This window comes from Chelonia mydas, chromosome 1 (genome assembly GCF_015237465.2).
Source record: "Chelonia mydas isolate rCheMyd1 chromosome 1, rCheMyd1.pri.v2, whole genome shotgun sequence".
NCBI lineage: Eukaryota > Metazoa > Chordata > Testudines > Cheloniidae > Chelonia > Chelonia mydas.
In genome coordinates, this window is record NC_057849.1 from 95,126,219 (window position 1) to 95,340,942 (window position 214,724).

General features: G+C 42.9%; 2 protein-coding genes across 6 annotated transcripts; one reads left to right on the forward strand and one right to left on the reverse strand.

The window, feature by feature from the left end:
- Positions 1 to 15,280: 15,280 nt before the first annotated feature.
- CLDN10 (claudin 10) lies at positions 15,281 to 120,215 on the forward strand. Of its 2 annotated transcripts, none has more exons than XM_037895859.2 (5): positions 15,281 to 15,597; positions 100,874 to 101,035; positions 102,151 to 102,232; positions 118,673 to 118,780; positions 119,866 to 120,148. In XM_037895859.2, the coding sequence occupies exons 1-5, from the start codon at positions 15,384 to 15,386 to the stop codon at positions 119,990 to 119,992; spliced, it is 693 nt and encodes a 230-aa protein (XP_037751787.1). In that variant the 5' UTR covers positions 15,281 to 15,383; the 3' UTR covers positions 119,993 to 120,148. The 2 variants fall into 2 exon arrangements, with proteins under 2 accessions (XP_037751787.1, XP_037751780.1); XM_037895852.2 differs by lacking the exon at positions 15,281 to 15,597 and adding an exon at positions 86,725 to 87,129 and having other exon boundaries at positions 119,866 to 120,215.
- A 2,980-nt stretch (positions 120,216 to 123,195) lies between these two features.
- Positions 123,196 to 206,336, reverse strand: DZIP1 (DAZ interacting zinc finger protein 1). Of its 4 annotated transcripts, XM_037895867.2 has the most exons (19): positions 206,135 to 206,336; positions 196,255 to 196,878; positions 191,394 to 191,478; positions 189,022 to 189,149; positions 177,710 to 177,871; positions 176,785 to 176,922; positions 175,843 to 175,905; positions 172,473 to 172,613; positions 168,530 to 168,578; positions 165,988 to 166,044; positions 151,383 to 151,442; positions 147,350 to 147,495; positions 141,053 to 141,251; positions 140,553 to 140,682; positions 140,262 to 140,315; positions 139,103 to 139,299; positions 135,676 to 135,806; positions 125,152 to 125,329; positions 123,196 to 124,367 (listed from the first exon to the last, which is right to left on the reverse strand). In XM_037895867.2, the coding sequence occupies exons 2-19, from the start codon at positions 196,714 to 196,716 to the stop codon at positions 124,285 to 124,287; spliced, it is 2,463 nt and encodes an 820-aa protein (XP_037751795.1). In that variant the 5' UTR covers positions 196,717 to 196,878; positions 206,135 to 206,336; the 3' UTR covers positions 123,196 to 124,284. The 4 variants fall into 4 exon arrangements, with proteins under 4 accessions (XP_037751795.1, XP_043390604.1, XP_037751800.1 ...); XM_043534669.1 differs by lacking the exon at positions 151,383 to 151,442 and having other exon boundaries at positions 189,022 to 189,146; positions 206,135 to 206,335; XM_037895872.2 differs by lacking the exon at positions 151,383 to 151,442 and having other exon boundaries at positions 206,135 to 206,335.
- Positions 206,337 to 214,724: the final 8,388 nt, after the last annotated feature.

A 214,724-nucleotide genomic window follows, 5' to 3' on the forward strand; every position in this document is an offset into this window, starting at 1 on the left:
GCCTACCCCTGTTTTAGAAGATTTGAGCTTTTGATCTTTCTGGAGACTGATATAACTCACGTGGATGGCACACTGAAGTACAAAAGAATTAAGCTTCTCTCCAGAGAAAGGTAAAAGCTCGGATTCTATTCAAACTTTTCAAGAAACTGGTAGACCTGCTGTTCTTTGGAAGCAAAGAAAGCAGCTGCTGTGACTTTGAATCTAATTAATAACTGTTCCAAAGGCTTTGCAGATGATCCCATCTTTAGCAATGCAGGAATTTTTAATTTGTAAAACTGGCCTAGTGACAATGACTCTCCTAAGACCTAAGGAGAAAAAGTGGTTCCGGCAATGTGATCACACTATACTCACCTTTTGGAATATAAAAAGTACAAAGTTATTGAAGCATTACCACAATACAAAGAGCCCAAATCTGCATCCAGAAATTGAACTCTGCACAGGTTGCCTCTGCACCATGTGGCAGGAGATATTGCTTCAGTCTTGTGAAAATTATAAAGATGTACTATCGCTTTGTCCTAAAAATTGTCCTAAAGATCCTAACAAGTATTATAGAGTGTAAAAAGGATTACCCCCCCCCCCCCCCAGCTGATGTTGATTATAACTGGAGGGCAAACCAGATGTGAAGTTCACCAGATGTGATGTGCTTCTTGAAGGGTTAATGAAGATCTCAGGTAGAACTAGACCTTTTTTTATCTAGTTGTTATTCCACATGACTGTATTCCTGTCCAAAACAATATGAATTATTTTTGATGTAGGATTTAATAGGACACACTATAATATGTTTCACTAGGTCAATGTATTTCATTTACTTTATTCTCTTTTATCCACTCATTTTATGATTCTAGCAAAGTAAGGAATCTTGTTGGTTGGGAAAGATTTATTCTTTATAAACCTTCGCTACTTAATTCTGCATGGAGCTTGGATCCTGCAAAGATTTATACACTGACTTTTAAGCAGTCAGTGGGATTATCTACATGCTTGCAAGTGCATCAGCACATCCATTTGTTCAGGATCAGACCTAAAAAAAAATTCTCTTAATATTTCTTCCATAATTTTACTAGGAGTAGCTGTTAGATTTACAGGACATTGATTGTCAGCATTGCCTGAATTTCAATGAACAACTTTCAGTGGCTCAGCCAGGATCACTGCCAAAACAAAATTTTACAAGACAAAATAATTTCCATGCAAATTCAAGCCAGAGCACTCGTCTCTTCTCCATTCCTTTATCTAATAGTTCTGATCGTCCCAAACCTTCAGATAAATTCTGCTTTAGTCTTCTGAAATGGCACATAGACAAATGACCAGAAAATTCCTTTTCAAGGCCAATTTTCTCCAGATTAGGTCAGATTTAACAAAATCACCTCAAATCCCAACATACCAATCTCAACCTTTTACTTACTTTTTTCCTGTATGTAGATATCAAAAACACTCACCAGCCACTAAAACTGTTCTAGACTGTCTCCTTCTTTCATGTGCGACCTATCTATCCATACTCAATTCACCTAAAAATAGCAAAACCTTTCAACATACTTTAACAGGCCCCTACACTATTCTGTGTTAAAATACGTAAGTGTCCACCATCTAATCCCATAGGAAATATCCAGAAGTAAACCTGGCACCCAGGTGACAAAAATCTTTGAAATAGCTCACAATGGACAGAGCTTGACTCCCTCTGAAGTCAGTCAGTTGCAGAACTCCCACTTAATTGACTGCAGGGTCAGACCTTGTGCAGTTCTTTCTCACATTGGATTTCATCATGAAAGATGTTGAGCACTCTCAGCTCTTGCAGGACTTCAATGTACACAGCATGTTATGGGATCAGGATAAACTTTTGGAAATCCTTGTTTATAATCACACCCTAATCTTAATATTCCCAGGAGATAGCATTCCATAGCAAAGGTAAGAATTCCAGAGCTTTTTTAAAAGACCTTTTCTTACACAGGTGGAGTCTGGAGGGTTGGGGAGCAAAGGAGGGTGTCCCTCCCTCCACCAAACTGCAAGCCTCAGGGGCAGGCAGCCTGAATGTGCAATGCAATGAGTTCCGCAGAGGAAACAAGATGTGCCGCTCCCAGTTTGTGCCCCTGAGGCAAGGAGTCAGAATCTTGTTTATAAACAGAGTGATTAACAGTTGATTAAGATAAGAAGACTTAAGTTCAATGATCTGTTCCAAACTTGGTGAGCTGCAAAAAGTAAGTAGCCTAAATGACAGAAAATAATTGTAGATTTTTCTACAGTTGTTTCAGTTGTATTCAAGAGCTTTTAACAAAGTTACTAATATCTTTCTTTGAGAAGATAACTGATTTTTCAGACAAACGAAATGCAATAGAGCTAATCTACCTGCATGTCAGTAAGACATTTGATAAAGATCCACATGAGAAATTATTAGTTAAATAGGAAAAGATGGGGATTGTTGGACGCCATCAGGTGATCGACGGACATCTATCTAGAACACATCACTGGGTATTGGCAATACCAGGAGGGATGAGCCAGAGTGCCGATGAGAAGCAAAATCAGAAAGTAACTGAAATATTTCTCTGATGGATTATATGTACTAAGGGACAATTTATCCTAAATGCTCAATTACTGAGGGACAATCTACACTCATTCCCATATTTGCTTTTTACAACCAACTATCGGTATAGTTTTTCATGAGTGATGTACCCGAGTTTTCAGATTTTAATATCTAAACTGTACCATTAAATTTATTCACCTCAATTTGGATTATTGCAGATTATGTACTGTAAGTATCTCATGACTTTTTAACCAGATTTTGTACTTTTGGATAAGGTAAGCACTACACCCAGATGTACAGACACTTTTTTAAATCTGTGTATTATATAATTTTTAACATTAGTTTTAACAAAAAAAATTTAATCCAAGAACTGGTTAAAGGGAAGACTACAAAAGGTCATACTGAAAGGTGATCTCTCAGGCTAGACTAGAGGAAGGTTACTAGTGGAATTCCTCATGAATCAGTCTTGGGACAACCTTATTTAACATTTTTATTACTGACCATGGCACAAAAAGTGGGAGTGTGCTAATAAAATATGCAGAGGACACAAAGCTGGGAGGTATTGCCAGTACCGAGGAGGACTGGAATATCATACAAGAAGATCTGGATGACCTTGTAAACTGGAGTAATAGAAATGGGATGATATTTAATAGTGCGAAGTACAAGGTCATATATTTAGGAACTAACAAAAAGAATTTTTGCTATAAGCTGGGGACTTAGTAGTTAGAAGTGACAGTGGAGGAGAAAGAGCTGGGGGTTTTGGTTGATCACAGGATGACTATGAGCCATCAGTGTGATGTGGCCATGAAAAGGCTTATGTGGTCCTGGGGTGCATCAGGCGAGATATTTCCAGAAGAGACAGGGATGTGCTAGTACCATTATACAAGGCTCTGATGAGACCTCTTCTGGAATACTGTGTACAGTTCTGGTCTCCCATGTTTAAGAAAGATGAATTCAAACTGGAAAAGGTGCAGAGAAGGGCTACTAGGATGATCCGAGGAATGGAAAACCTGTCTTATGAGAAGAGACTCAACGACCTTGGCTTGTTTAGTCTAACCAATAGAAGGCTGAGGGGAGATATGAGTGCTCTGTATAAATACATCAGAGGGATAAATACCATGGAGGGAGAGGGGTTATTTAAGTTAAGCATCAATGTGGACCCCAGAACAAATACATATAAACTGGCCATCAACAAGTTTAGGCTTGAAATTAGGCAAAGATTTCTAACCATCAGAGGAATGAAGTTCTAGAGCAGCCTCCCAAGGGGAGCAGTGGGGGCAAAAAAACCTAACTGGCTTCAAGACTGCGCTTGATCATTCTATGGAGGGGATGGTATGACAGGACTGCCTACAGTGGCATGTGGCCCATCAGCGACTGCCTGCAGCAAAAATCCACAACGGCTGGAGACGGGACATTAGATGGGGAGTGCTCTGAGTTACTACAGAGAATTCTTTCCCACATTTTTCACCTTCTTCTGCAGCATGGAACCCTTGCAGGTTAAAAATAGTGGTGAATTCTGTGTCACCTGAAGTCTTTCAACCATGATATGAGGACTTCAGTAACTCAGCCGGATGTTATGGGTCTATTACAGGAGTGAGTGGGTGAGGTTCTGTGGCCTGCAATGTGCAGGAGGTCAGACTAGATGATCACGATGATCACTTCTGACTGTAGTAAGAGTGTCTGAGTAAAAATATACATTACAATTTTAAAGCTATCCAGTGTCCCACAAGTGACTTGCCACAAGATGTCAGAACATGTTAGTATTAGAGCTGAGTGCGTCTAATATTTATTTCATTTTCTTTCTTGATATGAGAATTAGATGCAGTGCTCCTGTCAGATATTTCTAAGTTATCTGCAAAAACGCTAGAGTTTTCAGTTGCCTAAGTAACCACTGTAATCATGGTTAAAGTCCCCTCTCCCCCAGATCTGAAATGGTTCCCCCATGGGCAGGCACGGAATTTGTTTGGCCCTGTTGGCCTGACTGGAACTGCTCCCCCAAATATAGAAGTCAAACTACATCTGTGGTTTCTTATGTGCACAATTTTCGAGCATTTCTTATCTGTCTACCTGTGCTAAAGAAATAGCACTAGCATCAATCAGCTGGAGGTAATATTGCGCTAGACAACCCAAAGAAGAAGAAAAAAATTAAAAAATGGCAGCTTTGAGGAAAGTAAAGCCAGATAGCTTCAAAGACTTAAATGGAGCTGACAACACTAGCTGAGGATCTATCCCCAAAGTTAGAATATAGACTATCAGCCAGATTCACAAAAGTACTTAGGCACTTAAGTCCACCATTTAGGCATTACTGCCATTCTCAAAACCTCAGCTGCCACGCAACCTAGCAGGTACCTAAGTCCCCAGTGGTGGGCATGCGCAAAGCTGTCTAAGTCCTGATGTTACCCCAGAGCTAATGACCTGCTTGGAGCCCTAGCACAAGCCAAAGTCTCAACGAAGGATTCTTAAACTATATATCCCCCACCTATCTCACGAGTGGGGCCCAATCCTGTAGGCATTCTCACAGCACGCATAAGGATTGGGCCCTGCACAAAATACAAAGGTGGGACAGGAGTGTGTCCCAGAAGAGCCAATAGCCTGGTAGTTAGGGCACTCAGCTGGGATGTGGGTTCAAGTCCCTGCTCCAAAACAAGCAGAGCAGGATTTTTCACAAGAAGGGGCTGACCTGGCTTAGGTGCCTAACTTGAGAGGAGGGGTTTATAGCTGGGAATGTGTGCATGTCTGACCCATCAGTTAGCTCCCGAAGCTCCAAACCAATGAAAGTTAGGCATCTAAATGACTTTGAGGATTTGAGCCCTAAACCCCATCCCTTTCATCTGCACTTTATTCCTGGCTAGCTTGGGTATCTCTCTGCTCAGCTTGCTGGCTTCTGAGAATCCCTTTTTTAGGCATCTAACTCTTCCCATGCATTGGATGGGGAAGCAGGGCACCTAACTCAGGACTGAGAATTCCACTAGGCAGCAGGGCACCTGGCATGGTTGGCGCTGCAACACCTACATTCTTTTATGTATCTGGATCTATGTACAGAGAGATTCCCAGAGCACATGTGTAACTTGGCTGAAAGTGCTAGAAAGAAAAGCAAATCCACACTTCAAACAATGTGTTCCTCCTCCTTTCCTGATGGAGATTGCACTTAGCTGAGCAGGTGAGAATTCAATATTGTTACTAATTTATCACACTAGCTACCCTTCATTGTAAACATGCATGTCCTACTTCCATTGCATCTAAGATATACTAGGAATTGAAGAAGATTATAAGTCATGAAGTACGAATCAAATAGCTGGGAATATGCCAGGGAAGAATATTTTCTTTTAAGAATGAACTAATTGACTTGAAGTATATGGGAACAATTACAAGTACCAGAAAGGATGTTCAGACCAAACACCACTTCTTTGCAAAGAGCATATCTTAGGTATTTGTGATTTTTTTGAACTGTACCTTCTATGGATATGAAAAAGGAGATTATAGTGACATCTGGTTATAGCTATGTAAATTAAAAGGCCTCTTCCTTCTGTGCCCACTCTACATCAGTTTAAAGCCACATTAGAGGAATACCGGAATGTGCGTGCGAAATAATAACGGCTTTAGTGCAGCATTATCCAGAGGGTTGTACAATAATCTATCTGGAAAATATTTTTACTTAGTCACTTTCTGATCTCTCTGATTTGGTGCCCGCACTGTATGCAAGGGAGCAGAAGATCAGGATTGTTAACAGTGTTCAGGCAATGCCAGAAAGCAAATGATGGCTCACAGATCTGACAGTGCCAGGAGGATACAGAACTGAAGGAAGGATCATTCCTGGTAGCAAGAACAAAAAGAAATAAGCTCTTTAATCTGTTCATAAGAATGATGAGTTATGCTCACTGTTTTGCTGCTGCCTTACATCTAAAAAGAACCGTTTAGCAGAAGTGAAAATCCATGAGGTGTAACTCTTTCTTAATTACAGGTTTCAGAGTAACAGCCGTGTTAGTCTGTATTCACAAAAAGAAAAGGAGTACTTGTGGCATCTTAGAGACTAACCAATTTATTTGAGCATAAGCTTTCGCTGTAGCTCACGAAAGCTTATGCTCAAATAAATTGGTTAGTCTCTAAGGTGCCACAAGTACTCCTTTTCTTTCTTAATTGTAAATAAAGAAACAAATATTACAGAGACCTTAGGGCAATCAGTGTGTGAGACACAACTGGGTATAGTAAGGGGGCATGGGCTGCACCATACCCACTGTTGTTACTGCTTATGCCTCTGTGTCTATTACATCACATCCATGGGATGGCTAAGCTGCTCAATGTCATCAAGAGCAGGGACTGGGATTTGGGTAAAACTGCACTGGCTGCAACTCAATCCAGAAGAGACATATTAGGCTAGTAGGTTGTGGGAACCAAATGGAAGAAAACTCAGAGTTGTCAGCTCCTTCTATTGAGGGAGTCTGACCACCTTCTGTTAATAAGGTTTTGCAATCTGGAGATCCTGTTGGAGCCACAGCTGCTTCAGTATGCTCAGATAGGAGCAGTGGCCACGATTGGCACGTTGAGAAAGTTTCAGATTTTTCTTTTGTATACAGACCTTGCCCCAGTGCTCCTGGCCTTTGTCACTTTGAGATGAGGCTGTTTCAATGCATTGTGCATGGGGCTGTTGCCTCTACTCACAACCTTTTCTTATGCAGAATGTGCCAGCCCATTTGTTACAGGGTGTTTTGCATAAACAGCATATGAATCCTCTACTTTGTAATCTGCAATGGTTTCTGATTCATTTCCAGGGGCAATTTAAGGGTGTTGGTTATATCCTACACATAAACTTAAATGGTTTGAGTCCTGGGTCACCTCAGAGTCATTTCTCACTGTACCATAACCACAGCCATTAAGAGGACCTGAAGTCCTTGATCTAACAACTCCTGGTCTTGAGGGAGCTGGACACAGAGCATTTTCAGTGAGGGGTTCTCAGTGGAATACATTTTCTGCTTTCCCTTGTCCAACCCTGATTTTGCTGAATTTCATGTTATGCTGCAAGGTCCAGTTATTGTCTTCCCAGGCTTTTCCTAAAAGTGAGGGAAAGAAGAGGAGGGGCATCAGTAGGAGAGTTCTGGTTTTGGAGACCTCCAGAAGATCTGAGAGGTCTCAGTTATTTAGACATGGGTTGTATAATGTTGCACTTTTGTGTGCTTGTGCCCAGAGCATGATTTGGGTGTATTTAAAAACCCTATATAGATATAAAAAATTAAGTTAAATTCTGTCAAGAAACATGTATGTCCAGCTCCACATGACATCAAGTGTATTTAAACCAGGGAGCGATGCGGGCCTAGGGATGTGCTGGCCGCCGCTTCCCACAGCCCCCATTGGCCTGGAACAGTGAACCGTGGCCAGTGGGAGCTGCGATCAGCCGAACCTGCTTACCCTGGTGGGCCTCTGGCCAAAGGTTGCCGATCCCTGATTTAAACACTCTTATCTGAGAGATTGCTTTGGTCCTTGATTATTGTATTTGTGTGTTTAAAAGAATGCGAGTATGAATGCAAGCTAAAGAGAAATTCAAAGCAGAATGAAGATATGTATGCATTTAAAAAGTGATCATAACTTATGGTTTCCATGATTGGCCCAGTCAATGGACACCTTTTTTGCACAATGAGTTGATTTAATCAGTATGTTCTTAGACCCATTTCATGTGTGCCTGGTGATATTTCTTAAGTTCTTTTTTTACGAATGTGAACAAGCATAGTTAAAAATAAACCTAAAGATAACCCTCAAGATAAAATTACTTGCTTGTTCTTTACCAGTCTGATTATCTGTGCCACACAGAATATTGTATGGTACTAATAATCATTAGGGGTGTGTGCAGTAATTTAATTTTGACTCCTTGTGGAAGGGCATGCTCCCCCCACCCACCATCCTGGTAGGAGGTCGCTCTTCCTTCCCCCCACCCTGGCCCAGCGGGAAGTTGCTTGTCCTTCCCCTGCCCCACAGCTCCCAGGGCTGGGAGGAGTTCTGTGCCCCCAACGTTTGTGGAGGGTCATGCCCCTGCTTACCCCACCTTGTGCACGCTGCTGCTTATCTGGTGCCACAAATTTACAGAGCACTTCACAAACAAAAAAGATATGATAGTAACAATAAAAGCGTTGGTATCCAATAAATGGTGGGAAAATGCACGTGGGTTGTTTTTATAAAACGTATCTTTGAATAATGTGATAAAATGTAATACTCCAGGGAATAGTAACTGTTTATATAGGGTTTTTTTTAATGTACTCATTTAACAATCCTAATATAGTTAAGTTGATTTGATCATGTATACACATGATCACCAGAGTAGTCAGTTTTATCTGAATTTAGCCATTTTTGCATGAAAATTGTTTTAATCCATCCTGGCAAACATTACTACAGCAAAAATTTTAGAGTCAATAGTATGTTTTTATTGAACTCTTCATTTTAGGTTAAAGAGATTAATTTATATAAATATACAAAATATAAAAGTCAGACTATTACTTGCCCACATAAACTTTAATAGCTTTCTGCAAAACAATTTCAGTTGCCAACTATATTTTAGGAATTGGCATTGGTATGCTTTTATAAGAGCACGCCCGTAGCAATAGCAGTACTTCATGTTGTTCGCATGATTTTCAATTAAGTTCCACAGGATTACATATTTCATGTGATTAATGATTTGTCTATTTGAAGTTTTAGATCAATAGTGTAATACAGATCAGGATCTATGCTCTGATGTTTCCTTCCCTTTTCGTTTGGAAATTCAGTAAGCTATCAGGACAAAGTTCTCTTCCAACAGTTATGTCTGTTCAGTTACAAAGAAGACAAACATCAGCATTTTCCAAGATGTTAACAGATTAATTTTTAATTCTGCCTTGAACTTCTTAAATAACTGATTAACTTTTTCCTCAGAGCTTAACTTCAGAAATGTTACCTATCAGCTCTGTGTTCTTGGGGAACCAGGGTGCAGTACCCAGCCAGTCTGACTCACAAAAGACCTCCCCCTTCTTCCCTGCCTCTGTTCGAACCAAAGCTGATCAGAAGAAAGACTTACAAAAAGCAATGAAAAGGCAGCAGGAGACATACTTAAACCCCTAGGATAAGGGTGACAGGATTAAGGAAACTCCCCTAGCCTCATCTGCATCGAAGATGGGACAGGGAGGCATCTCCATTAACGTACAGAATGGAGAATAGAGATTCCAAGGCAAGAACCGCATGGAACTCTGGGACCAGAAAAGCAGGGAAGCACTGCATGATGGGGGATCTCTGCTTCAGATGTTAATGAACCCACGCCTGCACACACCCAGTTCAGTAGTTATCAGACCAATTCTACTAATAAATCCTTCATTAGTATCCTAAATAGTGAAGCTCCCTAATTGCATTGTGAGCTCCCTCCAAGGAACACTGCCCATAGGCAGGAATGATCAGTTCCTATTGTCTAGCCTGAACAAAACAACTTTGGTATACTCCCTTGAGCCATCAGTTTACCCATAAACAAATCTAGTGTTCTCCTTTGAACCATTGTTGTTTCCCTACAAAAACCCCTACCAATGCTCATGTAAGTGCTGCTCTGATGGCTGGATCCAAAATCTGTATCAGTTCCATTGGGACTTCTTCTTCTCCTGACTGATCGTGCTGGGGGTTCTGCCTGTCTCCAGCACTCCGGACCCACAGCTACCACCACCAGAAGGGAACCCAGATCAATTCAAGCTTCACGGAGTGGTGAGAACCCATCTCTCTCTCTCTCTCTCTCTCTCTCTAGATATAGCCTTCTGACCCTGACCTGTTTGATCAGTTATAGTTTTCTAAACCTGACTTTTATAATCAAATTTAAGTTAGATTTAATATTATAAGTGTTTTGTTTGTTTGGTTCCCCTATGGTTATTACCTGGCAATAAATAACTTTTATGATTAAGCTGGTTGCTTCTCTCTCTCTCTCCCTTGTGAGTGGCTTTTCTGGCTTCCTCATTCGCTCTGCAGCAACGCTCCTCATACCTAAGTGAAAGATTCCTGCAGTGCCCAAAAATCCTGTAGGGTTTGCTCATCAAGTGGGTTACTACCAGAACAATTGTAATGTGAAATTGGGGATAGGGACATGGTGAACCTGGGACATAGGAGGGTGGCAGCTTGGAAATGCTGCTCGACCCAGCCTACTGAGTCCAAGGACATATACGGATCAGCTTGGGAGTGCGGATTAACCCGGTTTTGTGTGAGTGAGTGAGACAGAGAGAGATTCTGAGGCTGGAAGAACCCTGCCCTGGGGAACCTAGGTCTTGCAGGATAGCTCCATTGGGAGGGAACTGGGAGAAGCAGAGCGCTGTATGAGACTACAAGTGACACAAGAAGTACATTGATAGAATTACAGAACACCTCCCCCCCACAAAAAGTAATCCTAATAAATGTGTGTCCGAAAGTAACGGGCAAATCTGGTAACAGAAATGAAGGCACAAAATAGGATTATTTCCTACCACTTTTCACAAATACTTAATACAGGACACAGTTCTTGTTACCATGAACTCAGTGAAATTACTTACAACAGGGTAAAAATCGCCGTTAAATAGAGGATCAGCATCAAAGCTTATGAGCCAATTAAGTTCCACTTAAGGCCTTAGAATGCAGTTTGGGATTTAAATGGAGCATAAGACTTGTGCAGGCCTGCAGTGAATATCAGTCAGATGATAGTGTATTCTGCACTCAGCAGAAAGGGCTAGATGCACAAAGATTTATTTAGGTAACACCTAACTCCCAGGCACCCTGCCACCAAGAAGAATCCACAGCCCTGAATTAGGCACCCAGGATGCTTGGGGGGAGTTAGGCACTTAAGGAAGGGTCCTCAGAAGCCAGTTAGCTGAGCAGGGAGCTGCCTAACCTCGCCAGGAGTGAAATACAGAGAAAAGGGGCAGGATGTATTTAGGCATCTAGCTCCCACTGGTCTGGTCCTCTAGGCGCCTGACTGACATGCCAGAGGGAGGCACTTCCCTCTGCTCAGAATTCCAGGAGAAGGTTCATGGCTGAGAGTTAGGCACCAAAGCCAGGTCAGCTGCTGAGATAGAGGCCTGCTAGGGCATGGGCGCTCATGAAAAGCTAGAGAAAGCCCCAATTATAGCCAATAATCCAGTGGTCAGCAGTACCGGATTTACCATGATGCCAGGCCCAAGGTCCAAAGGGGGCATGGCCCACTCTTCTCCGCCCCCCGCTCTCTCCTGTGGGGGCAGAAGCTTGCCAGAGCAGGGCAGGCTCCACCAGCAGCCAAGCTCCTCCCCTGCCTCTTCCCACAGCGTGCTACGTTCCCTCCCCTCCTCCTCTCCCTGCTGCCGATCAGCTGTTTGCCGAGGGGGAAGAGCGGAGCCTCAACATGCTCGCTGCTCCAGGGAGGAGGTGGAGAAGAGGCGGGGTGGGGCCTTGGGGAAGGGACTGGAATCAGGGCATACCCCCTCCAGCCTCCTTCCATGAGCACCCCCATGACCCCAGCCCACACCCCCAGCCCTCTGCCCACCCTGACCCTTGCACCCCCTCACACCTCCCCAGCCCCTTGCCCTGACTCCTGCAACCCCCCACACATAACCAGCCCTCCCTATGTCCTGACTCCTGCACCCCCCCACATCCCCACCCCCATCCTGAGCACCAAACGGGAGCTCCTGCACCCCCGCCCATCTCACCTGTACCCCTCGCACCAAACAGGAGCTGCCCCATTTAAGCAATCCACACCCCAACCTCCTGAGACCCCTCCCTCACCCTAGCTCCTGGCCAGACCCTGCACCGCAATGTTTTTTTTACAATATTTGGAAAGATTGTTACGTGGTCCGTCGAGACCCTCTGCGATTTTCAAGTAGTCTGTGGAAAAATAAGTTAGATTACAAAAACAATCAAGGTACCTCACTTTATTTTCATTTACTTGCTATTACTTATAGGAGGAGAATGAAAAAAAAAAAGAATGAAAAACGGGGGCGGGGGGAGATAAGAGAAAATGCTCTTTTTCTTTGCTGGGTCCCAAGGAGAGGCCCCAAAAATGAAGGGACGGGGGGTCCCACTAACTCTAAATCCACCACTGGCTGTCACATCACCTGGGCTGGGGATACTGTGTCGACAGATCCCCACAGTCTCCAACTTACCTGGGCAGTACAGCAGATATGGCCCTGTGGGAGGAGGGGCAGCTCAGTGCAGAGAGAGACAAAGAGAATGGGCTAGAACCAAGTAGGTACCCGCTCTATGTGGGCAGAGGCGGTGGGGGATTCTGTTTATCCCCTCCCCAGCCCTGCTTTGCTTGCAGTTTACCCCTGGCCCCTCCCTTGCTCCAGGGATCAACCCTAGCTGCCACCCCACTGTGCTTTTGACCCCAGCCCCTTTTACAATCATTCCCCAGGGGGGCCCACAAATATGTTTGGCGCCGGGCCCACAAAAAGTTAATCTGGCCCTGGTGGCCAGGGCACTCCCCTGAAGGGTGGGAGATGTGGTTTCAAATCCCTGATCTGCCTGCTTTGGAGCAGAGACTTGAATTCACATCTACCACCACCCAGGTAAGTGTCCAAGCCACCAGGCTACTGGGTATTGTAGGGTGGGCGGTCACTCTCTCCTGTTGGAGCTGTTCTACTTCGTATAAATAATTAAATATTCATTAGGCCAGAGAGAGAGAAAATGACTCTAGTCCAGTGGTTAGGGCATTCAGGTGGGATGTGGGAGAGACAGAGAGACCTACCCCCAAAACACTCAATAGTCTAGTGGGCTAGGGCACTGACTGGGAGGTCGAAGATGTGAATAAAAGTCCCTGCTCCAAATCAGGCAGAGCGGGGATTTGAATTTGGGCCACCTACATTCATAGATTACAAGGACAGAAGGGCCCATTGTCATCTCCTGCTCTGACCTCCTGTATAAGACAGGCCATAGGACTTCCCCAAAATAATTCTTGTTTGAACTAGAGCAGACGTTTTAGAAAAACGTCCAGTCTTGATTTTAAAATGGTCAGTGATGGAGAATCCACCACAACCCTTGGTAAATTGTTCTAATCGTTAAGTATCCTCATGGTTAAAAATGTACACCTTATTTCCAGTCTGAATTTGTCTAGCTTCAACTTCCCGCCAGTGGATCGTGCTATACCTTTCTCTGCTAGATTGAAGAGCACATTATTAAATATTTGTTCTCCATGTAGTTACCTATATATACGTCCCAGGTGAGTGCCTTACCCAGTAGGCCACCAGATGCTCACAATTGCCCCCACCTCGGTTTTGTGACAAATATAATATTTTAGGTAGGCTTTGAGAATGCCTATGGGATTGGGCCCCACTGGAGAGAGAGGCAAGGGAACAACTCGTTTAAGAATCCCTCTTTGAACGGCAGGGGCTTCATCTTCATCTTTCTAAGCCCTTGTTACATGTGGGGCAGTATCAGCACTTAGGTGGCTTTGCACATGCCCACTGGCCGAAACTTTTACACCTATGGGACTTGGGCATCTCTGGGGTTAGGTGGCAGCTGAGCAGTGATTTTGAGAATGTCAGTATTGCATAAATGATTGATTTAGGCACCTAAAGGAGCAGTTAGACACATAATACCTTTGTGGATCTGGCCCTAAGTGTTTACAGGACTGGGCTCCAGTAAGTTGTCATCTGGCTGTGGAAAGAGGTAGTAAGGCATTTCTAGTTGTTTTAAGTTCAGCTTAGTTATAAACAGTAAATGCAACATCTCTTGTTCGTGATAACTGGTTAGATAAGTATGGAAACTAGTGAGGCAGCACCTGTGCCTTCAGCGTCTATACTGACTACTTCACTAGAGAATGGACAACCATTAATGTAGAATAGCTTGCTGCTTTGGGGAAAAAAGACATCTCAGGTCCTGAAGATACATCTTCATTGGTTCTCTCAAGCCCCTGCAAGAATCAATATAGTCCCTAAGAAAAGGTGAAAACCTAATAGTTTTGTATGGCCTAGGTAGATCAGTAACATAATATTTATCCCTGGGGATCTATTCAGTGATGGCATATTTAAATAGTCTCCTCTATTCCATTAGCATTCTAATGCAGAAGAACATGCATAATTTTTAAAGGTATACTTATCTTATGGCACATAGCTGATTACTGTATTATCTGACAGTGAGGCGGAATTGGATTCTTCCTGTCTAAATTTACTCATCCTCGTTGTTAGAACAATCTGTTACAGGATGTCATTTTAGTATTCAGTGGCAATGCTGTCTGTCATCTCTTTAAAAGTAGGTATATTAATAAATACTTTCCATTTGTACTTGGAGTCTGGCAGGTTAATCTATTCATAAGTCAAGAAGGAATCCATTCTCACAGTTTAATTCTGTGTACAGATTTTTTATCTTCCAAAATACAAAGGTGCAAACACAGTGCCTGCCCCAAAGACTTTACAATCTTAAAGACAGAGCTACCAGTTCAACTACTGCTGACAAGTGAATTTATTTTAGACTCTTTTAAAATGTATTTTTCAAATAATAGTTGATCCCTTTAAAAGTGTTTTGCTACATCTGCTAACGGATACTGAACAATTTGGACTCTGCACTTTTTTCTAGGGTTGTTAAGTTTCCAATTAACTAAAAATTAAGCATTAACTAGAATACCAGAAATGAGAAAAAATATAAAAAAATGAAGTTCATTTTTAAAATTAAAAATTAATTTATTGATTTGTAACATCCATCACTAATTATCTAAAAGAAAAAAAATCACACTTTTTGTTTGTCTCTAAATGTCTCTGGTGCCTGGGTCTTTAAGTCAAGCAAGCATGAAAAATGTCTTGTCCCCATATTAACTTTCTGCAACACTTGTTCAAGTGTAATTTGCTTGTGTTGTACCTATTGCTTACCCAGATGACTGAAGTACTCTCCACATACCACACAGTGACATTGCTAATTGTCCAGGATATAGTGAAAGTCAAGAAGCATGTTAGGGATACAGATTTTAGCTTTGATATTTTGTTTTGGTGGAATAGGAGCTGTTATTGCTGCCACTGCGTCAAATGAGTGGAAAGTAACCAGCAGAGCAACATCAGTTATCACTGCAACTTGGGTTTTCCAGGGTCTTTGGATGAACTGCGCAGGAAATGCACTGGGTGCTTTTCATTGCAGACCTCATTTTACCATCTTCAGACTAGAAGGTAAGTAGAGGTAATTTTACTTGAACTATGACAGTGCATGAAGAACTACATCAGTACAGGGTGATTAAGTAACATTTACAAATAACTCTGAGAATTTCAAGATGTGAGCCTCAGGAGGAAGATAATGATTTTGGTTTGTACAACAGGGTATAACTAGAAACAAGGGTATAAATTTAACAAAAGGAAAATATAAAATTAATATTGGAAATAATTTCCTGACAGTAACATGCATTCCTCTCCTGAGGAAAGATGTAATTCCACTATGTAAGACATTATAAAAAAATCCAAAACACTCCATACTGGACAGAATTCTGGCAAATATACTTTGGTAACAAACTTCTCTTGGCAGAGGTGGACTAGACTCCCTAGTAGAAATTAGAGATGATAAAGGTCTATGTGAAACTAAATATACTGCTGACAGGAGGGGGTAAGTTATGACAGGATCTCTGACACATATCAGAACTTCTTACAATAATTAGGGGCCTGGTCCAATGGTGCATTTGTATATATTCTTCACTATAAGCACATGAGTGTAATGGAACTACGGACATGCTTAGAGCTAAGCACCTATGTACGTGTTTCCAGGATTGGGGATGACATTTTACATTTTAAGTTATAAAGCAGGATATTGTCGAAGGTGAGTTAGAGAGAGAGAGAGAGAGAGAGATGTATTGTACATCATCTATTGATCTGTAAAAAAGTAAATGTCGGCTGCTCAACTACTGAGTGAAGATGGTGGGGGTTCTCTGTATAGAACAGCATATGGAGAAGCATTTGGTTTAAAATATATGTAGTACTAGTTAAACTTTGAGACACTAAACCATAAAGTCCTTTCTAGAATTTGCATAGTAGAACTACTCAGCTACCAGCAATCATGCTCCTTCTTTCCCTTGAGGACAAGGGCAAAGGAATTTGTTGAAGCTGGGCTCTCCTGGATGACTGGGGCAAATGAACCAGGTAGAGTAGGTCCACCATAATCCAGTGCGTAGTGGGGGACGGTACTAAAAGAAGACACCACTAGTAATTTCATGGAATCAGGGAAGAAATCCAGGCCGGAGGCAACCTTGCAAATTCCTCAATGAGAGCTACAAGAATCACTAGTGGGAGTCACTCGTGGCCTGTGGGTCATACAGGCCAATTCCTGGACCTATTGAAGTCAGAAGTTTTGTTGTAGACCTCAGTAGAACCAAAATTTGGCCCATCATGAGTACCTATGAGTTTATACATCTACTCATCCTTCAGAGCATTCACCTGCTTTGAATACTAGAAATCCATAAAGGTAAAGTTGATTGTCAAAATGACATTATGATGATGATGCAATTATGGGCTTGAAGTTGCAGTCTTGGTATAGGCAAAGCTCCCAGTAAGATCAATGGCACATTTATGTCTCTTTCTACATATTTTATCAGACAGTCCTCAGAACTGCAAAAAATCATGTACTAATTATCTGAATCAGTGAGAAACCTTTTACTTATGTTACAATATAGCTAAAATTAATCAAAAATGGAAAAAAGCTATAAAAACTCAAGTGTACTATTTAAAAATCTGTTCTCTTCTTTTTGAATAGTTGTTTATGGATTGTAATGCTCATTTTTTCTTTAAGTTTTTTTAAAAGAAGAACACTTTCCGTTCAAGAGTATAAGTTAAATTTGTCCTTTAAGTACTTCAGTGACTATAAACTCTCATTATTATAATAATTGTTAGGAAAGTTATTTTCAATATAATCAATCACATTTGTGACTTAAAATTTTACTGCTTTGAACCATTTAATCATTGACTGACTACAACTGGCATGATAAATATGATATGAATATGTATGAATTTTTTAAACAATGTATGTACAAATCCCAATAAGCTTTTGCTTATTAGTAGTTTATAATAATACAAACATGAAATTAACAGCTTTGAGCAACATGTTCTTATTAAAATGAAATGGCAGCAATAATTTGAATTGACATTTAGGAAAACTAATTTTAATCAGCCAGTGCAAGCACCTCCAAGGTGTCATATTACATGCAGAGAAAAATAGATATGCAAAAATAATGAAGCAGTTTGTTTTGTAAAATTACTTAACATCATGATACTCTGAAGAAAACAAGAAATCTGCTGGAAGAGCTTTGCACATAGTGCTATATTGTAAAATATTAATCCACTATTATTCCAAAAGTAACAAAAACTGCTAATGTGTCTTCCAGAGCCCAGTGGTGCTGGAACAATTTTTATAGTTGGGGTGCAGAAGGTGGAAACCATGTATCTGGGTTATTATTACTACTTCAAACCAGAGGGTGTGCCATACCCTTAGTTCCAGCACCTATGCCAGAGCCTCTATATATCATCATAATTGTTAACATAGTGACTGTGGGCAGGGACTAAGAAATAGCTTTACTATTGCTCACTTATTTTATAGCACTTATTTGCAGTTTGTTATAGCATAAAATACTAAACTGGCTATGCAAGCTCTTCGTTTCTTTAGTAATCTTTAGACAGCTGGGTGGGGGGCCAGGAAGAAACAATGCGTTCTAGTCCAAGCTCTTCCACTTACTGGTATTAATAAACTTCATGGCCTTATCATTTAGCAAGGTGTCTTTCTAAATTAAAAGGTAGGCAAGTCTCTTTTCCGCATTTTACAAATGGTATAGCTGAGAAGTTCCAGAACTGGAAACTGAATCCTATCTGTCGCATAGCAGACCCAGTTCTCATTCACAGCTATACTGTCTTTCAGAATGGAATTGCCAAACTTATGTGTATGGCAGAGATGTCTGTAACCATTATACTACCATCATCTCTGCAGCCAGGAATAGTACCCAGGAATCCTGACTGCCAGTGTTCCACTAGGGGTCACCAAATGAAATTAATAGGCAACAGGTTTAAAGCAAACAAAAGGAAGTATTTTTTCACATAATACACAGTCAACCTGTGGAACTCCTTGCCAGAGGATGTTGTGAAGGCCAAGACTATAACAGGGTTAAAAAAAGAACTAGATAAATTCATGGAGGATAGGTCCATCAATGGCTATTAGCCAAGATGAGGAGGGATGGTGCCAGAATCTGGGAATGGGCGACAGGGGATGCATCACTTGATGATTACCTGCTCTGTTTATTCCCTCTGGGGCACCTGGCATTGGCCACTTTCAGAAGACAGGATACTGGGCTGGATGGACCTTTTGTCTGACCCAGTATGGCCGTTCTTATGTACTGGCTAGCAAATAGTTGTTTAAACCACTGGTATAGTATGTCACATCTCCTTCTTGTGACTGGTTTACCTAGAGGATAATAGCGTACTACTACTACCAGGTACTCCATTAGCTCAAGTGGTAAAGGTCTGTGTAACTCATGTAAAGGTTCTGGGTTCATAACCTGAACTCATTTTGGTTTAAATATTAGTTATTTAAAAAACATATGTTTAAAAAACATTAAGGTTGCAAAGTCAAGCACTGAAAACCTTAATCCAGCCCCATTATGAGTATGGGTTTGTCTAATTACACAATCACATGATTTCTGATCTACTGGATTCCTGCTTCATCCAGTGCACAAGATGGACAGTGAATGGGGCAGAGGGTTGCAAGAAGGACAGGGATGTTCTCTTGTGGTTAAGGCACTGGAATAGAAGACGAGAGCTGGGTACTTTTCCTGGCTCTATCACATCTTTGTACTGTATATGTGGTTGGGCAACACTCTATCATACCCAAACATTAGAAAGTCTAGAACTTAACAGAGAAGGCCCTGATCCAGCAGAGCGCTTAAGCACTGAAATAATTTAATGCAATTCTTACTGTCCCCAACTTACACTGCTTGCCTAAATGTATGTTTGCCCCTTAGCATATGCAATGGTCAAAAATAACAAATCACTATGAGATTACTAAGTACCATTTCCAATAATCTTCTAGAAACAAGTTAAAATATAGGCAAAGAAGTAAAATTAAGTGTGTAGAATTTTTGTAAAGAAAACGTAATATTGGTCTGAGGTATTAGCTGGATACCACTGAAACATTCTTGCAGCTTTAATTTGTTCATAACAAAGGTGTTTTGGTTTTTTGGGGGGCAGGTGGGGATTGGTTTTCTTTTAATAGCATGCTAAGCTCCACATTCTGTATTATTGATTCTTCTGCTGTGTTAAAGTCTCCTGAGAAATCCTTGCTTTTGTTCATTAGGGTGTACTATTTTATACCATAAAGTAGATATTTTATTAATCTTATGTAGCAACATTTTCCTTGAAGACCCAGAAAGTCTTCTGTTGGAGTTTTAACTTCTAGCTCCTTATTTTTGAAAAGGCAAATTGTAAAGATTTAGCTTGTTCAAACCAACGGATTTCAACAGCTAAATCCACCCACACCTTACAGTTAAGTGCAGTTATTCTTCTCAACTGGAAGGCCTTCTATGAGGTTTTCCCCACATGCTTCCAATTTTTTAAAATATTCCATGTTGTTCTACAGAAATCAGTGACACCAACATGCATAACTGTTGATATTTTCATATTCAAAGGAAATCAACTAAAATGTGGTATCTTATTTAACATGAGGCTCTTCTTCTACAGCTGACAATCAGATTCAAGACATGTCTAAGATGTATATTTGGTTACACAGTACATTTGTTCAAAGTGATGAACACTGATTCATATTTCCAAAGGAAATGTGAACTTAGGAGTTCTGTATTTCCTTTCCCAGATGGAGATGTTCCAAAATGCTCTCCTATTTGTAGACTGCTTTTCCTTTCTCCAAAAGTGACATTATGATAAGACAGAATGAAAACTACTTTTACTGACATCAATACCCTGTATATAGCAGAAATAGGAGAACAAGCCACACCAAAAATAGTGAAAAGTGACTCACTGACCCCATTTTATCATGTTGTTTAATTGACCTACCAGCGAGATTCATCCTTCACAGGGACATAAGCACCTTCTCAGCTACAAGGCTGGCCAAAAAAACAAACAAAACAAAGAGCTGTTCGGAGCCCAGCCTCCAGGGCAAGCCTTGCAATGCACAGGTCAGCTCTATTTTAAATTCCAGAAGCGGCACAAGGTAGGGGAGGAAACAGTATAATTAATTAAAAGAACGACATACACTACCACCACCACCACCACACTACCACCACTAGCTCTTATATAGTGCTATTCATCCAGAGATCTCAAAGTACATTACAAAGGAGGTAACACCATTATTGACAGCGGGTTCAGAGGGAGACACAATTTATGATCTGATTTTACCTCCTTCCAGCATCTTTGGGTTTCACAAAACCTAAGGCCAGCCCTGCTCTGTTGCTATGAAATAGCTTCTCATATCCTGGTTACATAATATTTTCGCTAATGCCCCAGTTGCTTGCATTTAATCTATACAAACATTAATGATTTTAAAGTTAAGCATCCTCCTTTGTAATTTGACAACAATTCAAGGACTGTGTTGTGGATCTGCTAACAATGCAACAGCAGTGTTACACACCTCCTCTACAACATCAAGTCTGAATTACTCACAGCCACAAGGATATGTGATTTGAGCATTGGCCTACTAAACCCAGGGTTGTGAGTTCAATCCTTGAGGGGGCCATTTGGGATCTGGGGCAAAACTTGGGGATTGGTCCTGCTTTGAGCAGGGGGTTGGACTAGATGACCTCCTGAGGTCCTTTCCAACCCTGATATTCTATGATATGGATACTCATGTACAAGAAGGGGTTCTACCTGAGGTGTAAAAGGTAGTGGTATTCCAAACTCTGCCTACAAAATAAACTTCATCTATTCAAGAAGCCAAAATGAGACACCATTCCCAGCAGATAGTGCAGATGTTCAAAATATGATTCTGTGCACTCCAGTGGGTAGACTTGGGCAAAAAAAAAATCAGCAAAAAGTAAATTCCCCCCAAAAAACTGCATTTTTCTGCGAACAGTTTCAGCTGAAAAACAAAACATGCAAAAATGTTGAAACAGTTTGTTTTAGCCATTTCAAAAGGAAATGTTTTGACTTTTCATTCTTGAAATGATATTTGTTTTCAAAAGTTAGCTAAGAAGAAGTGAAAGCCACTCAAAAACAACCTGAAATAAAGCACCAAAAGAGTTGTTTTGGGTCAAACAAATGTTTCATTTGACCCAAAATGAATTTTTTTTCATTTCAGCAAGAAAAAAACAAAAAATTTCCATTTGGATTTGGACAGAATAATCAATTATTTGCTCAACTCTACTACTGGGCTCCTCTCAGTGTGGTTTGGAGGGCCACAGAGCCCAGCAACTGCACATGGCTGCCCTGTTATCCTTCTTGGTAACATTGTTATTCTTCCATTGACTGCCTTCTTTCCCCTCTGTGCAGCAGCAGCTTCAAAGAGCATGAAGAGGCAGTTAACGCTGTCTGGAACAGCATTAACACCCAATCACCCACTCAGATATTTAGGTGGGTTGCAGGAAAGCAGACTGGAAAGAGTAACTGCTCCCCTATAGAGCCCTGCGTGGGACTATTTTTTTAATCCTGCTCCCGTCCCATCCCACCCCGCAATACCCACTCCCACCTGCATTGTTTCTTGCATTTTTTCCCCGCTCCCACCTGCAAAAACCTTAGATCCCACAAATCCCGCAAGAGAGACAAATTTCCCCATGCTACTAAAAACTAAAACCAAACAAACAGGTTGGTTAATATATTAGATATATAAATGGAATTCAGAATCAGCTTTTACCAATAAAAGAATAAAACAAATCTTGCTTAAACCATGTAAAAAGATACTTCAACTCCTGTTATAACAGACATCTAGTCTTTCTATCCCTCACTATAATTTAAGTATTAAAAACTTTATTTAAAAAAAAAAAAAGAAAAACTTTCTTTACATTGCTGAAAGTCTATTTATGACAAACTGATGAGCGATTTTGTGGTTTCCCACAAAATTATCACTGTCTTGTTTTTTGCACATCCCATCCCGCCCAAAGAGGCGACGCTGGGGGCAGGGGAGGTGGGAAGGGTTGGCCGCCTGCCCTCCCCAGAAGCCTGCTCGGGGCACTTGACTCAGTAGCCAGCCCCGGCTGGGGAGAGGAAGGGGCGGGGCCAGAGCCTCTCCTCTTCCAGCCATGCTGCGCGGTGCAGCGCAGCGGCTGCCCTGGGGCTCAGCTTCTCTAGGGACAGTGGCCGAGCGAGCCAGAGTCCCCCCAGCATGCTCAGAGACAGCTCCTGTCCCCAGAAGCTGAGTCTGGGCAAGGCAGGGAGTGGTGACAGCGGCAGTCCTCTCCCTGCCCGGGTCAGCTTCTGGGGACAGGAGCCGACTCTGAGCATGCCGGAGAAGGTGGGGGGACTCTCGCTCGCTTGGCCACTGTCACTAGAAAGTGAGCGTAGGGGGGCGGGTGGCCTGCGGGTTAGGGTTAGGGTTAAGTTTAGGGCATGGCTCCGCAGCCTGGCTGCCAGAAGAGCAGCCGAACAGCCAGGGGAAGCCAGGCTGGCACAGCAGGAGGACAGAGCCCAGGTAAAGTGGGATGGGGAGGACGGGACGGGGAGAGTGTGGGGGCCCTGACCTGGGGGCAGTGCGGGGAAGAGTCACCTGGGGGTGTCACCTGTCCCCCCCCCTTAGCTGGTGCCCCTCTTTGTGTCCCTCCCACTAGTCACCTCTGCCTGCCCACAACAAAGTATATTTTATCCATTCCCACCATTATAGCAGTGGATCCTGCAGGACCCACCCAGTCCCGCCGCAGGGCTCTACTCCCCTGCTCAGCTCTCTCCCTAGAGAATGACATCTTATCCCTGCAGTTGACCGAGGGCTCATAAAATACTTCTAAAGAGTAATTTTTTGCTTTAGGAATGCATCATATGGCAGGTATTTTCCAAAAAAAACTTCCAGAGATCTTCATTCTCCTCCCCCACTTCAGTCTGTGCATGCTGAACTCTGTGTGCTATCCTATCAATACAGTCACTGTACTTTACAGGAACAAAGTAGAAACATTTCCAGCAAATGTACTTAATACAAGTGTGTTTGCCAAGTGACTCTGCAGCCTTCTTTGGTTATGATTTGGAGAGGTGTTTTTGTTTAAATGAGAAACCAAGTGGAAAGGTTTCCTATTCCCTCACCCTTCCTGTCTGCAAATACTTGCTTCCTTGGTACACAATCATTATAAGTTTCAGAGTAGCAGCCGTGTTAGTCTGTATTCGCAAAAAGAAAAGGAGTACTAGTGGCACCTTAGAGACTAACCAATTTATTTGAGCATCAGCTTTCGTGAGCTACAGCTCACTTCATCGGATGCATAAAGTGGAAAGTACAGTGAGCAGATTTTATATATACACACAGACCATGAAAAAATATACATTGTAAGGAGAGTGATCACTTAAGATGAGCTGTCATTATATCATAAGCATTATAAGATATGGGAGAAAATCAGGTGATCCTGTTGGTAAATGCTGGCAGTACATCACTTGCTTATCGTCCACTTTCCTGTCTATCGTGTAGCTTAAAATAAGAAAATGTTCAAGTATCGCCTTTAGGATCACGGATTAATATATCCACTGCAGGGTCACTATGGAGACCCTTCCCGCTCCCAAATGATCTTAAGAACGACAATGGGGAGCAGGAGAAAGATGTGGGTCAGTGGCCTGGGCCATCAGGTCACATTCACACCCATTCTAAGACCTTAAGGAGCCAGGGTCAGTGGTGATTAGCCTTAATGGAAGCAGAGCCAGGAAGAAGGTAGGATCAACTTCCTCCCCTTCCCCTATTTACCTGGAATTTAATAGGTCATGGTCTGGTGGAATATGTGGCAACAAGTAGTTCCAATGTGGAACCCCTTGGGCAAGAGATCATGAGACTGAGCTAGTGGAGAATGTACACAGCAGCAGCTACTTGAGAGCAAATTGGGCAGCCTTACGGCAGTGTGAAATTAAGAGACTGAGGAAATTAAAAGGCTGAGTCACATGGAGCCTGAGAAAAATGTGGGGGTGGAAAAGAAGCAGGGAGTAGAGCAGGCCCAGACAAGGCAGCTGCAGGTCTATGGATGGAATCAGAACTGGGACTCAGTGATTAGAAAAGCTGTCCAAGCAGAGCAGTGGTAACTAGCCTGGAGTCGGAGCAGAGGCAGCACTGGGAGGCAGGCACGGTCCAGAGGAGTATTACCCCAGTAATTATCCAGCCCCTGGTGCTCTGTTCACAAAGGTTTGTAGTTGGTAAAAGGAAGTAGAGGAGATCTGGGAAGCAACTCATGTATTAGTATTAGTGTTTTGTGCACTCTCACCTCTAGAAAAAAGAAAAGGAGGACTTGTGGCACCTTAGAGACTAACAAATTTATTTGAGCATAAGCTTTCATCCGATGAAGTGAGCTGTAGCTCACGAAAGCTTATGCTCAAATAAATTTGTTAGTCTCTAAGGTGCCACAAGTCCTCCTTTTCTTTTTGCGGATACAGACTAATGCGGCTGCTACTCTGAGACCTCTCACCTCTAGGGTGCCCCTAATACCTGTTACAAGGAACTTCGCCTCTTTTGACCACTTTTGACCCTGGAGTGGCCTGTCTCTCTCCAAGTCTTCCATGGCCTGGCTCTCCAGCTAGGTCACCTTTAAGTGCTTTAAAGTGCAAGCCAGCCAGCAACAGCCATTTCAAATTGTGACTATTGTCTCAGTGCTGCTCTCACTGAAATGACTTTTTTTTTGCCACTAGGCTCACTCCTGTTCCTGTTGAAATCAAAGTTCTGTCTACAATCTTAGCAAAGGCTAAATATTAAAACAGCAAAAATTAGACCATTTAAAAGAATTGTGGACATTTTTGTTAATGAAAGCAGAAAAGTCTAAAATAACCGAGAGAACACGGTCAAGGTATTTTCAATACTTTATCTTTATTTTTTAAACTTTATGTCCTCAGGGAGTTTGAAACAAAAATCTGTAGGAACAAAAAATGTAGCCCATACTTATACAATGGGGGACTATCTGCAAAGCAGTGACTCTGAAATAGGATTTGGGGTCACAACGAATCATCAGCTGACCAGGAGTTTCCAGTACTGAGATCACATAGGCTAATCTGACCTTTAGATGTATAAACTGCAGAATCTTGAGTTGGAGTAGGGAGTTTAGATTACCTCTGTATTTGGCACTGGGACAATCACTGCTAAAACACCATGTTTTGGTGTCCACAATTCAAGAAGGATGTTTATAAACTGGCGACAGTTCAGAGAAGAGCCAGGAGAATGTTTGCAATTTCGGAAAAAATGCCTTATTGTGTTAGAGTGAGCTCCTTGAGTTTATTTTGCTTAACAAAGACAAGGTTCAGGGGTGACTTGATCAGTCTATAAGTACATATGTGGGGAGAACAAATTTGATAACAGAGGACTCTTCAACTTAGCAGAGAAAGATCTAACATGATCCAATTGCTGGAAGTTGATGCTAGGCAAATTCAAACTGGAAATAATGTGCACGTTTTTAACAGTTAACCATTGGAACAATTTACCAGGGATTGGGAAAATTTTAAAATCAAAATTGTATGTTTTTCTAAAAGATATGCTCTCATTAAAACAGGAATTAATTCAGGCAAGTTCTATGGCCTATGTTATACAGGAGGTCAGACTAGATTATCACAATGGTCCCTTCTGGCTTTATAATCTATGAATTTTCAACAACAGAACTCCATGTATGATGAACTTTCTGTGAAGATGAAAAGTCTGTTTCTAACCAAGAATAGTTGTTGCTGTGAGTGAGTCATAGAGAGTTACTTCCTGAGACAGAGACTTTATTGGCAAACTTCACTTCTCTCCACTAAGGAAAAACAATAGTATTGTTCACCAAAAGGAAACAAAATATGCTCTTTTAGGTCTTAAATGTTTTGGCTCTTGTTTGCTTTTATTTTAATTTTACCAATTAGCCGATTTTCTATATAGCTTTATAGTTTTCTTTCATTTTCTTTGTTCCATGAAGCTGTGTACTAGTCATTGTTAAGCAACTGTGTAATTTTACTATCCATGCCAAAAACCTCACAAGCTACTACCCAACGTTTAACCTCCTTTTTCTAAGTAAGCTAGTCAAGAAGCCAGCAAAACCACTTTTCAGCGCCATCTGTCAGCATTATGGATTCTTTGAGGCAGGCTTCAGGCCAGGGCATGATACAAAGACAGCACTTGTTGCTCTGGTGGATGATCTCTTCCTGTCCATAGACAAGGGAAGTACATCCTTGTTCATCCTGCTGGACCTCTCTGTGCCATTTGATAATGCAATGCTGATCACTATATTCTCCCGACCCATCCCCAAGAAGCTGCAGGAGCAAACAGAGGTACCCTGAACTGGTATTCTAGTTCCTCTACCTCCAAAGCGCTCATCTCCAGCATCCCATAGGACACTGTCCTCTCCCTCACATAATCAGCATCTATATGAAGTAATTGGGAGAGCTGGTGAGCCAGCGTGAGCAGAAGTGCCAGCAGACGTCTTCTTTATGTCTAGGCTTAGAAGGATTAGATTGGTATCGGTAAATGTCGATTCCACCATTCACACACACAAACCAATGAAAAAAATATTTCCATTGATAACAATAGAAATCTACAGATAAGCAAAGTAAGAAAAAACTCTGCTTAAGAACTTTAGTTAGAGTTTGATTTAAGGCTAAAATTTTGACATATAATGTTGACAATTTCTTGTAACTGTTATCAAGCTTTAAGTTGTTGAATCTCAGCATCTGTTCTCATTAAATAATTATTGTCTCATCCCTCCCCATCGTTTGACCCTCCATGATTTCCCACAACTGTAAAAATTTAAATATATAAAAATTGGGGGGAAAAAACCTTAAAAACAAAGATCAATATTATCTGTCAAAAATACAAATCTAATTCTACCAAGCCTATTTATATCAACCATAAACAGCACCATCTCCCTGCTCTATCAGGGTTTAACTAAAGTCAGCTCCTGGATGATGAGCAGCTGGTTAAACCTGAAGTCAGACATAATTAAAGTGATGCTGGTAACCCTCAGACAGAAACAAACACCTACAAGATCTTTATCAAGAATTCTTAAAACTACAATAGGGGAAGTGAGGAAACAGATTGACAGAGCGAGATGGGTACCCAGAAGTCACCTACTGCAGGACAGGCCCAACAAGGAAAATAACAGAACACCAATGGCCATCACATACAGCCCCCAGCTAAAACAGCTCCAGCGCATCATCAATGATCTACAACCTATCCTGGAAAATGATCCCTCACTCTCACAGACCTTGGGAGACAGGCCAGTCCTCGCTTACAGACAGCCCACCTGAAGCAAATATTCACCAGCAACTACACACCACACCACAGAAACACTAACCCAGGAATCAATCTCTGTGGCAAACCCCATTGCCTACTCTGTCCCCATATCTACTCTAGCGACACCATCAGAGGACCCAACATCAGCTACATCATAAGGGGCTCATTCACCTGCACATCTACCAATGTGATATATGCCATCATGTGCCAGCAATGCCCCTCTGCCATGTACATTGGCCAAACCAGACAGTCTCTATGTAAAAGAATAAATGGACACAAATGAGACATCAGGAATGGTAACATACAAAAGCCAGTAGGAGAACACTTCAATCTCCCTGGACATTCAATAACAGATTTAAAAGGGACTGGGAGTGGTTGGCTCACTACAAAAGCAATTTTCCCTCTCTTGGTAATGACACCTCTCATCAGTTATTAGGACTGGATCACATCCACCCTGACTGAATTGGCCTTGTCAACACTGGTTCTCCACTTGTAAGGTAACTCTCTTCTCTTCATGGGTCAGTATATCTATACCTGTATCTGTAATTTTCACTCCATGCATCTGAAGAAGTGGGGTTTTTACCCACGAAAGCTTATGCCTAAATAAATCTGTTAGTCTTTAAGGTTCCACCGGACTCCTCTTTGTTTTCGGGGATACAGACTAACACGGCACCCCTCTGATACTTGCAGCCAAGAAGGGAAGGCCCATGAGTGCAGGAGACAGACCTTTGATGGAAACTGAACATAGACTAGAGAATTCACTCCTGCAAGAGGGCACTGCCTATTCCCAGAACTGAATGTGTAACTCATTTCTCTTACACAACTTTTCTGCGGTACATTCACTACATACACAAACAAAAGCTAAACTGATCAAGTTTCTCCTACAGGCTAGGAAGGAAGGAAATTCTTATTTTTATTTCTATTCTTGAAAGGTACTCCAATAATATGGGGATGGGACACACCACCACACAGCCACTGGATGCTCCTTCCACTACCATGCATTCCAACAGCACATGAGGAGGAGGAAGAAGTGGTAGAAGGACAAAGTTGCTATAATGCTGAAAGGTAGCCATGTAGAGGCTCCAGCCTCCTCTCTTCTCTGTCAGTGCCTGCCTGCCTACTCAGCTCCAGCCTGGACTTTGAAGCACTGTTACTGGGAGTGAGTCTGAAACCCTACTATCCCTTAAGCACCATCATCCATGAGATACACACTCCACAGGACCTCCCCCATCACCAAGGGCAATCACCTACAGTCTGGAAAGCTCCACCCATTCTACAAAAAACAAAGGGAGCCTGCTCTCTACTTGACCAATTCTCCCACAGCCAGAGGCCACAGGGAAACCCCTCTGATACCACAGCTGCCAGCCCCACCGCTCCAGTGCGGAGCAGCTGACAAGTAGGGGAGTTCCATGGCAAGATCTCTGTAGTGAGGTAGTGAGTAGGGGGAAGATTAATTGATGGAGAGGCTGGGGATGAAAGAATGTATGGATTGGGGTGGGGAGTGATGGAGCACAGAATAGATGGACTTTTGCGGGGAGTGTTTAACTTTCAGAATGTCACAGGCTGACAGAACATTTTTGAAGGAGTGCATTGTTCAGATTTTGGCAGCATTTGCCTGGTTAGCATCAAATAAATTATTCATAGTAGCTAAGAATAATGATAACAAGATAAACAGAATTTTTCGGTCAAGTCTGCAACTAAACAATCAGCAAGCCTCATTTAAAATCCCTCAGTGTAACTGAGGCATAATTACATTTCTAATCTTACTGTGAGTGAGCAATTCAGTCATAGGTGATGGGTAAGTTACACTGTATAAAGAAAAAGGGATCTCTGGGTGTAATTAAAAATTATTTTTGAATTGCTGGTTCCAAGAACCAATGGCAAAACTCTAGAGATTCTGAGCCTGATTAGTCACTGAATTGCTCCAGTTTTATGCCAGGGAAACTCCAGTTTTGATAGAGTCAAACCAGCCTACAGCGGAAGTAAAGAACTGGTAAATCAGGCCCTTATAGGCTCGGGAAGTAGGAGTGCAGGGGGTGCTGCAGCACCCCCAGGTTTTATGCAGGCTCCCGGCTGCCGGCTGCACACGTGCGGTCCGCTACTGGCCTCAAACTTGCCCCCAGCCTCGGCCCCCTTATCCTTGTCCGTGTCCCTCAACCCCCGCACCTGGAGACATGGCCCTGCTCCTGGCCTCAGCTGCAGGGAGGGCAGGGAAGGGGGGAGAACGGGGGACGATGAGGTAAAACGTTTGGGGATAGTTTTGCTGGCTTTCAGCACCGCCACTATAAAGAGCATTCCAGCCTCAGACTACAGAACTACTTAACTGCAATTTGAAACAGTAGTGTTGCCAAATATTTTAGAAGAGGGGTTTGGGATCTGTTTATAGAAGAATAAACATTCTTAACAAGGTGATCTAATCATACTCTTTCACTTAGGACAGATTGTCAGCAACTAGTCCCTGCTTGATTGCTTTATTCCAGTTACCAAATGTACTTCCCAAAATAAGATAAATTTCTAAATTAAAAATAACTTCAATCTACCTTTATCATTTTCCTAGCTTTGAAGTACAGAAAAAGAGTACTAATTGCCGTCTGATAATATGACACATTATTTGCTACTTCTTTCTGATTATCCCAGTCACACCCTATGTAAGTGATGTGGGAGGGAGGGGTGAGGGGGGATATTCTTTTAACATTACTTAAATCTACCCAATGTGAATATTATATTTCCCCGCACTTTTTGATAACTAGTGAATGGTCAAAGGGGGAGGTTCAAAGAGGGGAGTAGTAGGGGAAGGGAATGTTGCCAAAGGGTGGAATGTCTGACCAAACTATCAAGCTGCAGTTCATAAGAGAGATACAGGAAACTTTTCAAGAGTTGAGCAAGTTATAAATGGTACTAGAAAACTTCATTCATTAGTTATTTACTTCTCCGGGTCAATAATCTAAGGCCAACATTTTCAAGGTTAGGTGCTCAAAGTTGGGCATCTAAATCCATATTTAGGCACCAGAACAAGTGGCCTGGTTTCTGGGGTGCTGAGCATTCATCGCTTCCACTGTCATTTGTGGGACAGAGCAGCATCTCTGAAATCAGGCCACTTTATACTGATGCTTAAATATGAATTCGGGGACCTAAATCACATTTAGACTGGGGCTATTTTAAGGCCCTTTTGTGCTTCCAGAGCAGTGTAAATATACTTTACTCCCACATAAAGGCTCCTTTGACACTGCCAGAGTGGTGTAAAGTGGCTTTAGCATAAATAAGAATCAAGTTCTCATTACATAATTTCAGGCACTCAAGTTTTAAACTTTGGCCTAGGGTCTCGCTGTCTGGGTTGAATTGTGGCTTCTCTGCACTGGCGTACCCAAGGGGGTGCAGTAAGCTTCGCCCACCCAAGGAATCCACACAGGCCCAGGCAGAATGCAGTTACCAATTCACCCTAAAGCCTAGGCAGTGGAAGAGGCCGGTTAGCACACCTAATTCTGGCAATGAGCCATGTGGAGAGGGAGTGGAATCAATGCCACCTTACACACCTTTTAGCGTATTTCTCATTGGAATAAAATTTGACAGCAGGGATTAGGAAAGGTTCACATTGCACTTTTCACCAGTACAGCTCCTAGAGGTGTTCTGCATGCCTCTGTCCTGCGCAGGTAGGTACAATGTTTTAAAGCACTTCCAGTTGGTTACTATTAACCCCCACATTGACAGCAGCACATTCCAGGACTTGCAGCTTCCGCAGAGATAGCAGTGATGGGAGTAGTGTAGACAAAGTGCTTGCAGACATCTGCATTTTAACCTACATCTCATCTATATTTGCTCTGAGCAGAGTTAGATAATAAAGTGATTAAACCATTGGCGGCTGTTTGCATGCCTACTCACAAGAGCGCCCTCATAATTGCTACCACCAATGAAGATCCCCTTGTAGTAGCAAAGATGGTAAACTGTACGGGGAAAAGTCTGGTGTAGACTCAGCTGTACTGCTTTCCTCATCCATACTGAAATCCAGCTGTGAATGAACAAGTCCAGTTCAATTTAGGACGACTGCTCACCACGGTGAGAAAGGGATACATAGTCAGGCCTCAAATGTCTCTTTGAAAATGAGCTCTGTCTTCTGACTGACTGGTGGAGGGGATGTTGGAAAACAAAAGCAAACTTTAGACTTTCAGGAAGCTGAGTTCCAATTACATCTTTTATTTCCCCAGCAGCCACAGGAAGAGAGAAAATATTTAGCAACAAACTGGTCAGAAGAATTGACAACAATAAATACCCCAAATTAATTAAATATCAGAACATACTGGATGTCAGCGTTCTCCCTCAACAGAGTCACACTTGTTGGCTAACCAATAACCTACCTGAAGTAAGAGACTCATCCAAAATATTGAGAAATGTTAATGTACTAATTACTTTGTACAATTAGTAAACGTTATGTTGTTAAAGTCTACCTGGACTTCAAATTTACTTAGCTTAGTGACTCTGTAAATGAAAGACAAGTAACTCTTTAAAAAAGAAAGCAGTAAGGCACATGCCTTTGCAAAAACAGGTGTATAAAAGAGGCTGGGGATAGAGTACCTTTCAGCTTAGAAGGCCACAGGGAATATGATTTTCATATTCAAATTTGGCAAGCTAGCCAACAGACCCCTCAAATTACTACACCCACATACTTGGATGTGACTTGTGCACATACATCAGGCAGTTAGATCTCTATGCATTTTACTTTTCTGTGTCAGTTTGTAATGATCATTGAAGGTGAGTTCCTGATGGATACAATGGCTATTACTTTTTAAGAGCCAGATTATGATTCCTCCTCCCTTACACTGCTGAGCAGTTGCTCACATGAATTGTCCCACTGAAGTCAAATAGGAGTTCTCATGTAACTAAGAAATGTGTGTAGGACACCTCATAGCCCAAAAATAAGGGTCAGATTCTGTGACCTACAGTACACTCATGTTGAGTGGTGCCTTACACCCACAGGTAGTCCCAGTGAAGTCATTAGTAAGGACAGTAGAATCTAGCCCTAAATAAATAGTTTTTAGAAAGTACAGGATGCGTAAGCTCCCACATATGTGGTCATGCAGACAGAGGCCTGGATGAGACCATATTGAAAAACTGGCAAATAAAGTGTCCGAAAGTAAACTTCTATTACAAATCACTTCTGATGGTTTGTTATCTTCCCTTTTACAGTCTCCTGTATCTTCCATATATTTTCATTCCAGCACTAACAGCCAGTATCCTTCTGGAAGGGAGAGAGTCAACTTGAAATCCTATTTCCATCTGAGAGTGTTGTGCAATACCTCATGATTACAAGTAACCACTAAGTCTTTGAAAAAGGTTAGAGGAAATATTTTTGTTATTTCAGTTTGTTTTCTTTGTGTATTTGGCATCATTTTGTGTAATTATTTTCACTGTTCTGCAATGTGTCATAGGCTGGAAGGATGATGTTTTCATGCACTGCTCTGTAGGGGAACTGACATTCATGCTCTTCACCACATTCTGCAAGAGGGCATTTAATAGGAACTGCAGCAGTGACACTGAGACTGGCATGTCATTTATTAGGTGTATCCTTGTAGCACCCAGGTGCCCCTGTTATGGAGGAGGACCCCATTGTGCTAGGCACTGTACAAACACGGAACAAAAAGTTAGTCCCTTCCCCAAGGTGCTTACAATCTAAGTAATAAACTTAAGAAATGGCAGGCAGGCATATACATAGAGAATGGGGGAAAGGGAAGGAAAAGCAGGTCCAAGCATGTTAGGTGATGTTGCTCTAAACATCGGCAGAGGAGAGAAATCCTCTATTTTTAAAAAGAGTCAGGATATACTATTTAAAGATGCTCTAACCCATTGACAGAATTCCTTCCAATACTGTGTGCAAGCTACTTCAGCCATCTTAAGGTCCCCTAAACCTACTCAGATCTTTGGGAAGCTGTTGCTTCAAACTTTTGGGATGTACTTCATCTGGCTCCACTGCTTTCCCCCTCCCCCCCACCCAACTTTTAATTATTTTGGTCTAGTATCTTCTTATGCAAATACAATACCTAGCCCTTCCTTTTTAAAGATATTTTACATTGCTTGGATATCCTGTGTCTAGAAAAAATGAGTTAGAATGACAAATCAGGCTGCACCCAAAAGCTAAAAGGTAAGAGAGCTATTTGCAACATTCAGTACTATAGGTGCTGACTTTTATTTTTCCCTGGGGGTGCTCCACCCCGAGACCCTGCCCCCATTCCGCCTCTTCCCCCAAGGTCCTGCCTTCGGTCTGCCTCTTCCTGCCCCTACTCTGCCCCCTCCCCCAAAGACCCACCCTCGCTCCGCCTCTTCCCACCCATGCTCTGCTCCCTCCCTGAGGCCCCCACCTGCTGCTCTCCGCCCTCCCCCAAGCCTCTCTCTGAGCCACCGATCAGCTTGTTGGTGGTGCCCCCGATCAGCTGATCAGTGGGAGTGCTGAATAGCTGTGGCTGGTGGGTGCTGAGCACCCACTATTTTTTTTCCCATGGGTGCTCCAGCCCTGCAGCACTCAGGGAATCAGCGCCTATGTTCAGACAGGAACTGCCAGATGGGAAACAGTATGTACAATAGCCGTGCTCTGTAACATCACATGGGAGTTCAGGGTGTGCTCCCCAGGTCTAGTCATTAGCCTTGAAGGCTTTGGTGGTGTAGCGTTAGCAGTTTAAACTGCCATGTAGAAAACCTGGATTTCATTCCAAGTCCTCTTCTTACTTAACTATGTGTTTCTACCTGGTGCACACAATCTTGAGGCATTTCAGTAAGGGCCCGAACTGAGGCATAGATTTTGTCCTAGCCTTCTGTGCAGGGTTGAATTTTGCCCACATAGCCCATAGTCTTAAATGTTAGTATGAAGAATACACATCTTAATTTCCTTCGCCTGATGACTCGCATATGTAGTTATAAGGAACATTAGTTTGAGCAGGGATAGAAGCTCTTGATACAGCTGGTTGCACCTAAACAAATAGATAGTCTGCAGTACTTCACCCAGAAGAATTAGAGGTTTGCTTTGGTGGCAGAGTTACATTTGATTTTAGCCTCTAGAAGTAACCACCAATCAGTCAGTCAGGGGATGTCTATACTACACAAAAACACCCTCAGTTGGCCCATGTCAGCAGGACTGTGAGGCTATAAAATTGCAGTGTAGACAGGGCTTGGGCTGCAATTTTATAGCCCCCAGCCCTAGCCCCATGAGCCCACCTCAGATGACACGATCCAACCATGTTTATTTTACCGCAGTATAGATTTAACCCGGTGTCCCTACTTAATGTCCATTGTTCTTTTTTCTATTTGTGTCCACTGCTAGAAAAAGATCATTCAAACAAACATCAGTGAAAGGGGAATCCATGCAGAGAGGTGTCAGCAACATTCCAAATCCAATGTAATAATGCTGTGCCATTTCTTATTCTTAGAGTAATCAAGATAAAAAGGCTAGTAGGTCTCTGAGACATTCAGCAGCTTATGGTTAAAGAAGAGTTCATTAATTCTGAGTCAGTGACAATGGTGGCTGTAGAGAAAAGTTAATTTGCATGAGATGTTAAGCCCAGTTTAAAAAAAAAAATCACTAACTAGAATTGCAGAGTGTCCCCCTCGCTTCAAACACCATTTCAAGATCCAAGATGATGCAAAGATGATGCAAAGAACCCATTCTTATGTAATCCTGGAGAAGGGCCTCTCATTCAAAATGTTTCTTGATAAATAGCAATTATTTTATAAAACTAACAGCCCTAAGGTAGAGCAAATTTACAGCAACATGAATCAGCGAGCTATAAGGGCCAGATTTGCATTCTAAACGGACAACAGCCTTCACTTGTAAATAAGAGCAGAGTTAGAAAGGCTTTTAAAAAAACCCTGCATAATTACAATACCTGTTTTATAGACCTGTCAGCAACAAAGTAGTTTCTATTTGCTACTTAGTTCTACAACCTGAAATGAATGACTTAAAATTGTTTAGAGAAATTCGAAGTGTCCTTGTACATGCTAAAGAGAACAGGAAAGTGTCGATAACCGAGGGCTAGAAGAATAACTAACATGTTCATTTGTGATATGCAGTGTAGTTGTAGCAGTGAAAAAGAGCTCTTTATAAACTCAAAAGCTTGTCTCTCTCACCAATAGAATATTACCTCACCCACCTTGTCTCTCTTATGTTCATTTGTGATACAGTTGGGGCCTCCCTGTAATAAATTGCCTGTAATATCAGAGCTAAACACTCCGTAATAGCTTATATTTATGCTATCCCAAAAGAACCCAATGGTTTTCTATCCCAAAGGAACCCAATGCCTTTGGAGCACTTACGGTTGATCCTGCTATCTTTACTGCCACAGAATTCTCAATGAATTGGGATATGTCCATTGAATGAGAGTTTCTCATGAGAAATACTGCAGGACCAGGCCTTATAGATAGAATAGATGGGATAGACACACAAAGGAATCACTTCACCCACCGCTGAAATGCAGCTACCTTGGGAGTGGAGCACAGCAAACATTCACAGAGCAATTTAAACTGTTTTCTAATGCTAGATAGAGAATACAGATTAACATGGTTTTTTTTACTAATTAAAAAGCCAACAGTTGTTCATTACAATCTTAATTTTTAAAAGCTTTTCACTTCCACTTAATGCACATTTGTGGCACTATACAAGTAGTAGCTATGGTGCTGGCTGTCAAATCTCAGAGAGTCCACAAGCCTATTTTTCGAGAAATCGTTACAGCGACAGATAACTCAATATGCTAGCGACCGCAAAAGGGAGTGTGCAAACTCCCATTTTTTCCACATCACTCTCATTTGCTCCATAACTTAAGCCTCAACTCAGGAAACCAGAAAAGAACATGTTTAACTTTCAGCATACGCTTAAGTCTCATTGATTTTTATGGACTTAAGTGCATGCATGAAGTTAAGCACATGCTTAAGTGCTTTCTCGAATCTAGGCCTCATTGTCATCTTTCCTGCTTTTTCAATCCTTCCCTGCATCTTTTATCCCATTTTCCATATAAAGAATGTGAGAATGTATTTAATGGTCATGGCAGATGCACGAGGGCACTTGGCAAGCCAAAAGGCCTCTGGCTCTAATATTGCTCCTTGTGGTTTGGTTAAATTACCACATCAGAATAGGGGACCTTTATGAAAGGCCGTCTCCCCTTTTTTCTGATGCCCTCTGCAGTGTTGAGTGCTAGGGATGCTATTTCAACACTAATGCTACCAACAGGCCCATCCTGCTGCATTATCATCAACCCTGGCTCATCTCTCCATTACATACACACACAAATATCAATGAAAAGGTACCCTCTGGAATTTGAGGCCTGCTTGGCTGATCTATTGGATCCGGTCTTAATCTGTCACTCCCAATGTCCCATGCAAAAGGATTTCTGACCTCCCAGTGGCAGTATTATGCATCTTTTGGGTTAAAGTTAGCCACTGTGGAATTAGGGCTATTTAATATGCTCTTACTGGTGCAACAATGTGGGGACAGGATAACAAATAACTTTTCTTGACTGTATGTGCACTTTTGGTGGGGGAAGGCTGTTTTGAAACCCTGGCAGCTCTAGAAGTGATCACCAGGCCATAATAATAAGACATCCTATCAGCTTTCCTAGTTAACTGAACTGGAGATTCCTGCTTTCATTTCTGTTCACCTCCCCACACCCACTAATCCATTACTGATAAAAGGGCTGACAGCACTCTATGGCTCTGATTCAGCAAAGCACTTTAAGCATGTGCTTAAGCTGGTCCCTATTCTACAAAGCAATTGAGCAATGATTTAAATGGGCTCAAGCACATACTTTAGTGCTTTGCCAAATCGGGATGGACTTAACCACATGCTGCCTACATGAACTGGTAATGGCACCCAAGGGACTGTCTACCAGACAGCACCACTCTCCAGTCACTCCTCCTCCTCATCACTGATGTGCCGTTCCCTGCTGACTACATGGTCCGTATACCTAGAGCTGCAGGGAGTGTGGTATAGAAGCTCACTACCCTGGTTGTGTGCCTCTGGGGCGTTAGTCACTTTCCATACAGAGGAGGGCAGAGAATCTTGTCCAGGAGGTTTTTGCTGTGAGAACACAAGGAGAAACTGTAGTAATTTCAAACAATACAAACTAAATAAAAATAGTAAAATTCTTTGAACAACTTTATTGTGTGTGTTAGAATTAAAAATAAAAGTAAAAGCACTTGCTACTTTGGATAGTTACCCTGTATTAATACATTTTGAAATTGTTCTCCATTCTACAAGATTGCTTCAAAAGATTATTTTCCATATGATTTTCTTTGAACTATGTAAAATCTAAAAAGCTACCTGCCCAATGAGACTTTTGTGTTTTTCCAAGGAAAGAACCTGGCCTTAATCTTTCTATTTGACTTTTAAAGACAGGACCAGATCATCCCCTTTACAGGTAAAAGTCATGCAGGACCCAGGAAGTTTCAACTCACAGATTTTCCTTCAAACTGTTCTATCTAAGCAGGGAGGGGGAATGTAGACCCTGTGGATCTTAAAAAGAAAAGGAGTACTAGTGGCACTTTAGAGACTAACCAATTTATTTGAGCATAAGTTTTCGTGAGCTACAGCTCACTTCATCGGATGCATTCCTTTTCGCAAAAAGAAAAGGAGTACTAGTGGCACCTTAGAGACTAACCAATTTATTTGAGCATCAGCTTTCATGAGCTATGAGCTGTAGCTCACGAAAGCTTATGCTCAAATAAATCGGTTAGTCTCTAAGGTGCCACAAGTACTCCTTTTCTTTTTGCGAATACAGACTAACACGGCTGCTACTCTGAAATCTGTGGATCTTAGAGTATCAACAGCTCCACTGCACCCTACCACCCTCAATCACACCTTCCTCCAAAGCCATGCTCCCATGGCTCTCTGCCACTCCAGAACCCTTCTCTTAGAGGGGTTTCTATCTGTGGAGGAAGAATTATTTTGGGGAAGTTCTATGGCCTGTGTTATACAGGAAGTCAGACGAGATGAACGTAACAGTCCCTTCTGGCCTTGGAATCTATGAATCCCTGAAAGATAATGCAGAAAGCTTTTCCTACACTTTCAACTTATGATAACTTGCTTCTGACTTTTGTTGTGTGAGGGCTTTCATTCTAGAATAAATGAAGAAGATGCTCATATTTGGAATGCTGTGGTCCAAAATAGCGAAGGGGCAAGGGGCAAGAGGCAGGTATGGTTCAGGAATTTGGTTGGTTGGTTGAAGATCTTAAGTTCTCTTGACATAACATTCCTTCCATCTCCTACATAAAGGCATCCTTTGGATCTGCTTCCCCCTAATGGCCATGTAAGTTACTATAATACGTACGGCTACTAGTAATAACATTCAGGTCTCAATAATAAACAAGTCAATATTTGTGTGCATTATTTGGGTACTTGGGGGCGGGGGTTTCTCAGAAATACAGAAGCAAGTGTTTAAAGTTTAGGGTGACCTGATTTTATAGGGACAGACCCGATATTTGGGGCTTTGTCTTATATAGGCGCCTATTACCCCATACCCCCATCCCGATTTTTCACGCTTGCTGTCTGGTCACCCTATTAAAGTTAGTCTTTTATAAGAAAAACTAAGGAAAAGAATTTACATCAAGTACCAGAGTTAAGTAGAGTTTAATAGTGAGTAGCACTTTTTATCATGAAAATACTTCAAAAAAACATGATTTAATTAATTCACACTCCTTATGAAGCAGTATCCCTATTTTATAGAAAGGGAAACTGAGTCAAAAGGTGACATATTTGTCCCAGGTGGAAGAAGTCATTAACATCACCAGACTTAAAATTAAGGTGTTCCTGATTCTAAGTCTTGTGCTCAAACCATTAGGTAATATCATTCTATGTACTTTTCTGTCTTCATAGTGTTTGGCTGGGAAGTGTATAGCATTAATACTATTCCAGTTTGTGTGTGTCATTTTAAGTAAGGAAGTTTTTTGTATAGACTTTGGGAGGAGTGTACCTGACCTCAGATGTCAGAAAAAGAAGGGTTTTCTGTCACAGATGTTAAATAGAACTATACCCAGGATGTTAAGTTAGGGCAAAAATATCAGAAACAGATGCAATAAGCTAAAAAACATTTCTCTACTGGAAAGTGACTGGCAACCAAGATACCTCACTATAATAATAGCATAATATAATGACACAGGGAAACTGATAAGTTATACCACCACTACAGCATCAATGATGGAGAAATACAGAATGGGATTTTCAAAAGCACCTAAGTCACTTAATTACGAGCCACAGTTTGGCCACCCCCGGTCTATAAAACCATGAATGGTATGGGGAAAGTGAATAGGGAAATGTTATTTACCCCTTCATAGAACACAAGAACCAGGGGTCCCCAATGAAATTAATAGGCAGAAGATTTAAAACAAAGATAAGGAAGTACTGCTTCACACAATGCATGGTCAGCCTGTGGAACTCGTTGCCAGGGTATGAAGTAAAGGCCAAAAGGATAACTGGGTTAAAAAAAGAATGAGATAAGTTCATGGAGGACACATCCACCAATGGCTATTAGCCAAGATGCTCAGAGATGCAACCCGATGCTCTGGGTGTCCCTAAACCTCCAACTGCCAGAATCTGGGCCTGGACTACAAGGGATGGGTCACCCAATAATTGCCCTGTTCATTCCCTCTGAAACATTTGGTATTGACCACTTTCAGAAGGCAGGATACTGAGATAGACAGACCATTGGTCTTGCCCCGTATGGTTGTTCTTATGTTATGGTCTTAGGCACTCCAAAGGAGCCATAGCGCACCAGAGGATCTTGCTGACTATTGTTATTGCCCAACAGCTTCAGTCTTCATCACCACCATCTCAAATCCTTGCCATACCTGACAGCACCGATACAGTGTAATGGTGAGGACATAAACACAAAGAGCCATGCTTTAAGCAGCAATTAGAAAACTCCCTAACCAGGATGTTCCTACATTTGTTAAGCTCTCCGTTGCAACACGTCCTGGTCCTCTCTGGTAACTGTGGAGGTCCAGGAACTCTATAACAACTCTAAGTTTTAATCTTTTATTACAAAGAAAGGGAGATGTAAAGTATAAACCCATGTACGTACACAGATGAGTTCAAAATAAAAACTTCTAATTCCTTAAAGCTATTTACACTATGTCCCCTTATCAAATCTATTTCCATAGTCCTGAGCAGTATTCTAAAGATCAGGTCTTTGAAGGTCTCTGATGAATCTTCCAGACCATGAACTCACTTCTGTTGAGTTTGTGCGTCAAGTTCCCTGTGCAGGGGGCTTACTTCCTGACAGAGTACCTGCAGGTCCCAGATCCTATCTCATTGTATTTGGAAATATTGAAGATGAACCTGATTCCTCCAGAGAAGTCCTTTTAGAGTCTCCACTAGGTAGGATATGGGAGTTTAACAGTTCCAGATGTCTGGGAGCCTTTGAGCCAAACTTTGTCCCATGGTCTCAGCTCAGGTAGTGCTTTGTTCTGTGCCAAACAAAAAAGTTTTCTTGTTGCCGAATTTTTATTTTCCATTTTTGAAATTCTTTCGGGTTTAAGCTGTATCAGTGCCACAGCTGAAGGAATAGTCCAGACACAAGCAGTGTTGACTGATATGCAGGAGTGCTTTATATTGGTCCACTGATTTTTGAAGAAGTCCCTTTAAAGTCTGCACTGCTTTCTTTGCCTCCCTGTTGCTCTCAGGGTAATGTGGACTACTAGTGCAATGTTTAAAATCAAAGTCCTGTACAAATGCTAGGAACGTTACAGAGGTAAAATGAGGCCCATTATCAGATGGGTATATGTACACGGAAGTCTTCCTAAGTCAATAGATCTGGAGAAGTAACCAACTACAATAATGTATGTGTGGTCGTTCCAGAAAAACAAGTTTGTGGCTACCTGCTGCAAAGGTGTGTCAGGTAGCTTGGAGAGAGTAATGGTTGGCAATTGTTTTGGGGGTTTTCTCCCTTGTTACATATCTTGCACCCCTTACCATGGTCTGAATTTGCCGACTCAGACCAGCCCACCATATGGATTGCTGTGCTCATGCCACATTGTTTATACCTTCTCTTTTTGAGGTATCACAGGGATAAGAATGCATTGTCCTTTCAGAAACAGGCCTTCAGCCATGCAAAGTTTATTTTGGTAGGTGGTCTGTTGGAAGTTCACTCCTTCGAGCACACCCTTTTTGGCAGAGCTGAGTCAGTTTCTGGCAAGTCTCATCTTTTAGTTGTTCATCTCTAATTTGCTGAAGTTGGCATATGCTAGAATTGATGCCAGAACAAGGTCAGTGTAGGCTTTGACATCTCTCTCTAAAGCTTTTTCTTCTTCCATTGGTGGGTGCTCAACTGGGGCTCAAGACAGAGTGCTTTTCCTGGTATGTGTTCAGTGGTGAAAGAAAAATCACATCAGCCATAGTCAAAAATCTTTTAATCCTAGATTGAAGGTTATCCAGTGGTTTTCAACTAATAATGCCAGAACTGTCCCTTATAGCAAATCAGGGCAACTGCCCCGGGCCCCACACTTTGATAAAATTGTGAGGAGGCAGGTGGGGAGGTGAGATGGGAGGGCGGGGTAAAGAGGCGAATGAGTAGGCAAGTGGCAGGTGCACAGGGGGATGAGGAGGATACCCCCTACCAGAACCTCCCACTCCCCCCAGCGCCTCCTGCCCATTTGTGGGCCCCGCCGATCAGCGCCTCTCCCTCCCACCAGCGCCTCCTGTCCATTGGTGGGCCCCACCGATCAGCGCCTCGCCCTCCCTCTCAGCGCCTGCCACGGATCAGCTGTTTCATGGCATCAGGAGGCACTGGTGGGGAGGAGAGAAGAGTGAGGGTGCAGCGTGATGGGGGGAGGGGGCAGAACTGGGCAGGGAAGAGGCGGGGCGGGAAGAGGCAGGGCAGGGGCTGAAGGGGCCGGGGGGAGGCTTTGGGGGAAGGGATGGAGTGGGCACATGGCCTGGGTGGAGCCAAGGGGGAGCACCCCCCGGCAGATTAGAAAGTCGGTGCTTAGGTCCTGGGCCCTGCACCCTCCTAGTGACGGCCCTGCATAATGCCACTAAGGGCTGGTGATTGGTTTCTATGTCAAAATTCAAGCCGAATAGATATGCACAGAGCTGTTCACAGGCCCAAGTGACTGCTAGCATTTCCTCTTCTACTTGAGTCTACCACTGCTTGGTTTCTATGAGGCTTCTTGCTATGAATGCAAAAGGTTCTGGTCTCCTCCTGGCTGCTTTTGTGTGAACACTGCTCTGAACCACATAAAGATGCATCTGCTAGTACGGTTGTCGGATAATTTACTGAATATTGTGCCTGAACATGTGGAGATGTCAGTAGTCCTTTTATTTTATTGTGTGTTTTATTGTGTGCTCCCTACATCATATTGTGACCATTCAGAAGATCACTTAAGGGTTTTGTTAGATGAGCTAAATTTGGTAAGACTTTCCCAAAATGATTTGTCATGCCCAGAAATCTTCTTACAGCAAAAACATCTTTGGATTCAGGTAAGGTAATTAATACCTCCAATTTGTCTGAAACTGGCTGAATTCCTTGTTTGCTAATTATTTGTTCTACATATTTTATCTGCTCCTTTCCAAATTCACATTTCTCATTCTGAGTGAGGCCAATTTGCTGGAAGCATCACAAAACAGCATGCAGTCACTCATCATGTTCATTTTTATCTCTGCCATATACCAAACACCTCATCTGTATAGCAAAAGATGCCAGGCAAACCTGACAAGATCTGAGAGATTCTCAGTTGAAGATGATCTGATGCTGAAGATATGCCAAATGGAAGATGGTTGAAATAGTACTGTCCAAATGGGGTGATGAATGTAGTTAATAGTACAGATTCTTTAGCAAGGGGGAATTTGCCAGAAGCCTGCTATAGCACCAAACTTTAAGTCTTTAGCTTCTGATAACTGAACTATTGACTTATCAACTGCAGAAAGCTGGCATCTTTCTTTTATTAAGTTGTGTACAGTCCACACAAATCCAGATTCTGCCATTGGGTGACTGTGGTCCCCCACACACCAGTCAGTGGGTCCTTCTGTTATGGGAAATAACCCTCATATCTTCCATTTTCTTTAATTCTTCTTTGACTTTCCCTAGCAGAGACATTGCACTCCATATGTTTTATGGAAATATGTTTATAAATGTGAATATGATGTAACTGGAATATGCTTCATGCAAAAGGTCTTTTGTAAGGTATCATTACAAAGCTTATAATCTGCTGAGTGTGTTCATCCTATTTGTATGAATGTATCATTCTTGTATATGAAGCGAGAAATATGAAGTAGTACTCTGAAGTCCTATTTCAGAGTAACAGCCGTGTTAGTCTGTGTTCGTAAAAAGAAAAGGAGTACTTGTGGCACCTTAGAGACTAACCAGTTTATTTGAGCATGAGCTTTCGTGAGCTACAGCTCACTTCATCGGATGCATAGCATACCGTGGAAACTGCAGAAGACATTATATACACACAGAGACCATGAAACAAAACTTCCTCCCACCCCACTCTCCTGCTGGTAACAGCTTATCTAAAGTGATCATCAAGTAGAGCCATTTCCAGCACAAATCCAGGTTTTCTCACACCCCCCTCCCCCCAACACACACACATACAAACTCACTCTCCTGCTGGTAATAGCCCATCCCTCTTTGAAACCTCTCTTTATAATGCGCATGATAATCAAGGTGGGTCATTTCCAGCACTAATCCAGGTTTTCTCACCCCCCCCCCCACACACCCCCCTCCAAAAACCACACACACAAACTCACTCTCCTGCTGGCAATAGCTCATCTTACAATGTGCACAGCAATAATCCAAGTTTAACCAGAACGTCTTGGGGGGGGGTTGTAGGAAAAAAACAAGGGGAGATAGGCTACCTTGCATAATGACTTAGCCACTCCCAGTCTCTATTCAAGCCCAAATTAATAGTATCCAATTTGCAAATGAATTCCAATTCAGCAGTTTCTCGCTGGAGTCTGGATTTGAAGTTTTTTTGCTTTAAGATAGCGACCCTCATGTCTGTGATTGCGTGACCAGAGAGATTGAAGTGTTCTCCGACTGGTTTATGAATGTTATAATTCTTGACATCTGATTTGTGTCCATTTATTCTTTTATGTAGAGACTGTCCAGTTTGACCAATGTACATGGCAGAAGGGCATTGCTGGCACATGATGGCATATATCACATTGGTGGATGTGCAGGTGAACAAGCCTCTGATAGTGTGGCTGATGTTGTTAGGCCCTGTGATGGTGTCCCCTGAATAGATATGTGGGCACAGTTGGCAACGGGCTTTGTTGCAAGGATAGGTTCCTGGGTTAGTGGTTCTGTTGTGTGGTATGTGGTTGTTGGTGAGTATTCGCTTCAGGTTGGGGGGCTGTCTGTAGGCAAGGACTGGCCTTTCTCCCAAGATTTGTGAGAGTGTTGGGTCATCCTTCAGGATAGGTTGTAGATCCTTAATAATGCGTTGGAGGGGTTTTAGTTGGGGGCTGAAGGTGACGGCTAGTGGCGTTCTGTTATTTTCTTTGTTAGGCCTGTCCTGTAGTAGGTGACTTCTGGGAACTCTTCTGGCTCTATCAATCTGTTTCTTCACTTCCGCAGGTGGGTATTGTAGTTGTAAGAATGCTTGATAGAGATCTTGTAGGTGTTTGTCTCTGTCTGAGGAGTTGGAGCAAATGCGGTTGTATCGCAGAGCTTGGCTGTAGACGATGGATCGTGTGGTGTGGTCAGGGTGAAAGCTGGAGGCATGTAGGTAGGAATAGCGGTCAGTAGGTTTCCGGTATAGGGTGGTGTTGATGTGACCATCGTTTATTAGCACTGTAGTGTCCAGGAAGTGGATCTCTTGTGTGGACTGTAACTATGCAAAGTGTGAGCCATTAATGGTGGCTTGAAATCTTGATGGCTCCCATTAACTAGGACAATTGGTTGTAAATGGCTCTTTTTACTTGCAAGCCTTCCTGTATACAAGGGTGCCAGCCAGTGAGTAATGAAGTCTCACAGGACATGTGAACATGTCACATGATACTGAAATCCCTCTTAAAGCTGGTGCTTTTCCATTTAGAAGGAAGCGTGAGAACCCAGAGAGAGACAAAGATATAAAAGGGGGTGGAACAGAACAAAGCGGGCTGCCAGTCATGAGAAATCCCCTAGTTCCCATCTGAGCTGAAACTAACAAGAACTGTACCAGGGGAAAGGGATTGGGCCCAGACTAAGAAGGAGTCTAGTCTGTGAAAGAAGGTTACTGGAACATCTCTGAGGGTGAAATTTACCTGTATTCAGTTTCTTAGATGTATTAGGCTTAGACTTGCGTGCTTTGTTTTATTTTGCTTGGTAACTTACGTTGTTCTGTCTGTTATTACTTGAAGCCACGTACATCCTACTTTTAATACTTAATAAAATCACTTTTGTTTATTAGTAAACCCAGATTAATACCTGGGGGAGCAAACAGCTGTGTGCATATGTCTCTATCAGTGTTATAGAGGGCGGACAATTTATGAGTTTACCTTGTATAACCTTTATACAGAGTAAAACAGATTTATTTGGGGTTTGGATCCCATTGGGAGCTGGATGCTGGAGATAGGTGACTTGCTGAGCAGTTTTTGGTTAAAGTCTGCAGCTTTGGGGGCATGGAACCGACCTGGGTCTGTGTTGCAGCAAGCTAGCATGTCTGGCTCAACAAGGCAGGGTTCTGAAGTCCCCAAGCCATCAGAGAAAACGGGCTCAGAGGTAGTCTCAGCACATTAGGTGACAGTCTCAAGGGGGTCTCTGTGATCGAACCTGTCACAATGTCATTGATGGCACCAGTTTTATTTTATATTCCCCTAGTCACTTTCCTAGCCATGTGAAGACATCTCTTTAGTTTGCTTTTTGCCATTAACACATTACAGTTTCTCTACTAGGTGTAGTCCTTCTATTGCTGGAACCTAGAGGGGGAGTTGTCAGTCCTTGCATTAGATATCCTGTTTGGTGAAGAACTTTCCATCCTTTCTCCAGTTTCCCAAGGAACTGGCCACAAACATCCAATGTAGTGTTGCAACCCCCCCATAGAATCTTATTTGGTCTTTGCAGATCTCCATCGCAGGAACAACTTTAATCTTTTTTTCTGCTTCTTTCTTTTTTTTTTTTTTGGCAATTCCAGTGACTTCTGTCCCAGCATCACTTTTAAATTTAATGTTTTGACCATTTAGATTCATGCTTGTGTATTAAGGTGATCATAGAAGATTAGGGTTGGAAGAGACCTCAGGAGGTCATCTAGTCCAACCCCCTGCTCAAGGCAGAACCAACACCAACTAAATCTTCCCAGCCAGTCTTTCTATTGAGAATATAGTCCCTAGAACTGTGGACTCATCATCTGATAACCTGTCCTCTTGGATTGTTTCCACTACTCTTAGTGACCTGCATGTTACTGTCACATTTTGGGGCATCTCCTATATTCTGCCTCTTTAGCTGCACAACCTTACTAGCTGTGGCTGGGTGTCTTACCACATCTACCACAGATTTTCCAATCTTCCCTCCTATTAAGTTTCATTGGTCTCCCACTTTTTAACTGAGCACTGTTCTTAAATTATAAGTTTGGTCTGACTGCTCTTTTTACATTTGTGATTTCTCTTTACTGATCAATATTGTCTGATTCATTTTCCCCTATGCTGCTAGCACGTAAGGCACAATGCCAACTCTTTATGGTTTCTTGCATTCCCATTTCTGCTATAGCTTTTGCTAGAGTGAAATCTGGGTCTAACCGAAGTGGTGATGATAAATTGGTGTATGACAGGGCAATACTCTGTTCCCATCCTCTGATGCCCCAAAAATTACTCAGACCCACTTTCTTTCAGTGTTCAGTCTTTATTTTATTCCAAACCCTTTCACCCTTTATTCCAATAGTGGGCAACAGCACGTTTTTTAATCCCCATGTCTTTCAGCCCTTCTTTATCAGGGCCTTCGCGGGAGAGATTGCCCTGTTTTGGGAGCTGTTTGGGTCTGTGCTCAGCTAGCCCTGTCCTTGTCCTTGTCCTCGTCCTCGTCCTCGTCCTCGTCCTCGTCCTCCCTCCGCCCTTGTAACACTTACTTCCTGGCTTTTATCAGGTTAGCCAGCTGAGAGCTAATTAGTTCCTTACCTCCCCAGTCTCTCCTGGTTAGCTAATTGCTCCATCAGCTGTCACTGGGGAAACGAATTGAGGCTACAGTGATCAGAGATCTCACCTGTCAGGCCTCAGCACTCTGTCATACAGCATCTCTTATACTAACAGCTATCCTGTCTCTTATTCATACTTCTTTTCACATTCCATGTTTGCAATGTTCAGCAAGACCATGAAGATCAGTAATAAGTCTCAGCTGTTTCCCCTTGTTCCTGGCATCTCCTTTTAAAGCTGACTCTTTCATATACAATATTCTGTCTGCCTATGAAATGGGTATCACAAACCTCTTTCACTCTGGAGCATTCTCACTTTTCCTCCTGAGTGAGGGGGAGGGCACATAGGAGAGCAGCAGCAGTATTACCCTTGGCAAATATTAGGGCATTTTTCTGGTATTCCCATGCTTTCTCTGTTAAACCAGAAGCCATCTGAAATTGCTCAAATCTACAGATGCAGCAAGGCCAGCTGCCTGAGTTGCAAAAAAAAAAAAAAAAAAACCCACACACCACAGTTTTCTAACAAAGCCATTTGTGCTGTGGGTGCCATTGTTGCACTGAGACAGGGCCCTTCCTCCTTCAGGCTGCAGCTTTCACATATCTCCTCCCTCATTTTCTACTTTCCTCACTCAGTAACTGCTCTGGTGGTCTGACGTCTGTGGTCTTTTCTTAACTCCTTTTTTTAGAGAGAGGGAGTCACTCACTTCTGACCATGTCATGTGAAGACGTAGACACAAAGAGCTGTGCTTTAAGCAGTGTCTACAGAACTCCTTAACCAGGCAGTTCCCCCATCGATTAAGTTCCCTGCTACAACAGGGTCCTCTCTGGTAACTGTGGAGGACCAGAACTCTGAAACCGCTTGTGACAGGTTTCAATCAGTCCACCGAGCCTCTAGGGGACGATGGAGGGCTACTGTCCCATTGGCAGGCCTTAGTCACACCTTTCGGGCACTGGGGAATTAGCGGAGAAGGTGTTCCGGCCAGAGAGTCTGCAGCGCGCCCCCCAGGCAGGGGAGCGCCGGCACGGGTCTGCAGCGCGCGCCCCCCAGGCAGGGGAGCGCCGGCACGGGTCTGCAGCGCGCGCCCCCCAGGCAGGGGAGCGCCGGCACGGGTCTGCAGCGCGCGCCCCCCAGGCAGGGGAGCGCCGGCACGGGTCTGCAGCGCGCGCCCCCCAGGCAGGGGAGCGCCGGCACGGGTCTGCAGCGCGCGCCCCCCAGGCAGGGGAGCGCCGGCACGGGTCTGCAGCGCGCGCCCCCCAGGCAGGGGAGCGCCGGCACGGGTCTGCAGCGCGCGCCCCCCAGGCAGGGGAGCGCCGGCACGGGTCTGCAGCGCGCGCCCCCCAGGCAGGGGAGCGCCGGCACGGGTCTGCAGCGCGCGCCCCCCAGGCAGGGGAGCGCCAACACGGGTCTGCAGCGCGCGCCCCCCAGGCAGGGGAGCGCCGGCACGGGTCTGCAGCGCGCGCCCCCCAGGCAGGGGAGCGCCGGCACGGGTCTGCAGCGCGTGCCCCCCAGGCAGGGGAGCGCCGGCACGGGTCTGCAGCGCGTGCCCCCCAGGCAGGGGAGCGCCGGCACGGGTCTGCAGCGTTCGGGATTCCGCTACCCAAGGCGGGTTGGCCGGGGTAGGGGAACGCAGGCCCACCCGACTCCACTGCGTTCCAGCCCGGGGCCCTGACAGCAGCGGGAGGAGAGGGTCCCGCCGCTGGGTCAGCGGAGAACCATCCGCGCCCTGCTGACAAAATACGCCCACCACACGGTGCAGTTCTGCCCCGGGCTACTTCCTACCCGGTCTCTCAAGCGGGCCTCTCCGGTCCCTCCAGCTCATCCGGGTATTCAGCTGCTGGCAGCTCCAGCTCCCCCTCTGTGTCGGGCTCACGCTGGCCCGGGCAACAGCCTGGCCCCTCCAGGTCCTCCGGGTACTCAGCGGCTGGCAGTCCTGGTCGCCTCAGTCCTTCCTCCAGGTCAGGTTCCTCCGGGCCCAGGGCCTTCCCTGGGTCGGCAGCAGGGTCTGGAGGGAACAGCCAGCAGCCTGTGTCTGTCTCCCTCCCTGGTGCTGCCCTCACTGGGCAAAGGGCCCCGCCCGCCTCCCCTTCCGGGGATTGGCGTAAGCTTGGTCTGGCCCCACCCACTCAGGCTGAGAAGGTGGCTTTTTACCCTCTGGTTTGGAGGGAAGCCACCCTGGCTCCCTACATACCCCACCCCTCAAATCCAGCTCCCGACCATCGGAGCTGGCGTCCTCATCCTCTCTGAGGCAGGATAGAAAGTCCACATTGGTGTTGTCCCTTCCCGCCCGATGGTGAATCGTGAAGGCATAGGGCTGCAGAGCCAGATACCACCGCATCAGCCTGGCATTATTGTCCTTCATCTTATTAAGCCACTTCAGGGGTGCATGGTCCGTAACCAGTATAAAGGGGCTCCGAGGACGTAGTAGTGGAGGGCATCGACCGCCCACTTAACCACTAGGGCCTCTTTCTCACGACGGAGTAGTTCCGTTCTCTGGGGAACAGCTTCCGACTGAGGTAAACAATAGGGTGTTCCTCCCCGTCCATCTCCTGGGAGAGGACTTCCCCAAGCCCTACTCCTGAGGCATCAGTCTGAACGATAAAGTCGCGATGTAAGTCAGGGCTGAAGAGTACTGGATCGCTACACAGCCATTCTTTGATAGTTTGAAAGGCCGTCTCGCATTCGTCGGACCAATCACCTGACGGGGGCTGTCCTTGGTCAAGAGCTCCGTCAGCGGGGCTGTAACGCTTGCGAAGTGGGGTACAAACCGCCAGTAACCACCAGCTAAGCCCAAGAATTGATGCACCTGCCTCTTCGTGGTCAGAGCCGGATATTCCTGGAGTGCTTTCCTGATGAGTGGACGGACCTGTCCCCGGCCCAAGGTGTACCCCAGGTAAGTGGTTTCCTCCCGCCCGATTCGACATTTTTTTGGATTGGCCGTAAGTCTAGCTGTGCGGAGGTCCCAGAGGACTGCCGCTACTTGGTTAAGATGTTCCTCCCAGTTATTGCCATAGATGACCACATCGTCCAAGTAAGCCGCCGCATACTTTGTGTGTGGTTGCAACACCCGGTCCATCAAACACTGGAAGGTTGCCGCGGCCCCATGGAGGCCGAAAGGCATCCAGGTGAAATGGTACAACCCTGAAGGGGTGGCAAACGCTGTCTTCTCCTTGGGATCCAAGGGGATGTGCCAGTAGCCCTTTGTGAGATCTAAAGTGGTGATATAACAGGCCTCCCCGAGCCAGTCGAGGAGCTCATCGATGCGGGGCATTGGATAGGCGTCAAATTTTGAAATGGCGTTTACCCTCCGAAAGTCAATGCAAAACCGCCGGCTCCCATCCGGCTTTGGTACGAGGACAACGGGGCTCTGCCACTCGCTCTGGGAGCGCTCAATAACACCCAGATCCAACATTGCCTGGACTTCCTCCTCTACGGCCTCCCACATTCGCCTAGGCAATGGCCGGGTTGTCTCTCTGGCCACCACCCCGGGTTCAGTCTGGATCACATGGTAGGTGAGTGTAGTCCACCCAGGTTTCATGGTGAATGTCTTGGGGAATGCCTTTACTAAGCAGAGGGCCTGTTCTTGCTGCTCAACAGTGAGTGTCGCTGCTAGCTGGGGCTCACCATTATCCAACTCCTTGGGCGATTGGGGCCCCAGGTCCGGTTCGGAGGGGTATGGGGCAATTAGTAGTCCTTCCCATTCCCACCAGAGTTTTAAGAGGTTTACATGATAAATCTGTTTTTCCTTATGGTGACCAGGTTGCTGAATTTCGTAGGTGACAGGCCCTACCCGGCGGAGGACCTCATACAGACCCTGCCAGCGGGCAAAAAGCTTTGATTCCTCCGAGGGGAGCAGGAGGAGTACTCGGTCCCCTGTCACAAATGATCGAGCCTGGGCGCCCCTATTGTAGTGCTGCTCCTGGGCTCTTTGGGCTGTGTTTAAGTTCTCCTTCGCGAGCTCGCCCTTCCACGCCAGCCGCCCCTGCAGCTGTAAGACGTATTGTAAAAGACCCTGCATTGCGGACGGGTTGTGTTCCCAAGTCTCCCTCAAGAGGTCCAACACCCCGCGGGGTCGCTGCCCATAGAGGAGCTCGAACGGGGAGAACTTCGTGGATGGCTGTGGGACTTCTCGAATTGCCAGTAGTAAAGGAGGGAGCAGCTGGTCCCACTGGTGGAGGTCCTGGGTGGGGAAACGCCGCAACATTCCCTTCAGGGTCTGGTTAAAACGTTCGACCAGTCCGTTGGTCTGGGGATGGTAGATCGAGATCTGCAATTTCTTAATCCCCAAAAGGGCACATACCTGATGGAACAGAAGTGAAGTGGAGTTGGTCCCTTGATCAGTGAGTATCTCCCGTGGGAGGCCCACCCTTGCGAAGATCTTCACGAGCTCCGCAGCGATAGTGTGGGTGGTGATACTTCCTAAGGGGATGGCCTCGGGGAAACAGGTGGTGTAGTCCATCAGGACAAGGATGTATTGATGGCCCGCCTTACTTTTTGGAAAAGGTCCCACCAGGTCCACCGCTACCCGCTCAAATGGTACACCTACAACTGGTAAAGGGACCAGCGGGGCCATCTGTACCCCTGCCGGGGCTGCATGTTGGAAGTCCGGGCATGACACACAGTAATCCTTCACCTCTCAGTGGACACCGGGCCAGAAGAACCTGGCCAGGACCCTAGCCGCAGTTTTTTCCTGCCCTAAATGGCCGGCAGCCGGGATGTCATGTGCAAGCTTCAGGACAGCCCGACGATGAATGCAGGGGACCACGAGTTGGGTCCAGACCTCTTGGGTCGGGGGTCTCGATCAACACAGTAGAGCCGCTCGTGATTGAGTTCAAACCTAGGCCATTGGGTGGTGCGCCGGGCCTCCACGACCTCCCCATCCACCCGGGCCAGCTGCTCATAGGCAAACTGGAGTATGCCTGGTCTGGCCCCGCCCACTCAGGCTGAGAGGGTGGCTCTTTACCCTCTGGTTTGGAGGGAAGCCACCCTGGCTCCCTACACCGCTCCACCTACAGTATGGGGTCTCATTCCTCCCTTCATGTACACACATTATTTCCATGAACACAATAGGAGTTACACATCTATTAAAAGGAAATAGGCTTTAAAAAGAAATTATTTCTTCACTCTGTGAATGAGTCCTTTGTCACCCTGCAGAGTCTCCTAAGGCAGATAGAAACAGCTGAATGTTAAACCACCTCTTGCAAGTTATAATGCCTCATTGCACCAGTTCTAAATTTGCCCTAGTTGGTTATGTCTGAATATTAGCCCCTTTTTCTTGAAGATATACCTTTTTAGTCAGTTACTCTACCTCTCTCCTTTAAACCACGCCCAGTGTAAGCCCTCTTAAACGTGTTTCTGCTTGGTTACACACGGCTCGCCAGCTGCATTGCAACTTTCTGCACCTACTGCCTCTGTTACAGAGGATGTTGCTTCATGCACCTCACCTCTGGATCTAGCCCGTAGATGTAAAGCCCAGACAAGCAACAAAGCATCATAAATATAGGAAGATTTTCCAGTATTGGTGAGACAGAATTTTTTACCAAAGGCATTTTGGAACAGCTACAAACCAGTTTTGCAAGAATTCTGTCCAAGCTATTCACAGAGACAAATAGCCTCGTCACCGGTAAGAGGAGAACACAATGTTAAGTAAAGTGAGATATCCTTATTTAAAGTAAGTATTATTTTACAAAAAGCATTATGTGCTTTCTGTAAGTAATGAGTAAAATTTACATTAAAGGTGGGAATGTACAACCAGATAAGATTCTTTTCCAAGAAGGAAAAGTATTTCAAAGAAAAAAACCACCACAGAAACAAGGAAATATTTCCAACCAGATCTTGCCACTAATTTCTGTAGGAGCAGGATCCTGCACTGAAAAAACAGTTTAGAAACTGGCTTATTTGAAACACACTGTTTTTAACAAGAATTTTAGACTCTGTTCTCAAAGACATATGTGCATTAGATTTTATTCTGATTACTAACGGTTAACAGTTCAGTGATTTTCTTGTTTGACTGAATGAATGTAAATAGATTGCAACTAGATTTTTCCCTTCTGTTCCTCATCAGATAGGCCATTGTTCTACAAATATGAAAGAGAATTCTTTCTTTCTAAGTAAATTTTGTATGATTGGAAGGTACCAGATTGGTTGGAAAGCTGGTCTCTGTGTCTCTTTTGTGGATAAATAGGGAACTTCTGTCTTCTGGGGAGATAGTCATGCCACTGTGCTTCAATCCTGCTCCATCTAGACCACCTCTGGAAGGGAGAAGTTAGCTAAGTTTCCGTACCCAGCAAGACTGGTAGTCAGGTGCTGTGGATCTCAAATACAGGTCAGTGGGATTGTCAAGTAAGAGTCTTACCCTCTCCACCACGAGGTCAGACCAGGGAACTGCAACTAATAGTTCGCAACCAGAGGCTACATCCACCGATTCAGGAGGATCACATGACAATCAGCAGTTTGCTGATTGGACATCACTTAATATAAAGCTTCCTTTTCTTGCCCCGCCTCTTTTCTGAGCAACTCGTCTTTTGGCCTGTTGCTGCCCAGACCCTTTGAGACCAAAAACTGCTGCCATCCAAGCCAGTCTTTTGACCTGGCTGTACCCCATCCTGACCAGCCTGCCCCTGCATCTTGCCTGTTCAGCCATCCTCCCATGACTGATATCCTGGCTGTTGAACATGCCTACACCCTGGACTAAGAAATCTGGCTCACTCTTCAGACTACCACCCCTCCTTGATCTCTTGGCAAGGTCCAACTAATCTCTGACCAAGTGCATCGGCAACACCCAGCAGCCACACAGCCTCAGCCTCTAATCTTGAACCCCATGGCTCTGCTTGCTCATAACAGGCCATGTCACCAGAATATCAATGAGTGCTTTTTACAGTGATGGTTAGGGATAGCTGATCATGTGTGTTGTTGATCCAGTTCAAATAACTGTATGTCTGATCTGAAAGGACTAATTCTATGGCCTAGATGTTCTGCTCCCTTTCTGTGGTACCATGAGAGTGGCTGGGTTGTTAAGTCTGGAGCATTAGTTAGGACGAAGGAATTGGGATGCCTAATTTTTGTAAGCCTTTCCAGCTAGTTAAGTGGCCTGAGAGTCCATGATCATACCTGACTACTTGACAAAGCTGAGGACAGAGGGGCACCTTGTTCTTCCCTAATCCTGGGGTCACCCTATACTAGGCCAGTTCCCCAGCACATTAGAGTAATTTACACCATCTGCCAATGGCCCTGGCAACTGGGAACTGCTGGGGCAGAGGGGAGCCCTGGCCACAGAACCTTCCCCCAAGCATGCCCCCTCCTTGGCAGCCGATATAGGGATAAGAAGAAGAGTGTAATAAAAGTTGCTTCTGTAACTATGCCACTCCAGGATCCCCCTCCCACGGGATTTGGGGCCACTTTGCAAAAGTAGAGTGGCAAAAAGTTCAGCGCAGTTCAGGAATGGGATGTTTTAACTCATATTGCTCTGCAGGTGTCTTTTGTTCTTATCAGTGCCTATAAAGAACACAGATTTCAGAACTAAAGCACTGATTGGTCCATAGGCAGCCATGGGGTGTGTGTTTATGGAGGAGTGTTGGGGTGTCATTCTTCAAAGTTTGGGAAGTCAGAGATATTGTGGCCATTGAGAGAGATGTACTGACAGGGAAAAGATTCATCTGAAATTAATTTAAAAAGAGCTGAAAAAAAAAAGTTGAATAGTGCATTCTAAATGGCATATGGCTCAGATGTGTGAAAAGGGGGACAGAATAATATAGAATTAGGGAAAGAAAATGTTTCCAAGTAGGAAATATTTTTGAATTGTGTTGATAGGCTAGAAAAAACAACCACCACCACTGGAGAGGTGCTGCTTGGAAGGTTGAACACTGGAGTTCTAGAGTGGAGTTATATCCCTGTTCACAACATTAAGACTCATATGAGCCTCTAAAAATTAGCAAGAGAGTTAGACTAATTGTCTAGCTGGAAAAATTGGAGAGACAAGGTAGGTGAAGTAATATCTTTTATTGAACCAACTTCTATTGGTTAGAGAGACAAACTTTTGAACATACTCAGTGTCACAGCTAAATACAAGGTTTCTCTTTGAAGAAGAAGAAGAAGAGCTCTGTGTAAGCTCAAAAGCTTTTCTGTCTCAAGAACAGAATTTGGTAATATCTTTTATTGGACGTCACCCACCTTGTCTCTCTAATATCCTAGGAGCAACAGCTACAACACCACTGCTTGGAAAAAATTGAGTGGATGTAACAAATTGGTAATATATTGTACAGAGACCCATGTTAAGCATTTCACCACGGCTGGAGACAAACTCAAGCAGAGAATTTACCTCCCAGAAGGGAGGAGTGCCACAGACTTATGGGGGTAGTCCACTAGGGAATTTGTTCTGGCTGTCAATTTTACATGGAGGTTCTCAGATACTACAGTGATGGGTGGCAGTAGAAGAACTTAAGAAAACTAATTAAATAGCCATTTTAGGCTAATGTCAGCTACCCTCATCAAAAGGAGCCTGACTCTCCACCTGTAGCAAACTCTCACAATCCTCTAACAAATAGAATGCATCTGAGACTGATGAAACCTCAGGGGCAGAAAACAATTTTCCTTGTAATGGACAACATTTGAAAAAATTGCAGTACAGTCAAAGAAAACTGGGTGGTTTGGGGTAGAGAAACTGATTCAAAGAAAATTTTGAAATGGTGAAACCAAAGTAGGGCAAGCTAGTAATAAGAGGAGACCTGATACAGATCCTTGATTAAGGAATCAGCTTTATAGTAGGAGAGAATGATGTGCTAAATATACAGGAAGAACAAAATGGCCTTGTCATGGGATGGTCCCCTGAAAGTCATTTCAGGCCTTAATCAGAGACCATAACCATTCCAGGTCTCTTTCACCACCACTGTGTTTTACTGTATTCTTTCAGCAGGCTACAGCCTTCAGTATTATTTACAGGCCAGACCCAGCTTCTCCACTTTCTTCTCGGGAAGGCAACAGTACTAGCAGCAACCAGGCCAGCCTACCTTCAGGCTCCCAACTCTTCCTCCTATACTTCCTTCCAGTCCACTTATATAGACCTAGCTGCTGGGGTTACTTCCACCAGTTTTGACCGTCAGATGTATCCCCACTCAGTTAACTGGCCTCCTGTGCCAACTGCCTGTCTTTCAGCCAGAGTTCAATTAGTGTGGACAGGTGGGGATTTGAGTAATAGGGTATTGAGTTAGCTCCTCAGTGCAAGCCTACAAGAAGATGAAAAGTAGGCTGGAAAGGAGCAAGGGATATCAGGTGAAATGCAGTGAGGAATCTTAAAAGATATCCAGCAACCTAGTATCTACCAACCCCACAGAGATGCTGTGAGGCTTACTTAGTGAACGTTCATAAAACACAATGAGGTAACTTAATTGAAGAGTGCTGTCTAGGCCTGATCAGCAAAGGTGCACCATCCATTAACTTCCTGGGACTCTCTACATAAATGAGAATAACTCACATGAGTAAGGTTTGCAGGAACAGAAAGACAGAAGTGAAAAAAAAATTATTCTTGTTTTGGACAAGACTGTATGCATTGGGACTCCCACAATAGCTGCATGTTAAACAAATACACAAAATGGATGCTTCCACAAGCATGACTAAGTGCATTGAATAAGTCTGCTTTAGAAACTCTAGTATTTAATCCTGCTGTTTAAATGAGAAAGATATGGCAGTGTATTAATAAGTTGTGGGGGCAGGGGTGCCAAAGCTACAGTACAGTAATCTGATAATGGAGCTACTTCAGGTGTGACGCTTAATGGGGTTTAACTACCTCCCAGAGCACCTTTCATCATCCCCTCTACCTCTCCACAAGGGTGGCAGGGAAGAGTTAGGAGAACCAGCCCCAGGAGCATGAGCCTCCCATTACCCCTCACTTAATGGGAGGAGAGCAGCTAGAGCTACACCAGATGGCAGGTGGGAGAGGTGCCATGGTAAACGTACTCAGTATGGTTTGCAACAGAGTGAAATTTAACCATTAGATGCACACTGTTCATTCCTATCAAATATCAGAGAGCATCATAGATTTGCCTGGCACCTTACAAATATACAGTAAAACACATTCTTTGCCCCAGACAGCATGTGAGCCTCTCAGGAAACTGGAGAAGAAATAAAAAAAACCACACAAACACAGATGCTCCTTAGCACTGATGCGCAATCTGCAGGATTTCTACCTTAAAGGATAAAAGGATTATCCATTGTTCCATGTGCCATCTGCATGGGACAAGAAAGATATGTAAAAGGCATGTGGTTTTGCAGAAAGCATATGTATGCCCAGCACAGATAACTTTCATAAACCACGAGCAGTAAACGGTGATATATTTTTTTTTGCGTACACCTGTTCTATCTGTCCTGACGCTATGACTGATGCATTAAAACTTATCTAGCTCTGACGTGCAGGGAGATGTGGGTAGTACTGTGGGATACCAAAATTACTAACAGCCAAATCCTGCCATCCTTATTCAGGTTGAATAATACCTAACTCTGCAAGTAGTCCAATTGAGTTCAATAGCACTCCTTCTGGAATAAAGTATTACTCAATGTGAATGAGACTGGCAGAACATGATCCTAAGGGTATGTCTATATGACAACTGGGAGGTGTGTCTGTAGCATGTGTAGGCATATCAGAGCTATCTTTGATCAAGGCAGCTGCTAAAAATAGTGTAGTCACAGTGGCACAGGCCAGTCGTCAAAAGTATGTGCCCAGATTCCTGGGCAAGATTATACTCAGGCAAGTAGCCTATGCTGCTGCAGCTGCCCTGCTATTTTTAGTAAGCTGGCTTGATGAAAGCTAGCTCAGGTCTGAGCTACCTATGTGGCCATTGCTCCTCCCAATTGCAGTGTGGACATACTATAAGCGGGTGAGGTGTTTAGGCCTCTGGCACATATGTCACAGGTTTCAGATCTTATGTCATGCATAGTTCCTTGCTACAAAATGACCAGCTATCTCATTTCCATTGTGCCTCCCTGGCTACACACCACAAGAGGCGGAGGTGCTGCATGGACAGCAACAGTCCCCAAACGTGTCAATTTGGCACCACACTATAAATGAAATAATAATATCACTAAATGAGAAAGATATGGCAGTGTATAATTGCTGGCAGTGACACAATACAGAGCAGCAAGAAGCTAACATGCCAATATAAGAGTCACTAATCCTCTCTACGTATGTGCTGAAAACACTGCCATTGCTACTAAACTACTCACTTACTGTCCTGCCCTCGGGAGTGTCCCTGACACGAGCGGTCTGCTGTGGCACAGTGCACCACTACTCTTGCTGCCCTTGTGAACACCCGGGCAGAGATCAGCACTTCCTTTGTGCCTACTCCTATGCATCATGTTTATGGTGTTTCTGCTGGTGCTTAATGCCACCCCACAGTGGTGTTGCACAGTAGAAAGCCACTCACTCAGCTTTTCCAATGGACCAATGCTTCCTCCCTTGCAATCTCTTCCCACAGGCCTCTTTTCACTCCCCGCTGAATTCCCCCTCTCCCCATTAGAACCGCTGCGCATACACACGCACACACCTTCCATGCAGAACAATGAGATCTGAAAAAATTCCTAATTCACTTTCATTGCTAGATAGGGCAGGGCTTTCCGATGCAACGCTGCTACAGAGGATTCATTTCCCCATGAAAGTGTACCTCTTGTCAATGGAAAGTCTGTCTACACCACTGTGGCAAGCACGTGGCTTTAAAACATGGGAATCCTAAAATAGTTTAATTAGCAAGCAAACCAAACAGACTTCTCTTACCCAGGGAAGCCCGTCATGCAGCACTAGCCATTGATGCTTGCCATATCCAACTGATGAATTTCTCATTCAGATGCTTCAGAGTAAAGAATATGAATTTCCAGACTACGTCATTAAAAACTCTATCAGCTGGTAGAAAGAAAGAGGCAGACATTGAGACAAAGGTACTGAACAAATGCAACAGTGACAGTTAACTTCACAAAACAGATCTCACTTGTTTTTACCGGAAAAGTTTGTCTTTATACTGAAACTAAATTGATTGGAGTGGACTGATTATTTCAGTGACCTTTTTCAGGTCACTAGTCAAGATTTGGGCCAACATGTTAGTGTCAATGTTAATATATATTGTTGGCCTATAAGAGGTACAAACAGTAGTTTGGCATCTCTTCTTTTTTCAAATACAATAAGGTCTTTTGTTGACATATGTGGTTAGCCAACATGTAGCATTTGAGTGATCAAACATAGTCAACAGGTGGCCATGTAGCACAAGGGAAAACAAAAGACATTATAAAAACCTATATTGAGATCATGGGAACCAAGAGCTTGGAGGGCTAGTTACTTCCTTTGATTTTTTTACTGTGTAAATAAGGATGCTAACTAAGCAACATCACATGATTATAATTCAGACAAGGTCAATTTTGAGAACAGGATTTAGACTACAGCCAGAGGGTAAAATTCCCCCTTCTTGCACAAAAGTTTGGAGACTCAGGGCATGTATTAGGTGATTCTTAATGTAGCATACATGGGGTTCAAGGTACCTAAAATGTTGTCCCACGTATCTGTTCTGCACTTGTTGAAGTTTGGGACAGTCGTCAATGTTGGGACTGAAATAACATTGCTTCCTGCTGCAAAAGTACAGAGGCTTCAGTATGGAAAGGGATAATTGCTTATTTATTGATAACTAGTTTAACATTTTAAAAGCTGAAATTATCACCATCTATTTGCCTGGCATTGCTTTACTGAAAAAGGCCCTACCTGACATATTTGAGCCTGTTTACTGAAGTAAATATGTGATGTGGCCCTAGCAGATGACAGTTCTTCCTACAACTGAAGGGACAAACCAGTGCCTTTTTACTTGCCATTGCATATCACCTCTGATTATGAACTCGGAACTATGTAATTCAAAACTAGGTCCATGGAAGCCAGCTGAATTATGCCACCGTAAAACTAACATAAGTGAGATCATATTCAAACCCATCAGATCACTTGCTCTCTCAGCTAAGCGAGCAGGTGATGGTTCTTTTTTCTGCATTGTGCATTAATTGTCCCTAAGATGATTCACTTCAGGGCCACATTCATTGAGATCCTAGACAAATTATAAACATCTGGGGAGTTAGCTGCTAATGATCTGGAAGCATAAAATACTAGTATTCATAGAACATCAAAGAGCAGGAAATAAATGAGGGGTGGGATCCGTGAAGGTACTTAGGCATCAAAGTCTCAGGTTTAGGTGTCTAATTCCCAGTTTTGGCTCCACTGCAATCCACAAAATGCCGAACTCTGTAAGCGTCTAAACTCACTTGGTGCCTAAATTTTTCAAAGTAAAAGTTCCCTAGCTACCCGTGTTCCTGATTCTGGGCATGCACCCTGCTGCCTCACTCTAGGCATCCATGTGCCTAGCTCCCACCTAAGCCCCAGACCACATCCCGTTGCTGCTGCTGCATCTGTCACCCCTTCAGTAATTTTTAGCCCTGTTGTTAGAGTACTTGCCTGGGACCTGGGAAAGCCCGGTTCAATTCCCGCCCCCACTCTCTGCCTGAGGGGGAAAAAGGATTTGAACAGGGATCTCCTACCTCTCACAAAAATTCTCCAACCACTGAACCATGGGATAGTTTCAGAGGGGCCTTCCTCAATTTCTCTGTTGAAGCTGTTGCACTCTGGATAAATAATGAAAGAGTGGTTAGAGCAGGGAGACTGGAGCCAGGGTCTCACACATGGGTGCCCTGCCCACTGAGCTACAGAGTCATCTCATTCTCTCGCTCTCTCTTGCCCGAGTATCTATCCACAGGGGAATACTCATTAAGAGGGAGAGAATGAGGTAATTTAGATGTCCTAACTGATTTTTCCAGAAGAGGGCGCAAATTTCATATATATTAATATTAAGTGTGTTGCTACCGGCAGATGTTTACGTTTAGCAAACAGCAATAAGAATGGTTTGGTTTGGTTTTTCAGCACTGGAACGGCAGTGGAACATGGTGTGTCTTGTTGCCTTTTGTCAGATTCAACCCCATGTTATTTACTGCCGCTAAGGAGTAGTTTAATTGTGGTTAAACTAAGTATAGCTGAACAGTTACCATAATTTTAGGGTTAGATTTTCAAGAGCGCTCAGCTCTCATTCAGGAATCTAAATGACATGCTCAGGGCACTTGGGTAAGCTGTTCTAAGAAGATTGGCCACTTTCTTTAGGTACCTAAATAAGAGCTGAGCTCTTTTGACCATTTGGCCCCAACTGCAGATACCGGCCCTTCTGATTTTATTGTTCTTTTACTGGAGAATCACTGTGATGAGACTATTTCGAAATTCAGCCTGTTTTGGTGTGCAAATCAAGGTACAGAATAGTATTTCAGACTCCAGTGTAAAAGGATAAACTAGCATGTGTTTACATAATAGCCGTGGCTGAGGCCTTGCCTTCTGTGTCATTAGTAAGTCCGAGTTCCTACACAAGGTTCAGATTTCAACTTATCCACATAGATACTGTTCTTTAAGGCAAAAATCTTTATGCCAGTGTCGAGCCTGAGTAGCTCTGCAGGGCAGGGGGCAAATGCTCTGGGAAGATGGAAGACAATGCTCCTTCCATACCACCTCATTGAAGCAACAGAGCCTCCTACACACACACACGCATGCCTTGTTCAGCACAGATGGGAGCAGCATTTGCCCCTGGATGTGTGGCGTGCTGCAAGCGAAAAAGTAATTATCCACTTGTTAAAAAGTATAAATTAGAATAAACTTTTTGAATGTCCTAATTACTTCATGGTTATTAGTAGTGCCCAGCAGTCCTAGTCAGGATGAAGTGTCCCTTTGTGCAACACATTTTACAAGAAGATACTAGGGATTGTAACAAACAATAGGAAGGGAAGGGGGAGAGAGTATGAGAATAACAGTGACTGGAATGTCCTGTGACATGGTCTGCTATTGCATAACCCGGTGGGTTAAAATCATTATGACATTGTGTGTGTGTGTGTGTGTGTGTGTGTGTGTGTATAAAAGGACACACACACACACACACACACACACACACACACACACCATTGCCCCTTTACTTAGCTATTATCAGTAGGCACTTTCTTTTAGACTTCACGGTACAAGTGGATCTTGAGGAAGAGTTTGACATTTGCATTCAATTCTCCTCCTAATTAATGTTTCCTCATGACTATTCACAAAAGAATGATCATTCATGGGGTGATTATTCAGAAGAGTGATTCATTTTCAAAGAAGTGTATGTGCTGTGCAGAGAGTATCATCTCAGTTTTAGGCGATGTAATCTTCAGCTCCTACAGTAGCTTTATGATTTATATCCGCACATGGCTTTCAACTTGAAGGTATAACCCTGACCTTTAAACAAATGTACTGTATACCCTAAGGGGCTACACAATAGTCATCCACCAAAAATGCTTCTATAATGTGGCTCTCCCGTGCAAGTTACACAAGACTGGTGTGCAGAATATGCTGCACATTTTTGGCCACATTCAAGTAAAGTGAGCAGGTTACATAGTTGTACTCTCCTTTTGCGATATTGGGGGAAGGGGAAATACTTTGCATTTCTATAGTGTCTCCCATCCAAAGACATGAATGAGTTTGGCCTCAAAACACTCCTGGGAAGTAGGCATTATCGGCAACTATTTAGTAATGGAGCTTTTAAAATAAAATTATAAACAATGAAGACTTACATACATATACAAAAACATGTCCAGGAATATCTGTACGTATATAGCAAATTCATCCGTAATTTGTCACAATTTAATGCTTCACTCAGAATACTGCTTGACGACAGTACAGACCGGCATTGGTATGTTTGGGAGGCAAAAACTTGTCACAGAAGCATCTGCATTGAAATATCTGTTGATGGAGATTCACATGTGGGTTGGGATTGCCCTTCAAGGTGATTACTCACTGGCATTCGGTTCCAAAGCACCGTACCACCCCACTAGAACCGTACGCAGACTTATAAAGAAATGCTGGTAATTAGTTTTGATAGTGAATGGTTTAATTAATAGGTTTATGGGCAGAAATCAAACAAGGTAGACCATCAATCACTGGAAGTTATATTACAGAAATCACTGTTAAAACCACAATCTACACTTCAGAAGATGATAATCAAATTGGAAAATTATAAATCAAGTATGAAATTAAGGCCTGCTAAGGAGCTTCTTATAGCAAATGTGATTTCAAGAGTACCAGTACATAGTGAAAGCAAGGACTTGCAGAAAGATTAATTTGAAGTTAATATGACCCAGGTAGTCCCCACAATATTGTCAACCTCATGTGCTCAAAAAATCAAGGGTCTGGCAAAAAAAAAGAATCACAACATTTCAAAAATAATATATTTTAGGTTCTTTTTATTTGCCTTCTGGGTTTTTTTTTTTTACTTTTTAGGATAAAACTTGGGTCCCATTTTTAATTTTTTCCCCCCACAACCTTCTGGGCTAGAAAGAAAGAAAGGATTCTCATGAAATAACATGACTCCAGGAGCTGAGGCTTTAAGAAAAACACTAGATATCATAAGACTCACAATAAAATCCCAAGAGTTAACAACACTATGACCATTTCTGAAACAAACTCTGACAACTTGAAGTAAGAAACACAAAATAGCCTAACCTTACAAGAGCATAAAAGATTAATTTTAGGTGGCTGACAGAAAAAGCTCAGGCACCTCTAAGCATAAAAGGATATTGGGATGACAGCGATAAAAGCCCCCCATTGCATATGATGGATTCTGTACACAGAACATTAGATCACAGCATGAGATCAGAAATGCAAAACATAATCCATAGTACCCATCTAGGTGTTAAGAAGTGTGAGAACATTAAGATGTATGTATTAACATTAAGAAGTCCCATTCTGGCCTGGCACGAATGCTACCATTACAGAGAAGTAATCCAAATGTAAATTCTGCAATAAACATTGGAAAGAATACAAGAGACTCACTGAAATCACATGAAATACCTCATTGGCCAAAGGTCAATTAGAAACAAATGGGGAGAAATACCTCTTAGTGGACTATTACTCAATATTTTTTTAAAAAAATCGAGCTGTTGCACAAGCTATCCAAGTAGCAATACAAACAACACATTGTGGAATCTTGAAACTGCAGTTTACAGGAGTTAACAGACAATAGCCCACAATTCACAAGTGGCTGATTTTGGCAATTCTCTTTGCTATATCAAGCTCCCACTCTGTACAGTCAAATAGGTTAGCAGAAATGTCAAGGTAAATAGCAAAGAACCTGATAAAATCAAAGCCTTGGTACGTTGATGGGATCTATATTTAGCATTGTTAGAGTGTCACAACACACTTGAAGTATAGACCATTCACCCTGAAGCAGTGACAAAGAATATGCCAGGATACTAAAACAGAAGAAATACTGATAAGAATGCCAACCAATTGCTTCCTACTCTCCCCTTGCAAGTGCTAGATTTCAAAGTGGATGCCCCCCAGCCAAGGTTACAGCTATACCTCCACATCAAGATCTTGCACTGTAATGATACCTGCAAGTCAGACCAGCAGGAAGAACAAGAGACATCCAAACAAAAATGGTGATGCCACTGTCTGTTTCTTTAGGTCATCCAAAATGCTACTGACAGAGCTCATGCACCAGCAGAAGTGATATGTCCAACTAGTCACAGACAGACAAAGAAACCAGGAGCAGCAAACACAGGCTCTAGATGCCAGATCTACCTCCGCTGATGAACAGGCCATTGCAGAAGTATTCTTGGGTGCGTCTCTCTCAATCTCCACTATTGAGACTGTTCCACAATAATATTAATTGTGCCAGAAAGCAAGTAAGAATAACCCAATAGCCTGGTGGTAAGGGTATTCACTTGGGTCATGGGAGGCTTGAGTAGAGTAGGGTAGAGTAGGGATTTGAATAGAGATTTCTTATCTCCCAGGTGAATGATCTAACCACAGAGCTATGGAGTATAAGGGACCATTGCTGAGTATTATGCGGCTTAAGCATGCTTAGAGCACACCTACCAACTCACACCCCCTTGGACGGAGGAACATCTAGTTCAAGGGTCTCAAACTCAATTTACCTTAGTGCCAGTCTTCAAATCCTCCCAGCGGGCCAATAATGTCACTGAAGACGGTGTTCAGAAAGGAAAACGTTTATATTGTATTTTTTATTTCAAATTTCTTAGAAATAATAAAACTGTCATACAACTTTATACAATTCTTCACCTGCCAGAGAGTTTTTAGTGTTTGCCAGACACCTGGCAGCGCTTCAGTTCTGTCAGTTTGTTGATGTTTGGCCTCAGTGACTGAGCAGTTGAAACCTGCAGGATTGCAGCAAGGTGTGCATCAGGTAGTTGTGTTCGGTATTTTGACTTGTTTATCTTCATTGTGCGAAAAAGTGATGCTGCCTCCATGGCTGACTCTGCCCGGCAACTGATGATGGTATTTCTCTCCCTCTCCCCCAGCCAATGGGAGCTGCGGAGAGCGGCACCTGCAGCAGACATTGCCGGCAGGGTGTCTGCTTGCGTCTCTCCTCTGCAGTGGGGCTGTTCTTAGGCCACAGATGGCCCATGGGCCGGGCATTTGAGACCCCTGGTCTAGTTTGTGAATCCTGCTGCGTCTTAAATATGACTAAGGCACTGAGCAGCTCAGCCGTGTCTGGACTTCAGTGGCTTTGTACATGGTACTTAGGTTCCTACAGGGTTAGGTGGCCAACTGAATGGTGGTTTTATGAATGCCAGTCGTACCTAAATGATAGTTTGAGACACCTAAAGTGGCAGTCAGGTGCTTAAGTCCCTCTTGCAAATCTAACCCATAATAGTCACAGATATGTCTAACAAGAGAGAAGAATCCTTTCATCTGTCCAGAGAATTTGAGTTGTCCACCCTCACCTGCATCCTAAACATATGTGTGTTTCCTTCGTTCTGTTTCACTAATTGGCTGTGTTCATTTGTGGTCATTGTTCTTGGGTTTTTCTGTTTGATTTTCGTTTTTTAAAGAGGGAAGATGTAACAGTAGCAACCAGAATTAGTGGATGATGACCTCTCATGTGTCAATGATATAAACTTCTTGTAATTTGGACTCATATCATGTGCCTGGGACCAGAAAATAAAGACCTGTGTCTCACCAGCCCTTCTGTGTGTCACAACCTTTATTACAACATAGGTTGACATTTTAGTATTTTGTTCTCAGGCTCTTTTAGAGATTTTTTTCTTAATGGATTGGTGGTTTGCTTTTCAGTCTGCTTTAAAGTTAGGGGGCAAAATTCTGCTCTCAGTGATGCTCATGCTAACCTAATGACTTTAGTAAGTTTGCATGTATGTACCAGCAGAATTTGTCTCCATATATTGAATGATGCATGTCCCACATAAAGGGATAAGGATGATTTCGTAGAATGATCAGTATGTGGCATGAATCATCCCATTAAGCATAGCTATCATTTCTGGTGTACTTGAAGGAAGTCTCCACACAGTTTGCTCAGTACAGTAAACTTATAGTTCTGAAGTTCAGACACACTTCTCACCAGAAGTTACCTGTGAAATTTGAAAACATACAAAAAAACCCCACCTAAACGGTGCCTGAAAAACTTGCTAGTGTACCCATTGCACACACAACATTCATATTTATGAGCACAAAATGGACAGTTGCATGCAAACAGGTACTTATATGCAAAACATTTAATTTAACAGACTTTGTAAGTGCAAGTGTAAATTATACAACAACATATTAGCCAAATTATCAAAAATTAGAATAATATTTTTTAATCTCATTTGGAATTTCAGAACCCTGCTGCTGGTGGAGGGTAAAAAGATCATTTGTGATACTGGCCTTGGTAGAGACCTACTTTAGAGCTATAGAAAGCAATCTGCATCTCTCACACACACACACCACACACAAGTGGTAGTCTTCCTGATATCGATGGATACCTGGTCCATTGGGAAAGGGGCTAAAATCAACAACTTATTTCATGCAGCCACCAGTCATCAGATGTCAACAATTTTCCATTACTATGGATCTGGCCTGTGTCTTACCTACATCACTGGTGTGTGAATCAGCTAGTTATGTTCACAAAGAACGCCTTTGGGATCCCAAAACTCCACTACTAGACTTGAAAAAGGTCTCACTGATTTTTCCTAAAGATGACAGTTTGCTCAGGGTTTCCCTTAGAGCAGCCTGCAGCTTTATTTTTAAGAGGAAAGTTTGCAGCTATGGGGAGATTTTACAGTGTTGCCATTCCCCAGGTACTGTTGATGATTCTAAGGTTGCCATGGACTTCCTCCCAGATGGCTGTGCTGACTCCTCTGTCAAGGAGGAAGTATGATCCCTGTCTGTCTTACCGTTTTGTAGTGGTGACTATCATCACAGTATCTGAGCACCTCCTGTATTTATTAGATTGGAATGATGAAATTCCTAACAGACTCCATCCTCAAGCTCTTCTCCCTGCTGGTTACAGAGAGGTCTGCTTGAGGAAGGGTTTTTCTTGGGGTGGGGGGATGGGAGGAGAGATGTCCAGGAAAAGTGGTCACAGATTCTACATTTACACAGACCTAGTGTATCTACTGCATCTCTGGAAGGTGCCCAGATAGCGCACTCATAGCCATAGTACAGGAACATACAAAGAATAGTGATCCCAGCACATATCACAATTGACCTTGAAAGGCTGTCCTCCATTGAGAGGATGGATGTTTACCTGCATTTCGCTCACCTTCTCAGCTTGTGCACCTTCCAGAGATACACTATATGTAGTGCGTCTGTGTAAATGTGAAACCAGTTATTTGGGCTTTATGCTGGTGAAATGAATTTTATCCATGGTCTCTTTTACATTTTGTATTTATCAGTGAAATATGTGAAGCATTTTACATTAGTAATGAATACATAAAAATACATTTGAATCTGTGTTTTTAAATTTGTATTGGACTTTAAAACATATTCGGTAGCACAACTGTGGCTGCTGCTGTTTATGTGCCTGATCCACCTCGTACTGAAGTCCCACAGGAGCTGCATCCTTTTGTGGTGGATTGTAGTGATACAGGCAAGTACAGTTTCCCCTTTAGTCCCCACAGTCAATCAAGTTGCCCATCTTCACCACTATGTATCAAACCAATGGCCACCTCCCCCAGGAAAGGAATGTTGTCCCTCTCAGAATCCAATTTAATCCCTGCTTCTGGCAGATTCCTCGAAGTAAGACCCTTCTCAAAACCCTAAAATAAAACAGATTAAAATTCAGCAGTTCTTCATACCCCTCAAGGGTCACCTTCAGCAGGCTACTCACCCAACATCCACTCTGTTCTTCAGTTCCTCTGCCCATATTCCAGGGCCACACTCTCCAGGTGATCAGCCTGCCTCAGCAGTCCCTCTTCTTCAATTCCTGCACCCCTACTTCAGGGCCTCCAGACATCTGGCAATTATCTATGCTTCTTACAACTCTTCTTCCACAGCCCTCACCTCAGGGCTTCTGCAAGCAGGCTCCTATAGTGTTCTACCCCCCATGTGGAATCCTAACCCTACTGGGCTCCTTCTCATAGGAGCCATTTTCCAGAATCAACCCTCTTTTTCCTGGGCTCAGACTCAATGGTTGTTCTCCTCCTTTGCCTAGAAACCTCTGTATGAGCCTTCTATTCAGCAGGGTTCCCTAGGTCTGGCCAATTCATCAGTTCTCTCTCTATAGCATCTCTCTTTCACCACCATCTCTCAAGTACTGCAGTCGCCGGTCTCATGCAGGGCTCTAAAAACAACTCCCACCATTTCCTTCCTTCTCACCTTTCTCAACTGCTGACTGGATCTTAATAGGGGCCAGATGGCCTCAATCTAGCCCCATCAGGAGGCAACTAACTAATCACAGGTGAACTGAACCCATTCAGTCTTAAAGAGACCATCAGTAACAGAGTCTTTCCATTGACTTCAGTGGGCATCTGACTGGGTCTTATGAGAATGATGGAGTAAAGTACTAATGTATCACATTTTTAGCCCTAAGAATTAGGGGATTTTCCCCATATATACATTAAAAAGTAAATACTCTCCATGGTACAGCAAAAATACCTTGTTAAGCTGTACATCCTAAGGAAAACCTTTTTAAAAGAGCTTTCAATCCCAGTTCCACTTTAGCAGCCACCATTACTTGTGGGCACAAAATTAATATTTCAATATCTAGCTAGTAATTACACCGGTCATCATTAAAATCATTTTTACCAACAGTTACCATAAAGTGCTGTCAGACACCAAAAACAATCACTATGGCAAGCATAGTGGAAACGGTGGTATCTCAAATAGCTGTTGGCATTTTGTTGTCTTATTGTTATTGTTCAATCTACAGACCACATTGCTGGTTCACCATGAGACTCCTGAAATACATGAATTTATTGCCAGGATCATTTCTGATTCTACTTCCATGTGACACATATGATGGCCCAACTAAAAAGGATATGCAGAAATTTCTACTGTTGAGAAGAATGATTGTTTTACTTTCTCATTCTCCTATACAATGCTACAATAATGCTCACTGCAAAAACTGCAGGGAAAGGTTTACATTCAAACAAATGACTGTTATGATAAAAAGAAAATGTACATTAGGTTTTGTAAAACTTTCCCTTCCATTTTTAAAAAACTGAAATTGAGCCAAATCTATTTGAGAATCTCCCTTTTTGTGATTCATGGAAAATATTTTAAGTTTTAATTGGATTTAATGCAAAACCTCTTAACGTGAGGGTCAGTCAATCTCACCGAAATCCAGAGTTAAATTCAGGAAGCCAGAACTGATTCCAGAGTGATAATCCTAATTCAAAACATTTTTCATCTAGGGAATGAAATGTGAATAATCAGGAATCAGAAAGAAAAGAGAAAAAAATACAGCATGATTCTGAAAATATATGGTCATTGGCAAAACTGTTTCTCTTTCTCATGGACAAGAACAAAATGAAACTACTGTAATAATGGAGGAACATTATAAGCAGTACATGAAAATCATACTGAAATTGTAACTTTTTAAGTAAAGATCAGTTGGATTACTCACAATATGTAAATTAAGCATGTGCATATGTCCTTGCTGGATCAGAGCCCTAATGAAAACCAACATATGCCACAAAGTGCTAATGATTTAAATTATAATTATAGAGGGGCATACTCAAGAAGTTTGGATAAAGATTCTGAAGTGGAACTTTCCCTATCTTTGCGTGTTCCATTTCAAGGTTTCTATTACAAATATAGACCTATATCATGAAGTTTGACCATTCCACATTCACAAATACAGCATTTCATTAAAACAACTTCATAAACATCACCCAGAATTCATAAGTTGTACAGACAGATTCCCCACATTGTCACTTCTGTACAGCTACTCTCTCTACTGTTTATATTCTAATATACCCATCACTGTAAAATCTAGGCACCAAACACAAGGATCAAAGGAAGTATTACTGCTGAAGAGTCAAACGTACATTAATTTTCAGATGAACCTTAGTTTGCCACATGTTTAAAAGGTCTGCACTGGACTCACACATTTAAACAATTGTTTTGCGTAATTTCCATAGTCTCTCTTGTTTCCAATCTGAGAATGTGATTCTAAGTCAAATGTTAACTCTCCTTTGTCACTGTAAAGCTGCATGCAGTGACTGAGAGCATGAGTACCAACCTCAGCGCAGACTGTTAGGAACCAGGGCACAAACCCCAAATTGGTTGTGAGTTCTGTATTTAGATTTCATCAACCAATTATCAAGTGTAAACTCCTCAGGCCTAAACATGGAGTTACTGACAGTCCCCTTTGGTACTCTGCTCTATTTTGCCACCCAGCTGAGCATACCTTTGTGATAGATGGTCCCTTACACCAAGGATCACAACATTATTCAGGTTATTTCCAGTTCCAAAAGACCAGTCACTTACCCCAGGTCCATTGCACCTTAGATGTCACACCAAAGACAACGCTTGTAGCCAATCATATAATAAACTATATAAAGATTTATAAAATAGCAAAAAGAAATTAGAGAGTTACTTACAAGGTTAAAGCCTCCAAAAATATATGCACAAATGAGTTACAAACTTAAGTTTCAAAAAGTAATAGATGCTTCTATAATAAACAAGTTTTATTGTCCTTTAGGACTAACCTAGGCTAAGACACTGCAGCTCTCTTGCTTATGCCTAGTATACCTTGTCCATCAGAATCCAAGCAGCATAGAGATACAGTTCCTTCTTGTTAGGGGTTTTTATCCCGCTCTTCCCTTGTGCTCTGATCATCAAATTCAGCTGATGGGAGGAATCCCCTTGCATGATTCATCCTTATGGCGTGGGGAGGGGCAAACAACCAACATCTTTTGTCCTCTTTATCATCCCACAATAGTCCGTCTGGTGTCAATGGACCTTTCCTGTTGGGCAGGACGGTAACACCTTCTGTTGGAGATCAGCACTTCACACTAGTTAAAGTCTCTCTCCTGTCTGGTGATTTACACAGTCACAGAGGCTCATAATACAACTGCTCAAATATTACCTTACAATATGGGATACAGATATTATAAGTGAGATTAATGCATGCAGCAACTCACAAACCTTCAATAAAGTCTAAACACATTCTTATAATTCTAATACCTATTTTAACACACAAGTGAGCCAGACTGATTTCAGCTGTGTATTAGTCAGTGTTCAGTTGAGACATGGGGACCTTGGCATAGGCTGGCACCTGGTCTGCTGGCGTCAGTCACCGTAACTATTCTGAGCCCAGCCAGACCAAATTCAGATTAAGTCACTCTGCTCAAGGTTTTTGTTATAATGTGCTGGAAGGATCATGTTCTGTACCATTAACAGTGGCAGCTGATGCCCAACATCAGCAGTGGGGCTGAAGGTATCAGTCGATAACCCCCGCCTCCCCTGACTGATCATTTTCAAAGTGAAAAATGGGCACATTGTGGTTGTGAGGGTGGTGGATGGGAGGTCATAGGGAAGCACTTTGTTTGGGCATATGGGAGGAACTATCCCCTCCCCTTTTCAGAATGAAAAACTGGACACGTAGTAAAGGGCAGGTTGTGAGAAAACAATATTAATCTCTGCCATCCCTTCACCAATCTCTCCTATTTCTTACCTCTCCCTTGTCAATCTAGCCTCTGCCCTACCATCTTCTCACCACACACCCCATCAATTCACCCTCACCCACAACCTTATTCAGTAATTGACCCTATCCCCACTTGCACTCAACCCAAGCCATCTCCCTCCCAATTTGAAACCTCCCCAAACCACCTTGGCTCCCTCTAACTCAAGCCACAGTTACACAGAAACTTCCACTATCTATCTCACAAGGCTGAGAACCCACCCCTCTACAGCTTGGATCCACCCCCTTCAGCGCTGAACCCTATGAACCCAACATCCCTAGGCTCAGAACCACCCCCCACCATACAGACCCAACACTCCAAGCTCAGAGCCTTTCCCACTCCTACCTGAGCCCCCACCCACTACCTCACTCAGAAGCCTCCTACTCTGCCCACCCCCACCACTAACACACAGGCCAGAAGCACTCTTGAAGTAGCCGGTTATAGCCTCCAGGGCCTGAAGGAGGCATAATCCTACCAGGAGCTCCCAGTGGCAGCAAGTGGTACTGCACCCTACAGTACATTGGCCACTCTACGTGCTAGTGACGCTAGTGGTGAAACTTAACCTACTTAGCCCCTAACGGCCAGCCATGCCTGACCATACAGGGCAAAGTCTAAAAAACGATGATCGATCCTTCAGTAACAACTTCCGAATTTGGCCCTATTTGTGCAGTCCATTGGGAAGCTATTTGATTACATATGTTTCATTATAATTTTTTACACTGACTTCACTTAGATTTATTTTTAATTTCCTAGTTATTCTGGCACTTTCTATGGTAGCATCCTCCAGAGTTTGGTCAAATATGTAGAAACCAGCCAAAAGGTGTGGGGGAGGGGATCCATAGGAAATACAATAATTACTTGAAAGTGCCTTTTAGAAATAGTTTTGTCGGCTTATAAACAGATATTTGATTTTGTTTAATCAACTGTATATCAGCCTTTTCCTGTTCTTTAAAGAAAAGGCAACAGGTTATAAATCTGTGCAGCTTTCAACTAGCTTGAACTAGCATTTAGTGATTGTTCTTGCAATGTCATACAAATCTCTCATTATTTTCTAATGGTGCTCTGTTTCCTTTAGAAAACTAATATATTGATTAGATCTCCAGTGAAGAACATCTACAGTATAATCAGTTCAGGGGAGATTAGTTGAATGGCTAATATCCGTACAGCCTCATGTTCTTAGAAAGGTTCCTGGTGCCAGGAATCCTAAGGGTGCGGTAACCTCAGGTAAAGCTACGCTTCTCATGCTTTGACTCTCCGGATCTGTTATTAATTCTCCATTGACACTAGGAGCATTTACTTCTTAAATATATTACACTCAATTAACTTCCTAGGTTTCCCCTGTCCCAATGCCGCAATTCAGATTGTAGGACCCAACAGCATTAAATCCACCTGGAGAAGGGGAACAGTGCCATGAGCCCCTTAATCCCCCGCCTCAGCACTGACAGTGGAGAGGACAACCCAGGAAGGGTCAGGGCCAGGCCAATCAGGAAAAGTACTGATTCAATCTCTTTCCCAGGCAGCCTACCCCAGCAGGACTCCTGTGGAGGCACAGACAGAAGGTGTGAAGTCTCCTCTGGAGCAACCACCTGCACATTCCACCTCCACGCATTCATGGCTGAAAGAAGGCTATCCTTTTGATATACTTCGTTGCTCACCTGAGACATTCAGAAACAGCTCCTTTGCTGGATAAAAGGCCTATATGGTCCCTCCTCCTTTCATTTTTTTAACATATAAAAAATACTGTCAAAAATGGTTGATCACAAAGAAACAAGCAATAGCTCCATGTGAGAAAACAAAATGCTCCTTTTAAAACAATTATGAATTGGCATAGTCAGCTATAAATAGAAACATTTTAAATATGGGTGAAACAGTTTGAAAACTGGAATTATCTTTTCCTATATGCAATCACATCCAGTGTTTTGCAAGACAAGATTTTATTGTTGTTATCATTAGTGCAAAGTGTGTTCACTCTTAAAATAGAAATACAATAGTCCAAATTCATTCTCTGTGTAACTCCACTGACTTTAATGAAGTAATCTTAGGGATGAATTTGGCCCAGTCTCTTTCTCTGGGTGACCTTTTGTTCAAAACGCTCACTATTTGGTTCTGACCAACTACATTTCTGTAAAAACCAGCTTTTTACTCACAGGTCCCTATATTAGAAGCGATGACAGGCTGTCAGTAAGTGTAAAACAAGCAGTAAGCAAGGTTTAGAATTTATTTATTTAATTTAATTTAATTATTATTTATTTAATTAGAAATTAGAATGGCTACCTACCAAAGAAATTGTTCCTATAGTCATGTCACTTTTTAAATTATGTTACAAGGCATAACAATGAGCCAACCAGATCTAAATTCAGACTTTTCCCTTAAATCTACTGTACTGGGGGATATTTGTAAGGAAGAACACTTGTAACTGATGCAACCCCCGTTATTTTATTCTACTGCTCTATACAGGAGTTATTTATAAGAGGAGTTATTTGCACAAACTTGGCTCTTAGCAAAGACACCCTGAATTCTCTGCCTCTGAGTTGTGCCTCCAGTGACATTTACCAGTTATTACCTTGTAAGTCATTTCTATTTTAAAGTCATTTCTGTTTTTAAAGTTAATGTAGTGCTCAGGAAAGATACCAGATTGCTAGCCCTGCCCATTTATCTATGTGCTGCCATGGGAATTGAGGTTAGTAATTGCATATGAAACAACAGGCCTGGGGTTGGTGGCAGGGTATTCTCAGGAGAAGCTCTGGAATTCGACTCCCCCACTGATCAGCAACAAAATCAATTGACCTTAGGACACATTATAAGGATCATCTCATGTTTCTGGAGGTTGGTAACTTCATATGGGCAACTGTGGGTTTTTTTGCAGGAGTGAAATACCCTATTTTCTTGTATGAGGCATTTTGTACATGCATTCTAACCCATGTTACATAGGATGTATTTTATAAATCAGTCAGTCAATAGATAAAATATTTCATCTGGGCTTATAGATTGTGATCTGCTTGTGTGTAGCAAGACCAAATTTTATGGTCAGAAAACTTCTGAACCACTGAAAACTATATTTGTGTTGTTTGCCAGGTGGAATGCACATCACTTAAAACAAGAGATATATTTCTGCAGATTTCCTGTTCAGTTTGTTGAACAGGTTATCTATTTTTAAAAGCATTGTATTTAAAAAGTTCTGGGTGAAACCCATACTCTTTTGAACCAAGTCAGGCAAGCTGTAAAAAAAATTAATGCATTAATCCCAGTGTCAAGGACTGAAGTCTTTCACTTCAAAATAGACTGTACAGCATGCAAAATGGGATGGTAGGAAATTTAGCAACTTTTATGAAATCTCATTTTTAATTGTTTTTAAATCTTTTGTTATCATTTTCAGTGAAGTTTAATCTTTGTTATGTAATATGCGGACAATGTAACTGTAATCATTCTTGTCCTAATAGTTTATAAAATAAGAATGTCTAACATATGTTTTAGCATAATTTATCTTCTGATAGTGTAAAAAACCAATAGAAGTGGCCCTATACAAACAAGAGTTGTTGACTGTTAGCTGATGCTTAAAATACTATATTTCAGTTTGCTCCCACTATGAAGGATCTCCTCGAAGCCACACAACAAAGATTAAAATAGGAAAGTCACTAATTTGACAAGACTCTTTTAGAGAGCTCTGCTTATATCTTCCTTCATTTTGGGAAGGGGGGATGTTTTCACTTTACAGAATAGCTTCCACTGGAAAACCTGCATAGCAGAATAGAATTTCTGCATACACAGCATAGTCTCTAACCCGAGCTCTTGGACTGTTAAGGGTGGAATCGCTAGCTCCAGGACATCCTGTAGATCTTTCACTCTGCCCTTAACCAGCAGACTACACTAATGAGTCAGGTTTCATTTCCTGCATTTCTGATTTCCCTTTTCAATACTCAATTCTTCAGAAGCATTCCAGGATACAAGAGGGCTTACTCCCCAGTACTGCACAAATAATATTTTTCTGTTTTCTTTGATCAGGTGCTCCACATGCACCTTGAAAACCATGTCACAGGAAACAGTTTGAAGTGGCCCAGCTTAAAGACCGTAAAACTAAAAGAAAAACTTATCTGGTACACAGGCATGACGACCTTAATCTGTTTATACTGGCTAAAGAACAAATAATGCTATCATCCACTATTTAATTTATGAGTCAATAATAGTTGCTTGTGATTTTACTCTGCAAAAGTTTAAATGTAACTGTACTTCAGACTTAGCAACAAAAGTGTTTCTGACAGACTCCTCCATGCAAGGTAATATAATATCCTTTTGTATATCATGCAAAACTATCAAACTGTTTCCGTCATTTGCAATCTATGTGTAACAATAATCATATATTGTCTATGACACCTTTAACAAGAAATCAGTAACAGTGCCTGATTATTTAAAAAGGAGACTGCACAACTGCATACGCAATATATGTGTAATCTACAGATACAGTTTTTACAACTGTGTATGTAAATGGAATAAATATATATATGTAAATGACTGTGGAAATGTACTAACGCAATTTTTGTGCAAATCAGACACAAACTATATACCTAACTTTTAAAAAAAATTGGCCCATAATTTGTAATAGCAATTGCAATTTACCCTCAAAACAGTGGTAGCTTATCTACAATAGAAAGTTTTACCAGCAAAACTTCTGCCAACATACTGCTACTGACATAGCTGTTTTGGAAGAGTGCATTCATGTTTGATTGCCTTTGCCAGTGCAGTGTGTCCACACAACACCAGGTGGGCTTGGCAGAAGATGTGCAGCACTGTATAGTGCATGCCAGTGTCCCCCAAACCACCATCCAGCACACAAGCTAGTGACAAAGATTTGCAGTATGTTACACGATACCAACACTGTGGTGGGAAAGTCCTACAATTCCCTCTGTTCCATCCCATAATCTACCTTTTTGCACCAGTTTTCAATCTCTCCACCATCTTGCCATCAAAAACATGGATGCTGAACAGATCAGCAGAGCTCTCTGGTCTGTTTCAGAGACAGGGCAAGTGATTCTTTTGTATTTGTGGAACTGCAACAACTACCAAGGCCATGCAGCAGGAAACTGAGAATGCTGAGGAGGAATAGATGATATGGACAGTGAATGAAACTGGCCAGCTGTGGCAGGTATTGCTGTACATTGGGGATAGACAGTATTGGGCTCATGAAATGAGCACTGAGTGGTGGAATTAGCTCATGATGCAAACCTGGGACAACCAGGAGTTCTGCAGAATTTTCAGATGTGATGGCCAGTTTGCTGAAGTCAGACAGTGTGATGCTTTGTTTTGCTGCAATACAGAGTAATTAGCCGGTGCATGAATTATTTCTTTGCTTAGGGGAGCTATTGATTTGTGGGGTTTGCATCTCTGTATTGTAAGACAAAGAGAATAAATCCTGGTTTTCACAAAATAGAATTTTATCATGCAACAATAAACAACACATAAACTACTAAAAAAGAACGCGCAAGATGCTAACAGCTCAGGGGCGCATCACAGATCAGAGTAGGTGTATTCACAGCAGTCCTCCTTATTGTCCGCTCGGTCTGAGCTAAGGCATACTGCTTCAGGGAATGCTGGTGCCTTGAGGAGAAAGGTGTAGGGGAGGTGAGGGTGGCCTTGGCCCCAGGAAGAAGGAATTGTTGTCCATGCAGTGTATTGGCTGCTGGAGTGCTCTACTCCTAATGCTTCAGAGCATCCGAATTTGATATCTGAGGAATTGCATGATGTGTGGGTGCACCTGTCCTTTCTCCGGCATTCAGTCCCAGCAGTCTCCTGGGCTCCAGTCTCAGCAGTCTGGAGCAGTCCTGAGAACCTGTCTTCTCTTGTCTGTTTCTCTTTCCTCCCTATCATAGTGAGTCTCTCAGTGGGTGTAGAAGGGGCAGCCCTCAAGGATTCCACAACCGAGGTCACTGAAAACTACCAGGCAGAGAGCCACTGTTAGATGTAAGGGGTTAGCTGGCAGCACAAGATAATTAACTCACTAAATTTTTTCTCATATAAAGCTGCATAAAAAATATGTACAAGCCCACAGTCACTACCACTTAACAATACCCAGCATGGTGAGTACATGGGGTCACATTTCAATCCCCCTATGTGAGGAGTGGGCAGGACCTGGGGAACTTTAGGGACAGTGTAGTAAACATTGATTAACTTGTTACAGGCAATGGTGATGCTAGCGGATATATCACTCATGAGGATACCAAAGGCCCAGAGAAGGCAGCTGTTCAAGAGGATTTGCGGTTACCCGGAGCTATATGCTGCTGGGTTTTTCACAGCAATGGTCACCCGGAGCACCTCTGCAGTGTGGGTTCGGAAGATGTCCTACCACGGTGGTAGAAAGAAGGCTGCTCTGCCTAGGAATGTCTGGACAAAGATCAAACACAGCCTGCTCAAAAAGTTCTGTGAAATTGTCCCAGAGGACCAGGAAGCTGTTGGGGCCAAGATAAACCAGCGGCTCCATATGCAGCAGAAGATTATGACTGCTGAATAGAGTTGTGAATCTGTCCAAGCCAAGATCTAACTACACACTGTTTCTATCTCTTTCCTGAAGCTAACCACAACATACAAGTGATGAGTTTTGGACTTGAAAACCACAAGTTTGAACAGCATGTGTAATATGCTTTACACTTGAAAATCTGCACACTACAAGTTTACAATGCATTTTCTGAAAAAGCATAGTCAGAATACCCAGTTGCTACTATTTTCTATTTTTAGTATATTTAATTTTATTGGTTAGCAGGCAAGCACTGTCTCCATATGTATCTGAATGCTCAGGTATTAGTTTGCACGTAGCTTACAAGTGCTGGAAGCTTTTTTTTTTTTTTTTTTTTTTTTTGCCCGTTCGCAATGTATAGAATTTTATTTGGTTACCTTCCCTGCAAAACTATATACTTCGAAAGCAAAATTATTTTCCAGCATTATGTATTTGTGAATGTTTCTGGATGCTTTTCCCTGTTTTCTTTCTGTCAGTTTTGCCTAGGAAGGCCAGTGCATGCTCTTAAAATAAACCAGCTACTTTAAAGCAGAATTCCTTTGTTCCCTGTTCACACGTGGTCAGCTGCCATTTTGAGAGGGGAAGAGGAGAAATTTGGGAAGCCCTGGAAAAAGTAAAACAAATGGCATTCATTAATGAGACCAGTGACTTATACCCACCTGAATTCCTTTCTCCTTCCTCAATGGAGTTCAGCCGGGCCTTGAGGAAGTCTTCGCTCTCCATCAGCACTGCATCATCCATATCCCCCTCTTCAAAGAGTTTATCGTTTGTGTGCAGTTCAAGGGTTCCTTCTTCTGGATGTCATGAGATGTCCCCTGCCCATAGCAGGTAGATGGTGGGATTCCCTCTCAATATGGCGTAGAGCTCTACATAATAGCGGAAGCTGTGGGAGACAGCACTAGATTTTTTGTTGCTCTCCTTTGTCTTTTGGTAGGCTTGCCACAGCTCATTCACCTTTGCCCGCCATCGGAAATTATCCCTGTCATACCTCAGTTTCTGCAACCTCTATGCAATATCTGCATAAACATCTTTATTCCGGTGGGAATTCCGCAGCTGTGCCTGCACTGCTCCTTCTTCCACAAACCCAGGACATTCAAGACTTTGTTTCTGGACCAGTCAGCAGCACGAGGCTTAGCTGGAGTTTTCCATGGAGCCATACCTGTGTGCTAGCAAAGGTGGGCTAGTAGGAAAAGAGACATTGCCAAAACACTCTGGGGATTTTAAGTTGGGGGGCAGGCATGGGCTACTGGTCTTTGTGAACCCTTGGCAGCAAAAATTCAACCAGAGCAGTCACTCCCATGGGCACAATGACATTGTAAACTTGTTGCTGGAGGACTGCTTGTACTGATACCGGTATGTCCGCGTTCACACAGGCACTGTGCTGGTCGAACACTACTGCTAGAGGCCTTATGTCACTCGGGGAACTGGTTTAACTTTCACTGGCAAGAATTCAGAGTTTTGTTGACAGGACTGAAAATTCAGGGTGGATGCATGCTAGTAAAATTTTACAGTACAAACCAAGCCTAAGAGTAGAAGCAAAGTAAATCCCAAACATCCCATACTATATACAATAAATAGAGTCCCACAATAAACAGTAGGACTAATAAGGAAACAAACGCCTGAACCATGATGGAAGGATGTAGAGGAGAAAAGAATTCCAGAATTGTAGACCACTGATTCCAATCCATTCCACATTTTACCTAGGAAAAACCAGGAGGGAAGGGATGAGCCAGTGCAATGTGGAAAGATTGAAGTTGGAAGATTTGTGACTTAAAAAGGCCATAACTGAGGAAGTTTTAGCAGCCCAGAGAAGATGTGATGAATAGCTGGTAAGGAGATAAAAAGAAATGTATAAAGGAATCACCCCTTAAAAGAATAGGATGAATAGTATCATGAAATATTTAATATTTATATTAACCAAGTAATGTATGAAAAATACAAACACCAATGGGAGGAATACCTGTTGTAACTGCCCCCCTCCTCCTCAGCTCAGGGACGGGGGGGAACACAAAGGAGAACTGGTTGCTGTTAACTGGTTGCCAATCTCAGTGATTTTATTCTGGATTTACACCAGTGTAATTGAGATAGTCTCACCCATTGTCTCTATCTATATTTTTTAAAAAGACAAAATAATAAAGTTATTATTATTATCTCCAAATATTTTTCAGAAGAAATTTTTTTTTGTGGAACAGAATATTCAGTTGAACAGAGGAAAATTGTTTCTTACAAACATCTGGGGGAAAAGTAACTACCTACACCAAAGAATGCAAATTGCCTTTAATAATTGTCCTGCCACATTCTGGACTAGCTTCGGCTTCTGAAAGGTCTTAAATTGTAGCCTCAAGTGGAGTGCATCACAGTAGTTTAATCTCAAGATACAAAGACACAGAAAAATGTCACCAGGTCCACATCTGAAACAAGACATCTATGACAGAGTGCTGGACAACAGCAACAGATTCAGCACTCTGATCACTGCAACTTCAATTAGTTTCCCAGTGCTCACCTGAATATGGGAACTGTACCAAACTGATCAATTCGCAATAGGCTGAAAAGAGTAAAAAGCTAATTACCTCATTAACTCAGAGGGTACAAAGGCACAGGAAGGAAGCACAAAAGGGAGAGAGAAAGTGAAAGAGCTGTAGGCTGGTAGAGCTAGGGCCACAGAAGGTCTCTGCCTTACAGCCCCAGGATACTATTAAAGCTGCTGCACGATCTATAAAGGTGGTGGGAATGAACTTTGTAAATAAATAACTGGGTGTTTGACTTGAAGAAGGTCTCCGAATAGTTTGCTTGTCTTGAAAGAGGCAAGAGTGGAGCATGTCCCTGCCACAAAGTTATACAACTTAGCAAGCAAAGATGGAAAAATATGTTCTTCAGGGCCGGTATCAGGGCACACAGTAATAGCTTTGGGTCAAATAAGACCACTAAGTTGTGAAATTAATTCACAATCAATGGCTGCACAGTCAGTTTGCCATGCTGATATAATTCTAGTCAATTCTTGTGTTGCTTTCCCAAACCTACTAATGTTATCTCAGCCTTATCCAGACTGAGCCTCAACCAGCTGGTCCTCATTCAGGACCCAGTCTCCTGGTCATCCATTACCCTGCACCAAAGGAATCAGCTGTAAGGAGAAATACAGCTGGGTAACATTCACCTAATGCAGACATTGTAGCCCACAATCTCTTTATTAACCTTCCTAAAGGTCTAATACACATATTGAAAAAATGGGTGGGCAATACAGCAGAACCCTGCAGTTCCTAGCATGAGCGAGTCTTTGGGATAGATGAATAATCACTTTCTGGTTCCTCTCTGATATTAAGAAACAAAGCTACTTCAGAGCAGTTCCATCTATTTCTACTAAGGACCATGGCATTGTCATCAGCACCTCATGATCAACCACATCAAAGACAAGGGATAGACCCAATAAAGTCACCATGGACATTGTGGGCCTGGTTCTCATTTCACTGTCGTTGTAAAACAGACCTTAAAATATGGCTAATTTACATTTATACTCACTTTGAGGCCTATTTACTCTGCCACATTGATGTAATGTATAAAAAAGAATCAGATCTAGTATACAGAAGAATCAGATCTATTATGTTCATCTATAAGCCGGAGATCATTGACCAGTGCCTGCAGTTTTTGTCCCATACCCAAGTCTAAATCCAGATTTACTAGCAACAAGAAAATCTCAATACTGGTAACATTGCCATAGCTGCTTCATCGCCATCTTCTTAATGATCAACCCCCACAAAGCAGGAGACTCAATACCAATAATGTGTTGGTGAGATCATCAGAAACATGAGTTGATTTCTTGAGTAAAAGCCTCACTGACGCATCTTTGAACACACCTAGCATCCAACCCTCACACAACAAAGCAATGATAACTTCCACCAACAAAGGACCCACTCTCTCACTACTGGCCTTTACCAGCCTGGAGTGACATAGTTCCCAATGCCCAGGAGGAGGCCCAAAGGACCCTGAACACTTCCACACCTTCAGGGAGAAACACTGACCAAAACACAAAGAATGATCTGCATTTGTCTTCCCCAAACCTTATCCTGCACCCATGAATTCAACAAGCTGCATCTACAACCAACAATTTTATCAACATAGTAATCAGCAAATTCCTCACAACAAGAAAAAAGACTCGATTCAGTTTCCAAGTGTGGGTAGATTGGATTAACCAAGCTATCCACGACCCAAAACAATTCAAATGTGCATAACACTACAGTACTATGATGGAGATAAAACTTACCCTCTCCTGCACAGCTTCCAAATAAGATTTTTTAAAAATGATTTATGTCATATAGATCAGACTTAGTCTGGGACTTTGTCCACTGGTATTATAACCTTCTTCCCTCTCCTTTCATCCTCTGCAAGTCATCTGTGAACCACAGTGACCTGGAAGGGCAAAGTCAGAGCAAGGGCATTCAGGAACCACTGTATCAGTAGCTGTGGACATAGATCTTGATAATATCCTCAGACCATCAATAGAGTGGGAAACTGGCAACAGAGTACACTCCCTCAGAGACTTTCTGAAACATGTCTGCCTACCTAACCGTTGCAGGCTTTTTAAACTGCTATATATCAATGAAGTAATTAAGTTAATGTTAATAACCACTTGGTAAAAAGCAAAAGAACATTCATTATAAAAGAAAGACGTAAAGGCTTGTTCTTCCCCTTCAACCACTGCCTGTTTGGCAAAAACATAAAAGATAATGTAACAATTGTTTCAAAACAAATAAGAGAAAAGACAAATTAACTTGTGTGCTTTTCATGTCAACTCCAAAGGCATTGTTGAGCTTTCAAATGGAAAATAAATAACTACTGACCATAGGAGAAACCAGGATGTAGAATTATATTAATGCAAACTCTGGCTTGTGGAATATCATCAGTCTGTTAATTAAAAAAGTTGCAGGTAGAAAGTTACAAGTTCAACACATAATTAAAAAGTTGGGGCAACAATATTAAAATGTCTGGCATCTAAGCTCGTTTTCAGAAAAATCAGTAATAGAAGGGAAACAATTCAAATTGGGGGCTATTTTTAAAATGTTTCTATGAGTTTATACAGGTTGCGTTAGCACTACCCTGGAAAACAAGTTCATTCTTTATGCTTGATAAACACATATTTTTACGTGCAATGTTTGAAACCATATTTTATTCAATATACACTGGCAAGGATTTTTCTCTGTGTGCGTTGTGTAGGATTATATGGAGAAATACATATCCATATATTTAATTAAAATATAGATTAGGTTCTATATGGAGTATAGGTTCTATATGGAGCTCTTGTTTCCCAGAGCTGATAAATAAGGCTTGTCAAAGGGCAAAAAACCTTTGGCACCAATTCAGATATTTCTTGTGGGGAGGGCAAATTCTGGTTCCCCCTCCATCCCCTTGGCAGGGATCCCGGGCACCCACTTGACTTCCCCATTCCTTCAGGGACCCCAGGTATCCTTTGGCCAGGGAGTCTCCCATCTCTATTAACCACACACAATGCATGAGCCAGTGCTACCAGGAGCCAAATTCTCTGTGGATTCCCCTGTGCTCGACTGTACAGTACAGGAACAGAGTGTCCCAACACTGTTTGATCCAGCTGCCCTTCCATCAGTACGGAGGGGCAGCTGGGTCAGATTTCTGTGGCATTGTGACCACCCATTTGGAGTGTCACTTCAGACTGCTCCGGCAGCAGCTGCACAGTACAGGACCTCTGCTTAACAGTGGCTCCACAGTCAATGCAAAAAGCTTGGGGGTGGCACTTGCATCATGCCCCACCCCCAACTAGCACTACTGAGACAAACAAAGCTAGAAAATATTAAGAAATCCCCCCAGCTACTATCATAGATTATAAGGGTTGGAAGGGACCTCAGGAGGTCATCTACCCCAACTCCCAGCTCAAAGCAGGACCAATCCCCAATTTTTGCCCCAGATCCCTAAATGGCCCCCTCAATGATTGAACTCGCAACCCTGGGTTTAGCAGGCCAATGCTCAAACCACTGAGCTATCCTTCCCCCTGTTAGTGACAGCCCCCCTATGTCTGCTAGTGAGAGCCCCCAAAACTCTCACATGCACAAGAGAATACAAAATGCAATTTCCTAAAGTGTTTCTCCTGGTCTTTTTCATTATTATAAAGAACAACCCTCTTCCACCTCCCCCCACCCAAAAAAACCCCTCCAAACAAATCAACAAAACACCCTCTTATAATCGTTTCCATCCAACAATTAAACTTTGCCTATCCAAACTACAGAGCATTACAAAGGCTTGATTAGAAATGCTGGATAGATGGGAATGTTTCAATGGATCTACAACCCCTCCTCTAAAGCCTTGTCGACTAGCCAAAATTGAGGGGAATAGCTACTGCGAAATAAGATATAAACACATCCCATAAACAAATTGCTCTCCATAGGAGAGATGAGTGTCTATACATTGCACTGTCACCAATCCTAGCGCCTTCTCGCTATCTATAGGCTAGCAGCTCAATACCACATTAGTGTTTCCCCTTACTAATCAAAGGAAGACCATAGCTCTGGTTAACCTATGTGGGCAGGCAGGCAGACATACGGTATAAGAAGCCCCAGAAGCTGGGGCAGACCATGATGCCTCCTGATACAACAATATTCTGTTGCTTTGGGATCTGGATTATTCTGGTGGACTAGCAGACACTGTCTGTGTACTACATTTTAGATGGTAAGAAAGGAGGGTAAGTGGCCAACAGATATCCAGATCCTATAGGACACAGATGGCAAAGTAGAGCGTTGACTCCAGAATATGCTGGGTGCACACTGTTTGGTGGAATAGCAGAAACAACCATGACTGGGTTTGTGGCCGCGATCTGGCAGGATCCCGATGCCACATCCAAGTTTTTGCAGCACGGCTGCACTGGGGTGCGGCCGGGCCCAGATTTAAACACAGGCTAAACATGTTCTGTTCTCCATCGAGGCCGTGGGATCGGTGGGATCCAACAGCCTGCATCAGCGCCAGCGGCCAGACCTGAGGTTTCGCGGTGCTGTCATGCCGGGCGGGGTCACGGTCCAGTGTGCACGGGTGCAATCGGAGCGTCGCCCCGTGCCCTCTATTCGCACTGGGGGGGCCTGGGTACAAACGCTGGCGGGGAGCCGGCGCGGTCGGGCTCGCAGCCTGGTCCCTTTGTGGTTTAAAAGCAACGCACCCGGCACAGCCGCGGCTGCTGAGGGGGAAGGGAGGTCCGGGAATAAGGTCAGTGCGCGCGGCTACGAGAGCGGGAGAAGAGCAGCTGCGCCCCCGGGCTGGGGCTGGGGCTGGGGGCGGGAAGGGGCGCCGGCTGCCCGGCGCGGCGGGAGGAGGTCGCTCATCTCGCCCCGGCTAGGGTTTCGCAGGCGGGGGGAGGATGCTCCGCGGGCTGCAGGGGTGGGGTCTCTGGGGCTGCAGCTCCCCCTGCTGATGCGGCTGCCGAGCGGGGCGGCTGCCGGGCCAGGTGCTCTGTGCAGTTCCTCCAGCCAGCGGGCGCCTGCTGCTTCGGGACCGCTCCCCGCCGCCGCCGCCTCAGCCTGCCGCCTGCCGCCGGCGCCCCGGGCTCCGCTCGCCCAGCGTCCCCCATGGCCAGCCTGGCTGCGGAGATCATCGCCTTCCTGCTGGCCATCTCGGGCTGGGTGCTGGTCTCCTCCACGCTGCCCACGGACTACTGGAAGGTCTCCTCCATCGACGGCACCGTCATCACCACCGCCACCTTCTGGGCCAACCTCTGGAAGACCTGCGTGACCGACTCCACCGGCGTGTCCAACTGCAAGGACTTCCCCTCCATGCTGGCACTGGACGGTCTGCACCAGCCCCTGCTGGGGCTTCTTATACCTCTTTGCTTCTCCCTGTCTGTCTGTCTGTCTGTCCGCCCGCCGGCCAGCCGCGGGCTGGGGTAGGCGTCCAGAGCCCCCCCACCCCCGGCTAGTAAGCAACCCCCCCCCCCCCCCCGAGCTACTGGCCTCCAGCGAGAAGGGGCTAGGCTCATTGTGTGAACTATACACACACACAAACGTCCCCAGAGCAACGGGCCTGCTGCAACACAGCTGGCCAGGCGTCCTAGAGGGGTTGCGGATGAGAAGAGCTGGCACTGAGGTGACCCTCTCTAGCCAGCCTTTCTAGTGATCTGCTACAGGTCGGGAGGCAAGAGGTTAATGATTTGGTGGGCGAGATTACGAGGGTTTGTTTGCTGGGGTCGGGAGAGTGCTCTTTATAACAATGAAAAAGGCCAGAAGAAACCCTTTTAGAAACCATATTTTGGCCTCTTCAGCTTCTGAATGGGAGAGTTTGGGGGGATGACAGTAGCAGCCATGGTTAATGGAGGGATTTCTCAGAATATTCTCAGCAGTTTAATTTCTATTTGGTGCACTTCGACTCTGTTTTTAGCCCTTCAGCAAGTCTTACTTACCTGCCATAGGAAGCATTCTTTTTCTTGGTCTATCAGCGTAATCTGTATTTTAATTCAATGCATCAACATAATATCTATAGAGAGAGAAACAATCCTTGCCAATTTACAGTTGAATAAAATATGGTTTCAAACATTGCATGTAAAAATACCTGTTTATCAACCATAAAGAATGTGCTTGTTTCCCAGGACAGTAGGGAAGAAAGTTTTATACACACATTGGAACATTTTTTTAAGTAGCCCCCAGTATGAATTGTTTCCCTTCTATTATTATTTTGCTGGAAATCAAAGACCTTAAATGCAAATTTTAAATATTACTTGATGAACTTGTAACTTTCCTCCAGCAACTTTTTAAATTAACAGAAAGGTATTTCACTAGATACAGTTTACGTTAATATAATTCTACATCCTGCTTTCTCCTGTTATCAAGAATTATTTATTTTCCACTTGGAAGCTCAACAGTGCATCTGGAGTTGATAAGAAAAGAACGGGAGCTATTATTTTTATTCTCTTATTTGTTTTTAAACTATTGCTATATTTTCCTTTATGTTTTTGCAGTGATTGGAGGGAAAGAATGTAATTATTCTGTAATTAATGTTCTTTTCCTTTTTATTAAGTGGTTTTAAACTCAGATGTAATTACTTCACTGATATATATTGGTTTAAAAGCTTGCAACATGTAGGTAGGCACAAATATGCATTGCTTAGTTTTGAAGGGATCAGCAATACAGAATCAAAACTTTCAATTTGAACACAGTGTTTAAAGCTAAATATTACTTTATTGCTGCAAATCTCTACTTTTGTGTAATTTAAGAGGAATCATATACACTCTTTAGGCAGGAAGGATTTTTCTTAAAAAACCTTTACACCATTTTGAGTAAACTGTATAGACAATATGTTGGTTGCTACGTTACTTGTTTCAGTGCTTAATCTATTGCCTGGATTATATTTAACTGTTGCTCAACTTTTCATTTGAAGGGCTGAAAATGATGCAGGAAATTTAGGCAATTTCTGAAGTTCTAATGACATGATTATTATCACAGTGCAATGGTCAGACAACGTATCCCACCAACACTACAGATAATCTCTGAGATAACCTGCTGATATTCAAAAAACAGAAAGTGTGAAAACAGGCATGATCATTTCTGTAAAACAAATTAGGATCTACGGTATTTGGTATATTAGTGCTCCCCCTTTTGACACGTGGCTGTGAGAGAGGGCAATAATATTTCTGATGTGGAAACTGCCTTTTAAAAATGGTTGGGAGCTGAATGGCTATAGGGGATTAATAATGAGATATAAAACCTTTAACTTATGTCTCCTATAAAAGGTCCCTCTAGAGCTGATCAGTGATACAGTGCCAGGTTAGCATAGGTCACCTTGAACTACTCTTGCTTATGCTGTTCCTCATTTATGGATAAATAGAGGAGTTCACACTCGAATCATGCCACTTGTTCCATACGAGCAGACCACAGCACCTGTGTAGAGTCAGTGGGTCAGATCCTCAGATACTGTAATTTGTCTTGGCTCCATTGATTTAAATGATGCCATGATAAATTACATCAGTTGTGGATACGGCTCACTGACTTCAGTCGGGTTTGGCACTGGTGCTGCGATCCTCCTCCTTGGAGTCAGTTGGAGGATCATATTCAAAGGCTGCAGCCATTCGGTCATCTTTAAAAATTACTAGTGCTGTCAAGAGATTAAAAAAGTTAAGCGTGATTAATCGCACAATTAAAAAATTAATAGCACTGTTTAACAATAATAGAATACCATTCATTTAAATATTTGGGGATGTTTTCTACATTTTCAAATATATTGATTTCAATTACAACACAGAATACACAGTACACAGTGCTCACTTTAGATTTATTTTTTATTACAAATATTTGCATTGTGTGATACTGCATGGCCAGAGAGCAGCAGGAGAGTGGTTTTTTTGTTTTTTTGTTTTTGAAGCAGAAAAGAATTTTATTTGTGTAACACTTACAAAGAATCACCAAAAAGGATAAAGCAAAACTATGCAACAAAACAAAAGCAAACACAAGGTATAACACAGCAGCCTTCAGGAGGGAGAAGTGTTCAGGCCAGCCTGGGCCCAGAGTGGGGGGGCTTTCTCGACACTCATGGTCTTCCACCCTCCTGAGTTACCTGGTGGCCTAGAGCGGGGGGGCTTCCTCGACACTCATGGTCTTCCACCCCTTCGAGTTACCTAGTGCCACGCCCAGTGTCACCGATTATCCCTCTCCTGAGAGTGCCTGACAAGATGGGCATGGCTGCGGGGTGAGCAGTTTGGGGGTGGGGGGGACGTACACCAGGTGTGATAGGACCCCACCTAGGTGACAGTGATGATGGTATCCACAGTGGCAACGGCTGGGGCTGGGGTCTCTCGCTCTTCCCCTCAATCAAAGGGTCAGACGGAGGGAACCGGACGGGGTCACCGAGCAGAGCAGGAGAGTGTTAGAAGGGAGACTGATTCCCTGTAGAGGAAAGAAAGTTTGCTATAAATTAATTAAAGTACCTGAAGCCAGTTAGAGCACCTGAAGCCAGTCTTCTGATAAAACCCCCCTGCTTCAATCAGATAGGAGGAGTTGAAGCAGAGTGGATTGGTGTTGGAGCAGAGAGCAGTTTGGAGGAGTTGAAGCAGAGTGGATTGATGTGGGAGTAGAGAGCAGTTTGGAGGAGTTGAAGCAGAGTGGATTGGCACTGGAGTAAAGAGCAGTTTGGAGGAGTTGAAACAGAGTGGATTGGTGTTGGAGCAGAGAGCAGTTTGGAGGGAAGCAGAGGAGAGTTTGGAGAAGTGCTGTGGTGGGCTAAGAAGACCAAGACCCTAGGTAAAGGGACTCCTGGCCTGTGCAGAGGGAGGGCAGGAAGCTCCACAAGCTGAAGAGCAGGAGAGGGAAGTAGCCCGAGGAAGGAACTGCTAGTTCTAGTGGTTTACTGCTATCCCTAGGGCCCCTGGGCTGGGACCCGGAGTAGAGGGCGGGCCCGGGTCCCTCCCTCTCCATCCCCTCCTTTAGGACATTAGTGGGACAGTTAATACCCCAGTTCAGGGGCAAGCAATGGTGCCCTGAACCACCCCCACCTCCCAAGAAGAGAAAGCACGAGACCTATCATAGTAGTGCCGGCAATTTGCCACCATTGTAAAAAACAAAAGAATTTTTTTTTTCAATTCACCTAATGCAAGTACTGTAGTGGAATCTCTTTATCATGAAAGTTGAACTTACAAATATAGAAGTACGTAAAAAAACCTGCATTCAAAAATAAAACAATGTAAAACTTTAGAGCCTACAAGTCCACTCAGTCCTACTTCTTGTTCAGCCAATCACTCAGACAAACAAGTTTGTTTACATTTGCAGGAGATAATGGTGCCTGCTTTTTGTTTACAATGTCACCTGAAAGTGAGAACAGGCATTCTCATGGCACTGTTGTAGCCAATGTCGCAAGATATTTACATGCCAGATGCACTAAAGATTCATGTGTCCCTTCATGCTTCAACCACCATTCCAGAGGACATGCGTCCATGCTGATGATGGATCTGTTCGATAATGATCCACAGAAGTGTGGACCGACGCATGTTCATTTTCATCATCTGAGTCAGATGCCACCAGCGGAAGGCTTATTTTCTTTTTTGGTGGTTCGGATTCTGTAGTTTCCGCATCGGAGTGTTGCTCTTTTAAGACTTCTGAAAGCATGCTCCACACCTCGTCCCTCTCAGATTTTGAAAGTCACTTCAGATTCTTAAACCTTGGGCCAAGCGCTGTAGTTATCTTTAATAATCTCACAATGGTATCTGCTTTGCATTTTGTTAAATCTCCAGTGACAGTGTTCTTAAAATGAACAACATGTGCTGGGTCATCATCCAAGAGGGCTATAACATGAATTATCTGGCAGAATGCGGGTAAAACAGAACAGGAGACATACAATTCTCCCCCCAAGGAGTTCAGTCACAAATTTAATTAACACATGATTTTTTTAACGAGCGTCATCACATGGAAACATGTCCTCTGGAATGGTGGACAAAGCATATGGGGATATGTGAATGTTCAGCACATCTGGTGCGTAAATACCTTGCAATGCTGGCTACAAAAGTGCCATGCGAATGTCTGTTCTCACTTTCAGGTGACATTGTAAAAAATAAGTGGGCAGCATTATCTCCTGTAAATGTAGACAAACTTGTTTCTTTTAGCGATTGGCTGAACAAGTAATAGGACTGAGCAGATTTGTAGGCTCTACAGTTTTCCATTGTTTTGTTTTTGAGTGAAGTTATGTAACAAAAAAATCTACATTTGTAAATTGCATTTTCATGATAGAGAGATTGCACTACAGTACTTGTATACGGTGAATTGAAAAATACTATTTCTTTTATTTATCATTTTTACAGTGCAAATATTTGTAATAAAAATAATAATAATAAAGTGAGCACTGTACATTTGTTTTCTGTGTTGTAATTGAAATCAATATATTTTAAAATGTAGAAAAATATCCAAAAAATATTTAATAAATTCCAATTGGTATTCTATTGTTTAATAGTGCAATTAAAACTTTGTGATTTTAATTGTGATTCATTTTTTTAATTGCAATTAACTTTTTTCAGTTAATTGCGTGAGTTAACTGCAATTAATCAACAGCCCTAAAGATTACTAAATCCTCCTTTCTAACTGGGTATTTAGTTCCAGGCTTACTTTTTATTAAGGTATGTAAAATCAACAATAAATCTTGTGGGATCAGGAATATTTGGTCAATCAGAATACCAAAGAGAAGAAAAGATAGGACAGAAAGAAAAATTTAAAATACAAGATCAAGAAAACATGGACTATCAGGTAGTTTGCTTCACTCTCCCTAGCAAGTGCAGTTCAAGTTAACTGATCTGCAGCTGAACGTTTAGTTTTTATTATGTAGCTACAGCTCACTTGGGCACAAACTAGTTTGAAATGAAAAACCTACAAGGCCTGATCTGGTCACCGTGACAAAATTAATAACTTAGAGAGGAGCAGGAATGCAGTCAATAGCTCTAATAATAAACAATGTAGGGTCAAATCCTGGTTCCAGGACACAACGTGAGTGAATGACAGGGAGTGTTAGGAGTGACATCATCCCTCAAAGCCCGGGCAGGATGTGGAGTGGCTGAGGAGCAACTACATCAGTCTAAGGTTCAGCAGGTGGATCTGAGTAGCAATGAATGCAGCAGCCAAACCTGTGTCCACATTCCCCTTCTGTGGGGGGCTGGAGAATCTGCCAAGGATCTGTGTTCCACAGTGGCAGGGGTATACGTTCCCCCTCCCAACAAAGCAGAAGTGCACAGGCTGTACTGCACTTGGGATATCCCATGGGCCAGGAAGGTTTCTGCCTCAACATAAAGTCAAATTCTGCCTAGCTCTTAGGATATGTCTACCCTGCACTGTTAGCCCAGGGTTAGTAGAACTCGAGTTAGTACTGTTTGTGGACCTAGGCCTTGAGTATCTACACTTATTTGTAACTCAAGTTAAGAATTGTTGAACCCTGGGTCCCAGAGTCTACACTGCATTATGCATGCCGGAGTCCAACCACACATATTCCAGACTTCCTAGTTCCCAAAATGTGGCCACTGAGACCTTATGTTCATGGTGCAGTGTGCAAACCAACCTGTAGACTTTCAAGCCCTAAGTTAACAAACCCAGGATCTTCTAATTCAAGTTCTACTAATCCTCGGCTTACATTGCAGCATAGACAAACCCACAGAGTCAACAGCTTAGGCTAAGGACTTCCTAAATGTTATTTAATTTTAAGACTGTTTTGATAACTAAAATTATCGAAAGAACAGGAGTGTCTGTGGGATTGATGGACTCCCAGAGCATGAGGTTGTGTCTATACTGCAAAGCAATAGGTCTTCAGCCCTGGGTCCTGACTTGACTCAGGCTTGGGCCCTCCACCCCCATGGAGCCCTGGGACCCAGGGTTTGAGCTGTGAGTTAGTGCAATTTGTGTGTAGATGGGAGGGGAGTTAGGCTTGAGACTGAGTTCAAACCCTGGACTTCCATTGCAGTATAGACATACGCTTAGAGAGCTTCCCCCCATCTCCTCCTGCACGACCTTCCTAGGACTAAGCTGAATTCCAGTTCCTATGATCAAGGCAATGTAGGAACTGCATCCTCCCTATTCCCCTGGGTAGGGAAGCATGAGGGAGTGAGGAAGAAAGGAGGTGGATCAATTGCTCCATCACCATTGCCAGGCTCTAGCAAGCGGAGCTACCCAGCCCCATGCAGAGAGAATGTGCTGCACTCTCCATGAAGGTGGGTAGCAGTGTCCATGCTCCCCATGCACTAACAGTGTGTGTGTGCATGTGTGTAAAGAAGGGATTAGGGTTGGGGGAGTCTGGGAAGAACACCTTTGCTTTCCTTTGGGACAATGCAGCTCCGTAATGCCTCTTGCTAGGCCCTATGTATAATGGGCACAATATAGTCCATCGTGTTTAAGGGCCCAATCTGACACTTCTTACACGAGCAAAATCATCGTGTGGTGTGGGGTGGAGGATTGCCTGAGTAAGGAAGGCACAAACAGGCCTTTAATTTACTACCCTTTTAATTTTGTGTGTTGCTGGTCACAGACATAAACAATAATAAAACAACTAAACAACATCAGCATATCATTTACAGCATTCCACACCAGTGGATCAAATGACAAGTTAAAATAACGTAGCTGAACAAATATGTACTTATGAAATAAAAGGGGCATTAGAGCTTAGAACCACAAATGCTATAGGTGTGTGTTTGAAAAGGGAATCTGTGCAATATCTATAAAGCAATCTCACCGTTTTCCATGATGCAGTCTTAATGATAGCATAGCAAGTATTTATTTTATTTATTGAAAGCACGCATCCCCAGAGCATTGTACATTTTTCCGTGTATTATACTTAATAGATGTATGAGCTCCACATAACTTTTTGTCACACATGACAGTAATGAGACACTAAAGACCATTACCTAACAAGATTCTTTGGAATGTGAGACAAAACATATTTGTTAAAAAAAAAACCCCTGAAATAGTTTTCTATTGGAATGTTGCTGACCATGCACAATGTGGTGAAAACTTGTCAGATACTCCTAATAACTATTTTGTTTCTACTCTGTTTAAAATGTGTCACTTTCAGTCTGTTTTGGCTGTTGTTTATTTGGATGCCCAACAGATGTATATAATTATACCCCAGTGCCAAATAATTCATGGTGACAATATGTGTGTGGAAACAGTGGATTTCTGGTCTTCACTAGAAGATACTGAAGAAGTACACCTTGGCAATCTCCCCTTTGACTTGTTTGGCCTTTCTACATTTTATTGAGCAATGTCATGGTCTTATTAGCTAGTTTGTGTCTAAGAAAAAATCAACAAAGCAAAAGATGTGTCACTGCTGTAACCAAACACATTCATACGCAATACATTTAACCCAGGTCCAAGCAAGCAGAAGTTGGACTTGATAAAAAGATCATTACCCTGGTTCTCATTTCCAAGTCAATTTCTAACACATCTTCTGCAGCTAGCTATACGTCTGCAGTTTTCTATATCACCCAGCACCATAGTAACTAGGTAACTCCCAGGTAAATTAGAGCTGTATAATGAGGTCCCAAGTGGAACTCATGGAATCTTCTCCCCGGCTCCCTTGTTTCGTTTACGTTGTCAAAATTTTATTTTCTAAATTCTGCATTAAAAAACACCCTTATTGGATGATTTCTTTGGTTGAGCTGAACTGAACTCAGAGTCTGGTTGGCCTACAAAACTGAGAATTTTTGGGCAACAGATTCCAATGATATTCCAAGTCATGGTATTTCTGCTAATTGAAACTGCTTCCTTGTTTGAGTGAGTTAATTATTTCTTGCAGTCTCACTACCCTCTATTATTTCCAAAGTGTGCTTTGACATTTACTAAGGAATGAATCTCAGCCATGTTGTTTTTTGCATAGGCTAGTTATTTTTGGTAAATGTTTAATATTTCTCCTTGGAGATTTAGCCACAAATTAAGCTTTAGAGTACCTCTGGGTAAATAAATTCATGCTTCAGCACCTTAATATGTTAATTAGCAACTAACAGTGGCAGTAAATTGTACCTGTCAAAAATAATGGCTTCCTTGGCCAGTTTTCATCTACTGCTTTACTAAATGGTGTTACCACAAAAACATTTCCAAAACAAGGAAAATAAGGTGATGAGAGATTATGAATATTTATATTGCTACAATTAAAAATGAAGCAGCTTATTAGCTACATATGTACATAATTATGTATTTTTTTAAAGGACCAGATTTTGAAGTTCCTGTTAAAACTTCACTGCTACTGACATCATTGTCAGCTTTGCTTGAGTAAAGAGTGAATAAGAGTGCAGGATTTGGCATAAAAACAGGAGGTTCATTATCAATGGAATAGGAATTGAAACAATTTTAGACTCTCATTCTCCGTTTCTCCTGGCATTCTACTACTAATAAAATTTCACTCTATCCAAGTCAAGTATATGTGACTTTTCCTACATAAACCTTCCCACAAGTGGGCAAGCCTTTTACAATATGTGCCAGCGCAGTCTAGAAAATAATTCAAATTACTCACTGTTAGGCATACCCAAATAGTTTGGTTCGTTCTCATAACTTTTAGTCACTAACTTCTTTCTGGGTTTTGGGAACAACCCTCAACATTTGGAGGTGCTCCTATGCACTGTTCAGTAGTGGTTTAGCACTGATCATACTGAAAGAATTTCTCCTCTAAGGCTCAATAGAACTGTGTGTGGGAATTTGATTGCATTCTTAGCTCTACCTACATTTTGCTGATGAACCCCATCAATACTAAACACCTCCTATAGTTACTTTGAGCCAAATGTGTGTATGTGGAGCTGACGGGAGAGATGCGAGGCAATGGCACTCTGGCTCCTGAGTGAGCTGTGTTGCCAGGAGGGTGGGGCTGGGGAGATAAGAGAGAGGTAGAGCCCTGCACAGATACAAAATTTGTATCCACATCTGATCCGCAAAAATGGTCCATGGATAGCCACAGATTTGCAGGGCTCTACAGAGTGGCTCTCTCAGAACATCCTACAGGATCTGCAGAGCTGGAACCAGTTTTTCCACTTTCCTCAGGCTCTAAAGGTTTCAGGGAACATCCCTTGTCCTCCCTGGATGGCCATTAACTCTATCCCCAGAGGAGACTATCTCTTAGGTCTTCTGGCCACTTTTTAGTATCTGCCACTTTTCTGCAGATAGGGGAAAGGGGAGAAAATAGACCTTACTTTAAAAAAAACCTCTGCTCCATCTTAAAATGCAACGTGTTCTGCACATAGGAATTCCAGAAGCAAACTAGAAAAACGATACGTGAGTATCCAGAATACTTTTCCAGCTCACAGCTATTTCACAGCAATGTTGGTGTAACAACTCTGGTAGCAAGCTAAAATGTCTGGGGTATGCTTTTTTTATGCACTGACTTTTTTTTCTACATTTACTTTGCCACATTTATACATGTGTATACATGACTTATCATATATCGGATGTTTGTAAATAGTTCAAATTTATTCAGATTAATACTGTTTTCCTTCAGCAGACATTTGTCACAGGAATGCTATATAAATAAGAGATAACTATATTATAGGCAGGGCTGATATAGCACCATTTATTTGCCTGGCAGTTCCCATTATAAAATCCTGTTTTCAGGTATAATTTTGCCAAACTTTAACTGTGTCTACCTCAAGCTACTTTTTGGAGGAGGCAGAGGGGGCTAAAAGGTGGAGAATTTCAGCCAGAACAATTCAAATATTTCTTAGACTGAGGCTAGGGAAAAAATGTTGTTTTGCAACATTAAAAAAATTCTGGGAATTTTTTATTTAAGAAGTTTTAGCACTGCAATGCATTGGAGCATGGACTTGAAAGGTGGCAGGGGAGTGGCCTTTGTTTCAGGGATGTGCATTTTGTTATCCCTGTAAAAACCAGCCCACACTGTGATTGAAAAAATCACAGTTCACACATGCTCAGTCGAGACTTCTTATAGTTAAGTAAAAGTAAGTAAAGTAAGTAAAATCACTGAAGACTCTTCCCTCGCTGATCATGCTCCAGCATCTCACAGCTCCTAAGCTAGTGCTGACATGACTGCATGCATCAGTCCTACAGAGCAGATTCCCTCCATCCTAAGGCTACAGGGGCAAAGCCAGACTTCCCCTGCTTTTGGCTGCTTGGGGCCAGGGTGGGGCCAGACACTAGAACTGAGAACAGGGAAATTGTCTCTCCTGTGCTCTCAGTGACCACCCTGCTGGTGCTCAGCCACATTGGAGGAGGAAGCCACCTGATTTGAATTCAGAAGGCATAGGCGCTGACTCTGTGGGTTCTCCATTAGTGGGTGCTCAGCATCCATGGACCAGTTCCTCCTCCTCCCCCCAGCCCTCCCACCTGCCAGTGGGCCCTGCCAATCAACTCTTCCCCCTCCTTCCCAATGCCTCCCACCTGCTGTGATCAGCTGTTCAGCAGCATGCAGGAAACACTGGGGGGGGGGGGGCGGGGGGAGGAGTGGGGGCAGGAACAACAAATAGATGTGAAACCTACTGGCAAGGTATCCTAGCCCTTTCTACTGCTGGGCCAATTCGAGAATGATAACTCCCTACTGCTACTGTTTACTCCTTTAGCTCAAGAGGCAGAGATCTGTGCAGTGGATCTAAAGATTCCAACCCTGCTAATGATCCGTGTAGGTGTCAATATGATACCACATGACAGAATTTGTTTTTTCAATTTACTTTTTTTTAAAAAATTGCCTTAAAACTACATTATTAAGATTGCAAAGTCAAGCACTCAAAAGATAGGAAAAATCAGAAGTAAAGTTGTCTATGCAACCTTAACTTGGCCCCTTTGTGCATATGCATTACGATACATGATTACATGATCGTTATTGACATGATCACATCTTTTTTCTACCCTATTCTGGGGCTGAATCATAGTAGTATATTGAAAGGTGTCTTGAGGACCCCACCTCATTTGTTTCAGAAGTTGGAACGTCTGTAGTGAGTTAGTCAGTGGACTGCAGAAAGAGAAAGGATGATATCATAGTCAAGTAGAAAAGGAGGACTTGTGGCACCTTAGAGACTAACAAATTTATTTGAGCATAAGCTTTCATGAGCTACAGCTCACTTCATAGTCAAGTAGGGTTGCCAATTTTGGTTGGACATATTCCTAGAGGTTTTCTCAGATGGCATAATCTTTAATTAAAGATTAATCTTTAATTCCTGGAGACTCCAGGACAATCCTGGAAGCTTGGCAACCCTATCAAGGCAGCTGCCTGCTACTCTAAAGCATTGGATGCTATCTCTGACTCTGTCACGCAGTTCCTATGGAATGCTAAGTAAGTCACTTAACCCAGACTTTTCACAGGTTGTCACTAATTGTGAGTGCCTCGTTTTCTTGGTGCCCAATACGAGTCTCTAGGGTCTGATTAGCAGAAGGGCTAAGGACTCACAGATGCCACTGAAGTCAATGGGAGCTACGCGTTGAACATACTGAGTGCTATATAAATGCTACGTACTCTGAAAAATCAGGGCTTAAGTGTCTCAAATTGGGCACCAAAAATTAGTGGATATTTTGGATATTAATCTCACTGTGCCTCAGTTCCCCAGCTGTAAAATGGATTAATAATATTCCCTCATCTCACAGCGGTGTTGTGCAAGTAAATCCATTAATGTTTGTGAAGTGCTCAGATACTGTAGTGATGACCACCATAGAAAAACCTATGAAGGAAATTAATAATTCTGTCTTCAGAGAAGGATTTGAAAAGTGTGCTGTAAATAAGGCCAGGGGCCACACGCTGAACAATGAGGAGAAAATAAAGTATTTAATAGTTGTTCATTAAATGAGCACTGCCTCTCTCTTGTGCATCAAATGAGGCAGGGTCTTGTGAAAAAAATATGTGATCGCATCATTATAGACTGTGTCCTAATGCATACACACAGGAAGGTCCAATTAAGTTTTCCCAGGCAACTTAACTTCTGCCATTTCCTAACTTTTGAGTGTGTGACTTTGCAATCTTACTAATGTTCTTTTAATATAGTTTTTTCATGTGCAAGGTACATAAATAGTTAATAGATAATTGCCATTAGCTGGTGTTCAAGAATACATAGGATAGTTCCTGAGTTCTGTAGGATCAATAAAACTTGGTGTACGCTGCAAATGGCTTCTTGTGTGTTACTTTTTACATGGAGCTCCAACCAGTAGTCTTTTAAAATATTTTGATGAATGCACGTTCCATTAATTATGTACTTTTACACAGGTTTCCTGTTTATTTGGTATCTATCATTAAGAAATCTATTAAGGCTGTGAGGGAACGAGTAAAGTATAGCATGTTCGAATAGTAATAGAACCAGAAATGTTTCACACACACACTCCGCCCCCCCGGTATCAAGATGAAATGAATAAACAATACTAATGCAAGTGTATATTCATTTTAAATGAACGCCATACTATGTTATGAGGAATAATCTCTTATGGTGATTACTTAACTGTACAATATTGCATTGCCCCCCCCCCCATAATTACAGTACTGTTTATCACAATATTTCAACTATAATTAATTTTCAGAAGGTAGAAAATAGTATTCAGTCTATCCAGTTCAAGGGCCTTACCTCTGTGAGGTACTGGGCGTCCTCAACTGCCACTGAAGAAAGGCCCTCATTCAGCAAGGTACTTAGCATATGCCTAACTTAAAGCATACTAGTAGTTCAACTGAAATCAATACTCATGTGCTTAAAGATAGGCACATACTTCAATATTTTGCTAAATCAGGGTCTTCAGCCCTGCTTCTCACAGGTAGGTAGACTCCTAATTTCCACTGAAATCAGTGGAAGTTAGGAACCTAAATACCTTTGTGGATCTGGGCCTTAGTGCTTGATCCAAAGCCCATTGCACTCAATGGGAGTATTTCCATTGATTTCATTGGGATTTGGATCAAACTTTAATGAAGATGAAGGGACTGATCATCTTGTAAGTGGTATACAGTACCCTGTATGGCTGTGCTCAAAAATGAGATTAAATCACAAGAAAAGCCAGGCCCTAATTCTGCTTGCAGTTATTCCTGCGCAACCATGGGCAGAGTCAACCAAAGGGACTACAATGAAAATCATTAGTTAATGCTATTCTAATATCAGGATTACACATTGTGATTACAGGTTATATCCAAGCCTGCAGAGGACTCATGATTGCTGCTGTCAGTCTTGGATTCTTTGGCTCCATATTTGCAATGGTTGGGATGAAGTGTACGAAAGTTGGAGGCTCAGATCAGACTAAAGCTAAAGTCGCTTGTTTAGCTGGGATGATTTTCATACTTTCTGGTAAATATGCAATTCTACCTTTAAATATATATTTGAAGTCACATAAGACCTCATCCTACTCCCACAGAAATCAGTGGCACAGCTCCCGTGGCTTCACTGGCAGCAGCAGGGGCGGCAGGTTTGTATAATTTTTGGTGGTGCCCAGAACGGGTCCAAGTCCTGCCCCCACACACCTGCCTTGTAAGCTGATATATATTTTTTAAAATAATGTAAAAATGTGAGGGCCCTGGGGTGGGGCTGGGGGTGAGGCACTTGGGGTGTGGGAGGGGCTCGGGCAGAGGGTTGGGGTGTGGGGGTGAGGGCTGAGGCCGGGGATGAGGGGATCATGGTGCAGGAGGCGGCTCAGGGCTGGGACAGATGGTTGGGCTGTGGGGGGCGCGGACTCTGGGGTGGGGTGGGGCCAGGGATGAGGAGTTTGGGGTGCAGGCAGGCTACCCCGGGGAAGGGGCCAGAGAGGAGGACTCCCCTGCAGCCCTCTCCCCCCACGGCAGCACACTCACCTCACACCGTTGTCACTGTATGTGTCCCTAGGGCCCCTCTCAGGTCCAGGAAGCCCCCTCGCCTTCCCTGTGGTGGGTGCCGGGGGGGGGGGGGGGTCTGCCATCATGTGTGCACCTCCTCCCCTGCTGCTGCCCCTCACTGTAGCCTCACTGGGGGTGGGGGATGGGGCTGCCCTTGCCCAGTGTGAGGCAGGAGCAGTGACTGTGGGTGGGGGGACACGGACCTGTGCTGGTGAAGGGTCCCGCCGGAAAAGGGAAGGATCCGTCCATCCAAGGCGGAAGGGCAGGGGCAGGGTCAGCCTGGGTCAGCCTGCCCTGGCACTAGTGGTTAGGGGGCACTAGGACCCTGCGGCGGCAGTTGATCCCGGGAGCTGGCAGAGTGCAGCACAGCGCCAGCTGCAGGAGGCAGCTGCCCAGGGCGCAGGCACGCAGGGGCGGGCGGCGGGGCCGGGGGAGAAACCCAGCCCCGACCATTGGTGGAGCTGGGCTCCCGGGCCCTGAATATTGCTTGAGCATATAACTCACCATATAACTCACCACCCCTGGGCACTACAGTCAGGCCCATAATTATTATACTGATTCCACTGAATTATTTATTCATCTGATGCATTTTAGGGTTGTGCTCTATGACTGGTTGCTCCCTGTATGCGAACAGAATTACATCTGAATTCTTTGATCCTACTTTTATTGCACAAAAGTAAGTACTTTTTTATGCCTGTGAATTTTTCAAACAAATTAGGCCTTAGATTGTTTAAAACACATATCAAAGTATGTCTGTAAAGAAAGCAGATGTTCCCAGTCCCAGACACAAGAGAAATGTTGGGTCTGTAACTTTCTTTCCTCTTATTACTCAAATCAAAAATACGAAATTGTACATAGTAAACTTATTGGTGAATTTAATGAACTAACAAAAACAATTACTTATGTCAAGCCTTCCCATATCACTAGTGAAGCAACCATATTTCTCTGCCTAAAGGCATAACTGTGTTCTACAGCAGGTGCAGAGGACTGATTCAATTTAGCCGAGCTGATTCATAGGTTTATATTTGTCACTAATTCAGAAGAAAAATTTCAGAAGATTTATCAGAAGACAGAGATGCCCATTGAGCAGATAATTCAATATTCATCAACAGATGGAACAGAAATGCTCTTTCATGAACATTTCATAGAAAGTATGATTTTCACAAAGGGATAAAACCTTACCATAAATTCTAAATCATCTTGCAAATATTTTCTAAAAGTATTCTCCAGGGCAAATTTTTTCAATCCTGAGTGCCTAAAATTTGGCTTATAAATCCTTATTTAGGCCATGATCCTATAATCATTAACTTATATATTTAATAGGGCTGTTGATTAATCACAATTAACTCATGCGATTAACTCAAAAAAATTAATTGCGATTAAAAAAATTAATCGCAATTAATTGCGGTTTTAATCGCACTGTTAAAAATAGAATTCCAATTGAAATGTATTAACTACTTTGGGTGTTCTTCTACATTTTCATATATATTTTATTCTGTGTTGTAATTGAAATCAAAGTTTATTGTATTTTTGATTACAAATATTTGCACTGTAAAAATGATAAAAGAAGTAGTATTTTTCAACTCACCTCATACAAGTACTGTAGTGCAATCTCTTTGTCATGAAAGTGCAACTTACAAATGTAGATTTTTTTTGTTACATAATTGCATTCAAAAACAAAACAATGTAAAACTTCAGAGCCTACAAGTCCAGTCAGTCCTATTACTTATTCAGCCAATTGCTAAGACAAACAAGTTTGTTTACATTTACAGGAGATAATGCTGCCCTCTTCTTATTTATAATGTCACCAGAAAGTGAGAACAGACATTTGCATGGCACTTTTATAGCTGGCATTGTAAGGTATTTACATGCTAGATATGCTAAACAATTGTATGCCCTATCATGCTTTGGCCAACATTCCAGAGGATATGCTTCCATGCTGGTGATGCTCGTTCAAAAATAATGTGTTAATTAAATTTGTGACTGAACTCCTTGGGGAGAACTGTACGTCTCCTGCTCTGTTTTACACGCATTCTGCCATATATTTCATGTTATAGCGGTCTCGGATGATGACCCAGCACATGTTGTTCGTTTTAAGAACACTTTCACTGCAGATGTGACAAAACACAAAGAAGGTTTAAAGTCAATCCAACGTTTAAGAATCTGAAGTGCCTTCCAAAATCTGAGGGACGAGGCATGCTTTCAGAAGTCTTAAAAGAGCAACACTACAATGAGGAAATTACAGAATCCAAACCACCAAAAAAGAAAATCAACCTTCTGCTGGTGGCATCTGACTATGAAAATGAAAATGAAAATGAACATGCATCGGTCTGCACTGTTTTGGATTGTTATCAAGCAGACTCTGTCATCAGCATGACCCCTGGAATGGTGGTTGAAGCATGAAAGGACATATGAATCTTTAGTGCATTTGGCACAAAAATATCTTGGAATGCCGGCTACAACAGTGCCATGAGAATGCCTGTTCTCACTTTCAGGTGACATTGTAAATAAGAAGCAGGCAGCATTATCTCCTGCAAATATAAACAAAGTTGTTTGTCTGAGCAATTGGCTGAACAAGAAGTGGGACTGAGTGGACTTGCAGGTTCTAAAATTTTACATTGTTTTATTTTTGAATGCAGTTGTTTTTGTACATAATTCTATGTTTGTAAGATCAACTTTCATGATAAAGAGATTGAACTACAGTACTTGTATTAAATGAATTGAAAAATACTATTTCTGTTTTTTTACAGTGCAAATACTTGTAATAAAAATAAGTATAAAGTGAGCACTGTACAGTTTGTATTCTGTGTTGTAATTGAAATCAATATATTTGAAAATGTAGAAAACATCCAAAAATATTTAAATAAATGGTATTCTATTATTGTTTAACAGTGCGATTAATTGCATGATTAATCACCATTAATTTCTTAATAACACAATTGTGATTAATTTTTTTAATCGCTTGACAGCCGTAATATTTAATTTTAAATCAGTGGGACTCTTTGTGGTCTTAAAGTTACACAAGTTTGTTTTTGTAGGAGTGGGACATAAGGCACCTAAATATAAGTGACCTGATTATCAGAAGTGATCTAAAAATTCCCATTTAAGACAATGGGCACTGCATGTGCTCAGCACCTTTGAAAATCAGTCAGTTTATAGTTAGATATCTAAGTATGGATTAAGCAGCCAAATTTTAGACACTCAGATTTGAAAATGTTGACCTTAAATTATGTCTTATAGATTTTTCATAATTTTCATTTTCCTTTGTAATGTAACTTTATACTTAAAAACAAGAATTTCAAAAACCCTCTGCAGTGTTTCCAGTTTAGTTCCATGAGCAGTCACTGATTTTTCAAGCAACTCACCAGAAATCTTCCTACTTCCCAGCCTAAATTCCATTTTGCAAAAGGAATGCTGAACATTCTCTGTCGTCTAGGTAATTACCTCTTCCTTATTTTAGCTAACTTACTTAAAATCTTTAATGAGATCTCTGTCAGTGCTAGGATTTCCACTCATTGTTCCTTTTTTCTTGATGAGTTAATATTGGTATTTTCAAATTTCTGCCACAAGCTCTGCCCGTCTCACTCATTGAGAGCCTCATCCAAAAACTGCTGAAATCAATGGGAGCCTATGCCACTGGCGGTGCGATGGAGTGCTGGCTGGATAGCCCTGTGATAATTACCCGTCAGGCTCACACATACTAAGGAAAAACATCTTCCTTATTGCCAGAATTCCCATAAAAGGATGTTGCAAAGGCAATCCTGGCAAGTCAACAGGAACTGCCTGTGGAGGTGTTTTCTTCTAGAGGCAGGCAGATTTTCTTGTGGGAAGTAGACACTGCATATTTGCACCTGTCAAAACCATTGTCACCCTTGTGTACAGCAGGTTGTTTTCATCATTCATAGCTTTCCATGAAGTTTTAAGGGTGATGGCATCCTGTCAAAGTTTTGGATGAGCTATAAGAGCCAACACACATAAATTAGATGCTAATGTGTGGGTAAGACAGCCACTAATGACATGGAGACTGTATTTCAGCTCCACATCAACGAGATGTGGGTGCCAACTTCTGCCCCCAAAGTGCTGCACAATATTTCAGTGGAGCAAATGCCAGCTCCAGTACTGAGGTTCATAGCACATTTGCCTCTCCTTCCCAGGAGGTTCCTGCTAGCTTCTGGATCAAGGCAGTGCAGGAAGCAATTTTTTTCTTTATATTTTCTAGATAAGGCCAGTATGTTAGGCTGTGGTCCAGTTTGACTTCTTAGTAAGTGACAACTGCCTGGCAAGGGAGTGGATGATCCTCAGCATAGGCTGTAAGGAGTTGATTACCAGGTGATTGTTCAGATGGAAAGTTGTGGCCATCATCTTAGACTTTCTTAGTATAAATCTCCACTGACAAAGGTAAGTAGCCATGTCCTGGCTGAGTGAGCCTTTGATATCATGTAGGTCATTACACACATGAGCAAGACCGATCTCATCTGCATATACATACTTACTGGCCTTAGTTGTTGGTAGGTCATAATGATATATGTTAAAAAGGGGAGGAGCTAGAATGGATCCTTGCAGGAATCCATTACAAAGACACCTGAGCTAGCTGACTTTGTCTCCAGTTTGCAAGATGAAGTTATGATTCATGATGACTTTCATGATGAACCAAACCAGGGGCCTCCAAGGAATAGTCTGCAGCAATGTGGCAGTCAGCCACATGCCAGACAGTGTCATATGCAGCTGATAAGTACACCAGAACAGCACCAACCTTCTTGCTCTTCTCAAAGGTATCATCAATGTCTTGTGTTAGGCAAATGACTTGATCTTGGGCCAACCTGAACAAAGGGCAGTTGTGGTTTGATAATTTTGTTGATGCACATCAGACTCAATCTATCCATAAACTTATATGTAACACAAAGGAGAGAGCTGGGTTGACAGCCCTTAGGATCTTCCAGCAGTTTTTCTGGTTTCACAATGGCTACAACCTTTGCCTGCACCAGATTTTTGGGATTCAGTTGTCCTGAAAACATCGATCTGAGTAACTGAAGCAGACAGCTTTTCTCTTTTGGGCCTAAGTGAATGTGATCCAGGCCTGGCTCCTGTTCATAGAATATTAGGGTTGGAAGGGACCTCAGGAGGTCATCTAGTCCAACCCCCTGCTCAAAGCAGGACCAATCCCCAACTAAATCATCCCAGCCAGGGCTTTGTCAAGCCTGACCTTAAAAACTTCTAAGGAAGGAGATTCCACCACCTCCCTAGGTAACGCATTCCAATGTTTCACCACCCTCCTAGTGAAAAAGTTTTTCCTAATATCCAACCTAAACCTCCCCCACTGCATCTTGAGACCATTACTCCTTGTTCTGTCATCAGCTACCACTGAGAACAGTCTAGAGCCATCCTCTTTGGAACCCCCTTTCAGGTAGTTGAAAGCAGCTATCAAATCCCCCCTCATTCTTCTCTTCCGCAGACTAAACAATCCCAGTTCCCTCAGCCTCTCCTCATAAGTCATGTGTTCCAGTCCCCTAATCATTTTCGTTGCCCTCTGCTGGACTCTTTCCAATTTTTCCACATCCTTCTTGTAGTGTGGGGCCCAAAACTGGACACAGTACTCCAGATGAGGCCTCACCAATGTCGAATAGAGGGGAACGATCACGTCCCTCGATCTGCTGGCAATGCTCCTACATATACATCCCAAAATGCCATTAGCCTTCTTGGCAACAAGGGCACACTGTTGACTCATATCCAGCTTCTCGTCCACTGTAACCCCTACGTCCTTTTCTGCTGAACTGCTGCCGAGCCATTCTCATAAGCTTATGTTCTCATAAGCTTCATGGTCAGGTACAGCTCTTTATCTGAAAAGGGAGCTTTCAGGTTTGAATATGCACTCGAAGCCTACCACCTCTCTGTGACCTCAGTTTTGACTACACAACTGAATGACTTATCCAAGTTCTATGTACAGCCACTAGCTAGGATGCCACAGCATTTTCAGTGACTAGAAACTCCTTTTTGACAAGGCTGGAATCTCCAGATAGACTGCCAGGCTTTCTGACTAGAATGAGTAAAGACCATCTGTGTGACGGACTCTCTTCATTGAGCACACCTGATTTGATCCAGCCATTGAATGAGTTCCTCTCTCTTATTAATGGCCTCCTGTTCATAACCAGCAGATGTGAATTCCTGTTTCCTCTTGTGACCACCCAGGAAAATCCTGTTGGCAATAGCCTCTAAGGATTGATATCCTAATTCATGGAAAGTTTGGTAGGAGTCATTTATGTTAGCTGGACACGCCTGTCAAGATAACTAACAGAGATCTCTAGTTCTTCTTGAAAGACCTACCACCAACCTTTCCAAAAATTCTACTGCGCCTTCTGTAGACTGTTCGTTGTTGGTATCAACTAGCCCATGTGATCAAAGACAGCTGAGGCTAAAACTCTGAAAAAGCTTGAAGCACATTTTGCTCCATGACCACTGGCAGCAATTGCCCGAAAGATGAAAAGGTGGTGTTAAGTGAAGAGTCAGCACACAATCATCACATGCAAAGGGGAAGGCTGAGGGATACCAGGATAAAGCCAGTAGGGGTAGTTCAAGGGATGAACTTGTTTTAGAGTATGACTAGTATGTCAGTTGACTGCCCTCTCTCCCTTTGCAACAGGTTTTGGTATTCTTTCCTTAAACATTCTTTCCTCTGTATATACTTGCATACCTGGGCCTCAGTAATTATTATTCTGCTGTTACAGGATGGCTGTGTGACTTCCTACTCTTTATTCCAGTGCCTAAAGTCTATCCCATCAATGTCTGTCATATCATGCTTATCTGTCTCCTAATGGACAGCATTCAAACTATCAAGTTTTTATTTTTGTGTATTTAATGCTGTCCTACTATTTTTCTGCCTTTAAAGTGGTTTTGTTTTTTATTCACCTTCTTAGCATGATGCACACCCTAAACCATTTAAAATATATTTATCTGAATTTACTTGGCATACAAGCTTTTCCCATTTCTCTTTAAGCTGTGTATTGGTTACCGGGCTAGAAAAGTTTAGTGATGTTGGACCATACTTCAAGGCTGTAAGAACCTGCAGGGGTGGAACCTAGGACCATAAAGACTCTGGGCTGCTAACACCTCTGCAGCACTAGTGGAGGCTTAGGCTTGGCTTCCACAGGAGGACCCTATGAGGCTGGGCTCAGCAGGATGTACTTCCCAGCACGAGCTGAGTGGTGGCCTCACAGAGCCACTGATTAGCCTGTGTCAATACTTAAACCAGGAAGTCAGGAAGGGGAGCTGTCTGAGCAATAGCACAGATTGCCTATCTGTCTTTGCTCCAGACCCTGTTTGTGATTAGACCCTAGGCGCTGGCTTGTCCTTGACTTTGCTCTTTGATTGCTTTCTGTAACCTAGTGCCTGACCCCCAGCTCCTGGTTAACTGACCCTGCCTGCCTCCTGCTGCCTGCTCTGACCATTAGGTCTGACTGCCCATGTCCTCGTTGTGTCAGGTGCCTTGCTGATGTAAGCCGGGCCTGAGTTTGCTTTCTCCTGACGTCTACTGATGAACTGCGGGAAAAGACTTCAGGAGCAGACCATGTTTAGATAGACACACCTACTCTGCCTGGGTGCTCAGCATAACAGAGCTGCTTTGCCAAAATGATCACTTTTGGCTGGTGTTGGGTTTCAAATCACTTAAGTATTGTGGGGGGGAGTGGGTGGGTAATGAAATTTGTTATCCTTATTGTATGAGTAAAGGGCAGCAGAACTGTACTTACACCTCCACTTGCTCTCTGGAGCAGCCCTTGATCAGCCAGTCATCGAGGTATGGAAACTCCTGAACCTGTCGCCTACGCAGGAAAGCGGCCACGACCGCCATGCATTTGGTAAACACTTGAGGCACCACTGAGAGGCTGAACGGGATGACTGTGAACTGGTAATGAATGTGGTTTACCACAAACCTGAGGTACCTCCTGTGGGACAGAGTGATTGCGGTTGAAAATAAGTGTCTTTTAGGTCGAGGGCGGCATACCAGTCCCCTCCATGGAAGGGCTGATGGAGGCTAAGGAGATCACGTGAAACTTCAGTTTCTTCATGAACTTGTTGAGATCTCTCAGGTCTAGGATGGGCCTGAGCCTGCCCTTAGCTTTCAGTATTAGGAAATACTGGGCCCTTAGCTCCTGAGGAACCTCTTCCACTGCCCCCAGCGATAGGAGTGAGTGCACCGTCTGTATGCGGAGTTGCTCGTGAGAAGGGTCCCTGAAGAGAGACGGGGAAGGGGGTTGGGAGGGGCGAGAATTGGAGGGAGTATCCCCTTTCTACTGTGCCAAGCACCAATGGTCCAATGTAATATGGGCCCATGCAGGGTAGAAAGGGGATATTCGACACACGAAGGTAACATGGGGAGGATCCAGTGTTCGTACTGGTGCGCCATCCTTGAACGTGCCTTCAAAAGGCCTGGTTTTGGTCTGAAGATGGCTTCAGCTGGCCAGAACCCTGGCCTGAAGAAGGATGAGGTCTCTTTCTGGAGTTCCTGTTCCTCCATCGGGAGCCATCTTGCCTGTTTTGGGGCGTGTAAAACCACGGCAGAGGTTGCAGCCTAACAGTCCTTGAGATGACTCTCTCCCAGCCACTTCAAACACGAAGTGTGTGGGTCGCTCTTGGGCATAGACTTGCCACAGTCCTCACAGGCTTTAAAACCTGGGGGGGACCAAGACATGCCCTGGTGCCGGGAGAGAAAGGGGAAGGGGGGATACCCCGAACTAAATCTATAGACAAAAAACTAATACTAACTGCTAACTATATGCAGAGCAAGAAAAAGTTCACTGCTAAAGGGGGAAGCTTGCCGAAGCAAGAGAACAAACATGCAGCGCGCGCACACCAGATTGGAATTGACATGGGCAAGCACTCGAAGAAGAACTCTGTTGCTTAGGAATTCACTCAACTCCTGCTACATATTCCTCCCCTGAAATTGTACAGTTCTGTTTGTGACAACACAGTTGGTGCTGGGGGGAGGACTGTGATACCATTAACTAAAAATTACGACACCGGGTGAGGAATAAGCAACATCATTTGAACTGGAAGAGCCTCACTCTATTCTTCTGCACTTCAGCAGTGTAATAGGGTAGCAGGGTTCATAACAATCGCATACAGAGATGCAGGGACTGTGTTGTCCCATCTTGATAGTAGGAAACAGAAACCTGCGTAAAGCTGCTGGGTACCTTCTGCTGACTTACTGTGGTAGATACAGCTTGTTACTTCCAGCAGCATAGAGAGGTGGGCACAAATCTCTGGTCAGAGAGAATTAGCGGCAGAGACACCAAGGTCCTGCAGGAAGCCCCAGGAACAGCCTTGCTTAGGGAGAAACCTCATGCTGAGTTATGTTCTGATCATGTGATTATTTGCATTACCAGTGAAGTCAAACTCTAGAAGAGGGTAAAAGTCTGACCTTCTAGGGCACATGTAGACTGTTTGGAGCAGAATGGGACAGCAACCTGCACACGGGCAAGGTTGATTGAACTTTTTCTAAGCCATCTCCAATAGATGGATCTCCCTCTATATCTGTAATAACGATGTTTCCACAGCTGATTTTTCTAATGTTTACACCAAATATTCCTTGCTGCAGTTTAAGTTCTATATCTTTAGCTGTTCTTATTGACTGAGGAGAATAGCTCATCTGAATCCTCAGTACAACTTCACTTTTCATATTTATAGAGTTGTCTCCCCTTAGCCTTCTTTTCTCTATACTGATTATGCATACTCTTAACTTTCCTCACAGGTCTTCTTTTTCAAACCTTCTGTCATGTTTGATGCTCTCCTCTGAGCTTGCTCCAATTTACCTGTTTTTTTTAAAATGTGGTGCTCAGCTTCAATGGAATATTCCAAGAGTAATAGTCAGTAATGAGTGAGCAGACTAATTAGCCTGCTTGTTTGCACGTCCCTATTACAGCCCAGCACAGCTTTTGCCTTTTTCCCCAACAGCACTGCGTTGTTGATTCTCTCAGTTTACATAATTCAGATCTTTCTTTGAAGTCCTACTGTTCCAAGAATCATTCCCCATTATATAGTTCTGAATTTAATCATTTCTTTCTGTACCAGCCATATTTGCATTTGCCTTTAACTGAACCTTAGTTTACTGATTTGAATCTATTTCTCAATTTCTTTTTTAATTAAAATGATTTTATTAAAAAGGTGAGAGTATTACGTTTCTTCCCCTCCCCGTTTTTCTTTGAAGTTGCTTAAGGCAAAGATAATAAAACATTAACCTACTACGCCGAACATTTATTACTTATTCAAGACCAGATTATCATTCAAAGAAACTGGCTAAAGATTCTGGCTTGCTCACTGCAGAGCATGCCTCATCTGGGTACCTTTTCCTTTGCTTAATTTAATCCTATATTACCTAGTCCTACCTTCTTGATTACATTAAATCTCTCGTTTTGAACAGTTGTGGATGGTTTTCAGTTCATGACACTATTTACTGTAGTTTTTTAGTCATTCTTTTAATTTTTCTGCAAAAAGTCAGTTCTTCCAGCCCCTTAAACACTTTATTGCTCTTCTCTGAATTGTTCTTCACCAATTTCTCAGCAAACTGTATCAAGGTTATATGGTATTAGGGCCTGATCGAGCTCTCATTGAAGTCACTTGAAAGACGGCCATTGATTTCAGTGGAAGTTGGATTGGGCCCTTACGAAGCCAGCTAGTTTAATTTCTAAAGAACAAAGATCCTTCTTCATTTAAATATTCTTAACAACAAAACAAAAGGAAGGAAAACCCAAAATATTGAGAGCTGTTTGTAAAGAAAGTGTTTTCAAAAATGTTGAAGAGGCAACAAGGTACGTAATGGGTTTTAATATGGTACAGAATGGAGTTTGGATGGCAAGCTTGGAGGTTGGTTACTTAAGCACTGAAAAAATTGGATTAGATAAAATTCATTGTACTGTATAGAGGTTGAGAGGATAGATTTTTCTTTTCCAACTAATTTCAAATAGGAGGAAGGTAAATGGCATTGAAAATTAGGTAGGAATGACTTAATACCAAATACTGGTGTAAGTCAAAAGAATTCTACTTTTGTAGAGAAGTAGCGAAAGAATTTTGGGAAAATGCATTTTGTAACTAGAGATGAGGGATTAAATGGAAATATCAGAGAACATTAGTGAGGAGACTAAAATCATTTGTATAATGCCACATTGCACTATTGTGCCACCCTTTGGACAGAAAAGAAACTATCTATTAGTTCAATGCAGGGGAGAAAAAGTTCTATTCCTCTTTTGGGCAAAAGTGGAGGAAGATATCAGTAAAAGAAATTATCACATACAGACAAAATATATGGATTGAAATCTTAGAGGAAAGCCGGAAAAGCAACTGCTGTATCCCTGAATTTAAAGTGATGCACAATCATAATGTTATTGACTGGAATGTAGGCAGTTTTGCCAAGTAGTCAGGACAGGAGTCAGGTCTAGTGGGCGCAGCAGGCATCCAGGTTGAGGAATGAAGCTAAGGGTCAGCACCATAATCAACTGCTAGTTACCAGAGCCAGGGCTCAAGCCAGAGACAGAACCGGGAATTGAAGTGGAGGATCATAGCAGAGGTCAGATGTCAAATACCAGCGCGAAGGGTCAACTGAGGTAGGAGGACAGGCAAGGATCAAGCACAGAGCAGAAGCACTGTGGAAACCAGAGCAAAGGAAGGAACAGAGCAGGAATCAGGAACAGGGTTGGATGTAGGAAGCACGGTCCAATATAGCCACAATCAGAAACCACCTTGTTGCAGCCTCAGACAGACTTCCTGTGCCTCCTTCTCGTTAAATAGTGTAGTTGGACTAGTGGAGCTGGGCAATCCTCCAGTCAGAGCTCCTGTGGGAGGTGCCTTTGCAGGGCCTATTATCCCGGTAGCTTCTTAGCCCAAATGCTTTCAGTAGCCACTGGGTAGAGGCCAGGATGGGACAGCTGTCTGGCGACTACCAGGCCTGGGTTCAAAACTTAGGACATCACCCATAAAATGTTTAGCGTCTATCAGCTCTTTTAATGGTGATGAGACAGACCAAAGACATTAAACCCCCAAAGTGGTGGTGTCAGATTTATTAAAGCACACATTTCCAATTCTAGACCTGATACGTTGTTGGATTGTGGGGGTCTGTAGTCAGCATGTTAATTGCACAAAACAACTGAAGCAATATGCGTCTGAATTTTAAAGTACTGATTTAGTTTTAAACCCCATTTTAGATTTTTATTAAGATTTTTTCATTGTTTAGAAATATTTAAGCGCAAGATATCAAGAAATGTATTTAACTATCTTGAAACAAAATAAACTTAATGTCTTGCATAAATTAGTTTTCTCTTTTTAGTGGATGGTTAATGATATTGATATGACAGAAAGTATGAAAGGGAGATGTCAAAGGTCTAACCATTCCTTCATCCTCAGTCTTACCTGTTGATGGCCTGCTCTTGCTTCCCAGCTCTTCAAGGGAACGTTGGCTCTTCCTCCACCATTTTTGCAGGGGGAAAGACAAGGAAGTACCACCGTGCCCTAGGTGGTATTTTAGGATCTGGATAACTTTTCTTTCCCAGTTCTCAGTTTTCAGCACTGAAACTCAGAAATGTTCCTCTGGGTCCTGCTATGGTCCCTTTAACTTTAAAGCATGCAGAGGCTCAGATGCCCTTGAGTGCACAGTGCTATTTACACATTTCCATTCCCACACAAGGGAGTCTTAAGAAAAACATCTTCACAAACAAGGGAAGGGATTACCAAATGCAGCACTAAAACCCACAAATATGAAACCAGCAAAGCAGTAGACAATAACTTAAAGAGGAACAATTCCATGTGGTACAAAAACCAAACAAAAAGGTGGGTGAATTTAGATATGCCACCTGGCCATTTTCCATTTGGAACTACTACTGCTGTAGTTTTCTTTCGTAACAACTTACACATTTCAATATATCTGGTAAGAACATTAATGCTGACATTCTTCTGTGTTAAATATCTGTGCTATACCTTATATAATCTGGGTTTTGATTAGCATTCTTAAGTGCCAGTGTAAGACTGACAGACCCTAGTTGTCAGCAGGCAGGATTGAACCGGGTCCTCTGGAGCTAAATGCATAAGCCTCTACTGCATGAGCGGAAAGCCGCATGGCCCTTAGCTAAAGCTATAGCAGACTCATTAATCTCTAAGTGGTCTCAGTGCCAGGAGAGGGGCCAGAACACCACACCCAGGAGGTAGGTGGGTTACACTATTGTAATAATAACGCATCTATAAAAACATTCAAGAGCTTCACAGAACTGTTTAAGGGTGTTCTCAGCAGTATGTTTCACTTCATATTAAAGTAGGCATTGTTGACATGGAAATAGTGTTCAGAATTAAAGCAAAAGTGTGCTGTTTCTAAACTTTCCTCTGCTTCACATCAAACAGGGGTTTCTATTGAACTGCCCTATTCATCAATGCAGATTTACTATAAGTGGCTCACACGGACTTCTCGAACATACAATCCGGATACCACAGCACTATTGTCAAGAGGGGAGGGGGGAAGGTAGGTTGTGGATGAGGAGGGTCCCTATTCCCTGTGCTGAGCCCTGAGGTTGGGATGTAGGTTTTAGGGCTCTCCATGGAAGATTTGGAAGTTATAACGTTCGCCCTGAGCCTGGTGGGGAAGCAGAAGTATCAACTGGGAAGGGATGAGGAGACCACTGAGCCTGCAGCCTTTCTGAGCCAGATCATCTTAATGAAGAGACCAGCCTTGGACTGAGAATTAGGGAAGGGGAGGATGAGCAACCAGGGGTAGCAACTCTAATCTACTGCTCATCCTCACAGTTCAATATGGTTTTAAACTGGTAAAGCCCCAGAGGGGTAGAGAAGGCGGTTTTCTCCCTAGATTCAGCCATCAGTAGGATCAGCTAGTAGCCCTTGGGAGATCAAGGGTCAAAAGATACTTGGCAGCCCCAGTCTGTTCAGCAGCTCGTCTACCCAGGGCATCAGATAGGCATCAAATTTTGAAATGGCATCCACCTTCCGAAAGTCAATACAAAAACGGGGTAACCTGTCAGGTTTTGGCACCAACATGATGGGACTCCACCATTCGCTCTTGGATTCTTCAGCTACCCTGATTTCCAACATAGCCTGCAGCTCCTGGCAGACCATTTCCCACATCTTCTGCAGTACTGAGTGTGGGTTCTCCTGAACCTTCCTCCCCAGCTCAGAGGCTATGTGGTGCTGTACTACATGAACCCTGACCAGTTGACACTCAGGGCAGGAGGTGCAATAACCTTTGACCTCCACATGCACCCCCCCAACCAGTAAAACCTGAGCCCCACTCAGTCCAGGGTCTTCTCATGCCCAAGGTGCCACCCCAGAGGGTATCGTATTGGCCACATGCAGCACCTGCCCCCAGAACCTCTTGGGGGCCAGTAGTTGAGCTTGGGTCTTGCCTGTTTGTGCATGTTGGGTCATCTGATATAACCGTTCCTCCTGCAATTCAAAATAGGACCATAACCACCTCGCCTACTGGGAATTAACTACCTCCCCATATACTTTGGTGTGCTGTTCATAGGCCTGGCTCAGCGTTGGATCCTCCTTCTGGGCGCTGATAAAGTCCATCTCCGTAGTCAGTTCCTCCCAGTTTTGGGGTTTGTGAGCCTCTGCCTTCCTTTTGGTAGCTCTAGGGCCGAGCGGCCTTCTCCAGGGTCATCATCATCCCTTCCTTGATCCAGGTTCCCTGCCTCTGGAGGGTCTGGGTCCTTTCCCTGTTGACCTTCTTCTTCTCTGAATTTTTCAATCTTCCTGAATTCCTCCAGATCCTGCCCCAGGATAGCTGGGTACATGCGGGTCTGTGAGACCCCCAACCAGGGTGGATTTGATTTAAGTCACTAGTCAGGAAGACTCGATTAAATCATGGATTTCTACATAAAGTGCATTCTTGTTGCTTGTTATAACCTTAATACATAGTCTTAACAACTCAGATAGACGTAGGTTTCATTTTTAGAAGGTACACACTATACATTTTTAAAGTGATTGATTTTGAAAACTTTTCAGATTAGTTTTACAGCAATATCAGAAAATGAATGATTGTTTGGTTATTTTATTTACCAAAGGTAATTGAAGCAGATAGTTCACCTCCCAATGATTTCATAAATATCTCCAATTCAACAGGTTAATCATTAATATTTGGAGGATTTTCTTGCCATGCTGTATTAGGAGGAGAACATCACCAGACAGACATTTAAATTGTTTTATTTAACTAAAACAACAACGTTATGTATTCTGGATTTTTTTCTTCAACAGCAAACATAATATTTTAACAAAACAAGCATATGAATTTTTGAATTTAGTTAAACATTCAAGTTTTTTAACTTCAGGTTTCTTTTTGTTAAAATTGTTTTTAACTAAAATAGTTAAATGAAATACTAAAAAAAATTAAATCAACTAGGTCAGCCAGGTCAACATGAGAAACTTAAAATATTGGCTTCTGCAGCTAACTCAGTCGTCTTCACCTTCATTTTCCTGTTTGTTCATAATCTGGAAAAGAAAAACAAGCTTTCCTGCTTTTTCAGGTCCCAAACCATTTCTCAACTTGGAATGAATTAGTCCAAAGGAAGACAATATTCTTGTTACACTGGCAGAAGAAGCTACTGCTGTTAAAAGTGAGATTATCACTTCAACAGTCTCTGAATCCAAGTGCTTAAGTGACTTCCACCAGTTCACTGGTGTGACTTTCTTTAAAACATCATCAGCAAACATATATTTCTTGAATGGTTCTTATTCCCTAACTGGGTCTCTTTTACGGCCTGCTGCCATTATAGGTTTTCCCTTCTAGTGAGAGAATGGTATGGTAGATCTCAAATCAATGAAGGCTACACTCAGAAAGACCTCAAGACTTCTGGAATATGCTGAAATATGCTGGAATATGCTGCTCAAACAGTTTCACTTTTGTTTCTACTGCCTGTCCCTCCCTTCTCACATTTATCTCCAGACTTCTTCTCCTTGTCCAGATCTATTCCGCCCCCAACAATCTTCTATTCACTGAACTTTTTGAAATCTATACAGAAGCCCATGGAATCCCATAAGATTGGGTCCCTAATCCACGAACTATTGGAACTCATTTACAAAACTTTTCTTCAACATTACATAAATATATTGTCTCACACTATAGAATTAGAATTTATAATCCCTATTCCATGATGAGATATCTTTGAGCTATAATGTATCATCTTATCAAAAAAATCCAATTGAAATAAAACTGATTTTTTTGATTTTTTAAAATAAATCATTGATTTTTATCCACCCTGCCCCAAACCCGTACTATCTGAACATGCCCCCTTATCTCAAGTTCTACGGCCCTCACGGGATACAGGTGCACATCACCCTGGATGTGGGGTAAATCATATCCACAACATTTCCCTTGTCTACCGGCTGTCTCCAACCATGGTCCAGCTGCACCTCGAGTCAATTAGCGTTGTCATGGACACTCCATTAACCCACACCGGGATGGTCTATTTGGCAATCCCTTTCTTCCTGACCTCACTGAAAGCCACATCCCGCTATGGGGCAGCAGTCTTCCTCACAGCAGGGGACAAATCCACATTAGTAGGGGAGGGACAGAAGCTACACTAGATATATGGGCCAAATCTAGGGAAGCACAGAGCATCTGAAATCAGAGAGAAGCCTGGGCTTGGGGCTTACATTGGCGACTATGGTATGGAGCAGAACTCTTGTCACTCAGACCCATGTAGTCTAAAGCAGTGTTTCTCAACCTTTTTGATACCAGGAACTGGCTTGCTGCTTTCCTAAACTGTGTCAGGAACGTCTTAGGGACTGGCACCAGTCCATGGACTGGTCATTGAGCAATGCTGGTCTAGAAAGACCTACCTGGGCGAGGCATTCTCGGGCTGGCTGTGCAGGCTGAAAAGTGTTGCAGAGACACACATCAGAGCCTTAGGCTGAGCACTCGCTCACTGAATAAAAGGAAAATACATGACAAGAGACTCGGTATTTGTGGTTAGTTTGTTGTTCATTTTGCAATTATATCTGTGTCACGTATTGAAAGTTATTTAGCAAAGTATGTTAATTTATTTAGCTTGTTTGTATGTCTCACACACAGTTAAATTTAGTCTATATCCTGAGAAAACAATTTATTAACATATTTATGACTTTCTTGCAGGTATGAATTAGGAGCAGCTTTATTCATTGGATGGGCTGGAGCATCACTTTGCATAATTGGTGGAAGTATATTCTGCTTCTCAATAGCTGAAAACAATAAATCCCCAAGGTACAGAACCCAAGTGGTTGCACTTATTTTATTGAAATAAATCAATATATTAGCAAATTTGTGATTATTAAATGTATAGAAAGGTAAGCTATACAGCTGGAGTTTGATTATGCTTTCAAAACAATTCGACAACCAGCTTTTGAAAAAGATTGTGCAAAAAAAAAAAGAAAAGAAAATAATAGAATTTAAAGTTAATGTTTTTCTTTTAAGAAGTCACTACCAACATTCAGGAAAACCATTGTTTCAGATTACATGTACTTATAAAGTTGCTGCCATGTGTCAGAAACTAATGGAAAAGCAATCAGTTGCATAGTACAGCCAACATACCATATGTGCATTCTGAACAGATACACGTTGCCCCTTCATAACAGAAGTAACCCTAAGTTGCTTGACTGTTAGATGTACACCAGGATTCTGCAACCTTTGGCACATGGCCTATCAGTGTAATCCACTGGCGGGCTGCGAGACATTTTGTGTACGTTGACCGTCTGCAGGCACAGCCCCCTGCAGTTCCCACTGGCCTCAGTTCACCATTCCCGGCCAATGGGAGCTGCGGGAAGTAGCGCGGGCTGCAGGGACGTGCTGGCTGCTGCTTCCCGCAGCTCCCATTGGCCAGGAACGGTGAACCGTGCCACTGGGAGCTGTGGGGGGCCGTGCCTGTGGACGGTCAACATCAGCGAAATGTTTTGCAGCCCGCAATCAGATTACCCTGATGGGCTGTGCGCTGAAGGTTGCCAACCCCTGATGTACACATTAATAAGGAGGTGGACTGAAGAAGAGGAAGATGTTGGAGGGGAAACTATGAAAGGTAGTAGATTAGATTGAAACAGATGAGGTTTACGTTAGAGAGCAGGAATCTCTGCTGCCCTAAACAGAATGTTTTAATGCATAGCCACTGAGGTGTTGGTCTTGTTTGCTCCTCCTCTACTGGTGAGAGGTGGCAAAGTGAAATTGATAATAGGTCTGTTTTTTGCTGGGAGAAAGCACGCATTATTTTCCTAGTTTGAATATTTTTTTACACACTCACATATAATTGTTACCTGTTCATAGAATGAGCCGTAAATGGATAGCTTTTTGTCTTTCAGAATGGGGTACACATACAATGGAGCCACATCTGTGATGTCTTCTAAGACAAAGGTCCACAATAGTGCAGCAGATTTTAAATCACCAAAAGGCCCTCCAAAGCACTTTGACAAGAATGCTTATGTTTAATTGTACTGTTCTATGATACAAAGCCAGTTTTCAAATCAGTTTGTACAGTTCAGTCACAGAGTGATTTCCAGAAGAGTACCAGCATAATCACCACCAGGTCAATGAATTTTTAAAATATTAACTTGCAGCATTTTACATATTGATGTAAATTTTCTTATACAATATTTTGAAATTTATGTTGGTGTTATACATAAATTATATATCTGTAAATCACTTGCTGTTTTTGCTTTCTACAAAAAAATAAATAGGATATTTACAGATAACAGTATGTCACCTACTTTATTTGTATGGTATCAAATGCACAGTATCTAATGCAGTACATCACAGCAGCAGCATAGGAGCAGGTTCCAAAATAGGTTTAGTATTTGGAGACAGAAGTCAAGTTTTGTGCAGCTCCCTATGTGAAATTTTTCACCAGTGAGAAACAGTCACATAGAGCCTGATTTTCAGAAGTGCTAAGCACCTTGCAAGTCCAGCTGAAGTCAACAGGGGCTGAGGTGTTCAGCAGCTCTGAAAATCATGTCCTTATTTCTCCTTAGGGTGCCAGTGGACAGAGGAACAGGTGTGGAGGGAGGCAAGAGCCAATCATTCACATCCCACAGAACCAAGAGAGAGACAGTTAGCAAGAGTTTAGGGGCTGGGGGAACCAGGGCTGACGAGGGAGCCTAGAGAAGAGAGTTGTGACCAGGATATTGGAGGGAGTCGGGGCAGATTGTGGGAGAGTGGTGTGTTGAGTCTAAGGCAACTTGAAAGGAAATTTTGGGGGACAGAGTAACAGCACCTGAAGTCTTGGGGATTTGTGTGGAGGGCTGGGGCAAGCTCCTCCATTCTGCTCCTCCCCACTTCAGCTTGTATCCTCTGAGCCTGCTGCCATCCCTCCTCCAGTCTACCACTACCCCACCTGTCCCTCCCTCTGTTCCCCTTTTGTTCCTTACTGCAGCTGCTAGCAAGCCATTTGTTCTGCCATTTGCTTACTCCTCCTGCAGACTGGCTAGGTTCCAGGCACCAGAATGGCCCCCAGCAGCCACAAGAAGTGATTACAGGAAAAATCTTTGCCAGTGCCTGCAGACGACTTTGCAGATTCCAGGATGGCTGTGGGAATGCATGAGAGGGCCGCCAAATGCATGAATGTCACATGTAATTATGTGACGCGTGGCAGCCCTGCTGGATGATCTTGAATTAGTTAGGCAAACATTTCTAAGATCTCAGTTAAGAGGGGGAGAGTGAGCAGCACTGTTTTTCTTTCCACTTGGAACTGTGACAATTTTCAAAAACAGTTATTTGTATGATGATTCAATGAGTCAGATTTATTTAAGAGATTATGAATGACCACAGCACACCTTTTGGACATATGCCCTATAATTAAGGCTCCGTGTCTGTCACGGAGGTCACGGAAGTTATGGATTCCCTGACTTCTGCAGCGGCCAGTGCGCCTGGCCAGAAGGCCGCCTGAGCAGCTCGGGCAGCCCCTGGCCAGGTGCACCGGCCGCTGCCGGGGCAGTCTTGGGCCGCCCCCACCCCCCAGCAGCAGGAGTTTGGGTGTGGGGGGGCTCAGGGTTGGTGTGTGAGGCCGTGCTTATGTGGGGGGGCTCCCCGGAAGGGCAACAGGAACTCCCCATCCCTCAGCTCCTAGCTCCACATGCTGCCTCCGTCTGCAGGCACCGCCCCTGCAGCTCCCACTGGCTACGGTTACCAGCCAAGGGAGCTTGCAGAACCGGGGCTTTGGGCAGAGCAGAGGCAGCATGTGGAGGTAGGAGCTGGGGTCGCTGCTTCCCAGGAGGCTGGTAGGGAGCCTGCCCCAGGCCCCCCTGCCGACTGTCACTCCTCCTGCCCCGAGCACCCGCACCTCCCTCCAGCACCTGTGATGCCCCCCGGGCCACAACTTCCTCCCAAGTTTTAGTCAGGGGTATATAGTAAAAGTCATGGACAGGTCATGGGCCATGAATTTTTGTTTATTGCCTGTGACCTGTGCATGACTTTTACTAAAAATACCCGTGACTAAAACGTAGCCTTACCTATAATGAATTATAGTTTCTTCTTAAAAAATCAAACCCATACCCTTCTTGAGGTTTGGACAGGCAGAATGGCTAATTTTGATCTAAATCAGTTGCAGCCATCTGTATTTTCCTTTTTTCTCCAAGGTTTTTTTCATATCAAAGTAGGTAGGCATTAGTTTCAGCTATGTGGTTCACATTCAATCCACACTGATCTCGTTTCATGTTAAGCTTACCTATAAGATGTTCTTCCTGACACCGGGGCCACTCCTGCAATCCTTTATTCAGGTTAAGGCTTATTCTCATTAACAGCTCTACTGAAGCAAATGGAACTGACATGACTACAGAGTATGGGTGACTCATAAGTAAGTGTCTGCAGTGTTAGGTGCACTTTTAGAAGTGCCTTTAAATGATTATGCCAGCAATGGGGCCAAAGTCTGTCCTGATTTGCTCCCCGTTCAACCCCAAGAAAGATGGAGCCCCAACCTACTGCCACTGAAGTCAATAGCAAAGTTCCCATTGAATTAAATAGGAGCAGGACTGGGTGTAGGATAAATCAGTCATTACTTATTGCAGTGGTCCAACTTTTCATATTGTGCCCCCTTGCCCCTGTCTGTGCCACCTCCTGGGAGCCGGTCTGTGACCTGGGGGAAGGGGGAGATGTGGGAAAGGTGACTGAGGCTGGGGACGGGTCTGGGGCAGGAGTGGAACCGCAGCTAAGGGCGGGGTTGGGGACAGAGGAGGGCGGGGCTGGGAGCAGAGCGGGGCTGGGGTGGTGCTCCTTCCCTGCCCTCCGTGGGAGCTGGCCCGGGCCCTGCTCTGCTCCCTTGAACGTTCCCCCGCACCTCCTTAGGGGGCGCGTCCCACAGTTTGGGGACCACTGACTTATTGAGTTGTACTGATTCTCAAAGATTAAGTCACCAACAATAACAAAAAATGAAGACCTTCAGAGTTTCGGTGAACCGATTTTGGGAGGCAAGAAGATAAATATATAAAATATATCCTCAACAATCCTAGTTTTTAAAAACTCAACATAATAGAAAAGGAATAGCTTGTATTACATTGTAATTAAATAAAAAATAGGACACATCTAAAAATACAGTACTAATCATTCAAGCTTTTTTAAAATTTAGTGGTTTATTACTACTTAAATTCAAAAGCAGCTAAGTCTTTTTTTACGAAGGCAGCTACCTTGGGAAATTAATGCAACTGCAAGAGCAAAAGTTTATTGAATATAAAAACAAAAAAATACAATTAAGTGTTCAATACCACATCTGTACCTTTCTTGTTCCCGTTCAAGTTGTCTAGCTATATTTTTATAATTTGTAGTTTTATATGAATACACATTAAAACCTATTCTAATAAGTAAAGCAGAAACACTTTCCCAGTATTAAGTTTCAAGGCATACACCAACAAATCTGTAAACTATACCATTTTTCAGCCTTTGACACTTACTTTAAATCAGTGGTTCCCAAACTTGTTCCGCCACTTGTGCAGGGAAAGCCCCTGGCAGGCCGGGCCAGTTTGTTTACCTGCCGCGTCTGCAAGTTCGGCCGATTGTGGCTCCCAGTGGCCGCGGTTCGCCACTCCAGGCCAATGGGAGCCGCTGGAAGCGGCGGCCAGTATGTCCCTCGGCCTGCGCCGCATCCAGCAGCTCCCATTGGCCTGGAGCAGCGAACCGCGGCCATTGGGAGCTGCGATCGGCCGAACCTGCGGACGCGGCAGGTAAACAAACCGGCCCGGCCCGCCAGGGGCTTTCCCTGCACAAGCGGTGGAACCAGTTTGGGAACCAGTGCTTTAAATCATGCTGGGAAATGTTAATATTTTAATACAAAGAAAAAGTTTATTTAAAATGTTCACATTTTTATATAAAGTTCAGGATAAAATATTAAAAAATTACACTTTTTTTTAAAAGGCTTTAAAAATACTGATAAGTAACATTCTGCAGAAAACGGTTTATTAGTTAATGCTTCTGGGCTTTTCTAGAAACTGGTTTCAGTCTTACAAAGAAACAATAGGGTGAAATCCTGGCCCTAGTGAAGTTCGTGGGAGTTCTGCCATTGACTTCAATTCAGCCAGGATTTCACTCCAAGTTTCTAAATACTGAAGGGCTGGTTACATGTATGTAAATCCCCTTGTAAACTGTTCAAGGTTAAAAGACACAAACATTTTGTAAACAATCTTCCTTATTATTAATGTACAATTGAAAAAAAATGAATAGGAGTCAGAATCTTTTAGACAAGGTCTTTAAATCTGTATTACGATCTAACAGAAATGTCTGCATTTTGAATTGAATAGTTATATATCTGAAGAGTCACTCCAATCAGTTACAGTGACTAAGCTGCTTTTTAATGTGCTTGTCGTATCAGCATCATGAAATCCTGTTAACAAAATAAATGAAAAAAATGAATTAGATGATAAAACTAAACTACAATCAATCATAATTCAGCATTATTTTCCTTCCAACTGACACACAGGGTGAAATACGGCCCCACTGAAATCAATGACAAAACTTCTATTGACTTCAACGGGGCCAGGACTTCACCCACAGGAGGAAAATTATGAACAGCTATATATGAAGACTGCTTCCCTCATTACAGTAGGGACCATGATACTAGCTGTCAGTGCTAATATTGCAGGCCTTTCTGAAAATGACTAAAATATCTTTTCTACACATTAAAATGACTATTTTGAAGTCCAACATCTTGGAACTTTACAGGGCGAGAAGCAATTGTTTGTATCCCCCACAGGAAATATAAGAATCTCTCCTTTCCAGTGGTATAAAGCTCCCTTTTCAGCCTGAGTCACAAGATATAAATCTTAAACTGCCAGAGGTCAAAGATTTAATATTATTCTCAAACCAGGTACTTTAGGGGGGAAATTCCACATTTGGGAGGGGAAGGAGACTTTTTTTTTCCAGACAGGTTATTTTAAAAGAAGATGACAGCAGCCTGAAGGTGCTCAGAGTCTTGGAATCTTAAGAGTCAATTTTGTATATTTTATATATACTTATGACAAAATAGTTTTTTTAAAAGTTATTTACATTCCATTGTAATTAGATATTGTGACTAAAACATTTTCATACTACACAAGTTTTTCTTTAACTATATCAGGTACTTAAATCCAATTTTCCCCTCAAATACTGTAAATGTTTGAGTATGTTACCTTCCTCTTTAGGAATATTTGCCTTAGGAACACCCCAGGCATGTACCATTGATGCAGTATTTGATTCATTATTCTTTTGAACTGCAGTTCCCTTCTGCCCTCTCTCATCTTTTGCTAATAAGCAATTTTCTTCTTCTACAGATGATATATCCCAGTCATCATCATCAACTTCTGTGAACTAACAGGAAAAGAAAAAACATGAGGGTTTTTTTTTGTGAAGGAAGGGTTTTTTATTTTTATTTTTTATTCTCTGGAGTTCTTCTAAAGGTAGAATTGTTCATAAATCTACTTATGCAGATTTAGGAGCAGATTAGGAAGGGGGACTGTCATAAATACAAAGGGAAGGGTAACCACTGTGTGGAAGTGAAACCCTTCTAAAAGGTCCCCTAGTGCACATGCATCAAGTGCTGTATAGTCTGTGTCATAGCACCTTACTTTTATGTTTCCTTTCTTTTTAAGCCTACACACACACACACACACACTTTTAACCTATGAATATTCTGAATGCAGAAAGTTATGTTACTTCACTGTTAGAGCTGCACAATTAAAAATAATAAAAAGTGAAAAGAACTGCAAAAGTTAAAGGGCCAAATGCTAAACTAGTGGAAATCAGCACAGTTCCATTATATGAAGCTACATTGATTTACACCAGCTGAGGACCTAATGCAAAGATCACACTACAATGTTAGCTTGACAACAATGCACATCAAGTGTGTTTTATGGTATACCAGACCTAACATAATGGGACCCTGATCCTTGACTGGGATTCCTAGGCACTACCATAATATAAATACTTCATTATTAATAAATAGCATATTAATTTCAATATTAGATTATATTACTTAAGAAAAACAAATGAACATATTATATGCTATACATGCAACTTGGCAGAGTTTAGATTCCTGCAGAAACTTATTTGCTCTTCTTGACTTCTTGTTTTTCAATTATGCAACCTTAACAATGTGTTAAGGGCTTTTTAACATTTAAATTCCTTTATTTAAAGGGAAGTAGGGTGGAAAAGAGTGTTGAGAAAAAAAAGGGAGGGAAGAATTAAAGATAACTGGGTTAAATAGTCACAGGACTTCTCTATATCTAAATTTTGGCACGATGCCTATCTTTGTAGTATCTTCCCTCCCTAAGAATTAAAAACACACACAATATCAATTTCTCCCTTCCTTCCTAGCAGGTAACAGTTCGGGGTTATTTATTAGAATGCTGGGCTTGACAAATAGGGAGGAATTGGTTGTAAATCTGAAGGTGGAAAGCAATGTGGGTGAAAGTGATCATGATATGATAGATTTAATGACTGTAAGAAAAGGAAAAAAAAAGTGAGAGCAGCAGAATAAGGAGAATGATTTAAAAAAAGCAGACTAACAAACCCAGAAAACTGGTAGGTAAGATCCCACAGGAAGAAAATCGAAGGGAAAAAGGAGTTGAGGAGAGCTGGCAGTTTCTCAAGGAGATAATATTAAAGGCACAACTGCAAACTATCCCATTGCGAAGGAAATATAGGAAGAATAGTAAGGGGGCAATATGGCTCCATGAGGAGCTCTTTAGTGACTTGAAAATCAAAAAGAAATCCTATGAAAAGTGGAAATACGGACAAAATCAGAAAGGTTAAGGGACCAAATGAGTTAACCTAGCAAGAGACATAAAAGGCAATAAGAAGAGGTTCTATAATACATTTGGAGCAACAGAAAGTCTAAGGAAAATGTACGTCCGCTATTTATCAGGGAAGAAGAGCTAATAACTAATGAAATCAAGAAGGATGAGATGTTTAATGCCTATTTTGCTTCACTAAAAAGGTTAATGGTGATCAGATACTCAACATAATTAATATTAACAATAAGTCAAAATAGGGAAAGAACACGTTAAAGAGTATTGAGATAAGTTAACTTAAGAACATAAGAACGGACATACTGGGTCACACCAAATGTCCAGCTAGCCCAGTATCCTGTCTAATGTCCAATGACAGGTGACCCAGAGGTAATGAATGGAACAGGTAATCATCAAGTGATCCATTCCCTGTCACCCATTCCCAGCTTCTGGCAAACAGAGGGTAGAGACACCATCCCTGCCCATCCTGGCTAACAGCCATTGATGGACCTATCCACCATGAATTTATCTGGTTCTTTTTTGAACCCTGTTATTGTCTTGACCTTCACAACATCCTCTGGCAAAGAGTTCCAAAGGTTGACTGTGAATTGTGTGAAGAAATACTTCCTTTTGTTTTAAACCTGCTGCCTATTAAATTCCTTTGGTGACCCCTAGTTCTTGTGTTATGAGGAGGAGTAAATAGCTGTATTAAGTCAGCAGAGCCTGATAAATTCATACCCTAGGATGAACTGTAAGGAATTTAAGAAATTAAGGAAGTAGCTGAAGCAATCTCGGAACCATTAGTGATTATCTTTGAGAACTCCTGGAAGATGGGTAAGGTCCCACTTGACTGGAGAAGGGCAAACATAGTATCTATCTTTAAAAAGGGGAACACAGAGGACCTGGGGAATTACTCACCCATCAGCCTAACTTTGATACCTGGAAAGCTACTGGAACAAATTATTAAACTATCGATTTCTAAGCACCTCGAGCACAATAGGATAATAAGGAATAGCTAGCATGGATTTGTCAAGAACAAATTATGCCAAACCAATCTAATTTCCTTCTTTGACAGGGTTACTTGTCTAGTGGATAGTTGGGAAGCAGTAGATGTGATATATCTTAATTTTCGTAAGGCTTTCATTGCAGTCCCACATGACATTCTCATAAGCAAACAAGGGAAATGTGGTTTAGATGAAATTACTATATGGTGGGTGCACAACTGGCTGAAAGACCGTATTCAAAGACTAGTTATCAATAGTTTGCTGTGAAATTGGGAGGTTGTATCTAGTGGGGTCCCGCAGAGGTCAGTCCTGGGTCCGGAACTATTCAATATTTTCATTAATTACTTGAATAATGGAATCAATAATGCAGACGACACCAAGCTGGGAGGGGCTGCAAGCATTTTGGAGAACAGAACTAGAATTCAAAATAACCTTGACAAATTGGACAACTGGTCTGAATTCAGCAAGGTGAAATTCAATAAAGACAAGTGCAAAGTACTTCACTTGGGAAGGAAAAATCAAATGCATAACTAGAAAATGGGGAATAACTTGCTAGGTGGCAGTATAGCTGGAAAGGATCGGGGGTTACAGTGCACCACAAACTGAATGAGTCCTCAATATGATGCGCTTGCTAATATCATTCTGGGGTGTATTAACAGGAGTGCTGTATGTAAGACATGGGAGATAAAAGTCCCTCTCTACTCGGCACTGATGTGTCCAATTCTGGGCACCGTACTTTAGGAAAGATGTGGACAAACTGGAGAGAGTCCGGATGAGAGCAAAAAAAATGATAAAAGGTTTAGCAACTCTGACCTATGAGGAAAAGTTTAAAAAATTGGAAATGTTTAGTCTTGAGAAAAGAAGACTGAGAGGGAGACTTGATAACAGTTTTCAAATATGTTAAGATCTGTTATAAAGAGGACTGTGATCAATTCTTCTCTGTGACCACTGAAGGTAAGAAAAGAAGTAATGGGCTTTATCTGCAGCAAGGGAAATTTAGGTTAGAGAGTAGCAAAAATTTCAAACTACAAGGGTAGTTAAGCTCTGGAATAGGTTTCCAATGGAGGTTGTGGAGTCCCCATCATTGGAGGTTTTTACGAACAGGTTGGACAAACACCTGTAAGTTATGGTGCAGGTTTACTTGGTCCTGCTTCAGTGCAGTGGGCTGGGGTTCATGACTTCTCAAGATCTTTTCCAGTCCTATATTTCTATAAGAGGAACTTACTGAGAAAAAGCCAAGTCAAAAAGATGAGACTGTACTTCATTCTGGATGCAGTAAGGTTCGTGATCATTCTTATCTCTTTGGCTAGGGAGTTACACAGTCTAAGACTAGCTCCTAAAAAAAATTCTGTCTCTTGTGCTCACAGATATTCCCCTATTTATCAACAGTCTTGTGGTTCTAGTGAAATGTAGCTGTCATTGGAGGGCACAGCTGTGGGGGAGAGAGGTGATTTCTCACATAGCACCAATCCCATGAGGGACTCTGAATGTCCCCCCCCAGAAAATGAATTCAGTGGCATAGTTAGGCCAGTGCCCATTTTGTTAAGAAGCAAGAGTTAGAAGCTATTAGCCAACAATAAAAGATGCGTACAGTAAGAAAAAACCCACATGCAGTGCACCTCTCTCGAAATGCAAAGTCTGATGTAGTGCCATTTTTTGTAACATGTCAGCCAAGCAACTTTTAACATTCATAACTTCGTTACTTTCAAGCCAATAGTTTTCAGTGTGACAGATCTGCTCACTGTGCTGTATTAACATACCAAATTTCAGTGTGTGTGAAAATGGTGTGGTAATAATGGGAAAGGTGTATTCAGACAAATTCAAAACTGGCTGAGTAGATTTTCCTCAAATATTCGTTCCTTTAAACCCCATACAGTTACATTCATGGTATTCAGGAAGTCTGGCTACAGGCAAAAGGAGATGTAAAATAGGATCATTTTAACTGTAAAACATTTCTAAAACAGTTTCTGCAAAATGATACGTACAGAATACATAATAGTGTGGTGTAGTATAAAGGCCTACCAGTACTCATTTGGGATGAACTACACCATTCATTAGTGCAGCCACCCCAAACTTATGTTGATAAAGGTAGGATTTTCAGAATCATAGAATCTCAGGGTTGGAAGGGACCTCAGGAGGTCATTTAGTCCAACCCCCTGCTCAAAGCAGGACCAATCCCCAATTTTTGCCCCAGATCCCTAAATGGCCCCCTCAAGGATTGAACTCACAACCCTGGGTTTAGCTGGCCAATGCTCAAACCACTGAGCTATCCCTCCTCTCCCATTTCAGTAAGCCCCTGGGTGCCTAACTCTCACAGCCTCCTTTGAAAACCGCAGCCAAAATTTAAATCATGCAATACATCATGTGTATTCATACATATACAGCTAGACAGAGAAAGACACACATGCATGAACACACATAACCACACAGGAGTATGGAATATATAAAGAGTCTGGAACAACTACAAAAGTGACAAAGCCCTGTGTAAGTCAGGCAGCTCATTGTAAACTTGTGCCACTAAAACCTTTACGCCACATTTCACCAACAGGTGTTCAGTATATGCCAAATATGTTACAGAAAAACTAATTTCTAAAAGCTCTAGAGTGTTTTAAATATTTGTTACAGGAATTATTTTTCTACATCCCTTTGCTTCTAAAGCCAAACTCCCCTAGGACTACGTCTAATGGTACAGGGCTCTGTACAAGGACTTAAAAATCTTTAAATATACCCTAATTTAGCTTTTCAGTACCCCAGCTGTGACAATTTTATGCTCTAATATATTGGGCCCTTGCAGGACTAGCCCTATTAAACTGGAAACACACTTTGGAAATAACATTGGGCACTTTCTTCAACATTACCTCATCCAGACAGATGGTAGTGAAGGGGAATAGATGACAGACTGCAAATTCTCCAACCTACAGGCAGAGACAATTGAATAAAAGACCATCTTGATGGTCACTCATAATAAGGGAACTAAGCATAAGGGTTTGGAATGAAGAGGTAAAGTTGCCACAGTATCAATTTTAAATATTAGGAGGGAAGTCTATTCTTGGTCTAGACCATCCATTTCCATATCACCATGAAGAATCTACACAATAAAGGAATGGGAACCTATAGACTGAGACTCAATTTTCTCCTGAATGGCTCAGAATGCTGAAGTCTGCCCTTTAGGGATACTCTAAGCCAATTCATTTTCCGCCCAATCTACCCAATTAATTTTAGGATCTGAGATGTCAGAAAGACCTAGCCTCATACACTTTTGAGAAGTACCATTTGGAGAACATCCTCCAGGAATGGTAGAAAAAACGGTTACTAACCTTTCTGTAACTGTTGTTCTTTGAGATGTGTTGCACACGTCCACTCCAATATAGGTGTGTGCATGCGCCGAGCACAGTTGCTGGCATTTTTTCCCTTCGTGGTATCTGTTGGGTCAGCTTTAGTGCCCCCGGCATCGTGTGATCATCGCGTTGGTATAAAGAGCAATGCCGACCCTGCTCCTCTTCAATTTCTTCTTGCCGACCATCTCTGAGAGAGGGGATGGAGGGAGGGTTTTGGAATGGTCATGTGCAACACATCTCAAAGAACAACAGTTACAGAAAGGTTAGTAGCAGTTTTTTCTTCTTTGAGTACTTGCCCATGTCCATTGCAATGTAGGTAACTCACAAGCAGCTGCGCTGGAGGTGGGTTCGGAGATTAAAGACATGCTGACTGTAACACAGCTTGGCTGAAGCCAGCATCGTCTCTGGCCTGTTGCATAATGGGGTAGTATGTCTTGAACACGTGAACTGACAACCAAGTTGCCATCCTGAAGATCTCCTGAATTGGAACTTGTGCCAAAAAAGCGACAGAGGAGGCTTTAGACCTTGTAGAATGTGCCATTAGGTTAGCTGGGGGCATAATATGCAGGAGCTCATAACATGCTCTGATACATGAGGTAATTCACGACCAGAGTTTCTGTGCAGAAATGGGGAGATCTTTCATTCTTTCTGCGATTGCTATGAATAGCTGAGTGGATCTGCAGAACAGTTTGGTTCTTTGTATGTAAAAAGACAGAGCATGCTGAACATCCAATGAATGGAGACGCTGTTCTTCTCGATTCACACGTGGCTTAGGGTAGAACATGGGTAGAAAAATAGCTTGATTGCAATGGAATTGTGAGGCCACTTTTGGAATGAATGACAGGTGTGGTCTCAACTGGTGACATTGCAATCCCCTATGTTTTGGATCCAGTTTAACCCCCTGTTCGAGGCACCCAGGAAATAGGAAAGGCAGTTGGAGAACAAGGAGGTAAGCCGCATCCAAAACGTAGGGGATTGTGATTTCAATCTCAAGTGTCTCATCAAAACAAGTGGTTGGATGACCTGAAGTGTTTGGGGGCCAACTGCATTGGGCATGTCGAGGAACAATGGGAAGGAATTGGCATGTTCCTCCTCACGGGTTCCAGAAGAGCCACTGCATGGTAGGCAGACCCCATGGATATGATGGCCGGGCGCCCAGTGGTACTGAAGAACTCAGTGCTAAAGTGGGGTAAGAATGGCCTGGGGAGCAGCTAGGTTGGCTGCGTCTATGGGGGGAATACGATCCCTCTTCGAAGTCCAGTGATTATGAGCTGCACTGCAGAGACCAGGGCGGTTCCGTGCCACTCAGTGCTGGAGAGGGTTGCCGCAGGAGATCATGCAGTGAGGGTTTTCCCTTGGAAAGCTGTCACGGTACCAGGTGAGGAGCTGGTGGTGATTCCTTTACAACTGGGGGCACCAGTGGTGTTGGGTCCTGACTCTCTGGTGAGTCTGGTACTGGCAGGGTTAGAAGGTCCCTTGTCGCAGTGAAGGCTTCGGGAGTCAATGGCACCATAAACTGGCTGGTGCGCTGACCCAGAGTAAGTGTCACAGAGTGCTGCAGTGGTTTGGGTGTGGGTACCTGATGGTGAGGCTCCGAGGATGAAGAGTGGCCCGCCATGGGGTCTCGCTTTCTCCCTAGTCCTTCAGCATCCTAAATCTGCTCATCTTCTGGTGCTTGTAGTGTTTCTTCTTGCGCACCAAGGAAGATGATTGGTGCCAGGAGACCAGGATTGATGGAGAATACTCTGCACTGAGGCCGAAGTACTCGGTGCTGAGTCCCAGCGCAGCTCCAAGCCTGGTTTTAGGGCCGCCTCCATGAGGAGGACCTTCAGTCGAACAGCTTGGTTGTTCTGAATCTGGGGCTTAAACTCCTTGCAAATTTGGCAGCGGTCTTTCCTATGAGCTTCCCCTTAGCACTTGAGACAGCTCGAGTGTGGGTCACTCAAAGGCACAGACTTACTGCACAAAGCGCAAGGCTTGAACTCTGTGATCAAGGCAAGACTCAGCACTGGGATAGTGGACAACCCTGCTATCTAAGAGCAGAGAAGCCCAAACTATCTAGAAACTACTAACACTACACTAATTGCTAAAAACAACAACAACTATTTACACTAAAAACTGAGATGAAAACCACTAAGAGGAGGATTGCCTCGGCAATGAGGGTTCCAACAACCATCATGGGCGGCAAGAAGGAACTGAAGGGGAGTGGGGTCAGCAGGGCCCTTTATACCAACGCTATGAATGCACGACATCAGAGGGTGCTACAGTTGACCCAACAGATACCACAAAGAGAAAAAATTCTGGCAACTGTGCTTGGGATGCACACACACCTACACTGGAATTGATATGTGCAAGCACTCAAAGAAGAACTTACCTTCACATTACTGACTTTCAGTAAGCGAAAAGAATTTGGATTACCCCAGCTGTTAAGTTTAGGTGAGCTACAGAGACCTTTTCAAGAACCAGATTTTCAGGATGAGTTTTTGTGGGGCACTATAAAGAAGCTCTAGGCAGGACAGAAGTTTGGAGGACTGGGAAACTTCTGATTTATTTTTATGAAAAGGTGTTACTCAGTTTTCCCTTTCCCTTTGTATTGTTAGCAACTGGGCGTGAAAGAGTTATGTTCTTTCAGGAAACAGAAGCAATTCATGACTCAGGGGGAAGTGTGGGTATCCTTAAAAGGTCACAAAGGAGTCAGAGGTGCAATTACCTCAGGAACTGTGACAAGAAGGCCTGGATTGATGTGGTCTTTGGCTTAGCAAGGTCAGTGAATGGGAACGAAGTCCACAGACTCTGGATGAAAAATGCTTTCAATGCCCAAGCTGCCATCTCTGAATCTGTTGCAAAACTCATGCTACTGAGCATTGCTCTTCAACTTGACATATCTGATAAAACAATAATTTTTAATGACCACTCTCCTACTTGCTTCCCCACTAAGTGAGATACCCACAAAGCTTGGATATGGGATCCTGCCCATAGCCTGAATTCTGATGACCCCTCAGCTCCCCAGAGTTTATTGATATGCCATGCTGTCTGCTCGCATCAAGACAGAAAGAGTGCATACATGATCCCTCATATATGATCCCTCCCACTTGGTCAAGGTCTCTTAAGCTGATTCTGATTGTACTGTTGTTACATAATAACTGCAATTAAAGCCAGAAGGAAAACATGTGGAACAAGAGTTCATTAACAGTAACCACTTCAGGAAATGGAATTCCCATTCATTTCAGGGAGGAGTGATACAGTGTCCAAAGAAAATGTTGGATCAAACTTCCTCCTTTCAGACTCCACTGAGCTAGGAAGGAAGTGTTACTAAGCTCCATGGCACTAGTTTAATGATGAATAACATGATCCCCTGCATATGTATCTCTGTGAAGGGACATGCCCACCCACTAACCAGGAGGAGGCTCATGAGCTCCCCTGGGCCTGTGCTACACTAATGAAACCCAGCTGCACAGCTTGTTCCTCCTGAAGGAGGAGAAGGGGCTTAAAAGGGGAAGCTTACAATAGGAAAGGGCAGTGACCACAAAATAGGCTGCTCCACGCAGAGACTGGTAGTAACAGAGGCAGGCCAGTCAAGGAGGAGACAGCCACAGAACACGCCACTTCCAGAGCTGCCTCAGCTGACAGCCAAGCAGCACACCCAAGGAAGAGGGGTAGGAGGTAAACCCTGCAAAGCGGCAACAGACTTCAAAAACTGAGTCCGTAAAGCACTATCAAGGGCTGTCTGAGAGGCTGACCCCTGTTCCAGCCAGACTCTCCTCTCTTGAAGGGGAAGGGAGGAAGAAGAACCAGCCCTCTGCCAGGGAGCAACTGCCCCAGAGAACTCCCTGCAAGTGCAGCCACTAGGGGAGCAGAGAGGGTAAATCTCCCTTGCCAAAGCTTAGAAAACACTGTGATTTGAGCTGCCAAAACTATTGTCTTGGTGTCTTCTCCAAGTTGATCACAAATCCCAAGCTTGAAATAAGTGACGTTCCAATATCTACTGCTGATTTTTTCCTTAGAGTAACTTGGGATCTCACTAACCAATTTTTCGGATAAAGACCATTGTGTATCAGAGCTTTCATTCCACTACAAAGCATGACTGTGAAGACTTGGAATTGATGAAAGCCTGAAGGGCAAAGAGCAGCACTGATAATGATCTGGAGCTTGGACAAACTGCAGAGACAGCACACTGATATCAGTGAGAGATCTACTGGAGTTTGAGCATGGCATGTAGTTCTAAATATCTATACCAACATATAGATAATAATTAGAAAAGGAATTCAGTCCTCTTCAGAGAATGGGTTTGACACCTCTGTACCTGACAAAGTTCTAGAAACAAAAATACTTTAGCCTATGACGTAATCAAACAGGTCTTTCCAAACTCTCATTTCTAAAACCAAATGTGACTTTGTGGAAAAACAAGTAAAGAAAGAGACCCAACTTAGGTAAAACTCTGCAAGCGCATCGGGGATGAAATTTTTACTGCATCAGATTAATCTTACTTTTCCTAACATGGAATACAAACAGTAGCAAAAATAACAATAATAATAACTGAAGCGTGTCTTGGTATAGATAAATTTAATTAACAAATAATGTAATACCTTCAGTTCTTGTGCATCTTCTTTTTTAATAAATGCCTGTGTGACATTAATTCCTCCAGCTGGCTTATTCTTATTTCCATGGCTAGAAAGAGTCTTTTCAACTTGTTCAGTCAGTTTTTGGATAAGTGCACCTAAACAATCATTAAAAAAATTACAGGGATACTGTCAGTTTAAAAGTAGGGTATTTTAAAAATATCCCCCTTCTGTGTCACTGAGCAAGTCTTAGATTAATGAACGAAAGATATTAAAAGCATGAATTTACTTTTCATCATTTATTATTATTTTTTTAAATTTCTACAGTACTGCAGATTTTAAAAAAACAACAACAAAACCAGCAGTTCTGTTCAGAAAGGCGACAAAAGATGGTAGTGAGGTTCCATGTTTATTGTTTCTCAATCATTAGGACATATAATACGCTCACTTTACAAATAAAAATGTTGTTTTCTACCTGCTGGCATGCAAATTCAATCCAGGACATCTAAATCAAGTTGGGTTCCTTCCTTAATGGAAGCAGTAACAAAAATTCTGGAAGCCAAATTATGCTCAGTGATATTGCTGTAATCTTATTGCTTTTTATGGGATTGCATAGGTGTAAATGATTGGTCCTGTAATTAAATGATTGCTTCTTTAATTGTAATTTAGTAAACAATTGTGTTGATGACACAAAAGTAGTAACATACACCAGCCCCCTCACCTATAGCCGTATTAACTCTGAAAAGCTAACAGGAATAAAGCAGTAAAAATTCATTTTTGTCACTTCAACTTCCAGCCATTGGATTGTGTTGTACTTTTTTCTGCTAGATTGAAGAGCCCATTATTATATTTGTTCCTCATGTAAATACCTATAAACCATAATCAAGTCATGCCTTAACCTTTTCTTTGTTATGCTAAATAGACTGAGCTCTTTCATGGCTCTTGAGAATAAGGTTATGTATGTAGGTGCCTAAACATAGGTATAAGAATGTAATTTTAAACACTACAAACTAAAAACCAAAGCAAAAAACCCCAAACAACAATACATGTAACAAAGTAAACTCTGTCAATTAATCCCCATCTTGGTTTGGTTGTATATTATGACTACAGCAGTGTGTTTTTTGCAAATGCAAAATAATATAAAATAAAACAAAAAGCAACCTATAAAAATGAAAAAATTGCACCATGACAACACCTTCTGCAGCTCCTGTCCTGAGGGTCTGGCCTGGCTCCCCACTCTGGGAGTTGCAACCTGGTACATGAGGTTGCAGCGCCCGCTCAGGTTTAGCTGAGCTAGGCCCTAATTATGATGGAGGGGAGGATGACCAAATTTGGGTGAGTGGTGCTGTGACCCTGTGCCCCAGGTTGCCCAACTCACCCCAACCACCAGGGCCAATCCCTCTCCCCAGAGCCTCCCACAGTAAAACGGAATTCTCGAAAAACAGAACAATTACAAAAAAGAATTTTACAGGGCTCTAGTTACGACCTCATCCCCAACTTTTTGTTTGTTTGTGTCTTTTCAACTGTAGGCCGTTTGAGGCTGGGACTGTCTCTCTGTCGGTGTAAGTAGGGTCTGAGTGAGCCCTCCCCTGCTCTCTATTGACGAAATGGGCAAAAAGACCACAGAAGCAGATTGTATTTGCATAGACACACCTATTTTGCCGAGGTGATCAGCAGACAGACCTGCTTTGCCCAAATAATCAAGTTTAGCTATTTTGGGTTAAAATTCACTTTAGTCTTGGACACAGGAGTAATGTTCTTATTGTATGACTAAAAGGCAGCAGAACTGTCCTTAAAGTCACCCTAACTTTAACCTAACTTGCTGAGTGTGGGGTAGCAATGCCAACACCACATGGAAGTCTGAGGAGATGGAGACAGGGGTTCCAACCTATTGATGTGGCCTCTGTTTAAAGAGTCCTATATACCATTTGACCCTTCCCCTCCAGTGTTTAAGACAGATGTTCACACTCAGTTGAGAGTCCTTGTTTCTGCTCAGTAATCGCTAGAGCAGTAATCACTGATGAACACATCGAGCGGATGAATCTTAGACTTGGTATGGAGACAATGGTGTGATGAAAGTCAATGCAGAGGATGCGGCAGAGCGTACTCCCACTACCCAGTGAAATCACTAAGAACTGGGCTAAGTGATAGAACCTCACAACCTCGCATTGCAGTGAGAGACAGAGTTGTGGCAGTGAGCAGAGCAGCAAGTGGTGACAGAGACAGTAATGAGCAGTAGCGAAGGTGCCAGTGGCAAGCAGTGGCACAAATGACAGTGGTGGACAGCTGCAGCAGCGGCATTGTTTGACCCCGCATTTCCCTCTAAAGGGGTGGGAGGTGAACCCACCTGAATGGACCCCTGTATTCTGGGACTTTGCTTGACTTTGGACAATCAGCTGCAAGTTGGGTGCAGCAGAGGGAAGGGGAGCGGTGTGTTCAAGGGACATTCATCCACTGGACTGTCACACCACAAGGTGGGGAACTGAGGCAAAGTGCTACTGCCCAAGATACCATGAGGTGGGTGTTTACTTATGGTTTGCATCCTTTTGAATCACTGTTGTGGTGTTTTCATAAAAGTTTTCTTTTGTTAGTCACAGACTCAGAGTTTGTGAGTGTGGAAGTAATTAAATATTCATGGTAAATAGGCCCAATGGCCTGTGATGGGATATTAGATGGGGTGGGATCCGAGCTACCCAGGAAAGAATTTTCTGTAGTATCTGGCTGATGAATCTTGCCCATATGCTCAGGGTTTAGCTGATCGCCCCTATTTGGGGTCGGGAAGGAATTTTCCTCCAGGGCAGATTGGAAGAGGCCCTGGAGGTTTTTCGCCTTCCTCTGTAGCATGGGGCATGGGTCACATGCTGGAGGATTCTCTGCTCCTTGAAGTCTTTAAACTACGATTGAGGACTTCAATAGCACAGATATAGGTGTGAGGTTTTTTGAAGGAGTGGTGGGTGAAATTCTGTGGCCTGCATTGTGCAGGAGGTCAGACTAGATGATCATAATGGTCCCTTCTGACCTAAATATCTATGAATCTATAAATAAGTATTGCCTCTTACACGCACCCAGGAGTGGTGTTTAGTTTTCCAAGATTTCTGGGTGTGGGCTCAAAAGCCCATTCTGTTTTGTAATGTTAAGTGGAACCCCTAGATACTGAATCTGGCCCTTGTTGCTGCCAGTACAACCTGGCAGAAGCGTTACATCTGCGTTCAGATAGTGCACAGCACAATTGGGGTCTGATCTCAATTGGGGCCTCTGAGTACTTTAGTAATATTAATAAGAGTAAAATAACAATATATTATGAACTTGCATAGAGAGGAATATACACAATAATGTATATTCTAGCTTTAAAGTGTTTTGTAACACATTGATTTTAGCACCTATTAGCTATTTTAAAATCATTTATACATGTTATCTTAAATTATTACTCATGTACACAAAAATAATGATAAACCTTTTGAAGGCTTGGAAGGTGTTACAATCTCCTCCATTTCACTTTCTTCAGTCCAGTCCATATCACTTTTGCCTGTAACCATACCACAATTACTCATACTGTTGCTGGATGTTTTTAGCTGCAATAATTCTGGTGATATGTAAGAGTGCATAATATCATCATCATCCACTTCCTCCTCTGAGCTGAATGGTGGAGTGCTAAAACAAAAAAGAGCATCAGATGAGGATTTAATGGGTTTCAGCATTAAACAGATGTGCACAACTTTGAGCTTCCTGTATTTTTTCCAATAAATTTATGCATTTTTCTATTTGAAAAAAATCACCTACGGTAACCTGGAGTGCATATACAATTATTTAAAAAAAATGTGAAGTTATTAAATAACAAACTGACAACCCAAAATCATCCCAAAATGAATGTACTTATAATCTCAAATGCAAACATCCTCCCAAAAACAAAAGCCAGAGTATATAGTCAATCTTGCAAGATCAACAAATGTATGCTTTCATGGATCAACAGAGAAAACAAAGTTCAGGGTCAAAGATTTTCCACTAAGAAAATTCTGCTCCTGGTTCCTCCCAGTTAAAAAATTTAGGGACTGTTAGCAGAGGCTTCCTAGTTTATCTCAATTGGTCAGCGGGCACCCACAGAAAAAGTGAATTCTGAGATAATGGGTCTCCAATCTATTTAGGAAATTACAAATCAAGCTTAATATCTTGAATGGTATTTAGAGACAAATTGGCAGCTCGAGCAATTTACAGAGTACGGGTGCAATATGCATGACATGAAAAGCACCCAGAATACTGTGTTCAACTATGTACATATTGACAAAATGGAACAAAAATATTAGCAACAAAGTCTTTAAAAATTAATGTCTCAACAGGCGAAGACATAATATGAGACAGACAAAAAAAGTGACATCACCTCATGGTACTCTATGCTCTGCCTGCTCAACTATTAAGAATACACATGCTCAAGTCAGAGCATGGCCTCTGTTAGGGATTATAACAATGGACTCAATAGGTATTATATTTTAAGAAAAAAACATATGATTAATATAGAGCTTCTGATTTCAGCTTAATGTTTTTTGTGTATAAGCAATTTCAATGTCCAGTCACTAGAAAACAATTTCTTCAAGACCAGAAATGAGCAAAAAACTTACCCAATACTAGATGTTTTTCTGGAAACCCCCTCTCGAAAAACATGCTTCCTGGGTCTATAACAAACAAAACAAGTTTTTTCTAGAATCTGACTGCCAACTACATATACAGTGAAAAATCTATTCCTTCATATATAAAAATTGTAATTCTGTGGCTAATTCCCACTAAATACTAGCCAGAAATGTTCACATCAACTCTCTTGTACATGAAAGGAGGAATAAACCTATAACTCTATTAGCAGAACACTAATGAGTTATTTATGGCATAAGTGCTAGGAAAGTGCTGTCTCTTACTTTGGTGTAGATGTATTCTCAGCAGAAGTCATTCTTTGTCCAGCTGGGCATTTAGCTATAGAAGTCTGCTTTGCTGGTTTTGGCTGCACTGTTGATGAGGAAGTTGCCATGTGAACCATCTTCTGTTTATCTAGAAAAGAAGTTATGTTATCAATCTGAATATTAAAAAGAAATGTAGATGTTGTTGCTCATCAGAAATCTTAAGTGAACTTGTGGCTATAAAAAAAACAACAACCTCTGAATGCTGCCCAAAGCAGCCATTGATTTTCTCCATTATTAGACAGAGACACTGCTTCTGTAATCAAATAAAAAGTAGAGTGCTTTTTAAGTGGTGTAGTGTAGCTGGCAGCTAAAACAGCTATTATGTAAAAGATTACAAACACAACCATAAATAAATGTACACACAAAACTTTTACTTTAGGGACTAATGTACACAAACAGAATTATTTCAAAAAACTTGGTACCAGTAAAAAATAAAATAATTCTGAAATTTATCCAACCTTCTGAAGCAAGACAAGAGCTGGAAACAAGCCTATTACAAGACGATGATGATCTCTCCTCAATCCTGAAGCTGACTTGGCATTCAAGATGCTCTCGAATTAGTTGAATGTCAGGCACTTGTTTCTCTTTCTCTTCTCTGGCAGATTCGACAGAAACTAAGACTTTGTTAAAGTGGTCACTTGGGATACCACGAACACCCTGAAGAAATACTTCAAGTTACTGTTTGATGGACAGCATAACTAACATAAAAACACTTACATTTTATAAACCATTGGCTTAGCCTTTTTGACTGCATCTAGTTTAAACCTTTTGTCTTCACATCTTCAAGGCCCTGTATAATCCCTGCAGGATTCTCTGCACCTTGAAGTCTTTAAGCCATGATTTGAGGACTTCAATAGCTCAGACATAGGTGAGAGGTTTATCGCAGGAGTGGGTGGGTGAGATTCTGAGGCCTGCGTTGTGCAGGAGGTCAGACGAGATGATCATAATGGTCCCTTCTGACCTTAATTTCTATGAATCTATCTCCTTTTCTCCTTCAGCTTTTACCATATCGCCTTCTACACTCTTACTCCACCAACGATGCCATCCTCAATGCCTATTTGTCAGCTTCTGATTACCTTTTATGTAACAAACAGAAAACAATATTTTTCTAAATATATATATTGTAAAATACTTTTTGTAAAGGCTTCACAGCTGTTTTATAAACAATGCATTACTAGGGCATATTCTGTTGTCATTCAGAACAGAATGCTAATGCATATGTGAACTCTGGGATATCTCATATCTCCCAAGTGGAAGACACAGAAACCTTTCAGAAAAAGACATTTGACAATTGCTGAGACACAACAGGTCTCATATATTGTACGGAAATGGAAGTCAAAAAACAGTTCTTCATTCCACAGTCCAAAACGTAATGAACCTTATAGAAAGGACGGTCCCTACATATGTATATTGCTACAACTACTTATTTCCTGAATACCAACAGTATACTTGGCACTGTATGAACATATAACATGATACAGGCCATGATCCAAGGATTAACCACAATCCAATTCATACACAGACAGGGGAATTTACACACATAAAATGCACTCGGTGACTGCTCAAACTGTAAGAGAATCAGATCCCGTTTAGAAAACACTGTTGAATGGTTTTGTAGAAGTGCAATTTAAGGAGGATTTGAAAGAAAAGAGGAAGACCATTTAGCAGGTGAGAAGAGTGAGGGAGTGCCAAAGATAAGTTCCCCCACAGAAGAAAATGAAAGACAAAAGTGAGAAGAGGATACAAAAGGGGTGCTAGGAAGAAGGGAGGTAATGAGAATAAAGAACACAGGTGGAGGCAAAGCGACACAGGGCCTTTTATATAGTACTGACAACTCAAAGAATTAAAAACCATGAGTTGGACCCCCAATATCATGAGTTTTTTCAAAATAATAAATTTTGGATTCTTTTTCTTTGCCTTCTACAGTGATTTCTCACTTAATGTTGTAGTTATGTTCCTGAAAAATGCAACTTTAAGTGAAACAATGTTAAACTAATCCAATTTTCCCGAAAGATTTAATGTAAATGTGGGGGGTTAGGTTCCAAGGAAATTTTTTTGGGGCAGATAAAAGGCATTATATACCGTACAGTACTGTACTGTGGTTGGGAAGTGCCCCTGGCTTACCCCACACAGGTACAGGACGCTCGGAAGCACCTTCACAGCAGCAGTGGCAGCTTACCCGGAAAAGAACAGGCGCTGACTTTGCTGGGGGATGCTCCAGGCCCGCCTCTTCCCGTCCCCGCTCCACTCCAGGCCCACCTTTTCCCACCCCCACTCCACCTCCTCCCCGGAGCACGCCGCATCCCCGCTCCTTCCCCACCCCCAGAAAGTCCTAAGCGCTGCCAAACAGCTGTTTGGCGGGCTTAGGACTTTCTGGGAGGGAGGGGGAGGAGTGGAGATGTGGCACTTCCCCACTCCTCCCCCTCCCTCCCAGAAAGTCCTAAGTGCCACCAAACAGCTGTTTAGTGGTGGGGGAAGCGCTGGGAGGGAGGGGGAGGAGGCGGAGAAGAAGAACTTGTGCAATGCTCCCTTGTAAAGTCGCTGCTCTTCCACAGAAATTTTACAAGCAGTGTACAGACCAGGCAGCCAAACGACATTATAAGGGAGCATTGCACAACTATAAACGAGCATGTTCCCTAATTGAGCAGCGACGTAACTTTGAAACAATGTTAAGCGGGAGGACGTTAAGTGAGGAGTTACTGTAGTTTCTGGGTGCACTCATTTCACTTTTTCAAGCACTCTTCAGAAACATTAGGGCTAGAAACTCTTTTTTTAAATGAGATTATCACACAATGTCTTGATTCCAGCAGCTGCAGCATTGACAGACACTCCAAATATCATGAGACTTGCAATGAAATCACAAGAGTTCAACTTGCCAAGAGGGCCAGATCCTTTGCCGAGTAAACTGGTGTAGTTCCACTGAAGTCAATGGAGCTATGATGACTTACACCAGCTGGGGATCCATCCCTGGAATCACTAAATTGATTCTGAATGAGCAAGGAAGTCAGCAAAGGGATTCAAAGAAAGAAGGGGACCCTCTGTAAAGGGAGAGATTCATTATTTCAGCAGCAGAATTTTGATAAGACTGGTTGGAGGAGGGATGAGATGAGATGTGGGACTTGCAGGAGGAGGCTGTGTTTGTTTAGTTTACTGATTACCAAGGTGCTTGCAAGCAGGTTTGTAGAAATTTTGGTGGTGCCCAGAACACCGCCCGCCCTGGGCAAACTCCCCCTACACACCTGCCTAAGGCTCTGGGAGGGAGTTTGGGTGGGGGAGTGGGTCTGGGTGTCAGGCGATTGGGGTACAAAGGGGGTGGGGATGCAGGTTCTGAGAGGGAGTTTGGGTGCAGGAGGTGTGAGAGGTCAGGCTCTGGGAGGGAGTTTGGTGGTGGACGGGGTCTGGTGTGCAGGCTCTGGGATGGAGTTTGGGTGCAGGCTCTGGGCTGGGGCAGGGGATTGGGGTGCAGAAGGGGTGCAGGCTCTGGAAGGGAATTTGGGTGCAGAAGGGGTGAGAGGTCGGGCTCTGGGAGGGAGTTTGAGTGGAGGAGGGGGTCTGGAGTGCAGGCTTTGGGAACGAGTTTGGGTGCTGGGTGAAGGCTCTGGGCAGGGGTGTAGGAGGGGGTGAGTGTGCAGGCTCTGGGAGGGAGTTTGGAGACAAAAGTAGGTGCAGGGGAGGGGTGGGAGTGCAAGAGGGAGTTGGGGGAGGGGGTGAGGGGTGCAGGCTCTGGGAGGGAGTTTGGGGGTGAGAGGGGGTACGGGGGTACAGGAGGAAATTTGGGGGCCAAAGGGTGTGTTTGCAGAGGGGGTGTGGGTGCAGGCTCTGGAAGTGGATTGGGGGGGTTCGATGCTTACCTGGGGCACCTGCAGCGGCTCCTAGGCGGGGCAGGCCAGGGGGGTCTCCTCACCCTGCTGTCTCCAGGCACCGCCCCTGCAGCTTCCCATTGGCCACAGGGGTGTTTGGGGCGGGGGCAGTGCGCAGCAGTACAACCCTCTCACACGGGCTGCAAGGACCTGCCGGGAGCCATGTGGAACGAGCGCGCAGGAAGCCGCTCAGCCCTGCTCCACTGCTGGGTGGCGGCGGGAGTCCCCGGGCTATTTTAAATCGCCCAGGGGCGGCAGGTGGGGCCGGGGGCAGCGTGTGTGTGTGTGGGGGGGAGGGTGGGAAACTTTGCTGGAGCTGGGCCCCTGGGACAGGAATATTCCTGGTGCCTGAGCAACATGGGCCCATAGAACTCGCCGCCCATGCTTGCAAGGGTTCAGTGGAATGGGTAGAGTACAAAGGACAGATTTCTGAGATACTGCACAGGAAGAAGCAGCATGGTTTGGCACCAACCCGGATGCAAGGGAAGGTGACAGGGGTGGAGAGAGAAACTGAATATACTGCTGAGGTTATGGAAAGGACAGAGTAATGGAGAAGGAAGGGAGAGGAGCTGACTTGGGAGAGAAATGAGTAGGGAATAAAACTGGGCTGGCTTTAAGTTTGTTGTAGGATTTCAAGGATCATTCAGTTTAGTTTCTCTTAAAAGGCCACCACAAGTGTCACATCTCCCAAGATGAAGAATCCAGTGCTCACTGAGAGCTTTAGCTTGGCCCCAATCAGTGCTTGGCTAATCATTGGCACTGGAAGGAGGCAGAAGATTCAGTTTCTTCTTCACTGTACTACAATAGCCTCTACACTTTGGGAGGAGAGCGGGGAAAATGCCTTCAGAGCTCAGACTATGCCTCTTTGTGACTGCCTGTAGCAGGACAAGGAAGGGCTCTAACCAGCTTAGTTCTTCGGCCAGTGAGGATGAGGCCTGGGTTACACAGTTTTAGTACTGATATAACTATGATAGGGGTATGACTTTTTTTTAACACTGATAGTTACTAGTGCAAACAGTTATACTGGAATAAAGATGTCTTATACTAGTATAGCTTATTCCCTTTTCTGTACAAGAGCAAGCTATACTGGTATAAGCACATTTATAACTATACTGGTATAGTTAAAGTGGTACAATTTGTGTGTGTAGGCAAGGCCGAAGTGCTAGAAGATTGTGGAAAACTGAGAACCTGTTCTTCCTCAGGGGTGCTAGACATAAGTTACTATCTAGTAATGAAGTGTGAGCTGATTGAGATAAGCAGGGGAGCAACAAAGGGGAACCTACTCCAGGAATCAGATGAACTCATTCTAGGTGGGGACCAACAATGGCAGGTTAAAAAAATATGAGGTGAGGAGATACATCAAAATGCTGGGGACCCTGAAAAATCCCAGGATGGCAGAGGCATGCAGGGGAAGAGAGAGAAGTTAACTGTCTGCAATTCAGATTGCACTGGCAGCCACTGTAATCCTCAATCAATTAAACAATGCTGGCAGCCAAAAGAAAGTCAAAAACAAAATATCCTGCCTAAAATTTTTGAAACTCCTTCCACCTACACAAATTTAAATCCAATCCCCTTTCTCATTCAGAGGCAAAAGTGAAACTGAGGTCCCAAGACAAGAGAAAGATTTTGTACTTGAGGACGGATGCGTGGTCCTTAGACTTTCTGCTAAAGCATTCAGTGACAGAGGAGCACAAGGAGAACAAAGTGGATGTAAAGTAAGGACCAATTCTCAAAGCAGCCCCAGGGACAAAGAGGAGGAAGACTAAGCCATATGTGAAATCTTCAATTTATAAGATCTAACTTGAAGAAAGGGGAGACCCTCAATTGTGAGGCACAACTAGGGTGATCAGACAGCAAGTGTGAAAAATCGGGACGTGTGTGTGTGTGTAACAGGGTCCTATGAGAGAGGGGTAATAGGATCCTATATAAGACAAACCCCATAGTATCAGGACAGTCCCAAGAATATGAAGGCATCTTGTCACCCGAGGCACAACTGCACCAAGGCAGCTCCAGATTGATCCTTGAAGGAATCTTGAATCCAAGCAGACACACTGCCTTGGATGTGGCTGCCTGAATTGTAGTCAAGGAGCACTTGCATTGTGGCAAGTAGTAGATCTAAGGTTTTATTTGAGAACCCCATATCACTTAACCTTATGATAAAAAATAAGTTATTTATGAGTATTATAGTAGTATTAGTGAAGTTTAGACAACTGGAGAGAAGTTAGCCCTGGAATATACATTTTAAACTACCAATACATACATAATGGTTCTGATTTTTCTTTATCGCAGGGAAAAAAGATTAAAAGCATTGTGACAGGGTGTATCAGGCGCTTTGAGGCCCCCTGCTGGAGGCCTTGCAGTCCTACCACACCCTGCCCCAAGAAAGGAGCAATGAAGGTGGGTCCTCCAGGCCCACCTACAAAGGCTGCAAGGAAGCAGCTAATCAGAGCACAGCCGACAGTTTGCCTCCTGAACCCAAACCCCATCCCAGAGCCTGACCAAGGAGAGGAAAGAGTGCAGGATCACATCCAGCCAACAGGATGAACTTACGAGTGGTGAGTACACCCTGTCATAAGCATTACTGTGGGGAGTACACATCAGAACATCATCAAAACACCCACTATAACTTCCCTATAGGAACTACGGAAACATCCAACCTTCAATTAGTGGGCACTAAAGATAAAATACATGATCTTGAAGATGAGGGGATATTTCACACTGGTTTCTAGCAACCACCTCTGGCTGACAGGGAGAGTGTCCTTCCTCTCAGGGGTGATATTTGGACATAATGGTCATTGAGGGTTGTAGTAGGGAAGTGAAGGGGAAGTGAAAAAAGGTGGGACAAAGGACCTTCTCCACCACTTAATGAAAAATAATCATTTAAAATAACCTTACTGCTTTAATTCCCAAGGATTCCAACTTCTCCACCAGGGTCTGCTCCAAAACTGTTCGTAATTCTTTAGTTAATGAAGGATTAGTCTTCAACGCATTTATTAAATGTTGCTTACTTCTGCCTATTTTGCGTTCATTTTTTGCTGTTTCTGTAATATGATAGGAAAATTACATTCAAAAGGTATATTTTTAAAATGCAAAGTATCAAAACACAGGATGAGACAAAAAGACAAAACTGAACCATGCATTTTTTATAACAATATACATATGTGTATGATATTTTCATTGTGTAGTGGTATTTTGTCTGCTCAATGCTGCCTTTTTCTTTTAACAAAATCTGGAACTAATTTACAGAAACATAGATCTACTTAGAATCCACCACTTATATAAACTTTAAGCAATCACTCTCTCTTGATTGACAATGCTTTTTCATATTATATCTATGTTGTAAAGATAGAAGCATGAATATGGAACTATGGAGAGTAGTGTATGCACTTCTGGGAAAGGAAAATTATTTTGTGATAATTAAGTTCTCTAAAACCAATATTTGAGAACAAAGCCAAACTCTGTGTCATGTCTACTAGCTTGTCATATTTCCAATCAGAAATTTTTCTCATCTCCTTCGGAGCTCCCCAAACATTAAAACATTCTCCAATAAGGCATCAGATAATAGCTCTTTCTTAACCTTTGGAAGTGAAAAGGTGAATTTAAATATGTTAGTAAGTACAAAAATATGGTCTGAATTATCAAATTAACAGAACACACAAGATAAATATTGCATGTCTTAAAATCCCCCAGACCTGAATACAGGATTTTTTTTTTTTCTTTTGAGGGCTGATGGCATCACACACACTTAAAGTAGGAAAGGTAAGCTATATTTTTCATTCTTGCACTAGATGTCATTGAGACTCTTGCAGGAGAAATACTAACATCCTCAAATCAGACCCTGGCAGACAAGTAAAAGATTAAGGGCTAGATTTTCCCAGGTCCTACATGGCCACACAAAGGAGTTAAGGGAAGCAAAGCTCCCCCACCTGCCAGAAATGTAAAACCTGCCTGGATTGTGGCTTTGGCACAACAGGAACATTACTGGATACCTCTGACCTTCCCTGTGACCAAGTGGGAGGGGACCTTGGCACCTACCTCCATCCTGCACTGGCCAACAATGCTGATAGGGCATTCGAGTGGGGCATATAACACCCCAGGAAGGGATATAATAGCATAGCTATGTACTACCCCATACAAAGGACCATGCCTCAAGGAGCAATTCAGCCCTTTCTGATTTTTCATATGTTTTATTTTAAAATAGACTTGTCATTATAGTCATTTATGAACCTTATTTATTAAAAACGTTTGATTCAATTTAGCTTTCACATTTTCTCCACTGAAAATACTGATTTTTAAAAGAGCCATACAACTATCAGCAAACCTTTAAAATTACGATGTAACAATACAGTGATGCTTGGTGTTAGCGTTATAATTTGTGGGTCAGGCGTTTCCCCATAGATGACAGTACTGGTAAAATACAAAATACTTAATTTGGGTTAAATGTGCAACGGAATCAATTTGGATTATAAACTAAATGCAAGATTTTCAAAGGTGAGCGGTGACTTTGGCTGCCCAACATGAGACATCTTAAGGGGCCTGATTTTCAGTGGCGGTTGCTGAGCACTTTCTGCAACTCAGGTTCCTTTAAGGTGGCTCAGGCTTGGCAATCAAAAGTTGAGGCACTTAAAATCATTAGTTACTTCTGAAAATCTTGCCCTAAATGCATGTGAAACTGCAGCTAGTGGAAAAATTAATTTACAAAACGCTACTTTTGATAATTTAGAGAACAGTATTTTATATTCACCTTGCTTGTTATTCAATCTTATATCTTATTTAATAATTTTATATCTGATCTTGTCCTCAATAATTTATTCTGAATCCCTTTGTTTCTGTATTAATATTGTTTCTTAAAAGTATTCATTAACTTGCTGTTACTGTGGCTTAGAGCTATTTGTTCCTTTCTTATGCCTGAATGGAAACTTTGTAAGCCATAAAAAACAAAAATCTTTTAGGTACACTGCATAATCAGGAAATGGAAAACCACAAAAAGTCTGCAAATTGTAAATTATTTCAAATCCTTGTTTAAACTTGTTGTTTGCTTCAATTTTCAGCTCTTCTGGTACTCTCTGTGGACTCATTGTCACAGGAACTTGCTGAAGCCAAGAACTCAGAAAGATTCAAAAAGGGACTGGACGTTTATAGGGGAGTTAGAGTATCCAGAATTGTTGTAATTAATTTAAAAAATTTGAAGGGATACTAAACATCACGGTTCAACAATTAAACCAATCTCTAACTGAGACGAGGATTATATTTATTGTGGATGGCAGATTTCCCCATATCTTCCCACTGTGGGGTTCTCACACTTTCCTCTGAAATATCTGGTGTTGACAACTGTCAGACAGGATACTGGACTAGATGAACCTTGAGTCTGATACTGTCAGGCAATTTCTATGTTCCTCTCAAAAAGTAATCTTTATGCCCAGCAATTTTCATACTCTCCCACACAGATGTCTGTGACTGAAAACAAGAACATACTGACCTTTCTGTCTTTTCAGACTGTCCTCTTTCTTCGTTTTTAGTATTGCAAGATGTGCTTTTGGGCAGATCAAAGGAATCAAGAATAACTGGTCAAGATAGAAGATCTTTTATTGGACCAACTTCTATTCGTGAGAGAGAAAAACTTTCAAGCTTTCACAGAAGTCCAGACCTGAAGAAGAGCTCTGTGTAAGCTCGAAAGCTTGTCTCTCTGACCAGCAGAAGTTAGTCCAATAAAAGATATTACTTCACCCACCTTGTCTCTCTAATATCCTGGGATTGACATGACTACAACAACACAGCACATAAGATAGAAGATAGCAGACAGGAGCAGCAGATGGACTCAGAGAAAGGAAGGAGAAAATGCAAGCGAGCTCTACTAAAAATGGGTGAGGGCAGCTGGTTTCCTTGGAAAATCTCTCACTAAAGCACTGTACAGAAGTATTAACATTTTTCACATCATATCTTTTCCTTCAGGATTTAAACTGATTGCTTGTGAGGGTCAAGAAGGATTTTTCCTTTAATGTACAGTTCTGCAAAACTGTCTGCATATTAAATAGGCAATATGACATGAGAGAGAAGGTGTTGCCTTCCTCTGAAATATCAGGTACTGGCCAGTGCCGGGGCAGGATACCATACTATGTGTTTGTTCTAGCATGGTAAATCCTAGGGCCCTGATTCTCCACTTATCCAAGCTGCACTCAGATGGAGTGGAGGAGCTGCCACAGACAGTGGGGTTTGGTACGATAATTCAGAGTTGCCTAGGCCTGGCTCAAGTTAGTGCTCCACAGGAGCAGCCCTCACTTCACTAATTGCAAAAAGTCTCTGGGGTCTTAGGACAGTAGAGGATGGGGCACCTCAGAGCTCAACTCCACCACCAATTTCCCACTTCCCATCCTGCTCACTCCTCACCCCCCATTACCTTACGTGGAGGGTAGAAAAGTTATTAATATAGAAGGCAGCAGCAGTGCCCTCACCAGATTTAAACCTCTGGAGAGTTCCCCTCCATGAACCATCACTGGCCACTTTAAGCTTATGCAAAGTGGTCTTAGCAAACCAGAGAACATTGCCTTATGATCTTTTATTAATTAATCTGATACTAGGTTATTTTGGTTAGTTAATATTGCTGTTTTACAAATATACAAAGAGCTTCATAAGAATGTATTCATTTGTGTAAAACTAAAACATCCAGATACCTAGAGAGATGTATGGAATATGCTTATTGCATAATTTTTTCGATCCCCATCAGACTATACTGAATCCGGATAGAGAAATTATATTTTACAAGCATCCACAACAAATGGGATAGTCATAAATCTTGCTCAAATTACATAAAGCATGTTCGAAACTACGGACAAATATTGTAGGTATCAAACAATGTTATCCATTTTTATTTTCAAATAAAATGTTTACAAGTAATGCCCACTACATTTTTGACTGATCCCATCATTACCTTTTTCCTCTTCTGAAAGCTCCTCTATGGGCTCCAGCATATGCACCAAGAGTACCTTTTCTAATAATGAGGAAAAATAGGAATAGCAGACAAACAGGATAGAAAATGGTCAAGATCGAGGTCCAAAAGCGGAAGTTATGCAAAAGAATACATGGAGATGTCATTTTTGCTTTTTTCCCCCCGACTGCTGACAACCTACCTCACAGATCCAAAAACTGAGGGCCCTATTCAATGTGACCGTTCATAGTAGCAAACATTACATTTGGTAGGATAGGGACCTAATACAATAATTACTTAATTTCTGATTGAGCTGCTTCTTAATTTAGATGTTACAATTGCCAAGTATAAAATGCACTGCAACAATGTAACAAAGTTTATTTGCAGTCGATATGGTAGTAAGGGTTTACAAAAAGAAAATGTAAATAGCAAGATGCATTTGTCCAAACACAGAAGTCCTCAAAAACATAATGCAAAAAAAATGTATAAATGAGTATAGTTAATTAAATTGGAGAAATATTAATTTCCCAATGTGTACATCCAAACGGGGGAAGAAGTTTTATAGACAAATGCAAAAAGACAAGGGTTGAAATCATGGCCCCATTGGAATCAGTGACAAAATTCACATTGACTTCAGCGTAGCCAGGATCTCACCCAGGGTCCCTGCCTCCAGGAGTTTATAAAGTGTCCTCATTTCGTCTGATGAACATGGTGCTCCCACAACAAACTGAAGTGATTCTTCCAAAGATGGACAGATTTCACTTGCATTCTCCTGCCCATGAAAAGTTTTACACAAATTAGGCCAGGTCACAGTATTTTTTTTTTAATATTATAGATTTAAAAATATTACATTATCTAATTTAATAAGAGAAGTAGGAGGGCATGGACATATATTCTGTAAAATATGAGTATTCACACTGCATTAACTAAGTTCTTACTTAAACAAAAATGGGAACCTCTGTTCTCCCATTCTTAATAGTCAAAAGATAAAGTAATTAGGTATTTATCTTAACAGGTTTTGCTGTATTTGCTTATATTTTGGTATCAGTGCATGGATTTTTTTAATAGGTATTAATTTAGGGGCAAATCTGCCCCTGCCTCCACAAAAGGTCCCCTAGCACCAGAACTGGTTGTTCCACTGCATAAGTAGGGGGAGTGGAGGAGGAGAGCTTCTCTTTAAGGCAAATATCCCCGTTCCCTCATGGTTCCTGCATATCAGGGAGCAGAGGGCAGATGGAGATATGCTAGGCCACAGGTGGGCAAGGGGAAGGGTGTGACTGGGGTCATAAAAGACACATCTATTACAAAAACCCTCCAAACATCTCCCTGTGGAGGGGTTGGGTGAGGTGCTGTACAGGCTTCTGAAGATGCTTCAATAAGCATTTTCCCATGCTCCCTAACTCTAAGGATGTGTCCAGCCCCTGACCTGGTTACTCATACAGAAAACTAGATTTAAGATTTACCCCTTAATTTGGTTCCCATATAATCTGCAACAAATCACAATCACTGAGAAAGCTTCTTACCTACTGTACTGCCACAGGATGAGAATGTGATTCCACAGACAGTATACTTCACAAGACCACTTAAAAGCAAAACTCTGCTGAGAGATTGCTTGGCCAGAAGCCTACTTTGCTGGCTAGCACTTGTTGGAATCTGCTACTGAGCTAGTTACTATATAATTGGATTAAAATGTCCTCATAATGTCTATACTTTCCTAAATGCAATCTGCTTAAGTGTTTCATGTCATCATGACACAATGCCTTGTCAGGTAGTTAGACTGTAACAGGAAATCCCAATTCCCAGCATCCAGGGTTTAAAATAATCTGCCACTCTACTTTATGGCTACCTGTTTCTCCCTCTCAGTATACTAGAATAGCTTTGAAGTTAAAATCAACAATATATGCAATAGTAACAGTGTTGAAAGCCATAAACCTAACTGTGCTATCCATAGCATCTTTGGTCATTCATTGCTGACACCAGAGATCAAACCCTGCATGGTGGTGGAGAGGGGGAGCTGGGGTGGGGAGGGGAGGAAGAAACAAAAACACAACAAAAAAACAAACCAAACCAGAAAGTTTTTCTCTTTGAGATAAGCTCTCCTTTGGACACTGGTGTGCACAAGTTTTAAGAAAAAAAAAGCAAACTCTATTACATAAACATAGAATCCAATATAAGAAAACACGAGCTGATCTGTATTGGGGGTTGCCGTGTTAGTCTGTATCCACAAAAACAACAAGGAGTCTGGAGGCACCTTAAAGACTAACAGATTTATCTGAGTTGATCTGCAACTCAGCCTTCTAACAAATGGGTGTGAGATCAGCCTGCTCACAAATGTTTCCTCTCTGATTACCAAAGAGAAACAAAGTTACCTGGGTCCCTTTTGAGTGCCTGATTGGCCCCCTCAGCTCCACATATTTACTCACCGAGACCCAGTACATCTGTGTGAAATCTGAAGGAAGGGCTAACTGTATGTTTGCTGGGAATAATGTAGTGTCTCTAAACCAAGTCTCAGACCCTGGCACAAACTTTTTCCCTCAAAAATTATAAATATTTATTGGAGAAGCATTTGAATTAATTCAGCGTCCCCATCTCCACCCCATCACAATAAATATGCCCCTTAACTAAATGCAGTTTTGATTGTTATAAGTTTAGTTAAAAAACTAAAAAAACCCTTTCCTGCACAAAAATAAAAAAGTCTAACACCACCATATCACCTAGGCAAAAAGGAGGAGGATTTTGCAATGTTCCCTGAAGTGAAAAAAACTCAGCCTCTTTTGGAATCATGGGTAAATCAAGTTATAGAGTCAAAGACCCTCTCCACCACTGAAAACATCCTGTCGCTAAAACCCTACCCCTGATTTTAAATCTGTAGCCTATCAGGAAGTGCATTCCAAGATAATTTCAGTGCGCAAGATGGAACATAGAGAGGCAGTCTCAGAGAACAAGAACTTACACCATGCTGAGCTTTGCAGATCACCTTGAATTGCACCAGAAAACAAAACTGGAAGTCAGTTCAGTTGACATAATACGCTCCCGGAGAGAAGCATCTCTTCATTCAGCCATATTCTGCACTAGCTGAGGTTTCTGATTGGTCTCACAATTGAGATATATTTCAGTAATCCAAATGTGTGGGTGTTGATCACAAATGTGTGGATAACTGCAGTGAGGTTCGCATCTAAAAATAAGATTATAATTTCTCCCAAGTAAAGAACAAGGACACTTGGCTGTTTCTTCTTGGAAATCCAGAAACCAGCTGGGATCCAACAGGGCTTCTACACTGCAAACTGTGTTAACATAACTTCCTCCACTGAGGGAGAAGAAAATCAAAGCTGAAAAATATAAGCAGCATAAAAAAAAAGGTTCCAATATGATTCTTTGAAAGATCTACACTTCACAGATTAGAATGAGCTTTCTGATTCAGCATCCAAAAATGCAGGTAAATCCCACAATGGACTTTTTCTAAATAACACCTCAAGACAGACCAAAATAAAATAAAATCAAGCTTTAGGGATACAATTAGCTTAGAAAGAGGTGAACTGAACCTCCGGAAAATTCTGCCAGTTGAACAAAAAAGAAAAAATAAAGCCCATTATTCTACTAAAGAAAAACTTAGAACAAAAATTCAGATGGAAATTCTGAGTAGTCTGCTGAATAGCCAGTTATTGAAAACTGATCATTTCCAGAAGAAAATCAAATGTGGGAATGAAAAGTTAGCAGTCACAATTCAAATGCTAACTTCTGAAAATGTCTCTCTCTCCAGCTGAATGCAGAACTAAAGACTCCTGCCTTTAGCACATATTGGCTTTGAAAATTTTTTGAAACTTCTTACAGATTATCAGGGACTATTAGAAAAAAACCTGAAAGGTCTATTTTTAGACTCAAAGGATTCATCATATGAAGGACATTGCAGTTTTGCACAAACTAACTGTAGCTCATAACAACTTGCACAAACTAACTGTAAGCTAACTATAATTGTAACTAATTGCAATTTGTACAAACTAACCTCCATAATAAGTGAGCAGTGTGATCAGTAGTAGATGGTGTTCTGTGATTATATCAAAATGCAAGAGTATACCTGCTCTTGATAACTTCTAGAACCATGTAACTGTATTCTTTTGTGTCCTCCCAACTGTTCTCCTTTGCAACTTTTTTTTTTTAATTTAATTTTATTTTATTTTTTGTGGGAGTTACCAGATATAAAGGATGCCTAAGTTTCTTCACTGGACAGTTACCACTAAAAGAAAAAAAAAATAGAATCATGTTTCAGAGGGATAAATACCAGGGAGAGAGAGGGGTTATTTAAGTTAAGCACCAATGCAGACACGAACAAATGGATATAAACTGGCCATCAACAAGTTTAGGCTTGAAATTAGGCAAAGGTTTCTAACCATCAGAGGAGTGAAGTTCTGGAACAGCCTTGCAAGGGGAGCAGTGGGGGGGGTGGGGGGGGGAACCTGACTTGCTTCAAGACTCCTATGAATTCCAGCTGTTGCATGCGGTCAAAGTGGACTTATGGGTATTTAGTTGTAAACCTAGTTATAGGAATAGATCTATAGCAGGGGTAGGCAACCTATGGCACATGTGCCAAAGGCGGCACGCGAGCTGATTTTCAGTGGCACTCACACTGCCCGGGTCCTGGCCACTGATCCGGTGTGGGGGCTCTGCATTTAAATTTAATTTTAAATGAAGCTACTTAAACATTTAAAAACCTTATTTACTTTATATAACTAAACTATTATAACTAAACTATTATTGTACGTATTATAGACTTATAGAAAGAGACCTTCTAAAAACTGGCATGTGAAACCTTAAATTAGAGTGAATAAATGAAGACTCAGCACACCATTTCTGAACAGTTGCTGACCCCTGATCTATACTCTTTCATGTGTCTCTAAAGGCATCGGTGAAGGTATGTGCTTTGAGCAAACAATCGTCTAGATACTGAAATTGGGGGGGAGGGATAGCTCAGTGGCTTGAGCATTGGCCTGCTAAACCCAGTGTTGTGAGTTCAATCCTTGAGGGGGCCATTTAGGGATGTGGGGCACAAAATTGGGAATTGGTCCTGCTTTGAGCAGGGGGGTGGACTAGATGTCCTCCTGAGGTCCCTTCCAACCCTGATATTCTATGATTCTATGAAATAACAAAATGCCTTGTTTGCGAAGGTGCCTCACTAGCACAAAAAGAACCTTCAAGAATACCCTCGGTACCAAAGATAGACCAAATGGAAACACTTTGTATTGCAAATTATCTTGACCCAGAGTGAACCTCAGGAAGCTCCTGAGGGATGGGTGGATTGAGATATGAAAGTAATTGTCTTGTGGATCAAGGGCCGAGAACCTGTCCCCCTGGTAAAGAGATGGGTTTACTGCTGCCATGGTAACCATCTTGAAACGTTGTATTTTTACAAATTTGTTGAGTGCCCTTAGATCCAGAATGGGTCTCCAACCACCATTCTTTTTCTGTATCAGGAAGTAATTGGAATAAAAAGCCTTGCCTCTGTGTTGGGTGCAAACTGGTTCTACAGCACTTAATTTTAGGAGGTAGTTTGTTTCCTCGCATAAAAGGTGCTCATGAGACAGGTCCCTGACGAGGGATGGGGGAAGGAGGGGTTGGGGGGGGGTAAAGTAGATTGAGGGTGAGGAGGGAGGTAAAGTAGATTGAATATCCCTGGGTAATGATCTCTAGTACCCACTTGTCTGAGGTTATACACTCCCAGTTTTGATAAAAAGGAGTATGGCGGTCGCCAAATTGGTGGAGATATTTGTGTTGTTGTAGCAAATGAGACTGAGGTAACTCAGGGCCTTGACCAGCACATCAGAATTGTTGTTTGGATGTAGAAGTTTGTGATGTCGATTATTGTGGGGCAGTCAGTTCCATTTTTGTAATCTCTGCTTCTTCCTTTGAGGATCATAATGTCTTTGGGGAGGAGGAAAGTAAGTAGGCTGGGATCTCTGTGCTGTCTGGTACTTACTAGGTTGTCTTCTTTGGGCAGGAGTGTAAATACCCAGAGAATGTAATGTGGCCCTAGAATCTTTTAATGTGTGGAGGGATTCATCCGTTCTTTGTGCAAACAATTTATATCCCTCAAAAGGGAAAGCCAGAGAAATGAAGCCAAGATGCTCTCCTTGTGACAACTGCCAGGGAGATGGAATCAGCAGCAATATGTGCAGTATCCAGAGATGCCTGCAATGCTGTCCTTGCAAGGAGCTGACCCTCAGCAACGATTGCCTGGAATTGCTTTTTCTGATGCCACAGGAGGTGTTCAATAAAGGCATTTAATTTAGAATAATTCGTAGGGTCATATTTTGCCCTGAGGGCTTGATAGTTAACGATCCTAAATTGTAGGTCTGCTGAAGAATAGAATTTATTTCCAAATAAATCCAGTCACTTCCAGTCCTTATCGTACAGGTGTCATTTTAACATGGTGTTGCCTGCCATGTTCATTAACAGTGTCAACAACCAATAAATTTGGGGAAGGGTGAGAAAATAGTAAGTCCCCGTCTTTAGAGGGCACATAATATTTTTGTCCACCTTTTTGCACATCGGGGGTATTGTGGTTGGTGTCTGCCATATAGTTTTCACCGGATCAAGCAGCACTTCGTCGATGGGGAGTGCAATCTTTGTTGATGATGACATCTACAGGATGTCTAGCAATTTATGCTGTGACTCTGACTTCTTCAAGCGGGATTTGCAGGGAATCCACTACCTTCTTAAAGAGGTCTTGAAATTGCTTGAAGTTGTCTGCTGTAGCTGGTGCGGGAGGCATGGCTGTGTAATCAGGAGATGATGAAGAAATGTTGGTCACCGGAGTATCTCCTCCTGTTCCTCAAAGGACTCCTCTTGAGGATCAGGAGATCTGGCTATTGAAGTTGAAGGAGATCGCCTTCCTTTATCCTTATGGGTGATGCTGGAGGTCCTCGAAATTTATTGTCTATATGCCACCCCAGGGTCCCAGTATGGCCATTGAGGTGATGGAAAGGGCATCGAAGGGTATCCATATCAACTAGGTGGGTCTCTTCTACTCTGGTGGTAGATTGAAGGTACCTAAGTTTCTACATGGCTAGCTCCCTGGTGTTGTAATGGAGAACTTGGGACAGAGACCGAGTATAGGTCATCCCCATCATCTTCCTTGTAGTTGCCTGATGGGGTGGCACAGTCATGGATGGTGGAGTAGAATGTCTCAGTACTGAATGTAAGTCCAGGGATGTAGACATATTCATACCACGCTTATGTTGATGCCTAGTAAGGTTATGGACCGTGCCGGGGACCTCTTTCTCTTGGCTGATTCCCTACTTGGCGAACTTGTGGCCTGCTTTTTCAAGATTTCCTAAAATGAATCCAAGGATTTCCTCTTTGAAGTCATTGGATAGTATTCAGACTGATCCCATCAACATCATTGGATCGGTCTCAACGGGGACTGCTGTCCATGGGAGGTCCCAGGCCTAGGGTTGGAGGCTAGTGGGAGTGAGTTTTCCATCATAAGCAGTCTTAATTTTAGCACATGGCTCTTTCTGGTTCTGGATTTTAATTTGAGACAAAACATGCACTTCTGAGACATGTGTGCCTCTCCGAGGCGGTGAATGCAGCAGGAACGGCCATCAGTGACAGGAATGGCTTCCCGACAGGAAAGTCAGCGTTTAAACCCAGGAGAGCCAGGCTTTCCCTTTTTTAGGGTTCACTTCCCAAATGGAAAGAACTAGGGGAAAGCTAATTTACACTCAGGAGATAAAAAAAAAATAGTTTGCATGTAGAATAGTTACGAAATGAAAAGAGAAGAAGGAATTATTAACATTAACTAATAAAAGTTTTATTACTACTATGGAAAATGAGTAAGAAAAAACACTAAGAAGAATCTCTGTCAATGGCTTCTGCTAAGGTTACGCCTCAGGCCAGGGCAGTGGAGAAGGAACTGAGGGCAGTTTGCCCTCACAGTGCTATATAGCAGCAAAACAGAGCACGAGACAGGGAGAAGGCATGTGTGGGCCAAATGGACACTGCTACCAAAAATTTCCAATCTGAGGCGCAGGGACATGAAGACACCTAGAGTGGAGCAACCATAGGAACACTACTTGAAGTACCAGGGAAAGCATAGTTAAGATTGCAGGGGCATGGGCCCATGCAACCCTAATTCTGCCTCTTTCAGCAATGCCCCAATATGTCCCGTTAGCACACATACCTTTACTATGCCAATCCTACAGCTGTGGATATGAACAAGCTCTTCACATCCTTTTACAGTCCATTCACGCTCACCTACAAGACTCCATCTAACACTATTAAATGATAAAAAATGGAAAAAAAGGTTGCCCACATTACCTTCCCTCTGTTTCCCCCACAACAGGCAATAGCCAATGGGAATTATCTGAATACACTCCAGGTGCACTAAGGGTGTCAGGTGTACCTACACCAGTTGTTCTCAATCTATTTATATACACACACACACACACACACATATATACATACACACACTACCTGTATGGTCCTGAAGATGTCACATGGGCCATGGGTGCTGATTGGGACACAGGTTAAGAACCACTGACCTACACTAAATGTTGGAGGCAGTAGTTGGTAAAGGTGTGTTTGTGTTATGAGGACATATGTGGATTATTTTGAGGTGTGTGACAGAGCTGTGATTATAAAATGAGAAGATCTGTTTAACATCCTTCCATATGAGCAAGCAAAAGAAAGAGCTGCATGTGTACCTTCAGGATGTTATGTAATTAGCAGGGCACAGAGGTTATACTAGAAAGGGTACTATCGGTAGGAAGCTGGGAAATGAGAGCAATCAAAGCATTTATTATCTTCATGCACTTCAGGTAAAGAGCGTGTGATCAGTGTCTGGTGTAGCTGTACTGAATGGTGGAGGAAGTAGTGAGTTCTGCTTGGTAGAGGTGTGTTTGTGAGATCTGTAGATTACTCTGAGGTGTGTGACGAGTTGTGATTGTGATAGGAGGAGATCTGTTTTTCACCCTCTCGTGTGTAAGGAGAGGAAAGGGAACAGGTGCCTGAGTACCTTTAAGGTGCAGTATGCATCATTTCTATGATGAATTGTGTAAGTTATATCAGTAGCAGGCCTTGGTGCTTTTATGACAAAAGGATATTGTCAGCAGTGAGGTGGAATATAAGAAGATTCTAAAGCTTTAATGATGGTTAAATGAAATTGTAGGTTCAGATGGTATCCTGTATAAAATATACACCAGGAATAAGGCCCAGCCCATTTCTGCCCAAGTGAATTATTGCAATCTCTTGTAGATCATGACCAGTTAAGATATTGCAGAGTGGACAAAACATGATGCCAGTGCAGGCCACCTCTCTCCACCCAATCAGCCTGTGGACAGTAATCCCTATGTCATGATGTATTCCTTGCTCTCCTGCAAATTTCTGTAACTTTGTGACCCAAGAATCACCCAGAAACCACACACTGAAAACCCTGGCAGCATATTTCCCTGAGCAGTCAAGGTACCTGCACTATCAGTTCCAAAACTGTGCACTATGTATCTGCGAACACCACATTAATCTGTCCTGAGATCAGGATGTAGCCACTTGTAGCCTGCCCCACCAGGGGCTAGTAAAATACAGATTTTCTCAAACAACCAGTCCAAGGTTTACCTACCGTCCATCCTTATTTCCTGCCCCTTCTGCAGCCACAACCCCCTGTCTCCTATCCTGCCCCACCCCCCCACACAAAGTCTTCTGCCTTTGGTTCCTTCCCACCTGATATAACAAATATTTTGGGTAGACCAGCTGCTGACTATTTTGCCGAGTTCTCAGTAAACCTCCTCATACAATAAAAACATATTTTAACAGAAACTACTTGTAGCAAGAAACATTAATTATTAAATCTTTACTGCAGAGCTGTACAAAGGTTTGGACAAGAAACATCAATGAAGGGGTGTTCACCCGGGGAAACGGCATTAGCAACACACTTGAATACCCAGACAAGCATAAGGTGGCTGCCCAGAAGCCATCTCACTTTTTTTTTTCTTTGTTGAGGCATGCGCAGGGTAATCCTTCCAGACTACACATCTATACAAGTGAAGAAGTGAACACATTCTTAAATACAATTCACAATTTGGGTGCCCCAAAGGCTTAGTGGGTGCCAGGCACTACTTTGGGAAAAACTGACAGATTGAGACCATTTCGACTCATATCATAGCTATAGAGTGATCTCCAGCTCTGTGCAAAAAAACAAAAACAAAATTTTTTGAAAAATGTCTAATTTTTGGAAGGAGGTGGGGGAGTCTTATATCTCCACAACTCCTAGTTCAAAGAATCCAAATTTGGGTGTCTAATCTTCCCCTCCACCATCCTAAAACACACCAAATTTCAAAGGAATCTGATTAAGCATGTTGAAATTAGAGAGCTTAAACAGGTCAACCTTTAACCAGAGTTGTAACACACCCTTAACTATAGTGGCACATGTAGTGGCAATGTAATTAAAAGACAGTCCTTGCCATACGTTCCAGCCAAATTCAAAATGAAAAGAAAGTATAAAACGTGAAAACTCTTTTGCTGTAAACTGACACTGTTGGTGAATGTAATATATTCAAAACTCATTCCTTTACCCTTCTTCTCATGTGTACCTATACTCTGAAACATCACTCTTTTAGGGATCCCAGTATCACATCTGATGTCAATAAGCAATCTGCCCAAGTTAGAGAATCATAAACTACCGATTAGGTAAATTAGTTTAGCTCCTTAACAATTCAGGATAGTCATAACACCTCACCATTTATGCACAGTAAAATAAACACATTTAATTATTTCTCCATTATTTCACACATACAAATCAAATTTCACAAAGGGGTGTCAGATGCAGACTGTGATACATGCATATTTTAAATAGATATATTGTATATCAGTTCACTTATAAGAAATCACATATTGCACACGAGCAGTCTGATTATATGCTTAAAATTTTATTAATTTTAAACCTAAATATGTCAAATGTACATGTTTTCAATTATGACTAAGTCCAAATCAGATTTACTTCATTTTAAGTTTTTAGTGTACCAACTAATGAATGCACTGATAGAGAAAGAGAGAGACTCTATAGCCTAGTGGTTAGGGAACTCACCTAGGATTTGGGAGAACCAAATTCAAGACCCTGCTCAAAATGAATATTTAATTACTTATACATAGTGAAACAGCTCCAGCAAGAGAGACTGAGAAAGGTCCACCCAAGAATACCCAATAACCTGGTGGTTAGGGCACTCACCTGGAATATGGGCTCAGGTCCCTGCTCTGCTCATTACAATCCAGGAGCATGCCCTAACCACCAAGGTATTGACTATAATTAGGGGTCTACTTAAATTGCAGAGAAATCACACATTTTTGGTGGGCTGGTCACGGCATAAACAGCAAATTCTGCAGATGTGTTACACATGCATGAAATTTGCTATTTATGCCACGACCAACCCGTGAAAAATGTGTGATTTCTCCACAGCATTTCTCGAACTGGGGGTCCCGACCCAAAAGTGGGTGGCAAGCCTATTGTACAGGGACCGCCGTATTGACACCCTCACTTCTGCGCTGCCTTCAGACTTTGGCGGCCGAAAAGCAGCAGCTGCTAACTGGGTGCCCAGCTCTGAAGGCAGAGCTGCTGTCCGCAGCAGCGGAGAAGTCAGGGTGGCACGGTATGGTATTGCCACCCTTACTGCTGTGCTGCTGCTGATGGCAGCGCTGCCTTCAGAGCTGGGTGCCCGGCCAGAAGCTGCCACTCTCTGACCGCCCAGCTCTGAAGGCAGTGCAGAAGTAAGGGTGTCAATACCATGACCCCCCTACTATAGGCTTGTGACCCCTTGTGGGTTGGGGTCCCCAGTCTGAGAAACACTGTGCACTTTTGTACACTTTTACCCTATAGTATAAGCAGATTTCACAGGGGAGACCAGATTTCACGGTCTGTGATGCAGTTTTCATGGCTGCGAATTTGGTAGACCCCTAGCTATGATAGGATCTCTCCCTCTCTCTTGTTTTTCCACAAGAACGGTCTGGGTTTTGCATGCTAGGGGATAGGCTGGCCTGGCTTATTGCCTAACTCCAAGAAATGGTTCATGGCTCAAGTGGAGGGTAGCACCTCCCTCCAGCCTGTCAGACACTTAAGGCCTAGATCAATGGCAGTAAGGTGCCTAAACACCTTTGAGGATCTGGACCTAAGCCTCACCCCTTTCCTCTGCATTTCACTCATGTCTAATTTAGATGGCTCCCCACGCAGCTTGCTGGCTTCTGATAATCCCTTCCATAGGCACCTAACTGTCTCCATGCATTGTATGGGGAGTCTGAGTGCCGTACTTGGGGTTAAGGATTCCAGTAGGTGACAGGGCACCTAGGGCTTAGGTGTTGCAACACTGAGTGAAGCTCCTCTGTGGATTTAGCCCTAACTGCCTAAGTCACTTTTGAAAATGAGGTTCAGACTTCTAAATGAGGTTTAGGCACTTTTGAAAATTGTATCCAAGATTATACTTTCCAGAAGTAATTCTATCAAAAAAAGGTAATAGTCTGGGTATTACAGATATGGGCAACTGCTTTGATCGGAATATGATAGATCTTCTGATTTCAAAATGGCCTAATAAAAAAAAAGCAGTAGTATTTATTCAAATTGCTAGGAAATGCAGATATTTTCAGAATGGCATTAGAGGTAGCTACGTTACATCCTTTGGTTATACAGCTAGTTCCCATGAAAATCTTTGAAAAGATAGGGGAAGGCTCTAGTTTCCACTAACCTTTATAAGCAGAAATTTGGAATCTTAATGACAAAAAAAAAAACAAAATGCAGAAGGGAGGAAAGTAGAGGGGGAGACAGAGAGACAGAGAGAGACCTGCAGAGATAAATAAAACGATCATCAACAAAATCATGCAAAGTCAACACGCTCATTGGGGTTTCATTAGTAAACAACATTGAAACTTCTGCATACTGACAAAGAGCAATCTTTTTCTATGTTGAGAAGTGTTATAAAATGCAAAAGAATCCACAAGAGCAGAGAAATGAGGAGAACATGATCATTGAAACTGCTGATGTAAATGAGCAAGTCAGAGAACTAAAAGTGATTAATATTAAAAAAAAATTTCTCCTACTGCAGATGAAAAAGGAAAAAAATGGACTGGTTAAAATAATGCTTTATGTTATTTTACAATTATGAACACTGTGGAGTTATACCTGAAGAAGCACACCCTCTTAACAACACCAGATCCTTGAACTCTGATTCCATATCTAAATTACTTAAGACTTTCCTTCCCCTTCCCATCTTGGTGTATAAGAAGTTGCTTGAGTGTAAAAACATAGAAAACTTATAAATAAGTTTTTATTACTACTTTTCCACTCCATTTAAAAAAATGTATTTCACTAAACTATTGCTGACTATAGGTTAGTAATAAATGTTACTTTAATATTATTTGAATACTACTACTTTGTAATACATAAAAAGCCCTTGACACTTAATTAATGTATTATTTCCAATCACAGCATATCTTTTCAAATCAATATTTTAGTTTCAGTTGCTCACTCCTGATTAAGTTGTCTAAAACTTTCATAACATGTGGAACCTTTTTTCCACTCTCTATTTTTGGATACCTCTGAACTTAAACTTTTATTGTCAAACTAGAAAAATTATAGAAGCTTCTCTGAGAAGTATAAAATTTCCTCTCTCTGTGGTGTGTCTTACAATGGTTTGTTTAGAAATAAAATTTAATTTAACAATTTTAGATTTTTTTTTTCAAAATTAATTCACACAGCATGCATAGTAATATTCATAATACATAAAAACCTAACACAACACCCACAACTCTATCACTTTACTATTTGAAATGTTATTCAGAAAAGAATCTTATTGATCACTGAAGATTTCGAGCTACCATGGTAACAGTATTAGTCATTGTTTTGAAAGTTGAGACCCACTGGAAGCTATTTTGATATTCTCAACAACAAAATATTGCTTTTGTTTAAAAAGAAAAAAATTAAAGCAATAAGACATGATACAGTATGATGATACATTCTTAGACATATCACTGCACTCAAAGTAGGATGATTGAATACAGTGTCAATGTAGATTTTTTCCAGTATTAGACATCAGAATATTGTGGACTAGTGAACCAAAATATTGACCTACAGTAGCAAAGACAATAATCCCAACAGGAGAGTTGTAGCTTCCTGATTATTTCTGTCGTAGTTTCCATCCAACTAATGATTGAAACCACATGAAAAAAACATTTTTTTCCAAGACTCACAGCAAACAAATCACTTCACACACACTCTTTAGGCAAACACCAGTTTGTTCACTGTTAGTGAAAAAGAAAGTCACAATTTTGGTTCCCCTCCACTATTAGTTCCAATGATCAGTTGGAAAAACAAATTACATAGAATACACCAGGAAGGTAAGAATCATCTATCTTGTGGGAATCACTCTCAAAGCAGTCATATACCTACCCACCTCAATAGTGTCCCTTTACATGTATTTTAGAACAATGTTTAATGTGAGAATTAAAGCACAGTTAATTAAATTGTATTCTCCATTGAATTTAAGTATTGTCATAGAAATGATCCCACGGATGATAAATTGTGAAGACTGAGTATTAGATTTACATGTACTGAAACTGACTCTATTACAGAACTTACCATGTGCATCGGGTAGACTTGATTTACGTTCTACAACATGCTGTGCTGGAGCATTCACTAAAACAGTACAAAAGAAAGAAGGTAACAACAAATGTCTTACAGTACACAATAACAGATGTATACATTCAAATATAGCAGATATTTACTTATACAGTAGAACCTCAGAGTTACAAACACCAGAATTATGAACTGACCAGTCAACCACATACCTCATTTGGAACCAGAAGTATGCATTCAGGCAGCAGCAGAGACCAAAGGGGCAGGGGAGAGGGGAAGCAAATACAGTACAGTACTGTGTTAAACATAAACTACTAAAAAAATAGAGGGAAAGCAGCATTTTTCTTCTGCATAGTAAAGTTTCGAAGCTGTATTAAGTCAATGTTCAGTTGTAAACTTTTGAAAGAATCACCATAATGTTTTGTTCAGAGTTACGAACATTTCAGCGTTATGAACAACCTACATGCCCAAGGTGTTTGTAACTCTGAGGTTCTACTGTAGCACATTTATAAATTAATTACAGAACATATTTCAAGGGAAAGACAACATTTTATACCAACAGAGTTTCCAAAATAGTAAAAGGTTGCTTTACTAAGGAATTGAAGTGACAGTATTATCAAGTTGCTGGAGATGGGAGAGGTAAACCTGAAATCCTGCTCTGCCACTGAGTTGTAGGTGTAAACCTGGCCAAGTCACTTAACCTGTTTTTGTCTCTGTTTTCTAATGTGTGAAATGCTTCCTGTAATAGCCTAGTTTGTCCCTTGTGACAGCAGTGAGGGCCCAGGACTAGCTGATTCCAATGCATGGCTCCTTTAGGAACAGGTAGTTCCGGGAAAGCTCCCCAGACCAAGATGGAAATGGTGTCCAGAAGTCATGCCGCTGAACGTTATTAAAGCTCTTAGCTCAGTCAAAAGCAAGCCTGGAGTCAGGAGAAGATTGCAGGGAGAATCTCCTGTGGTGAACCACGATGATGATGGGCTATGAAACCCTACCAGGATTCAAAAAGGCTGGACTGTGAAGACTCTGCCCCAAGGGAAGGAAGAACTTGAGTCCAGGGACCAGGGCTAGGAAAAGACCTGGGAGGGAAGATGGGGGGGGGAAAAGAGGTTTCACCAGAGAGGCTCAGGAGTCAGAGTGGGACTCGCAGAGAGTCTCAAGAGCCAGAGTCAGAAGCCCTGAAACAGGGGTAAATTGGAAACCCTGACTAAGCAAGGGTAGAAGCCTGAACGAGCCAAAGGAATCATGTGTTTATTTTGTGAGGACTTAATAAATCAGGCCCTAAGAGGGAGGAATGTTACGTTTCTTGGGATTCCCTTGGAGACCTTACTACTCAGCTTATCCACAACACCTCGTCCAGTTCTGGAAGAACACTTCGTCCAGCTCTCTGGGATTCAAAAATCTCAGTTCAGCTCCAGCTCATCACTCAGGTTACTTTATTAGGCATGTAACAGCTCTTTGCCCACACTGGTCAGGCCTAGACGCAGGGGGTTTGGGTACAGGGTGATATCATAATTTCAATTCATGTCACGCATCACACTGTGTATATACATTCTAGCTACTAACATCTACGCTTCTTACATGTGAGATCCAATCACTATGCAGATAGCTTAAGGCAAGTTCAGACTGCTCCTGCCTACTTTGTTCACTATAAACATACCAACCATCATTAGTTTTGTTAGTTCCTGCCTCCCTTATGTTCTATAAACATATTCACAATAGTTAGTTGCTTCAGCAATTACTTGTTCAGGTTTATTTAGCAGTTACTTGTTCAGGGCTGTCTTAGCGGACATGAGCAGACTCAACTTAAGACAAGTTAGCCCTACAATGTTAAAACTCTTAGCCACAGGAGAACCAAGAGGGGAACTGAGATGAGGCGACTGCAGCGCCAACTCTACAGAGGTATGCTCTGGGACTCCACCCTGCAACATCTGCCTATATTTTAGGGCTTGTAAGGTTTAACTAACTGTAAAGTTATTTGAGATCCTCAGATACAAGGTGCTATCAGTGCAAAGCATTATTATAGTTGTTAAAACTGTTTGTAAATTATTGAATTTCATCTGCCCTCTCAATATCTGTCCTTTGTATGCACGTGAAGTAAATCTCCACCTGCCCAAGATGCCAATAGGCACCCAATAATAAAACTATTCAAGCTAAAGTATTTTTAAAACCCAAACCAAAAGTTGTAAAATAATTTACATTTTAAAAATTATTAAATACCATGCTTTCATTTCGCCTCCCTTCAAGTGTTCAGCTTTGTGCCTTGTAAAACCTTAAGGTTGCAAATCTGTGCAGGTTTGACACACAACAGAAAAGAGGCAAGGAACCAGCAGCACTGACACAATATGAAGTACAGTTACATTGCAAGCGCTGATTTGATTTTTAAAATTAAATTTGTGAAGTTCAAGTATCAATTTGTAATGTACTGTACCATTTGCACTAGGATAACTGTATTTTAGCATTTTGTATTAGGATAACTGAACCAAAATGTTAGACTCAGAAGTAGAATAAACCTAATTTATAGCCTTTTCTTATAGCCTGCACTTACCATCATGTGGTTTGACGCTTATTAGTGGTTTTGTGGACAACTGTTTTATCTGAAACAGAAAAATTTACAATAAGGTGAGGACACAGTTAGAAATGGATGCCATAAGACTGAATAAAATAATTGTCCTCAAATACAAAGCCTCAAATGAAAATAATTATTGAAGTATATAAAGCCTGACAAAATTTCCACTATTGCCAAAAGACAGGATGACAGGAATGATTATTTAAAATGCTACATAGATGAAGAAATTTTGTTTTCATTGGACTCCACTTCATTCAACACTGAAGCTGCATGGTGCTCAGTGAAGGAGGACCCTGCAATGCAGGAGGGTCTCAGAGCTCGGCCTCCAGCCCGAGCCCAGAAATCTACACAGCAATGAAACTGCCCCATAACCCTAACCCCATGAGCCCAATTCAGCTGGCATGGGCCAGCCGGGGGTTTCTCTCTGCTCTGTAAACATACCTCATATGCCATTCGACAATGCAGTGAAATAGGCAGGGGTCCTATGGGTGCCTGTATCGTTTACTACATGCTGTATTTCCAACTTCTACAGTGGGGACTGAAGTCCAGCCCCAGTCCAACAAAGCACTTAAGCACATGCTTAATTTTAAGTGTGTGAAAAGTCCCATTGATTTCCTCTGGTCCCCAACCATATTCACTACACAGTTCAGCCTCAGTTGCCACTCAGCCTGTGCAATGAACAAAGATGGGGTTCTGCAGAAAAACATTTAGATAATCATTAAGGTTAAGATTCTGTCATGGGTATTTTTAGTAAAAATACTACTTTACTTTTAGTAAAAGTCAAGGGAAGGTCGCAGGCAATAAACAACATTTCACAGAAGCCTGAGACCCGTCCCTGACTTTTACTAAAAAAATCCTGGTGTTGGGGGGACTAACAGTTGAGCACTGCCGGGGGCTGAGCCTCGGAGCTGCTCCAGCATCATGGCTTCTGATCAGGCGGCCCAATGGCTGACTGCCGGCTGCTGCTCCAGAGGCCCCTGCTCTGGCATCCCTGGGGCTGACAGTTGCTCCAGCCCTGCCCCTGCACAAGCAATTGTTGAGGTCCTGGAAAGTCACGGAATCTGTGACCTCCATGACAGAACCATACCTTTAATAATCATATAATTTAAAAGGTGTCCTGGGGCCCAATTGAGCAAAGCACTTAAGCCTGTGTCATATTTAATGTATAAGCAACTGGAGACACATCAAAATTTGCTCAGGTATATAAAGGTTGATCACATATAGCAAGAGTTCTTCAAGATGGTCTCTGCAAATTCCCACTCTTGGGATGTGCTGATGGTGCTTAGTGCACCCCATGCATGGGAATGTGCAGAGATTGCTTGAAGAATCATAACTTTAGTATTTATAGACTTTTGAGGCCTTCATTATGAAACCCTGAAGTTCTTGTATCACAGTTCTTTGCAAGGAACTTCTTAGATTTTTAATTTTTTTGCATTTAGAAACAAATTTCTATCATTTATAGCTATTTGCTAAACAACAGTAGAACACAGTGTCCTGCATAATTTTTTTACTCATCAAACCAAGGCTATAAGTGAATGTTTCTGAAGTATGTCTTATGTCTATTTCTTTCTAGTCAAATCTCATTTAATGTCGTCATGAAGGTTAGTTATATTCATTTAAATTCATCATCACATTCCTTTATAAACCCATTCTGACTTTGATCAATCTGTATTTATAAAAGTGTTCTTATTTTGTCCTTAGTAAACTTCCTGGTAGAAAGGTCAGACTTGAACTTTTTAACTTACCAATATTTTTAAAGGATCAAGGAAAATACTGAGATCATGTTCAGTTCTCTTTAGTCCCTCACCCTATTTCCAGTGATGATTTCCAAATTCTTAATGCTACTTTTTAATTTGCTTGATATCTTCCTGTAAAATATGCTACCGTATTCATTTCCCTATTGACACATTCTTCCATCCTTGGCACATCCAACCCATCAAAGGTCTCAACTCATAGTGTGTCACCTGAATGGTACCTCCTTTCATGATCTATCCAGTCTAGCTTTCAGTTTCTCTCAGCAATCTCATCTGCTGTTCAAGCCCTTCCACTTTGAGGAACTTTGACCTTCATAGTTGCCTTTCAGAAAAGGAGATCCTTTATGAGACATTTTATAACCCAGGTAATGCTGATTTCCTTTGGAGATGTCACTTTTCTTGTACGGAGTTTGTCTAAGACTAAGTACTCTTCTACGTCTGCTTCTCTGAATATACTATTTAATTGTATATTATTTATTGCTCAGTAGGTTTCTGACTCTCAGCTGTAATTTTTTGTTATGGAAAATGACTTAAGAGTTGCTACTTGCTAACCAGCCACACAAATCTTGGCCCCCCCATTGGGCAAAGACTTATGCATGCGCTTAAAATTAAACACTTTCTGAAGTCTGCAAAATCAGACTCTTGTTGATAAGCACACGCAATTTAACACATAGATACATTAATAGATTTTTAAAGCCAGAAGGGACCATTATGATGATCTAAACCAGAGGTGGGCAAACTGGTGGGCCGTGGGACCCTCCTGCCTGGCCCCTGAACTCCTGGCCCGGGAGGCTAGCCCCAGCCCCTCCCCCCCGTGTTCCCCTTTCCCTGCAGCCTCAGCTCACTGCACTGCCAGCGCAATGCTCTGGGCAGTGGGGCTGCGAGCTCCTGGGGCAGCACAGCTGCAGAGCCCGGCCTGACCCAGTGCTCTGTGCTGCGCAGTGGCGTGGCTGGCTCCAGCTGGGCGGCACGGCTATAGTGCCGCCAGCCATCGGTGCTCCAGGCAGCACGGTAAGCGGGCAGGGAACGGGGTTTGGATAGAGGGCAGGTAAGTTTGGGGGGGGGGTGGTCAGGGGGTGGATGGGGTCGGGACAGTCAGAGGGCGGGGAATGGGAGGGTTGAATGGGGGCAGGGGTCCCGGGGGGCAGTCAGAGGACAGGGAGAAGGGCTAGTTGGATGGGGGCAGTCAGGAATGAGAGGAGGGGTTGGATGGGGCGGTGGGGGGCAGTCAGGGGTGGGAGTTCCGGGGGCGGTCAGAGGACAGGGGCCTTGATGGGGCAGGAGTCGGGGGGCCGTTAGGGGGCGACGGCTAGGCCATGCCTGGCTGTTTGGGGAGGCACAACCTCCCCTAATCAGCCCTCCATACAATTTCCGAAACCTGATGCGGCCCTCAGGCCAAAAAGTATGCTCACCCCTGATCTAGACAGATCTCCTGTATAACACAGGCCATACAACCTCACCCAGTAATTTCTGCATCAAGCCCATAAACTGTTTGAACTATAGTATCTCTTTTAGAAATCTATCCAGTCTTGATTTAAAGACTTGACGTGATGGAGAATCCATCACATTCCTAGGTTAGCTGTTTCAATGATTAATTATCCTCATGGTCAAAAAATTGTGCCGTATTTCTAGTCTGAATTTATCTAGCTTCAGTTCTAGCCATTAGATCTTGTTATGCCCTGTTCTCATAAATTAGAACAGTGTCTACACTCAGAAATCTCTTCCCAGGTAGATACTTGTAGGCCATAACCAAGTCAACTCTTAACCTTGTCTTGGATAAACTAAATAGACTGAGCTTGTTAAGTTTCTCACAGTGAAGTATGTTTTCCAGACCTCAAATCACTACTGCTGATCTTTCCTGAGCCCTTTCCAATTTGATAAATCTATGAATGGGATTATCTGATCGGGTTGACTGCAACAATAGAAGATTGAATTTGATGGCCCAGGCGGACCCTTTTAGAAGTACGGCCATCAAAACTGGATACAGTATTCCAGTAATGATCTCACCAATGCCACTTACAGAGGTAAAACCACCAATTTGAGTTTTAGGAGAATACTGATTTATGAAAATTGGAAATTCATCCACAGATTACAGTATTTAAAAAAAAAAATCTCTTCTCACATGCCCCCAAGGTTTTAGATACCCAAGAATACGTTATAAAACAGACCTGCTGTTTTTGAGAAATAATCAGCTCGTTCTGTTCCTGAAGCCTCTGCCCTAGCTCCTCTATCCTTTTCTTATAGAAGATGTTACTTGCATTTAGGTCCTCTGTCATTGATGATTTAAGCTTCTCAATCTGTGACAGTAGCTACAAAATAAACCAGTGAAAAGTAACTAATTGTTAATATTACATAAATTAGGGTTGTTGATTAATCACAGTTAACTGCCGCAATTAACTAAAAAAAATTAATTGTGATTAAAATAATTAATTTCAATTCATTACAGTTTTAATCGCACTATTAAATAATAGAGTACCAATTGAAACATATTAAATATTTTGGATGTTCTTCTACATTTTCATACATATTGTATTCTGTGTTGTAATTGAAATCAAAGTGTATATTTTTGATTACAAATATTTGCACTGTAAAAATGATAAACAAAAGAAATAGTATTTTTCAATTCACCTTATACAAGTACTGTAGTGTAATCTCTTTACCGTGAAAGTGCAATTTACAAACGTGGATTTTTTTTTGTTACATAACTGCACTCAAAAACTAAACAATGTAAAACTTCAGAGCCTACAAGTCCATTCAGCTAATCGCTAAGACAAACAAGTTTGTTTACATTTATGAGAGATAATGCTGCCCTCTTCTTATTTACAATGTCACCAGAAAGTGAGAATAGGCATTTGTATGGCACTTTTGTAGCTGGCATTGCAAGGTATTTACATGCCAGATATGCTAAACATTCCTATGCCTCTTCATGTTTCGGCCACCATTCCAGAGGACATGCTTCCACGCTGATGACGCTTGTTAAAAAAATAATGCATTAATTAAGTTTGTGACTGAACTCCTTGGGGAGAACTGTATGTCTCCTGCTCTGTTTTACCGCATTCTGCCATATATTTCATGTTATAGCAGTCTCGGATGATGCCCCAGCACATGTTCTTCATTTTAAGAACACTTTCTCGGCAGATTTCACAAAACACAAAGAAGGTACTAATATGAGATTTCTAAAGATAGCTACAGCACTTGACCCAAGGTTTAAGAATCTGAAGTGCCTTTCAAAATCTGAGAGAGACAAGGTGAGGGGCATGCTTTCAGAAGTCTTAAAAGAGCAACATTCAGATGCAGAAACTACAGAACCCAAACCACCAAAAAAGAACATCAACCTTCCGCTGGTGGCATCTGAGTCAGATAATGAAAATGAATAGGCATTGGTCTGCACTGCTTTGGATAGTTATCGAGCAGAACCCATCATCGACAGGGACACATGTCCCCTGGAATGGTGGTTGAAGCATGAAGGGACATATGAATTTTTAGTGCATCTGGCACATAAATATCTTGCGACACTGGCTACAACAGTGCCATGTGAATGCCTGTTCTCACTTTCAGGTGACACTGTAAACAAGAAGCGGGCAGCATTATCTCCTGCAAATGTAAACAAACTTTTTTCTCTGAGTGATTGGCTGAACAAGAAGTGGGACTGAGTGGACTTGCAGGCTCTAAAATTTTACACTGTTTTGTTTTTGAATGCCAGTTTTTTGTACATAATTTTACATTTGTAAGTTCAACTTTCATGATAAAGAGATTGCACTACAGTACTTGTATTAGGTGAACTGAAAAATACTGTTTCTTTTATTGTTTTACAGTGCAAATACTTGTGATCAAAAATAAAGTGAGCATTGTACACTTTGTATTCTGTGTTGTAATTGAAATCAATATATTTGAAAATGTAGAAAACATCCAAAATATTTAAAGAAACGGTATTCTATTATTGTTTAACAGTGCGATTAATCATGCAATTAATCGCGATTAATTTTTTTAATCTCTTGACAGTCCTACATAAAATATTTTATTATATTGTTTACACAAGCAAGGTTTTGATTCAAATCCTTCTCTTCGTGGCCCTGTGTAAATGAGTTTCTCTAGGGTGCCCCCTTCTACTCTACTCTAGCCACTCCCTTCTCTGGACTTCCCCCCGCTTGACTACAGCACCCTCTTTTTACAGCTCCCCATTCCTATCATGCATGATTGGCAGGGGAGGAGGGTCAGGGCTACTTTAGAACACTCAGCCTCCCTAGCCCCAGTGAAGGGTTTGAGCACTCTGTCACTCCCTAATTCAAGGAAGTATTTAAGCATGTGTGATTTCAACGGGGCTCATGCATGTGTTGCGGTGCTTTCCTGAATACGAGACTTTTTTTCTAAATCAGGGCCTATAACATTTTTCATTTACACAGAATTTTTCATTTTCGTTTACACATTTACAAAAAGCACAGAACACAGTAAGGGATGTGCGTATACATTATGGACATGGTCTGAAAGTAAGACCTACAGGGAAATGTATAGGACTAGATAAAGAAAATTATTTACAGTTACCCATGGTAGCAAATAATGCTATTTTAGAAAGAATAGACGGGAATCTGGGCAATGAACACAAAAATGGGCTTGATTCAGGATCAGCAATGAGTATGGGGCAGAATGCAGTGACAAACCCCATAAGGAATACACACAATTTCACCTGTCTCCTACTCTTGTACCCAGTGTGTGTGTGTAAGTAATTTACTATATCCCTTTTCAGGGTTTTGCATGACTCTTCCCTGCTGCTTGCTTGCTGGGGGTGAAGTAGTAATAGCCATGCAGCCCCTGATCTTCCCATTTTTGATCTGGACAGTTCCGGATCATGGCTATGTTGCCGAATGAGACATGAAGGGAGGAGGAGGAAGAAAAGACAGAAACTTAGAGCAGGAAGGAGAGGAAAAAATAACTAGAAGAAAAAAAGATAAAGACTGAAGAAGAGAAAGAAAAAGTAAAATATGAGAATTAATGCAGAAATCAAATTCCATTATAATGTTTTTCCTGGAACAAGAAAAGCTCAAAGGATTCAGGACTAGAGAGACCCAATGGGGGAAAAAAGGGGAGGAATTTGAGATTCACGGCTGGAAAAGGTTGGAAATCCGCCCCCGTTGGCCCATCAGGATAAATGAGAGCTGTACATTGCCATTTTATTTTGTACATTATATTAACTACCTAGTATGCAAAAATACTATATAGTACATTCTGCACATAGCTGAAAAAACGTTAAACTCTTCAGGCCATGGACTCAGTCTCTCTGTGTTTCTACAGGTTCTTTAACAACAGGACCCTGATCCTGACTGCTATCTCTGGGCACTACCGTAAAAGAAATAGAGAAATAATAAATAATTCTATATACTAAAAGAATGTACTCTGAACATAAATTCTGATTATCTATGATTTCTAATCTGCCAGTTGTTGAAAACTGTATTAGTAGCATTGTCAGAGTATGGTGCTTGCTTTTATTTCACTGGCTTAAAAATAGGTTGTTGGTATAAATACATTGCTATGCAATCTTACCTGGCACCTTTCTTTTTCATGTTCTTGATGAAGGGCTTGTATTCTAGAAGTCCACTTACCCTCCTACAATGAAAGTAAATGTTCATTGAAAAGATTTTGTTTGTATTAAAAATTGGTTAATCATGAAGCTGAATTACATTATAACAGCATAAAAGATTATTAATACTGGAGCATTTCAGTAACCCCTTCCTTATGACTTAAACAGTAATTGAAGTGTCTCATATGTTTGAGTGTAATTGTTATATGTTATTAATCATACTGGAAATTAGGTATTCATAGGATCCTGGACATGTAAGTCCTGTCTCTCAGTTGACAAAATATAAAGTTACCATGATATATTTCATTTCGCTAATAACAAACATATGAGTAGTCTTTTTTCTAAATAACATAAGTTCAAACACTGGTTAATGGAGCGTTGTTTATAGTGCCAATGAAATAAAACACCTTAACTTGTTAAAGATGGAGTAAACTTCCCTTTGTGGGAAGAACTGAACAAATTCCACCATGAATTTTCTTCAATTAAAAGAAAGCGGGGAGGGGAGAGAACAACCCATTACTAAAAGTTTCTAACATCTCAGAGTTTCTTATCATTTGTTCAATTTTTAAATGTATTTTTCCAAAGCAACACCAGGATGAAGGCGGCGCAAATGATTCCTTCTGCCAATGAACTCCACCCAGAACATATACGGCATAGGTGAGAATTCCAGGTCAATGTGTCTAAATCCCTCGTCAGCAAGTCACACTGGGAATAATTTCCATTACAGAAATTACTAATGATATTTAGTAGATAGCAGTGAACCAGAAAAGAAAAAAATACTTTAGCAAATGAAAATTACAGGAAATTTACTCTGAATTTTACATTCTTATTTACAGAAGTACAAACACAAAGACTAGCAGTAGTGATCACTATATTGTATGTTCATCTTTACATCAGAGTACTACCTGTTTTTCAAGAAGTTGCATCATATTCTGATAATCCTGATCATTCTGAGGTCTCTCTTCTGTAAATTCATGGCTGTCTTTTAAAGTGCCTAAGTTGGATTTCAGCTGCGTATTGGACTTCTGTAATTCTAACAATTGCTAAGAGGAAAAATATCTGTTAAAAACCAGCATATATTCAAGAAAATATTATAGGACTGCAGTTTAATATGCAATTTGGTTTAAATTATAACTGGTTTTAGAGTTGGTGTATGCATCAGACTCTCCCCACAAATGTTTCTAAGCAGTAAAACATTTATCAGTTTTACTGTGATTACAAGGATGCAGGTTAGGAACTAGCATGAACAAAATAAAAGCAGTTCTACTAAATTCATGCACATTGCTTTTCTGATGTGCCTGGACACTCACAGCTGTATCCATAGTCAAAAAACTTGGAAATGCAACTTTCTATCTTTGTGACAACACCCCAGGCAGTTCTACTCTCTCAGGACCTTGCTACGGAGGCTATTCCTCCTCATCTATGTCACCCATAATCACCGTGCCGCCAGACAGTAATGATAAAATACTAACCAATTGCAAAACAAGAACTCAGTGGTTCAGGACTAAGAAAAGAGTAAACATGTAACTTGTAGGCAGGATTCCTTCATACAAATGAGTGCAATTCAGAAAATAACTGAAAACATTTTGGAATTAAGGAGCTAATACCAGAATATAACCATTAATTAATTAACTAAATATTTTTTAAGTTTTATACAGCTCTTATAATGTTAACATCATGATACTGCCCCCCTTTGTAAATAGCTTTGAGATTTGCTAATGGAAAGCATTATATAAGAGCTAGGTATTATTATGATATGTTTCAAATAATAAACCAAGATCAGTTCATTACAGACAATATTAACAGAAATTCCATATTTAAATCACTTACATTTTCTAATGTAGTATTCTTTGCAGCTAATTCTTTAAACTCCTTCATAAACATCTCTTTTATTTTCTCTATTTCATCAGCCAATTTCTCTTTTTCTTCCTCTTTCCATTTATGAAAAGATTGCAGAATTTCTTCTTCTTTTGATCTTTGATGTTCATATTCCTGAAATTATTTTAAAATGTTACCCTAAGAATGCTCTCACTCTTTCTCACATACAAAAGAACGCAACATTAAAACTGGCAAAGGTAATAGCTAAGTTATATGAGTCAAATAGTTACAATATTGTGACATCAATTTTTAAGCAGAACTTCTGAGTGAAACCAATTATTTGAACCAGTATTTTTTCCCTTCTCTAAATAAACAACTGCAGCTCCTACAGGCACTTGCGTAAAGAATTTTGCCTAAAGACTAGGAGGACTTGTGGCACCTTAGAGACTAACCAATTTATTTGAGCATGAGCTTTCGTGAGCTACAGCTCACTTCATCGGATGCATACTGTGGAAATCGCAGAAGACATTATATACACAGACACCATGAAACAATACCTCCTCCCACCCCACTCTCCTGCTGGTAATAGCTTATCTAAAGTGATCATCAAGTTGGGCCATTTCCAGCACATTCCTCTCTTAAGTCTCAACCTGTAAGCTTTTGTTTTGCATTTATCACTCATGCTGTCCTTAACTCTTGTCTGAATAAGTCAATGGGAAGTTCTGCCTAAAAACTAAGGCCCATTTCCTTCTAATATATTGAAATTAATACAAGTTAAAAAAACAAAAACAACCGCAAAAGTTTAAGGCTACAAAGCCTTACCAATCTGCTTATTTCACAGACTTGTAAAAACATATTCATATTACCTGGCTGGTTCTTGCTTACACGCTCAGAGTCTAACTGATCATGATATGTGGGGTTGGGAAGGAATTTTCCCCCAGCTCCAACTGGCAGGAACCTTGTGGGGTTTTCACATTCCCCTGCAGCATGGAGTGCGAGTTACTTGCGGGTGTTATCTGAGTATATCTCACTTGGTCAATTCCCTGCCACTAGATGGGCCTCTTGCACTGGTGCACCTTGGCCCCTCCTATTCTCTGCCCATGGCACATAATAGTTTAGTCTCCCATGGTCTCTACTGAGTTGGTCTAATTTCAGCTGGTGGGGTTATTATATGGGTACTGGCTGATACTGGTAGCCTGTGTTATACAGGAGGTCAGGCTAGATAATTTGGTGGTCCCTTCTGACCTTAAAGTAAGGTAAATATGAGTCAACAAAGTAACATGGTTGCAAAAAAAGCAAACATCATTCTGGGATGTATTAATAGGAGTGTTGTATCCACATACGAGAAGGAATTCTTCCACTCTAGTTGAGGCCTAATCAGCCCAGAGTAGAGTACTGTGTCCAGTTCTGGGCACCACATTCCAGGAAAGATGTGGACAAATTGGAGAAAGTCCAGAGAAGAGCAACAAAAATGATTAAAGGTCTAGAAAACATGATCTATGAGGGAAGATTGAAAAAAATGGGTTTGTTTAGTCTGGAGAAGAGAAGACAGAGGGGACATGATAACAGTTTTCAAGTACATAAAAGGTTGTTACAAGGAAGAGGGAAAAAATTGTTCTCCTTAACCTCTGAGGATAGGACAAGAAGCAGTGGGCTTAACTTGCAGCAAAGGAGGTTTGGATTGGACATTAGGAAAAACTTCCTAACTGTCAGGGTGGTTAAGCTCTGGAATAAATTGCGTATGGAGGCTGTGGAATCTCCATCACCGGAGATTTTTAAGAGCAGGTTAGACAAACACATGCCACGGATGATCTATTTAATACTTAGTCCTGCCATAAATGCAGGGGACTGGACTAGATGACCTCTTGAGGTCCCTTCCAGAATTCTATGATTCTATGACTCTGTGGGTTCAACTGTTACTATGTTATCAAGCAAACTATAACCCAATATTAATGAATCACACTACCAGAGAAAAACGTGTAATCAATCCATCAGAACCAGCAAAATAAAAGCAAAAATAATGGCAGTGAGTAATCATCATTCCCTTGATGTGGAGTCCTATGAAATCCACATTTTTACAGCAAAAGCTCGCACAAGGTGCCCTCACAACTTTAAGTGAGAAAAATAAAAAATCTGAAATAAATATACAAAAGAATTGGGCTAAACAGGGTAATTCTCGCTATCAGTAAATATAGTTGTGACTCATATATACAGATTGTAAGGAAGGGGGAATTTGAAATCTCGGGCTTGATGATGGCTTATACAGATTTTCAACTTAAAGTCACTACTTTTAACACAGTACTAGGAGAATAGTGACCAAAAAAGCAATCACGGTCTGGTAGCTATTCAGTGCTTACTGAATATAAAACAAACTGCTGGGCTGAGTGTTGTTAGTGGCCAAATGCCCTCCAACACATGCTTCTAGGGGATATCAAGGCAATGACGGCAAGGATAGTAGAAATGGCAGAAATAGATCATAAGGAGAAAGGTGTGTTCTTCTGGTACGGTACATACCATGATGTTCTCTGTTCTTTTATACTAACAAGGACAGTTTCAAGGCTGGTGCATTCATCTTGAGGCAGTTGTTAGATATCATTAATGAGGGGAAAGCCCTGAGAAGGACTGGAAGTCCCCTACCTCCATGCTGCTGATATCCTGGAACTCCTCCTCAGAAATAAGGTTCTCTTCTTTCATAAGATCTGGATTGTCCTGGGCAGACACTCTCACTCCACTGGTGTCTGTAGGGCAGCTACTGGAGTGGGATGCAGGCCCCTAGTTCAGAGTTACTTCTGTTCCCACTCAGTATGGCTTGTCAGAACTCCACATGGAAGTGGGGGGAGGGGCAGCACACTCTGAGCAGAACAGCCTCACTATTAGGGCCGTACTGGAGCTGAGCAGGAAGGGGATTTCTTCCCTTTCCTCCGTGGTATTTTTAGGCTTTCATATTGCTTCTTCTGCTCCATGGGAACTCTGGTGCCATCTAAGGCCCAGAAATTAAGATATCACTTCACAGAAAAGATGCCAGCTGCAGCTACCCAGCAGGGGCATGATACCTGGGCAAATTCTTGTGAGCCTACAGATGGAATCAGGGATGGAGACAAAAATTTTCATTCTGGATTGGTTGTCACCTGGCAGAGTGACGAAAGAGAGGACACACACCCAGCACCATGGAAACTATACTGCCACCTTCAGGGGATAAAGCTTATTTTAGGCCATTTTTATTGCTTTTTATGAAGTAGCTTCCTTCCACCAGAAAGTTTCTAGTTACTCTGTTAGTATAGTTGGGTGAATTTTACTGAGGTGGGTAAAATAATTCAACAAATCAGATATGTTCCGTTATTCTACTCACTATCCTTGTGCCTTACATATCAAATGCAACTTTGCTTTCTCAGTATTACTCTAACTGTCCTTGTTTCAAAGGTATAAACAAACAGGGAACTGAATAGCTGAATAGTGGATTTTCTAATGGTTAAGTTAAAATATTTATCTATAGAAATGACATGTTATTAAATGCATATTGGGAGCATCATTAAATTAAGGTCCCACGTACCTTGTAATAGGATTGACCTAATTATACAGGAAAACCCACAACTGTTGTTTCTGAAGTATTCTGATATGACAGACTGGAAACTTTACTGCAGCTTCAAGTAATTTTTTTAATGGATTACTATTAATTTAAAATAAAAACAAATCAGACTATCCAATCAGTATCACTCGTGCTATTTAATTTGGTATTAAAAATTGGTATTTTGTTGCTGCCCCTTACATTTTCGGGTTTTTTGTACACTGCAGAAGTTTATACCAAACATAGAAAACTACATTCTAGAAGTTCTCAGGGGAACCTGAATGTTTAAGTAAAAGACAGACGGGGCTTTTGGCACTTGGGAAGGCATAGCAGATAGTTTGGGGTTGCAAGATAAGCACATTATAGGAAGAAATGGTTAACAACAATGACATTTTAAACGATTGTCATTGGATTTCAGAGCTAAATGGGGCAATTCTCATGTCTCCAGAGCTTTTGTTTCAGGCTGTCTGCAGACTCAGGCAGGTATCCCTAACGTGCTTACACAGTCTCATTTAAAAATTCTCACTGCAACCATAGGGCTAGAAATTTAATTTAAAAAAATGAAAGCTTAAATTCATGAGGAAATTATGTGGTAAATTTACATCTGCAAATTCATGATGTATGTGTGTACTATATTTAAAAAGTAATAAATTAATAAATTTAGTACCAACAATGTCAGGAATTATGCAATTGCAAAATATAAATATACAAATTAACAACTGGAAAATGGGTGATTCAAGAAATTAGTACTGAGTCTGAAGCCACTTGCTTGACTCTGCAAACAATAGTCATGACTAAAAGTTGTTAGTCTTTGGTGGACATTTGGCAACCTCTGATGAAGGACTCCAATTGCAAGTGGACAACGAAGGCAAAGACATAATCAGAGTTAGTATAATTGCTAGTAGTCTAGCAACATAAATTTATTTGGCCTCCATTTTCCTTCCACACTGTTGTCAGTTTGTGGATAAATTGTAGGCTTAAATTTTTAGAAATATGAGCACAGTCCCCTTCACGGGGAAAAAAAACAGGCAATAATAAGGATTTAAAGGGCCTAAGAAAAAATGTAAATTTCCCCCCCCCTTCATTCTATTTTTTCCACCCCAATGCCCCAAATTCCTCCTGTTTCCCCTCAGGCCTCATATCAAGCCTCTGGGCTTATGACAAGGGGTTATGTCTCAGGTTCTCTTCCTACTACAATAGGGACAGAGGGCAAGTAGGCCAGCAGCAGGCTTCAAAGGTCTCCCCTTTTTATTGTAAGGTTATTTAGTTCTGTAAGAAAATGATGGTTCATCTGGTAGGATAGGAAAGAGTTACCCCTTCTGAAGAGAGGGATATCTGGGGTGACAATGGGGATCAGTCACAGTGGCAGGATGTATTCAGCCAGCCCCTCCACATCCCTGTCTCTATACTCTCCCCCTGCCCGAGTCATCCCATGACAGCCTGAACATTGTCAGGGGAAAGAGCTAGAGAGAGGCTCATGCCAGTGTAAGCATGAATTTCAGAACTTCTCAGGCAGCTCCCTAGCTAAGACTCATATAGTTTCAAAGGATGTGTTTTGGGTGCATCAAGATGTCTGTGATGGACTACCGGAATTGCTGTGTGTTCTGTGCCATAAGGAAGACAATGCTTTAGCTGCATGAGCCATCTGTTCAAGCACTTGAACTATCAAATATGGACAGACTGGCTAGCATATCTAGCATATGCCCATGTTAGTTCAGGTCCATTATGCTGACATGAGAAATGTTCTTCAGCAATCTAGGATCAAAGATTCACATTGATGGGAATCATAACCATGTTCCAAAGCAAGCTTTTCATAATGCTTTATTTATTTATTTAAAGATAACAGGCTTTGAGTTACTGTACTATAGCTCCTCACAGTCATGCTGATGACTGCAAGACTGAGAAATAGCCTCTCACTTCCAAGAGTATCTGACCTTACAAACCCAGTCCAGTACAGATAAGAAGTTGTGTGGAGGTTATTCATATCAAAAGCTGGGCACCAACTTCTCTCGGGAAAAGGGCTTCACATCAAGGCTGCTTTATAGCTGAATATTTTAAAACTTCATTCTAATAATAAGATAAAGACCAAATTTAGTCTGATTTTTAAAGCTACATTTAAAAAGCCTTATTTACAATTTAATGTTACCTATATTTGGTTCTCCTTGACTTTTTTACTCATTGCCAGTAAACGAACCATTCTCTTTCCCCTTCTGATCACAATCTTGCAATTTCCTATAAGGGAATCTGACTAAGGCCATGTCTACGCTAGAGAGCTTACAGCAGCTCATCTATACAGATACAGCTGAGCTGCTGTAAGATCGCTCGTGTAGCTGCTCTATGCTGATGGGAGAGAGCTCTCCCGCTGACATAGCACTGTTCACACCAGCATTTCTATTGGAGTAACTTATGTTGCTCTGGTGTGTTTTTCACACCCTTGAGCGACATAAGCTATACCGACAAAAGTGGTAGTGTAGACATGCCAAAGGGTATGTCTACTCAGCAGCTGAGAGGTTTAATTCCCAGCTCAATTAGATGTACATGTTAGCTCTGCTCAAGCTCGCACCTAAAAATAGCAGGATGGCAGGAGTGCAACTGGCAGCACCTTGGGATAGCAGCCTGAACACAATCCTGCCTGAAAGCCTGGGTACATATTCGGCAGCTAGCCCGAGCCACTGCAGACACAATGCTAACTTTAGGCACTAGCTCAATTAGTTGTTGTACAAGCTGAGAATTACATCTCACAGCTGTTGTGTAGATATACATACCTATTGCTACAGTACAGTGAAGGGGAAGGGAGCCCTTGAAGTTAGAGAAAAAAGATTTCAAATAACCTATAACTATGCATAGACCCTCAACTTGCATAAGGAGTTGGGGGGCAAAACACCCAGGGCAACAGAGACTTGCAGCTCGTATGGCAAATTAGGAATGAAAACCAGTATTAAGAAATCCACCTACACTGCATAAACTTCCAAGCACCTGCTCCACTGGTTCCTTTATGATATTGCAGAGAGGACAGAACAGGTAACTCACAGGTATATAGCAATTTGCAGGGACAAAAGGCTCAGACGCTGGGAACAATGCAGGAGACAACCAATTAGCTGTGTCTTTCCACAGCTACTCACTCCCAAAGCCAGCTCTGGGTCTCTTAGAAACTGCTGGCTGCTGGTCTTTTTGACTCCATGAGAGAGTCTCCTGTTAGAATCACATAATCATAGAATATCAGGGTTGGAAGGAACCTCAGGAGGTCATCTAGTCCAACCTCCTACTCAAAGCAGGACCAATCCCCAACTAAATCATCCTAGCCAGGGCTCTGTCAAGCCTGACTTTAAAAATATCTAAGGAAGGAGATTCCACCACCTCCCTAGGTAACCCATTCCAGTGTTTCACCACCCTCCTAGTGAAAAAGTTTTTCCTAATATCCAACCTAAATCTCCCCCACTGCAACTTGAGACCATTACTCCTTGTTCTGTCATCAGCTACCATTGAGAACAGTCCAGAGCCATCCTCTTTGGAACCCCCTTTCAAGTAGTTGAAAGCAGCTATCAAATCCCCCCTCATTCTTCTCTTCCGCAGACTAAACAATCCCAGTTCCCTCAGCCTCTCCTCATAAGTCATTTGTTCCAGTCCCCTAATCATTTTTGTTGCCCTCCACTGGACTCTTTCCAATTTTTCCACATCCTTCTTGTAGTGTAGGGCCCAAAACTGGACACAGTACTCCAGATGAGGCCTCACCAATGTCAAATAGAGGGGAATGATCACGTCCCTCGATCTGCTGGCAATGCCCCTACATATACATCCCAAAATGCCATTGGCCTTCTTGGCAACAAGGGCACACTGTTGACTCATATCCAGCTTCTCGTCCACTGTAACCCCTAGGTCCTTTTCTGCAGAACTGCTGCCGAGCCATTCGGTCCCTAGTCTGTAGCAGTGCATGGGATTCTTTCGTCCTAAGTGCAGGACTCTGCACTTGTCCTTGTTGAACCTCATCAGATTTCTTTTGGCCCAATCCTCTAATTTGTCTAGGGCCCTCTGTATCCTATCCCTACCCTCCAGTGTATCTACCTCTCCTCCCAGTTTAGTGTCATCTGCAAACTTGCTGAGGATGCAATCCACACCATCCGCCAGATCATTTATGAAGATATTGAACAAAACCGGCCCCAGGACCGACCCTTGGGGCACTCCACTTGGTACCGGCTGCCAACTAAACATGGAGCCATTGATCACTACCCGTTGAGCCCAACAATCTAGCCAACTTTCTATCCACCTTATAGTCCATTCATCCAGCCCATACGTCTTTAAGTTGCTGGCAAGAATTCTGTGGGAGACCGTGTCAAAAGCTTCGCTAAAGTCAAGGAACAACACGTCCACCGCTTTCCCCTCATGCACAGAGCCAGTTATCTCATCACAGAAGGCAATTAGATTAGTCAGGCATGACTTGCCCTTGGTGAATCCATGCTGACTGTTCCTGATCACTTTCCTCTCCTCTAAGTGCTTCAGAATTGACTCCTTGAGGACCTGCTCCATGATTTTTCCGGGGACTGAGGTGAGGCTGACTGGCCTGTAGTTCCCAAGATACTCCTCCTTCCCTTTTTTAAAGATGGGCACTAATTAGCCTTTTTCCAGTCATCTGGGACTTCCCCCGATTTTCAAAGATAATGGCCAATGGCTCTGCAATCACATCCACCAACTCCTTTAGCACTCTCGGATGCAGCGCATCCGGCCCCATGGACTTGTGCTCGTCCAGGTTTTCTAAATAGTCCCGAACCACTTCTTTCTCCACAGAGGGCTGGTCACCTCCTCCCCAGGCTGTGCTGCCCAGTGCAGTAGTCTGGGAGCTGACCTTGTTCGTGAAGACAGAGGCAAAAAAAGCATTGAGTACATTAGCTTTTTCCACATCCTCTGTTGCCTCCCTCATTCAGTAAGGGGCCCACACTTTCCTTGACTTTCTTCTTGTTGCTTACATACCTGAAGAAACCCTTCTTGTTACTCTTAACATCACTTGCTAGCTGCACCTCCAGGTGTGATTTGGCCTTCCTGATTTCACTCCTGCATGCCCAAGCAATATTTTTATTCTCCTCCCTGGTCATTTGTCCAATCTTCCACTTCTTGTAAGCTTCTTTTTTGTGTTTAAGATCAGCAAGGATTTTGCTGTTAAGTCAAGCTGGTCGCCTGCCATATTTACTATTCTTTCTACACATCGGGATGGTTTGTCCCTCTAACCTCAATAAGGATTCTTTAAAATACAGCCAGCCCTCCTGGACTCCTTTCCCCCTCATGTTATTCTCCCAGGGGATCCTGCCCATCAGTTCCCTGAGGGAGTCAAAGTCTGCTTTTCTGAAGTCCAGCGTCCGTATTCTGCTGCTCTCCTTTCTTCCCTGTGTCAGGATCCTGAACTCGACCATCTCATGGTCACTGCCTCCCAGGTTCCCATCCACTTTAGTTTCCCCTACTAATTCTTCCCGGTTTGTGAGCAGCAGGTCAAGAAGAGCTCTGCCCCTCGTTGGTTCCTCCAGCACTTGCACCACGAAATTGTCCCCTACACTTTCCAAAAATTTCCTGGATTTTCTGTGCACTGCTGTATTGCTCTCCCAGCAGATATCAGGGTGACTGAAGTCTCCCATGAGAACCAGGGCCTGCGATCTAGTAACTTCTGTGAGCTGCCGGAAGAAAGCCTCGTCCACCTCATCCCCCTGGTCCGGTGGTCTATAGCAGACTCCCACCACGACATCACCTTTGTTGCTCACACTTCTAAACTTAACACTCAGGTTTTTCTGCAGTTTCATACTTGAGTTCTGAGCAGTCACACTGCTCCCTTACATACAGTGCAACTTCCCCACCTTTTCTGCCCTGCCTGTCCTTCCTGAACAGTTTATATCCATCCATGACAGTACTCCAGTCATGTGAGTTATCCCACCAAGTCTCTGTTATTCCAATAACATCATAATTCCTTGACTGTGCCAGGACTTCCAGGTCTCCCTGCTTGTTTCCCAGGCTTCTTGCATTTGTGTATAGGCACTTGAGATAACTCGTTGATCGTCCCTCTTTCTCAGTATGAGGCAGGAGTCCTGCCCTCTCGCGCGCTCCTGCTTCCTCCCGGTATCCCACTTCCCCACTTACCTCAGGGCTTTGGTCTCCTTCCCCCGGTGAACCTAGTTTAAAGCCCTCCTCACTAGGTTAGCCAGCCTGCTTGCAAAGATGCTTTTCCCTCTCTTTGTTAGGTGGAGCCCGTCTCTACCTAGCAGTCCTCCTTCTTGGAACACCATTCCATGGTCAAAGAATCCAAAGCCTTCTCTCCGACACCACCTGCGTAGCCATTCATTGACTTCCACGATTCGACGGTCTCTACCCAGGCCTTTTCCTTCCATGGGGAGGATGGACGAGAACACCACTTGCGCCTCGAACTCCTTTATCCTTCTTCCCAGAGCCGCGTAGTCTGCAGCGATCTGCTCAAGGTCATTCTTGGCAGTATCATTGGTTGATTCTTCTATTTGCATTAAACTTTTTTCAGCATCAAGGGCTGCTCTCCCCTTGTTTCCTTTGCTTAGCCTCTTGTACGAAACAATGGTTTCTACTGTGAGGTCAGCAGCAGAAGTAAAGGGAACTTTATAACCATGCTATGCAGAAGAAAGTTACCAAAATATTAGGAAAAGTGGGACAATTTACAATGCAATATTAAAACTAAATTACATTTATAAAATTTAGATCAAGATTGGTCTTTAACTAAGTCTGTCTTATTTAAAAACCAACTCCACACTGCCCCTTATTCATAGAATGAACTCCTTGAAGTTATCTGTTAGGCCTCTATCCTTTCCTCCTTAAAATCCATCCTAAAATCTCACCCCTCTTGTGATATTGACAGGATAGCTGATTTTATTTGAAAAGAAACAAAAATTGCAAGATGATTTGGAACAATCAGAAATTATCAACTTGTGCAGTAGCTTAACTATATAACCACATTATTTCTTTATTTCTTTGTTACACCTATTCTCTCTTCCCCGCTTGTAGATCCTATTGCAATTCACATTAATAACAACAGTAATAAAATAAAGCCCTTGCATGTAACTACCCACTAAAGCAATATTACTGCTTTTAAATTTTTTCACTTTCCACTTTTGCTTCATCTCTTGTCAACCCTCCACAATGGCTGAGGCTACCTACTGCTTCAAGGTTACTGAAAGCCTTTGGCTGGCTGCTTACCTAGAGTTCAAAGGCTAACATACAAGTTGAAGTGATATTCCTTGCATTTTCTCACCATTACCCTCTTCTTACTCTCCCTTCTTTAAACTGTTAACTCATGTCTTGCCTATGTTAGATTGAAGTTCTCATGGCAAAGGACATCTTACTGTTTATAAACCATCAATTAAACTTACAGAGCTGTATCTAGCAAGTGCCCAATCACCATAGTGTCTAGGCACTATATGATATTTTAAATAATAAATAGTATTATAATATTCTGCATTCTATCTGCTCCAATAAGAGCTATTTGCCATTCTGATGACTGACAGGTGCTAACAGTAGCAGTGCCTTTCATATTGGTTCCAAAATACATACAAGAAGGGACAGTGGAAGGTAACAAATAGGGCTTTTAAAATTGCAGGAGGTGATGCTGATGTGGCACAGGAACAATGCTGCTAAACAGAAAAATCTTATTTAAGTTTTCATTTAGTTCTATTAACCTCATTTGCAAGCTACATGATCAGTGAACACAGTCCAGAATACTGATTCTTGTAGGATGTTGCTAATACTTAATATATACTACCTTAGAAAATCTGGCCATGTGAGCTTGTTGTTCAGCTTCTAGGAGGGACTTGGTGAGCTGTAACTGCTCCTTCAACTTATCGATCTCATCCTGTAATTTATCTGTCTTTGCTTTCTTCTTTTGTTCTGCTTGAAAGAAATATACATTTGCAAAATGTTCATTATATTTTTGGGAAATGAGATTTTTCCTACAGATGTCTTTCTTCGATGCTTCTCCAACCTTTTCATTCTGTGAACCACTACTCTCACAGATCATCTTTCCTCCCAATATCACAATTCCTCATAGATTGCTTCTCAAAATAATACATTCTCTGGACTACTAGAATAAGATCCACGGGCCATAGGTTGACAGCCATTGTCTTATTGAAAATATAGCATGTGAAATAAGCTTATGAAATATTTAATATTAAAAATGAACTAATTTGACATAGATAATCTAATTTCAACATGTTTTATAAGAATATAAGGGGCAGAAGGTCAAAGAAGGAATGAAAGGCATGACTCCCAAATATATAATTCTGCAAGATTCATTAAAGGATGTTAATTAGTCAATTTCTTTATCAGTCCATATAGAGATACAACTTTGATTATTCAACCAGGGTGCTAAACTCAGCAATCCAGTATAATAATCGTTGTTACACTACTTTATTTGGTAGATTATTGTAAAATAATTTTCTTAAAAACAATGCTGCAGATCAGGAAGTGGAATTATATTAGGATACCTGCACTTCAAATTGTTCAAGGCACTTGGCCTTTGGCCTTGTGACTCACAACATTAAATATGCATGAGTTAGCAATTCAGTATACATAGTTAGAGGTGTATGGTAAAGAGACTTTGTCAGGTTGCTTCAGAGGAATTTGCATGTTCAGAGTACTGCTACATTTTTATTCTTGTCAGCATGAATGATGAATTTAGGGATTTTCTTCTTTGCGTAAACTGAAAAATATTTATAGTGTGAAAGACATTCTTCATATTTTTGCTTGTTTTACCCCAATATATTTTTCTCACCATGTGTGTGATTCATTGTTGCTGGGAGCTGGTGTTCTTTAGCAATGGGAAAGGTGTTAGGGGAGGAAAGTGGGGGATGGTGAGCCAGAGAGGTTGGCAATGGAGCAGGAGCAGCTGGATAGCGGTGGTCAGGAAGGAAGAGCAGCAGGGAGCAAGAGAAATGGGCTAGGGGGAATGATATAGGATGGAGACAGGGTTTGAACACTAGCCTGAGAGGCCAATAAAATAGCAGTAGTTGAAGGAACTGAAAGAATATGTTGGTAAATTGGTAGAGGAAAGCAGCTATGATGTGCTTGGAAAGGGAGGGTAATGGGAGGAATGGCAGCCAATTGAGCTGGATTCATTCTGTATTAGCAAGAAGAATTACTGTGTGAGGGGAGTGCTCCAACTCTTTGAACACTTAGGGTATGTCTACACTGCAATAAGACACCCACGGCTGTGCCAGCTGGCTTGGGCTTGTGGGGCTCGGGCTAAGGGGCTGTTTAATTGTAGTATAAATGTTCAGGCTCAGGTTGGAATCTGGGCTCTAGGATCCTTCCCCCGCATAGGGTCCTAGAGCCCGATCTCCAGCCCAAGCCTGAACATCTACACTGCAATTAAACATCCCCTTAGACTGAGCTCCTTAGCCAGCTGTGGGTTTTTAATTGCTGTGTAGACACATCCACAGTTACTCCCATTGTTCTGCTATGTACTCAGATACTGCAGTGATGGGCAAACTTATAAAAACCTAGATAGATTGATAAAGTGGCATGTCAAGATTAAAGATGGATACATTTCTGAGTGTACATTTTAAACAATTTTTTGACAGTGACCCTTAAAATGAAATTCTGGGAACAGAAGTTTCACCTATCTAATTCTAAACAAATTCATAAGTTTCCCTATAACTATCACATTGTACTATCACTATTAATTTATTGTGGGCCTGATCCAACTCTTTCTAACTTCACTGGAGGTGGAGTGGATCCTATAATGATAATAAAGCTTTTTTTTATAAAATGTACTTTTCCATGGTACATCCTGTTCAGTGGCAATAATACCCACATTTTCACAGTTTTCATATACTCAAAGGAAGTCATTGCTCTGAATTCTGCCACTGGCAAAGGTATTCAGCAGGAACTCAGTTTGAAAAATGATTCTAAACATGGCAGCATGCTATTCCATGTTTATAATCTTTCAGTGAAATAACTGCCATATCACATTTGGTCAGTTTACGTGATCTGTCTGTCAAATGTACAAACTCACTCTGGGGCTTGTAAGTCAAATGGCTTCCTTCTGGGTCACACAAAATCCAAACTGCATATCCTGAATATATTTTACATATTTCTATATCACCTTAACTTTCCTGATAGTGTGAAAGTACTCACCAGTGTGAGATTCTTCCTTATGGCGTCGTTGCATATGACTTTGTAGAAAGGAATAGTTCATAAAAGCCTTATCACAAAACTGACACTACAAAATACAGATAGATATTTGTCTTAGGTAACAACATTAAGTGCCGGTCTTTTTAATTATAACAGTTAACATTTTTTGAATTAGTCTATTACATTTCTCTGTACAGTAGCCCATTCTTGTACATGGCAACACTGTGATACTGATTTGAATTCCAACGTTATTCAATTTAAATGACATAGCATGCTGGTGATAACTGATGAAATATTCAAGCTTGAGTAGTAATGTTAGGAATCATATCCTCTGTAAGATTAAGCCACTAGAAAGTGATTAGGTCATAGACACTTGAGAATGTCTGGCATGCTATTCAAGAGAAGGCAATGATTTACAATATTGTGAGAAAAGACACAAACACACTTTCTAATTAATGCTATAATTAGAGTGGAAAACAAGTTTAAATTATTACCTTTATTATCACTCACTCTTAACTTTAAAATAAAATCTCCATTTGGGCTGAAATGCTCCAAGTTTGGTTTTAAAAAACGTGAAATATGAGGAATATCCATGCCACTATTTTGGATTACAAAAACTGAAAAGAAAAATACATGTACTTTCCCATTGTGAAATTGTATTGCCACACTTTCTCTCCTTCCAATATGTATAACTCAACAATAGCTGAACGGAGAAATTTGGCATTTAACAGTGCACACTTTGAACTATATATCCATGTTGGGATGGGGGGAAGGGGGAGGTTGAATCATAAAATACCATAGGTCATCCAGGCAATGTGGTAGTGTAAGATTACTTGTGCTTTGTAGAGTCTAGTTTTAAATGTGCCAAGAAATGGGGATTCCATCCCTACTTTTGATAAATTATTATATATGAATACCTTCTTTTACTATGCTAAAATTCTTCCATTCTGCATATTGTTATCAGGACACATCCCACCCCTTAATCTATGGTTGCCAACTTTATAATGTTTTAAAACTGGACACTCCAGCAAGAGTGCCAGAACATCCCCCACTCTGCCCTCTTCCCCCGCCCCAGACCCTACTCCTGCCCCACCTCTTCACCCCCGTCCCCACGACACTGCACCCCATTCACTTCTCTTCCTCTCTCCCCCCGTCACTCACTGCTTTTCCCCTCTGCCCAGGTCGGGAGGGACACACCTGTGGAGCCAGGCTGGGAGTTGCAGTCGCCCAATGCAGATAGGAGGCGGCCCCGACTGAATAGGGGCTGGCATGGGTAATCATCCAGCGCCTCCCTGCCTCCCCGGCCTGCAGTAACCGGACTTTCCAGTCGAAAACCGGACACCTGGCAACCCTACCCTAATCACAAGACAGTCAAGGCATATCTCTATTATGGCTCTGATCCTGCATCAGGTTCCACTAATGCGGAGTTCCATTGACTTTAGCAGATTCTAATGCAGGATCAGGGCCCTAGCCTTTTCTCATAAATCAATCTCCCCAGCCCTCAGAAGTCTTCTGTAGCTCATCCACACTCCTCTGAATTAATGAAATTCCCAGAAATTAAAAGCAAATCCAGGTGTGATGGTGCCAGAGCTATGTAAATATTTATTAGCTCCCATCCCAGGATACAATGTTTGCAGCCCAAAATTGCATTGACTTTTTGTTTCCTTCCCATATTATACTGAAAACTCTGATGAAATTTGAAGAAACCTACTATCCTTAGACATTTTTAGCATTACTGCTTTTCAGCACACATAGCAAGGGAATGAGATAAGGAAAAGTAGAGTTGTGGGAGGAATCATGCTGGAGAGAATAATAGGGAGGAGGAGCTGGAGCAAGAAAGGGGGACAGTTGCAGATAAATAAAAGCAATGTTTATTAGGATCCAAAGTAATAACAAAATACAGCAAAAACCTCACTGATTCATACAGCACAAACCTTAAAGAATCTGCCTCCCACCCAACCTTTCAGGACAAATATAACAGCAGAGGAGGTAGTAAGGTGCCGAATTACATACTTCGTTTTTTTATACAAAATATACTACAGAACAGTTACACATTCTTTATGATTTGTCCTGCCTCTAATGATGTGTATTTAACACACTCGTTTACACTCATCTTTTATAAATGTAGATATGTATTTTATCAAATTTGGATCCTGTTGGTATATTTTAAAGCTTTTTAATTCATCCTTAAAGTACATTTTGCTCATTTTAAGAGTACATGAACAAAATGTACAGCTGTTGAAAGTGATTGACCAGGTTGTGAATCAAAACCCCTCATTTCTTTCATAAGGTCTGATGGCTAACTATCCTTGGCTATTGTATATGTTTCAAAACATACAAATCTGCTTGAGGGAGCCACAACTGCACATTTAAGTCAGTCAGTCACACTGATGTGATATGAATGTAAAAGACAATTTCAAACTTGCGCAGCAGATTTAACATCTGTTCATTATAGCCAAATTCCCAGGTCTCATCTAGAATTTAAAATTCTACTACTGATGGCTAGTGTGATATTAAATATACATGTCTTGCAACCACCACTAAAACCATTAATAATTAAGTTACATTTTGTTGGATACATGCAAGGAAGTACTGACATAAAACCTAGATAGAGAAGGTATAGTATGGCAGCAAAGCAAAGAACCATCGGGGATCTTACACTGTAACAGATTGCGTATGATTTATGGTATTAAATTGGCTGTGAAATGCTATTATCCATTCAAGCACTAAACTCACGTAGTAGAAGCAAACTCTTATTCAACAATTAACACATGGAATGTTTATACTATGTGCCTATTACTGGTGACAATATTCCTCGAACTATTTTTCATAGTATTAAATACAAAAAAGCTTTTATGTAACATTAAGACCTTGTGCAAATCATCACAATATGAGAAATTCAAACATAGTAGAAAGCTGACATTCCATCATTAAGAAAGACATTGTTTGAGTTTTTGAGCCTTAAAATGATCACACCTCAACAGCAATTCCATTTGACAGTTCCTATTTTTACAGTTTTCACTTCTTCTGAAGGTGGATTAAAGACATTAAACTTAAAACTCAAAACTCAATTACTGTGCATCACATTGAAAATAAAGTGAACATGCATTAAGAAAGGCAAGTAACTGTTTACAGCCTTGCTCATAAAGGGGCCAAAGCTTTAACGGGCATGGAACCTGAACTACCCACTGCGCAAGACTAACAAAAACCCTATTGTCTGGCACTCCAGGACAGCCAAATGCTTAATACAGACAAGTGATATGTAATTGTTGGCTATGAGACAGCCTGCACTTACAAATACTAGAAATGGATAACATGGAGTCCTCCAAGTTCAGACCCAAAATGCTCATACCATTTTACAGATATTATTCACTATCATTTTCTGAACTCACCCCTCACTAAATCTGTCTAATTCTTAGAGATAATAATTTACTCCAAAGCATAAAAGGGGGAGAAAGAACTTTTTATTTTATATGACCTTAAATGGAAAATGAGACAAATGCCACTGAACAGAAGAAGGAAGGTGAACTATACTCCAAGCCCAATATTTTGCTTGATTCTTCTTCTGGCTCCACTCAGCCAGATAGGGCCTAAGCGTATTTTGAAGAGAATGCACATATTTGTGCTCTCAAATACAATAAGGGGATTACTTGACATTCAGTTGATTTTTCAATTCAACTGATGCAGGGGCTCACTCTGTTTCCATTTTCAACCCAGGTCAGATACTCTGGTCAAACAAGACATCTAGAGCTTTTGAAATGCAAATCACATCAGCAGCTTCTCCTTAAGGCCCCGATCCTGCAGCTGAATCCACAAGGACCCTGCATTTGCACTGTGTCCTAATGAATTCTGCCCACATGGATACCATTACAAGACCGGGGCCGAAGTGAGGGAAACATACAACAAATAGCATAATTTGCTTTTAAAAATACAGAATTGTGGACAAAAAATATATATCTTCCTACTGGACCATTGAATGTAGATGGAATTTTTCCTTAGTCAAGACATCTTAGAAACAAAACTTTTCCTAGCCCACTGACATGCTAATGTTCCCTCTAATCAGGGTTGAAACACGTTGGTGGTACAGCGTGGGAAAGCTTGCATTGCTCCTACCTATGCTGTACCTATTATTTGGATAAACAGAACTTTAACTTTCAGGAGTGTCAGCCTAGAGCATCTTTCAGTAGAGTTAAATCAACTTTAAATACACACACGCAAACACACAAAGTTGGCCCAAGGTCATGTTTGCCAAGTTTAAGCCCAGTATAGTCTTTAAATTTCAGAACACCTTTTAAGGCAGTTATAAATTCCCAAAATAGTTGCTGGGAAAAAAAATGAGAAAGTTGATACACCCTTAAACTGTTAATCTTTCTAAGACTTAATGTGCCCTATTCTCCCTTGTCTGCCTTCCACCTTGCCTAATCATTTGCTTCAGAGTCCCTTTAGGGATGTCACACAGGATGGTGAAATGAACACAAGCCTGAAAAAAGCTCATCGGTAAATAGGATAAGCTGGAAATCAAACGCCTCCTCTCTAAAGCTGTATGAGATTCTGGCCCCACAGTGCTGGGAATGAAACCGCAGCCTCTGGGGTATTCTGATGCGGACAAAGAACAAGGAGTACTTGTGGCACCTTAGAGACTAACAAATTTATTTGCTCAAAATAAATTTGTTAGTCTCTGGGGTGCCACAAGTACTCCTCCTTCTTTTTGCTGATACAGACGAACACGGGCTACCGCTCTGAAACTTGATGGGGAAAGGACGGGGGGGGGAGCATACCCGCAAGGTAAGGAAGGTCCCTGCCCGCCCTGCGGTTGCACCGCGGGAGGGGGTGAGCACGAGCCGCGGCTAGAAGCGGGTCTCACCTGGTGATAGCTGGCTCTAGCCTCCAGCATCATCTGCTGGGTGCTGATCATCTTCTTCCGCCGCCTGCACTCCTCCTTCAGCAGCTTCATCTCCTGGGCGCGCCGGGCCGCCTCCTTGCCCACCTCACCGAGCTGGGCGTCGGCCGCCCGCAGCGCCTGCTCGCGGCCCCGCAGCTGGGCGCCCAGGTGCTGCTGGCAGTGCAGCAGGTACTCGATGGAGAGCTGCGCCAGGCGCACCAGCTTGAGCAGCAGCGGGTCGGCGGGGCCCCGGCAGTGCGGGCAGCGCAGCCGCTCGGCGCTGCAGAAAGTGACGTGGCCCAGGTGCTCCTGCAGGGCCGCCACGTCCAGCTCGCCCGCCACCCGCTCCACGTCCACGGCGCTCAGCCGGCGCCAGTCCGGGCTCCCGCGCCGCGGCCGGAACTGGAAGGCGGGCAGGGGGCCCGGCGCGGCGGCGCTGCCCATCCCGGCCGCGCTGCAGGGGGAGCGGGAGGCACCGCTGGGCGCGGGGCCCCGAGTCCTGCCACCAGGCGCCCGGCCCCGGCCTCAGGCTCTGACCGTGCGCCGGGCCGCGGAGCCCGGAGCCCCCGCCCTGGCCGCTCGGCGTCTGCCGCGTTGCTATGGCAGCTGCGGGGAGAGAGCGAGAGTGAGACGCCTGGTACCTCCCCCGCCCCCCAACCACACACACTTCCCTTCCTCACCCCCCTTCCCTTCCTCATTCCCCCATCCCACCCCCACCCACCTGACCCCCCCTTCACTTCCTCATCCCCCTTCCCAAACACCTTCCCACCCCCGCGGCCTCACCCCCCCCTTCACTTCGTCATCCCCCTTCCCAAACACCTTCCCACCCCCCCTTCACTTCCTCATTCCCCCTTCCCAAACATCTTCCCACCCCCCTTCACTTCCTCATCCCCTTTCCCAAACACCTTCCCACCCCCACCCACCTGACCCCCCTTCACTTCCTCATCCCCCTTCCCAAACACCTTCCCACCCCCGCGGCCTCACCCCACCCTTCACTTCCTCACCCCCCTTCCCTTCCTCATTCCCCCATCCCACCCCCACCCACCTGACCCCCCCTTCACTTCGTCATCCCCCTTCCCAAACACCTTCCCCCCCCTTCACTTCCTCATTCCCCCTTCCCAAACATCTTCCCACCCCCCTTCACTTCCTCATCCCCTTTCCCAAACACCTTCCCACCCCCACCCTCCTGACCCCCCTTCACTTCCTCATCCCCCATCCCAAACACCTTCCCACCCCCACCCCCTGACCCCCCCTTCACTTCCTCATCCCCCATCCCAAACACCTTCCCACCCCCGCGGCCTCACCCCCCCCCTTCACTTCGTCATCCCCCTTCCCAAACACCTTCCCACCGCCCCTTCACTTCCTCATTCCCCCTTCCCAAACATCTTCCCACCCCCCCGACCCCCCCTTCACTTCCTCATCCCCCCACCCACCCGACCCCCCCTTCACTTCCTCATCCCCTTTCCCAAACACCTTCCCACCCCCACCCACCTGACCCCCCTTCACTTCCTCATCCCCCTTCCCAAACACCTTCCCACCCCCACCCCCCTGACCCCCCCCTTCACTTCCTCATCCCCCATCCCAAACACCTTCCCACCCCCGCGGCCTCACCCCCTCTTCACTTCCTCATTCCCCCATCCCAAACACCTTTCCACCTCCACAGCTTCACCCCCCTTCCCTTCCTCATACCCCTTCCCAAACACCTTCCCATCCCCACCCACCTGACCCCCTACCCTTGTTCACACCGCCTCACTCCCTCATCCATACACACTGCACCGCCTCACTCCCCTCGTCCCCAAACACCTCACCACCTCACTCACCCATCCGTAACCACCTCACGCCCATACTCCTTATCCTCCCATCTTCAAATACCTCCTCACCCCCATACCCCTCACTGCCTCACTCTTCCATCCCCAAACACCTCACCCCATCCTCACCACTCTATCCCCAAACACCTTGTCCCCCCACACCATCCTTCCTCACCCCCCAACACCATGCACCCCTGCATACACAACCCCTCCCATATACACCTCAGCTTCTCATTCTTCCAGTCATTTCCAAACACATCCCAAATCACCCCCTCCCCAGGCACCCCTACACAACTCATATTATATACACACCCCACTGTACACCCTCCTCATCCTCACAATCACCCCTGTATCCTATACACATTCCACATAGCATTCACCCCACAAACACATCCTACATTTCTTCCCCTCCAGCCATTTCTTATGAACATCACACGACCCCTTCCAGTACACCTCACCCACTAGTCATACGTTTCACATCTCCCATTCCCAATATACACCCCTGTATAATTCATCCCCATATATGACATATACAACCAAAATCTACTCCCATACACATAAAATGCACATCTACTGCCATACAGAAGGACAGAGAGAGCACATGCGTGCACACACGAGATTAGGGTCTTGTTTTTATTCAAAGTTGCACAGGTTTAATTAAAGGTGTGATTTTTTTTTAAACCAATTCGGGTAAACCAGATAGTTTATGTAAGTGCTTCATTTGTTCAATCAATATTAAAACAAGTTTAGGAGTGTTCACACAGGGTTTTGAACTGGTTTAAATAAGGCCTGGTCTATGCTACAAACTTAGATTGACGTAAGTTGCCCTGCGTCGACCTATTCCTGCATGTATCTACACTCAAATTTGTCTCCAGCCAACGTAAGCACCTTGTTACAGTAATGCAGTAAAACCACCTCCCCAAATGGTATAGAGCAGGGGTGGGCAAACTTTTTGGCCCGAGGGCCACATCTGCGAATAGAAATTGTATGGCAGGCCATGAATGCTCACAAAATTGGGATTGGAGTGTGTGTGGGGGGGGGTGAGGGCTCTCGTTGGGGGTGTGGGCTCTGGGGTGGGGCTGGGGATGAAGGGGTTTGAGATACAGGAGGGTGCTCTGGGCTGGGATCAAGGGGAGCACAATAGATCCAGTACTGCGCTGCAGTCCTGACACTTCTACAAGGAACTGCATGCCATACTGTGTGGAGATCCCACTAGCACCCAGCAGACCACTGTGGATATCTTGGAGGAACCTGAGACAGAGACCTCTGCAGTGAACACCAAGGAGGAGTAGGAGGGAAGATGCAGTGGGTGACTCCAGCCATGCCACGAGCTGGGACCTGTTTGAGAGCGTGCCACAATCTAACCAGTCCCACCAGGTAAAATGCAGATGAGCCTGATCAAGGGGAAGGGAACTTGCGTAAGTGTGTAAGGCAAAATGCATACACAATGTTTAAATTTAAAGATGACACTCAGTCTATCCCCAAGTTAACAAGAGAAAGATATCGACTTTTCATTGTTTTATTTGTAGGAGAAGAGGTAGGGGTACAACAAACAGAGCAGAGTTGCATCTGATTTTCATTCCCCTGTTGGTTAGGCTGGGGAGGGAGGGATGGAGAGCACTTCATGTGCATAGGGATGTTCCTTTTATCCACCAGAGAGATTTTGATAAAACTTTCATGGAGATACTCCACAATCTTCTCTGGAAGATTTCTAGAGATGGCTGCCTTATTTCTTCTTCCACGATAGGGCACTTTCTTATGCCACTCTGTGATGAGTTTGGCTAGCACCATTGCAGTAAACAGGCTAATGGCACACAGGCCTGGGCGGATTCAGAACGTCAGCAACTGTGCTCTCTGTGCCTTTGTTACCCTGAGGAGTGAGATATCAGCTAAGATCACCAGAACCTGTAGAAAATAGTGCCAATATTCAGTGCCATTGCTCTATACTCATACCCATGGAATAGGGACTGAAATTTTATAGCTTCGTGGAACAGAAAATCCTTCCCACCTCGCCCTTGGTGGGCTGTATTCATCGTGGCTGGAGCTGGAGAGCAGTGCTATGCAGAGGTGTTCTAAAGCTGAAGTGTTAATAAGCATTTCTTATTAAAAGTGTTTTTGGGAGTAACGGAAGGGAGTTTTGAAATTTATCTTTCCCTTGTGATTGTAAATCCTGGAGTACATGTGTCTGTTTTTATCAGCAGCTTCTGGCAGGGCGGCCTTAAGGGGAGCCCTCTCCCCATCTGCAGAATTCCTGACCCTGATGAGGAGGAGAAAGATGAAAGAGGACATGTTCTGCAAGATCCTGCAAGCCAGTGCTGCAACAGACTGTGAACAAAGGGCTTGGAGGGCCAATATGACTGATACCATGGAAAAAAGACAGAGAAGACAGACCAGAAGTCCCAGCAGGACATAATGAGTCTTCTCAGGCTGCAAACCCAAATGCTGCAGACTGTGATGGACCCGCAGGTTTAAAAATCTTGGACTCTCCACCTTTTTCAGTCCTTGAAGAACTCCTTGGTCGCTGCCCCCATGCTCCAAAATACCATGTGGCACATTGTTACCCTTGCTACTCCAAGCTGGGGACAGCAAGGAAAACCACAGCTTCACATACACTGATCTGTGAGGACTACGGTTCATGTATGTGTAGCCACAACTGTCTACATTTGTGCACTGAAGTGGACATACATGTTTACTTCCTTTATAATAGTAAATTTTCAGCCCAATAAGTTATGTTAAAAATGTGGATAACATCACCTGTGGGGTTTTTTGCACACTGATTTTCTATGCTGTTCCCCCACCCCCCATTCAATAAAGTTCTAATTTTGGATTATCAAATCATCTTTCTTGCATCACAACAAATATTGTAGAATGCATAGCGATACTCAAAGCAAACTACTTATAAATACGCACCAAACACCACATAATTCATAGCTTCAGGAAAACACCCAGTCATATTTATAAATGTACAGTAAACATTATACAGTTCTTAGCAACATCCAGAGCTCCAGGCACAGAGAACACTGTCCACCAGAGAACACTACTGTGGCTGGCCATTCAAATGCTCTGTCAAAGCCTCCCTCAACTGCGTAGCTCTATGTTGAGCTCTTGTAAGAGTTCTTGTGTTTGGCTATTCAGAGTCAGCAGACAGCCATTCCACCTTCAGCCTATATCTGGCATCAGCTTTTTCCCTTTGCCTCACAGATATGCAGGACAAAACAGGAAGCTATAACCATTGGGATTTTTTCTTACTGAGAATCAATCTAGTGACTAAAGCAAGCACTGCCAGCATCTCTTCAATCTGCCAATAGCACGTTCAACAGTCATTCTGCACCTGCTGAGCTGTTAGCTGCTCCTTGCCGTGGTGCTGTTGAGGTGGCCAATGAATAGCTTCATGAGCCAAGGGAGCAAAGTGCAGGCTGTCCCCCCTAGAAACAGTATCGGCATTTCAGTATAGCCAATGGTAATTCTTTGGTCAGGAAAGCCAGCAGGTTTCTGAACAGTCCCGTGTTCTTAAAGATATGAGTTCTTAAAGACTGAGATTTTCATATTAGTGAAGCATCCCCAGAGATCCGCCAACAGTTGTATAACCATGGAAAAATAACCCTTTCTGTTGATGTACTCTGTGGCAAGGTGGGTTGGTGTCAAAATAGGGATATGTATGTCTCTATCATCCTACCAGTTCAGGAACCCCACTGTTGCACATTGTTGAGTGTCACTGTCCTTTGTAGCAGGATACAATTAACGGACCTACACACTTGTACAACATCAGTCCTCATTGTGGATTTTCCAAATCCAAAATTATTTCCCACCCACCAGTTGCAATCTTATATTGCAATCTTCCAGAGTGCAATCACCACTTGCTTCTCCACTGGCAATGTAGCTCTCATTCTGGTGTCCATGTGCTGGAGGGTTGCTGCAAGCTTGGCACACTGATCTAGGAATGTGGCCTTCTGCATCCAAAAGTTCTGCAGCCACTGCTGATTGCCCCACCAGCATTACGATGCAATATCAGCAGTCAGCTTTTGTTTCTCAGATCCACAACCAGTGTTCCATGAAGGCCACCAACAACCTTGAATTATTTTCGCTATGTCCCTCAGCAAACTGTCCTCAAAGAAATCCTCATGTCCCCAGTTGTTGCGGGTCCTGAGGGTACAGGAAATCCAGGAGAACCTTGCATCCTGTATTTTCAATGTTCATGAGAATACCGTGTAACCCATGTGCCTAATAGGGAGATACCTCTTTAAGAGGCCCATGTGGAGGTAGAAGAGAATTGTGTCTGGGGACTTCATTGTTTCTAGCCCTCCATATCCAGAAGCATCTGGATTTTGCGTGTGGTTGTGGTAGTTTGGGGTATGCTCCAATAGGTTCCCTGTTGCTGAGGTCAGACTCCATGAGGACAAGAAGTCAGGGCAGCTGCTTTACAAAAGGCCATGTGCCCTGTGTGAGTTGGGAGAAGCTGAGCCCAGGAGAAGAAAGCAAGCTGTTTCCTCTAACCCTGAAGCATTTTGCAGCAGGTTAGTGATATTGTTAACCCTCTAACATGTAAGCATGGTTAATGTTAATTACAGAAAGGAGAAATTTGGAGGGAAAAATAATTTCTTCTATTTTAACTGTATACTTTGAATGTTTTTTTTATTTTAGCCAAACTGTTTTAGTTAAATTGTCTCAACTAGTATGACTCACCAACTTTTCTTTAAATGTAGTAATCGAGAACGAGTCATTTATATTTTGCTATTCTCAGTTTTGTATTTTCTTGTAACAGGTTGGTTTGTTTTTTTAAAATCTGTACACTTAACTGAGTGGTTGGTTAATCAGATAGCTGACTGGCTAACAGTGATTTTAACAGAGGAAGAGTCCGCATGGATCCCACGAAGATTCCTATAAGCAAATGGAGGGAAGATGATGTTTTAGACTCAGCAAACGGTATAGATTGGTGATCAAAGACTCTGAGACTCAGGTGAACTCAACCTAAGCTTTTCGGAGCTCTTCTTCTTCTTCTTCTTCTCACTGTGTTTCTGTGGGGACTGAACTGTTGATTTTAATTTGTTTTCTTTATTTATGTATAACTGTGAAAATAATCTATGTGGATTATAAAATAGCCATGTTATGTTGTAAAAATTAAATTATTGTTATTTGTTTCTTTATCGTAAGTTTTTATAAAGTTGTTAGTTAATTAAATTCATTTCTTTAGTTTCTTTCAGGATATGAATATGGGGAGGTTAGCCCTGTGCGATCCTTGCTGAAAATCCTTAGAAATTGAATTCTGGGTCTCCAGCTACTTTTCTATGGGAATTGGGGTTTTTTTAGGCACTGGAGAAGGGCAATGAAGTGAACTCTAGTCCACCCAAAGGTTACAAGCGCACAGCTCTGCGGACTCCATACTTCTGTCAGAGATGGCAGAGACCAAGGAGTGCCATGCAGGTTTGTGGGATTATTTTAAACAGTATTTACTACAACTACTGAGGAAGCTTGTAGAAGGAAGGTAATATGGATGGGGAGTGTTCAGCTGTTGTGACCTGCACTGGATGTGTCATGTTTGTCTTTCTTCCACAGGACAGAAGCGACTTTGTCTGTACAAAGTGCAAGCTGGTCTCCATATTGGAAGAGAAGGTTCAAGGTCTGCAGATTCAGAGCAGGCTGCACTGCGGGGACAGGAGGATGGTGAAGAAATTTGGCAGCATGTGACCTCCAGAAGAAGAAAGGGGAGCATCCATGTACCAGCAACGCAGATACAGGTAAGTAACCGTTTTCATGTTCTCTCCACAGGTATTAATGCGGAGAGTGGACTAGATGATACATCTGAGGGAAGGGAACAGAAGGAGACTCCGCCGACTGGAAGGCATGAGATGCACTCTCCTAGGGTTGGGGGTTCCACGACCACTGTCCCAAGAGAAGGAGGCGGGTGGTGGTGGTTGGGGACTCTCTCCTCAGGGGGACTGAGTCATCTACCTGCCGCCCCAACCGGAAAAACCGAGGGAGGTGGTGGAATCTCCTTCCTTAGAAGTTTTTAAGGTCAGGCTTGACAAAGCCCTGACTGGGATGATTTAGTTGGGGATTGTTCCTGCTTTGAGCAGGGGGTTGGACTAGATGACCTCCTGAGGTCCCTTCCAACCCTGATAGTCTATGATTCTATGAAAAATTATGGATATGGATGACATTATGGGATGGAGAAAGTTGCATGCTGGAACTTGACCCCTAGCTCCCAGAGATCCCTGGACAAAGCAGTACTATCCCACAAAACACTGCAAAAATGTCCCAGAAGGCACTGTGTAGGATGGCAGCAGTTGGCATACTGGGACACCTAACAGTGATGCAGTGCACTTTACATCTACATAAGCGCTCCTGGTGAATATGCTCATTGCCGATGCAAGCAGCATGTATGCATAGATAAGCAGCAGGTGAAGCTTCCCTTTGGGGAGGCTAGCCCCGAGGCCCTGCCCCTGCTTGCTGCTCTCAACCACCCCCCCACCGCCCTGGCTGGGGCTGAGAGTTCGACTGGGGACCCAGCTGGCATGCCAGCGGAGCTCTTGGCCCTGGCCGGAGCTCCGAGCCTGGAGCCCCTCCTCCCCAGCCAGGGGCTGCAGCGGTGGGGCTCTGGGCTCCCACGTTCCACCCCTTCTGCCCATGGCCCTGGCCCCCACTCCACCTCTTTCCCCCAAGGCTCCACGCCCACTCCTTTCCACACACCCTCACTGCAGCCCCAAGACCAGAAAAGCTCTGTGCCCCGCCACAACCCTGCAAAAGGTCCTGCAACCCCGTGGCTGTGGTGGGGGGAGGGACCTTTTCTGGGGGCCCCTAATTGGCTGAGATAATGCGCCACTCTTAGAGTGGCCAGATAGCAAGTGTGAAAAATTGGGACAGGGTGTGGGGGGTAATTGGCACCTATATAAGAAAAAGCCCCAAATACCGGGACTGTCACTATAAAATCAGGACATCTGGTCACGTTAGCCACTCTCCCGCACCCCCGAGGCATGAGGTCTGAGGAGGCTTAGCCTCCCCCAGCCTCCATTACACACTGCCCGTGCCTGCACATGCACGAGTGATATACAAACTTTGGTGCCTGTATACTGACATAACGTGCAACGGTCAATGTTTGTAGTGTAGACATGGCCTAACTCTGTTTTAAATTTAAAGCAGTGCAACTTTGAACACAGGCACTAAAGGAGACATTAGAAGTAGCTATGGGACCTTTCCAGGGTGCTTTCTTACACATGTTCAGAAAGTGGGGGGAGTTAGCTGCTGAAAGGAAACTGTGGGGAACTCAATCAGAACTGGGGGAAAAGTCTGTGCTATTCTGTCACTGAGATCAGTGGAAGCAACAACAACGTGACACTGGGCATTACATTTCTAAAAGGACTCATTTTAAATTTTAGTTCCTAAACAAATTAACAGATTTCCTTATAAGTGCTCTGAACATTGATACTTGCACTCAAAAAGTAGTTTTGGAAGAATATAATGTATTTTTTAATCCACAATAAAGAGGTTGGGAACCTGCTTTAAGTGCAAAATTTAAACTGAACTGTAGCACTGACTGGTGCCTCCAATAATTTGTTTACATTGCAGTGGTACCCCAAGGCCCAATCCGGATCGGAGCCCCATGGTAGTGCGCTGCTGCTCATTCCAAAATACTTGCTTTAGGCTAAATGACCAATAAAACCCTGAGAGTTATTCACAACCCGCTAGTCGGAGCCGAGCCAAGCCAACGTGAGGCAGGCGGCAGGGTGACTCGGGAGAGGAGGAGGAGAGACGAGTCTAGCTGGGCCTGGCTGGAGAGGTTCCTGCACCGGGCTCCCTCCATCAGCGAAGCCAGGGGCTCTGCGAAGCCCGATCTCGCCCTCCCCAACGTGGGGCCCCAGCAGAGCCGAGGCTGGAGAAGCCCCGCTGGCGGCGATGGACGCCTGGCGGGACCGAGAGCTCCCAAAGCAGCCCAGCGGGGGCGCCACTTGCGGGCCCGGCCCGAAGGCTGGTTACAGCTGGGGGCAGACCCGTACTCGCGCGCAACAGGAGAGAGAAGACGGAGGGCGGCACCCCAGCCCCTGCCTCGCTGCTCTCACCTCAGGCGGCGGCCGCCACACAGCAGGGTCCCCGGGCAGCGCCTCCTCCGCCCGCCGGCTCCGCTGTAGCTGCAGCCCGGCAGCGCGACTCCGGCTGCGCCAGGAGAGGGGAGCGGGCCGCGAGGGTGACAGCGCTGCTGCTGCTGCTCCCCGCCCGCCTCTAGCGGCCCCAGAGCACCGCCTGCCCGCCGCCTCCGCGGCGGCTCCTGCTCCATGTCATAGAGGGGCTGGCAGCTCCCCCTCCCCCCCGCTCCCGTCTTCCTTCCCGCCTATCCCCAGGCTCTCAGGCGCAGACCCGCCTCCGCTCTCAGATGCCGGGAGAATGCGGAGATGGGTCAGGGAGGGCAGAGGAGGCGGCAGCGGGAGCGAGCCCGCCCCGGGAGGGGGGCAGCGGGAACACAGGCAGCCCCCGCCCGGCGGTGGGGCGGGAATATCAAGGAGCGAAGACGTTGTGGCTCAGCCAGCCGCGATCTTCCGCACAACTCCACCACCTTTCAGTCTCCAGCGCCCTCAGTGCCCCAGCTCGCTTCTTAGGGTGAGGGTTGTGGCACCCCCGTTAAGGTTACAGAAGAGATTCCTCGCCAAACCGCTAATTTTCAGCGCGCCTTCGCGGTCTCCCAGAGTTGTGTTTGGTTTCTGGTACTTAGCCCAAAGCTGACTGCTGATTTTCCTCAAACTCGGGGGGGAAGGGGGCAGATCAAGGTTTTATGAATTAGGAGACACTGTTAAAAAAAGTTGTAGTTTAAGATATTTTTCTTGACACTCAGCAAATGACTACAAATGCTTAATGGCATGGAGAGTACACTTACAGAGTTTGTGGATGATTTCAAGCTGGGAAGGGTTGCAGCTGCTTTGGAATCCAGAATGATCTGCATGGGTGGTGGGTATAAGAGACTAGGGGAGGCTAAGCCTCCATTTTGGAGGTGTGCCTGTGCAACCTTAAATTGGCCCTTGTTCAGCAGTGCCCCAATTGCCCTGTTAACTGCCAAGCCTATAGTAGCTGAAATTTACAAGTCCTTTATGTCCTTTTACAACTTGTTCACTCTGACCCATAGGATTCCTTCTAACACTATTAAAGGACAAAAAGGGGAGGGAGAAAAAAAGTTGCCCACGCCTCTACCCTCTTTGAGCAATGTCCCACTACCGCACATACTCATGCTGGTCTTTTGCATTATAAGATTCAGGACAGACCAAAGCAAATTAGATCATTCAGTTGAGATGGGAGTCAATAGTAGATGACTTTTAGCTCCTTTAATAATGAATGGATATTTGTATCTCTGCTATAATTCCACAGTCCTTATTCTTAAAAGATGCTTTGTTACCTGAATAGTAAAGATTTTCCTTGCTGGTGGTAAAATGAGTAGTTAATCAGTAGCTGTTTCTAACACAAAATTTGAGGAAAGGCACTAAAGAGCCCAGACTCTCAAGGATATTTAGGTGCTTAACTCCCACTGAAATCAACAAGGATTTTATTTAAGGAACTGGGCCTACCAGCTCCAAAAGATGTTTATTAGATGCATAACTAAGCACCTCTCTCAATAGTTTGGTGATTGGTCTTCTACATCACTTGAGTTCAACACACCTTTGAATTTATTTTGACCCAAAGGAAGGCACACACAGAGATTTTTGTCTGAGCTGTCATATTAAATTAACTTAAGCTATAGAAGCTGCTGTATTCTCAAGGAAGCAAAGCAGGGAGTCTCAACCGATTTAGTAGATTTTGTTTAGCTATTACATCATCAAGGGAATAAGTAAAAGTGGAGTTCATGTCTTACTCACAGTCCTTAAACTCTGTATTGTATTTATGCCAAACTACATATCTACTGTAAATATTCAAATGCTTTGAGTTCAATTTCACTCTTTGGTCCTGGTATTACCCTAAATTATAGACACCAATTAATTAGCCTACAGTAGCGCTTCTAATTTAACAAAAGGGTAACAAGGTTATGGCCCGCCCTAAAGGAACTGCCAGGGTGTTACCAGGGGGCTTGTCTCCACCCTGCAGAGGGCTCCCCAGAGCAAGCTAGTCTTGCTAACCCCTGAAAGGACACGGATACAGCTGTGTTCCCTCTAACCTGCCTGGTCACCCAGTAGCAATTCAAGTGCTGTGCACTTGATTAGCAGAGCCGCGCACATCCAGCAGCGTGTGTTCAGTTTCCCCTTCCCTCGCTGCTTTGCAGCCACGTTGCCCCGGCAGTTGTTCCCGGGACCCTCCTGCTGGCTGTGCAGAGTGTGTGGGGGGAAAGGGGTGCTCATGTCAGAGTGTCCCACTCCCCCCACCCCTGTACCCTATCTCCACAGAGCAGGGGAGAGGAGACAGGACTCAGGACTCAGAGCAGAAGAGAGCCGCTGCCGTCTGAGGTCTGAATGAGCCTTCCAGGCAGTGAGTGAGTGCCTTAGAGACAGCGCATAGTCTCTGAGACTTCCCCAGAAGCCATCTCGCGCGCGCTCTCTCTCTCTCTCTCTCTCACACACACACACTGTCTCCCCCTCCACCCTGCCTTTGTACCCCAGCTCTGCAGAGTGGGGGCGGGGAGACCGGGCTCAGGAGCAGGAGAGCTTTCAGTGAGTGCCTTAAAGAGACAGTGCTCGGCCTGTCTCAGAAAATTCCCCAGCAGCCAGCACACACACAATCTGTGTGTCATACACAATCTTTCACACTCACTTTCCAGCACATACTTGTATTATGGTTGTTGGTACTACTTGGTACTTCCTGCAATGCACATATATTCTCTGTAATTTTCTTCTTTCAAAGTGTGTTATTTTAGTTTGACTGATCTATGCATTTCATAATTTTTATTTCTCTTACACTTAAATTTAATTCTTTGAATAGTGAGTTCTAAAATGCCTAACCTGTCTTGGCTGGATTAATTATACCTATGGTAACTTAAAAAAAATTATATCTAGGCTTTTTGTTTCTACTGGTGGCACACATCCACTCATATTTCAGTGCACATAAAATTTATTCTGTGCAAGGATGGAAAAAATTAGAGGGAACATTGGGACACAGCCTTCTGCTCAAGGACTGACACACACACAAGCAGAAAGTCTTTGAAAACATAAGCATTATTTATTTTAAAAAAATAAATAATCACAGTATTTTTAATAAAAGCAAGAAAGAATACATAAAACATAATAAAATACAATAGAATTATATCTGGGAATGAGGTGGGGCAGCAAAATAAAAGACATGGAATATGTAGATCATGTAACAGTTACAATGTAATAGATGTGTATATATTGTGACAGGGTCGGGCCAGATGGCTACAGGAGAGTAACAGAAGGCAGATATATTAGCCCCAGGTTAAGTAGGTCCCTTTTCCCTGGGTAAGGTAACAGGGAAGGTTCCAGAACAATCAGGAACCTTCTGGAGACAATTAAGACAGACAGGCTGATTAGAACACCTGCAGCCAATCAAGAAGCTACTAGAATCAATTAAGGCAGGCTAATCAGGGCACCTGGGTTTAAAAAGGAGCTCACTTCAGTTTGTGGTGCGCATGTGAAGAGCTGGGAGCAAGAGGCACTAGGAGCTGAGAATGAGAATGCGTACTGTTGGAGAACTGAGGAGTATAAGCATTTTCAGACATCAGGAAGAAAGTCCTATGGTGAAGATAAAGAAGATGTTGGGAGGAGGCCATGGGGAAGTAGCCCAGGGAGTTGTAGCTGTCACACAGCTGTTCCAGGAGGCACCCTAGACAGCTACAATTCACAGGGCCCTGGGCTGTAACCCAGAGTAGAGGGCGGACCCGGGTTCCCCCCCAAACCTCCCAACTCCTGGTCAGACACAGGAGGAGTTGACCTGGACCGTGGGTTCACGAAAACGGCCAAACTGAGGGCTGCCGTGAAGCTCCAAGGCAAGCAAATCCGCCAATAAGCGCAAGACCCACCAAGGTAGAGGACGGACTTTGTTACAACTGGTGTCAGAAGTGGGATCTGGTGTGCACAGCACGGCGGAAGGAGGAGGGTGTTTGGGGGAAAGGGGGGAAAAAAGGAGAGGGTTTATTTTTTATTTTTTTCACCACAATGGAGGACATAGTGCGGGCACAGATACAAGCCACGGCTGCCCAGCAGGAGGCTACCCATGTCCAGGCAGCCGCCCAACAGGAGGCAGTGCGCCTGCAGCAAGAGACTAATCACCTGCTGATAGACCAGGCTGCTCAAGACTGGGCTATGTTGTGGGAACTGGTAAACCAGGTAAAGGCCCTTACAGAGCTTAACCGCGGCCATGATGGGACGCAGATCATGCAGGCAAGCAACTGGCTGCAGAAAATGACGCGGGAGGATGATATAGAGGCATACCTCCTGGCCTTTGAGAGGACAGCCCCTGCGGGAAGCTTGGCCCCAAGAACAGTGGTCTGGCATCCTCGCTCCATTCCTGTGTGGGGAGGCCCAGAAGGCCTACTATGATTTGCCTGAAGAGGCTGCGGCAGACTACCCCCAGCTGAAAACAGAGATCCTGGCCAGATCTGGGGTAACAACTGCAGTGCGGGCCCAGCGATATCATGAGTGGAGGTACCAGGAAAACAAAACCCCGTGGTCCCAATTATATGACCTCATCCATCTCGCACGAAAGTGGTTACAAACTGAGTCCTGGAGTCCGGAGGAGATGCTACAGGTTCTTGTCATCGACCGGTACATGAAAGGACTACCGCCAGACCTTCGCACCTGGGTAAACCAGAACGAACCCTCCACCTACGACGAGGTTGTCGTGCTGGTAGAAAGGCGAAGGACGGCAAGGGAGCTGACCCGACCAGTTAAGGAAGAAGCACCCCGGGTTAAACTAGCAGCACCAAGCCCTAGAGCTCAGGTGACTGGGCCACCAGGAGAGCCCAGGTGGAAAAAGAGAGGGGCTGAAGGCCCACCAGAAGCCACAAAGAGTCGGAGCACTGAGGGGAAAGAGGATTGTGATAAACTGCCCAAACCAAGAGACCGGGGAACGCCTAGGGTTCCATACAGATGTTACGCCTGCAGGGAGTGGGGACACATAGCTGCAGTGTCCCAATGCCGAGGAGCCTATGTAGTGAACCTGGGGAACTGGGCAGACCCATGCTCCCTAATCCACCTTGTGGGGGTCTCAATAACCCCACATATGTACATCAGACCAGTGAAGCTAACTGGGGTAGAGACCACAGCACGGGTTGATTCAGGGAGTGCTATCACTCTTGTCTCGGGGAAGCTCGTGAAGCATAGTCAGCTGCTTTGGGCTAAGCGTACGGGGATAACATGCGTCCATGGGACAGTTGGTTATTACCCCAACATCCCAGTAAAAATTGAGATTCAGGGGAACACTACTGAGGTAGCAGCAGGTGTAGTCCCTAAACTCCCATACCCGGTGCTCATAGGGAGGGACTTCCCAGGGTTTGAAGACTTACTCCCAGTAGGGGAATTGGAGAAAGGGGGAAGCCCTGAAAGTAGTGAGGCGTCCACAGTAGACTGTCAGCCCCCAACCTTCTCAGAAATATCCCCAGATTTGTTCTCCACTCCCAGACAGCGTAGAAAGACGAAAAGGGAAAGAAGGGCACCTAAGGGAACCCGAATACTGGCCCAAAGCCAGAGGGTCACTCTCGTAGGTAGGGGGACCCGAGCAGCTGAAAAAGAGGCCACCCATGAGGGAGAAGAACCCGAGTCTAACCCACACCCTAACGCCTCTGACCCAGTAGAGGCAACAGAGACTGGCCCCCTAGATGGGCAGATTAGCCCCGGGAGAGGAAATTTTGGATGGGACCAGGCAGAAGACCCAAGGTAGAACAACATTAGGAAGGAGGTGACCAAAATAAATGGGGTCCCCATGGAAGGAAAAACCTAGGGACCAGGACCCTACTTCATAATGAAGAAGAATCTCTTATACCAGGTTGCACCAGTACAGGGGCAGAAGGTACAGCAGCTCCTAGTACCTCAAAAACACCAGAATGCTGTATTAAGTCTGGCCCATAGTCATCTTTTTGGGGGTCATTTGGGGGTAGAGAAGACTCTGGCATGGGTTATGCGACGATTCTTCTGGCCCGGAGTACATGAAGAAGTGCGGAGGTACTGTGCGTCCTGCCCGGAGAGTCAGCTGCACAGTCCCCGTCCCGACTTGAGGGCACCCTTTTTCCCCCTTTGAATTATTATACGGACGCTACCCCCGTGGCATACTAGATGTCGCAAAAGAAATCTGGGAAGAGGAGCCTAATGAGGGGAGAAATATAATTGACCATGTGTTGCAGATGCGAGAACGGATAGCCCAGGTCACCCCTATTGTACAGGAACATTTGGAAAAGGCGCAGGAGGCCCAGCGAACCCATTACAATTGCCAGGCAAAAGTCCGACAGTTCCAACCAGGGGATTGGGTGATGGTGTTGGTACCCACGGCAGAAAGCAAGCTTTTGGCCCAATGGCAGGGGCCCTATGAGGTTGTTGAACCCATGGGGGAAGTAACCTACAAGATGCAGCAGTCAGGACACCGGAAACAAGAACAAATTTATCACATTACCCTCTTAAAGCCTCGGCACCAACGAGAGGCATGTGTAGTGGCCCAAGAGACTCTGCTCCAGGAAAATAACATGCAGGAGCAGATCAGGATATCCACTGATCTGACACCAAACCAGAAGAAGGAGGTAACTGAGATGATCAACCGATACCAGGACGTGTTTTCAACCAAACCATGTCGGACCACCGAAGCATATCACCACATTATCACAGACCCTGGGGCAAAGGTAACTTTAAGGCGCTATCGGGTCCCAGCAGCAAAAAGGGAGGAGATCAAGGCAGAGGTAAAAAGGATGTTGGAGCTGGGAGTCATCGAAGAGTCCCACAGTCAGTCGTCAAGCCCGACTGTGTTGGTGCCCAAACCCGATGGCACCACTAGGTTTTGTAATGACTTTCGCTGGCTGAGTGAGAGATCCAAATTTGATGCATACCCCGTATCGATGAGTTAGTTGATCGCCTGGGAAATGCCTGATTTTTGACCACCCTTGATTTAACAAAGGGATACTGGCAGATTCCCCTTGCCAAAGATGCAAAAGAAAAGACGGCATTCTCTACACCTGAAGGCCTGTTTCAATATACTGTTCTTCCTTTTGGACTGCATGGGGCACCTGCCACCTTCCAGCGTCTTATGGACAAGCTCCTACGGCCCCATACCAGTTATGCAGCGGCATACCTGAATGATGTGATTATTCAGACCCCTGACTGGGAAACCCACTTAAGAAAGGTGGAAGCAGTTCTGGACATGCTAAGAAGGGCTGGCCTCACAGCCAACCCAGCCAGGTGGTTTAATATATTAATATTTAACATCTAACATTTAAACTTAACATCCTGTGAGCCAGACTGGTCACAGGATGGGTACGGGAGATTTCACTCAGAACACAGGCATCCAGCTTTATTTACAGACAGACCCACACACTCCTTAACAATAGATGGAAAAATCAGACTTACACTCGTACCCAAGTTCCCTCTGTTTCATCTTAATGGTCCTTCTGATCTGTCAGTAATGATGTTAAGGATAGTGATTGTCAAGGCCACGATTTTCCTAACTGCTGCTGCTGCTGCTTCAGGCTGCGGGCGTAGTGTCATTTGCTGCTGGCTGTTGCTGCTGGCAGGGACTGCTGATTGCGCTGCTATGAAAGCTGTTGTTGTGGTGACCTTTAGAGTTCTGCTGCTACTGCTGCTTTTCCAGGTAGCTGCTTTTTGGAATTTTCTGTTCTTCTCAGGTAGCTTTGGTTCTTCCACAAAGCCTCAAACCCAGTGCACTCAGCCTGGTAGCTGTTGACCTTATACGCTGGTAGCTCTCTCAAGGTCTGTTCATTACATAAGAATGGCCCCACTGGGTCAGACCAAAGGTCCATCTAGCCCAGTATCCGACAGTGGCCAGTACCAGGTGCCCCAGAGGCAATGAACAGAACAGGTAATCATCAAGTGATCCATCTCCTGTCGCTCATTCCCAGCCTCTGGCAAACAGAACATTTGGGACACCATTCCTGCCCATCCTGGCTAATAGTCATTGATGAACCTATCCTCCATGAATTTATCTAGTTCTTTTTTGAACCCTGTTATGCTCTTGGCCTTCACAACATTGTCTGGCAAGAAGTTCCGCAGGTTGACTGTGTTGTGTGAATAAATATTTCCTTTTGTTTTAAACCTGCTGCCTATTAATTTCATCTGGTGACCCCTAGTTCTTGAGTTATGAGAAGTAGGAAACAAGACTTCCTTATCTACTTTCTGTACACCAGTCATAATTTTATAGACGTCAATCATATCTCCCCTTAGCCGTCTCTTTTCCAAGCTGAAAAGTCCCAGTCTTATTAATCTCTTCTCATACAGAAGCCGTTCCATACCCCTAATAATTTTTGTTGCCCTTTTCTGAACCTTTTCCAATTCCAATATATCTTTTTTGAGATGGGGCAACCACATCTGCACGCAGTATTCAAGATGTGGGAGTACCATGGATTTATATAGAGACAATATGATATTTTCTGTCTATTATTTATCCCTTTTCTATTGACTCCCAACATTCTGTTCACTTTTTTGTCTGCCATGGCACACTGAGTGGATGTTTTCAGAGAATTATCCACAATGACTCCAAGATCTTTTTCTTGAGTGGTAACAGCTA

Bases quoted from the DNA above. Each gene is read 5' to 3' on its own strand.
- CLDN10 (XM_037895852.2), top strand. From the start codon at position 86,910: ATGGCCAGCCTGGCTGCGGAGATCATCGCCTTCCTGCTGGCCATCTCG. The intron at 101,036-102,150 runs GTAAATATGCAA...GATGCATTTTAG, and splicing joins GATGATTTTCATACTTTCTG to GGTTGTGCTCTATGACTGGT. The intron at 102,233-118,672 runs GTAAGTACTTTT...ACTTTCTTGCAG, and splicing joins CCTACTTTTATTGCACAAAA to GTATGAATTAGGAGCAGCTT.
- DZIP1 (XM_037895867.2), bottom strand. From the start codon at position 196,716: ATGGGCAGCGCCGCCGCGCCGGGCCCCCTGCCCGCCTTCCAGTTCCGG. The intron at 191,479-196,254 runs GTGAGACCCGCT...TGTATTTTGTAG, and splicing joins CTAGAGCCAGCTATCACCAG to TGTCAGTTTTGTGATAAGGC. The intron at 172,614-175,842 runs GTAAGATTGCAT...TTTATTTTGTAG, and splicing joins ATGAAAAAGAAAGGTGCCAG to CTACTGTCACAGATTGAGAA.